The sequence below is a fragment of the Mesoplodon mirus genome (assembly GCF_964341445.2).
Source record: "Mesoplodon mirus genome assembly, chromosome: 1".
Taxonomy (NCBI): Eukaryota; Metazoa; Chordata; class Mammalia; order Artiodactyla; family Ziphiidae; genus Mesoplodon; species Mesoplodon mirus.
Genome location: NC_138976.1, coordinates 361,119 through 613,115, shown reverse-complemented (window position 1 = coordinate 613,115; position 251,997 = coordinate 361,119). Strand labels below are relative to the sequence as shown.

Sequence of the window (251,997 nt, the reverse complement as noted above, 5' to 3'; positions counted from 1 at the left end):
CCAGGCCGGACGGGACCCAGCCTGTGTCCCCAAAAGCACCCTGGCCACAGGCCACCTCACAGAGACAGACAAGTTACAGGCAGGGCCAGGGACACCGGTACCCCCCCTCACACCCCCCTCCAGGGCGTGTAGCACCCTGAGCCCCCAGTGGGTGGGCAGAGAGGCTGGGTAGACTCCACACAGAGCACGCCCTCAGGACCGGTCAGCACCCCCAGACCAAGACGGCCCCTCACCTGGGCTGGTGGATGAGCAGTGGCGGAAACGTGGAAGCTGGCCTGTCTGTCGTCTCTCAGGCACCTGCCAGGTGCCGTCCCGCCTCTGCCCACCACCCGACGCTGGTCACCGCTCCCCTGAGCCCGGGTCTGCTGTCAGGCAGGTGACGAGCCGCTGCTGCCTACCCCCACCTGAGGTCACCAGCCCCGCCCAGGGTGGTCCCCTCCGGAGGCTGCTCAGACTTTGCCCTCAGACCCCGCCCTTCCCCAGCGGGAGGACGGTGCCAGTGGTCAGGGGAAGGGCAGGTCAGCGGAGTCAGGTGACTGGAAAGGGCCCAAGGCCGAGGGCTCGGCCAGAGCAAAGGCCCGGAGTCAGGGCAGCTGTGGTCCCATGAGGAGGGCGAGAGTCAGCCCCAGTCCAGTGGTTTGGAGGTTTGCAGGCGTGCGGTGAAATTGCCCCTTTTTGTGCACAGGGGTCTATTTGTGTGACCCCAGCCACCACAACAAGAACCGCCCAGCCCGGCCCCAGCGCCCCCACCCCACTGGCTCTCCTCGCTGAGGTTTTGTCCTTGGGAGGGGGGTCTCAGAGATGAATTGAGCCTGGCTTCTTCCCCTCAGCTTGAGGCCTGTGGCCCAGCGTCTCCCCCGTGCCCACGTGGAGACTGGCTACTCTGATGAACCGTTTGCTGAACCCCCGGTGCCGGAGGCATCGGGGTTCCCGCTCTCCGACTGTGAAAAGCTGCCGTGGACATTCATGCACGAGGCTTCGCTGGACCTGTGCTTTCGCTCCCACCCCGGCGACAGACTGTTGGGTTTAACTCGATGCAAAACTGCGCAGATGTTCTCCAGCGTGAGAGAGCCGGTGTCTGCGTCCTTCCAGTGTCTGCGTCACAACTTTTCATTTCAGCCGATCTGACCAATGCACAGTCCAGCCTCACTGTGGCTTCAGTCTGCACCAAGGGCTGAGGATGCTGAGCGTCTCCCCACGTGCTTTTTACACACGTGTATCCTCTCTGGTCAAGTGTCACATCTTTTGGTTGGATCGTTTGACTTCTTCCTGCTGAGTTTGGAGAATTCTTTATATATTCTAGGTGCAGCCCCTTCTCCTGTGTGAGGTTTGCAAATATTTTCTCTCAGTCCGTATCTTATCTGAACAGTGTATTTCACAGAGCAAATTTTAAAATTCTTGATGAAGTCAAATTTATTAGTGTGTTTTTGTGTGGATGGTCTTTTTGTGTTGTTACTAAGAACTTTTTGCCTAACCCCTGGTCATGAAGAGTTCTTTCTCCTCAAGTCTCTTAGTTTCATGATGTACCTTGATCTATGAACCATTTTGAATTATTCTTTGTAAGATGTGTGGCTTGGTCAAGTCCGCCTCCTCTGCATGTGGATGGCCGAGGCACCAGCCCTGGGTGTTGAAAAGACCATCCTTTCTAAAGAAGATGTGGCACATATACACAAAGGAATATGACTCAGCCATCAAAAAAGAAGGAAATAATGCCATTGGCAGCAACATGGATGGACCTAGAGATTATCATACTGAGCGAAGTAAGCCAGAAAGAGAAAGACAAATACCATATGATATCACTTACATGTGGAATCTAAAATATGATACAAACCAACCTATCTATGAAACAGAAACTGACTCACAGACATAGAGAACAGACTTGCGGTTGCCAAGAGGGAGGGGGAGTAGGGAAGGGAAGGAATGGGAGTTTGGGGTTAGCAGATGCAAACTATTATATACAGGATGGATAAACAACAAGGTCCTACTGCATAACACAAGGAACTATATTCAATATCCTGTGATAAACCATAATGGAAAAGAATATGAAAGAGAATATATGTGTGTGTGTGTGTGTGTGTGTGTGTGTGTGTGTGTGTGTGTGTGTATAAATAACTGAGTCACTTTGCTGTGCAGGAGAAATTAACACAACATTGTAAGTCAACTATACTTCAATAAAATTAAAAAAAAAAAAAAAGGACGGGGGCTTTCCTGATGGTTAAGAATCTGCCTGCCAGTGCAGGGGACACGGGTTCGATCCCTGGTCCGGGAGGATCCCACATGCCTCGGAGCAACTAAGCCTGCGAGCCACAACTACTGAGCCCGCATGCCACACTACTGAAGCCCGTGTGCCTAGAGCCTGCGCTCTGCAACAAGAGAAGCCACCACAATGAGAAGCCCGTGCACTGCGACGAAGAGTAGCCCCTGCTCGCCACAACTAGAGAAAAGCCTGTACACAGCAACGAAGACCCAATGCAGCCAAATAATTAATTAATTAATTAATTAAAAAAAAAAGAAAGGACCATCCCTTCTCTGTGGACCCCTCTGCACCTCTGTATGACTGGCCATATTTGTGAGGGCTCATTTCTGGACATTCTATTGGAATTCTGTCCCCAGTTCTGTCTTGATTATGCAGCCACATAGTAAGTCTTTTTTTTTTTTAAAGATGTGGGTTTTTTAAAATAAATTTACTTATTTACTTATTTATTTTTGGCTGTGTTGGGTCTTCGTTGCCGCGTGCGGCCTTTCTCTAGTTGCGGCGAGCGGGGGCCACTCTTCATTGTGGTGTGTGGGCTTCTCTTTGTGGTGGCTTCTCTTGTTGCCGAGCCCGGGCTCTAGAGCGCAGGCTCAGTAGTTGTGGAGAACGGCCTTAGTTGCTCTGTGGCATGTGGGATCTTCCCGGACCAGGGCTCAAACCTGTGTCTCCTGCATTGGCAGGTGGATTCCTAACCACTGCACCGCCAGGAAAGTCCCCACGTAGCAAACCTTAATATTGTGCAGTATGAGTCCTCCAACTTCAATCTTCTTTTTCAAAATTGTTTTAGCTATTCTAGTTCCTATGCCCTTCCATATAAATTTTATAGTCAGCCCCTCTTTATGTACAAAAAAATTCTCCTGAAACTTTTATTGGCGTTATATAATCACTTTGTGGAGGATTGATATCTTTACAATTTTGAGTCTTCCAATCCCTGAACACAATTTCTCTTCTCTCTAGTTAGTGTTTAGGTCTTAAAATTTTTTTCGTCAGCATTTTTCTAGTGTTCAGAACAATGATCCAGTACATGTTTTGTTAGATTTATACCTACGTATTTCATTTTTGTGGGGAGCTATTGTAAATGGTACTTTTAAAAATTCAGTCTTCAATTGTTCATTTGGTGGTAAGTAGATGCAATTGGTCTTTGTGGTTGACCTTGTACCCACCACTGTGCTAAGCCCACCTATTAGCCCCAGGAGTTTGTGTAGATTCCCTGGAGTTTCTGATGCAGACAGTCGTGTGGTCTGTAAACAGGACAGCTGCATCTCCTCCTCTCGTGTGTGCCTCTTCTTCCTCTTTCTCACCTACTGCCCTGGCCAAGACTCCCAGGTGCATGAAGTAGGGTGATGACTGCACACGTGAGCCTTGTTCCCAGCCTGAATTGTCGTCCACCATGAAGCACGGTGTTAGTTGTAGGTGTTATGCAGATGCCCTTTGTCAGGGTGTGGAAGTTCCCTTCTAGTTTGCTAGAGTTTTCGTCACGAATGAGCGCTGTATTTTGTCACGTGCTTTGTCTTCATCCTTTAATATGTTAATGTGATTTTTCTTCTTTGGACACTCAGTGTGGTGATATACACTGACTGGTTTTCCTGAATACTGAACCAGCCATACATTCTCAGGATAAACTTCACTTGGTTGTGGTGCATTGTTTTCTTTATATATCACTGGATTTTATTTGTTAACACAGTCAGTTCTTGTTATTTGTGGATTTTGTATTCGCAATTTTGCTTACTAACCTCAAAATTTTTTTGTAATCCCCAAATCAATACTTGTAGCACTTCCGTGGTCATCTGTGGACATGAACAGAGCAGCAAAAAGTTTGAGAGACTTGATGTGCACGTCCTCAGCTGAGGTTGAACAAGGCGACACTGCCTTCTTGTTTCAGCTCTTGCTGTAAACAAGCGTCCTTTTCACGGTCTGTTTCGTGCCATGTTTTTTGTGCTTTTGTGCTTTCAGGAATCTGAGCCTCTATCTGCCCTGGGGAGCAGTGGTTCGGCGTTGGCTAACTTGGAGTTTGCAGTGACTTCATAGAACAGAACTACTTCAGAGAATAAGAATAATTGTATCTGTTGAGGGTTTCTGCAGCTATGTTCACAAGGGTTTGTTGTTTTCTTCTTAGTGCTGGTTTCAGTACTGGGGTGATGCTGGACTGGTAAACGAATTGGGAAGTTGTCCTACCCCTTTTATTTCCTGGAAGGGATTTGTAGACTTTGTATTTCTTCTTTAAATGTTTAGTGTAATTTGCCAGTGAAACTATGAGACTTTCTTTTTCAGAAGATATTTAACTATAGATTTAATTTCTTTAGTAGTGATAGGGCGATTCAAGCTATCTAGTTCATGCTGAGTGAGTTTTGGTAGCTTGTGGCTTTTAAGGACTTGGTCCATGTCACTCCAGCTATTGAATTTATGTCAACAGAGTTATTCAGAGCATTCCTTTCCTATCCTTTGTGATGTCTGTAGTGACAGACCTCTTTCGTTCCTCATACTGGTAATTTGTGTCTGCACTTTTTTTTTTTTTTTGCCAGTGTTGCTAGAGGTTTATCAATTTTATTGATCATTCCAAAGAATCAGCTTTTTCACAATTTTTTTCTATTGTTTTTTAGTTTCCACATTCTTTTGATTTTTGCCCTTATATTTATTTCCCTTCTTCTGCATGACTTGGGTCTATATTGCTCACCATTTTCTAATTTCTTGAGATGGAAACTTAGATTATTGACTTGAGACCTTTCTTCTTTTCTAATGTAAGCATTTGTACTATAAATTTCCCTCTAAGCACTGCTTTAGCTGCATCTCTCAATTTTCTTACATGCTGTATTTTAATTTCATTCAGTTCAAAATATTTTAAGTTTCCCTTAAGACTTCCTCTTTGATCCGTGGATTTAGGATTGTGGTGTTTAATTCCCAAGTGATTAAAGATTTTCCTGACATTTTTCTCTTATTGATTTCTACTCTAATTCTATTATAGTCAGAGGACATGCGTTGTATGTTTCAATTATCTTAAATTTGCTAAGGTTTGTTTTTTTAAATCAAGCTATGCTTTATTTTGGTGAATGTTCCATGTGCACTTGAGAAGAATATACATTCTGTTGCTGTTGTGTGGAGTGTGCTGTAAATATCATTATGTCCAGTTGGTTGATAGTATTGTTCACTTATTTTATATCCTTGCTGATCTTCTGTCTACTAGTTTTATCTGTTACTGAGAGAGAAGTACTGCTGACTCCAACTCTAACTGTGGATTTGTCTATTTCTACTTTCAGTTGTCAATTTTTGCTTCAAAATTTTTTTTCTATTAAAGCTCTGTTTTCAGGTGCCTACCTTTAGAATTGCTATGCCTTCTTGAAGAATTGTCCCTTTTTTCAATATGTAATGTCCCTCTTTATCCCGGGTAATTCGCTTTGCTCTAAAGTTTACGTTGTGTGATATTAACAAAACCACTCACTCCTGTCTTCTTTTGATTAGTATTTGCATGGTATATCATCTTTTATCCTTCTACTTTAATCTACTTTATCATTATATTTGAAGTAAGTTTCTTGTAAACAGATTTAGATATTGTGATTTATAATGAGAAATATATATTTGGTCTTCATCTGTCTCTGGTTCTCAGTTCCTAAAACCCTTGCACTTGCCTAGGCTATGAGAGAAATCCATTTACACCTAGTGTAATATGGATAATTTGAATTTGGCAATTCAATTGGTATTTGGCAATTCAATTCAAAATGGTAATTTGAATTTAGGTCTAGCATTTTATTATTTTGGTGTTTTTTTCATTCCTCCTTTCCCCTTTCCTGCCTTCTTTTGTGTTATTTGAACTTTTTTTTTCATATGCCATTACAATTTTTCTCTTATGATTTTGACTATATCTGTTTTGTATAAAATCTTACTGGTTTTTCTAGGGAATTCAAAATACATACATCACTTTCTACAGTCTGTTTGTAATCAGTATTTACCACTTCAGTTGGAGACCACTTCACACCACGTTGGTCTCTTTTCCCCCCACCTTTCACGTTATAGTTGTCTTATACATCACACTGACATTGAAATCCCCCCTAGACAATACTGTAAATTTTGCTTTCATTGTCCAACATATTTTAAAGAACTTGAGAGGAGAATAGTCTATGATATGTATCACTTCTGTTGCTCTTCCTTAATCCTGGTGTTCCAAGTTTCCTTCTGGTATCATTTGATTTCTGTCTGGAGAATCTCCCTTAATTGTCCCTTTAGAGCAGGTCTGCTGCCTACTAATTCTCTTAGTTTTCCTTCACCCGAGACTGTCTTTACTTCACCAGCACAGCTCAGCCAATGAGAAGTCACCATACTTCCAACTCCCAGTTTCCTCCAATGGACTCTTTGTTTAGAACAGCCCCTCCCAACTCCTCCTTCTCCTCTATAAAGGAAGGTTCCTCTCCTTTGTTCTCCGAACTTACCTGTGGTACACCATAGATTGCGTACCTTGAATTGCAATTCTTTGCTGTTCTCAAATAAACCATTTTTGCTGGTAATATAACTGATGGTTTCATTGATTTAGGTCAACATTACTTGGTGTCAGAAGAGGGATCCAGAGAAGACCCCTAGTAACTCCAAGGCAGTGAGCAAACAGGTGTGGGCTTGCAGAGCCTATTGAGCTCACTATTTTCTTGCTGACCCTGGAGTTTGAGGGTAAGTTTTCTCCAGGATTCAAACCCCACTCTTTTTGTGTTTTGAGGCTCTCCAGGCTGTATTTGAGGTCTGCTTTTTTTTGGAGGACTTCATCCTTTCTTTAAAGGCTTTGTCCTTCCTGAGAGTACCTGTTTGGCACTTTGGCCTGTCTCTTGAAATAAGGCTGTTCCTACTGAAACTGCACTGCTAAGCCTTTGGTCCAATTCCTTTGGAACTGGGTTATTCCTATAGGAACTGTGCTGTTTAAATTTTTTTTTTTCCTTTGCTCTAGAGAAAAACCTCTAAGAAAAGGGATCCCAACAATCTAAATGTTTTGACAGTGCCCCCTCCACCCCCTTCAGCCAGTTTTATGTTTAAAAACTGTGGTCCAGGGCCTCCCTGGTGGCGCAGTGGTTGAGATTCCGCCTGCCGATGCAGGGGATACGGGTTCGTGCCCCGGTCCTGGAGGATCCCATATGCCACGGAGCGGCTGGGCCCGTGAGCCATGGCCACTGAGCCTGCGCATCCGGAGCCTGTGCTCCGCAACGGGAGAGGCCACAACAGTGAGAGGCCCGCATACCGCAAAACAAACAAACAAACAAACAAACTGTGGTCCTTCCTCAGGCACATTTCTTTTTTTGTCTGTTTGTGGTTTTGGGGTTTTCTTTTTTGGCCGTGCCATGTGTGGCTTGTGGGATTTTAGTTCCCTGACCAGGGATTGAACCCAGGCCCTTGGCAGTGAGAGCACAGAGTCCTAACCACTGGACTACCAGAGAATTCCCTCTCATGCACATTTCTAATTAAATGGACCAACTTAACCCAAAGTAATTTATAACACTGATGGTCATTATGGGGAACTTTAAAATTTTCCAAGCTTACTTTTCTTAAAGATGAATTGGACAGCCATGGCTCTAAAATTTTTCAAAACTAAATGGGATTCCTATTTTGATTGGTATTTTGAGGCTTCTAAACATTATCAAGATTCTGAAATTGCCACTTAGCAAAATATAATTTTTAAATTAACTGAGGCAAACAAACAATTGAAGAAAAAATGGCTTCTGAGGACTCTCCCCCTGGCCCCCATCCCCTGTCTCTGGACAAAGCAGCCCCTGTGCTCAGCACCTATCCCCCCCCGCCCCCCTCACCTTCCTCTTTCCTTCTGCCCTCCGCTGTCTCATTCTAATTCTCTCACTGCGCTTCCCTAAACCTCTCCCAACTTCTTTTCTGAACCTGTTAGAATCTGCCTCTTTATTTATTCTTTAAAATTTTATATTGGAGTATAGTTGATTAACAATGTTGTGTTAGTTTCAGGTATACAGCAAAGTGATTCAGTTATACATATATATGTATCTATTCATTTTCAAGTTCTTTTCCCATTTAAGTTATTATAGAACATTGAGCAGAGTTCCCTGTGCTCTACAGTAGGTCCTTGTTGGTTATCTATTTTAAATAGAGCCGTGTGGACATGTCAATCCCAAACTCCCGATCTATCCTTCTCCCCCGTCCTTCCCCCTGGTAACCATTAATTCAGGACCAGCCCCTTTAAACTTAAGTCTTCTGAGGATCCCAACAAACCCCAAGTTTACCTTCCCTAGACTAAGACCAAATTGAGAGCCCTAAGTGAGTATCCTAAAGTCAGTGAGGAACCCCACAGGTTTGCTGAAGAATTTAACATCATTATCCAAACATACCAGCCTGGTTTCCCCAGATCTATATGCTTGTGGACAGGGGTCAAGCCAAACATTGGATGAAACTTGCCTGATGGGAACATCCTGAAAGGGATTTAGAGAAACATCCTCCAACTTTTGGCAGGAGGTGAGAACACCTGCTGGAGGACTCCCCCAAGCAATTATAGTAGCCTGTCCTTAGCCTGTTGTTGTGAACAAAATTCAGGCTTTTTGCGCACAAAAATCGGATGAACCTCCTCATGACTATTACAACTTCAGATAGTTAAAAAAAAATTCAGGTCTTCCTTCAGATGCTGAGTCCATTAGGGTAGAGCCTTTAACTCTGTTTATTAATGGGCTGAATGAAGATCTTTCCTTTTAGTTAAAAGGACCAGGATGGAATGGGAAGCTATGTCCACTCCAGATTTAGTTAGTTTGGCAGATCAGCTCACTCACACCCTAGATGAGTCACTTAAAAGATTAATTTCCAAAAAAAAAAAAGATTAATTTCAACTCCAGCAAATGAAGGTCCCTAAACAAAACCCCAAGCCTCCTAGGTCCTGCTATTATGGCAAGAAGCCAGGGCTTTGGGAAAAAGATTGTCACAATCATAAGTGCTTCAAGTGCCTTCAGCCCTCTAACCAGCCTTTCCAACGCCCTCCTGACCACCACCAACGGGCCTCTGAGGAACCACAGGGGTTCTTCCCAACCCTCCCTCTTCATCAGCTCAGAAAAACAACTCTCCAGATTGGGAATGAATCTCTTCTGGCACCAGAGCCACACTCTCAGTTCAACTGCGGTAAAGCAGCCCCTGCCTCGGAGCACGAAAGTGATCCAAGTAGTGGGGGTCTCTGATGAACCTCAAGAGGGTCCTGTCTCTGAACCTGTTCCTTTTCGTTTAGGCCCTTGAGAGATACCCACACTTCCCTCCTTAGTCTCTCCGCCCCTATTCATTTATTAGGCTGAGACGGCTCAGAAAATATCATGCTGGAATTTCTTTCTCCCGAAAGGGGAAATAATTCTAGAATTTCACAGTAACAGTCAAAATAGCCAACCAGGTGAATTAAGTGACCCTTCACTGTCTTTGCTTTGCTTTGTCTCTGATGGTCCTGGAGCTGATTCGGGAGACGCTGATCATTTGTCCCTAGGTACGCCCTTGGAGTACGTGCCCCAAAACACGGGGACTGTCATTGACCCACTGAGTATTACAGCCGACAGCTGGATTTGTGGCACGGGGATACCCCCTTGCTCCTGCCGCTGCCCTTCCAGTCAAGGCCACCAGAGAAACAGTCATCACCAGAGAAAGAGTTTTCACCATCTTTGCACCCCACGCGGTAGAAGCCCTCCCCAATTCTCACACACTCAACGCTTTCCAGTTAGTCACCCCACCTCCCATGGAACCCTGCTAACAGCTCCTCACCCAGCTCTCCCCGTTGCAGCAACCTTGCCGCTGCTGTTCTGCTCTCTGCCTCTCTGACAACCTCACGACTGCCTCACGCCGACAGAGCACCTGCTGATGCCCCATGCCGCTGTACAGGGGGCTCCTCTAACCGTGCGGACTTCCCGTGGTTTGCGGACGGTCCCTGCTGAAGGTGACAGTGGTAAACACTGTGCTGGCCATGCTGCTACGGCCCCCCTGAAGTCACCACGGCAGCACCTTTACTTTCTGGCTACTTTGGGCCAACAGGCTGAGCTATATGCTCTCACTCGGCTTGTGCTTCAGCCAAGGGCAAAATCACCATATTTACACCGTCAGTATGTCTTTGGGGCAGCCCAAGACCTTGGGATGCTGATGGAAACGAGGTTCCTTACCTCTAATGGGGAAAGATTAAAAATGGCTCCCATTTCCAAATCTAACAGATACCATACTCTCGCAGCCGCCCTGACGGTTATTAAGATCCCTGGGCATTCCAGACTCGACCCCCCAGAGGCTAAAGGAAGCCACGTCACTGATATTTCCTCCAAAACCGCTGCTCTCAAAGGAACCAATGGCCAAACTTCTGTCATGGTCCAAAGACATGCTCCCCAAGAGGACAATCTGGAAAAATTGACTAGAAATGCATAACAGTTGGCCCCAGAAAAGAAAAAACAATATTGGAAATCTAGTGACTGTTGGTTTGATGAAAAGAACTCTAGCTTGGGCCAAATAACAATCCAGCCTCCACCAGAAATTCTAAGGTTCTCACTCCTCACCATTGGACATGCGCTAAACCACAGGTCCACTGACAAAATGAGAGCATTCACGAACCAACATCGGTGGGGAAACATTCATAAGGCTGCAGAAAGTGTCCACCTGGCTCGTCCCACCTGTCTCACCTGTCCAAATACAATCCAGGCAGGGACTTCCCTGGCAGTCTGGTGGTTAGGACTCCGCGTTTCCAATGCAGGGGCTGCGGGTTCGATTCCTGGTTGGGGAGCTAAGATCCCACGTGCCACACAGTGGGGCCAAAAACACCTCCACGAGAAACAAAACACAATCCAGGGAAACCCGTTTGCACTGCTCCCAGACACTGAACTGCCTCACGTACCACTGGAGGTCCGGCAGATGGATTTCATACAGCTTCCCCACCACATGGATACAAACATGTTTAGTCATGAGCTGTATATTTTCTCACTGGACCAAAGTTCTCCCCTGTAGACAGGCCACTGCTTCCTCCAAGGCTAACATTTTGTTAGAAAAGATTATCCTTCCCTGGGTAATCCCTAATCCCCTTCTCTGGGGAGTCCTTCACAGTGACCGGGGAATCCATTTTACTGGTCTGGTACTTCGACTAGTCTGTACTGTTTGTCCGGTTTTCCACTCTCACTGTCTTACCATCCCCAATCCACAGGGTTACTCGAATGCACTAGGGCACTATTAAAACCCAACTGGCAAAACTTACACTCTCCAACTACAGTGGCCAAAAGCATTGCCGTTTATCCTTCTAAATCTCAGACCACTCCCTTTGGAACTCATCAACTCTCACCCCTGAGACAGTCACCAGACCTCGGGTGCACCTGAGACCTGCCTCTTTTGATCCACTGCTGGTAAAGGGAGATATACTTCAATATTATAGAGGCCTGATTGCTTCTGTTGAAAATAATCATGCCCTGGAAGAGCGATCTTTTCACAGCACGCTCCCACGAGATGAAGAGCTTGCGCATCACACCTGCAACCCAGAGACTTTGTTGGAAAAGACCCCTGAGTAAGGACCCCCTTCACCCTCACTGGAAAGGCCCGAATCAGGCACTGCTAACCCACCCTTGTGCTGTCCAACTCCAAGGAATAGACCCCTGGATTCAGGTGACTCATGCCTGAATGAAGCTGCACACCGCCGACTGGGGACCTGAAAGTAAAGATTTCCCCGAATTGAAGAAGACAACATCTGACCAGATGTCAGAACCAGGCCTGTTAGGTTTCAAATTCACACAAGTCTCTCTATTTCATCTGGACTATTAACTGACTCCGGATTCTTATCCAAATTCATGGTCTAAATTTGTAACCTACAGGCTATACTATTGACAAACATTTAGTTTCAAATGAATGTCTTTAATAACCCAACACTGTCAATCAACTATACTTCAATTTTAATAAACAAAAGTCCTTGAAGTTTTGCTATTTGGGGGAAAATTTATCAGCTATGGCTTCATGTTTATTCCTGCACTGTGCCTTCTCAAAGTGCTTACTTCTTTGTGTTGACTGTTCCCTTGCTGTATTCACTGTTCTAAGACACAGACTTTAGATGGGAAACTCCTGAGAGATCTCCCTCCTACCCCTCCTTGTTACTTGAATGTGACCTCAAGAGGTTTCCAATCTGTGCACTCTCCCTTCCACGAGGCACACGGTACCCAGGGAAGGTCCTCCCTGGCATTGATGGACAAAAAGTCACTGAATCCATAAAAAACTGATTTTTGATAAGCAGTGCTTTCAGAGAAAAATCTTGATCAAAGAGGAGAAATGTGAAAATTAATAAACAGAAACCTTATTTAACAGGAGGCCAGAAGGGGGAGCTCTCACACCCTACCGTGCAGCCTCAATTGCAGGCCCAACCGGAAGGTTACTACTTACTACCCAGCAGGAGGAAGGAAGATTTTCTCCCCGCCGAGCAACAGCCCAGCCAATGAGAGACCAGCACAGTGCAGCCAATGAAAAGCCACCACACTGCGAACTCACACTTTCCTCCAACGGACACTTTGTTTAGAACAGCCCCTCCCAACTCCGCCTTCTCCTCTACAAAAGAGTTTCTGCTCCCTTGTTCTCTGCACTTGCTTGTGGTTCACCTTAGACTGCTTGTCCTGAATTCCAGTTCTGTACTGTTCCCGAATAAACCCAGGTTGCTGGTAAAATAACTGGTTGTTTTATTATTTTAGATCAACAGCTCATGTGAGCATCTTTACAACAGCTCTACCAAGTCTTTGTCAGATAATTTCAACACCTGTGTCTTCTCATCCTTGGTACCTGCTGGTGGCTTGTACCTGCTGGGCAAGATCTTCATGGTTCTTCAAGTGCCATAGTTCTTCTGGTTTCTAGTATTTTGAATACCACTCTGTGAGACTGGGGTCTTGCCTCCATCCTATGGAGAATGCTGGGGTTTTAGCTGCACCCCCAGTGGTGGGTCTGGGAATGGGCTGGTCCACTGTTGAGGGCGCTGGTTGGGTCAGGTCCACACAGGCCTGGGAGCAGGTCCAGGGGCTCATAAACACCTTTGCAGGTGGTTTTCCTGACCTTTCCAGGTCCCTAGCTCCCAGCCCCCTCCAGGGTCTCCCTTCCTGGCCCTTGAGCCATGTCCAATGAATACAGCATGTCTAGTCCACGACTGCCTTCCTGGGGTCCCCAAAAAGACCCTGGCCCTGTCTGGGTGACAGCTGCGTGGGGTGGGACCAGCAGGAGGGTGGCTCCACAGTGGCTTTGACGATCTCCCTCCTAATCCTGGTCTCTGGAGACCCCTCCCTGGGAATTCAAGTGCGACTCTCTTCCCCCCACACAGACCTACTAAAGGAGCTGTAGGCACAACGTGTCCCTTCCGGATAGTAGGGCAAACAGTGGATCTGAGTTTCATCCTAATGGTGATGGAAGGTTCTAGACAAGGCAGATACGCCCTGAGTCTGTCCTCCCCATGGTGGGGTCTGTCCCTCTAGGGCAGGGGGTAATGGGGGGTGGCTGTTTGGGGTTGAGGGGGTGAGCCTGGCCACGTAGGCTGGGGCATGCACACTGCAAGGCTTGGAGAGAGCAGCACAGGTAGACAGGGCAGGCCGGGGCCACCTCTGTCCACGCTGTCACCAGGAGGTGAGGACTGGACATCAGACATTATACAGGCGTGTGTGTCACCATGGGTGAGCAGAACACACCTCATCAATGTGAGCTTGACCTCATCAGTTTAAACAGAGAGTATTCGGGCCTCTTGCAGGCCCAACCATACTTCTCCCTCAACAACAAGCCTTTTGAACAATCTGCCTCTTCCAGGATAGCCGTCCACATGATCTGGCCTTGCCCCGATTAATGGCATGAACTGTGGGACATGGACGTCCATGCAGAAGGCCCCAGTGGGAGGTGCTGGCTCAGTGTTTACCAGTTATATTTTAAGAGCTATTGCCAGACTGTTTTCCAATAAGGCTGTGGCAATTCACATGATCTCCTCCCCACACAGTCACCAGCACAGGGTGACTCATACCCTTTAAATTTTTGCCAAACAAACAGGCAGCAAGCACCTCTTTCCCTTCACTGACTTTTCATCGGCCACTTGATTTTCTTCTCTGTGAGTTGTCAGTTCAGCCCTTTACTCACTCTTCTCTGCTGGCTCTTGTCTCCTTCTTGTCAATACATAAAAACTCCTTGCATGCTAAGGACCTTAACCCTTTTCCTCGCACACTAGTTGCCAATACTTCTCTCCCAGCCCTCGCTTGCTGCTGCCGCGGTTTCCCAGCTGGCTGGGCGTGCGGGGAAGGCCGCAGAGACCTGAGCTTGCCCCGGCCCGCCCCCACCCAGCCTGCCTCCGGGTCTGCCACCCCTCCCCTCGGTTTTGTTCTTTTCCCAAAACGCCTTCCTCATTTGTACTGGGTTTCATGTCTTTTCTCCATCACGCTGGTTGGTGGTTATGGGGTATGAGGGAAGGAACCTTGTGAACCAGATGCAAGACCTCAAGCCTCCCGCGGGCGGACCTCACCAGCCCTTACCCACAGCGGCTGACCCAAAAGACTGTGGGGCAAGCCCACTTGCTTCCACAGCCCCAGTCCCTCGACTACAGGGTCCCCCGTCAGAGTCTGGGGGAGGGGCAGGGGCACGCGACAAAGCTTCTGGCAGTCCCGGGGTCAGGCCTGCAGGTCATATGGTAATCGTGCCTTCGAAGCACATGGTGAGGGCAGATGGGTCACGCTGGAGAGCTATCCTCGTGGCCTGGGTGGGCTTTCTTCCGGACATGAATTCCCCTGGCAGCAGCCCCCGATGCCAGGCTGCCGGCCTCCAGGCCCCCAGAACCCCAGGCCTCCCAGCCTTCACCCATGCCATCCCCTGGCAGCCCCCAACCCTCCTCAGCCCTTGGTGGCCCTGGATGCACCCATCTGGCACCTGCTGATCTGCCCCAGGCAACTGCAACAGGAGCCACCAGGGTAGCCAAGCCTGGCTGGACCCAAAAGCACCTTGACCACTGGAGGGGAGGGTGGCGGCAATGGGCACATCTGGGGATGACTAAGGCTAGTGATGGCCAGCTGGTCCTGTGGTCACCTCCCAGCCTCCCACTGTGGCCACACTGCTGACCACATGCAGAGAATGGCCTGAGGGAAGGAATGGCCCTCCGCTCTGTGCCCGGGAGTGGGGCAGAGGCTACAGGAGGAGGGTGTCTCTGCCCTCACCTCCCGACCTCACCTGGCTCCCCTGCAGGACCACATCCTGCAGCCCTGTCAAGGATCTGCTCTTTTCCCCGGAGCCCTGGGAGCCCCGTCCCCAGACCTCTCGCAGAGTGCCCTTGGCAGGGCAGGCCTAGCGGCTCCAGCCCCCTCGGTCCAGGCGGCCACCGCAGCAACAACCTCAGACCAGCGGGCCCAGAACCTTCTGGGCCCAGGGAGGCAGTGGACGGTGGTGCTGAGAGAGGAGACCCACGCGGCGGCCGCAGCAGAGGGTCAGATTTAATGGTCACTCTAAGGGAAGTCGTACATTTTTCAGAGCCCGGCACAAGCCCCCGCCCCCCCTTGGCTGGGGGCACAGCCAGGTGTCTCAGACCAGGCTCTGCAAAGGGGGGCCAGCCCCCGAGCCCCAGCTATGTACAAGAGAGCTCACCCACTGGGCCGCGGGCCAGGCTTCGAGCCCGCAGCACACCAGCCGCCCAGCTCTCGGGCCCTGGCTGCAGGGTCCAGGCCCCTAAGCGGGGTGCAGCAGGGTTCTCCCCCACCAGGACCCAGCCCCGGCAGGCCCCGCCAAGAGCCCAGGCCTCTGCACTAGGAGAGGACTTCAGAGCTCGGCCACCAAGAGCTGAGCTGGACAGCAGCAGGGAGCTGGGCGGGCCTGGGAGACCGGGGAGCAGGCAGGGCCTGGCTCGACCCAGCGCGCGCTCTGAGAGAAAGGAAGGTGTGCCCCCCAGCTGCTGCCCGGGCACCCCTGCCGAGCCGGCATGGCCGAGGCCAGGTAAGCAGGGGTGGCGAGAGCAGTGCAAGCACAGACAATCAGGGACTCGGCCAGGGACGGAGCCAGGCCGGGCAGGCGGGCCGCCCTGGTGCTGGTGATCAGATACGGCAGGGCTGGGGCGCGGGGCAGACGAGGTCCTGAACACACGCTGAGCCGGGTGGTCTACGCCGTTACTAGTAACGTAGCACTTAACTAGTTAACCAGTAATGCTGCTTCCCTCTGAATCGTCTCAGGGGTGGTAGAAAATTGCACTTATTTCTATGACCCTGCACAGGAGCCGCCCCAGAGCTGCAGCCTCCAGGCGAGGCCTAGACCCGGTCAACGTCCACTGGCCGCGGTGTCTCCTCCCGGGCGCGGGGGCTGGGACCTCTTTTGACCCATGATGCCTTGAGGACCAGACCCCTGGGAGGGAACCTGAGCGACGTCTGAGGGTGCCCTGAAGTGGCCGTAAAGACCAGGACCCACACGGTACTGGGCAGCACACAGCGGCCCAGCCCCCGTCGCTGGTCCGAAGAAGCGGCCAGGTGGTGGACCTGCCCCTCAAAGAACATCCTCAAAGTCCAGCAGCTTCGAGTGCTGGCGGCTTTTCCACAGGCGGTACAGCCGGAAGTCAAAGTAGGTCTCGATCATCTGCTTCCCTGAGGCAGGAGGGGCGAGGCCGGGGCTCAGGCCACCGCCCCCCAGAACCCACCCCACAACTGGGGACCAGCCCGGCAAACTCACCTTGGGCTGACAGCTCCAGGGGGGACTCAAAGATGACCCTGTAAGGGGTCATGAGGGTCCTGAGGTTCTGGAACAGCTGAAAAGAGGGGGTGGGCCATGAGCTCAGGGCAGGGGAAGACAGAGGGATGAGGAGAATGGGGGGTTGGGGAACAGGACCCCCCCAGCTGGTTAGGCCCAGGCATGGGGGTTTCCCTGGGAGAATGAGAAGGGAAAGGGAATCTGGAGAGAAATGGGGCTTCTATCAACCCTTCACAGGTCTGGGGTCTGCAGCCTGGTGTGGGCTCTGGGCCCTGGGCCCCATACCTTCTCCCCGTTGGGGTTCCCCAGGACGTAGCAGCCCATGACGTGGATGACGTTCGGCTCCGGGTTCACTTTGCTCATCAAGCGGCTCAACCGTTTCCAGAAGCTGGCGGGGGAGGGATGGTCACAGGTGGCCTCCAGCCCGACCCCCAGGTGTGAGGGGGCATCACAGGAGGCACTGCGGGGACACGGTGCCCCAGCAGATGCTGCCTCCAGCCCCCCAGCCTCCCAGCCCCCCCACACCCCCAGCTCACTGGATCATGTCCTCTTCTTTCTCCACTTTGGCAAAGGTGGCCACCTTGTTCTTGAGCAAGTACAGGTGTCCTGGGCCGCCCTGTGAGAGGCTGCAGTTAGCCGACGGGGCCGCGCACCGGAGGTGTCCAACCACCGCTGCCCCCAACACGTGCAGATGCAGACGTGCATGCCCAGGAAGGTGGCACCCTCCACCCCCCACCCCTGGGCAGGAAGGGCTGAGCCCTACCTGGCAGAAAATCAGCATCTTCCAGATTTTGGCCCCCTTGTGGTAGACGTTCAGCTTCTTCTCTATCTCCTCTGCGGAGGCAGAGGTGTGAGTGCCGCCCCCAGCAGCCCCAAGACCAGAGGGCAGGGGGGCGGAGTACTTACCCAGAATGTCCTCGAAGGTGGCGTGCTCGTGGTCCTGGGACAGATGGAAGCCAGCCCCACGTCAGAGCCCTTCTCAGGCAGCACCCCCCACCCGACACCGCGAGGGGGGCTGGGCAGGCACTCACATAGAGAATGGGAATGATGGAGGGGTCGTCCCTGCGGAGGATGGTGGGGATGTACTCAGCTTTGGGCACTTTAGAGGAGATGAGCTGGGAACAACAGGGGGGCCACTCAGCGCCCTGGCCGCCTCGGAGCCAGTGGGCAGCAGGAGCCCCCTTGAGACCCCCCTCCCCACTGCTGAGCAGCCTGCAACAGCTGTGTGGGGCCTCACCATGACCTTGGGTGGCACGAAGCCCTCAGTGTCACAGGCTACAGCCTCCAGGCCCCTCTCCGTCTCCCAGTCCAGGTCCTCAAAGGCCTCGCCCAAGGTGCAATGTGAGCTCTGCAGATCACTACCTGTAGGGCAGAATGTGCCACTGGGCCTGAGGATCATCTGCAGCGCCTCCTGTCCCGGCTGCAACCCCCAGAAATGGGTGGAGGCCAGAGCCAGCAAGCCACGTCCCGGAGGGTCCTCCAGGTCAGGGAGAAACCCAGGGTGGGTGAGAGCCAAGCTGAGGACCCCAGCAGCCCGACAAGACTGGCAGCTGCCACCAGCCTGACTGGGAAGGCGGTGGACCCTGGTGCAAGGCCAGTGGGAGCCGGAGGGCAAGGGTCAGCTCCAGCCAGGCGTGCCTGGAGCCCGGGCCAAGGAGGAGTCTGGCACTGCTCCTCAGGCTTCGGGCATGAGGGCGGCACCAGGCCAGGGCAGCCAGCGAGCCGCAGCCCTTAGTTACCCCTGCCCAGAAGATCGGAGGTGCCGGAGGGCCCCCCTCAGTCTGGTAAACCGAGGTTCAGCAAAGGCGCAGAAGCCTAGCTGCTCCCCCGGCGCAGGGAGCGCAGGGCTGGGGGCCTAGGGGAGCCTCTGGGAGAGGTGTGCTGGCCTGCGCCGCCGGGCACCTACTGTCTCGGGAGTCGTGGGAGGTGTCGGCTTTCATGGGGGTGGGGTCGCTCCAGGACCGGCTGAAGCTCCGCTCGCGCCGCTCGGCGAACGCTGCAGCGAAAGCAGAACCCGTTAGGGGCGGGGCCTGCAGCCGCACGAAATGGACAGGGACAGGGGCTGGCTGGGGAGGACGTGGGGACAGTGAGGGGGTCCGGAGAGTGGAAGACGCCACTGCGGCGGGAGGGGCGGGAGTGGGGAGTGCGTCCGGTCGACAGCGGACAAGGACAGTGCTGGGCGGACATGGGCGGAGTCTCCGTGCAGGGGCGGGGCCCTGTCCTGGGGCGGAGCCTGGGAGTGGGAAGGTGCCCGCGGGGGTGCAGCGGGGATGCAGCGGGGCCCTGCAGCAGGGCCTGGGGACGCGGGCCTTTGGGGCGCAGAGCGCAGCACGCGAAGCCCCAGCCGGCCAAGAACAGCGCGCCCCCGCCCGCCCGCGCCGCTCCCGGGCCTTACTCTGGGCCTTCACCCGCCGGCTGCCGACCATGCGCAGGTGTTTGCGGAAGTTCCTGGGGGCGGAAGCACCGGGGGCTGGTGAGGGCCGCGAGGGTGGCGCCCCGTCCCACGCGCTCCCCTCCCCACGGCTTGCTGGCCACCGTCCCAACACTGCCCCTTGCCGTGAGGGATGCCCTCCCGGCGCCCCCAGCTCTCCCACAGGCAAATCCCACCCAGTCCCTGTCCTCCTGAGACTCCTCTCGGGCTCCCCCTTTGCTGCCAGTACAAAGGCACGATAAGCCAGCCTCCTCCTGCAGCCCCACCCCCTCCCAGGACAGCGCCCTCGGCGACCCTGTGCACTCGGGTCTCCCACCTTCGCTGCCCACGCTTCCCTTCTCTCCTTGCGCCCAGGCACTCTGAACCCCGGGAGCCTCCCTCCCCCCGTAGTCAAGGGCTCCTGCTTCCTGCACATGGTGGCCAGGGCAGCACAACTGTCCCCAAGCGTGAGGTGGGTTTGGGGCTGGCAGATGCCCCTCCCCTGCCGCTGTGTCCCTGGGCCACCTCAGAATCAGGTCTCCTTCACCCCAAACTTTGTGCCCTGCCAAGGCCCAACTTGCAAGATGGCCAGACAAGCTTCCTGGACACATCTCTGAGGTGGGTGGGGATTAGGGAGGGTAAGCCTGGCTGCTGACCCCACTGCTCTGGGCTTCAAGGGCCAGAAAAAGGCACAGGGGGCCAGCTGGCTGCAGTTCAGCTGTCACTGTACCCCCAAAACATAGGCCTAGGGGCTCAGGCCACATGACCTTTCCTGCCTGCCGCGTCCCCAGAGCAGGGCCAGGCCAGTGTTCGCCACCGCCCTTCCCCCATCAGGTCTGCTGGGCTGGGTGGGCCCAGGCTAGACCAGGACAGACAAGAGACGGACCCTGGTGGCGAGTGGCTGGCAGGCCCTACCTCTGGATTACAGACGCGGAATCATTCTCCCGTTTCCGGCGCTTCCTCTCCGCGTAGCCCCTGAACACCCTGGGAAACCGCCACGAGTCAGCACTGCCCTTGGCCGAAGGCAAGAGGGACAGAGACGTGGGGACAGAGGCTCGAGCTCAGGGCCCAGCGGGGCATCCAGGGCACTGGGCCAGGCAGAAGGTCCTGGCCTGCCTCGCCCTGTCCTTGGCCCAGTTCCGCAGGCCCTGCTGTAGCCTTGGCGCTCGCTGGGACCCAGCACGCCCTCATGGTCAAGGCCCAGGTCCCTGGCCTGCCCCAACCTACTTGGGGGTGGGAGAGTCCCCCAGGGACAACCGCCATGCCCTCAGGCTCGAGGTCCACACGGTACTTACGAGATGCTACAGTCGAGGCGGGAAGGGGCAGCGTGAGAGAGAAGACACAGTGAGCGGAGACCCTCGGACCCCCAACCGCCCTTCAGTTAGTTCCTTTCTTGTCATGGACCTGGAGGGTCCCTCACAGGCACCCAGGCACCAGCAGGGTGCCGGCTATGCCGCAGGCCAGCCCTTGAAAGGGCAGCAGACGCGGAAGTCACCGTGGCCTAGGCCACCAGATGCTGTGACCTTGTCGGGCTGCACAGAGGCCTGACTGTGCCCTGCCGACCCTGGGTCCAGCAGCGAAGGTAGCGGCCCCCATCCAGCCCAAGGGTGGTGGTGCGCTCCCCAGGGTAGCATACGCAGGAGGCAGCTTCTTCGGTATCGGGGACACTGCAGCAGAGTCCCTCCCTGAAAGGAAGCCCTGACAGAACACCCAGCTGTGCGAAGGTCAAGAGCATGCCCCCCAGGGGACTAAGTTGTGATCACTCGCAATGCGCATGAAACACAAGTAGGCTGCTGTTTGGGGCCTGCGTGAAGGCGGAGCTGGGTGACACGGGGCAGCGAACCATCTCTGCTGGTGACTGCATCAGCTGCAGCCCCCACCCAGGTCCCCGCAGGACAGGATGGACGGACTGGAGGGACTGTGAGGGACAGGGCAGTGGGGAAGGGATGGGGCGGGGGAGGGGCAGTGGCGTTAAGAGCAGCCAGGCCTGCCTTCCTTCAGACTGACACATTCAGGCAGAGCTGGCGGAACATGGCACACGGGGCTGCTCAGAAGCAGCCACGCAGGTGGGCTCAGAGGACGGGAGAGGATCCGGCAGTAACTCCTGAGCACCAGGAAGAGGGCGCCCGGCCTGGGCCCAGCACACATCAGACATGACTCACGCTTGCATAGTTGTAGTTGCTGTCTGGAAACTGAAGAGGTTTTCCTTGGGGAACCAGGTACGGATGGGGACGTCATCTGGAAGAGACCAAAGGAGCAGTGACTAGGCTGGCTCAGGGGTTCCTGAAGTCTTTACCCCCACCTGTCGGGGAAGGAGATGCTTCTGCCACAGACGGTGGAGGAGAAGCACCAGGGCTCCCCAGCCCCATCCCAGGTCGGGAGGCCGGCGCAGGGCCAGCAGGCTCGGGTGTCCGCTCAGCTGTTCAAGGCACGACAGCTCGGCGGCTTGGTGACGCTTGTCTTTGCTTAGCTCTCCCTCTGCTACCCACAGCTGACGAGTGTTCTTCTGAGAGCACAGCCTGCCTCCAGGGTGCCCAGAGAAAGGATTGACTTTGTCTCCATTTAAGCAGGAGGGGAAGGGCAGGGACAATGGCTGCAGCCTCTCCTTGGGGTCTCCAGGGCCTTCTCTGCGGCCCACTCTGGCGTCCACTTGGTTGGACCTCCCCTCTCCCAGACCCTTCTCGGAGGGCGAGGCGGAGGCCCTCACCGGGCGTGGAGACTGCCCCTTCCCAGGGCCCCTATAGCCACTAGACAGAGTGGGTGAAGATCACTCTATTCTCTTCCCTGACCCCTGTCCCAGCCCCTGGCCTGGGTGCATCAGAGGAGCATGAGGTCGTGGAGGTGAACTGCCCACACCCCAGGCCTGTGCCCTGAGGCCCAGCTGGGTTGCTGATTTGGAGGCCCAAGAGGTGCCCTGAGAGGACGCACCAGGTCTCCTAGGTAGAATTCTACCCTCAGGAGATGACAACCTCAGAGCCAGGAGGCGTGGGGCCACTTGAATGTCCCAGGGAGGCATCTTGCCGACAGCAGGCCTCTGGGGCTCCGCAGCCACTGGCACAGATCGACCATCCTGGGGAGGGCCCCACTAGCTGGCTGGGCCCCAGGCAATCACGCGCCTCCCTTGGTAAGCGGGCCCCAGGGAAGGGACTGTTCCCCAGGACTCCCTGGAGGCAGCCTGATCTTTCCGTTCAGCCAGGTTTTCTACCTGCTCAACCCTTAAGACCCTCAGGCCAGGCCCCCTCCTCGGGGAAGCACTCCTCCGATGATTTGGTGCTGGCAGGGCCAAAGCCGACTGTGAGGCCTGAGGTGGGGCACGGGATGTGGCGGCAGGTCGCCACCTGCAGGCCGTGACCTGGGCACCCTGCTCTGCCCAAACCTCAGTGCTGGCTGCTGGCCGACCCCAGCACCAGCATCCTGCCTGAAGCTGCCCAGGCCCCCAGTGAGCCCCCTCACCAGACACGCGGTCAACGCTGTACATCCTCTCCAGCTTCTTGCGGCGGCTGGTGGCCTCAGGCAGAGGCGGTTGGTCCAGCCCAAAGGCCTGAGGGGAAGGACTCGGGGTGAGCTGGGCACATCCGGGACATTCCCTGGAGCCCTGGCGGCTGCCCGCCCAGCTCTGGCAGGGTCTGCTGACGTCCTCACGACTGCCGCCCGGGCTGGTGCGCAGGGGCTGGCTATGGTGGCGGGGGTGCCGCTCCCGCTGCTGCCGCCCCTTCACCACAGCCAGCTCGATGGCCTCGGCCTCCGGGCCGGGCAGCAGGGCTGGCTCCCCGGAAATGGTATACACACGGGGTTGGGGGCCCTCGCCGGCAGGCTTCCCACTGACGGCCTCCTCCGGGAGGCTGCCCTCATAGCGGCCGTTGGAGATGAGGGAGAGGCGGCGCTTGTTCTGGGGGGCAGGCTGCATCTCGGGGGACCCGTCGTGGCCAGAGTAGGCGTCAGCCAGCAGGTGGTCTGGGGGAGAGGCACCAGGTGAGCTTGCGGCCTGCTGGCCCTGCCCTCCCAGTTTCCGGGTGTTCTGAAGGCAGGGAATGAATACCCAGCGGGTGCCTGGCCCACTGAACAAACCGTGGGCCCTGATGACTTCAGAAGAGGTATTTCTGAGCTGCGCACTCCCCCTAGAGGTTCATGTCTCACGCCTATCATGGCCCCAAGCCCCTCTTACGTGCGTGTGGGCGACAGGCTGTGCTACCTGTGGGTGATGGGGGGTGGGGGCCAGAAACAAGCAGGCCACCTCCCAGCCTGCCACCACGCCCATGTGCCCAGTGCCAACTTCTCCCCTCCCCCCCACCAGCTGGCCCCCAGAGACAGTGGTGCCAGTCCTGGGGGTGCCAGGAGGCCTGTTGCCATGCCAACGGCCCAAGCTGGGTGGGTGCCATGGTGATGAGTGGCTCGGAGCTCCTCCTGGCGCTCTGGGCCAGGCGGGGCAGGGGGCGTGAGGAAGCCAGCCCAGCAGGGCACTAGCTGCCTGCTCACACCCCACAGTGCGCAGGGGCTGGGCCTGACCTGGACAGGAGACAGCATTCCCTCGCCTAGGTTGGGGGGCTGTGGGTGGACCCCGTCCCGGCACTGCCTCACGCGCCCTTACCTGCACCGTTTCGATTCTCAGGGTGACTCTGGGACAGGTACTCGCCAAACGCTCGGGCTGCTCTGCGGGGTGACAGCGGGGTGCGCCGTCAGTGCACATCACCCACCCTGGCGTCCCCACCCCACCCAGGCCCTCGGCGCCAGCAAGGAAGGGCTCAGGGGTCACCGCCAGCAAGCACTCCCATCCCACCTCAGAATGCCCAGGGCTGGCAGGTCGCAGTTCGGGGACCCTTGGGTGTCGGTGCACCTTGGCCGGACCTGCAGGCGGGGCCCAGGTCTGCTTTCCATCCAGCCCCTGCCACCCAGTGTGTGTGAGGGTCGTGAGGTGCGGCTCGCCCACCGCAGCCTCAGGGAAGGGAGCCGCACGGAGGTGGGGGCGGGGCGCAGGCTGCGAGCACGCTGCGGGGCGAGGGCGGGGGCGGGGGCGGCTGGCCCCGGCGGTCGGCCCGCCGCACTCACCGCACTTTGGCCGCCACCGAGGACATGGCCTCGCTCCGCAGCGCCCTCCTCCGGGAGGCGACGGCGCCCATGGTCGAGGCGGCGGCGCATCCCCAGGCCTCAGAGCGCGCCCCGCGCCCGTCGCTTCCTTCTGGGGAGCCGCGCCGCGCCGGAGATCGGGATCGGGCTCGGGTTCGGGTTCGGGACTCGCATGGCCACACCGATCCCTCCGCGCGCCCCGCCGCACCGAACAGCACTGCCAGGCCCGGGGGTGGCGCTCCGCCCACCGCGACGTCAGGGAAGGGGCGGGGCTCGGCGGGGCCACCCCCGTTACGTCAGGGCTGGGGCCGGGCCGTCCACAGCCACGGCTGGGCGAGGAAGGCTCCGCCCACCGTAACGTCTGAGCCGGGCGGGGCCCAGAAAGGACTAGGCTGAAGCCCCGCCCACCACGCCGGCAGTAGGTGGGGAGGTGGGGAGGTGGGGGGCCAGGGGGCGGGGTTGGGCGACGGGGGGCGGCAGGGGGCGGGACCCACCGTCTCTCCGCCCTCTCAGCGCTGCCTCTGGAGCTGGGAAACTGAGGCCTGCGGTCCCCTGACCACAGGGTGCCAGGCCCTCCGGTCAAGGGTCTCCCTGCTCTCGCAGACCCACGTGCCCTGCTCCGAGACCTGCAGGGATCGTGGACTCCGAAGTCACAGAGCTGACAGGTCTCCTTTTTTGTACAAAAGGACCCCCCGGCGCTATTTAATGATCTGAGAAGTAAGGTGTGGGCATCGTCTTAGGGAAGACTCTTGTGTGTACAGAATGGAAACAATGCCTGAGAGCTCGGGAGGGCCTCATCCTTGGTTTGGGGGGATCCCAGCTGCACCGCAGACCTTGGGTGTCCTGCCTGCCTGGCTGGGGGTCCTCGAGTCCCCACATGGTGACCACTCCTCCCTGCAGCCTCAGGACTGTGGGGCTGCCCATCTTGGTGCTGCCCCCTGCCCCGGGGACCTCAGCACAGGGACCACGTGTCCCACACAATCATATCTACCTTTATTGACGGGCTAAGCAGAAGCATCAGGGGCTCTGACATCTCAGAGGCCTCAGGGGGCCCGCAGGGGCCGACACAGCCCCCCAGGACTGCTGTGTGTGCAGGGGATGCCAGGACCCAGTGCCCCACCAGGAGCGGCCAGCACAGAGAGGCCCCAGACACTCCAACACTGGCCGGCAGGGCCCTGGGCCCCAGCAGGGTCTCCCTGGCAGGCTGGGGAAGAGCTGCAGGAGCTGCGCCAGCTGGTTCTCTGAAACCCACCCACAGGAGATGCTGGCTTCAGGGTGCATCAGAGCAGAGACCTCTACCCATCTTGGTCAGAGAGCCAGGGGGGATGAGGAGGCCTGGGATGGTTCGGGGGAAGCCAGACGGGAGTGCCGATGCCGAAGCGAGGGCGCGTCCTCCTGGAAGCAAACCGCACATGGTCAAGGTCAAGGTGGGGGCAAGCCAGGAGGGCAGCAGGGAGGGAGCAGCTGGCCTGCTTTGGAGCCCTTGGAGCTGGCAGCTCAGCTGGGGAGCACAGGGTGTCCGGGCAGCTCACTGAGTCGGAGCCCAGGTCGGCTGGGGCACTCTGGAAGTCCTTGGGGCTGCCCAGCAGCACCTCCTCGTACTCGGTCTGGTAGTCAGACTCATCTGGGCAGACAGTAGGGCCACGCAGGTATCCTCTTGAGAGCAGGGGCAGGGGCCGGCACGGGTCCACATATGCAGCCCACCAGGTCCAGGGGCTGCTAGAGGGATCCTGGTGGTCAGGGCGTCTTATTGAGAGTGTCAAGGGTCAGGAGGGGACATTGCCACTACCATCCTCAGCTGTGTGGGCATATGGCCCGGGGTCCAACTCACCGCCCACTGCAGCCACCTTGGCAGGCTTGATACGTGATACGATCTCAGTGAGGCCCTGGGGTGACGGGTCAGAGCTGGGGGAAGCTGGGGTGGAGCCAGGGCTGGGGGCAGAGCCTGCCTGAGAGGCGCCGAGAGTGGGGGAATGGGGGTGAGGGTTTGGAGGGTGGGGAGGGTCTCCTCTCCACCCTCACACCTGGGCCTGTGGAGGGGGTCGGCCAAGCGCACAGAGCTGTCCAACAGGTGACAGGTGTGTCCCAGGAGGGGCCTTGCCCTCAGCAGACCCGACACCTGCAGGCTGTTAGTTCTGACTGTGGGCACAGGCGGGCCCTAATTGCGGCGGCCCTCTACCTGGCCTGGTTCTGAGCACTGCTGAGCCGACAAATGGAGCCATCTGCTGGGAGCACGCGGCGCCGAGCGTGCGCACGTCTGTAACCCCCGGCGCGCAGGAGCCGTGGGGCTGAGGCAGGGCCGGGCGGCCGCTCCCCATCCGCCACAGTACCTGGGAGGTTGTTGATGTAGCCCCCGTCCATCAGCAGGTGTCCATCTTTGGGGTCGCAGAGCGGGGGCGTGTAGCCCGACAGGGACAAGCTGGCACGCACGTACCTCCACAGGGAGCCTGGGAGGAGGACCAGAGGGATCGTGGGAGAGGAAAGGAGCCTTTCGCCACCCAAGGTGAGTTCCTGCCCTGGACCCTCGGCTCAGAGCCTCGCCGACATGGGTCCTGAGCCCTGCACATCAGGCCTCCGGCGGAGAGCACCAGGCCCGGGCAGATGACACCCTTCCTGGACATCCTCCTCCTCGGACGGAGCCCGAGGGACCGGGCTTGCTCTGGGCCTCCCCACATCTCCCCTTGCCGTGACCTTCTGCCAGCCCTGCCACCCCACTCACTTCTAAGCAGACACATTTCAAGGGGCTCCCCAAACACTCTGGCCTGGAGAAGGGCCTCAGCCGCCCACCCACAGATGGGCTCTCCCCTCGGCATGCTGCTCCAACCCACACGCAGCTGTGACCCACGTGGGCCCTCAGTCTGCTGCTCTGCCCCCGTCCCATCTCTACCTCTCCCTGTGCACCCTTCAGCCTTCGGGCCCAGAGCAGAGTCATCTCTGTTCACATCTCCCCGAGCCTCTTGCCTCCTCTGGGAGATCCTGGGGCTTCCCTGGGCCAGGCCTGGAACTGGCCCCTTAACGCCCCTCCCCTGAAGCTACTCTGCCCCCGCTGGGGAGCCTGCACCCCGGGAGGAGGTGCTCACCGTCTGTGTGGACCCGCATGGCAGAGGCTGCGATGTCTGTGGTGACGGTGAAGTAGGGGATCCACAGGTCCTGAGGGGAACGGGACTCAGAGGGACCACCCCCGGCTGCCAGCCCTCGACCCTGTGGGCCCAGGGCGTCCAGACCCAGGCAGGCTGAGGCCATGGGCTCTGCTGGGGCTCCCCAGGTGGTCCCTGCCAGGGGGTGCACCTCGATCTGCCTGTCCTTGAAGACGCTACAGATGCTTCTGTTGAAACCAGCCCCCGAGAACACGGAGGGGATGGGGTAGGTCAGGTCCAGCATGGTCTTTACCATCGACATCACATCCTGGGGGGTGGCACACGGGGGCACGTGTGAGGCCCCTGCAGAGGAGAAGGGGCTCCCCCCTGCCTCCCCACCAGGCACCGGCAGCAGGAGACCCTGAGGGGCCACCAAGAGCCTGCGTCAGGAGAAGGGACAGGGACCTGGGCACACACGTGTGCTTTCTGCGAACAGAAGCCCGTGGGGAGCAAACACTGCGGCCTGAATGGCAGCGCCTGGAGGTCCCAGGGGAACGCCTGCTGACCCCTGGCAGGCCTGGCCAGCTGGGCCCTCACCGCCCGCTCAGTGGGGATGGCCCAAGGCTCACTGGGACAAGGCCCATCCAGGACCAGGGCCAGCTGTGTCCACCACTGCCCCTCCGGGCTGGCCCGGGCTTGGCCTTCACACTCCACCGTGGCAGACGCTCCATCCCTCTGATCCTGGGAAGCAGCAGCCCTACCAAGGGCCCTCGCTGTCAAAGCCCCATGATCTCTGGTAGGACCAAGGCCCATCCTTCCCCAGTGAGGATGGGGGCCAGTGAGACCTGCGAGCACAGGACACAGGACCAAGAATGCCTGACTCCTCAGGGGTCAGGGGTGGAGAGAAAGGGTGCTCCTTGCCTCTGTGAGGGCGGACGCTGGGACGGGCTGTCAGTGGGGGTGGGCCCCCAGCTGGGGGTGAGTCATGCGCCCCCAGCCGCTCCCACTGAGACTCGTGGATGAGCAGAAAGAACACACGTGCCCCTGGAGGACAGGGAACCAGGACAGCCTGGGACGTCCCCGGTGTCCTCTGCAGGCAGCAAGGCGCTCACTCCCGAGGAAGCCCTTGCCCAGCACCACAGCCACCCCACTGTGCCCCCTCCACGTGCCAACAGGTGGGACCACAGAGCAGCCTGGGGGGGTCCATCCCCCATGCCCCACAGGGTGGCTGCCCAGTGGGCTTCCTTGGCCCAGCACAAACTCAGGGTGGCAGGACATGACACCCAAAGCTCCCTGGCTGTTCCCACACCTGTACCAGACCAGCAGGGGTGAGGAAGGGAGAGCTCTGCCCGACCTGCACGCAGACCCTTGCTGAGGCTAGAGCACCGTCCCCCGCGGCCACTGCCCTCGGAGGCTGTCCTTAGTGACCAGAGCCGAGCAGCCCGCAGCCCCCAGGGAGACTGGGCGCCTTGGGGATGTGTGGGTTGGGCAGATGGCCTGCTCGGAGAGCTTCTGCTCAGAGGAGGCCCATCTTTTCTTTTAAAAATGAGAATGCCAACACTTCTGAGGCCACTCTTGGTTTCAGCCAGGGCTCCACTCCGCTCCACAAAAACCCAGCAGAGCCCTGAGAGGGCAGACTGCAGCCCGCCCCATCCCTTGCCACAGCCCGCCTGCCCCGGGTGGGTCCCCAGATCCTGGATTGTCCCCTGGCGTCCATTCACTGCAGGGCCAACTGTACCAACAATGTATATTTCTTACTTTCTGTGTCCCTGATGCTCTGGCATTTGGGGTCCCGCATACTGGGGGAGAGAGACAGACCTGGGCTCACCCAGCCCTTCCAGAGCCCACACCCGACCACCTCTGTCTAACCCACACCCCAAGCCTGAATCACCCAGGGCCAGGTGCCAGGCAACTATGCCCAGAAACCCACCAGAATTATTCGAACGGGCAGATCTTAAGCTGTGTGCCCTGCCCTGCCTTGCCCTTCCCACAGAAACCCCAATAAGGGCCCTGACCTAGGCCTTGCCCCCTGCCTACCTACCGGCACTGGTGCCCCCATGGCCCTGTGGGGTGAGCGTGGAAATGCGGGGAACTGTGGGTGCACTAACCTCTCCTCTGTCACCGTTACAACTTAAGACCAGGCATGAGCCGGAGCCCATCCCACAACACTGACGCCCCTGCTCCGCTGTGCCCTCCCTGCCCCAACAAGCCACGTTCTGAGGCCAGAGCCCTGCAGACCCACGTCTGTCTCGATGCCCTCCTGCCGTCCCCGGCCCTGCAGGGCCCCTCACCTCAGCCCACTGCTTGGCCCGGATCCATATCTGGCTGTAGTTCCGCTCCTCAGAGCACAGGGCGCCCGTGAAGGCCCCGACGGACGTCCCTCCGACCGTGTCCACCGGGATGCCACACTCCGTCAGGGCCCAGATGATGCCCACCTGGGCACAGCCTCTATGCCAACAGGAGGATGGAGCAGGCAGGCAGCGCCGCCGGGCTGCCAGGACCCCAGGGACGGCCGACCCGTTCCACCCCACCCCTCAGTGCCCGAGTCCTGCACATGCCACGGAGAGAGGGGCAAAGATGCCAACTCAGAGAGGGAGTGGGATGCTCCCGAGAGGCAGCCAGCACTCAGCCTCCTCCACCCGCTGGCGTCTGGGAAGCTGTGAAGCCGAAACAACAGGCTTTGAACAGACTTGGGCGGGTGGGGAGGCAGGTGGAGGCCCCCAGCGTAGCCCCCAGGGCCGGACGAGCCACCGCCGGAAAGCAGCGCGGGCTGAAACCATTCTGGCCACTGTTCGTGTGTGATGTCCACCACACAACCAGAAATAGCATGTGTGAGAAGAGAGCGTGTGACTGTAGCCAGGAGGAGGGACACACAGTGGAAGTGGACAGAAGCAACACCCAAGTTCTAGAACGGATGATTGACATTGAGCCTCGGGTTCAAGGAGCATTCTAAAGGCTGAGCATAAATTAAAAAAAAAAAAATTCCTACACTGTTGAAAACCCAAGATGAAAAAACTTTAGACCAGGCTGAGAACAAAAAGGCATGCTGCCCCCAAAGGGTCAGCACACACAGAGCTGACCTCCCCTGCCCCGCGCTGGCTGCAGAGATCACGGACTTACCATCTGGCCCTTCACAGACAATGTCTGCTGGCCCGTAAGTTAGGAAAGAAAGAACAGTTTAAATCGAAGAGAGTAAAATTAAGGAAATAATAAAGAGCAGAAATTAATGAACCAGAAGACAAACACATTACAGAGAGGATCCTCAAAGGTAAAAGCTGGTGCTTTGAAGGGACTAATTCAGGTAAGACTGGTAAGACTGACCCATAAAAGTAAAAAGCGGGGGATAGAGAGAGGCGGACAGCGTCGGGGAGTGGAGGGGGAGGGAGAAAGAGACAGACACAGAGAGACAGAGACGGAGAGGGAGAGAAAGAGGGAGGGAGAGGGAGACAGGAGGTCTCAATAACAAGTATCAGGACTGAGGAAGGGAACCTCTGCACAGATGCTCCAATTAAAAAGGTAAGAAGCTAGTATGAGCTTCATGCCTTAAGTAGGAAAAATCAGATAAAATGGACACATCCCTAGACCAACATAACTTACCAGACCTGACGCTAGAAGTAGAAAACCTGAAGAGTCCAATAACCATCAAAACAACTGAATCTTAATTTTCAAATCCTCACAAAATTTCATGTCCAGATGGTTTTACTAGTGAACTGTACTAAACATATAAGGAAAAACAACACAAACCACCTGAAACCTTCCAGAGAACAGGGAAAGCAGCAGCACCTTCCAATTCAGTTTTGAAAGCAGCAAACAAACCTGCCTACATTTCAAGAAAGGACAAGCATGGCCCACCTTGCTCAGACCCAGGGGGTCAGGTGACACAGAAACAGGAACAGGGCCACATGCCACAGGCAAATGAGTCAATCCCAAGAAGGTGATGTTTGATGTTACTTTAAAATCACTCAGTGTGATTCACCATATTAACAGAATAAAGAAGCAGAATCACACAATCCCGACAGACCCATAAAAACAACCACCCGTGATAAAAACTCGGCAAACTAAGAATAGAAGGAAACTTCCTCAGTCTGATAAAGGGCATCTACAAAACCCAAGAGCCGAGATGGCAGAGATGACACTTAACGCTTAAAGGGAATGCTTTCCCCAACACTCACCACCTCTGCTCAGCTCTGTGCCGGAAGCTCTAACCAGTGCAACAGGCAAGAAAAAGAAACAAAGGCATTTACGTATTTTGGGAAGAAAGAGAAAATACTGTCTTTATTCTCAGAAGAATAAAATGCAAAAAAACTACCAAAAAAAGGTACTGGAAGAAGTGAATTTAGCAAGGTTGTAAGTCATGACATCAATTTACAAATATCATTTGTATTTCTACATACTGGCAACAAACAATTTAAAATGAAATTTAAAACATACCATTTAGGGCTTCCCTGGTGGCGCAGCGGTTAAGAATCCACCTGCCAACGCAAGGGATACCGATTCGAGCCCTGGTCCGGGAAGATCCCACATGCCGCGGAGCAACTAAGCCCATGCGCCACAACTACTGAGCCTGCACTCTAGAGCCCGCGAGCCACAACTACTGAGCCTACGATCCACAACTACTGAGCCCACGTGCCACAACTACTGAAGCCTGCGTGCCTAGAGCCCGTGCTCCGCAACAAGAGAGGCCACTACAATTAAAGCCCGCACACCGCAATGAAGAGTGGCCCCCGCTCGCCGCAACTAGAGAAAGCCAGTACCCAGCCATGAGGACCCAACACAGCCAAAAAAATAAATATATAAATAAATTTATTAAAAATATATATATACCGTTTACAATAGCAAAAATCTCCTAAAATACTTAGCTGACTCTAAAATTTACACAGAAATGCAGAGGACCTAGGACAATCCAAACAATTTCAAGAAAAAGAATTTGAAGGAATGGCACTGCCTGATGATTTCCTATAAAGCTAGAGTAACAAAGACAGTGCAGAGGTGGCTAGGACAGCACCATGCCTCAGTGCAGCTCACACCTGGGCAGGGGTTTGCTGCTTGACTCAGACGCCGCAGCAGCTCAGCAGGGAGGGCAAGTCTTCAACTAGGTAACCATGTGGAATACCCTCACCTCACACCCCGCCACTCACAGGAAACAATTGTGGGTGGATTGCAGGCCCAGATGTACAAGCTTCGAGAAGATGTAGCCTAGGCAAGAGCCCCCAGAGCACCAGAAATTAAAAAAAAACTGTAAAAAACTGGGAAATCACACTTCATCAGAGTTAAAACGTGCTCATCAAAAAATGCCATTACATGCCATTACAACAAAAACAAAAGTCAAAGACTGAAGACAATATTAGTAATAAATACATCTGGCAAAAGACTTGTATTCAGGGACTCCCCTGGTGGCACAGTGGTTAAGAATCCGCCTGCCAATGCAGGGGACACAGGTTCGAGTCCTGGTCTGGGAAGATCCCACATGCTGCGGAGCAACTAAGCCCGCGAGCCACAACTACTGAGCCCGCGAGCCACAACTACTGAAGCCCGCGTGCCTAGAGCCCGTGCTCTGCAACAAGAGAAGCCGCCGCAATAAGCAGCCCGCGCACCACAACGAAGAGTAGCCCCTCCCTGCTCGCCGCAACTAGAGAAAGCCCGCGCGCAGCAACGAAGACCCAACGCGGCCAAAAATAAAATTAATTAATTAATTAAAAAAAAGAAAGTTAAAAAAAAAGACTTGTATTCAGACTATATAAATAACTCCTCTAACTAAATAGCAGAGGGCAAGCCACCTGTGAGAGAGGCATGTGGAACTTGATGACCAAGAGGCACCTGGTGCCTGAGTCCAGGATGCAGATGAGACTCGCAGTGAGGCCCGGCCTCCCACCAGGGGCGTGGCCACAACTCACACCCAGGATGACACCAAGGGTGACAGACATGTGGGCAGCCCGAACTCTCAAAACTGCCAGTGGGGGTGTAAAACTGTTCACCTACCCCGTGGACAGGTAATTCCACTCCTAGGTATTAGCCCAAGAGAAGAGCACATATGTCCACAGGAAAGATCTGTACGAGAATGCTTGTAGCCGTTTTGTGCACAGTAAACAAACTCAGAAAATAACCCAAATGTCTGTCAACAGGAGGAGGACTAGCATAGCCTGGGGCCCACAGGGTCCCATGCGGGGACGCCACAGGTGCAGTCAGGGCACACAGACAACCTCAGAGACACGGAGTTCACGGGACCAAGCCGACACAGGCCAGCACGGAACAGAATGGAACGGAAAACTAAACAAGCAAACATTATTATTCTCAGAGAAATTCAAACTGCACCTACTAGAACAAACAAACAAACAAAACTGAAAAAAGCGCTCAGACACTAGAAACATCTGCGCAAAGAAAGATCAATTAGAAGATGCATTTGAGAAAAATCACCCAGAAAGTGGGACAAAAAGACAAAGGTGGGAAACTTGGGAGAGACAAGAAAAGATAGGAGCATGAGAGGATGAGGGGCCACCTGTATTGCGATCCAGAAGAGACAGCAGGGGGCAGGGGGTGTGGGCCTCATCCAGCACCCCCAGGGCTGAAGGTGATGAATCTCCAAATTGGAAAGGGCCCACCGGGACTCTGCCCAGCCTAATGCGCGAAAAGAGCGACACCCAGGCACATCCTCAAGTACTTCCAGAAACACGAGAGTGAAGAGAGTCTCCTACAAGATCCAGAAGGAACAGGCTTCATGAATAACATGACACCGAACTTCAGAACAGCAATACTGGAAGCTAAAAAGATGATGGAACCACACCTTAAAATTCTCCGGGAAAATTATTTCCATCTAGAATTCCATAACCAAACTGTCATGCAAGTGTCAGAGCAGAATGAAGATACTTTCTGCTAAGCATGGTGTTGAAACTTTTCCCTCCCATGCATCTTCTCTTAAGGAAATGTCTAGAGTATGAACTCTACCAAAATCAGGAACGTATCAAGAAAGAGGAAGACGTGGTATCCAGAAGTGGAGTTGGACACAGGAGAGAGACAAAGGCAGTTCCCAGGATCACGGTGAAGGGAAACCCCAAGGCAGCATCCCAGCAGCATGACTGGGGAGCGACCAGCAGAGCTGAGAGGAGGCCGCTCCAGAGTGAGCTCAGCAGAGATGGCTTGGTGGTCTGAGCACACTGAGCGGGGCTGCGTCTCCAGCAGCATCTGGGGTGGACTGCTGAGCAAACGGCAACTGCCGCAATGATTGCTCTGAGGCGGGAGACACAGCCATATGTACAGGAGGATAAGGCTTGGCTCCAAAGCAGACCCACCTTGCTGTAAGGCAAACAGTGAGCAATGGCTGCCTAGGGAGGGGACCACAGCGGGATCCTGTGCTGAGGAGGAGGACAGACAGAGGATACACGACAGAGACAGACAAACAGACTTTGACCCTGCGCGTATGCGGGGGCGGTTAGGAACTTAATCATCTAAAACTGAAAAAAATGAAAAAACAGATAAACAACAGGGTCCTACTGCGTAGCACAGGGCACTATATTCAATACCCTGTAATAATCCATAATGGGAAAGAATATGAAAAACAACATATGTATACTATATATATATATACATACACATACACACACACACATATACAAAACTGAATCACTTTCCCGTGCACCTAAAACCAATACAACATTGTAAATCAACTATGCTTCAATAAAAAAAAAAGAAACGTAAATGAGGAAACAGCTGAAGAAAAGTTGGAGGTGACTGTCTGTGGGATATTGTCTGTGGGATATCTCTGGATTTGTTGGTGGGGCAGGTTGGGCAGAGGACTGCTGTGTGTTATACAAATACCATACGGCCTGACAGAATGGCCACGTGGCTTTTAAACTATTACTTTAAAGAAATTTTCATTAAAACTGCTGCTGCAAACGAGGTCCAAGTCTGGGCCAGCTGCTCCAGGGCACCTCACAGTCCCAGCCCTGCAGAAAGTAGCCTGAGTGCTCCCCCATCCTGGCAGCTTTGGGTAAATCACCTGATTTTCTAGGCCCACTGGCTCAGCTTTCAGGTAAAAACATGGCACTACACGATGCCCCCAAATCACCCAAAATAAACGAGCAGAGTACTCATTACTTCACCACCCAGGCCAGGCCGCACTCAGGGTGCCAGGGTCAACACGTGCAGGGCGCTCCACCCCGGCCCGCTGCCTGCAGACCGTGGGGTCCCTCCCCTGCAGCGCAGCCCTCGGAGAGAGGCCACAACGTGTGCTGGGAAGGCACAGGAGGCCAGTGAAGAGGCTGGGGGAGAGGAGGCGGGGTCTCCAGAAGGGCAGGCCCTCCCGTGCCCACCCCACTTTCCTGGCTGTAAGGGTCTCAGGCCAGAACTTGGAGCCTCTGAGTCTCCAATAGTGGGGAAGTAAGGAACGTGAATCCAGCCAGACAAGCAGTTTTGAGGCTCATGTGCATCATTTCTCTGACCCTCTCCAGCTACAATTAGCCGAGGAGTGGAGGGGCCGGGCGCGAGCACAGCCCCGACTCTGCAGGGTGCACGCACACAGTGATTCCAGCTCACTCTGGAAGGGACATCCTCGGGCCAAGGCAGGTGGCGAGCCAGGCTCCTCCGTCAGGCCTTGGGCACAGGTGGCCAGCACGGTAAGCAGGGCTGGCACCCAGGCCTGGCACTCAGGGAGCCTCGCTGCAGTGCCGGGGAAGCGGCACCAGCCCGCCAGCCCAGCGACTGGCCGAGGCCAGGGGTGTGAGCGGCTCCACCCCACAGGGCACCCCTGGCCCTGGGACCTGGCCCTCAGAGGGGCGGGGGTCCAGCACAGATGCCGCAGGAGGTGCTGCCTTGCCCCTCCTCGCGCCGACCGGTTCACCCGGGGGCCTTGGCCTGTCACACCCTCACCACACACCTGCCCCTCCGTTTCTGCCCCTCCGTGTATTTTTCTCTTTAACCAAGGTCAGGAGAAGGGCAGCAAGCGTCAGGACAACTTGGGGGACAAGTGGTTTGGGTTAAAAGTCCTTAAAGGAACCCACCAGCCCAAGAAACTAAAGGCTGCTTCACGAGGGTCGTGAGCAGCGCAGATCACTGTTCCATAAAGCGTGCATTAAAATGGAAAGAAACTCACCCGCAGCCCAACGGAAAGACTGGCAAAGGATGAGAACGGAGTTTTCAGAAGAGGGGACAATCGGAGCGAGGAATACATTCTCTTCCACTGTCTCTGTGGAGGGAGGTGACACCTGCCCGTGGGAAACACTGCCGGGCACGTGCGCCAGCCCAGCCCGGGGAATATCGGCGCAGGCGCACACATACCGCGTCGCCCGTGGGAAGGGGCGGGACTCACCTCGCTCCCCCTCCCCCAGGTACCAAGGCGACGGCGTTGCCGGTCAGCACCCGCGCCAGGCGGGAGAAGTCCGAGCGCCGGTCTGGGGGCCTCTGGCAGACCCGCTCGGACAGCCCCACCTGCGAGAGAGGCCGGCAGACGCGGAGGGCCGGGCCGAGTTCACACACCCGTCATGGCCTGGCTCTTGTCCCCAACTCCTGACCCAAAGCACCTCCTGGACACGGCCGGTGGGTCTGATCCCGACCCAGTCGTCACCTCGGCGCCCGGGCTCACCTGGGAGGGCTCTTGGGGTGGGGCGGGCAGTGCCGGCAGCTGGGCCACATACCGACGGGCCCAGCCGAAGCCCACCAGCCCCGAGGTGGAGGGCGCTCGGGGCTTGGACACCTGGGCACAGACGCCGCTGGCAGGGTGCCTCCACCAAGCTGCGGGGCTGGGTGGGCTGTGGCGAGCCGGCGGCCCCTGCGCACCCACCACGGCCCGCGCCCAGCCACCAGGGCTGGGGACCCCTGAGGAGGAGGCGCCTCAGGATTTGTGTGCTTTTCTGTCCAAAGGAGGAAGCAGTGCCAACCTGAGGCCACCGGGCTCTCTGAGGCCTCAGCTGAAGGTGGGAACCTCAGGCCCATCGCTCTGGGGTTCTGGCCCCCCGCAGGGGCTCCCCCATCCAGGGGGCATGTCACCCTGTGGCCACGGGTATCCGAAGACCAAGCTCAAGCAGATGTGAGTGCACAGGAGTGGGAGAGCTCGTGGAGAACAAGCGCCCTCGTCAGAGCCAGCGGGCTCAGCAGAGGCAGAGGGAAAGGGCCGCCCGAAGCAGGTCGGCGGGGCCCCCAGCCGCCCCGGGCCTCACCAGCTTGGGCAGGCTCCTCCTGGAGAGGACGCGGCGAGGGCAGCAGAGGTGCAGGTGGCCGGAGCACCAGCCCCGCGTGTTGAGCCGCTGCACAGTGCGGGCCGGTGCAGGCCCGTCCTCCCAGTGCAGCAGGACCAGCTGCTTCCGGGCATGCACAGCCGCGGTCCCCAGCACCCGCTCCAGCTGAGGGAGAGCGGGGCCCCGCGTCAGGCAGCCCAGCAGAGGCCGCAGACTTGAGCAGGACAGAGCCAAAGGCCAGCGCGGGGCTGTCCACAGAGGTCCCAGGCTGGATGGGACCACGCCTCATGCCCCAGCCCAACACAGGTCTTGGCCTTGGCGGGTGGTACCCTGGTTCTGAAGACCGACCCGGCTGTGGTGTGCTTGGCCCTTCCTCTGTGGAGCGGTGACCCAGGGGGTGCGGGGCTGGGTGCGGGGGCACAAGGGAGCTCCGGGGGCCTGCAGGAAGGGAGGTGGCGCACACACTGCAACCTTCTTTTGCAAACACTCCCCCACAAGGGAGCATCACTCCTGGTAAGAACAGGAACCCACATCGGAGATGACGAGTTTGTAGCTGTCCCAGGACCGGGGTGGAAGCGTGAAATGAGAACAGACGACGGGGCAGAGGAAGGAGGTGGGGAACACAAAGCGAAGGGACGACGAGACTCCACTTCACACCCAGGAAGTTGGGAACACAGGGGACTGACAGTGCAGAGCAGGGAGCACGGAGCCCCAGACCTCGCCCACATCACATGCACAACAGGAGTGCAGTCTGGCAGCTCTCCGAACCTGAAGACACACAGCCTCTGCCACTCGGCAGCAATTCCAGGTGGTGCCCTGAAGACACCCCTGCACACGCGTGTAGTGAAGTAACTTCACAGTCCGTTGGCTGAGGAGAGACAGATGGTGGGGCGTTCACAAATAGAAACTAAACAGCCATAAGACGAGTGAAACAATATGGATAAAATTCAAAAGTGTAAGTGGTGAGGAAAAAGGAAATTTCAAGATGGTATAAACTAGAACACTATTTATATAAAAAAAAACAGTGCCATATACACACATAGTAAAAATGTGAAACACGGACAGAGGCTCTGACTTTACAAGAGGCTCTGCCTTGTAAAGTGGCCACTGGCCACTTCGGGGGACCTGCCTGCCCCGGGGTACCTGCTAAAACAACCGTCACAGGTAAACACGGCAAACTGTTTCCAAAATGTGTAGAGCAAATACCTGGGTGTCTGCTCTTATTATCCATCCCTTCCTGAGTTGTTGAAATACTTCATTCAGAGGAAAAGAGAGAAACAAGGGGCCTGAGGAGAGAGTGGGGCCCCCCTCCCGCCAAGACCTGCCCAGCCTGCAGCCCTTTGACCACGCCCACTGCCTGGCCCAACCCAGCAGCCGGCCGGGCCCCTCCCCTCGAGCCCTGGCCACGGACCCCACCTGCTGAGGCTCCGCCCACTGCCCCACTCCCGCAGGCCGGCTCACCTCGCCCACCGTGGGCTCTTTCTCACCCAGGCCCACGATAAGGATGCAGTCGGCCTGCCGGATACAGCGCTGGGTCCAGGGTGTGAGCGTGCTGTCCGCCTGGCAGAGCACGATCCGGTGGATGTCCTCCTGCTGCCCCAGCCAGCTGGACAGCCGGTACTCGTGGATACTGGAAGGCACAGACAGAGGGGCGCAGACGCCGGGGCGCATTTCAAGGCCGGGCTGGGACCCACTGCGAGCAGGAAGCCAAGCTCGGCCAGGCTGTTCCGACGTGGAGGCCGGCGTACCTGTCCAGAGCAGCAGAGCCAAGGCGCTGTTTTTTGCTGGCGCTGGTCAGCAGCAGGGCCTGAAAACACAACCACCAAATACAGAAAACTGCTGGCAGCTCACACCGGAGGACAAGCGAGGCCCTGCCTTCTCCTGGAAGTTTGCTCTTGTGGAAAGCGATAAGCCTTTCACCACTCATGAGGAAGCGCCCGTGGCCCTGAAGGAGACCCTCTGGGCAGGTGAGGCTGCAGGTGTGGCGGTGGAAGGGCTGCACCAAGCACAGGGAGAGGCGGCCTCTCTGAACCTCAGTCTCCTCCTCTACACATGAAGGGGTTGGATCTCTGCAGCACTGAGACTGTGTATGCATGGGGGCAGGGAAGCACAAGCCTGTAAAGTGCGAGATTAGACAGTTTCCCAAATCCAAGGCAGCCCGGCTGGCTGGGTTCCAGTCAGGTGCAGTTCACCAGGGTCTAGATGCACACGTTTTCACATTTTGTGTCTCTGGGATCAGCGTGCTTCCTCCATCTACAGGATCTTAGAGCTGCTGTCCACACAGACACAGTTGCTCTCAGCCAGGAGGGCCAGCGTCAGAATATGTGAGAGGGCCGCCAGGGGCAGGGACAAAAGCTGAGAGGCCAGCGGCCCTCAGTGTCAGGAAGGCTGCTGGACCGCCCTGAGGATGCAGAAGTCCCGCTGCTGCAGGAGAAGCCGGGCTCTTCCCCATGGCTTCCTTCTTACACCCGCGCTTACACCTGAGCTTCCCTGAAGGCTTGTAATCAGAAGGCGAGAGACAAGAAATCACTGCCTTGTGTTTAACTGGCAGCATCTGCTTTCTTGGAGGCACAAGCATAAGGGTGCATTTCACAGGGTGGTGCCCTCTGATGTGGCTGCTGGACTGACCTGTGCGTCTGTGCAGCTCTGACTCAAATGGCAGAAGCCCGTTGATGCGGGGAAGCAACTCCTCTGGGGGCTCAGGGCAAACAAAGGGCGCTGACCCCCCTGGGGGCTGCAGTCCTGCTCTGGGGGTCAGGCCAGGTCGGGCCGAGCCGGGAAGAGCTTCAAGCTCTAGTTGGTTACCCCGCATGGGTCTGACAGAGAGAGGGAGTCCTCTCGGGGCTGATGCCTCACGTGCCTGTGAGGGCGGGCATTCCTGGGCACTGCAGTGGCTCACCCGTCCACCTCTTGGGCGTCTAGCACGAGGCGGGACAGGCAGGCCATGTCTGGCTGCAGGAACACAGAGGACCGCAGCCCTGAGGTCCTCAGCCGACCCCAGGCTGGGCTCTATCTGGCCCTCAGGGCACGTCTCCTGCTCGGGGCCCGCCTGCCGGGACTCGGAGGGTTCTGAGGAGGCCCTTGGGAAAGTGTGGAGCCCCCCAGAGGTGCTGCTCTGGGCTCTCAAGGTGCGGGCTGCAGCCCCAGCTGGTCAGGAATGTGGTGACCATTCCGTCCCTGGAAGGGTCTGCTTAGGGCCCACGTCATGGGCAGGTCCAGGGCAGTGCGTGGACACAGGGTGACGCCTAGGCACTTATATGTTGGCTCTGTGGGGCACGGCTGCTGCTCCAGGACAGATCTGGCCTGGACAGTCATTGTCAGCCTGGCTGTTACACAGCCTCTCTCCCAAACTCTGGAAGCCAGAGGAAGTGGACTGACACCTTCACAGGTGGAAGAAAAGGACCACTGGCCTAGATCCTCACTCTAAAAACACCCTTCACAAATGTGGTCACCTGACTTTCAGCAAAAGAGCACTGCAGGGCAGAGTCCAGTCCTTCTAAGTGAGAGCTCTGGGTCAGCGAAGGCTCTGGGTCAGCGAGGGCTCTGGGGCAGCTGAAGATCCTCTAGAAAAATGAATCCTGACTCTACCTCATATCATCACCAAAATCAATCTCCAATGAATTGTAAACTTGAAAGGTAAAACCGTAAAGTTTTGAGAAGAACCTCTTCATGATTTTGGGGCAGGATGAAATTTCTTCAATAAAACACAAAAAGCAGTAACAATATAGGAAAAAACTGATAAATAAATTGGTCTATATTAGAATTAACAACTTAGGTTTGTCAAAAGATATCATTAAAAGAATAAAAAAAACAAGCCACAGAGGGAAAGATATCTGCAACACTTTCATCCAATAAAGTGACTGTATCCAGATTGCCCATCAACAAGGAAAAGATAAAAAACCAATAAAAAGGGTGGGCAACTTGACAGGCACTTGCAGAAGAAGGTATCCCAATGGCCAGTAAACAAACAAACTTCTTAGTTGTCGGGAAATGCAAATTCAGGCCCAAACAAGATACCACTGCACACTCACCAAAATGCACAAAGAGGAAAGGCCACCCACCCAGCTGCAGAACACACACTCTTCCCTTTCTCCAGGACAGACTATATGTTAGGCCACAGGATAAGTCCTAAAGAACTTTAAAGACTGGATTTACAGGGACTTCACTGGTGGTCCAGTGGTTAAGACTTCTCCTTGCAATGCAGGGGATGTGGGTCCCATCCCTGGTCAGGGAGATGAGATCCCACATGTCTCGGGGCCAAAAAGCCAAAACCATAAAACAGAAGCAATATTGTAACAAATTCAATAAAGACTTAAAAAAAAAAGATTGGATTTACAGATATAGAGAACAAACATATGGATACCAAGGCGGGGGTGGGGGGTGGGATGAATTGGGAGTTTGGGATTGATATATATTCACTATTTTTTTTTTTTTTTTTTTTTTTTCCGTACGCGGGCCTCTCACTGTTGTGGCCTCTCCCGTTGCGGAGCACAGGCTCCGGATGCGCAGGCTCAGCGGCCATGGCTCACGGGCCCAGCCGCTCCGCGGCATATGGGATCCTCCCAGACCGGGGCACGAACCCGTATCCCCTGCATCGGCAGGCGGACTCTCAACCACTGCGCCACCAGGGAGGCCCTATATTCACTATTGATACTGTATATAAAATAGATAACTGGGACTTCCTTGATGGCGCAGTGGTTAGACTCCGTGGTTAAGACTGCGCTCCCAGTGCAGGGGGCCTGGGTTCAATCCCTGGTCAGGAAACTAGATCCCACATGTACGCCACAACTAAGGAGCCCTCAGGCCACAACTAAGGAGCCCGCCTGCCACAACTAAGATCCGGCGCAACCAAATTAAAATATAATTAATTAAAAAAAAAAAAAGAAATGAGAGAAAATGGAATCTTTCTTTAAAAAAATAAAAATAAAATAGATAACTAATGAGAACCTACTGTATAGCACAGGGAACTCCATTCAATGTTCTGTGGTGACCTAAATGGGAAGGAAATCCAAAAAAGAGGGGATATATGTATATGTAAAGCTGATTCACTTTGCTGTACAGTAGAAACTAACACAACATTGTAAAGCACTATGCTCCAATAAAATTTTTTTAAAAAATTGGATTTACACAAAGTATCTTTTCTGATCACAATGGTATGAAACTGGAAAATTCAAAAATATATGGAAATTAAACAACACATGCATAAACAACCAATGGGTCAAAGAAATCACAAGAGAAATGAGAAAATATCTTGAGAGAAATGAAAACAAAAACAACAACATTCCCGGATGTACTGGACACAGCGAAAGCATAGCTAGGAGGGAAGTTTACAGCTACACATGCCTCCTTTGAGGAAGAAGAAAGATCTCTGATGAACAAGCGCCTTTGTACCTTAAGTAACTGGAAAAAGAATCTCAAACTAAACCCAGAGCTAGCAGAAATAAGGAAATAATAAAGATCGGAACAGAGATAAATAAAATAGAGAATAGGAAAACAGAGAAAATCAATGAAACCAATAGTTGGTTCTTTGAAAGAATCAATAAACTTGGCAAACCTTTAGCTAGAGGAATAAAGAAAAAAGGAGAAAAGACTCAAATTACTAAATGCAGAAATAACAGTGGGACGTTAGCTATTTTACAGAAATAAAAAGTAATACAGGAGAGTACAGTGAGCAGTTGCATATAACAAACTGGATCATCTGGATGAAATGGACAAATTTCTAGAAATGCACAACCTACCATGACTGAACCATGAAGAAACAGGAAATCTGAATAGACCTATAACCAGTAAGAAAACTGAACCAGTTAAAAAAAAAAAAAAAGCCCCACAGGAGGGCCGCAGGGCCTGGGGGGACAGCCTCCGCTGGACGCGTGTCAGGGGAGGAGCGGTGAGGGGCAGGCGCGCTCACGGGGCAACGGGATCAGAGAAGCTAATTCGGGCCAAACCCCAGACCCTCCTGGAAGGGAACCGCAGAGGCACGACCAGGAGGCCGGCAAACAGGCACACGTCTCCAGAAAGGCCCCTGAGACCTAACTGATGGGACAGGCGCTCAGCACTAGGCCTCAGGAGCACCCCACACTGGTGCGTGCGCTGGCCATCGCCTTGAGGTAGAAAACTTCTTCCGTCGTCACCTCTCAAAGCCCCGGGTCCTGAGGACCCACGGTTAGGGCGCCGAGAACACTCGCAGGGCTGAAGAGCTCCGTGGTCAGGCCCAGGTAGTTGTGCAGAGGCAGGAAGGGGACCCTCTGCAGCCGCAGCGTGATGATCTGGAGAGAGACAGGCCAACTGTGTCTCCACTTGCTGAGCCTGCCTTGGCCTCGCGGGCGGGAAAGCCCCTGGTGTAGACAACTCACCCTCGTCACGCAAGGTGTCAGTGCTAGGGGCACAAGGAAACCCTGCATTGTTTTTACAAGTTTTCTGTAAGTGTAAAATTACTGCAAATCAAGAAGTTTAATAATAACAGAAGGAGCTCTTTGGGGGCATGGTGGGAGATCTGAAGACCCCTTTGAGGTTATCAATACTAATTTTTACAGCAAAATATGTATTACAAAACTTTTAAAACACCATCGTCCTTCTTCCTACCCCCCGAACCCCACATCACCAGCACTGTCCTGCCAGTGACGTCGATTCCACTATTGCGGACGCGTCCTCGTGGCCACAGCTCTCAGTAAACCGATGGTGCGACACTCAGGGTGCTGGCCCCGCGCCCTCCGCCGAGATGGCCGCAGCACTGCAGAGGAGCGACTCACCGGCACCACCCTCGCCAGGGCTTCAGGATTTTCCACAAAAACTCCGTGAAAAGCCACAGCTGGAAGCCGGAGGATGGTGGGTGGGACAGCAGTGCGGGCAGACACCATTTTGTACGGCGCGGTGTGGCCCTGAGACGACAGCCCCAGTGGGTCTGCTCTGGCCTGTCCTGAGACCTCGGAGCCTGGCTCTCCAAGCCCCCACTCGGTCTCAAGCATCACAGCGCTCAGTAGCCCACTCTCCTAGGCCTACTGCAAGGCCACTTGGAGCCAGGATCACCCACCCAGCAACCCCCGCTGAGCCCTGCCCTGCCACCAACGGAGCTCCACACGGCCAAGGACCCGGGGGGCAGCATGTGGTTTCTCTCTTCTGGGAACTGGCTGGTGCTCGAGAGAAAAGATGACTTTTTCAGTCGCAGAATCACCCCCAGGCAGTGACCTTGGCCCTTTCTGGTTCGCAGCTCGGAGTCCTGCCACCTCCTCTCCCCCAACTGCCAGTTACAGCAACCACCGGCTCTTTTCTAAACTGATGGTTTTCCTTCATCAAAGTACCACATAAATGGAATCACACAAGGCTTGGGCCCTTCCGCTGAGACTACGCACTTCAGGGTCATCATGCTGTTCACGTACCAGTAGTTTGTACTGTTTATTGATGAGAACTAGTCTATTTTATGGATGCATCACAGTTTCTTTATCCATCTAGCAGGTGAAGGATATTTGGGGTGTTTCCAGTATTGGCAATTATAAATAAACTAATGTAAATATTTCCATACAGGGTTTTGTATGAACAGAGTTTTTGTTTCTCTTGCTAAGTATTGTGGAATTACTTACCAAAACCTCAGCTAAAGTTGGAGTGGGGACTGGCCTGTAGGGGGAGGTCTCATGCCTGCCATGCATGTCAATTACCCCAAACAGGAAGAGATTTCCGCCTACATCTTGGACAGAAAGGTGCCTCTACTTACCATCAGGCAGGAGGAAGGAAACTTCCCTCCACCCCCGACAGCCCAGCCAATCAGAGACTGCAGGGGCCCAGTCAATGGGAAGCCTCCATTGAACCCCCAGCTCCTCCAATGAAATCTTTGGTTATCACAGCACCCCCCCCACTCCTCCTTTTCCCTATAAAAGCAAGTTCCCCCTCCTTATTCTCTGGATTTGGCTTTTTTGTCTGCCATAGTTTCCATATCCCAAATTGCAATTCCTCTGCTCTTCCTGAATAAACTCGCTTTTGCTGATAATAACTGGCTACCATTTATTAAAGTTGATATATTTATAGGGTGTCAGAAGTGGGATCTGAAGGAGGCGAACCCCAAGAGATGACGGGCCCTGGAATGGAGCGAGGTACCCACACTGTGAGCCCGTCATGCTCATCACTTTCCTGAGTCTCGTCTTGTATTCCAAACTCTGCTCTTTTTGCATTTTGAGTTCTCTGACTTTATTTGAGATCTGGAACGGCTTTGTCCTTTCAGGGGAAAGGTTTCATCCTTTCTGGTTCGAGGCTTCATCCTTGGTGAGTACTCAGTTGTTTTCTGGAGTGCGCAACAGTGACGTTCTTTTGGAACATAGAGCTAACTGGAATCCAGTAATTTGTTTTATTCCTTTTGGAATCTGGGCCAGGACTCTGGGAACTTTCTTGGGTTTCCAAGAGAACTTAGGGAAAGTTAGCTGATTCCAGAGACAACAGTTTCAGCTCAGCGATGGTCGTTTAACTCATCTGCCAAGGTGGTTTCGGATAACCACGAGACTGCGATTACCTACTTGCTGAGCAAGGAGGTGTCTGCAGCAGCAAACCCCTCTTGCTACAAGTGGTTAAATGCCTCTGGGGAAGTAGAGACCCCATGACATAAAACTAAAGAGCAAGTGCATTGGTTAGAGCAATATCGCCAGACAACCCGCTGTCTTTTTGGTGTATTCAGCTGGACACCTGCAGGTCTGGCTCCTGGTTTACAACCATCGTGCAAACTGGCCATCCCTTGCAGTCCCCCAGGGAGCCCTGGAGCTGGGAGGAATCCAGCCTTTCCTGGCAGGACATGCCCCCTCCCCACCCCGGCCTCTGATCAAAAATCTGATCTTTTTTTCTATGAGTTTGTTTGTTTTTGAAGTATAACTGACCTACAACAGGATGTGAGATCCTGGTGCACAACACAGTGATCTGATATTTCCATACATTACAAAACGATCTCCACTGTATGATTTCAAGTTCTTGAAATTTATTACCATTTGTTCTATGGCCCAGAATATAGTATGTCTTGTGAGTGTCCCATGTTCATGTGAAAAAAATGTGTTTTGCTGTTGTTGGGACCAGTGTTCAATAAATGTTCACTTAATCAAGGTGGTTGATGGTGTTGTTTAGATTTTTCTACATCTTTGCAGACTTTCTACTTGTTCTGTCGATTACTGAGAGAAAAGCGAAGTCACCAACTGTAAGTACGGATCCGTTTCTCCTTTCGCCTCTGTAAGGTTCTGTTCCACTTTTGAGATTCCGCCATTAGGAGGATACACATTTGGGATGGTTGTATCTTCTTGACCAGTTCTGTTCCTCACCCCTGGAAGCACTCTGTGGTCGGAAGACTACTTTGTCTACATTAATGTAGCCCTTCAGTTTTCTTGTGAGTTTTCATGGTATAGCTTTTCACATTCTTTTATTTTTAATCTACCTAAGTCTTTATATTTAAAGTGGGTTTCATGAAGTCAGCATATAGCTAGATGTTGGTATTTCCATCCAATCTGATCACCATTTAATTGGTACATTCAATGTTATTATTGACGTGGCTAGGTTTAGGCTCCAATTTTCTGGGGAATGTTGAATTTTTTAGCAGGTTATCAAGCTGGCTGGGTTCAGACCACAAGTTCTGTCTTACTCCCCCTGACCCACCCTCCGTGGGGCTGGGTGCCAGTGTCTCTGATTTTGGGGCAATGCCTTGCATGCTTGGCTCCTGCTGGCACAGGTGTCCCTCGGGGCTTAGTCTGAGACCTGGGCTGAGGCTGGACCTTAGCCCCACTCTCACGGTCTGTGCTGTGCTGCTCTCCGTCTGCACTGACACTTGCAGGATCCACCCACGCTCTCTCCCACATGGAGAAAGTCCGTGACTGGTTTGCCCCTGAGGCACAGCAGTGAGACAGCAGAGGAAACCCGGGGACTCACCGCTCCTGGGCTGCTTTTCCTGTTTCAATTCCCACCCACAGTCTACCCACTTTTTTTTTTTTTGCGGTACGCGGGCCTCTCACTGTTGTGGCCTCTCCCGTTGCGGAGCACAGGCTCCGGACGCGCAGGCTCAGCGGCCACGGCTCACGGGCCCAGCCGCTCCGCGGCATGTGGGATCCTCCCGGACCGGGGCACGAACCCGTGTCCCCTGCATCGGCAGGCGGACTCTCAACCACTGCGCCACCAGGGAAGCCCAGTCTACCCACTTTCATTTTCAGATTCCTGGGTAATTGCTTCTTGCGTTTTGCTAGAGTTTTTGTTGTAATCAGCAGGAGAGAGAGGTTGTGGTGGCATCACCCTGCCACAGGAGGCTGACGCTCTCCACCCCACACCTGTCATGCTGGCACACACGACAACCCGAGTGCCTGCACAGTCCTCCCAGTCTGGAAGGCTCTTCACCCTCCCCCACAGTCGAGGCCCACTGGACTGCCCCAAACAGAGGTGCCGAGGAGCACAGAGGGCCCGGCTCCTAGCCGGGCACCGGCCAGCCTCCTCGGGCAGCCGCTGCCCCCTGCTGTCCCCCAGCTCCCGAGCTGCATCTGCCCCACGGTGCCAGCTGTGGTGGTCGGTGGGCGGTCACCACAACCCCTCCTTCCCTCCCAGATGTCCCGGCCTCACTGGACCACATTCCTGTCCTTAGCCCAGGTCCAGCTTGCCACTGCCCAGTCCTCAGCAGGATCACCAGTGGACAGCCCCCCACCCAACCACACACGCGTGAGTGCCTTTGAGACCTGCCGGGAGTCACTCCACGTGGCCCTGCACAAGACTGCGGGGGGCCCGCTCACTGTCGCTGCGCGCCCGCCCGCCAGACAGAGCAGCCCCAACCGACCGGCCCTCTCACAGCGCCTGACACTGAGGAGGAAGAGCCACGTAAGGACACCCACGTGACTCCCCATCGACAGCTCAAGCTTTTCCACGAAGAACACGAATCAATTGTGTAACTCGAGAAAAGTAACAAAGAGAAGATATTTTTAAATATCAGCAAACGCTTCAAGCATGTATTTGAAGCCCAGTCAGCCTCCGGCAGTCTGCTGAGACCTCCTGCCCTCAGGCGGAGGAAGGCGCTGGGGGGGCCCGGCCAGCAAAGGCTGGACCGGCTACTCCTCCTCAAGGTGGGTCTTGACACTGGCAAGTGAGGCCTTGCAGTTTCCCCCTCGTGGAGCCTGGCCCCAAATCCTGGGAGGACCAGCAGTCTCAGAACCGGAGCCAGGACCCTCTGCCCGCCACACTCCAGGGAGGGGCTCCTGTCCTCCCTTCCAGTTCGCGTCCACCTCACGGTGTGACGGGGCCTCCTCCCCCGATGCTCCCGCCCAGCCATGCTCTCCCTGAGCCCTAGAGCCCCTGCACGGCCCCCGGGCACAGGCCGGCTGGTGCCGACCCCTCCGAGGGGGAGGAGGCCTGGGCCTGCAGCACGAGCTACCTTCCTCATGATCTTCCTACCGTGGAACATCACTTTGTCTCTCTTCCGGAACCTGTACTGAGGAGTGGGCTGCACTTGTCCTGCAAAGGGAGCCAAGGGGCTGCCTGAGCACGGCTGGGACCCGCGAGGCGGCCACGTGTACACACTGAGCTGTTCTGCCCCCGCCCGGCCCCGCCCCGCCCCCAGTCACACAGCACCTTGTCCCAGGGCTGCGACAGACCCTTGCAGAGGAAGCAGGACTTCACTCTTCTTGGAAATGTGAGCCACGAAAGTTCAGAACAGACTCGAATTGCATGGATCCGACGAGCTCAGCCTCGTGGGCAGGCCAGCAGTTTCCAACAAAAGCCACCGCGGGCTTGAGAGCTGCTCCCGGGAGCTCAAAACACCCGAGCCTCCCCCACCCTTTCAAGCCCTCCTCCCGGCCCCCCGAGGGCTGAAGTCTGAAGCAAGATATCACGGAATCAGTTAACCCTTCTATACACAAAAAAGATGGCCATCGGGCTTCCCTGGTGGCGCAGTGGTTGAGAGTCCGCCTGCCGATGCAGGGGATGTGGGTTTGTGCCCCGGTCCAGGAAGATCCCACATGCCGCGGAGCGGCTGGGCCCGTGAGCCGTGGCCGCTGAGCCTGTGCGTCCGGAGCCTGTGCTCCGCAACAAAAAAGATGGTCATGCCAATAAGGGCCAGGGCCAGGGCCAGGAGGATTCCAGTTGCAACACCCATCAGCTGGGCGAGGTCACAGATAGAGCACTTGTCAGCAAGGCGCCATGAGGCCCCTCCCAAGCCCAGACACAGGCTGGACACAAAGGACCCAGGGCAGCCAAGGGTGCAATAGGCCACTGATCCTAGGGCCCGCCCATTAGCCGGGGGCAGTGAGGTGGTCACCTGGTGGACTGGGAATGCTGCTCCGTCAGCTGCAGACCCCAGGACCGAAGGGTGGCCAGGTAGAAGCTCGCCTAGGGGGGAAGGCTGCAGTCGGGAAGGGCCAGGATGGGCATGGACCTGGCTTCCCAGGGAGTGACAACAGAGCTGTGGGTCAGGGACAAGTCAGCAGCCCTGGAGACCTCCAGAAGGAAGTGACCTTCCAGGATGCTGAGGTCCCCTGAGCCCACCTGCTCTGGAGCAGGGCCACCCCCAGCATGGCTGGGCAGGGCCAGCAGCTGTGCTGTGTTGACAACAAATGCCCCAGGCATCATGAACGCATCTGAATCGTAAATCCTCAGCTTTCCTGCTCCTCAGGATGCAAGTCCAGAGGAGCAAGCCTGGCTGGCCACAGTGGGTACAAAGGCCACCTCAGTGCCCTCTCATCACCAACAGAAACACGTGCTGCTGGCCTCGGGGCAGACAGAAGCCCACACAGCAGCAGTGCTGGGGAACCCTAAGGAGCCAACTGGATTTTGAGAACATTAAATACCAGCTCACAGCAGAGAAGGGCTCCCAGGGAGGGAGTTAACAAGGGGCTTCAGAAGCCCAGACCCCAGGGAGAGAGAAAGGAAGGTAAGAGAGAACAGTGAGGGACTTCCCTGGTGGTGCAGTGGTTAAGAATCCGCCTGCCAGTGCAGGGGACACGGGTTTGAGCCCTGGTCCGGGAAGATCCTACATGCTGCAGAGCGACTAAGCCCGTGCACCACAGCTACTGAGCCTGCGCTCTAGAGCCCATGAGCCACAACTACTAAGCCCGTGTGCCACAACTACTGAAGCCTGCGAGCCACAACTACTGAGCCCACGTGCCACAACTACTGAAGCCCGCACGCCTAGAGCCCATGCTCCGCAACAAGAGAAACCTCCGCAATGAGAATCCCGCGCACCGCAACGAAGAGTAGCCCCTGCTCGCCGCAACTAGAGAAAGCCCGGGCACAGCAATGAAGACCCAACGCAGCCAAAAATAAATAAATTGATTAAAAAAAAGAGAGAACAGTGAGTGTGGAATGGTGAGCGGGCAGACGGCTGGGGCCGCCCATACACAGGATGCTGGCAGATTCCCCCCAAAGCTGAAGAAACCAGCCAAACAAGTAGCTACACTCCATTCCTCCTGGTACCCACATACCTCCTTCCAAGCAGCCAGGAACAGGATGGGTTTGGGGGAGTGGTGGGGGGACTTGTTAATCCTTTCAAGTTTCTACACAAGTGCCAAGGACTAAAGCAGCTTGCCTGATCCTTCAGAGCCAGGATCACACACAGCATCGATGCCAGAAAACCCAAGGAAATCAGTGCACTCAGAAAAGCATTTCAAAAGCAGAATGTTGCATCAAGACAGAATAAGGAAGTGATTCAGAAAACTCAACCCTTTGAACTCAGCTCAGGAGGCAGATGGAAGCAGTGGGAGCTTCTGCTTCACAGTGAGGCGTCCAGGCCCTCCTGGCCCAGACTGCGTGCTTGGCTAAAGACCACATCCACCAGGCAGCACCCTCCTCCTAAGTGTGTCTCTTCGAGCTCAGCCACCCCCTGGGGGGCAGCCAAGGCTGTCCACAGGAAGGGTCACGGGGATGCCCCAGGCCTATTTATACAGTCTCTGGTGGTTAGGCATCTCAGACTTTCCAGCTCTTCACGGTTGTTTTAATGCATCTAAATTTCTGGTTTAGGGATAAAGGCCCTTGTAATGTGGCTATATATGTTCCACGGGTAAAAGGCCCTAAGTCAAAGCAAGCAGACTTCCTAAGGGGAAGCAGGAACTTATAAGAGTGACCTTGGGGAAGAGGAGGGAGTGCCTCAGCCCTGACAAGGGGAAAACAGGCCCCACACACTACCCCCACATGCAGCAGGCTTCAAGGAGTTGCTGCGGGGCAGATGTTAAAAGGACCCTTTCTCCTTGTCCAGAAGTGGCCATAACTGGGAATTTTAAGGCTGATTCCTCACTGGAATCCTCAGGTTCTGCACCTCTGGGCCGGCATCCCCCTCTTGCTCCATGGCTAAAAGTGAAACAAAAGAAGAGAGACTGGTTCCGAGGAGGGCACATGTTCCACCACCTCATGCTCACGTGCAAAGCAGTGCCTCCCAGCCCTTCCCCAGGTTCCTGTCCACGTTAAATTATGTTTCTATTGACAGGAAAACCCTGATGAAAAACTGTGTTCTCCATGGAGAGAAGCTCTTTTCACAAGCAATCGGAGCCCCTTCCCTCTCTGTAAATAGCCCTCGTGTGGCTGCCCAGGAACCTAGAACTGCAGCCAAGTCCCGGGCTCCTCTCCCAGCCAGTCAAGGGCAAGTGTGGGCAGCTGGGCAAAGGCCTAGTGCAGCAGGGATTTCCAGCACCCTGGGGAGGGGTGTGTGGCCACTACAGGCTGTGAGCCAGACCCTCCCTAGTGGCCTGTGCACAGGATTTCCCCCGCAGTGTGGCTGAGCCCTGGAGGTGGGTGTGTTGGTCTGGGGTGTAGTGAACTTGAGGACCAGCCCTGCTCACCTGGCCTCTGTGCCGCAGGGAGGAGCCCCGTCTAGGGCCTTCACCCTGTGGCTCCCAGGTCCCTTGGAAGGGCAACAGTAAGAAAGGGTTGTCTCTTCCGAAATCCCACCGGGAGAAGTCAGGGAGCAGAAGGCAGATGCAGCGTCACCTGCATCTGCTCACTGGTCAAAGGTCCCTGCCGGCCCCGTGGGAAACCCTTTCTTCTCAGATGTCTCCTCAAGGACCAGCAGCGCCTTGACCCCAGCTCTGCGGCCCAGCCCTGACCAGGGCGGTCTCCCCACGCCTCCCAGGCTTACAGGCGACAGAGCTCAAGCCCCCAGCACCTGCCACACAACCAAACCTCCTTCAGCTGCTGCACGTGCTCCACAGCGCAGGGGGCGGGAGGGAAGGAGACAGAGCGCAGGAGCACTGGGGGGCCGGGGGCGGCGCGGTTGGGGGCATCGAGGTTAGGAAGATGGTGGTTAGGGGGGCGTGGAGGTTAGGGCGCAGGGCTGGAGAGCAGTGATTATGGGGCCGTCGGGTTGAGGGCAGTCAGGTTGGGGGGCGTTCAGCTGCAGGGGCATCGGGGTTGGGGGCAGTCGGGGTTGAGGGCAGTCGGGTTGGGGGGCGTCGAGTTGAGGGGCGTTGGGTTGAGGTCAGTCGGGGTTGGGGGCAGTAGGGTTGGGAGGCGTCGGGTTGGGGGCCGTAGGGGTTGGGGGCAGTTGGGTTGAGGTGCGTCGCCGGCGACAGCCCTGTGGGGCAGTGTACGTCCCGGCGATGGATGGGGGAGGGGATGGCTACCTCTGCTCACAGAACCGGACCCCCAGGCCTGCCACTTCGGGGCGCTCGGCGGCGACTCACCGGGATCGCGCGCTCCCGACGCCCGCGCTCCCGTCACTCCACCCTGACGCCCCGCCCCCGACACCCGGCACTCCCGTCACTCCTCCCGAAGCCCCGCCCCTAACGTCCGCACTCACGGCGTCCGGCACTGCGCCTCGAAGCTCCGCCCCCCACGGCCGCGATCCTGACGCCCCGCCCGGACGCGGGACCTCCCCGAGCATTGGCCAGGCCCCCACAGGTCCCGCCCCCCCGCAGGGCCAAGGCTGCGCATTGGACGCATCGCAGCCAATCGGAGCTGCTCTTGCTCTGGCGCGGGGGGCCAGGGGGTGTCGGAAGTTGCAGTGGGCGCCGGAAGCGGAGCGCTGCGGTGCCGGGGGTCGCGTGGCTGTGCGCGGGAGTCGGAGAGTGTTCACGTCGTTGGGGCCCCGGCATGGGCCTCCTGAGCGGGGCGGCTCGCGCCCTGGTGCGGGGCGCCGACCGAATGAGCAAGTGGACCAGCAAGCGGGGCCCGCGCACCTTCTACAAGAGCCGCGGCGCCAAGGGCATCGGCTTCCACGGCCGCGACGGCAAGTTCGTGCAGGTCAAGGAAATGGTCCCGGAGCTGGTAGTCCCCGATCTGGCCGGCTTCAAGCTCAAGCCGTACGTGAACTACCGCGCCCCGGAGGGCACAGACGCTCCCCTGACGGCCAAGCAGCTCTTTCTGGAGACAGCGGCACCTGCTATCGAGAAGGACTTCAAGGCCGGGACTTTCGACCCTGAGCGCCTGGAGAAGTACGGCTTTGAGCCCACGCAGGAAGGCAAGCTCTTCCAGCTGTACCCCAAGAACTTCCCGCGCTAGGAGCAGGCGGCGGCGGCCAGGTGTGCCTGCGACTGAGGACTTCGACCTGTCCTCCTCGCCGAGCCTAGTTCCCGGGTGGCGGGTGGGGAGGCGTTGCCCTCGTTTCGCTTCTATTAAAGACCTTGGCTACCCTAGTGTTGTTCGGCGCAACTGGTCATTTTGAAAAGGAAAGTGTGCCACGTAACAGGCTAGGGCGTAGTGACCGAGGCGAAGTTCTGAGGTTCCAGCCAAACCAGAACCCCAGCCAACAAACAGGTTCTGGGAAGTAGGCAAGAACACGTGGCTTAGCTTGCAGGAGAAAGAGAATTCACAAGGCAGATCCAGCCGCATGACAGCACTGGTTAATTCATCCCCCAAAATTCACCCCAAGGAACCACCAATGAGAATATTTATGGGTTCCAAAGTAGCTTATTTTGGGGAGTCAGGTGAGACAGCCCCCCTTGGGGTAAACCTAAAGATAAGACCACACAGGAAGTTGATGCCAAAATCGTATTTCCCTAGTAATCTATAGTCTCCTTCCTCCTTGTGTTTTCCTGTTTCGGTGCATAATCCCTCAGATTCTAATTCTGTTTCATATTTAACTGACCCTTAAGTGAAATATCCTAAAATAAACTCTGGAGGAGGGTTCAACATTAACACGTTCTGACCTGTACTGGCACACAGTGTTGTACCATCAGAAAATAAGAAAGCAAAGGATAGAGGTTTGTGTTTTCTGACTTGGAACACCTATCTATTGTATTTATTAGTGGATGCTGAGGAGTTGACAAATTCCACAGTGGCCTGTACTTCAACATCTGTTCCTTGCAGAGAGACAAGGAGGAACTGATCTATGGGAATCAGATCAGTCACAAACCCAGTTATGTTTCTGGAGTTAAACCGTGTCCAGGTTTGGAAGCTACTTGGTTTACTGAAGCCATAGTGAGGAAGTATGACTAATTCAGCATATGACAACGTGTTTCAAGTTTATGACGTGCTAAAGCAACTCAGAACGTGTATACACTTCTTTTTGCTTATCGACACAGGAGGCTATACAAGCACTTCCGGTGCCATGAAATGAGGTTTGTTTTTTTTTTTGTTTTTTTGTTTTTGTGGCGGTACGCGGGCCTCTCACTGTTGTGGCCTCTCCCGTTGTGGAGCAGCACAGGCTCCGGACGTGCAGGCTCAGCGGCCATGGCTCACGGGCCCAGCCACTCCGCGGCATGTGGGAATCTTCCCAGACCGGGGCACGAACCCGTGTCCCCTGGATCGGCAGGCAGACTCTCAACCACTGCGCCACCAGGGAAGCCCCGACATGAGCTTTTTTAATGTTCATATAAAACTACTTCTGGTGTTTTAAAGTAGCTTAAAAAAAAAGCCACTCCTTTTAGTTAATATAAATAGTTGCTTAAATAAGTATGAAAAACTGAAAAGTCAGAAACAGGAAACTGACAAGACAGAGCTGGGAACCATGCCCCACCCACACCCTGCCCCCTACTGCCACAGATTCACCATTTTGAAGGGCCCCAGCAGATAAGGTTTATTTAAGAGGCCAACAGCTTTTCTGACTGCCTACCTGGAGATTCCATAAGATGCACTGAGCCCTATACAGAAAAACTGCATGCAGCCAGAATCTCAGTGAGATGGTCTGAGGACACTTCATTCTCAGAAAAGATAAAGACATACTCTTGGTTTTATTGGTAGAAATGGTCTTTATGATGTCAAACCAAGTAACTTCCCTAGCTTAGCTGTTCTCCCACTTCCAGAGGTGAAGAACGTGATCATAAAAGGAGCAAGTGGCTAGAAGGCTGACGTCAAAGGTAGCTGCCTCCAGATACTGGTCACAGTCACAGATCTTGATCCCTGAGGCATGCAGCCGGCCGCCGTTCTTGTCCTCTGCAAAGGGCTGGAGAGGAGTCTTCAGCCCGCCTCCACTCTGGTGTTTGGTACCACCCTCTCCATCAGCATCAGCTAGACGCTCAAAACAGGGTGCTGGCGACTGGGCCGCAACTTCCAGGGAATAGGCTGGGTCTGCTGTTTTGGCTCCTGGGTCGCTGCCAGGAGAGGACCCCAAGCAGAATGACGGATGGGTCTGCGGCAAGTGGCGGAAGTACAGCCAGGACCAGTCGACTCCATACACCAGCGAGTTGGGCAAGGTGTAGGACAGAGTGACTGGGAACACTTCCTGATTCTCCTCTGGAGCGAGAGACAGGAGGACACGGGAAACTTACCCAGGGTTGATCTCAATACCCCCACCCGATGACCCTACCCACCCTTGGAGCGAGACAATGTGCCAAGAGCAACCACTGTGTGTCACGCAGAGGACTATCAAGACACGGACAGACAAGCAGAGAAGCACAGACCATCATCCTGCAGGGAATGCACTCTGTGTTCCTGAGAGAGGAGTCAGTCTGCACTACAGAGCTAACCCTAACATGTACCCTAACCCATACCCTAACCCTAACCCATAACCTAACCTGTACCCTAACCCTAACCTGTTCCCTAACCCTAACCTGTACCCTAACCCTACAGAGCTAACCCTAACCCTAAACCCTAACCCTAACCCTACAGAGCTAACCCTAACCCTAACCCGAACCTGAACCCTTAGGACTCTGGCAGAAGCTCCTCGTTAAGACTTAAAAGCAAAGGACAAACGAGTGAGCCAAATGGAGGGAGAGGGGTGTATGAGAAATAAAGCGAACAGCACGTGTGAAGCACAGAGGTGGAAAGACCCTGGCGTGTGTGAGGAACCACACATGAGTGGATGTGGCTGAGGTGTCATCAGGAACTGGCGACACGTCAGAAGGTCCTGTGATGCAGAGCTCGGAGTGCTGCATTAGAGTTTGGACTTGAGCTTGGAAAGGGAGTAACTCACTGAAGAGTTGAAGCGTGAGCAGCTTTCCTTATGGTGAGTTGCTATGGCAACTCTGAAGACAGAAGGCAGGACGGGCAAAGGCCCGGCCTTATTCTGGACAGAACACGGCTGAGAAAGTGTGAAAGTAATATGCGACCAGAAAAAGAAATGATGAGGTGTCACCAAACCTGAGATGGTCAAGGATCCAGGGCAAGGCCGAGGCTGGCAAGAGCAGCCTCAGAAAACTAGTGGCCAGTGAGCTGGGGATGTGGGCTTAGAAAACTGTCACCAGCCGGAAGGCCCAGTGGCCGGCCATTCAATCTTCAGTTAGCCTGGATGCCACTGCCACCTCCCAAGTGCAGGGATCAATGCCACTGCACTCTGAATTGTGATCAGAATCTGAATCACGACCAGAATGAGCAGGGATGTGGAAAGGCTGCAGCTGGAATCAGGAAACACACCAAGGATACAACCAGGGCCCTGGAGATCCTCCTCCATAACCCAGGGCTTTACCTGAGCAGAGGCAGCTCCAGAGAGGAGCTGGACACCAAGCTGCCCCTGAGAGCACAGAGGCGCCCCGGCACCACCACCGAAGGAAGCTCCCAGGACCTCCTGCTCCGTGGTGTGCACGCTGGGGTACCGGGAGGTGAGGGTCACTGGGACAATAAAGGCGCACTGTAGCCGTATATCCAACCAGTGGCAGTACCCGCTCGTGGCCCAGGTGCACACAGCAGCCTTCCTACCACACAGTAATACCACACAGTAACAGCACGTCCGCTACTCAGGCGCAGGTGTAGCATGAACTGAACAACCACGCTGGGCGACAAGAAGTCACAAAGTTCCATAAAGTAGAAACAGTACAAGCAACACTCTGATCACAACGCAATAAAACAAAATAAATAATGTGGTCAAAATACGAAAAATTGCTTCCACCTAGAAATTTTAGAACCTTCTACTAAACCACACTTGGGTAAAAGGGGAAATACAAACTCAAGTCATAGAATTTCTTCATAAAAATGAAAGTGAAATTACTACATATCAGAACCTAACAATGTGCTTAAATCAGAGAAAAATTCAGACATAAAAACACTTAATGCAAAGTAATAAAGATAAGTGAATTGTATTCCCAACTCAAAATGCTAGAAAAAGAACAAAGGAGGCACAAGGAGAGAAACAACAAAGATAAAAGGAGAGGTTGATGAGGTGGAGAACAGAAACCACAGGACTATAATAAAAAAGTAAAACCCTGCTTCTTTAAAAGAAGTAAAATATACATGCTACTAACTAACCTAATTAAGGAAAAAGACATAAAAAATATTGTATACTTGCATAAGTATACAAAGTAAAACATGATAAAGGGGAAATAACTATTAGAGAAGAAATTCTTTTTTTAAATCAAAGTAACTTTACACATCTTTGGGCAAATAAATTTCAAAATGTAGATGAAATGAATAGCTGTCTAGGAAAATACAGTTCACCAAAATTGACCCCAGGCCTTCCCTGGTGGTCCAGTGGTTAAGAGTTCACACTTCCACTGCAGGGGGCGTGAAGATCCTGCATGCCGCCTGGCGTGGCCAAAAAAAAAAAAGAAGAAAGAAAAAAGAGAACAAAATTGACCCCAGTAGAGACATAAAGCATAAACAAACCAACTTCCATAGAAAAATATAGAGAAAGTTAACACAGAACCATCATTGAAAAATATATCAGGCTCAGATAGTCTCACATGAGATTTTTTTTTTACCAAATCTTGAATGAAAAAGATAATCCAAATGGCATATAAATTATTCAAGAGAAAATGAAGAAAAATTTTCACACTTTTGGTTTTGATTCTCACATGAACCAAACATAATGCTGCTAAATAGCACAAAAGAAAGTCTGTGTCTCCTTTGAACATTAATGAAAGTCCCAAATAAAGTATTACCAGAGTCCAATACCACGCTAAAAAAAAATAACATACCTTCCAAAGACACACAGATGGCCGAAAGGCACATGAAAAGATGTTCAACATAATCAATCATCAGAGAAATGCAAATAAAAACCACAATGAGATATAACCTCACACCTGTCAGAATGGCCATTATCAAAAAGACCACAAATAACAAATGTTAGTGAGGATGTGGAGAAAAGGGAACCCTCCTACACTGTTGGTAGGAATGTAAATTGGTGCAGCCACTGTGGAAAACAGTATGGAGGTTCCTCAAAAAACTGAAAATAGAACTAACTACTGTATGCTCTGGCAATTCCACTGCTGGGTATGTATCTGAAGAAAATGAAAAAATTCAAAAAGATATATGCACCCCAATGTTCAGAGCAGCATTATTTACAATTGCCAAGATATGGAAGCAACCTAAGAGTCCATCGACAAATGAATGGATAAATAAGATATGATGTATATATACAGCGGAATATTACTCAGCCATAAAAAAGGATGAAATTTTGCCATCTGCAACATGGATGGACCTGAAGGGTATTATGCTTAGTGAAATAGGTCAAAGAAAGACAAATACTATGTGATATCACTTATATGTAGAATCTAAACTATAAAACAACTAGTGAATATAACAAAAAAGAAACAGATGTAGAGAACAAACTAGTGGTTACCAGTAAGGGGAGGGAGTGGGGAGGGGCAAGATAGAGGTAGGGAATTAAAAGGTACAAACTATTATGTATAAAATAAATACACTACAAGGATATATTGTACAGGGACTTCCCAGGCAGTCCAGTGGGTAGGACTCTGTGCTTCTACTGCAGGGGGCATGGGTTCAATCCCTGGTTGAGGAACTAAGATCCCACATGCCATGGCCAAAAAAAAAACCCAAAAACAAAAACAAGAAAAGGATATATTGCACAGCACAGGGAATATAATCAATATTTTATAATAACTATAAACAGAATATAACCTTTAAAAACTGTTAACCAGTATACTGTATACCTAAAACATAATACTGTAAATCAACTATACCTCAAAAAAAGTTTTTGATAACTAAAACAAAACAAAACCATAACCAAATGGGATTTACTCCAGGAATATATTCCATATTAGGAAACCCATAAACAAAATTTACCATATTAATATATCTAAGGAGAAAAATAATACAGTTCAATAGATATTATAAAAGCATGTGACAAAAAAATCAACAATTCCTGATTTAAAAAAATACTCATGAAAACATGGATTGATAAATACTAAGCACACACATTAGTCCTTATATATCATCAAACCAAATGGGAACCAGCAGGGACCCTATCAAGGTCAGGAATAGGGCTTCCCTGGTGGCGCAGTGGTTGGGAATCTGTGCCAGTGCAGGGGACACGGGTTCGAGCCCTGGTCCGGGAAGATCCCACATGCCGTGGAGCAGCTAAGCCCATGTGCCACAACTACTGAGCCTGTGCTCTTGAGCCAGTGCACAACTACTGAGCCCATGCACCCTAGGGCCCACGTGCCACAAATGCTGAGCCCGTGTGCTGCAACTACTGAAGCCTGCATGCCTAGAGCCTGTGCTACGCAACAAGAGAAGCCACCACAAAATACGAGAAGATAAGAAAGGTCAAGGTTTGCCTGGCAAGGGACCCACAATAGCATAAACTTGAAGTGAGATCACGCAGGTGGCTGTTTCCCTCCAGCCACGTTCTGTGGCTCAGGCACAAGCAGACCGGGGTTTACCAGCACTGGATTCTGCCCAGAGAGTATAAGGAAGGAGCGAGGGGAAGAGTTGAACGATGTTTGGAACACGACGCCGCGGAGCCTACGCCGTCCGCAAGCAGGAGGACTTGGCAAAAGGTGGGACAAGGACGGTTATGAAAGCGACCAGTGGTTAACACACCTCTGGGGGAGAGGTCCCAATAGGGCCAGCAGACTGCTGAATGCAGAAGGTACCAAAATAATTGAGATGGTCAGGGAAGAACCACGGCTGGAGAGCAGCATGCTTGAAACCGAGATTCTGAAGTCGGCAGACGTGCAAGTCATGGCAAGGCCTAGGGGGTGACCCTGGGAACGCGCGGAGCGTGCAGAAGAGCCTGGTGAGGCGAGGAGGCGGGAAACTGGGAGCCCCCGCCCAGGCCCCCCACTCACCTATTGCCTTTTGGCAGTTGAAGATCGTAAAGCCACCGTGCATACACGCTGCCAGGAGTAGGTGGGTGTGGAAAGGGTGCCACTTGAGCCTCCACACCCCGCCCTGCACGGGCACGTCCGCCAACGGCTGCTTCATGCTCCGAGTGTCCCAGAGAAGAACGTGCTCGTCGTAGCTAAAACCCATAGACCGCAGAGAGCATGCAGGAGAGCAAGGCCCCGGGGCAGCAGGGGTCACCTCCCGAAGACCCAGCCCACTTCCCCTCCAGGACACGGTTCCTTTCCCAAACCCCGACGCCCGCACTCTGGGTGGAGAGTTGGCCCAGTCAAGCATCACAATGGCCAACAGGAGGAACGGAAGTGACGGTGCAGGAGGAACCCACGTGCACGGACCCTAGGGGACTCACCTTCCCGTGGCCAAGATGTTCTCGCAGTGGGGGCTACTCTGGATGCTGCACACGCCCATGGAGTGTCTGAGAGCGAGGGATGAGCCTGAGCAAGCGCCCGGCAGCGCTGCTTCTCCCGCGGAAGGCCGCGGCGGGGGCGGGAAGGGCTGGCCCCCCACGCCGAGCACTGGCCCCTCAGTGACTTACCTCCTGCTTGTGAACACGGATGTGCCAGGGGTCCTGGTGTCCCAGCCTTTCAGAAGGCCATCGTCCCCACCTGCATGGAAACAGAAACACCCACTGATGAGGAAGGGCACTGACAACAGGACCTGGCCGTTTCTCAGGGAGTGGGTTTATGTCTGTGAGGAAATTCTCATGGGTGGCTTTTCTTGGGTTTCAGGCTGCCACAGGCAGGGGAGCCCCAGAAACAGTCACCCCTGTGCTGTAACCGTGTCTTCAGACACCTGCAGGGAAGAAGGGAAAGACAGAGGCTACACCCGCAGGAAAAGGGCAGACTTCTATGGGGGCAGAGGGACAGGTCACACAAGACCCAACCCCTCGGGCTGCTGATGCCAGGAACCAGAGCGGCCCCGTCGAAGTGCTCCGCACAGACCTGCAGGCAGGAGGCATCAGAGGGGGAGGCTTTATAAGGTTCTGGAACCTTGGACACACCGCCATGTGTTTTAAAGAGAAATGCCCTTTGTAACCTTACAGTAAAAGAGCCCTGTGCGTGTTTGGGGGAAACTGAAAGGATAGAAAGAACAAGGGAGCTGGTGCCCTGACCCACAACCAGTCTTTGAAGAAAAGCAACATGAAGATAGAATGTCATGGTATCTCGAGGGAAGGGAAGAAACACTGAAGAGGAAGACCTACAGAGAGGACAAAAAGGAGCAAAAAAACAACCACGTCTGCCTGAAACTCCATCCATCCCTCATCTACCACCCACCCACCCACCCATCCACTATCCATTCACCATCCATCCACCACCCACCCATCCACCATCCATTCACCATCCACCATCCACCCACCGACCCATCCACCCACCCATCCACCACCCACCCACCCATCCACCATCCATTCACCATCCACCATCCATTCACCCATCCATCCACCATCCATTCACTCATCCATCCACCACCCATCCATAAACCATCCATCCACCACCCATCCATAAACCATCCATCCACCCACCCACAGGTACTTACTGAGCACACTACAGATCCCTATATCAGACAAAACGGATATGGGATGAACGTGATCTATGACAAAGTGGATCAGCAGAATCAGTCCATCCAGGCACTGAGCCTGTGTGTGAGCCTCAAATACAAGCTGCCATTCTGTGGCAAGTTTGTGAAGAGAACTGGTGTGGCTTCTTTACACACCGGTCTCTCCTCTTTCTCTCACACTCCACATTTGCTCCACCAGGAAATCCTATTGATCGACCTTCACACAAGGCAGTCTTCCCACTTCTCCTGCTCTCCACTGCTCCCACCTTGGCCTGAGTCATTCTCACACCTCACCTGCATGGCAGGTCTCCAGCCTACACCCTCACCCCCTTGCAATCTATACTCAACATACTAGCTGAAGGGATCCTCTTAAATTTTTTAAAATCTATTTTTAAAATTTATTTTTTATTATTATTTTTATTTTTATTTTTATTTTTTTGGCTGCATTGGGTCTTCGTTGCTGTGCGCAGGCTTTCTCTAGTTGCGGCGAGCAGGGGCTACTCTTCATTGCGGTGCGCAGGCTTCTCATTGTGGTGACCTCTCTTGTTGCGGAGCATGGGCTCTAGGTGCACGGGCTCAGTAGTTGTGGCATGCAGGCTCAGTAGTTGTGGCGCACGGGCTTAGTTGCTCTGCGGCATGTGGGATCTTCCCGGGCCAGGGCTCGAACCTGTGTCCCCTGAATTGGCAGGCAGATTCTTAACCAGGGAAGTCCCAGATTCTCTTAAATTTTAAAATGTAAGTTGGGAAATGTCATTCCTCTGTTCAATATCCTACAATGGCTTCATTCTACTCCAAGCAAAAGCCCAAGGCCCCCCTGTGGCCCGCAAGGCCCCGTGCCCTGTCTCTGTGACTCCTGATCTTGCCTTCTCTATTCTACCACTCACTCATGTCATTCTGGCCATACTGGCCACTCGCTACTCTGAACACACCAGGCTCTATAATGGGACAACCTGCACCTGCTTGCAGCACCTGATGCCTTCAGCCTGTTCTAGCTTTCTTCTTTCCAAAGCACTTGTCACCTACAGTGCCTATTATGCTTAGTGTTCACTGTCCATCTCCCCCCAAGTGACGAAAGTGCAATGAAAGCGGGGACTGTTGTCTCTTGCTCACGGATGCCTCCCGAACCCCGAGGACAGTGCTTGGCACGTAGTAGGTGCTCAATAGATGTTTGTCGGATGAATGAATTGGTGTTGAATTATTGAGTCACTGTGCTACTACACCCTTGCTCTGAATTAGCCAAGCCTCAAGGTAGAAAAACTAATCTACAAGTGAGAGCTCAAAAAATTACATCTTTATCGTTCTCCCTGAGCCTGTTCAAGGGTGTGACAGCAAAAACTCCAGAAAGAATCCTCTCTCCGGGGAAAAGAAGCACACAAAATCATAATCAGGATGAGCGGGACTTCCCTGGCGGCCCAGTGGTTAAGAATCCACGCTTCCAATGCAGCGGGCTCAGGTTCGATCCCTGGTCAGGGAATTAAGATCCCGTAGGCTGCACAGCGTGGCCTAAAAAATTAATCAATTGATTAATTAACTTTTAAAAAGAAGAAGAGAAAGCCAACAAGACACAGACTCAGGGGAGCAGTGAGCGGACAGAGATGTGTGATTTGGGTGAGCAGACCTTGTCCTGGGGCCGGGACATGAGGCAGGCGCAGGTGTGTGACAGGGCAACACAGGGAGCATGGGGCTCAGCTGGAGACCCGCGGAGTGAGGCGCTGGGAGCATCCCTGCACGAGCGCTGCGGTGCTGGCAAGACAATGCAGAAAAGCTCAGGACACAAGGTCTGGTTAAACACACTGTTTGTGGAAGAGACACAGTAACTGAAGTCAGGAGAGCAGCAATGCGAAGTGAGAGGAAGATCCAGAGGTCAGAGAATGGTGAACACTTTGGTGCAGAGGGAAAGGAGCCCACAAAGCAGACGGAAAAGAAGCCAGAGAAAGAAGGGGAAAGTCCAGATGGCATGGCGTTGATGACCCAGGGAAAAGAATGTGCGGGGAGTGAGGGGTCGGGCATGTGAACACTGCTGAGAGGCCAAGAAGAGGCCGATGTGCTTCCTGGACTGGGCACCACAGCTGTCCCTCAGGGCCTCAGCAGGAGCTTCTGGGGGCCCAGTGAGATTGTGCAGCATCCTGACAGGCCAGCAGAACACCCCTGCAGCCCTGGCCTCCCCGTCTCGCCCTGGAGCTCAGAACACTACCAGCAACTGGACGCAGAAAGGGATACGGGTGCAGATGGTTTCTTGCCTCTGCAAATTCAGCAGCTCCTCTTCTGTCTTCTCTCAGAGACCCATGCCCTCCTCTGCCGTGAGCGTGAAAGGAGTTGACCTGAACTACCTTGTTCCCACGTCAGCATCCCGCTCCATACACACCACTCTCAATACCAGAAAGTCAACCCTCTCTCTCTCACACGCTTCCCTTTCCCTAGGAAGATAAACTACTCCAAAAGGGAACAGACAAGCCTGAAATGCATGACAAGTCACTACTGGACCCAAAGTACCAGGTGGAAAGCAAGGAGTTCCGACTGGATTTCCGAGCGTGAGCAGAAGCATCCAACACTCAGAGCAATGGAGGGGGGCGGCGGCTCCCAAGGGGGCTGCTCCAACACTGGGGGCACTGCCACCCAAGACCCTGCAGTGCCTGCAGCAAACTGCACTTTAGTCTCCGAGGAGCAGCTAAGTGAACACCAACTACAGCTTTTGCCCCAGAAAACAGACTCTCCGAAAAGGTCTTTGAGATCCCAACGTGGCCAGAATCATGCCCTTGGCCTGTACCTCCTCAGCAAATCTTCATAGAGGGGCGCCCAGCGGAGGAGTACCAACCTGAATACACGACTTCCGTCTGCCAGTAATCGAAAGCAGCAGCCCAGGCCTCAAAGTGATGGGCCTGCCACGTGCCCACAGCCTGCATTCCCGGCCCTGCCTGGTACGCCTGCAGGAGATGGAGCTGCCCGTTGGAGTCGCTGCTAATGATCTTCAAGGGCTGGTCACTGGCCCTAGACACAGGGAAGCAGTGGGGAGATCTGGCTGAAATATATCCACTGACCCAAACTCATCGCCTCTTCTGGCTCCCAACCAGTGGCCCTTTATGCCCCCAAGACATGTCACAGAGAGGCTCTCCAGGACCTGATACGGGGACACGCTTCTTAAGAGGCTTGCCTGGGCAGAGACCAAAGCTACCAGTAGCTTGTCAAAATAAACCAGGGTCCGCTTCTCCTGATGAAAACACTCTTTTTAGATGAGGACTGGCAGTGATACTCCCAGGCTTGGGGAGCCACAGTCGAGGCTAGCACAAGGTGGCTTTCCTTCTCTCTCGCATGAAAATAGGAAGGGACCCTCAGAGGCAAGACCCAGGCCTGTCACCGCTGGCCCTCACCTTCCGGCTCTCCCAGTGGACCAGTCCAAGGACAAGGCCAGACACTGCTTTTCCAGGGCAAAGCGGGAGAACGGCTGTAGTGTGTAAGAGTTCTGCTGGAGAGAAAAGGACGCCATCACAGAGGAGCAGCCCCGGAACCCTGAGAAGACTACTCCCCTGGCTCGGGTACGCCCTGCTTTCCTCATCCACTCGGCGAACAAAGTGTGTCAGTCACTCACTCACAGCAGAACCTGAGGACAGGGACGTCCCTGGTGGCACAGTGGTTAAGAATCCACCTGCCAATGCAAGGGACACAGGTTCAAGCCCTGGTCCGGGAAGATCCCATGTGCCGTGGAGCAACTAAGCCCGTGCGCCGCAACTACTGAGCCTGCGCACCTAGAGCCCTCGCTCTGCAACAAGGACAAGCCGCCACAATGAGAAGCGCGCTCGCAGCAACGAAGACCCAATGCAGCCAAAAAATAAAATAATAATAATAATAAAAAAGAACCTGAGGACACTGCAGACGGCCCAGGCCCTCCAGAAGTGCTCACACCTGAAGGAGGACTTTCCCACACATGTGACCCCAGGGGAAGCAGGTCTCTGCTTCTCAGACTCGTCGCTGTCCAAGCCCTCCTCGAGACTACTGCAGGCTCCAGGGAGTACCGCTGGTGCGGGTTCCCCACTGCCCAGGCCTCCAGGGACAGAGACAAGGAGAACTTTCCTCTGATTCTCTTTCAGAAGCCACAGCTAGCCATTCAAATGCTGCTTCTCATTTCTGAGGTCTAAGTTTTACTATCTAAGCAACCTAGACGGTGCTCAACTCGATCAACAGGGTTCCAGCAGCTGTATCCTCTCTTGGGTTTACCCGTTCCCGCCTCCAGCTCTGGTTCTAGATATCCTCCTCAGATATTTCTTCCCTCTTTCCTAAGACAGGGCTGCTGCTCTCAGCTGGCCTGAAGCAAGGACCTTGCTATACAAGCCCTCAGGTGCCATGAACCCAAGGCCAGCTGGACCTCTGCTCCAATCCCACTTGCAGCACCTACATTAGAGTGGGTTCCCCCACAGACAGGGCACGGTCTTGTGGGCTGTTTCCTTCAACCCACTATATGCCTTCCCTGTCCCCTCCCTCCCCCAACACGTGGTCATTTTACAAATGCACAGTACAGGATCACTGTCAGATGCTTGGGAAAATACACGTAGGAATCACGTGCTCTCCAAATTATCAATGAGAAACACCACTTTCACCCAGTAAATGCGCTGCTCTTCTTAGCCCCAACATCATCAACCCAGGATGCTGGCCCAGGCTTTCCTTACAGGACTTTCAGGTCCACTGACAGCCCCTCTGCTGATGACACACAGGTGTCCTCCCCTTGGAGTTAGATACAGGACCCAATAACTCAAAATAGACCATGTGCTACCTTAGAATGTTTTATGGTAAAGTTCACCGTTGAACAGAAAACTATCCTAGAAAAATGTTTGTATCAGCACAGCCTCCCTCCCAAACCCCCTCCATCCAGGTTCCTTCCACCCTCCACTAAGCCTGGCCCCAGTCACTGACCTCGGATCGCACCAAGCGGAGTAGCTCTATGGACCCAGAAGCATCTGCCACTCCCAAGAGTGCATGGCCGGCCACCGCAATGGGGCACCTGAGGAGATAACGCACGTGCCGGTCACAACACAGGATATGCCAGAGTACAGGAGAACACTATGCGCCCCAGAGACTCATTGTTTACATTTCAGCTCCAGGGAATTCTCTGGCGATCCACTGGTTAGAACTGTGCGCTTTCACTGCCGAGGGCCCAGGTTCGACCCCTGTTCGGGGAACTAAGATCCCACAAGCTGCGCAGCACGGCCATAAATAAATAAATGTATTTATTTCAGCTCCAAAACCAGGTTGGAGCCTACAGTTCCGTTCCAACAAGATCATTCAGCTTAGGAAGCAGAAAACTAGCCTCACTTCCCAGACTGACAGTACCTGTAGGGCTTGGAAACTGAAAAATAGAAACGAGCCCCGAGGCTACAGCATCCTCCAAGCGCCAACAGGCAGGCAGGACAGCACAGTAGAGAAACGAACCCAAACTTCAGACACTCCCCCGCCCTGCTGAATGCTCTCAGGCATCAGGCTCCTCTGACCAAACAATCAGGTGCTCATGACAAATTCCAAACAAGGGGAACGGTTATCAAAGTTGTACCATTTCATGTCCAGGATCGCCGAAGTATCTCTTCTTTGGACCTCAACCAGGGGGCAAGGAGAGCTGTCCTCACTGAAACTATACAGGTAGAGGCGACCCAAACGAATTTGAGGCTCATCAACATCCAGTCCACTCTACAAAAAATGCGAATGTGTTCTCTGATTACCTTAATAAATACTGAGGAACCCAAGGGATGGGAAAAGGGACTGAGGGAAAGAAGAGGTTTGCCAAGACTCCGGACCTCTGCCTGGAAGCAGCACCGATGATTTTCCGAGCTGGAGAAACGTCTCTTCTCTTGTACGTGATTAATGAGTAGGTGGATAAACCCTGCTGGACCCAGGATGGGATGCTCCTTCTAAATGGGCCAATAGGGAGGAGCTACAGTTAGGGTCCCCACAGGACACAGTTTGCCTGGGAGAGTCCTGGCTTTTAGGCCTGTTGCTCCGGTGCCATTTTTCACTCTTAAAAGTATCCTGGTTTGGGCCTCCCTGGTGGCGCAGTGGTTGAGAGTCCGCCTGCCGATGCAGGGAGTACGGGTTCGTGCCCCGGTCTGGGAGGATCCCATATGCCGCGGAGCGGCTGGGCCCGTGAGCCATGGCCGCTGGGCCTGCGCATCTGGAGCCTGTGCTCCGCAACGGGAGAGGCCACAACAGTGAGAGGCCCGCATACCGCAAAAAAAAAAAAAAAAAAAAAAAAAAAAAAAAGTATCCTGGTTTGGATCCGCATAGCTAGATGCCTTCAAGAGATTACGTACAGCTCCTATGAAGTCCCATTTTCTCTTTGCTCTAGACTTCATCCATAACCTTGACGACGCCTGCAGAGAGACGACATCCCGCTTTCAGGATGCCCTGTCTCTAACCTACATTCTGGCCACAAGGCCAAGGTCGCATCCACACCTCCTGAACGACCCCACACAAGACTTTTCCCTTTCAGCCTCCCCCGCAGCAGATCACAGAGATCTCAAAGCCTGTGGTCGGCTCTGCCTCTCAAGAGCCTTTTCTCGCTCTTCTTGAGAGAGGAGTTCGAGTCTGAGGCTTTAGGTGCTCGGGAAATGCCACCTAAGATCGCAGACCTGCAAACCCACGGTGAAGACCTCCCTAGGCCACGATGGCCCCGCGCACCTTGCTCTCCGGGTCGGCGGGCTGGTCCTCCGGCTTCCGCAGCTGGTAGGTGCCGCACGCCAGCAAGTGCCTGCAGCCCTCCAGCGGGCACCACTCCACCGAGTCCACGGTGTGCTCCGTGTCCACCGCCTGCAACAGCCGGACGCGACTGCCGGCCTCCCAGCATTCGGAGAAGGACGCGGCGGCGACCGGGGTGGCGGACAGCGGGCGGCGGCGAAGTGAGGAAGCCAGGCTGACAGCAGGGTGCCCGGGCCCGCGGCGCCAAAAAGGTGCACAGCCCAAGGGGCGGTACTTCTCCCACTTCCGCCGTCGTCCCCATGGCTTCTTCCGGGGAGGGACTTCCGGCCCCCGTGGACGCCGGCGTGAGGCCGAGATCCCACGCTCAGTACCGGCCGGCGGAACTCGACTGGCCCCACGTGCCACGGCGCGCCCCCTGCCGTGGCGGCGAGACGCGGGCCTGGGAGGGGACAGCCGAGCGTCCAGCACAGAGTCACGGGCGAGCTGGGCTCTTAAGGGGGCGCAGAGGAGAGCAGGGCATGGAGGTGGGGTGTGCAAGGGGCCTGGGCGTCCAGGGAGCAGAGTCCAGGGTCTGACCCAAAAGGGCTGGGCCTGGGCTGCCCTCTCTCTCTCCCTGGTCATGTCCACCCCAAGGAGCTGCCCATAGGGCAGTAAGCGCGGCGCATCGGTGGGCGCACATCTGCCTGCCAGGACAGCAGAGAAAGGAGACAGGGTCGGCCACAGGGCCCCGAGCACGGGTGGTGGACGGGAAGGTGGACAGAAGGCATGGAGAAGAGCCAGCGTCTGAGCCCCAGGGGCAGGGGTCTCTGCGCCAGTTAGATTTAGGATGAAGGGGCGGACACCCAGCACAGCCACGATCTGAGTTGGTAAACCGGGTATGTGCCGACAGCATTCCATAAAGTCAGTGAACTCTACAGAACAGGTTTGGGGAAGGCAAGTGTCTGATATTGTTATGGATTGAATTGTGTCCCCAAAAAAGATATGTTGAAGTCTTATCTCCAGTACCACAGAATGTGACCTTTGGAAACAGAGTCTTTAGTAACAGAAGTAATCCAGTTAAAATGAGGTCATTAGGGTGGCCCTAATCCAATATGACTGGCATCCTTTGGAAGGGGAGATGTGGTCTGTTAGACACCAACGAAAGACAATGTAAAGACTGGTAGGTCTCTATGAGGCAAGGACCACCTGAGGCTGCCGGAAGCTGGGAGAGCCTGGAACAAACCTTCCCTAGAGCCTTGAGAGGGAGCATGGCCCTGCCCACACCTTCATTTGAGAATTCTGGCTTCTAGGACCTAGACCATACATTGTTTTCAGCCACCAGCTTGAGATAATTTGTTATGGCAGCTCCAGGAAATGGGACAAGACAAATCCACGTGGCTACCTGGGTAGTTAGCCTGTGGTTTTTAAAGTGGTTTCTATCGCGAGAAATACAGATACCAGTCAGCAGCTCAGATGGCAGCTGAAGGAGAGAAGCAGGAAAGGTTGGTCAGGAAGCAACAGGACACCCTGAAATGGCTGAGCCACACATCTTGATTTGATCTGGTACAAAAGGCAGTCAGGCCAAGCAGCCCCCTACACCTCGCTCCAAACAGGTAAGAAACATGGCCCACGTTTTAACCATGAATGAATGTTGAACTTTCAGACGCTCTCAGATGTGTGGCTACAAAAATCAAGAGGTTCAGGGCCTTCAGAAGAGAAAAGAAACCAGGGGCTGGGTATCAAATAAAGAACAAGGGAAGCAAAGGGGAATAAAAACACTGTGTGGACCCTGGGGCAGCTTCACGAGGGCATCCACTCCAGGAGCCTTGATATGAGCAAACCCTAGGCCCCCATGGCCACCACCCTCTTAGCTCCAGGCCAGACTCAGAGTCTCTAACAAGTAGCACAAGACACAGCACCATCAGGAGGGGACAGCCACCAGCTACAGCACCAGCTCCTGCAGCCATGTTGGACAGCCATCCCCAGGTCAAGGCTATTCCAGATGAGCCATGAGCCACAGCGGCAAGCACCCGGAATCAGGACCCAGCGTGTTATCCTATGGGTCGGCCGACACTCTGACACTTCCCTTTTAATGTAATTTTCCGAGGAATAGCTGACCACAAGACAGTCCTGGTCAGGGAACGTAAAAAGTCTGGAGGGCCAACCTGGCCACTCCCCAAAGGACACAGGCAAGACACACAGCCTGTAGCCCAGGGCCTCCTCATCCCAGGAGCCTGTTTTTAAAAGCAGACTGAGCACACTCAGGGCCCCATGCCTGGAAGACTACCCAAACCTCAACACGCTGGTCTACACCGGATTCCCCACCCCCATGGGCCTGGCCAGAGCTGGCCTCTGAATTGGGAGTTATCCTGGCCCTGGGAACGTCCCGAGGGCTCGGGCCAGCTGTGGTCGGTAGGACAGTCTCTCAGGATCACACAGCCTCTTCTCTGACAGCTTTCTGAGCCCCCACTGGTGCTCAACCTGGGGTCTGGGGGAACCCGGAGCAAAAAACCCCAGCCTGGAAGAGGCACCACAGCTGACCTGCACGGTAGCAAGGTCTTCTCAGCAAAAACCCGTGTGGGAACATGGAGTCCCTTCACCTGCAGAAAACCCCTCCCTCGGGGTTGGAACTGAGCCTTCCCTCCTGCTCCCCGCATGTTGCTATCACCCATTTCCCCAGTCCTGTTCTCCAGGACGCCCTGCCCAGGAGGCCTCCAAGTTCTGCAAAAGCAGCTACGGAAGCTCAGCTCAGTTCACAGACCAGAGGCCACAAAGGGGCTGGCCCCAGCCAGGGAAGCAGAGCACACACAGGGTGTCCCGGGAGAGGGAGATTTGCAGGAACAATGCAGGAAGGAGGGCGTGGCAGGAGCCCGCAGGGCCAACGTGGGGCCAGGGATGACCCCACACGGATGTCAGCCTTCACTCTCCCCGGAGACCAGCAAGTTCCCAGCCACACCACCCAGCTTGCGGCCCCCAGGCGGCTTGGCCAGGTGTACAAGATGCTGCCCAGCCCTGAGATCTGCAGCTCCCAGGAGCACAGGAAAGCAGTTCTCACCCCTCGGGCTGCTCCAAGTTGCAGGTGGACCTCAGCAGTCCTGCTGGGAGAAGCCCACCCCGCCCCGCCCCGCCCCACCCCAAGCTCCCAGGCACCCACTGCATGAGCTCAAAGGGGCCGAAACAGGGGCCGAGCAACTAACCACCCTCAGCAGCTCCTGCTGCAGGACAGGGACAGGTCTGGGTCTCCCTCACGCTCCCACGCAGCCTGGGGGTGGGGACGGCAGCCCTCGCACCCGTACCCACACCACGGATGCCGGCCGAGGCGGAGAGCAGACAGCAGCCAGGACGCCGGGCGGTCCCACCCTTTACTTTGCCCCAACCCGGGCAGGCCGCCCTCCTCGGCTCAGCCGCCCGGAGAGTGAGTGTTACAGCAAATGACCCTATTTGTACTTTCTAACCCTCCCGCTGCCTCCCCCCCAAAAAAACTGTACATGAGTTTACAAACATATTAACATATAAATAATGAGAAGCGTCCCGGGGGGCCTCCCAGCTGTCTCTGCTCCACGGGGTGCGGGGGGGCCTCCGGTGGCGGAGCAGGTGCAGGTGCAGGAACAGCCCCTCTGGTGGCCCCGGTCCAGCCGCCCGCCGAGCCCGCAGCCCGGGGAGATGAGAAGCCCCGTGACCGCCCGGTCATCGCTCCGGCTCAAGCTCGTGCTGGAAGGGGCGCCTCTTCTCCCGACAGTGCTTCTTGTGGGCCGGCCAGTCCTTCTGCTGGCACTGGGAGCCGCAGTAGCGCGCCACCTGGCAGCGCCCGCAGATGTTGAACTCCCGGAGCTGAAAGGACACAGAAGAGCGGCGCTCCGGTCACATGGCAGACCTGCGAGGACCTGGCCGCCCGTGCACCGAGGCCGGAGGGTCTGGGCCCCGGTCAGGCAGTGACAAAGGAACAGCCACCGCAGGGGAGAAGCCACGAGAGGGCAGTCCTAGGGGAGGCCCGGGGCTCCCCCGCCGCGCACCTGCTTCTCGATCATGGTGCAGGGCGGGTAATGGCACTCGTAGTAGGTGCAGGACGTCTCCTCCTCCTCCACCACGTCCCCGTTGGCGTTGTAGTACCGGGTCACGTTCAGGACGGGGAACTGCTCCTCTATGGGGTCCGTGGGCAGCTGCTGAATCGCCAGCCAGTATAAGCTTTGCTCCCTTAAAGAGAAGCAGGCGCTTCAGGATGCCTTGGCCAGGAAGGGTCAAGGTATGGAGGTGACAGTGAGTGACCCCAGGGTGGACCAGCTGCTTCCTCTTCTCAGGCTGCCCCGCCCCCAGTTTTGCAGCTTGACTCTCCTTTGGCCCACTGCACTGCCTGGGCTCACCTCTCCGTAACATCCAGTATGTAGCCTGTTTCATCTTCCCACTAAAAGGCACAGGGCAGGGCTTTGTCTGCCTTGCTCGTCAATCTCCCCAACGCCTGGGACGGCTGCACACAAGACAGGCACGGAGATCACGTGCTCGCGGCCCCAGAGGCGCCCACATCTGCCCCTGGTTGGCCTGCCTGCCCAATTGCTGTGAGCTGCTCTACACCCCCCGAACACTCCTCTTGCTGGTTGGGGCCAGAAGCTTGTAAGTGCCCGCACCTGCCCCACAAGAGGCACAGGCGGTGTGGTGAGCACAAGGCAATGAGCGGCCCGCTCTGGGGCTGGCCTCCAAAGGAGGCACCTCCCGCACTTCGAGAGCAAACGGATGGGTGGACCATCCCCTTCAACCCACCCACCCTCTCTGGAGACCGGGCCAGGAGGGACTTGGATAAAAAAGGGAAGTGTCTGGCACAGTACTGTAAATCAACTATACTTCCAAAAGAAAAAAAAAAAAAAAAAAAAGGGAAGGGTCACCCTCTTCTAATGTGACAGACAAAAATTAATTCAAAATGGATCAAGGACCTAAATGTAAGACCCCAAACAATAAAACTCTCAGAGAAAACATAGGACAAAAGCTTCACAACATCGGATTTGGCATTAATCCTGGATATGACACCAAAGGCACAGTAACAAGAGAAGAAACAGGCAAACTGGACTCCATGAAAAGTCAATTATTTTGTGCATCAAAAGAGACAGTCAGGGGCTTCCCTGGTGGCGCAGTGGTTGAGAATCTGCCTGCTAATGCAGGGGACACGGGTTTGAGCCCTGGTCTGGGAAGATCCCACATGCCGCGGAACAACTGGGCCTGTGAGCCACAGCTACTGAGCCTGCGCATCTGGAGCCTGTGCTCCAGCAACAAAAGAGGCCTCGATAGTGAGAGGCCCGCGCACCGCGATGAAGAGTGACCCCCCGCTTGCCACAACTAGAGAAAGCCCTCGCACAGAAGTGAAGAACCAACATAGCCAAAAATAAATAAATAAACAAATGTGGGTTTAAAAAAAAAAGAGACAGTCAGGGACTTTCCTGGTGGTGCAGTGGTTAAGAATCCGCCTGCCAATGCAGGAGACACAGGTTCAAGCCCTGGTCCGGGAAGATCCCACATGCCGCGGAGCAACTAAGCCCGTGGGCCACAACTACCGAGCCTGCGCTCTAGAGCCCGAGAGCCACAACTACTGAGCCCACATGCTACAACTACTGAAGCCCACACAGCTAGAGCCCGTGCTCTGCAACAAGAGAAGCTACCACAGTGAGAAGCCCGCGCACAGCAATAAAGAGTAGCCCCTGCTCAACGCAACTAGAGAAAGCCTGCGCACAGCAACGAAGACCCAATGCAGCCTAAATAAACAAACAAACAAATAAATAAAAACTTTTAAAAAAAGAGACAATCAGTAGACAATCAATAGAATGAAAAGGCAACCTATAGACTGGGAGAAAATATTTGCAAACCATATATCTGATAAGGGATTTGTACCCAGAATATATAAAGAACTCTACAAGTCAACCAAAAAAACAAACGACCCAATTTAAAAATGGGTAAAGCATCTGAATAGATGTTTCTCCAAAGAAGATATACAAATGGCCAAAAAGTACATGAAAAGATGCTTAACATCACTGATCATCAGGAAAATGCAACTCAAAACCGCAATGAGACCACCTCACACTCTTGGGATGGCTACTATCACACAAACAGAAAACAAGTGTTAGTGAAGGTATGGAGACACTGGGGCCTCCATGCACTGCTGGGGGGAAGGTAAAATGGCGCAGATGCTGTGGACAAGAGTGTGGAGCTTCCTCAGAAAGTAAACAGAATTATCCTATGGGCCTGCAATCCCACTTCTGGGTACACACTCTGAAGAATCAAAAGCAGGGACTCGAAGAGCTCTTTGTACAACTGTGTTCACGGCAGCATCATTTACGACAGACAAGGGGTGGAGACAACCCAAGTGCCCACTGATGGATGATGGATAAACCAAATGTGCCATACACACACACACACACACACACACACACACACACACACACACACACTCTCAATGGAGTATTACTGAACCTTAAAAACGAAGGAAATTTTGACACATGTTATGACATGGATGAGCCTCAAAGACATAAATGAGGCGAAGTGAAATAAGCCAGACACAAAAAGACAAATGCCATATTAATCCACTCAGATAAGGTCCAAGGACTTGTCAATTCACAGAACAGTAGGTACCAGGGGCTGGCAGAGGAGATGGGTGGGGAATTAGTGTTTAATGGGGACAGAGCTTCGGTTTGGGAAGATGAGACAGTTCTGGAAACAATGGTAGTGATGATACATGACAATTTGAATTTGCTTAATGCTACGGAACCATGCACTTAAAAATGGTTAAAACAGTAAATGTTATCTGTATTTTGCCACAATAAAAAGATTTTTTTAAAGAAGGAAAGGGTCAAAGTCAGGATGTGGGAGAAAACTGGCTACTTTCTGAGCCCTTCAATGAAGTCCTAGAAGACAAAGGTGAGTTTCAGTCCCAGCCGGCTTCTGAAGGCAGAAAGGGAGGAAAATGCACCTTTGCAAAGAGCACCTTCCACCCGGCTGGGCCGCCCTCGTGGCCCCACTGAAGTGACGCCAGGAAAGCAGAGCAGAAGGTACATGCCTGGCAGGAGCTGTGCTGCCGAACCGCCCGCCTCACATATGGGGTGATTACTACAAAGAGCCGCCATGCGGAGGCCACTGAGTGAGATGGAAGGATACGTGACGCCGGGCCAGCGGGGAGTTCAGGCCACCCTTGGGCTGGCTCTGCCCCGACAGGTGGAGGACTGCTGGCGGGCCGACCCCAGGCTGGCAAACTGAGGCCAACCCCAACCCATCTGCTCCTGGGCCAACCAGCAGGGAGAGGCCCCTGGGGTGGTCCTGGGCCTCCTGGGAGTGGTCTGAAGGAGAATGGGGCAGCTGGGCCATGGCCTGGGGAAGACCACCGGTGGGGCAGCCCTGGGTGTAACAGACCCTTTTCCAAACAGGTCTTCTTAACCGTGGTCGCCTCATCTCACAACAATACGTGGTGCTCAGATGGACAAATGCTGAGATCCCAGAAAGACAGACCCATCACTGGGTGACACGGTGGGCAGTGTCCCTCCAGTGTCTGCAATGGGCAGCAGCAGACCTGCATGGAGCCAGGGAGGGTGAGCCTCAGGCCTGCCCTGAACCCATGTGAGTGCTGGACAACTTGGGGGAAATCCATGGAGGCTGGTGTTCCGCTCAGCCGCCCTTACACTTGTCCTGATGACACAAGCTTCCTTCTGTTGATGAAAGAACCCTCCTGCCCCCAGCACGGAGACAGAAGTGACTCAAAACAAGCTGACTCCCCCACGCTGCCAGACACTGCTGAGGAAAGCGGGTGTGCAGCCCTGGCAGCCGCTCCTGAGACCTGGAGGTGGCTTTGTGGCTTTCCACATCTCAGCAGGGGAGCCATTAAGGGTCCTATCTTTGCTTCAGCCAAATTGGGCTTAGTTTCTGTCACTTGCAACCAGAAGTCTAGATTCACATAACCTCCAGGAAGATGAAAATCCTAACCCAGCTACCACAAGAGGATCAGCCTCCCTCAGGAGGGGGGTCTTGGGATCAGCCTCTAACAACAGAGTAGAGACCCCTTACGCCTGGAGACCCACCCCCTCCCCTCGTACAGAGTTACGGACACCCCTCCAGAGCTGCAGCAGCATCGGATTGGATGTGGCCTTCTTACACCTGGGGACCATCCCCCACCAGCAAGCCCAGCTGGCCGGGCAATCCCGCCATTTACTACCTCCAGTGCATGGGGCTCTACCAAGACCCCAGTGGTGACCACTGCAAAGGATCCACCCAGTCTCCATCCTAAGAAACACTGACACCCCTGCACCGACCTCACCAACTTCTGCTTGTAGGGGAAGTCAGCACCATCACCGCCAAAGTCAGGAGAAGCTGCCCAGGGGCCCGAGGAGATGCACAGAAGCCCTAGGGAGCCCCTAAATGATGCCCAGGTGGCCAGGGACACCCTGGCTCATTTTGGCTCCCATCCTGCTGGTCCCCCAGCTCTTCTAAGGGCTCCATGAAGTCACAGAGGGGCTTGTTCCTGGGGCCACGGGAACTGCCCTCGGAGCATCCCCTCCACCCAAGTCCTCAGGACCAAGGAAAGGTGGAGGCCAAGCGGCCAACCCCCGAGCCACACTGTCCTGCTTCCTTTAAACCACTGACCAGACAAACTGTTTACAAAAGAGCATGACAGCAAGACCCATCTGTGTGCACAGGGGCATCCCTGAGATGAAGACGGCTCCTACATCTCAAGGGCGTCCTGCCCACCTACAGGGGACCGGCCCACACAACCCCTCTCCCCACGAGAGCCAATTCAGAAGACCAGTCCAGAAAGGTAAGCATCCAAACGGTCTCCTCCCCCAGTGAAGAAAAAGAGGACCCCCGCACCCTGAGAGAAAACGGCCAAGGTCACCAAACCCACAGAAGCCTCAGAGCACAGAGTAGACGTGGGCCCCTCTTGGCAGTGAGCTTGGAGGGGCCGCCCTCAGGGGCATCTCGGTCACATCACCAGGCCCCAAGAAGACCCACCTCTGCTTGCTGGAGGTCTCCTCGGCTCTGGGCCGCCAACCCCATGGCACCAGCTGCAGGTTGTCCAGGCGATTGTCCACAGTGACAGCGTTGAGATGCACCACCTGAAACCCAGGGGCGATGCCCCCCCTGTGCCGCTCCCTAGGAAACAGACAGTGCTCCAGATGGGCTCCCAACCCTCCTGAACGCCTCAGCCGTGCGCCCTGAACTGGTCCCTTGTCACACCGACAGGACCCATCAGGAGCAAGGCTGCGGAGAGGAACCCAAGTATGTCAGTCTGTGGCCCAACCAGGACAGGCCACGTGGACAGCCCAGCCCCTGGACTTTAAGAGCTAGGCTGCAGGGAGCCAAGGAGGGAACCCGAAACCATCTCACACGGCCTGGAGAACACCCCACTTGCGTGGTCCCAAGTACTTTGGAACCTCGCTGTTCACACAGAAGAGGGGAAGGCCCTTCCCCAACCCAGAGGAGGGGCCAGAGGAGACTGTGTCCCAAACACGCCGAGCAGAAAGGGGGCTCAGCCTGCAGACTCTCTGGCTGCACTGCCAGTACCACGGGTCGCAAGGCAGCCACCCCTCCGGGGTAGTGACAATGACACAGAGTTAACTGGGAGACCTGGGGCACCGCGTGTCAACAAGGGGTCTGCCGGCTCCATGAGCCCCGTGCACCTCAGGGCTTGTGCAAAGCCGACAGGGGAATCAAGCAGCTTGGAACACCCACCACAGCAGCTCATGAAGGAGCCTTCCCGACCCCCTTCCTCGGTTCTTGTCAAAGGCGTATGCAAATATCTTAGCACCATTTCCATCTGCGTCTACTTCCATCCGGGCCTGAGAGAAAACAAGAAAAAGCTCTGTTAAAAAGGCTCTGATTACCAACAACATTCCAAACTAAAAAACAAGCCAGAGGGACAATCCCAGGCCTATTCCTGGGACCCTGGGGGTCTCCGGAGTCTCCCAGACACGTGGCACCAGAAGCAGTCTCCTCTTGTGGAGGCAAGACACGGTCACGAGCCACTCTTTGCAAAACATTGTGGACACAGAGAAATAAATCTTCCTACCCGTAAAATAAAAAAAAACCCACCCAGTAAAAAAAAGACAAGCCCTAGACCAAGTAAGTGTAAAAGGGTGACATCTGAGGTAAGAGTGGGTCCACAGACTCGTGGAAGGAGGAGTGGGCGGGTGCAGACTGGAGCCCGCACAGCTTCATCAGGTAGGAACAGCGGAGGGCGAGAGAAGGGGGGCAGCCCTGGGGAGTCTCCCAGGGCACAGAAGCTTGTACAACTGAACTCAATCATAAACATGACACAATTTGTCTCCCTTTCAGGAAGAGCCTGCAACCAGGCGGAAGTGGGGGAAGACCAGCATCGCAGAGGCGGCAGGGGGCTCCACAGGGCAGTGACAGACAGACAGCTGGAGATGCTCGCGTACCAGGTCTTGCCCTCACATCACAGGGAAGAAAACCCACCCCTTGTGACCCTCCTGGGCATGACTAAGGGCATGCCAGCAAAGGCACGGCGTCCTTACCTCAAAGGAGTAGCCCTCCACCAGCGGGATGTCCTGCTCATCTATCAGTGTGTACTTGGTCTGGAAATTAACGTTTCAAGACGTTACATTTGGAATCAGTACGAGGTACCGATAATGAGCAGAAGAGGCCCCTTGAGACTAAGCGAGGTCAGCAGGCGAGGGGCCGTCTGTCCTGAAAGCAGGCAGAGGTGCCAAAGCCTGGCCCTTCCCCACTCACGACTGCGCAGAGTCGCGGCATCAGGCTTCACTTCCCATCTGCTCGCGAAGAACCAAAGGAAGTGCCACAGGACTGGACAGGTACTAAGCTGTGCATTTTAATGTGCTGATAAACCTAGTCCAAGAGTATGACGTCACTGGAGTAGAGGGAGGGGGCCGGGATTGAGGCAGAATATCCAGAAGGTTTCAGTTAACATTTATTTTATTTATTAAGCCAGGCGGTCCTCACACAGGTGCTCACTGAATCGTCCTTCCTACCTCTTTGTCTGTCTAAAGTGTTCCAAATAAAAGTTTTAAGGGATGACATTAGTGCAATCAGTCACTGAGTTCGAAGGGACCTCAGAGCTGATGGGGAGCCCACCCTTCCATAGTTAGAAAGTCATGTCCCCTTGCAGGAAGGGCAGGTAACGGTCCCCCAAACGGACCAGTGTCATTCTCGCTTGGAAAGCTTTTTTCTAGCATCTGAATCGGTTTTACCTTTATCTGACTGCCTCTGCTCCTCTCTCCCACCAGAAGCTTCCGCCGCTGGTGATGGGAACAGGGTTCCCATCCAGGGTAAGGTCCGTGGCTGGTGCAGCTGCACGGCCGGCCGGCTCCTGGAAACAGCCAAGCCTCAATGCCCACAGGTGCCAGGAAGCCCCAGCCTCGAACACGCGGAGGGCGGGGCCAGGTAAGGGAGAGAAGCAGAGGGAGGCCCCGCTCTGGCGAGGCCCACTGAGGCTCAGCCAGACGGGGCCGCCGCTGGCAGCACGAACCCTGCCCGAAGCTCACTACGGACCGGCAGGCACTGGCGGCGCGCACACGCAGGTCTCGGCGAGGAGCGAGCGCGCCGCCTCGGAAGGGCCTGCGCTCCCCGCGTCCTCAGGCGCAGCCACAGCCCCCTGCTCCCCGGCCACGGCGCATGGTCGGAGCCCCGGGCCGCAACCGGAGGAGGGCTGCCCCGGGAGCCAGGCCGCCGGCCCGCCGCCCGCAAACTGCCCGGCCCGGGTCGGGCCCCCGATCCAGCCCCCAGCCCCGCGCCCCCGACCCCCAGCCTCGCACCCCCGACTCCGACTCCCAGACCCCGCCCGCCACCCCCAGCTCCGGTCCGGCCCCCTGCCTCGCACCCCGGCCGCCTACTCCCAGCGCCGGCCCGGCCCCCGGCCCAGCGCCCCAGTCCCGCGCCGCTCACCTTCCCGGCCACCCGGCCGAGCCGCACGATGCCCAATTTGAAGTCGGTCATGGCCGGGCCTGCGCTCGGCCGGCGGCGCCTCTCCCTCAGGAGGTGCCGGGGCCGGGGCGGGGCCACGGCGAGCCGGGCGGGCCAGTCGGATGAGTTGGGGTCAGGATCGGGGCCGGGCGGGCGGGCGGGCGGGACGAGGCTGGGCCGGGGTCGGGCCGCCGCCTCCTGGCGCCCGCCGGACCTGCCACGCGCCGCCGCCGCCGCCACCGCGCGCACCTCAGCGAGCGAGGCCAGGGGCGGAGCGCGACGCCGACACACCCCCGCGCGCCGCCGCCCGGCCAATGGTGGGACGCGCAGCGCGCCGGCCGGCGCGCGCCGCCACGACGCAGCCAATGGCAGGAGAGCGGATGCGCAGGCGCGCTGAGGAGCTGGGCCAGCGCGGGGGAGGGGCGCGGTCGGGGGCGGTGCCTTCGCGGCCGCCCGGCGCACGTCAGTTTCGCGGGAAGCTTTGTGCGGGAGGCTACCGTACAGGCTCCCGGCCCCGACCCCCTACCCCGGTACCGACCCGGCCTCCGCCCTCGCCCCCGCGACCCTGACCCGGCCCCCGCCCCTCGAGGAGGGCGGCCTGGCTCCGCGCCCCGGGCCTTCCGGGCTCTACAGGTCGGGGTCCCTGCGGGACTGGCTGCGGCTGCCAGTAAACCGTACCCCGTCCTCGGACAGCGGGCAGGAGGCCGGAGTGGGGACAGGGACCCGGAGCCCAGGGGCCACTGTGGCGTAGGGGCTGGGTCCACTGCCGACAGGCCCGCCCTCCTCCTCCCTGGCCGTCTCCACACAGGGGCCCGGATTAGGACCCTGTAGCCCAGGGGTCCCCAACCCCCAGTCTGTGGACCGGTACCAGTTCGCGGCCTGAGTGCACAGCAGGAGGTGAGCAGTGGGCGAGAGAGCGAAGCTTCATCAGCCGCTCCCTATCGCTCGCATTACCGCCTGAACGCGCCCCCCCATCCGCCCCCGCCCTCGCCCTCGGTCTGTGGAAAAAACTGTCTTCCATGAAACTGGTCCCTGGTGCCAAAAAGGTTTGGGACCGCCGCTATAGCCCATCCTCGGGCTGCACCAGCCTTCCCTGGGCTTCGAGCCTGGGCTTCGAACAGCCTGCGCCAGGTCCTTCCTGAACTGGAACTCCAAGGGCTGAGGACTTTGGCGGGGCTTTACCTGTCTGCTGGCAACCACTCCAGCGGGCTCTCACCCCCAGCGCCCGATGAAACCACTCTACACCGGTGCACCCAACAAATTGCAAACCCCTGTTCTAGCGAGGGAGGCAGAAAAGGCCCGTGACGTGTGAGTTATATGCCATGTTAAAAAGTGATCAGTGCTGTGGGGAAACAATCAGCATTAGGGAGTTGGGGATCCAGGAAAGGTGGTGGGCGGGGTAGGCCTCATTGCCAAGTAATTTGAACAAACTGGGAGGAGGAGTGAGCCATGTGGGCTCTAGGGGAAGAGCATCTCCAGCAGAGAGACGAGCCAGTGCCAAGGCCATAAACTGGGAACACATTTGGTGCGTCTGAAAAGTGGAGGTGGCCACTGTGAGCACAGGAGTGCATGAGAGCAACAGGGGACGAGGCCAGAGACGTGGAGGGCGGGAAGGGGACCATGTAGGCTCTCGTGAGGACTCTGACTTCTACACTCAGAAAAGTGAGCCACTGGAGGATTGGAGCAGAGGAATAGCTATTCAGTGCGTCACACCGGCTGGTGGAGACAATGCCGGAAAGAGTGGCAGCAAGCAGGCTGTTTAGGAAGCCCATGCAAGCACCCACCCAGGAAGCGATGATGTCGGGACACCTGTGGTGGCCGTGTTCTGTAGCAGTCACGATAGCCCTGGTTATGCTGCAGTAACAAATATCCCTCAATTCTCAGCAGCTTAGCAAAATAAAAATGTATTTCTCCCTCAGGCTGCACGTTAAGGTGATAAGGCAGTTGAATATGTGAATATGGCGTTCAGGGAGGTGTCCAGCCTGGGGTACAGATTTGGTGTTCATTAGCATATTTGTCGTATTTAAAGCCATACAGCTGGATGAGCTCACCATGGGAGGAAATGCAAATAGAGAAAAAGAGAGGGGAAAGATTGAGCCCTGGGTACTCTCATACTAAGAGAGTATTTGAGAAGAGAAGGAGCTGGTAAACAGCAGGAGGACGTCAGGTATGAGGGAAACCAGGAGAGGGCAGTGGGCCAGGAGCCAAGTGAAGACAGTGCTAGGGTGAGTGGGAGGGATCAGCCTTGTCTGATGCTGCTGAGAGGTCCTGGTCAGTGGGCACTGGGAATTAGTCAATAGAGCACACAGCACGAGGGCGCTGGTCACCTTGACAAGTAAGTGATGGAGGAATAAGCCCAACTGAACGAGCTAAGGGTGAGTGGAAGGAAAGGCTTGGAAACCTTGAGACTGACAACTCTTCTGGGGTGTTCTGGCTGAAAAGGAGCAGAGAAACGGCCAAAGCGAGAAAGAAAAGGCAAGTCCAGAGAAAGTGTTGGTTTTATAGTGGGAAAGGAAGCAGCATGTTGTCCACCAGTGGGAATGAGCCCATGGAGGAGAAAGAGGTGAGGCAATCGCCTGAGAGGGGAGGGCAGGGGCTGGCCTCCGACAGGAGCCTGGCTGGTTCAGCTCAGCCACAGCTTGAAGAGGAGTCTGAGAGGTGAGTGGATGTGGGTGTAGGAATCTGGGGGGTTCTCTTCTGATGAGAACGAGGCCATCAGCTGAAGGTGAGAAGGGAGTGTGGTCCAAGGAGAGAGGACCAGGAGGACCAGGAGGGAACTAGGAAAAGACAGTAGGGTGGCCCGGCAGTGTCAAGGGGACCAGCCCGTGTGACTGTGTGTTTTTCTCCAGCCTATTTAGGCTGCTCCCGAGAAGGCAAGGAGAAAGAAGTGTTGGATTCAGCCAAGACTGCGGTTATGCTGGGCGAGTGCGGTGAGGTGAGGGGGAGAGAGCGAGCTGTCTAAGAGAGGGGTGCTTGCCCGGGGCATCTGAGCTCAGCAAGTAAAGAAGAGAGGACACCAGAGGGGGCAGATCTGAGGGTGGAGGTCCCGGTGGGTTCAAAGGATTGCGGATAGAGGCAGTGAGCGAGGACGGGAAGTGCTTCAGAGACTTCTGCAAGGGGCTGCAGGTGCTAGGGGTGATCGTGTCTCTGTTACCTGCTGACCTGTGACAACCCCCCCCCCAAACTTCATGGCTTAAAACCACATCAACTTATTATTTTGCACAATTCTGTGACTGACTGGGCATCTTCTGTTCCACACTGTCAGCCAGATACCTCCTTTGGTTGGACTCAGCTGGGACTTTGCCTGGAGCACCTCATTTTCTTCCATGTGACCCTGGGTGTGGTGTACCATTATCCAGGCAGGAGAGCTGGACTGCTTACCATGTGGAGGCTCTGCTGTAAGTGACAGGTCCCAGTGGGCCTCTGATTGAATCACACCTGCTAGTATCCCGCTGGCCAAAGCAAGTCATGCAGGTGAGCTTGGAGTCCGTGTGGGAGGGGTGTGCACAAGAGCATGAGTCCTGAAAGTGTGGCGTGTTGTGGGGGCTGCCAGTGGAACAGCCTGCCCCCCACCCGTCCACCCTCTGACCCCTAATGATTCATGCTCCTCCCACGGGAAGAGCCTAGAACCACCACCTCACCGTGGCTCTTGGCTTATGATGTGCAACAAGGCCAGAGGCAAGGTGTCTGCCCCCCAAGACCCAACGTTCCAAGGGAAAGCACAGGATAAGTGAATAGACACCCGGTTCAAAAAGGAAAAGGGGGTGTGCCCCCTGCAGCCACGGGTGCACAGCAATGTTGAAATCCAGCAGACAGCTGTCACAGTGCGCCTTTAAGGGCTTGTCTGCTCCTGGCCAGTGGCTCCCTAACCCACCCACCCTTTTTTATGGCTCCCAGTGGCTTTTCCCTCTGCCTCTTGGCCCTGCATGCTCGGTCATCCTCCCTTTTCCATGGGAAATGGGCCCTGTTTGCTGCTGAGTAGCTTCCTCAGCCTGCTTCTTGCCTTGAGACAGTTGAGAGCCCAGAGGCCTCTTTTATTTTGAACTTTGTCCATATTGTAGTTCAAGAAAATACAACCCCTAAAAAAAACTTTGTGGATTTTCTAGGTATCAAATTATAACACATTTTATTAGACAGAAGCTACACTGCAAATATCTTTGAGCGGCTCCTTTCTGCTGTGGACGTTGAGCCACGTGCTGTGGCACAAAGACCTCAAGACGCCTGGAGGCGCTTCTGTATGGCTGACAGCATCTATGAGGGTCCCGTCCCCTGGGAATCGTCAGAGGTCTTAACAAGGGGTCATATGCCATGCCCTTGGATTTCTTTTAACCCTGAGGTCATGTTTTGCTGCAGTGTCCTGGATTTGATCTTCCCCACGATGCCATTTCTTACCTTGAGAACCTTTGCTGCCTGGAAAGGCTGAGACTGAGAAATAGTTTTTATTTTCCAGCTGCAGGACCTGGCTTGAAATACTTCCTCCAACTTCTGCTGGAACATGGAACATTACTTCTTTAGTTCATTTCTCTTTTCTTTATTTCACTTTAGCATAAATGACTGAAAGAAGCCAGTTGGCCCTTTATGCTTTCTGCCAGGAAAATCAGATCCTTAGATATATTTTCTGCCTTCCCCGTTACCACAGGCAATGGTGTCCCACTTTTCCACCAATACCTGACTGGGCTCCGCCCTTCTCGGGCCTCCACCAGCAATGTCCTCACTGCCTGCCAGGTCCTCCTGCTGTCTGGTTCCAAAGTCAGGGCCACATTTCAGAATTTTGTGATGGCAGCATCTCACTTTTTTTTTTTTTGAATTTTTGAATTTTATTTTTTATACAGCGGGTTCTCGTGAGTTCTCTATTTTATACATATCAGCGTATATATGTCAATCCCAATCTCCCAGTTCATCCCATCACCACGACCACCCCCCGCCACTTTGCCCCCTTGGTGTCCATACGTTTGTTCTCTACATCTGTGTCACTATTTCTACCCTGCAAACCAGTTCATCTGTACCATTTTTCTAGGTTCCACATCTATGCGTTAATATACGATATTTGTTTTTCTCTTTCTAACTTACTTCACTCTGTATGACAGTCTCTAGATCCATCCACGCTTCTACAAATGACCCAATTTCGTTCCTTTTTATGGCTGAGGTAATATTCCATTGTATATATGTGCCACATCTTCTTTATCCATTCGTCTGTCGTCGGACATTTAGGTTGATTCCATGTCCTGGCTATTGTAAACAGTGCTGCAATGAACACTGGGGTGCATGTGTCTTTTTGAGTTATGGTTTTCTCAGGATATATGCCCAGTAGTGGGATTGCTGGGTCATATAGTAGTTCTATTTTTAGTTTTTTAAGGAACCTCCATACTGTTCTTCATAGTGGCTGTATCAATTTACATTCCCACCAACAGTGCAAGAGGGTTCCCTTTTCTCCACACCCTCTCCAGCATTTGTTGTTTGTAGATTTTCCGAGACAGCATCTCACTTTTAAGTGTCAGTGTCTGTTCCACGTATGTGCTGCTGCATAATAATGTCTTAAAACAGTGTTGATTTTCTAATTATTCCGTGATGAGATTGGGCTCAGCTGGTTGACTTTTCTACTATTGGCTGGTGGGTAGTTTGTCTCAAATTGTCACCATCAATTCCTTCCCTCCCTGTCAGGTGTGATGCTCCATCCTCACTGGTCCTGTGACTGTTTTGGGGGGGGGGGTTTGGCCACACTTCACAGCTTGTGGGATCTTAGTTCCCCGACCAGTGGTTGAACCTGGCCCACGGCAGTGAGAGCACTGAGTCCTAACCACTGGACTGCCAGGAATCTCCCTCCTGTGACTGTTTTTTGTTTTTAATTTTATTTATTTAATTTATTTGTGGCTGCATTGCGTCTTCATTGCTGTGCGCAGGCTTTCTCTACTTGCGGCGAGTGGGAGCTACTCTTCGTTGCAGTGTGCGGGCGTCTCATTGCAGTGGCTTCTCTTGTTGCGGAGCACGGGCTTTAGATGTGCGGGCTTCAGTTGTTGTGGCACGCAGTCTCAATAGTTGTAGCTCACAGGCTCTAGAGTGCAGGCTCAGTAGTTGTGGCTCATGGGCTTAGTTGCTCCGCGGCATGTGGGATCTTCCCGGACCAGGGCTCGAGCCCATGTCCCCTGCATTGGCAGGCGGATTCTTAACCACTGTGCCACCAGGGAAGCCCCCTGTGACTATTTTGATGCACTTAATCTGGTAGAAAGTTCTGGGACTTCCAAGCCCAGGCCAGAGGACTGGCAGCTTTACCTTCCTCCCTCCTGGGGGCCTGCTCACAGGTAATCAGTCTTACTACCTGGAGACTCTCATGCTGTGCAGAACCCCAAGCAAACCATGTGGAGAGGCCTCAGGGAAGGGATACTTGAGCAGCCCCCAGCTGTCCCAGCCACCCGAGTCAAGGTGCCAGACACCAGCAAAAAGGACATCTTGGACATTCTAACCCAGGTAGATACCACACAGAGTAGAAGAGCCTCCCAGTTGAATGCAGCCTAGTTTTCAGAGTAAGTAATAAATTTGGGTGGTTTGTTATGCAACAATAGACAGCTGAAACAGCCAGGGTCCCTCACGGAGCCGCAGTCAGGATGTGTGAGTGAGGCGAGAAGTCTGAGACTCTTACGTCCAGGCTTTCCCTTTCTCTCTAGGTGATCTCTCCAGAGGAGTAGCCAGATATTGTCACATGGCAGCTCAGGACTGTCAGGGAATGAAAACAAAAGCTGCCAGCCCTTCTTAGAGCCTGAAACTGGCATGGCATCTCTCTCTCTGGCAGTTCAAGCAAGTCAAGGGGCCGCCCCATTCAGTGGGAGGGGTGGAACCCACCTGCTGATGGGAGTAACAGCGTGAGTGGAAAGGGGTGAGAGAAGTTGTTGGGTGACGTTGTTCAGACAAACCTAAAGCCACAAGAGGGGCTGCTGAGGCCAGCTGGGGGGGTTCTCAGAGGACAGGAGTCAAGGCAATGAGCACTGCTTTGATCATGTTTTTTATTTTCTAGATCTTTGATGCTTTGACATCTTGAGGGCCTTGCTGTCTGGGGAGAGACTGCCCTTCCCAGGCTGGCTAATTCCTAGAGACAGCAAACAACTCACCCACCAACACACCTTTCACGTGCAAACCAACCGATCCAGAGCCCACACCCCAACCACCTCCTGTCACCAACACACCAGGCCAGTATTTTCCTGCCTAAATCATCCAGGGCCAGGTACTGGACCACTAGAGACCACTGAAATTATTCAAACTATCCAATCCTAAACTTGCTCAAACTTGCGTACCCTGCCTCCTTCCCACTGAAAACATGGTAAAGGCTCTGGCCGAGCTCTCCTGTCCCTCCTGTTCCTGATGGCACTGGTGCTTCCCCGTGTGGCCCTGCATGGTGTGGCGTGCCCCACTTGGAAACTGTAAGTTCTAAACTCTTCTCTCAAGGCAGTTGGCTTTGTGTCTGTCACCTTACCATAGCTGATTAAAACAAATCCTGGGTTCATGTTAAGACAGAGGCCAGGAGGTTGAGGTTGGAAGGAAACCTATATGGATTCTGAAGTCAGAATTCCTGCACAGGTGGTACTGGAGAGAATGATAGTGAGTGAGTCAGGAGCTGAAATCCCCAAAGAATAAGGGGGGCGGGCCTCGGCTTTGACGGTAACAGCAGGAGTGGAGGGGAGAATGAATTATTATTCTGAGAAAATGAGAGTTAAGGCTGGCAGCTATTAGGGCAAAGGGGAAAATGGTCTGGAAGTGGTCATAAGGAGTCAGGAGAGCATCCACCCTACCTGCAGGCCCAGAGGTACAGGGGTTGTACGAAAATAAACATTTGCACTTTAGAGCCTCCAGGGGAAGCCCGGGCTGCATGAGAGCATCAGGAAAGGAATGTTTAGAGAAGAGCGAAGTCAGGGTGGTGATGATGGTGGACATGAGGGCACACCAGCACAGCTTCTAGAGGGGAGAGGGGGTCAGAGGAAAGGATGTGCAGAGCCCTATAGGGTGCGATTGTGGGAAACAGGTGTGACCTGGGGCAAGGTCACCCATTTTCTGCCCCCATCTCCTCCATCTCAGCAGCAGCCAACACAGCGTCTCTCCCTGCGTCCTCAAACACTTCCTTTTTGATTTCTGCCATGGACACTTGTTTTTTGGGGGCTGCCCACCATCCTCCCCCATCCCATGGGCACCCCAAACTCCTTGTTCAGGGAGTTTGCACAGTCCTGACAGGAAAGTGTCAAGCTGGCCAGTCAGACCCTCCCTCCTGAAGCATCAGAATCCCCGGTGAACCAGGTGGACCTGGCGCCTGCTGCATAGCCCTGGCCCTCAGGGCCTTCCTGGCTGCTCCCTTTCCTCAGCCTGGCCCAGTGGACCCCTCAGCCTGTAAGGCCCTCTCCTTTTGCTGGAGGGCTAGACGAGGTCTCTGTGGCTTTCACCCCCACTTCTGACGTCATCAGTGTCCTGAATAGAGTTACATTTACAAACAAGGGTCTCACAAATCGTTCGTCCTCTGTCTCCCGCAGACTCATGCCTAGAAGTGCCAGTTCACTTGGGTGCCTAACAGGCACCTCTGACTCTGCCGGTCACGATTTCTCCCCTTCCCCACCCCCCAAACAACTTGTATCTAGGCCGATCGTCTCCATCAAAAAAATGCCACCCCATTCGCCCAGCTGTTCTGGACAAAAACCTGGCCTCACCTTGACGCCCTCCTTCAAGCAACCCCATGTTTAACTTGCCAGTAGGCGCCCAGCACCTTCTCTAAGCCAAGCACGGCTTTTCCTCTCCTAGGCTCTCGGATTTGCCCTCGAATCCGCCCCTGGGTATCGAGCCCCGCCCCTCACCTCTCCCTCCCGCTGCTGCAGGCCAAGCGCTCCCCGCCCCGACACAAGCCCAGCCTGGAGACTTCCCTCAGTGTAGAGACGCGGCACGGTGGAGACCCCGGGGCGGAGCCTGAGAGGGGGCGTCGGCCCGGCCCGCCCCCTCCACAGGTGAGGCAGCAGGGGGCGCAGGTGCGCCGGGTTCCCGCGGGCTGCGCCCGAGCTCCACCCTACGGGCCGGGAAGGGGCGGGGAAGGGCGGGTTGGGGGGACGGACCGAGGCGGGGCTGGGGGGGGCGGGCAGGAGCCAGCGTGGGGGAGCTGGGGGGCCGAGGGGGGCGGGGACGGGTGGGGACAAGAGGGGAGAGGGAGGGGGCGGGGGGAGCAGGGGGCCGGGCGAGGCGGGAGCGGGGGCGGGGCGGGGGCGGGCGGGAGGCCGGGGCGGGGCAGCGAGGGCGGGGCTGGGCGCGCGGCGACAGCGGCAGCGGCAGCGGCGGGGGCGGCAGCGCGCGGCCGCCCCGCAGGGCCGCGGCATGGGACGGGTGCAGCTCTTCGAGGTCCGCCTGAGCCACGGCCGCGTCGTCTACAGCCCGGGGGAGCCGCTGGCGGGGGCCGTGCGCGTGCGCCTGGCGGCGCCGCTGCCCTTCCGAGGTGGGCGCGGGGTCCGGGAAGGGCCGCACCTGCGGCGTGCCGGGCGTGGCTCCTAAGCGGCGCGTGGCCGCTGGGCCCGGGACCCGCGAGGCCGGGGGCGCGCGTCCGGCTGCGGGGAGCGCCGCGGGGCGGCCGGCCGGGCGGCGGACCGCGGGGGTGGGAGGCCGGCGGCGGTCGGGGCGGAGCAGGGAGGCCCGGGTGGCCCAGTCCTTCCGCATCTGCCTTTCCTGTCCTCTCCGCCAAGGGCCGTCCAGACTCGGGGCGCGGTCTTCGAGCCTGTCTACTTCGCCGAAGGCCACTCTGACCTGGACCCGCGACGCTTCTGACCTTCCCTGTCGGGTCTCCGGTCCGCTGCGCCCCGCAGCTGCTGGGCCCTCACCTGGAGCCCAGCCCGCGCTGGGCTTTCTCTCCCATACACCCAGGCAGCCCCGCCGAGTGTGCGGGTCCCCGGGGGGGCTGCAGGGCACTGCTTACACCCAGCCCGAGGCTAGTCCCTAAGGGCTGGGAGGATCTTGCTAATCCTTGCGTGCCGTAGGCCCCCGCTGTAGCGGGCATCTGGGAGCCGAACCTGAGCCCTCCTGGCCGGTCCCTCTGCTGGCGCAGACATCTGGGACTTTGAGACCGGGGATCCGGTTGCTGCGGCGCTCCTAGCTAGGGCTCCCTGCCGGCGCTGGCCTCGTCTGCTGCCTGAGGTGTGAACCGGGCCCTGCGGGGGACATCACACCTGGTCCCTCTGGGCCGTGGGCGAACCGCAGCCCGGGCGGGGTCTCTCTCCTGACCCCGGCTCTGAGTGTGAGGTTGTGTGGTGTGTCCGTCCTGGGGCGCTTCTCTACCTTGGGGTGCTTGGCCAGAACCACAGCTGCCGGGCTTCCCTCTGGGCCTTGACCTTCCAGGCCCCCGTGTGGTTGACCGTTCCGCGCTTGGGGTGCCCGCTGAGGATGCAGAGCCACCGTCCTCTCTGGGCAGCTGCCTCCTCCGTCCCGGACCGGTGACACTGCCCACCTCCGTAACGTGTCGCCTCTTTCCTGTCTCCCCAGTTGGAGTCTGGGGTTGGGTGGGGGTAGGTGTGCTTGTGGCAGGGGCACCGGGGGGACAGTGCAGCTCTGCTCTGGGGCACAAGTGAGAGGTGAGTGCAGCTGGCAGGGCACAGGAAGGAGGGGTGGGCCGTGGCTGGAGGACAGCCGGACACCACAGAGACCTCACGCAGAGCTCTCCTCCTGGCTCGCTGCCCTGTCACCCCCTGTAGCTGGGTGCCCAGGGCGAACAGGCTGTTGTTGACCACAGTGAAGGGGTGGCCTGAGCTGTGTGTGACTAACCTGGGCTGGTTAGAGCCCCGCAGCCTCCACGTGGTGGGTAGGATGTGGGTAAATGGACAGCTGGGCACCAGGAGGCTGTAAGGCCCTCTTCCTCAGGGAGTCCCTGACTGTAAGAGCCCTGAGGGGGGGGGGGCAAGTCAGGTCACAGGCTGGAGAGTCCAGCAACGACTGGCCTCGTGCCAGAGAGGGTATTATTTTCAGGCTGACCCCAGGGGTAGGGGGGATGCTGGTGCTGGGGCCTCTGTAGGCCTCTGGCCCTGCCGGGGTGGGAGAGAGGAAAGACCATGGTTCTTGTTTTTCCTTTCCCTCAAAAGACACTTGTTGAGCTCCTGTTACCAGCCACTGATGCAATAGGGGGGCCCCCAGTAGGACATGGAGGGTGGGGGGCAGCAGGCCTCTAAACACTTGACTGAGGAGTGTCCGTGATGGTCTGCACTCAGCCTTGGGGACGCCGGCTGCCTTGGGAGCTGATGTGGACTAAAGCTGGAGAAGGAGCTGGAGACTGGGTCCAGCCCAGCCGGGGGCTGGGGGTCAGGCGGGGCTGCCCTGTGCTCTGCTCTCGAGGTGGGCGACGAGGGAGGTTGATGCCCGGACAACAGTAGCAGCCAGCGCCCAGCTCTGCCGGCTCCCTGGGCTCTCACCACGGGCCAGATGCCATCCCATTTCCCAAGGACCAGTCCATCAGTCTTCATAGCAACCCGGGGAGGTGGGCGTTGTCATTCCTCTCGTGTTACAGATTTGGAAACAGGACAGAGGGAAGTGGCTTGCAGGCCAGAGCTGCAGTGAAAGGATGTGGCAGAGACTGGGCTGCCCCGGGTTTGAGGGAGCTGATGGAGGCTGGGACAGACCTTTGGGACCAGAGGGGGAGCAAGCAGAAGTGTTCATGTTCAGACCGCAGGTGGTACATAGGAGGAGGGCTGCTGGACAGGTGAGAGTGCTGGTTCAAGAGGAAAGTTCCAGAAGCCACTCTGGCACAGGATCCACATGATGATTCTCCTTAGAGAACCGGAGCAGCCCCAAACCTCCAGTTCCCCCTGCGCCTCCATTATTCCCCTGCGGAGGAGAGATTGGACAAGAATGGGAGTTTGTTTCCAGTCGGTGATTGGAGGCTGCTCATCCAGGCAGGGTCCCCGAAGGGGCCTCACAGAATGTGTGCAGAGGGGGCCCTGGCACAGTCGTTGGGAATTCACAGAGTTCGAGCCTGCCTGGGATAACCAAGGGCCGGTTTGTTTTTCTGGGGCCAGGTGCCACCCTGGCTTGTTCACCTTAATTGTGTGGCCGGGTCCTGGCTGAGTGTGTGCCTGTTTCAGCCGCCCTGCTTTTGGACGCGTAGGCTATGCCTAGATTGTTTGCTGTTAGGAGCAGTGGTGAAGAGGGTGAAGAGGGTGAGATTCTAAGGGTATCTGCCGGACCCCTGGAACGCGTGTGTAAGATTACAGCAGATCTGTCTGCTGCTTCTCCAGGGCCTCCGTCGTATCAGCCGACAGGTTGATTGCTGTAAGCAAGTGTCTGTTTTTCTACCTTCTCTACAACACGTATCAGAATGTTTAATATTTGCCAATCTGAGGGGTTAAATGGTAAGTCCTATGAGTTTCCGTGGATTCTAGTGAGGTTAGACAGCTATTCCGTTATCTGCTGCTGTGTGAAAGTCACCTCTAAGTAAACAAATCACGCCTAAACTAAGTTGTTTAAAGCAACCATTTTATTATAACGTGTGCTGTCGTGGGTTAGGATTTTGGGCAGAGCTTGGCAGGGTGATTCTTCAGCTCCGTGTCCCATCCACTGGGGTCACTTCACAGTGCTCAGCTGTCACTGGGCCAGTCTGGGGACCGTTGCACCCCTCCCAGCACACTCCGTTGTCCCCAGCGTTCCCAGGGCAGCCGGATCCAAGGGGGGGCGCACCCTCTCCACGAGGAAGGTTTGCAGCGGTGTGATACCTGCAATCCACCGGGGCGTCTTCGAGCTGCTTTACAGTCAGGCTTCCCCTTCTCTGCTCGTCCCGCGCTGTGCGTCTCTTGGGATGTGTTAGTCTGTAGGACCGCTGCTGGAGTCCCAGACCTCCAGGGTGGGAACAGTTCCAGGTCTGGCCCTAGAAGGGGGTGACGGGTGGGGTGTGGATTAGAAATTAGGGCCGAGGTCCGGGTGGTGAGGCTGGGCTGGCCCGGGGGCTGAGGGCCGGTCACTGGCAGTGCCGATGGGGCGGAGGCCGAGTCACGGGTTTGTGGAGGGCAGCCCAGTGCACTGTGGGACCAACAGGAGGCCTGCATCAGCAAGGTGGGGCCTGCCAGGGGAGACCACAGACAGACCTGGTGTGGCTGCCCCCGGCCCTGGGCACTTGAGACACTGCATTCTTCCTGCCTGATGGCTCTGTCAGGAGGGTGTCAGATTCCGAGTTACCTTCCCTTCACTGATCCATCAGGTCAGGGGAGGACGGGCAGCTGGGCAGGCAGGCTAAAGTCTTTGGCCTTGACTCAGCCCTGCGGGGAGAGGAAGGAATGGAGGGAGCCACAAGGCTACCTGTCACTGAGCTCCCACCCCCTGCCCTGTTTGGGTCTCCAGCCGTGGTGTCCCCTCTGGTGACCGGCCATGGCCTTCTGACCGCAGTGGGCTCTGGACGGAGGAATTTGAGTTCCTGATCACAGGACGGAAGGCGGCAGCAACCCTGCTGCCTGGTTCCTGGTGTGCGTGCTTCCCCTGGGGAGTGGGGGGGAGGACCAAGCCATCTCGATGCAGAAATCAGCGCTCCTGGGCAGTACTGGCCCAGGAAGCCAAGGTGTCCCCACCCTCTGGTGTGCCAGACTGTTGGGTTCCTTATCTGCTCAGGCGGGTCTGACCACATTCCTGCAGCATGAGGGCTAATAGGTAGCTTCCTGGAGCCTGAAGGGGTGCCTCCCAGCCTAACGGACGTGCCTGAGAGGCAGCAGGAGGGTGGGGTCGGAGGTCAGCTGCCCCAAAGGCCTCTGTTCACCTAGGGTTTCCCAAGCATCCCCTGTAGGAAGCTGGGTTTTCACAGGTCTGGTTGGGCGGGGGCTGGGGCTGGGGGGTTGCCCAGGGGTCATCTGGGTGACCGTCAGGGCCTTCATGTTCTGGACGGCACGACAGGTGGAACTCTGTGCCTTGCCACCCTGGCTCGCTGAGAGCAGCTGAAGATGTGGCACGGACAGGAGGTGTCCTCTGGAGGGTAGCAGGCCATGTGCTGGCCTTCCCAGGGCCTAGCTGGGTGGTCCTGGGTGCTGCCAGTCCTGCCTGAATCCCTGTGCTGGGGCTAGGGAGGGGCCCAGGCCAGCCTGGTTGGGGCTCATGCTGTCCCCCCCCTGCAGCTATCCGGGTGACCTGCACAGGGTCCTGCAAGGTCTCCAGCAAGGCCAATGACACAGCGTGGGTGGTGGAGGAGGGCTACTTCAACAGCGCTCTGTCCCTGGCCGACAAGGGTGAGTCTGGGAACCCTTCCCTCACCTCACCCCACTGAGAGTGGGGTCTGTCCACCTGACTTCCACATCCGCCTCTGGCATCCCCGTGCTAGCCCACCCTCTCCCAGGACTGTGCACCTTGCTGGATTTCTCTCCCTGGCAGGCACAGGGCATCGCCTGATGGGGGCTGGGTGGCTGAAGAGGGCCAGCTTCTCCTGGATTTGGATGGGCTCCGGCCCCCGGAACAGCCCTGCCCCCTCTCCTGTTCAAGCCAAGCTCTCATCCCCCATCCTTTGCCCAGGCCACAGCCCTGTGCTGCTGAGGTGCTGGAGACAGAGGCTGGGAGCCCAGCAGCCAGATGCAGTGTGAGCTGGTTGGCTGCAGGGCCTGCTTCTGTCCTGGGCCCTGTGAGGCCACCTTGTCCCCTCTCCCCTACCTCCCTTCTGTCTCTGCAGGGAGCCTGCCTGCTGGAGAGCACAGCTTCCCCTTCCAGTTCCTGCTTCCTGGTGAGAGCCCAGCCTGTTGGCGAGGGTGGGTGGGAGGTGGGGTGGGGGGCAGCCGGGTACCAGTCCCTGCTCTCTCTCCAGCCACAGCTCCCACGTCCTTTGAGGGCCCTTTTGGGAAGATTGTGCACCAGGTACGGGCCACCATCGACACACCACGTTTTTCTAAGGATCACCAGTGCAGCCGCGTGTTCTACATCTTGAGCCCCCTGAACCTGAATAGCATCCCAGACATCGAGGTGAGCCTGGGGCAGTGGCCTCCTGGGTGGGCCCACCCTTGCCTGACGCCGTCCCCAGCACAGGTGAGGCGGCCAGGGCCTGGAAGAGCAGCGGCCTCTCTGTCCTGAGCTGACCCCGAGGATCCCGCCTGCCCACACTTGCCAACCCGCCTCCCTGTTCTCCTCCCAAGCAACCCAATGTGGCCTCCACCACCAAGAAGTTCTCCTACAAGCTGGTGAAGACAGGCAGCGTAGTCCTCACCGCCAGCACCGACCTCCGAGGCTACGTGGTGGGGCAGGTGCTGCGGCTGCAGGCTGACATTGAGAACCAGTCAGGCAAGGACACCAGCCCTGTGGTGGCCAGTCTGCTGCAGGTCAGAGTCCCCTCGCCTGCTGGGCCCTGTCCCCATGGGGCAGAGGAGGGGTAGGTGGCTGGCCTGCCCAGGCTCACAGGCTGGCCCTTCCCCAGAAAGTGTCCTACAAGGCCAAGCGCTGGATTTATGACGTGCGGACCATCGCCGAGGTGGAGGGTGCCGGCGTCAAGGCCTGGAGGCGGGCTCAGTGGCAGGAGCAGATCCTGGTGCCCGCCCTGCCCCAGTCTGCCCTGCCGGGCTGCAGCCTCATCCACGTGGACTACTACCTGCAGGTGGCAGGGATACAGGGGTGGGGTGGGAGGAGGGGCCGGTGGCCTGGCTCCTCACTCGCATACCCTCCCCAGGTCTCCCTGAAGACGCCGGAAGCCATCGTGACCCTCCCGGTCTTCATCGGCAACATCGCTGTGAACCATGTCCCACTGGGCCCCCAGCCAGGCCAAGGCCTGGTGGTGCCCTCAGCGCCACCCCAGGAGGAGGCGGAGGCTGTGGCTGGTGGCCCCCACTTCTTCTCGGACCCTGTCTCCCTCTCCACCAAGAGCCACTCACAGCAGCAGCAGCCGCCTGCAGCCCTCGGCTCTGTGCCTGGCGCCCCTGAACCCCATCCTCAGGATGGTAGCCCTGCCCCCCACCCATTGCCCCCTCCCTTGTGCATCTCCACAGGTGCCACCGTGCCCTACTTTGCAGAGGGTTCTGGAGGGCCGGTGCCCACGACCAGTACCTTGATCCTCCCCCCTGAGTATAGCTCGTGGGGCTACCCCTATGGTGAGTGGGGGCCTGGGGCCTGGCAGGGAGGGGGAGCCACGGGCCCCATGCAGACCTGGCTCTCTCCCTGCAGAGGCCCCGCCATCCTATGAGCAGAGCTGTGGCGGTGTGGACCCTGGCCTGACCCCAGGGAGCTGACCCCATGTCGCCTTCTCTGGACGGGCGGACCTACGCCCTGGGACTAGGCTCCCAGGGCCTCGTGCCTTCGCTCCCGGCCTAGCCCGGCCCACTCAGGACCCGCCGCTGCCCGCCGTTCCCTGCGGCCTCTGCCTCCGGACCAGCCTCTGCCCCGACCAGCCTCCGCAGCCCCCCTGTAGTCGGCCTCTGCCCGGGGGTTGGGGCCTAGAGAGACTTGGTGTAAATAAAAAGCTTCATTTGTAGGGCTGGGCACAGTGGCCTGTGGGGCGCCCTCCTCTGCCGGGTGTGTGTGCGTGTTCGGGTAGTGGCTGTTGTGGGTGTGCCCAAGCCCCCGGGCTTCTCAGCCCCTCCCCTCCCTATAGGGCACGCCCCCTCCTCTCCCCGTGGACACCCCCGTCTTAGCCTAGCCCATCCATGCAGGACGCGCCCCCTGCGGAGCACGCCCCTTTCAGCCCCGCCTCTCCCTGCGGGGCACGCCCCTCATCGGTCCCTCTCCTCCCCGCGGGACACGCCCCTCTCCTAGGCCCCGCCCCTTGCCGTCGTTTTCCCCGCCCCCCCTTCCGCTCTGGGTCCCTTCTCCTTCCGGGCGTCTTGGGCCGGAAGGTGGGTGGGGGAGCGATCCGGGCAGGGAGCAGAACCAGCTTTGGGAACCGCCCGTGGCGGTTAATCAGGGCCGGGGCAGGCGCTTGGCCTCCCGGTTCTGCTTCAGAATTTGCCTTCGGAGGCGGGCTTGCGTGCCTGGAGCCTCAGCATCAACTTAAGTGGCCTTGTGACGGGGAGAAGACCACCGCTGTTCCATTTCGTTAGCACACGCCTTGGGCTAGCTGTCTGGCACCCACCACTCCAGGCAACGCAGTTTAGACTTCGTGTGCCAGACGATAATCCGGTCGGGGTGAGGGAGCAGGCTTCCCCAAGTCCTTTACCCTTGGCCTCAAGTCTCCTACCCCTGTCGTCACCACTGCCACGTCTGGCTCTGAGGGATGCTGCTTCTCGATTCCCATCCAAGTGCGAACACACAAGCCCGCTCCCGAGGTCTATAATTCAAAGGACTGTTGTCTAGGACACAAGGAACCCGGGAGCAAATAAAATGTCAGGGTACGGGAGAGCAGCGTTTCCCGAAGAGGCATTCTGCAGACGTTCCAGAGGGCCCTTAAACGCCTTGCGGGGCCGGGATCCTGGCGTGCTTTGGGAAACCTCGGAGGAGGCGTTAAGATAAGACTTTGGGTTCAAATTCCAGCTCTGCCGTATGGTGAAGGGGGGACCCTGGCTACGTGTGTCAGTTACCTTAATCTATAATAAGCTCATAGGACTATGAGGAGACGGGTCGAGCGCCCTGTCCCACATGATAGAAGTTTATTTCTTGTACATTTAACAGTCCACAGGTGGCATAGCGGTAATTCTCAAGCCAAGTCGAGGTTTCCACCCCTGGGTCGAGGATGGCTGTTGCAATTTTCACCATCACCCAGCTTACTGGTCTTGAACCTCCAACTTTTTTGGGGACAGGCTGAGAAGTAAATTGTATCACTTTTGCACACATCCCACTAGCCACCCTTTACAGTTGGAACTGTACAGGCAGTCATGTACCCTAAAACTTTATTGTTTGTGGGACAAGGAGAGGATGAATATTGGACAAAAACACAAAGCATGCCACAAGCAGGCTAACCTGTGAAACATCTACTGGAAGCTGTAGCCTCATAGTTGAGACTCTGCCTGTTTCAAATCCCATCTCTGCCTCCCGACAGTGTGTGGCCTTGAAGGCACTCCCCTGCTTTGGTTTGCTTACTTACAGAATGTGGATGAAAACGACGTCCACCTCCCAGGACTGACCTGATGGTCACTGAGTCAACACGTAACACATCATGTGCCGAGAAGAGCACCTAACATCATTGGTCGGCGATGATACCAGCATAGGGTGGGTCGGGCTGATGGTGCAGAATCGAACATCGCCTACTTCTGACACATTCATTTACAGTCGGTCTTTGCCTAATGAAGGACTTTTTTTCACATCTTAACTCATCTATTCCTTCAACAAATATTTTGTCTCCTGCATGCCAAACATTGTTCTAGGTACTAGGGCATACAAAACAAAAATCCCTTACCTTTTGGACTTACATTCTAGTGGTGCAGACAGGCAACATGGCAACGGAATGCTATGGAGTAAAAGAAAGCAAGGGAGTTTTGGGGTGCAGTATTGTTTTTAAATAGGGGCAAGGGGACATTTCCCTGAAGGGGTGGTATTTAAGAGCCAAGGATTGTCAAGGAGTGAGCCACACAGATACCTGAGATAAAAGTGTTTCAGAGCAGGGGCAGACTAGGGCCCAAGGCAAGAGTGGAGGGAGAAAGGCTGGTGCCAGAGAAGTAGGTGCGGGTGAAAGCTGGTGGAGCTGTGCAGGCTGTGGAGAAGGACCGCTCCTGAGCCTCCCGTCCTGAGGCTCCAGGCAGAGCTTGGGGTTCCCGGCCTGTCAGGAGCTGACTCAGGCTGTCCCCCCAAACCTGGGAAGGCTTCCTTGGTACTTAGGATCGTCCACTGCCTCCTCTGCAGCTGAGGGCACCGTCAGTGCACTTAGTGGAATTTTCCTGGAGTCTCATTTCCACGAGATTGAACCCTCACGGGAGCGAGGCCCACACTACCCTTTGACTCAGGGCCTCCCCAGTTCCTGTTGCGAAGACTGGCCAGAGAACCCCAATTTCAGTCTATGCTGCTTTTCTCAACTCCCAGGGGATGGCAGAAACACGTCTGGCTATGGGGAGTGGGTGGCCTAAGCCAGTCTACGTGGTGCTGTTCAGTGAAGGCTGCTTGATATGCAGGAAAGGTCTCGCCCTGTGCATAACTGGGGGGCTTGCAGGAAGGAGGTTGGGGTGACCCGAGAGGCTGCCCAACTGGGGCCACCTCCTAACTGGAGCACCCCACCCCCGGCAAGCCTGGCATCTTCCCTAACCAGAGCGCCCCCCCCCCCCAACAGGGACAATCCTCCGCCTTGGACATTCCCCACCCCACCCACACTTCCCAACCAGGACACTGTCCCCAGCCAGGGCACAGCCTCCTAGCGGGGCACCTTCCCTAATCAGGGCATCCTCCCCGACAGTCCGGACATACTCCCAGCCGAGCACCCCAGCGTTGGGGCAGTCACTCTAACTGGGGCACCTCCCCCAACTGGAGCACCGCCAACGCAGGCAACCCTCCCCAAAGGGACATCCCCCCTCCCGCCTCAGGGCAGCTTTCTCGGTCAGGACATCGCCCCCCGTCAGGCACACCTCATAACCGAAGCACCCCCACCCCCGAGCTGGGCCATTCTCCCTAACCGGATGCAGCCGCAACCGGGGCACCCCTCCCAACCGGGAACAAGCCCCACCCGGGCACCGCCCTAGGACGCAAGTCCAAGTCCGCCTTCTGTGAAGGCAGACGAAATCGATGTGTGTCCGGGGTTAGAGGTCAGGGGTCCTTTCCCACCCCGGCCGGTCCGCTACAGTGCCTACGCAGAGTGAGAGAATATAGTGCTAACTGGAGGACTACGGGAGGACGACGCCCGGCGCCGCGCCGACCCCGGAAGCCCGCTGCGCCCGGCTCCACCCCCGCGGCCGGCCGTCGCACTCCGGTTCCGGCCGGGACAGGCCCGCGCCGCGGACGCCGCTCTCGGGCTGCAGCGCGCAGGCGCGGGGGCGGGCGCAGGCGCAGACGCTCGCGACCGGCCCCGCCCCGCCCTGGGCCGCGAGGCGCGGGCGGGGCGATGGCGCGCGGGAGGGGCGGGGCCACGCTGCGGGCCCGGGCCATGGCCGCCGCCGATGCTGAGGTGAGGAGCGGGCCGGCGGCGGGCGCGGGCACGGGCGCGGGCGTGGGGGCGGGGGCGGGCGCGGGCCGGCGGGCCGGGCGGGGCGGGCGCGCGGGCGGGGGCGCGAGCGGGCGGGGGGCGGGCTGGCCGGCGCCTCCTCGCCGCCGCCGCCGCGCTTCAGGCCGAGGCCGGGCCGAGGTGGCCGGGCGTCCGGGCCGCGCTGCGCGGGGCGCGCTTTGTGCGGGCTGGCGGGCGAGGTGAAGGCGCCGGCGAGGCGCGGGCGAGGCGGGGGCGCGGGCGAGGAGAGCCGCCGCCCGCCCCGCCCGCACGCCCGCCCCGCCGGCGCCCCCCGCCCCCCGCCCCCGGGCCGCGGCCGGGAGCCCCGCGGAAGGGGCGGAGGACAAAAGGGAAAGTGGGGCGAGCCGGCCAAGTTGGCGGCGCGAGCGAGGCGAGGCTGTGCGCTCCCGGCGCCGCTCTTGCGCCCGCTGACCTTTCACTTTGTTCCGAAGAGGATGGCTCGGTCTTGAAGGAAAAGTTGGCCGGGCCGGCGCGCTTCTCCCCGGACAATGCTGCCGGCCCCGGTGGCTGTCAGGAGCAGGAATGCACGACTTCGGTTGATTTGCAGGCAAACCGCTCACGCGGGCTTTGGATGTAAAAAGTTCCCATGCTTTTGTTACTGTTCCTGGCCTCCCCTTTGCTCGTCCTCAAGGATAGTTTTTCCCTTGCTTGTAGCAGCAGAGAAAGCAAACTCTTGTGAGATGGGCCACTAACTTCCCGCAGACGGGAAAAGCAGGCGGGAGGCGGTGTGCCCGGGGAAGTGCAGAAACAGTGCGCTCTCCGGGCTGACACGAGGGACCAGTTTGGAAAAAAGTGATGATCTAGCAGTTTTTCTGTGAAATTACTCCATGTGTAATAACTGCGGGGACTTCTAAAGATCAGAAAGCTAAGGTGTGTGTTAAGGCCCTTTTGCAATAACCTGGTGTGTAGACGTAGTATACTTTTTATCCAGGTAGTGCACCATCTTTTAACATTTCTTTAATTTTCTCTTGCAGTTTTGGGGGCTGTGGATGTAGGTAAACTGGGAAGGTGCAGGGAAGTTCCTAAATTCAACGCAAGGACTGTTTATTCGCACCTTCAACACTCAAGGAGTGTATTAGGCTCAGAAAAACAGAAAAGGTGAATTAGATAACCCCAAGTCACTTGTAGGAGAGACGATGTGTAGTGATTATGATATCGTTTATTGAGCAACTTCCGGGTCCCGGGCGCTGCAAGCCCTTTAGGTAAGTCTCCTCTTTTAGCTTTCTCTGCTCTGTGCAGCAGGTACTGTTATCTTCTATTTAGCAGATGCGGGAAGCAAGACTTGGAAGCGATTGAATGACTTGGCCTAGCCAGTTACAGGATTAGCAGTTGTTTGGTGTCTGGCACATAGTAGGTTTTTAATTAATAATTGATGAACAAATCGCCCCAGATGTCTCTGATTCCACAGGCAGCCTTGAATAGAGGGCTTGACTGAGCCAGCAGCAATGACAGCGTCTGTTTGCTAAGCCCTAGCCTGGGTCCAGCGCTGCGTTAGCTGCGTGAATTCACTCTTTAAAGCCTGACAGCGATCTTTTGAGGTGGGTACTGTTACATCCCCATTTGCCCAGGAGGAAAACAGGCACAGTGTGGCCCCGGGTTACGGAGCTTGTGGTGGAGAAGATGGATGCAGGTGGTCTGCCTCCAGAGACTGTTGAGCTGTGTCTGTGGCGGTCACTTTAAGCTAATGAAAACTCTGGGCTTAGATTCGTGATCCCAAGTGTCTATTATGGAGGTGCACGTTAGGTGAGGGGCCTCCTGGACAGTGGGTAGGCATGAGGTCATCTGTTGCCCCCAGATCGGCAAAATGGTTCCTGGGTCAGGGTTTCCCAGTTGCCAGATGATTAAACCAGAAAGTGGACACTTGAAATTTATCTGACTGTATATTTACTTTTTCTTCTTTTCCTTGACCTAGAAAGAGGTCACCACTTTTTCACACTGAAAAGAACTGCTGAGGTAATGAAATGCATCCCCTGTTTTGTGGATTAGTAAGTGGGGGCTCCTGGGGTTTAATGTATGTTCAGGGTCACCTAAGGCTTTTGACCCAGCAAGAGGTTAGCTTTCAGCGGGAGGGCCTTCCCAGGCAAATTCTGTGCTTTTCTAGCAGGGTGGCTACTACGTGTCTCTTTCTTTAACCTTGTTTTGTGTTTCTTGATACAATGCACGCACATGCACAGAGTTTAGAAAGTCACATAGTGCTAAAAGGCAGTAAAGAAGCTGCCGTCCTCTCCTGCTTTTCAGGAGAGGCCGCAGCCACTCTTAGCCTTTGCCCCATGTTTCTAAATAACACGCTTGTGTTGTCACGCCTTCATTGACCAATTTTAGGCGTTATCTGTTGGCTTCCACTAATGGTAGATGACGATTTCAATTCTCTCATACTCTGTCTCTCATGTAGGTAACTCACAGTTGTGGTTAAATCTATATTAGAATCTTCGTCAGTCTGTTCAGGTCATTTTTGTGCCGTGCTGAGCTGGATGGTAAACCACAATTGGATTTCTTTTCTTGGGCAGACTTTTTTACTTCCCTTGAGTTAGTAATTGCTTTATTTTTCATTGGCCTGGTTCCCCTTGAACCTCGGAATAATGTTCCCGCACCTTTCATTCTGTAAAATGTTTCTCAATTTAAGTTTTTACCACTCAGCCCTATCAGCTCACCAGCTGGTTCCACAGTGCTCCTCAGGCACCCCAGCCCAGACGGGATGCTTGTTTTCTGGGCCTGTGCACGTTCCCATCCTGGAGATTCTGGCCCCCTCCCTGCCTCTAATGCTCCACTCTGTGTTCATTCACTCATGGTGGTGGAACTCAGTGTCCAGTAGCTTCCCAGTAGTTTGTTGGGAGGCAGACTTTTTGAACTTGCATGTCTGAAAATGTTTTTATTTTACCACCGCACTTAAAGCATAAGTTTGGCTGGGCTTGGCATTCCAGGTTGCAAGTAATTTTGAAGTTATTGATCCAGTATCTTCTAGTATTTGTTGTTGCTGTTGAAGTCCAGTTTGATTTTTTTTTTTTTTTTGGCCACACCGCACGGCTTGTGGGATTTTAGTTCCCCAACCAGGAATTGAACCCGGGCCCTCGGCAGTGAGAGTGCAGAGTCCTAACCACTGGACTGCCAGGGAATTCCCCAGTTTGATTCTTAATCCTTAGTAAGCATTATTCCCACATCAAACTTTTAGGATTCTTGCATCCTTGATTTTCCTAATTTTCATAGGCCTTAGCTGTAGCCTTTTTTCATTTATCATACAGGGTACTAAGTAGCCCTGAAATCTGGGGATTGATGTCCTTTTGTTTATAGGGAGTTTTTGTATTATGTATTTGAGATAGTTTGTTCTCTACTATTTTCTCTGTGTTCTCTTTTTCCAATTCCTTTATTTGTTTTTGTTTTATAATAAACTTATTTTATTTATTTATTTATTTTTTGGCTGCGTTGGGTCTTCATTGCTGTGCGCGGGCTTTCTCTAATTGAGGTGAGCGGGGGCTACTCTTCGTTGCGGTGCGCGGGCTTCTCATTGGGGTGGCTTCTCTTGTTGCAGAGCACAGGCTTTAGGCGCACGGGCTTCAGTAGTTGTGGCACGTGGGCTCAGTAGTTGTGGCTTGAGGGCTCTAGAGTGCAGGCTCAGTAGTTGTGGCGCACGGGCTTAGTTGCTCTGCAGCATGTGGGATCTTCCTGGACCAGGGCTTGAACCTGTGTCCCCTGCATTGGCAGGCGGATTCTTAATGACTGAGCCACCAGGGAAGCCCCCCAGTTCCTTTATTTGAATGTTGGACTTCCTGTACTTAATATTCTAATTTTTAAAAATCTTTTCTCCTCGTCATGGCTTGATCTTTTTGTTCTACTTTTTGGGAGTGTGTTTGACAATTTTCCAATTTGTTACTGAATTTTTAACTTCTTTCATATTTTCATGTTCTTTACTGTTCTTTGTTCCTTTTTTAATGCCTCTTTTTCTTGTTTTATGTATACAGTATCTTTGCGTATCTCTTAATTTCGGTTAAATTTTTAAAGTTACAGTTAAATTTTTAAAACATTAAGAAGATTAAAAAAATAAAATTAAATTTTGTTTCCTGCACTTTTTCTGTTTCCTGTGCATTCCTCTTTGCTGTTGTATCTTTTGGTCTCTTTGATTCGTGCTGGAAACCCTTCTTCCAATGTCTGGTGATCCTTGGCTGTTTATTCATCTTTATGAATAAAGTACTAAAAATGGGAAGCTGAGTGTATTGGGGGGCTTGTTTACTTGTTGCTTTCACTGGAGGGTCATGACTAATGTTTTTTTTTTTTTAGTGGCTCTCCTCCAAATGTTACTGTTCTCTGGTTCGGTTTCCTTGGAAAGGGAGCCTTCAGTCTCTGCCTTGTGGGATGGATGTTGGAGCTAGGTTAAAGGGCAGGGGGAAGGAGAGGGTCTTCCCAGGGTTCACTGGGTAGCCTTTGCCTAATTCCCTTGCTTTCAGTGAGGTGCCTACTCCTGTCTTTCTTCGTGCTGCTCTCCCCAAGTGTGGTACATTCTGGTAGCTTGTGGCTATAGAAGAGTGCTTGTCTAGTGTGCAGGAGGGGCCCGGGGACCTGAGAGTCCAACATTCCTTACTTGGAGTTTTACACCACATCCCTTTTCAGCTTCAGGCATCACCTCCGGCTTTAGAGACTTTCCATGGTTCTGTGGGGCCAGTCAGCCTGATCCTCAGCAGTGACTACCTTGTTAGGTTTCCCCTTCCTCTGCTCTGTGGAGTGATCAAGGTTTCCTCCAGCCTCCGTCTTCCTATTCATGTTTTGTGAAGGGGTTTGAAATGTTTCCTAGGTGGAGTGCATGTTTCTCTTTCCTGTTCTTGTCTTTTGTTGATCTTTTGATAAGAGAAGGGAGTGGAAAGTCTTTTTCTGCATCCAGAAATCAGAAGCATTTGCTATACATCTTGAGAAGCAGATTTTCACCCACACTGAAAGCACAGCTATCCTGTGGAAAGGGCTGCCCATCTCAGATCTTACTATGTAGTATGTGGTTCTGGATCATAACCAGGGAAGGTTCTGGAGTCATAACAGGTTAGCAAGGGCAGTAAATGTACCTCAGCCCTGACGCCCAAAAGGACATCTGTGGGTAGCTTAGTTGTTGGAGGTCTGACACGTGGTCCGTGCCGCAATGGGGGCCAGAGCCCCCGCTTACTGCCATATCACAAAACGGTTTTGTATGTTTGACCACGTTTTACTGAGTTTGTCTTTGAAGATAATTTAGCTTATGGGAACCATATTTTGGGCTCTTCCCTTTAGGAACTTTATGTTATTTGCTACTTCATGGGACTTAGCATGTTTGATGGATGCCGTTATGTTACGGTAGGTGGGCAGTTTGGTTTCAGTTTACATTGCTTGCTCAGCAAATCACATAGGGAATGGTGATTGGAGCCCAGTTATTTTGGCCTACCGCAGCGTGGTACAAAGGGCATGAGTTCCAGAGTTGAGAAGTTCTCCCACTTACTGTCCCACTTTTATTTAACTTCTAGTATTTTCATTTATTAAAACAAAACAGGGCTTCCCTGGTGGCGCAGTGGTTGAGAGTCCGCCTGCTGATGCAGGGGACACGGGTTCGTGCCCCGGTCCGGGAAGATCCCACATGCCGCGGAGCAGCTGGGCCCGTGAGCCATGGCCGCTGAGCCTGCGCATCCAGAGCCTGTGCTCCGCAACGGGAGACGCCACAACAGTGAGAGGCCCGCGTACCGCAAAAACAAAACAAAACAAAACAAAACAAAACAAAACCAAAAAAGTCTTCAGTGGTTTTGGATTTTAAAACACAAAGGATGAAGTGTTTTTTGTTTGTTTTTTTAAAAATATTTATTTATTTATTTGGCTGCACCGGGTCTCAGTTGTAGCACGTAGTAGGATCTTCGTTGCGGCATGTGGGCTCTTTTAGTTGTGGCATGTGGGATCTAGTTCCCCGACTAGGGATCGAACCCGGGCCCCCTGCATCGGGAGCGTGGAGTCTTAACCAGTGGACCACCAGGGAAGTCCCTGAAGTCTTCAAAGGTGGCATTTCCTTTGAAGTGGTGTCTTTCTAGATAAGAAGTCAGAAGTCACTTTCCCCGTAACATCACTGTCAGTTGATATTTTACTTTGGAAAAGTTTTTGGACTGCTTTCTGCATCCCACTTTTAATAGGTTTGTAAGTTCTGATGAGAGTATATTTAAAATGCTCTTTCCAAGCGGTCTATAAGCACTGTTGAGCCCCTTCTCTTTATGAGGTGCTATTCTAGATACTGTGTAAGAGGATATGCAAGTTTACGAGATTGGTCTCTGATTTCACAAAATTTAAAGAGTGTGATAGAGCAAATATTACCAAGCGGGAACTGAGATGGTATCAGTTCCAAGTAAACAAGAAAAGGCCCGTGCTGTTGCGCTAATTGCTGCAGGCAGACTTGTGTTGGGAAAGGCCGCTTGAGGAAAATAAGTTAGTCCAGGTCCTAAAGGAGATAAGACATGAAATGGAAGTGCAAGGTATATAGTTGTACATTTCAAAAAGAAATCAGGCATTTTAGAAAATGTGGAAAATTGAAACCTAGAAACCTAAGAATGCCAAATATTTGTCATCTGTTTGTTTCTGATCTGAGTGTGCACGTTCGTACTTAAAATCGGCTGTAATCAGTGAGTGCGTGCTGTCTGCACTCTTCTTTCACGGATCATCTCACGTGCTTCTGTGTCTTTTAACATTTTCAGTAGCCACGTGGTGTTTGTTTTATAGATGCCCCAGCTCCCTTGGTTATGGGTTGTGACACTGAAGCCTTTGGTACACGGTGGAATTATGGGTCAGAAGGGGCACGAGCTGAAGCTGGACAGGTGGGGTCGGGTCATTGAGGGCCTTGTCGCTGTGGTAACAAGTTGGTGGTCTCCTGAGCAGTATAGACAGTCAGTGAGGGATTATTTTAAGGATTCACATTTTAAAAAGATGATGGAAGCAGGGAGACCACTGAGTAGGCTTGGGCCCTGTGGTGGATTGAGTCAAGGCATGTGTGTTTAAATTTATCTTGAGTAGATGAGTTAGTTACATGGTTCAAAATTCAAAAAGTATAAAATTATAAACTGAAACATCTGCCTCTTTGTCCTCTAACCACTCAATTCTCCGTTTGGCAGGCTACCAGTATTATAATGATTGAGCGTATACAGATAGATGCATATGTAGATATTTCAGAATTTTTATTGTGGAACTTTTTCATACCTTCTCAGAAGTAGATGTGGTGGTAGAATGAGCCCCGTGTTCCTGTCCCCCGATGTCAACAGTTGTCTCCTCATGGCCGCTCCCCAATCCATCCTCAAATGTCTTGAAGCAGTTCTTTGATATATTTCATCTGTATTTCAGTTAATATCGGTATTTCAGTCAATAAATATTCAGCCACTGTTCAGGTTTTTCATTTCATTTCAAAATATGGTCTGTTCATTGCCCTTGATAGGTATCTCTTAATTCTCAGTATATTGGTTTCCATGTCTTTATTTTTCTCCTGCAATTAAGTTTTTTCTAAAAAAATATTTATTTATTTGGCTGCACCAGGTCTTAATTGTGGCACGAGGGATCTCCGTTGTGGCATGTGGACTTTTTAGTTGCGGCATGCAGGATCTAGTTCCCCGACCAGGGATCGAACCTGGGCCCCCTGCATTGGGAGTGCTGAGTCTTGCGCACTGGACCACCAGGGAAGTCCTGCAATTAAGTTTTTTTAATTAATTAATTTTTTGGCTGCGTTTGCTCTTCGTTGCTGTGCGCAGGCTTTCTCTAGTTGCGGCGAGCGGGGGCTACTGTTCGTTGCAGTGCGCGGGCTTCTCATTGCTGTGGTTTCTCTTGTTGCAGAGCACGGGCTCTAGGTGCGTGGGCTTCAGTAGTTGTGGTGCGCAGGCTCTAGAGCGCAGGCTCAGTAGTTGTGGTGCGAGGGCTCAGGTGCTCCGCAGCATGTGGGATTTTCCTGGACCAGGGCTCGAACCTGTGTCCCCTGCATTGGCAGGTGGATTCTTAACCACTGTGCCACTAGGGAAGTCCCTGTAATTAAGTTTTGAAGCTAATGGTTTATGTGTCCCAAAGTTTCCCATAACCTTGATTTCGCTGCTGACATTCTTACCATGTTGTTTAACGTGTTCCTTTGTCCTCTACTTCCTGCCATTCATATTTAAGGTCTAGAGCTACTGCTTTCCAGTATGATATCCACTCGCTACATGTGGCTCTTCAGCAGTCCAGATGTGGTTAGTGTGAATTGAGGTGTGCTGTGAGTGCAGAATACATGCAGAATTTGCAAGACTTAGTGTGAAAGAGAGAATGTGAAGTATCATGTTAATACTTTAAAAAATATTGTTGAAATATATATTTTGGATGTCTTAGGTTAAATAACATTTATTAAAAGTAATTTGTGCTTCTAATTTTTCTTTTTTTTTGCAACACGGCATGGCATGTGGGATCATAGTTTCCCAAGTAGGGATCACACACGTGCCCCCTGCATTAGAAGGTGGAGTCGTGGGCTTCCCTGGTGGCACAGTGGTTGAGAGTCTGCCTGCCGATGCAGGGGACACGGGTTCGTGCCCTGGTCTGGGAGGATCCCACATGCTGCGGAGCGGCTGGGCCTGTGAGCCATGGCCGCTGGGCCTGCACGTCCGGAGCCTGTGCTCCGCAACGGGAGAGGCCACAACAGTGAGAGGCCCACGTACAGCAAAAAAAAAAAAAAAAAAAAAAAAGAAGGTGGAGTCGTAACCACTGGACCACCAGGAAAGTCCGTCTAATTCCTGTTTTAAATGTGGTTACTAGAAAATTAAAAATTACATACGTGGCTCACATCTCACATTATGTTTCTCTTAGACAGCTCTGGGCTGGGGGCTCCATCAGATGTATAATAGGTTTGTCTTTTAAAAAATTTTAGCAAGAATATGTCATAACTGGTATTAAGTTTTTTATCAGGCACAGTAAATCTTGCTTTGTGATATTAACAGTCATCAATATTCATTGCTCAGAATCGTTAACTCATTAGGGGTTGCAAAATGGAAATCTTTATTCGTTAGCTGGAATACTTATACAAAGAAAAACTGTTTAGTGACATGAAGTACAACTCATATGGGCAGGAGGTATAGATTCTTGATACTATTGATAGAGGGACTGACACCCAGTAGCCTCCTAATAAATGCTAGCCTAAGAAAGGCCAGAGAGCTCTCTGTCCTGTGTAGTTTGAAAATGGTTTGCTAAGCTGGTTGTTAAGATGATTTCTCTCCTTGGAGTCTAGGTCCTCTCCTCTCCATCAGATTCCAAGGCTGGCATTTAAGCTTAGAGAGTCTTGGTTACTTCCTCATCCTTGCTGTTTGCCTGTGTTCTGTGAACTCCTTGAACACTAGGGTGAAACAAAATGCCAGTTGTCATATGGGCCAGTGAATGGTCAGGAGTTCCCCCACCTCTGGCTCAGTCTACCCTTCTGTTTCCTTCTCTTGTAGAAATGGTCTGCTCGAATCTGTCATTATGGTTCTGTAGTATCTGTCACCATATCTTTACCAGATTCAATAGCAATAAGACATGTAACCAAAGCATGAAGACTATTTTTTTGGAAATTGTATTAATATATGACATACTTACAGAAACATGCACATATTATGTGTCTAGTGTCATATATGTTTCTAGAGCCTCGATCAAGCAGGGAACATTACCAGAACCACAGAAGCCCCCCTGGCCCCTTGCAGTCTGCCGTGTACTTGCCCAAAGGTCACTGCTATTCTGACTTCTGTTACCTTGATTCATTTTGCCTGATTCTGAACTTTGTATAAAGGACATCATGCAGGGTGTACTTATGTTTGCCTTCTTTTGATCGACATTTTGTCTCTAGGATTCATCTGCGTTGCTGTGTACTGTGGTAGTTTGTTCATTCTCATTACTGTATGATATTCCATTGTCTGGATATAGCACAGTTTCATTATTCATTGTACTATGCATGGACGTTTGAGTTGTTTCAAGTTTTGGGGTATTCAGATAAGGTGATGTGAACCTTCTTATATGTGTCTTTTGGCGAACATAGGTGCATGTTTTTGTGGGTATATGCCTAGCAGTGGGGGTGTTGAGACATGGAATGTGCATGTGTATCCAAGGTGGTTGTACCACAGTACAAGTGTAGGGAAGCGCCAGTTGCTCTAAATCCTTGCTAACACTGGTGTTGTTTGCCTTTTTCTTTTTAGCCATTCTGGGAGGTGTGTAGTGTGTCTTATTGTGGTTTAGTTTGCATTTTCCTGTTGACTGTTGATGTTAAGCACCAGTATGCTTTTTGATTATTTTGTTTACACACTTTTGGGATGTGCCTCCGTAAACTTTTTTTTTTCCCTGCTGGGGGGGTATTTTATTCCTTTCTGTGGGTGAATGATATTCCATTGTATGAATATACTGTGTTTTATTTACACCTTTATCAGTTGCTCCGTTTTTTTGGCTATGATGACTAATAGTGCTTATGAACATTCATGAACAGTGTTTGTATAGACATAACGTTTTCATTTCTCTTGGGTGTGTACCTAGGAGTAGATTTGCTGGGCATGTGTTAACTCTGTGGTAAGGAACTGCCAAACTGTTTTCCGTAGCAGCTTTAGCATTTGACATTCCTATCAGCAGTGTATGAGGATTCCAGTTTCTCCAAATTCTTGCCAACACTTGTTATTAACTGTCTTTTAGATTATAGCCATTCTGTTGGATGTGGTGTGGTATCTCACTGTGCTTTTGATTTGGATTTCCCCTAATGGCTAATGATGTTGAGCATTTTTTATGTGCTTATTGGCCATTTGTGTATCTTCTTTACAGAAATGTCTATAGAAATCCTTGGCCCATTTCAGTTGGATTGTTTCGGTGGTAAGTTGTAAACATTTTTTGTATATTGAAGATTGTAGATACAAATCCCTTATCGACATATGATTAGGAAATATTTTTTCCCATTCTGTAGGTTGTCCTTTCACTTTCGTGATAGTGTTCTTTGAAGCGCCAAATGCTTTTAATTTTTTTTAAATGTTTTTAATTTTGATGAAGTACGGTTTATCTATTTTCTTCTTTGTGTTTTTGGTGTCATATCTAACAGTCCCTTGCCAAATCCATTGTTACGAAGTTACCACTGTGTTTTCCTCTGAGTTTTATAGTTTTAACTCTTATATTTTGGGCTGTGATCCATTTGACTTAAATTTGTGTATGGTCTGAGGTAGGGGGTCTAACTTTATTCTTTGCAAGTGGAGATCTAGTTGTCCTAGAACCACTGGTTGAAAGGCTGTTCTTTCCTCCACTGGCTTGTCTGGACACCTATGTTGTAAATCAATTGACCATAAATGTCAGGACTCGTTTCTGGACTCTTAGTTCTAGTACATTGGTTTATATGTCTGTCCTTATGTCAGTACCACACGATCTTGAATACTATAGCTTGGGAAGTATGGGTTTACCAACTTTGTTCTTGCTCTTCTGGGTCCCTTGCAATTCCATATGAATTTTAGGATTAGCATGTCCATAGCTGCAGAAAGCCGTCTAGGATTTTGATAGGGGTTGCCTTGATTTTGTGATTCACTTTGGGGAGCACTATCGTCATAATTATATTTAGTCTAACAGTCCATGAACACAGGGTGTTTTTTCATCTGTTTAGGTCTGCTTTACCTTCTTTCAATGTCTTTTTTTTTTCCTTAGTCAGTTTAGCTAGAGTTTTGTCAATTTTGTTATCTCTTCAAAGAATCAACTTTTGGTTTTGTTGACAGTTTCTGTTTTTCTTTATTCTTTCTTTTTTTAGGTTGTGGGGGGGAGCTGCCGCGCTGCACAGCATACGGGATCTTAGTTCCCCGACCAGGGACTGAACCTGTGCCCCGTGTAGTGGAAGCGCAGAGTCTTAACCACTGGACCGCCAGGGAATTCCCAGTCTCTGTTTTTCTATTCTCTATTTTAAAATTTCCACTCTATATTATTTTTTCTGCTTCCTTTGGGTATAGTTTGCAGTTTCTGGGATCGTTTTCTGTGTGTAAAACGTGAGGTGTAGGGATCAGGATTCATCTTCTTTCATATGGATGTGCACTTGAACCAGCGTCATCTATTAAAAAGACCATCCTTTACCCACTGTACTTCAGTGTTGCTTTTGCCATAAATGAGAAAAAACCACAGATGTGAGGCTCTAGAATAGACTTTTTCTGTAGTAAGTCCTTACTATCTTCTGTTGTCAGCATTTTTTTTTTAAACAAAGGAATATTCTTATTTATCTATTTAGGCTGCATTGCATCTTAGTTGCGGCATGTGGACTCCTTAGTTGCGGCATGCGGACTCATAGTTGCGGCATGCAGGATCTAGTTCCCCAACCAGGGATCGAACCTGTGCTCCCTGCGTTAGAAGGCGGAGTCTTACCCACTGGACCACCAGGGAAGTCCCTGCTGTCAGCCTTGATGACAGGTAGAAGGTCACTAAATAGTTGAAGTCCTGTGACGTTTTCTTTAGGGTTGAAGCTGTGTGTTCAGTCCCCCTGTGCAGGCTGTTTTCCCTGCCCATGTAACGGGATACAGTGGGGAAGGGGAAGGTGGATGGTGTGTCTCACAGCCCACACCTGGACATCATCGTGGTTGTTCGCTGTAGGAGTGAGACCAGGTGTCGTGTTGAGACTGTGGACTGCTTGCCAGACAGTCAGCATTCACCTGCCAGCCTCACCTTGACCTTCGGCACATCTTGTAGCTCCCTGTAGTCCTCTCCCTTGTCGCGTGGGCTCGTGGTGACAGCACACGCCGGGTGCCTGGCTCAGAGCAGGTATTTAGATGATCGTGCCCTCCTCCTCCTCCTCCAGTCTTTTCTTTCACACACGTCGTTTGGTATCCTGCGATGTGCATGGCACAGTGTTCGGGTTGAAGGACGCACTGGCAGAGAGAGAGCCGTGGGAGAAGCCCACCGGGCATTGGGATGCCTCCAGGAGGGGGGCTGGCCGGGCAGGTAGGGCTGGGGTGAGGAGGCAGCGTGTGCAGCACTGGCGGAACCCCTGCTGATGCGGCCGCGGTGCTTTGTTGTGAGACAGTTTACAGTGTGGGGCTGCGGTGTTGGAACTTTCAGCAGTGGACTCTTGCTTGGGGGACACACTGAATGGGGGGCCGCTCGGGAGCCCGTCTCAAGTGCCGTCAGTGAATGGAGTTGCTGTTTTCTGGAAATGAGTCCTGTCTGGTCGGGTGGACGCTGCCATTGGCCCCTGCAAGGGTCCATTTATTCACGTGGACGCACTTTTACCTTTTTAAAAAGGCTCTTGTTGGGACCCAGCAGGTCAATAATCATGATAATGTCTAGTGATTTTTTTCTAGTGTGTATTACGAGGTAAGTACTAAGTGACTTATGTGGGGTTTTTCACTTAATCCCAACAACCACCCTATCAGATAGGGTTACCGTCCCACTTTCTCCATTTCACAGAGGAGGAAAAGGTGGTGATGTGGAGTTCTGCCTGTGCCTTTAGCCGGGCAGTGTGAAGTTCAGACCAAAGGATAGCAAAACAGTAAAACCTCTTTGAAGGTGGAGAAGCATGTAAATTCAGGTTTCCTACCCATAAACTCTCTTACCTGCAAACCGGGACGAAACGGGGAGGCACAATCCGTCCTGTGTGTGCGTGCGTGCCCCCCAGCATGTGGGACGGGCAGGTCGCCCGCAGGTGCTGGGCTTCGCTGGGTTTCCCTTGCACAGTGTGGTCCTGGGACATTTGAGGCAGCTCTGCGCGGAGCGTGTAACCCCTGCTCCTTCTTTGTCTTTTCTCTCGTCGAGTTTCTGTCTCCGTGTTTTGGCCTGTCTGCTGTGAACTATTTGACCATTGTGCAAAGCAGTGCCTGGTACTTCTTGTGGTCGAGATACAGGTTTATCCTTCATTCTTACCCTTTATGTTTCTAGTTTCTGTTGTTTTAGGTCATATACTTTTGCCCTATAAAGTTTGTATGTATAAAGGAAACGGGTGGGCTCCAGGCTCCGTCCTGCCTCTGTCCCCCCTCCCTCCTCCCTTCTGGGACAGAGAAGCTTCCGCTGAGCGCCTGCTGTAGGAAGATGGCCCGGGTCTCGCTCTCAAGGACCCCAGCCTGGCGACGGACACCGCTGTGACCGTAGAGACACCGTCGCACTGCCTCGGGTGCTCGGCCTTCACTGTCCGTGTGTGGGGCACTAGGACGGCAGCGCCCCTGGGGTGTGTTCAGAGACCTGGTCGCAAAGTCCTTTGCGAGTATAATGCCACCCTCGTGGCATTATACTCTGCCCTCCTGTTCTGTTTGTGCCGCCGTACAGACCGACTCCTCCCTGGTCTCAGGTTGAGACTTCTCTCCCTCAGGTGTGCGGTCCTTGCTTTGGGTTTTGTCAGTCAGCACTCAGCGTGTTGAACGGAGATTTGGGGTGGCCCCCCCTCCTGGTTCAGATCTCTGTGGTACTGCCCGTGCGCACCGGCACCCCAGGGTGGAGCAGCCCGGCAGGTGTTCCAGAAGGGTCAGCAGCAGGGATCGTGTGCGTCATCCCGCTGTCCAGAGGTGCTGGATGCTGGGGTGAACGAGGATTTTGCTGGGAGGTGCTGTTTGGGCAGGACCTGAAAGAATTCATATGTTTGCTGGGCAGAGAACCAGGGTCTCTGAGGTCCTTGAGGGCCAGGACTGAGGCTGCCTCCAGTCAGTGGTGCGAGGGGCTCCCCTTCCCTGGAAGTGTGGTGGATGCTGGTGGGCCCACCCAGGCGGTCCCTGTGCTCTGGTGCTGGGGTCCCAGTGGGACACGGGAGTGAGGGAGGAGCTCACCTGCTCTCTCCCACTGCCCAGAGGAAGGCAGGGCCTACTCTGTCCACCACCGGCGCTTCAAGGGCTGGTCAGCAGAAGGGGGGATGGACGTAGGCTGACTGGGCATCGGGACCCAGTCCATCTACCCGGCCTTGTGTCTTAGGATGGAATTTGTAGCCATGGACTATTACCTGTCTGGTGTGTGAAAATAAAATACTCTGTGGCAGTATTGTGATAAGGCTGTTCAAAAGTGACAGAAACTTCATTTGCTAGGCCTTGGCTGCTTCAGTTTATTTTAAGGATTGCCTTGTTTTGATTCGTTTTAATTTACGAGCAATTAGTCAATGAGCGCAAACGCTTTTGGTTGCTACAATGGAAGTAGAACTTTTTTTAAAAAATTTATTTATTTATTTATTTGGCTGTGCCGGGTCTTACTTGTGGCATGCATGCGGGATCTAGTTCCTTGACCAGGGATCGAACCCGGGCCCCCTGCATTGGGAGCACGGAGTCTTAACCACTGGACCACCAGGGAAGTCCCAGAACTTTTAAGCATGGTTTTAAGATCAGGATCAGAACTTTTAGATCCTGATATTCTGGAACATGCGTGAACGGTTTCAGAATGTGTTGAGGGAATCAACAAATTGCCCTTGTGGGTTGTCACGTGTATTCTTTCCTGGGATATTGCTTTTGTGTTTGCTCTTTCTTCTGTGCTCTTGTACCATATCCAGGGTTATTACCACTTTGCAAGAAACGCTGCCGTCTGTTAGTTCCAATGGAGACGATGAATGGGTAGCTTGGCACTTTCAGGGCAGCAGGGCCCTTCCACTTGCAGAGCGCTCCCCTTCCCTGAGGTGGGTGGACTGTGAGCACTGTACCTGGTTCCTTTGTTTACCGTCAGGCAGGTCTTCCGTCAGCCTTACAGGTGAGGCTCAGGCTGGAGGCGAGTCACCTGTTCTTTGGAGGAGGCTGGGGCACCGTGGCCGAGGGGAGACATGGAGGACGGAGAGACGGAGTGAGGAGGGCGGGCCCGGTGAGGCCTTGTACTTCAGGTGGGTGGGCAGCCTCTGGAGGGACTCAGGTGGAGGGGTGGAGGGGCACGGCCAGAAGGCATTGAGGTATGCTGGTGAGCGGTGGAGCTTGGGCGAGAGTGGGAACAGCTGAGGTGCTAAGAATAGGTCAGACTGTCGATGTGTGTTTGAAGGAAGAGCAGAAGGGGAGGGGCGTGAAAGAATTGAGCACCCTCGAGAATGCAGTTGTCATTTCTTGAGATGGTAGACTTTCAGAGGTGATCGTCGAACAGGGAGAAGGTGGGTCCACAGAGTCTAGAAGAGAGGCCGGGCCTGCACCTGGTGCTGAAGAGGGCTGTGGAGCCGAGGCCCCCAAGATCATGCCACGGGACCCCAGGGGAAGCCAGCGAAGGAGAGGGAAACAGTGGAGAACGTGGAGGAAGTGGTGCGAGAACACAGGTGGCCAGTCTGTCTGCCATTGCTGAGAGCAGGTGGATGGACACTCACAGCTGATTCTTGCGTGTGACGGTGTGTGGCTTACTGGGGGCCTTAGGAAACCCCCAGTCTTCCTGTCTTCTGTAGGTGACATAACTTCAGCATCGCCTGTATGTGGCAGGCATTGTCATGCTCTCTAGATGTTCGGTGACTTTCCATCATGGCTGACGAGTGTTAGAGCCACTTCTGCCCAGGCACACATGGGAAGGTGCTGTGGAGGGGCGTTCTAGGTCACGAAGAAATCACAGAGGGTACATCATAGATGTCAGTGCGAAGAATCAACCCTCCACCCTAATTCTGGAAAATGCAGAGAAGTTGAGTCACCAGGACGAAGCCTGAGTCTCTGTGATGGGGTGCAGAGCATAGAGCCGCTGCTGGTGGGGAGGGGAGTCCTGCTGACCGCAACCCCAGCCCCGTCAGGGAAGGTTAGCCTGCCCTGCTTGGTTGGTGATTTTGAGAGTCAGACGAGATGGTGTGTGTGAATAAGCCTTATGCAGTGTGAACAGTTATGAGTATTAATGTTTTTTTTTTTTTTTGCCGAACAGGGGCCTCTCGCTGTTGTGGCCTCTCCCGCTGCGGAGCACAGGCTCTGGATGCTCAGGCTCAGTGGCCATGACTCACGGGCCCAGCCGCTCCACGGCATGTGGGATCTTCCCGGACCGGGGCACGAACCCGTGTCCCCTGCATCGGCAGGCGGACTCTCAACCACTGCGCCACCAGGGAAGCCCCAGTATTAATGTTTTGAGACCACTTATTTAAGTGCTTTGTGGATGTTTCTTTTATCATCGTCCTAGGGTGTAGTGCAGCGTGGGGCAAGGAGCCAGCTGAGGTAGCTGGTCCAGCGGTTAGAAGCCAAGCTTGGGATTCTTGCCCTTATCCTAAGGGCAGTGGGAGAGCTTTAGGGATGGGAGTGGCGTGGCCAGGTGTGCATGTTAGGAAGGTCTTTCTGGCTGCTGTGTAAGGAATGGATTGTAGAGCAACAGCAGTGGAGGAAGCAGTCCTCGAGGAGATGGGTGATGCCCCTTCCCTGTGGTGGCCAGTTTGATGTGGCGGATGAGGCAGGGGTGAGGATGGTTCCTGGCGACCAGGCCTGGGCCGGATGCTGGGTTCCGCTTGAACGACAGAGTGGATGGTGGTTCCATTCGTTGAAACAGGCACAGACATGCTCAGGTCAGCTCCAGGCGTCATTTGTTCCAGAGGTGGCAAAGGTCAGAGAGTAAATATTTTAGGCTTTGTGCACCAAGAAGCAAAATTAAGGATAATTTCATAATTTTTTATTGACAAAAGTAAAAATATAATAATAATTGACTGCTTTTCTCCCCCTTCTTGGTAATACAGATCTACTAATCAGAAGAATGGAAGTTTTGGAAGGATATTTTACTTAAATTTGGGTTTAGAGTTGGTTCCTTGTCATCAAAATCTATTGGAAATGTTCATCTGTCGGTGCTGATCTTTGATACAGTTTTCTGTATCTCTGAAAATGTCTTCACACTGATAAGTATTGCCAATGCCAGTATCAGTCTAGGAGTATATGATTTTTTTTAAAACTTGAGATGTAATTCATATATCATAAACTTCACATTTTTTTAAAATTAATTAATTAATTAATTAATTTATTTATGGCTGTGTTGGGTCTTCATTTCTATGCGAGGGCTTTCTCTAGTTGTGGCAAGTGGGGGCCACTCTTCATTGCAGTGCGCGGGGCCTCTCACTATCACGGCCTCTCTTGCTGCAGAGCACAGGCTCCAGACGCGCAGGCTCAGCAATTGTGGCTCACGGGCCTAGTCGCTCCGCGGCACGTGGGATCCTCCCAGACCAGGGCTCGAACCCGTGTCCCCTGCATTGGCAGGCAGACTCTCAACCACTGCGCCACCAGGGAAGCCCAAACTTCACATTTTTAAAGTGTACTATTTAGTACTTTTTCCTGAGTTTTGCAGCCATCACCACTGTCTAATTCCAGAACATTTCTATCACCCTGAAAAGAAACCCCATACCCATAAGCAGTCATTCCCTATTCTTCCCTCCCCCCAGCCCTTGGCAATCACTGATCTACTTTCTGTCTTCATGGATTTGCCTCTTTTGGATGTTTCATATAAATGGAATCATACAATAAATGCCTTTTGTGATCATCTTCTTTCATGTAACATAATGTTTTCAAGGGGCATCCATGTTGCAGGATGTATCAGCATATTCCTTTTTATGGCCAAATAACATTTTGTTGTGTGGATATAGCACATTTTGTTTCTGTTCTTCGGTAGATGGACTTTTGGGTTGATTCCACTTTTTGGGTATTATGAATAATGCTGCCGTGAATATTTGAGTGCAAGTTTTTGTCTGGTGGACCTCTGCTCACTTCTCTTGGGTGTATACCTAGTGTTGGGATTGCTGGGTCATATGGTAACTACTGATTGAGTAATTATCAGACTATTCTGCAGGTGACTGTTTTACACCCACCAGCAGTGTGTGAGAGTTCCAGCTTTTCAGCATCCTTGCCCACACTCCTTATTGTCTGTCTTTTGGGTAGTAGCCATCCTAGTGAGTGTGATGTGGTATCTCATTGTGGTTTTATTTTGCATTGATGATGATTAGTGATGTTGAGTATCTTCTTATGAGCTTATTAGCCATTCATGTATCTTCTTTGGAGGAATGTCTGTTCAGATCCTTTGTCCACTTTTAATTTGGTTGTCTTTTTATTATTGAGTTGTAAGAGATTTTATGTATTCTGGACACAAGTCTCTTACTAGGTATATGATTTGCAAAAAAACTTTTTTTCCATTCTGTGGTTGTCTTTCACTTTCTAATTTTTCTTTGATGGTGTCCTTGGAAGTACAAGTTTTTTTGTTTGTGTTCTTTTTTTTACATCTTTGTTGGAGCGTAAGCACAAGTTTTTAATTTTGATAAGTCCAATTTAAAAAAAATTTTCCTTTGGTTGCTCATACTTTTGGTGCCATATACTTGCCTAATGTATGTCATGAAATTTGTTTTCTTGTAAGGGTTTTATAGTATTTAGGTCTTTACTCTTATTTTGAGTTGCTTTTTGTGTATGATATGAGGTCAGAGCACAACTTCATTCTTTTGTGTGTGGCTCTCCAGTTGGTCCACCGCCATTTGTTGAAGACTGTTCTTTCCCCATTGAATTGTTTTGGCATCCTTGTTGAAAATCAGTTGACCATAAATGTGAGAGTTTATTTCTTTTTCTTTTTTTTTTTTTTTTTTTAGATGTTGGGGGTAGGAGTTTATTAATTAATTAATTTATTTTTGCTGTGTTGGGTCTTCGTTGCTGTGCGAGGGCTTTCTCTAGTTGTGGCAAGCGGGGGCCACTCTTCATCGCGGTGCGCGGGCCTCTCACTATTGTGGCCTCTCTTGTTGCGGAGCACAGGCTCCAGACGCGCAGGCTCAGTAGTTGTGGCTCACGGGCTCAGTTGCTCCGTGGCATGTGGGATCCTCCCAGACCAGGGCTCGAACCCGTGTCCCCTGCATTAGCAGGCAGATTCTCAACCGCTGCGCCACCAGGGAAGCCCCCGAGAGTTTATTTCTTGATTCTCAGATCTATTCCATTGAGCTATATGTCTGTTCTTCTGCCGGTACCACCTTCTCTTGGTTTTTGTAGTTATGTAATAAGTAAAATAAATGGGCAAGTGTGAGGCCTCCAACTTAGTTCTTCTTTTTCAAGATCTCTTTAGGCTCATCTGGGACTCTCGTACTTCCTTATGAATTTTAGGAACAGGTTGATATCTGCAAAAGAGCCTTCTGGGATTTTGATAGGGATTGTGTTGAATATGTAGATCAATTTGGGATATTTCCATCTTAAGTCTTCCAATCCATGAATACAGGATGTGTTTCCATTTGCTTAAGTCTTTAATTTCTTTTTTTAAAAAAATATTTATTTATTTATTTATTTTGGTTGCACTGGGTCTTAGTTGCGGCATGCGAACTCTTAGTTGCAGCATGACTGATCTAGTTCCCTGACCAGAGATCGAATCCAGGCCCCCTGCATTGGGAGCGTGGAGTCTTACCCACTGGACCACCAGGGAAGTCCCTTTTTGATGTTTTTGTAACAGAATTGTTTTCTTAATTTCATTTTTAGGTTGTTCATTGCTAGTGTATAGAAATCTGATTGATTTTTATATATCGATCTTGTATCATGCAACCTTGCTGAGGTTGTCCATTAGGTCTAATAGTTTTTTTGTGGGTTCTTTTGGATTTTCTGTATACTAGATCATGTTGTTTGGGAATCGAATTAGTTTTACTTCTTCCTTTCAAATCTGGATTCCTGTTATTTCTTTTTCTTGCCTAATTACTGTAACTAGAACCTCTAGTAAAATGTTGAGTAGAAGTGGTGAAAGTAGTCATCCCTGTCTTATTCCTATTTTTAGGAGAAAGCATTTAGTCTTTCACTATTAAAGTATGATATTAGCCTTGGGTTTTCATAGATGCCCTTTATCAGTTTGAGGTAGTTCCCTCTATTCCTAATTTGTTGCGTGTTTTTATCAGAAAGGGATATTGGATTTTGTTAAATGCTTTTTCTGCATCTTTTGAGCTGATCATACGATTTTTTTCTTTTATTTTCTTAATATGGTATATAGTACATGATTTCATATGTTGCACCAACTCTGTGTTTCTGCAGTAAATTCACTTTGTCTTGGTAGTGAATCCTTTTTACATCTTGTGGCATTTGGTTTGCTAGTATTTTGTTGAGGATTTTTGCATCTGTATTCATAAGGGGTATTATATTGGCCCATAGTTTTCTTTTTTGTGTGATGTCTTCGTGTGTTTGGTGTCAGTAATACTGGCTTCATAGACTGAGTTGGGAAGTGTATTCTTCTCTTCTGTTCTTTGCATTTGTGAAGAGTTTGTTCTTTAAATAATTGGTATAATTCACCTGTGAAGCCATTTGGTTCTGGGCTTTTCTTTTTTAGACTTTCTTTAAAAAAAAAAAAATAATTAATTAATTATTTTTGGCTGCCTTGGGTCTTCATTGCTGCGCACAGGTTTTCTCTAGTTGTGGTGAGCAGGAGCTACTCTTTGTTGTGGTGTGTGGTCTCCTCATTGCTGTGGCTTCTCGTTGCGGAGCATGGGCTCTAGGCGCGTGGGCTTCAGTAGTTGTGGCACGCGGGCTCAGTAGTTGTGGCTCTCGGGCTCTAGACCGCAGGCTCAGTAGTTGTGGCGCATGGGCTTAGTTGCTCCGCAGCATGTGGGATCCTCCCGGCCCAGGGCTTGAACCCATGTCCCCTGTCTTGGCAGACAGATTCTTAACCACTGCTCCACCAGGGAAGTCCTCTGGGCTTTTCTTTGTTGGAAATGTTTTTCTTTTTTGGCTGTGCCTCACGGCTTGTGGGATCTCAGTTCTCTGACCAGGGATTGAACATGGGCCATGGTAGTGAAAGCCCGAATCCTAACCACTAGGCCACCAGGGAACTCCCTGTTGGAAGTTTTTTGATTATTTAATCTCTTCACTTTTTATAGGTGTTCAGGTTTTCTAATTATCCTTGAGTCATTTTTGGTGTTTTGTATCCTTCTAGGTATTTGTTCATTTCTCCTAGGGTATCTTATTTTTTTGGCATACAGTTGCTTATAGTAGTTCCTATAGTATTTCCTTTTTATTTTTTAGAGGGTTGGTAGTAACATTCCCTCCTGACTTTAATAATTTGAGTCTTCTCTCTTTCTTGGTCAGTCTAGTCAAAGGTTTGAGTTATTTTGAAGTTGCAAAGAAGTAACTTTTATTTATTTGGCTGCACCAGGTCTTAGTTGCGGCATGTGGGATCTTTGTTGCCGCATGCAAACTCTTAGTTGCGGCATGTGTGATCTTTGTTGCAGCATGCAAACTCTTAGTTGTGGCATGTGGGATCTAGTTCCCTGACCAGGGATCGAACCTGGGCCCCCTGCATTGGGAGCGTGGAGTCTTAGCCACTGGACCAGCAGGGAAGTCCCCGCAAAGAAGTAACTTCTGATTTTGTTGATTCCTTATTGTTTTTCTGTTCTCTATTTTATTTATTTCCACTCTAATCTTTTTTTCCTTCCTTTTGCTTGCTTTGGGTTTTGTTTTCTTTTTTCTAGTTTCTTAAGGTGGAAGCTTAAGATCTTGGCATGAGTTCTTTTCTGATACAGGAGTTTAAATCTATACTGTTTCCCTCAAAGTGTTTCTTTCCTGTGTAGTAGGTTGAATTATGTTCCCCAGAAAGGTACATTGAAGTCCTAACTTCCCAGTATCTCAGAATGTGACCTTATTTGGAAATAGGGTCATTGCAGATGAGTTCAGATGAGGTTGTAGGGTGGGTCCCTGATTCAGTATGATTGGTGTCAGCATCAGAGAGAATGCTTTGTGAGCATAGACCTGAACAGAGGGAAGACGATGTGAAGATACCCAGGAGGAAGGTGGCCATCTGATTGGAGTGAGTGTCTACAAGGCAAGGAATGTCAAGGATTGCTGGTGAACACAAAGGCTGGAGAGGCAAGGTGGATGCCTCCCCTAGAGCCATCAGAGAGGGCATGGCCCAGCTGGCATCTTGACTTTGGACTTCTGGCCTCCAGAACTATGAAACAATGAATTTCTGATGTTTTAATCCACCCAGTTTATGGTATTCTGTTATGGCGGCCCTAGAAAACCAAAACAAGATACTGGACTTCCCTGGTGGCGCAGTGATTAAGAATCCACCTGCCAGTGCAGGGGACAGAGGTTCGAGCCCTGATCTGGGAAGATCCAATTTCACATGCCGCGGAGCAACTAAGCCCATGTGCCACAACTACGGAGCCTGCGCTCTAGAGCCCACAAGCCACAACTCCTTAGCCCACACACCACAACTACTGAAGCCTGTGAGCCTAGAGCCCTTGCTCCGCAACAAGAGAAGCCACTGCAATGAGAAGCATGCACACTGCAATGAAAAGTAGCCCCTGCTTGCTGCAACTGGAGAAAGCCCATGCACAGCAGTGAAGACCCAATACAGCCAAAAAAAAAAAAAAAAAAAGAAAGAAACAAAACAAGATGCTTCCTATAAATTTTGATATGTTGTGTTTTCTTTTTTTTTTCTGTTCGAAATATGTTCTGTTTTCCCATGTGATTTCTTTGACCCATGGGTTATTTAGAATTGTGTTGTTAAATTTCTAAATGTTTAGGTATTTCCTGGATTTCCCTGTTTTGTTGATTTCTAATATAATTCCACTATGGTCAGAGGACATACTTTAATTCTAGTTTGTTTAGATTTGCTAGATTTTTTTTTTTAATGGTTATATTATATTCTGTCCTGGGGAATGTTTGGTGAACACTTGATCAGAATGTGGACTCTGCAGTCTGGGTGTGTCAGGTGGGATGGCCCATAGTATTGAGTCTTCTTATCCTTCCTCCTTTTTTTTTTTTTTGCAGTACGTGGGCCTCTCGCTGTTGTGGCCTCTCCTGTTGCGGAGCACAGGCTCCGGACGTGCAGGCTCAGCAGCCATGGCTCACGGGCCCAGCCGCTCCGCGGCATGTGGGATCCTCCCGGACCGGGGCACGAACCTGTGTCCCCTGCATCAGCAGGCGGACCCTCAACTACTGTGCCACCAGTGAAGCCCTATAACAAACATTTAATGCCTTCTGTGTGTCGGCTTTTGAATTGGGAGTCAGATGAGAATAAACATGGTGCCTTGTCTGTATGGAGGTCCTTGTGTTCTAGTTTTGAGAAAGACACACAGTTACACGGTTTGATAATTGCTATTAAAATTGCTCTCAAGAGAGAGAAGGTGTAGGAGCAGCCTAGGGGAAATGCCTTCCTGTTGGGGTGCTTAGGGAGGGCTCCCGTGTGCTCATTCCTGCCTCAGGCTGAGACCATGGCTCTCTGGCTCAGGAATCCAGATGGAATCTTGGCGAAGGGTTGCCTCCTGCATGTGTTCAGACTGGAGTGGAGAGGTGGCTGCCACCTACCTCCAAGAAGCTGGCCATGGCCCTGTGTGGTTTGTGAACATTTGACATTTGTCCGCACTAAACTGAGATGTGCTGTAAGTGTGAAGTGCACACTGGATTTCAGAGGCTTTTGAGATGTTTTGTGCTTTTCGGGGGTAATGTTTTTTTTTGTTTGTTTCTTTTGTTGTTTTTTTAATTGGTTACATGTTGAACTGGTAACATTTTGGATGTGTACTGGGTTAAATAAAATATATCAAAATTAATTACTCCTATTTCTACTTTGTAACATGGCTGCTGGAAGATGTAGAAGTATACTTGTGGTTCATACTGTGTTACCGTTGGATAGTGTTGCCCTGGGCTGAAGACTTTTCGAGTTTGTCTTGACTTTGGCCCGTCTAGGACAAGAATCCTGCAGTCTAGGGGGAGAATGACAGGTTAATTCTCCAGGAAGAGGGCTAAAGAGTAAGGGTTCTGAGTGGAAGGTGGGAGGAATGCGCCCGTTGGGGTGAGGGGAGCCCTGGCTTGGGCAGAAGCTGGCAGTTAGGATGTGGGCTGGTGGCGGCCGCCTGGCCTGGGTCAGGGCTCAAGTTGGGGTCAGAGCGGCTGGAACAGAGCAATGTGGGGCCGGTGTGCCGCTCTCTTGTCTGTGTCTGCAGCCCTTCCAGGTGCATGTGATGGGAGTGGGGGCTTTTGGTCCTGTATTGCCGCTGGCGTCGAGCGCTGAGAGGTTGGAAAAGGAGACGTCTCAGCTGCTTTTCAGCTTGAACATCCTGTCATCCTTGGACATCCGCATTCTCAAATGCAGGTATTTGTGCGCACGTGCTTCTTGACCTTTCTGTAAATTAAATCCCAGTTACTCAGACTTCATTCCATCTTTGCTGTTTCCAGGACCTCCCAGGCCTGCCCTTTGAGGCGGTTCCAAGCAGGCACCATTGACCTAGGTGTTGCCAAATCCATTGGTTGGTGCTCCTTCTTTTTATTGGCCCTCATGACAGCATTTGACATTCAAATTCAAGAAAAAGGGAGTGATTAGTTATCTTCATTTGGCCTCCAGATCACCTCACTCTGCTGGTTTTTCCTACCAGTTGAACCTTTCTTTCTGGTCTTGTTTGCAGGACCCATGCCCTGAGCCTGACCTGTAGATACTGAAGGGCCCTGGGGATCTGTCCTGGTGCCCTGGTTCCGTGTCCTCACGCCGAGCTGTCTCCGACCCCAAGCCGCACCTTTGCCTGCCCCCAAGTTGGGGACTTGCTGACTGAGAGCTTGGAGGGCGGGTGGGCACCTGCAGCCCAGTGTGAAACGCCAGCACTCCCTGACCTCTGAGCTCTGCTTGTCCCACTGTGGCCGGTGCCACCTGTTCCTCAGGGATGCAGTGGGTCCACCTTTAGCACATCCTCTGCCCTCATGGGGGCTGCCACTGGGTTCTCAGCCCACCTCTTCTCCCTGCTTCCCGATGGCCTGGGCTCTGCTCAGAGGCCTGGGTGTCCTCGTCGTGTTTCTGCTCTGCAGGCAGCCTTCCTGTGGCTTCCATGCTCTTCACCAGGGCTGACAAGGCCTTGTGTGGCATCTGGCCCTAGGCCGCCTGCCATCTCTCCTGCCTCTTACCCCGACTCTCTGCACTCCAGGCCCGGCGGCCTCCTGGCCCTGCCCTGCCTGCTCCAGCGTCTCCTGCTTCCTTTGCCTGACTGCGCTCTCACCCCGTGTAGTTGCTGTGTGCTGGGAAACTGGGTCTCCGGGCCTGGCGAGTTGTGCCAACCTAGACCAGCTGGGTGCTTGGGAAGCTCTGAGGCGGCCCTTGCAGCCGCTGCCTTGGCCCTGGGAGTCTTCAGTTAGAATCCTTGACTGTTTCTGCTTGTTGGTTAGAGGCTGTCTCTGAAGGTTGTTGGCAGAAATGTGACTCTAATGAGAAATTTGCATGCTGACACTTTAGTTGTAGGAGTTTTTATAATAGGACTTGACCTGTTTTTTTGTTTGTTGTCAGCTTTTAAACCTTTATGACCTGACCTGCTGAATCTGTTGATTAAAAACAAAGGTAATCTTTTCCTACAGTGAAGTCTTTCATTCTTAACCCAAGCTCTTCTAACAACAAGAAAGTTACTTACAGTTTTGAATGTAAACTTGGGTAATTAAAAAGCTAAAAATTAATTGTACATCAGAGTAGTAACGCTAAAGGTTTTTTCTCAACTTTTTGTTCTGAAAAGCTTCAGACCTTTATGGAATGTCAAAGAATGTTCAGTGAGCACTCATGTACCCTTCACCTGGATTCATCGCTTACTCCATCACGAGTCTCTCCCTCTGGGACATGCTGTTTTTTTTTTTTTTTTTTTTTGCGGTACGCAGGCCTCTCTCTCACTGTTGTGGCCTCTCCTGTTGCGGAGCACAGGCTCTGGATGCGCAGGCTCAGCGGCCATGGCTCACGGGCCTAGCCACTCCGCGGCATGTGGGATCTTCCCAGACCGGGGCACGAACCCGTGTCCCCTGCATCGTCAGGCAGACTCTCAACCACTGCGCCACCAGGGAAGCCCGCTGTTGTTTTTAATGAACCATCAGAGAGTAAGTTGCAGATGTCATGACCCTTCACCCTGTTTTTCAGTGTGTATCTCCTGAGAACAGGGAACTTCTCATATAGCCACAGCACAATGATTAAATTCAGGAAATTTAACAGATGGTTAGTCGGTACTGTTAACCATCAGGTGTTAGATTCAGGTGAAATAGTTTTGATTAGAATGCTACACAGGTGACCTTGTGGACTTTTTGTTACATCGGGGGTCACAGGTCAGTTTGTCCTGATCCTGTTGATCCCGCAGTTTCCTTGGTTGGTGAAGAGGGTGTTGCTATCTCTTTTCTTCTTCATGATTCATCAGTAAACCAATTCTCTCATTCCTTCTCATTTATCAGCTGACGGTCTTCTTTAAGAAGAACTTTCTTTCCCTCTTTGTACCGCACTTTTTTGGTATTGCTACAGAGTATTTATTAAACATGTTATAATTATTTTTTTTACCGTTTTTCTTTTGATGTTGAAATTATCCCAGATTTGGCCAATTGAGCCCTTCAAGCAAGACTCTGTGTCTTTTTTTTTTTTAATTATTTGGCTGCACTGGGTATTAGTTGTGGCATGTGGGATCTCCATTGCTGCGTGCAGAATCTTCGTTGCGGCTTGCAGGATCTTTAGTTGCAGTATGTGGGATCTAGTTCCCTGACCAGGGTTCGAACCCAGGCCCCCTGCGTTGGGAGCTCAGAGTCTTTTTTTTTTTTTAAATTAATTTATTTATTTAATTAATTTTTTGGGCTGCATTGGGTCTTCATTGCTAAGAGCGGGCTTTCTCTCGTTGTGGCACGTGGGGGCTACTCTTCGTTGTGGTGCGTGGGCTTCTCATTGTGGTGGCTTCTCTTGTTGTGGAGCATGGACTCTAGGCACGCAGGCTTCAGTAGTTGTGGCACGTGGGCTCAGTAGTTGTTACTCACGGGCTCTAGAGCGTGGGCTCAGTAGTTGTGGCGCATGGGCTTAGTTTGCTCCGTGGCATGTGGGATCTTCCCAGACAAGGGCTCGAACTCGTGTCCCCTGCATTGGCAGGCGGATTCTTAACCACTGTGCCACCAGGGAAGTCCCGGGAGCACAGAGTCTTAACGACTGGACCGCCAGGAAAGTCCCAAGATTCTTTGTCTTCTAAACATTCCAATTAGTCTTTGAGCACCTTCTTACTTTGTGGGATAACAAAATTATAAGAGCCTATTTTGTACAATGTTGGCAGATAAATACGAAAACCTAGATGAAATGGAGACTGTCTTAGGAAAATATAATTTACCAAAATTTACTCTAGTAAAGGTAGCGTGTCAATTATTTATTGCTGTGTAACAAATTTCCTCAGATTTAGCAGCTTAGAACAACACACATTTGTTATCTCACACTTCTGTGGTCAGGACCCTAGGCTGGGCCCTCTGGGTCAGGGTCTCCTAAACAGGCTGCAAACAGGAAGAGCTGTCTGAGTTCAACTAGGCTGGGATCTGCTTCCAGGCTTGCAGTTTGTCTGTCTTAAACCTACCCATCCATTCTTCCTTCCCTATCTGTCTGTCTGTCTATCTCTCTCTCCCTCTCCCTCTCTCTCTCTTACTTAGTGGGAAACCCTGGAGACATTCCCTCCAAGGTCAGTAACAAAGTTAGGCTGCTTATCATCTCCACGAATCTTTAACATTTTGTTGTTGGGATTAAGCCATGTAATCAGTTAAGAGAGCTATTGGAGAAGAAAAATAAGAAAGTAAGTGGTAGAACTGTTTGTAAGTGAGACAACTGTACCTGGACAACCTAAGAGAGTCAGTGCTAGAATGTAGACAGTGAAATCGTTCTCTAAAGGAACTGGGTATAAAATTGACATATGAAAGTCAACAGCCTTCATATGTACAAAACAGTAACCCATTTATAACAATACAAAAGATAAAGTAAATGAAATGAGTTTAATAATGTGCTGAATTTATATGAGGGATAGTGTAAAGCACTCCCACAACGAGAGACCTGAACCCTGGAGAGACAGTTCTTGTTCTTGGACATTATGGAAGTGTTAATTCTCTGAAATTACTATACAGGTGTGCCTTTGTCCTTGTGGAAATACTGACAAGGAATCATTGACGGCTCTACCCTTTCCTCACATCTCATGTCAGCCCATCGGAAAATCCTGCTGACTGTGCCCTCAGAACAACTTCTCCTCTCACCACTGTCTCTCACGGCATCACTGCTTGGGTCCAGTTCACCATGGTACCTTTCTTGGATTGTAGTGGTCACCCCTTAACTGGTCTTCCGAGTTTTTCTGCTTCCCATGCTGTACCTACCCCATCCATTCTTTGCCCCAAAGTCAGACAGATCCTTCATACATTATGTTGGAGCTGCTCAATATCTTCACTGTGATAGCAGATTGGCCAGCTAACCAGGTGAGAAAACTGTGCAGAACCTAACACACACACACACACACACACACTCACGTGCGAATACAAGTAAAAGTGAGGAAATCTGAATAAGGCTGGTGGGTTGCCTGGTTATGATATTTGCAAAATGGTACCTTTAGGGAAACTGGACGTTAGTGGGTTGAATGGTGTCCTCCTAAATTCATGTTCATCTGGAATCCCAGGATGTGCCCTTATTTGGACATAGGATCCTTGCCAATGTAATTTATTAAGAATCTGGAGGTGAAATCATCCTGGACTTAGGGTGGTGGTCTTAACTCCAGTGACACAGACACAGGGAAGACGGCCATGTGACAACACAGGCAGAGATTGGAGCGATGCCTCTGTAAACCGAGCAATGCCGAGGGTTGCCACAGCCACCAGAAGCTACTGGAGCCTTCAGAGGGAGTGTGGCCCGACCAACACCTTGGCTTTTTTTTTTTTTTTTTTTCTTTTTTTGGCCGCGTTGGGTCTTTGTTGCTGCGCGCGGGCTTTCTCTAGTTACGGCGAGTGGGGGCTACTCTGCGTTGCGGTGCACGGGCTTCTCATTGCAGTGGCTTCTCGTTGCGGAGCATGGGTTCTAGGCTCACGGGCTTCAGTAGTTGCAGCACGCAGGCTCAGTAGTTGTGGCTCGTGGGCTCTAGAGTGCAGGCTCAGTAGTTGTGGCTCACGGAGCTTAGTTGCTCCACGGCATGTGGGATCTTCCTGGACCAGGGATCGAACCCGTTTCCCCTGCATTGGCAGGTGGATTCTTAACCACTGCACCACCAGGGAAGTCCCCAGCACCTTGATTTTGGACCTCTGACCCTAGAACTGTGAAAGGATAAAAACAGATTTGTTTTAAGCCACCCAGTTTGTGGTACTTTGTTACGGCAGCCCTGGGAAACTAATACACTGGGCAGAGTGTACAAGGAGGTCTATGTGTTATTTCTTACACTTCATGTAAATCTACAGTTATCTCAGTAAGGGATTGTTTACAGTTTCCACAGCAACTGTCTCATTTTACATTCCCATCAGCAGTGTCTGAGGGTCCAATTTCTTTATGTCATCACCAACTCTTGTTATGTATGGTGCATCTTTTCACTATCATCATCTTAGTGGGTGTGAGACTGTATATTGTGGTTTTGATTTGCGTTTCTCTAATGACTAATAATGTTCAGCATCTTTTCATGTGGTTATTGGTCATTTGTATTTGTTGGAGAAATTTCTGTTCAGATCCTTTTCCCATTATAAAATTGGGTTGTCTTTTTTTTTTTTTTGCGGTACGCGGGTCTCTCACTGTTGTGGCCTCTCCCGTTGCGGAGCACAGGCTCCGGACGCGCAGGCTCAGCGGCCATGGCTCACGGGCCTAGCCGCTCTGCGGCATGTGGGATCTTCCCAGACTGGGGCACGAACCCGTGTCCCCTGCATCGGCAGGCGGACTCTCAACCACTGCGCCACCAGGGAAGCCCTCTCTATTCTGTTGATCAAATGTCTGTCTTTATGCAAGTATCACACCATCTTGATTACTGTAGCTTTGTAGGAAGTTTTGAAATGGGGAAATGTGAATTCTCCAACTTTGTTTTTCTTTTTTAAGATTGTTTCGGCTATTCTGTGTCTCTTAAGTTTCCATGTGAATTCTAGGGTCAACCTGTCAATTTTTACAGAGAAGCCATCTGAGATCCTGATAGGGATTGTGCTGGGTTTTCTTTTAAATGTAATTACCCCTGAGCGGAGTCATGTATATATAACTAATGTCAGGAGACACAAGCAAATGTTTGGTGATATCCAAATGGAGTCGCAGACCAACAGACATAATGGGGATTGGGTCCCAATGGGATGGGCCAGACTGGGGAATATAGAGAGGGAGGCACACAGACCTGAAGACTGGTGTAAAGGCCAAGGTGTGTTATTGGATAGACAGACCCTGGGAGGTGTCTTTGTAGTTGGTAAGTGTAGGGAACAAGCACGTGAGACTGAGCCCCAGGTGGTCAGAGTCCGGGCGGGGTGGTGGGTGCAGCCGATGATGGGTCATACAAGCCAGTGTGAGGTGGGGGGCAGAGGCAGGTGTCAGGGACCCTCGGTGTGAGGTGAAGTCAGTAGGAAGGAACATGTCAGTTGTTTTCAGCTGGCAGCCTTGCTGGTGGAGGCTGGTCAAAAAGACCAAAAACTATTGTTACCCATGGATCCAGGAGTCTCACTGATAGGGCTTTACCTAAAGAGAGGACGACGCTTTGCATGTATTAGTGCTCACTCAGTATCGTTGAATAATGAATGGATGAGTTCACGGTTATTATCACTTACGGAGACATTAAAGTGTTTTTTAAAGTAATGATGAATTGAAAAATCACAGATGGTCAATGATAGAGAAGCTTGATGAAGTGTTCTACGACCGTTAACGTGGTGACTGGAGATGTCATGCATGTTTAAGGGAAAATCACTGGTACGGATCGGTCGTGTGAATTGTGTACGTGTGAGGAGAAACTGGAAGGAAATGAAAAATTTTGAGTTAAGGTGGTGATGGTTGTTTCAAAATTTCCCTTTACTGTTACCTTCCTAATAAACAAAAACATCGGCTCCATACTAATTGTAGGAAGGAGCTCAAACTGGCTTTGTTTTCCTTGACCGCCTTGGCCCCAGGCTTGGCCCAGAGTGGGGGCTGGGAAGGGGTCCCACTGGACCACACCCCGAGGCAGGGTTGTGGAAGGGGTCCCACTGGACCTCTGGTTGCTCGTCCTCCACCTTCCTCTGCTCAGTCAGCAAGTGCCTGCCTGGAGCCTGCCCGTACCCTGTCGCCCTTGGTGCATAGCAGTGAGCTGGATGGATAGACGCCTGTATCCCAGCAGGGCACCCGGCCGAGGGAGAGCAGACAGGAAGGGTGGGAGGCAGGTGGCCCTGCGGTCTCGGGGATCAGCGGGGAGGCCAGCGCTGCTGCAGTGGAGTGAGGATGGGGATCAAGGCTGTGGCCTGGCCTCTCTGGGTGGGATGGAGGTACTACCTTCCACTTGGACAGGGCCCTTCTTGTTGTGGCTTGAGCCTAGGCTGAGGGGGTGAGGGTGCCGGTGGGAGAGAGGAAAGGCTGTTGCGTGGCTCAGGGCACAAGCCTGGCTTGGTGAGGGAGTTAGGAGAAAGGGCGGTTTCCGGATCTATTTTAAAGATGGGAACTGAGGGGGAGGTCAGGACGAAGGCTTGAGAAGTCAGATTCCGGAAATATGTTAAAGGTAGAGCCACATGATGGATCGGTTGTGATTTGTGACATGCAAGAGAGGAAATCAGAATCTTGGGGTCGTGGGCCTGAGCTGAGATGAAGTCCACCCCGGAGGAGATGGTTTGGGGAGATCACCAGCTTGGGTGGGTACCTTGTGTGTTTGTCCGTCCACTGCAGCCTCAAAGCCTGTCCTGTGGTGAGGGACTTGCTCTCCAATAGGAATGAATCTCCTAGACTTTTCTGCACCTTTACATGCATATGTAGACTATATTATGCATTATACATGTAAATGTTAGTATATAGTACATATAGTTTTTTTTTTTTTTACTGTCTATCTATCTATCTATCTATCTATCTATCTATCTATTTACTTATTTATTTATTTCGCCTGCGCTGGGTCTTAGTTGCAGCATGTACGATCTTCAGTTGCAGCATGCATGTGGGATCTAGTTCCCTGACCAGGGATCGAACCCGGGCCCCCTGCTTTGGGGGTGTGGAGTCCTAGCCGTTGGACCATGAGGGAAGTCCCATATAGTTTTGTTTTTTTAAAATTAATTAATTAATTAATTAATCATTGGCTGCGTTGGGTCTTCGTTGCTGCGCATAGGCTTTCTCTAGTTGCGGTGAGCGGGGGCTACTCTTCGTTGCGGTACGCAGGCTTCTCGTTGTGGTGGCCTCTCTTGTGGAACTTGGGCTCTAGGTGCGTGGGCTTCAGTAGTTGTGGCTCACGGGCTCTAGAGCACAGGCTCAGTAGTTGTGGTTCACGTGCTTAGTTGCTCCGCGGCATGTGGGATCTTCCCGGACCAGGGCTCAAACCCGTGTCTCCTGCATTGGGAGGTGGATTCTTAACCACTGGACCACCAGGGGAGTCCCTTTATTTTTTTAAATTGAAGTATAGTTGACTTACAATGTTGTGTTTCAGGTGTACAGCAAAGTGATTCAGTTATACATAACATGTTTATCTATTTTTTTCAGATTCTTTTCCCTTATAGGTTATTATAAAACATCACGTATAGTTCCCTGTGCTATACAGTAGGTCCTTGTTGGTTACCTATTTTATATATAGTAGTATGTATATGTTAATCCCAAACTAACATTTAGAAATTTTAATGTCATGTTATTTTCTTGAAAATTAAGGCCTAACAAATTTGTCATTGAATCGAAACAAAATATATAAACATTTTTTCACATAAAACAAACATTTTCATTATAAATATTTGGTTGAATGCTCAGAAATTGCCATGTAACTTTTTATAAAGATTGTGTGAAAGAAATCTTAAAGAGCTACGTAAAAGAAATAGAGGGCTTCCCTGGTGGTGCAGTGGTTGAGAGTCCGCCTGCCGGTGCAGGGGACACGGGCTCGTGCCCTGGTCTGGGAAGATCCCACATGCCGCGGAGCGGCTGGGCCCATGAGCCATGGCCGCTGAGCCTGCGCGTCTGGAGCCTGTGCTCCGCATCGGGAGAGGCCACAACAGTGAGGGGCCCGCGTACCGCAAAAAAAAAAAAAAAGAAAAAGAAAGAAATAGATATTTAAGTAACATTTGTTTTTTATATTAATGCAAAGAAAATTGCTCATAATTTCATGACCCAGATAACCTCTCTTGACACATTTAAGAAATATATATAATTACATTATAAATCTCTGGAGAATTCGGATGTCATTCTGAATCTGTGTTCAGCATTCCCTGTGCTTTTTACAGTTTCATTGCACTAATTTGTATTCTTAAAATGTAGGTATTTCTATTTTAATAGTTTTACATTTTATAACGACTGTAACTTTCTGGGATTTTCTTTTTCACTTAATGTGATATTGCTAAGATTTATTCATATTGCATGTTGTTGTAATTGATTTATTTTATCTGCTTTCTAATCTTTCACTGTGTGAAAACACCCCAGTTTTTCCATCCACTCTCCCTTTGAGGGACATTTCAGTTGTTTCCAGGGTTGATTTTTTTTTCTCTCTTTTTTCTTTTTTAAAATCGTGGCCTGTAGTGCTCTGAACATCTCTGTGCTCTTCTCTGGGGTGTCTGCCTAGGAGTGGAATTGCCCGCCACTGGCCGTGTAACTGTCCACCTTCAGGAGAGTCTGCAGAGCCGTTTGCAAGCGGTTGTGTTGCTGGGTCCCCCACCCCAGCGCGCACGGATCCTGTGTCCCTCTCCTCCCACGCCAGGCCTTTTGCTGTCAGTCCCTTGAATGTGTGTGAATGGCATCTTATTATTGTCTTCATTGGTATTTCCTTGATCACGAGTTATGTTGGGTATCTCGTGTTTATTGACTGAATGTATTTCCTTTTATTGTGAAGTGTCTGTAGATGCCACTGGTCTGCTTTTTGGTGCTTTGTGCTTTTCTTATTATTTTGCAGTTCTTTGTATATTCTTGGTGCTAATTCTTTGTTAGGTGTGGGTATTGTGAATATGTTCTCCTAGTTTTACAATTAGTTGTTTTCGTATTTTAAGAAACCTGCCTTTATCTCGCAGTCTAAAAGAAATTTACTTAGATTTTGAACTTTTAGCTTAAGTTGTGTTTTTGATGTTTAATTCCTTATTTCTTCTAGAGTTGGCTTTTTTCTTGTATTTAAAATTTTTAAAAAACCGTATGAGTAGTGGTTCAATGTCACCTTTTTTCCATGTGCTTTGTTGTTTTTCCTTAGCTTCAGGGATTGAACAAGTCTTCCTTTCTCCACGAATCTGACACAGCACCTCCCAGAGCTCACATGAGCCTGAGGCTCCTTCTGGACTTAGGCCTTCCGTACACCCTGGGAGCGCCACTGCCCCATGCTCCTCTCCTTCAGAAGCATCCTGGATGTGTTTGGCCATTTATTCTTCAGTATAAGCTTTAGGATCATCAAATTTGATGAAAAATTATGTTGAGATATTAACTGGAATTGCATACTGAGTCTGTAGATCAATTTGATGAGAATTGACATCTTCCCAGTATTATGCCTTACTATTGGTGAATATAGTATATCTCACTATTTCATTTAGTTAAAAAAAAATCTCAGTGAAACTGTATTTTTCCTGTATAGGTCTTGCCATCTTTTGTAGGTTTATTTCTAGATAACTGATGGTTTTCTGATGCCATTGTAAATGATGTATGTCTTCTCTTTAATTACCATGTCTGATTGTTCACTGATGGTGTATAGCAAGGCAACTCACTAAGTGATGATTTAACCTTATATCTAGTCACCTTGCTAAGCTCTGCTGTTGTTCCTAGTAATTTGTAGGTCATATAATAACAAATAATAACAGTTGTAGTTCTTCTTTCTGGTCCTCAGGCTGCAAATTTCCTGTCTAACTGTATTGGTTAGGACTCCCAGTACAATGGTGAATGGACGTGAGGTCTTTGTTCTTGGTTTTATTTATTTTTATTAGTTAATGAACTGTCCAGTTTGAGATGATTTCAAACTTAAAAATCTTACACAAATAATACACAGAATTTCCATATGCCCTTCACCCAGATTCCCCAGGTGTTGCCATTTTACCACATTTGTTCTATCATTCTGTCCCTCTGTCTAGTTTTTATTTGCTTTTCATGTTCGTTCTTTTTTTTTTACAATTTTATTTTATATTATTTATTTATTTGGCTGCACTGCGTGGCTTGAGGGGTCGTAGTTCTCCGACCAGGGATCAAAGCCATGCCCCCTGCAGTGGAAGCGTGGAGTCCTAACCACTGGACTGCCTGGGAATCCCCCTTTATGATCATTCTTGATCTTGAAGGGAATGTTTCCAGTATTTCCTCATTTAGGATGATGTTTACTCTATTAGTTTTTAATATTCTTTATCAGGGTAAGGAAGATTCTCTTCTATTCCTGATATATTGAGTTTTAAAAATCATACTTGATATAGAAGCTTTCATCTGTATTTATAATAGAAATTTCCACTCATTTTATGATTTTCTTCCTTCTCATTTCTTAGATTTATTTTATTGTTCGTTTGTACCTTCTTTAGGTGAATTTGTCATTAGCGCATTAATTTGGGGACTTTTTTTTCGTGAAGCTGCAGTCCACAGGCTCTGTTGTGGTAGTTTCTTTGGGTGTGAGGAGGCAGGGGTAATGAGGTGAGGAGACCATGTGGCTGGTTAGACAGATTATTGTCAAGGTCCTAGTTTTGTTGTGGTTGGTGGGCTCATGGGTCCTTACTACACAATTAAAAATAATTGAATGAGTGAAGAAAAGCATGGTCTGGTGGTGACAGTGCGTCATCTACGGAGTTGGATTGATCAGAATTCCTAGTACATTTGAGGTCCAAAAGAAGAAACAAGAACAAAAAAAGTTAACTAGTAAAAAGGGCATATTGCAAAGTAACCTTCCGTCTCCCTTTCTGCTTTAATCTTACTTACAACGGTCGCGCTATTAATACTTTCTTATAATTCCTTCCAAAAAGATTTTTATTCACATGCTGGCATCTATTCTTGCGGGGATCTCGCAGACGCCCCATTCTTTACCTGACCTTTGGCTAGTCACCATGATTTTCCCACGGTAGCACATGGCTTATTCTTAGGCTTTTCAGGAGCCTTTTAGTATTGCCTTGTAGGGATGTAGCAGTTTCTGTAACTAGTTGGATATTTAGATTGTCTCATGAAGAAAGAAGGCCGAGTGAATTTCCTTGTTACTGTGATTTGGAGAGCTTTTCCAGGTGTCTCTTAGAGTAAACTAAAGAGTAGAACTGCTTTGCCAAGGGTTACGTGCGCTTTTAACGTTTACAAATTTTGCCGAGTGGCCCCACAGAGGTTTCCTTAATCTTATTGCACTAGCAGCAATGAGAATTGCCTGTCTATCCGTACTCTCGTATATCAGACTTCAGAACATTCTGCCGGTCTGGTAGGTGGAAAATGGTAACTTTTGTTGCTTTAAATGCATTTTCTTAATAATGAGTGAACAGTTACAGTTATTTCTGTTAGCACGTGCATGCCTCTTCTGAGTTGGGGTGGGATGGTTCTGTGCTCTGTGTGGGCTGAACAGGTTTGTAAATGACCTGGGTCTGTCAACACTGTTTTTTGCATCTGAAGTTCAAGTCCGGCACCTGGTTTGCTCTTGGCTGAGTGGAATCCGGGCACTTAAGAGGGAACGACTTGTTATTCATTTTTCTGACATGATCCCCGTGACAGCCCGGAGGCCCAAGTTCAACACCAGCATCCAACCAAAAAGACTGAAAGTGGGTGGGGGGTTTAAAGAAGAGCATTTATATGAAAGGTTGGTAGTATTTACTTTCATATAACCTAAACAATAGAAAATTATATTTGTGTTTTTATTTTTATGTATTTATTTATTTATGGCTGCGTTGGGTCTTTGTTGCTGCGCGCGGGCTTTCTCTAATTGTGGTGAACGGGGGCTACTCTTTGTTGTGGTGAGCGGGCCTCTCGTTGCGGTGGCTTCTCTTGTTGTGGAGCACGGGCTCCAAGCTCGCGGGTTTCAGTAGTTGTGGCGCACGGGCTTAGTTGCTCTGCGGCATGTGGGATCTTCCCAGACCAGAGATCGAACCTGTGTCCCCTGCAGTGGCAGGTGGATTCCTAACCACTGTGCTACCAGGGAAGTCCCTATTTGTGTTTTTATTTTGCAGTTTGCATGAAACCTGAATAGACTGTTATTGAGTTATTGCCTCCTTTAAAAAAAAGGACTTCAAATATTTATTGTTTTGTGTTAAGAGCTACAACTTGGACTTGACTGGAGGGCTGGCACAGCTGTAAAAGGGTCTCTGTGAGAGGAAGTTTGTGAGTGGGGGATGGGTGGAGATGTTTGGGGGTAGAGGCTGGCTGTGCAGGTGGCCGTGGTGAGTTTGGGGCTCTGAGACCCTGCCCCTCTGCAGGCTTTTGGGAGGAGGAGTGAAGCCCTGCGGTGAGGTGAGGTGGGTGAGCTGTAGCCTTGCTTCTCTGAGGTTTAGTCACATGGGCTCTTGGCTCTAGAGGTAAATCTCTAAGGTAGGGCTGGTCAAGCCGCTCTTGTTCTCTTAGACTGGACCTTAGAGTCCTTTCCTAGGTTTTTGTTAGGTTTTTTAAGTGAAGCTGATCCTGAGAGACCCTCCTAGGAGCGATTTTTTTTTTTTTGGCGGGGGGGCGGGCGGAATGAACTGTATTGATGGTTTCTGTAGAAGGACCTTCACCATTTTTAGGGTGAAGACAGTAAATGTACAGTCAGTCAGTTTCCTTCCAAGAAAACTGATTGTTTACAAATGTTTGTTCAATGAGGGTTGTGCTGTGCGGGCTTGAAGCTCGGGTAGGCTACCTGGTCAGGGCCTAGGAGCGTAGGTTGTCTGTTGTACTGGTGGGGCCACCTCCCGCCCTGTCCCTCACCTAACCACCCCCACCCCTGCCCCCAGCCCTGCAAAATAATCCTGTTTTGATGTCTTGGGAGTGGGGTGGGAGGTCCTCCCAAAGCTGCAGGTGTTGAAAACCAGGTAAGGCAATGCGGAGCTCGTGACTTCTCAGCCCGACGATAACCCAGTAGTTTTTCTCTTGCTCGAACATTTATAAATAGATTACTGGAGCTTTCTTGCTGATGTTTTCTAGTTTTCTCCTTCCCTGCCGCCTGGGAGCCTTCGGGGTGACTGGGGTGAGGCTGGCCGAGCTCCTGCGGCTCTGAGATGCCTGTGGGAGCCAGGTGGGCGTGAGACGGGCGCTGACCCTCGACAGGAGTGCCCTGTCCGCCTCGGTGCCTGCGAGACTCCATTTCCCTTGGCCTGACAGCCAGGAGGCAAGGAGGCCAGGGAGAGAGGCAGAGACCCGAGGCCACAGAGCTTCCGCTTGGGTTTTCTAGGTTGATTCCCTAGGAAAGCAAGACGGCGTAAAAGTGGTTAAGAAGGTTAGATTCACCTTGGGGGGCGACCTAGTGAGGGACCAGGTTTTATTTATTGTAAATATATCAGCAATAGTAGGATTGGAGCAGATTGGTTCATAGGCAGCCTGTTCTAGAAGTTGTTCTTAGAACAAAAGAGTGGGGGAGGGTAGGCCACTCTCCTGGGTCTGAGGAAACCCCAGCTCAGCCCTCAGATGAGGAAGAGGGGACAAGAGGGGCGGCTCCTCTGAGCTGCCCAGGTGGGCTGCCTGGGTGGTGGGGGTGGTGGGGGTGTGTGTGGGGTTCTGAGAGGAACCTTCTACCTGGGTGCCTTTGTAAATTTCATTGCTGGTGAAGGTTAGCCGCTCAGCCCTTAAAGGAGGTATTTTCGTCTTTTCTGAGTCAGAAATGTGCTTTTAGAGGAGATAGTTCCCAAGCTGTGAGGTCCTGCCCACAGGGCAGGTTCCACATCCCCTCCCCCTCCTCCCCCTCCCCCTCTATCCCCACCTCCTCCTGGGAAGAAAGCTCCCTTTGTGGGGAGGGTGGACCAAGAGAGACTATTCATTGGCAGGTGCAGACGGCAGCCCTGAGGTGGGGGCTGGGCAGGGGCAGGGGCAGGGAGGTCTTTGCTTGGGTAGGCTTTTGCTTTTCATTTTAAGAGAAATTTAGAGATGGGCTTTTTTTTTTTAAAAGGGTATATAAGATTTTTATCTTCTGGTTAAAGCAGTATGAAATCGTCTTTGGATCATGGCATTAAGAGAATAAGAACAATATAACCAAAGCGAAAAAGTTTATTTAAGTGAAATAAAAGTTTTGGTGGGTTTTTAAAATTAAAAATACATTCCTTTAAGCACTTTATCTTCTCTTTAGAGAACTGAGGGTTGAAAGGTATACTGTCATGCTGCTTATCACAGTGGTCCAACCTTTTTGGCATCTGGCATCGCGTAGGAATTTGTTTTATGTAGAGTGTATGATGCTTGGTGGGTTTCATAGGATCCAGAAAAGAGCCCGTCCAAACTGTCCTCACCTTCAAGATAAACCACTTTTGAGAACTGTGGCAGATGGCATGTGGGACCTCCTGGAGCCTCGTTTCCTACAACACATTTCCAGTTCACAAACTTTTTTTTTTTTTAATTAAAAACTTTTTTTTGTATTTATTTATTTTTTGGCCACGTGGCATGCGGGATCTTAGTTCCCTGACCAGGGATCGAACTTGTGCCCCCTGCAGTGGAAGCACGGAGCCCTAACCACTGGACCCCCAGGGAAAGTCCCTCACAGACTTGCTTCTAAAAAGAAAGGTGATAGAGTGCTAAGAACAGGAGAGAGCTCATATCTACTTTATGGACTTTCGAAGACCTCACTTCTTGTTTTCTGCCTTGGAGAAGAGGTAGGGCCGATCGAGATACAGCCACGCCGAAGGAAGCCCAAGGAAGGAAGAGGTGCCGGCAGGGGAGGTGGCTTTGGGTGCCCCCTTGTCCACCTCTAGGGACTTCCAGGCTCCCTCCAGAGGAGGGGTATCCTTCCCTCCCTCCATCCGTTCTTTTTCTCCCTTTTCCCCTCCCTCCCCCCTCCCCCCTCCACCTCCCCTCCACCCTCTCACCCCTCCATTCATCACATACTTTTTACCTATTATATACCAGAATTACTAGTCCAGAAGCCTGGGTATGTCAATCAGTGGAGCACAAAAAACCCAGACCATTTCCATCATCCCTCAAAGAAGTCTCTTCCCATCAGCTGTCACTCTCTATTTCCTCCTCCCTCGGCCCCTGGCAACCGCTAGTCCTCCTTGTGTCTCTGTAGATTTGCATATTCTGGACATTTCACATAAACAGAGTCATACAGTATGTGATCTTTTGTGACTGGCTTCTTTCACTTATCTTACTCTTTTCAAGGACCATCCTGTCCTCGTGTGTATCAGTATCTCATTTCTTTTTATAGTCGAACCATTGTTCATGGTGTGGATAGACCACACTGTTTTTGCATTCATCAGTGGATGGACATTTGGATTATTTCCATTTTTTGGCAATTATGAATAATGCCAAAAATAATATTGGCATTATGATATTAATGTGAAAAGATATTTTTTCTCATTTTGTGGGTTGACTTTCTACTTTCTTGTGAGTGTCCTTTGAAGCACAAAAGTTTTTATTTCTTGTAAAAGTCCAGTTTATCTAGTCTTTTTGTTGTTCCCTATGTGAAAGTGATTTTTTTTTTTAAATAGCAGCAGCCTTTTAAAAAAAAATGAATGAATTAATTAACTTATTTATTTTTGACTGCATTGGGTCTTTGTTGCTGCTCGTGGGCTTTCTCTAGTTGCAGCGAGTGGGGGCTACTCCTCGTTGTGGTGCATGGGCTTCTCATTGTGGTGGCTTCTCTTGTTGCAGAGCACAGGCTCCAGGCACGCGGGTTCAGTAGCTGTGGCTCGCGGGCTCAGTAGTTGTGGCTCATGGGCTCTAGAGCGCAGGCTCAGTAGTTGTGGCGCGTGGGCTTAGTTGCTCCACGGCATGTGGGAGCTTCCCGGACCAGGGCTCGAACCCATGTTCTCTGCACTGGCAGGCAGACTCTTAACCACTGCGCCACCAGGGAAGTCCCTGTGAAAGTGATATTTGATCAAAGACTTAAAGGAGGTGAGGGTGTGGGTCCTGGAGAGAGGAATGCGATGCAATGGAAGGCCCAGAGGTGGGAGCCTGCCTGGTGTGGAGGAGTCCTGGGTGCTGGAAGGAGTCAGCTCTTGGAGAGTATCAGGCCTCCAGGCCTCACTCAGCTGACCCAGGGAGACCAGCAGGATCAGAGCAGGGGTGAAGGTGACTGGAGCTGGTGTCACCTTGTCTTCTCCGTCACACTGTCCTTGCTGCCTCCCCACGCTCATGGTCCACTGGAATCTTCTTCCAGCTCCACGGAGAACCTGGGGCAGAGAGAAGCCTCCCCAGCGCTGCCTTCTGTGCTGCCCCACAGACCTCTGCCTGCCCCACCCCCACCCACTGCGGCCTCTCCCACCGTCCAAATGCTCCTGCCCCTCGACTGGTGTCCTGATCATCTCTGGTGTGCTGGCAGGGCAAGTGCTGTCCTGGGGCAGCTGGCCCGGCTCTTCCCCTGCCCGTTACCCTGGTCTCAGCGCCCAGGGAGGGGAGGGCTGTCCTTCCATTCTTGTGTTTGCTGCTCTCTTCCTTCCAAGGACATCTTTCTTGGGGTACATTCTTGGCGATGGCAGGGCTGGACAGCGACAGGCCTGTATCTGGCTGGCAGCTCCTCTCCAGCTATATCTTTCACGACTGTTTGTGAGGGTTGCGGACCTGGCACTGGTGCATGTGGCCGAGTGCGTGGGGGCAGCCCCTGGGAGGCCCACCCTGTGTTTGCTGCAGGCCCTGGATCCCTTGTAGAATTTAAATGATGGGTTAGTGAGGGTTTCCTGTTTGTAGTTATTATTATTCTGTTAGTAATTGTATATACTACGCATAAGTTTAAATTTAAGTTTCTTATTAAGTTTGGGGAAAAAAACAAAGGGAAATATACCAGTAGTTAACTTGGATATTCTGAATTATGGGATTGAGATTGACAATGAGGTTTTTTTTTCTTTAATTGTGTCGGGCTTTAGTACCAGCATGCAGGATCTTCACTGAAGCATGAGGGATCTCTCGTTATGGTGCGCAGGCTTCTTTCTAGTTGTGGCCTGCAGGTTTTCTCTTCTCAGTTGTGGCCCGCAGGCTCCAGCGTGCGTGGGCTCTGTATTTTGCAGCACGCAGGCTCTAGTTCAGGTGTGAGAGCTCAGTAGTTGTGGCACGCAGCTTAGTTGCCCCGCGGCATATGGGATCTTAGTTCCCTGACCAAGGATTGAACCTGCCTCCTTTCTATGGTAAGACGGATTCTTTACTACTGGACCACCAGGGAAGTCCCAGAGATTGACAGTGATTTTTAAAATATTTTATGGAATATAAGTTTTTTAAAAATAATGAGGCTGTATTAGTTTTACAGTAAAAACAAATTAATACAAACCCTCATTTGTATGCACTTTGATTCATGATTACTGTATTTTTAAAAAGTAATGAGCATTAAAATCCTGAAGAGAAGATGACCCTGAATTGAAATGCTCTATCAAAACAAAGCTGCCCCAAAGAGTTGCATCCTGTACTTGTAATCAGATACAGATGAGAGTTCCCCCTGCAGTGCGAGGGCCCAGGCCTCACACTCCCCCCAACACCACCGGGCTGCACCTCAATCTTCCCCACCCTTGCCCTTCTCTTACCGGCTCCTCAGCACCAGTCCCTGCTCAGTCTCTGTCCCTCCACTAAGGAGAGCGCCATCAGCACCTACTGTGTAGTGGACACCATAGCAGAGGGGCCCCAAGGCTCTTCCAGGGCTGTCAGATCAGACTGTTATGTGCCTTTTCCCCTCTCATCCAGTCCTGAGCGGAAGGGCACAGGTTTCTAGAGCAGCCTGGGACATGACAGGCCCTGGGCCGCGTGTAGGATATGAGCGTTGCTCTGTTAAGCCAAGAAAGACACTTGTAAACAAGTAAAGCAATGCCACTCGTGTCTCTACTTTTTTGTTTTGAAAAGTGGTTATTTTTCGTAAATATATGTTAACATGTAATGCGTTTATTGTTATTTTGAAAGAAAGCGATGGACTGTCTCAGTTTTGATTTCTAACATGGTAGATAACAGCTGTAACCCAGGGGAGCAAAACCTCTGGGCTGCTCCGTGCTCTTTGGGGTGTAACCTGGTTCTGGGGCTGAGCCGTTCTCAGAGCTGCTGGAGGGCGTGGTAGGACAGCGATGAATCAGAACCCCACAGAATCCCTGTTGCTCACAGAGCTTTCATTCTGATGGGGAACAGATCTCAGATTTTGTGGTACATGCTTCAAAATATTCACCTCCTTTGGTTTACTACTGTTACCGTGCTCAGTCTTTTTGTCAAAATGGGGGTTTTGAATGAAATTCAGCTATGACTGTGCTTGTTTTTCCCATGGTATTTCAATCCTATTACAGAGTAGTATTATGGAAAGATTTTTTTAAAAACCTCTGATATTATTAGGAATATGGTCTTCTCCCAAGAACCTTTCTGATTAGAAGGACAACTTTTTAATGAATTTCTCTGGTTTTCTGCACGTAGCCTGCACTTACGCTTTTCACCACCAGATGGCGCCCCGTCCCGATGAGCCGGGGGCTGCCTTTTTGCCAGTGAAGCCGATCCGTTAAGTCCCTGCTCAGTAAGGGCTGGTCCTCCTCTCAGGACTGTGGCTGTAGGACAACGTCGCAGGAAGCCTCGGGGCTCACCTGCCCAGCAGATGCTCGAGCCGCCTATCATCTGCGTGCTGGAGCCTGGTGGTTCTGCGGTGCCTGGCAGATGGCCACGTGCCCTCGGGGGTTGACATCCCCCCTCCCCCCCCCGTTTCTTATTTGTGGTGCTTCGGAGAGGGGTGCTGCTCTTCAGATCTCAAGAGGGGAACAGGTTTCTCCTTCTTCTTGGTGTATAACTTCCGTCTAGCGTCGCTTTCCCTCCCACGCGGGGCCACGGGGACTCCGGCCTGGGGACGTGGTCAGTTGCTGGGGTCCCCCTGACCGGTGGCCAGGACTGTGCCCGGGGCTCAGCCCACAGTTAAACCGGCTGCGCTTCAGCCAGGAAGAGACACGCATGCTGCCCTCAGGGAGCCTGTATCACATCCACCGTGTTTCAGCGGATTGAAAGCTTTCTTCTCATCAAAAACACTTCAAGGCCCTTCCTCTCACGTTAGTCATTGTGAAAAGTATGTACCAGTGAGAGGATAGGAAACGACACAATTCCATGACTCTGGTCACACTGCCTGCGTGAAGGAGCAGCTCGTGAGCATGGTGACACTGCTCACCCGGCCCCCGGCCCGTACCGAGCGGGCCCTGGAGGTGACTCCATGTTTGCTGTGCGTGCGTTTGGAGCAGGACCACCCTTGGCCTGGGATCGAGCTCGCAGTCTGACCAGCCCCGGGGGCAGGGGCGATGGGCCAGAGCCACGCCATCCCCACTCAGTTTGCCGTACAGCTAGGAGAAATGGTGACAGAGGTGGGGCGCCTGGTGGGAGAGTTTCTGAAACACCCAGTCCTTTCTTCGGAAGATGTGGGTCCCTGTCCTGGAGCACAGAGATGTGGGGCCTGACGGCTGTGGCTTTGTCCATGGGACGGTGGCAGAAGCCGGGACGACCACGCTGCATCTGTAACCTGTGTGAACCCCAGGGCCTCCTGGGCGCCAGTCTCTTCACGGAGCCGTATTTACGAAGCAATTTCTAGGAGCCAGAAGAAGCTAAGCAGGATTACAGTCTTGACTGGCATCTATCAAAGACCATGACGGTGGTAACCCTCCAGGCTCCCTCTCCTTCCCAGTTGCCTCAGTGCAGCCGGACTCACTTTCATACTGGCAGAGAGCCTAGAATGCTCCCTGGCTCCCGGCTCCAGAGCTTTTCCTTTTGTTCCCTTTGTTTTTCTGTCTAGTCTTAAAGAGCAAGTGCAGATCAGGGTGGCGCTATGGGGCTCTCCTTTGTGCAGTGTTTCTGTGACTCCGTGACTTATCTCTCGATGTTACAGGCCTGCACTTTATAGTCAGTCATCCCTTTAAATGTGCTCTTCAGACGTCATGGAATGCGTGTCATGGGGCAGTTGTTAGGCTGGGTGCTGGGGTTTGCCTGGATGAGTAAGTCTAAGTCAGAGTTTCTTGGGGACTCCACATCCCGAGAGGACAGAGAAGCTGGTAGGGCTGTGGGACCTTGCAGGGCTCAGTGCAGAGCTGGACCTTCAGGGGTGAAAGCTGGGAGGAAGACACATGCGGCGGCCCAAGACCAAGGGTCCCGGCCCAGGAACTCTGAGTAGCTTGATACTGTAGACTGGCACCTAAGGGTGTTTGACAGGCTAATTTGGACCCGAAAATTGTTGGGCTGGGTTAAGAGTCAGCAGACTTTCTGTAAAGGGCCAGCTGTGCACATTGCACACGGTCTCTGATGCATGTTCTTTCTTATATTTTAACTTAAATGTACAAAAACCATTCTTAGCTGGTGGGAAGCACAGAAATGGGCTTGGGCTAGATCTGGCCATTGGCCAGTTTGTGATCTTTTGTGTTGTTAGGTGTGAATGTGAGCTTGTGGACGGGGAGCACTGGATGTTTTGAGAAGATTATGGGAAGATCACAGTTTTAGAAGGTGATTTTAACTGCAGAATAGATGTTAGACTGAAGAGGGGAGAGACTGGAGTGAGAAAATGAGTTGATAGACTGTTCCTACTACTAGTGACTTCAGGGGTGATGTGGCTTAAAATAAGAAGGTAGCAGCAGAGTCTGGACGGTGGAGGAGGCGTTGAGCTTGGTGGCGATGCACCAAGAGTGAAGTGTGACTGACATTCTTAATAAGGGTTTGCAAAGAGATGGCTGCAGTGGGGTTTGCAACAGCGAAAAGGAGTCGGTCGTAACCACATGACACAACACTCCTGCACATCTTAAAAATAATGTTACAGACATCAGGTTGAGTGAAAAAAATAGATTAAAACCAGTACAGTATCGTATCCATGAATGTAAAATACCTGTACCGGCTATACTGAGATGTTTACTATTGCTGGTAGGATTGTGGGCAGTTTTTTTCTTACTTGTATTGTCCTCCCACCCCCACTGCGCTGGCCAGAGCCCCAGTGCTCTGTTGCAGTGTTGAGGCGAAACAGCGGGAGTGGACCTTTGTGGCTTGTCCCCATCTTTGGTGGAAGCATTGGCCATTCACTGGTAAGTGTGGTGTCAACCATGAGTCTTTCATTGATGTCCTTATCAGATTAAGAGTTATTGTCATGAAAGAATTTTGTCACATGTCTTTTCGGCATGTATTGAAATGGTCATCATGATTTTTGTCCTGGATTCTACTGATATTTGTTACATCAGTTGATTGTCATATGTTAAACCAACCTTGCATTCTTGGGATAAATCCTACTTGCTCATGGATGTGTGATTCCTTTTATGTGTAGCTGGATTCATCTGCTAATATTCAGGTAATGATCTTTGAGTCTGTGTCTGTGAGAGGACTGAGCTGTAGTTTTCGTACAGTGTCTTTGACTCACTTTGTCTTCTGTGTAAGACTCTTCTTGTGGAACAAGTTCTCACTGATCCACGGTTACTAAGGGGCTGAACGTCTCCTGTATGTCTGTTGGCTATTTAGGAATGCCTGTTTAATTCTTCTGCCCATTTTCTCGGTGGTTGTCTTTTCTAAAAATTTAGTTTGTAGTTATTATTTATCTCTTCCTTCTAGAGTTAAGAATAATATCAAGGGTATTATACTTAGCCACATACGTTGCATATAATTTTTCTGTCTTTCTTTTAAGGAATATTTAGTTATTTACTTATTTATTGGCTGCGTTGGGTCTTCGTTGCTGCGCGTGGGCTTTCTCTAATTGTGAGTGGGGGCTACTCTTCGTTGTGGTGCGCGGGCTTCTCATCGCGGTGGCTTCTCTTGTTGCGGAGCACGGGCTCTAGGCACGTGGGCTCAGTAGTTGTGGCTTGTGGGCTCTAGAGCACAGGCTAGTAGTTGTGGCACACAGCTTTTGTTGCCCCGTGGCATGTGGGATCTTCCTGGACCAGGGTTTGAACCTGTGTCCCCTGCATTGGCAGGCAGATTCTTAACCATTGCGCCACCAGGGAAGTCCCAGTTTTTTTGTCTTTTAAAGTTTATTTATTTAGCCACATAAATGTTTAAAATATTTTAGTAGTTAAATCTGTAGTTTTTATTTTTATTTATTTATTTATTTATTTATTGCGGTACGCGGGCCTCTCACCGTTGTGGCCTCTCCCGTTGCGGAGCACAGGCTCCGGACGCACAGGCTCAGCGGCCATGGCTCACGGGCCCAGCCGCTCCGCGGCATGTGGGATCTTCCCGGACCGGGGCACGAACCCGTGTCCCCTGTATCGGCAGGCGGACTCTCAACCACTGCGCCACCAGGGAAGCCCTGTAGTTTTTATTTTTTGACTGCTGGTCTTAGTGTTATGCTTAGAATCAGGAGTTCCTCATTTCAGGGGTATCAGGTATTTTCTCCTAGTGCTTTTATGGTTTTATTAATTTATATTTGTTTCATTCATTGATTTATATTTATGATAACCTTTCACCCATGGTTAGCCATTGTCTCAGTGACCATTTTATTATTCTTTCTTTCTACTGATTTGAAATGGCTCTTCGTTATGTACTATATTCTTATTTTTACATGTCTTTTTCTAGTCTCTCTTAAATGTTCTTAATGAAAAATATAAGAGTTTTTCATAGGCAGTAGTAGATTTTCTTTCACAGAATCATGTCATGACTGATCAGTGTAATTATCATGTATCCTCCTGGATGTTTGATGGTCTAACTTGTGGGGCTTTGTTGCTTAGACTATTAAAAACATCAGGCTGATCACCAGTAGCACACGTAGACGGACTGAAGCAGGAGGCCATTGAGAAAGGTAGAGATTGCGTTGTTCCTCTTCTCCGTGAGGCACTGGTGTTCGTAACTACGAGTTTTGCCATCATGAGATTATCCTTCACAGGTTTTCTGAGCAGCCGAGGCAGGTGATGGGAGACAGGTGCTGCCGGTGTGAGGGACACGTGAAGCCATGTCTTTTTAGTCAGAAACATGCCCCGTGTTCATTGTTTTTGCTGCATATGTATAATCAGCACCGAATTGTGCAGCAATCGGATTGGAATCCTGAGAACTGTATTCAGCCTGAAGCTGCAGGATTTTGCTACAATTTTGTAGTATCGGCATCACACATCCTGCAAATTCTTTTGTCCTACAAATAATTGGTCTTCCTGAGGAACTGTAATTTGATTTAATGTATTATGCATATAAAATCGGTACAGAACTGCTCCTACCTAAATTCCTTCGTTATCTGTGGTAGTAGGAAAGGTCAGCTTTCTCTCCAGAAACTCAGGACCAGCCTCTACCCTGTTGTTTCCTCACTTCCCTCCTCTTCCAGGTGTTGGTTTGTTCCGGTCCTTTCTTGGCCCTTATTCCCTGGAGCCTCAGTGTCCACCGTGCCCCTCCTGTCCTCAGTCTCAGCCTCGGGGCGAGGGTGACCTCCATGTGGGGGGCCCTCACCCTGCTCTCCCCTATGCGGTTTTGACCCACCGCGTCTGACCTTGGCACCTCCCTGTGCCCCCCGGGGGCGTGTGGATAGTGAGACGCAATGCCATTCAGCCCCCTGGAAAGTTCACATTCCACGTCTGGGACTGAAGAATGACCCCAGGGTTGAGTTGACATTAGTTTCTATGCTGTAGAAAGCTGTCGAGACGTAAAAGCCATTTTTCTTTAAAAGAGTCACGGGTTTGGGATTTATTAAATATATTAAAAATCTTAAACAGTTAAAAATTTCACGTGAACTTTTCTCCTTAATATTAACCTCTTTGTGTTTTGTGAGGAAATAATGGTTTATTATTGTTTTTGGTAGGAAGTTTAGGATGTCCTAGCCGTCATGGTATTGTTCTCTGTTGAGTAGCCTACTTTGAGTCTTCTTGTGTCTGTGCAGTTCCATCTGGTGGCCATGGTTCCCATTGCTGCTTCCACTGTGTCCTGGGCCCAGCCGCTGCTTGCCAGGAGCTTAGGGGTTAGGACCTCCCCTGGCCTGGCCTCCTTCCCTCGGCCTGGAGCCACCCTGGGGGAGTGCCTGGAGGCCGAGGCGCCCATGCAGACCCTCAGGCCCCTGGGCTCAAGAGAGGGGTGGTTTCTGGGCAGCTCAGGGCAGCGGGGTCCCCCGAGCATGGTGACCCCTCACACTGCACGTGCCCCTACCTCACCACTGCGTGGATTCTTGGTGCTTCTCAGGCCGTTTTTATTCATTTTCCAGTTCTACATAGAAACTCGATACAGTTACATGAATAAGCATACAAGGCAAAATCATGTTTATGTCACATAGATTTACTTTTTGTGGATTAGGGAGCTCGTCGTTTGGCAGGCTTCTCATTGAGTAGACTTTATTTTTTATTTTTAATTAATTAATTTTATTTTTGGCTGCGCTGGGTCTTCGTTGCTGCGTGTGGACTTTCCCTAGTTGTGGCGAGTGGGGGCTACTCTTCGTTGTGGTGCATGGGCTTCTCATTGTGGTGGCTTCTCTTGTTGCCGAGCAGGGCTCTAGGCACGCAGGCTTCAGTAGTTGTAGCACGTGGGCTCAGTAGTTGCGGCTCACGGGCTCAGTAGTTGTGGCACACGGGCTTAGTTGCCCCATGGCATGTGGGATCTTCCCAGACCAGGGATCGAACCCGTGTTCCCTGCATTAGCAGGCAGATTCTTAACCACTGGACCACCAGGGAAGCCCAAGTAGACTTTATTAAAATCAGAGCAGTCAAGCTGTTACTGTGGGTTACAAGCTGGGATACGGACCCTGTTCCACCAGTTTGAGTGGGGTGTTTCTAGATGAGGGGCCGTCTCTGTAGAAAGAACTGCTGTCCGTGTTCTTTGCAGCCCCTCCGAGGAGCTCCAGGACTCCAGTTGTGGCAGGTGCCGCTGTCCTCAGGAGGAGGAGCAATGCTGTGGCTGATGGTATGTCACATGGATGTCTTTTTGGTAATGTACCTCCTTGACCGGAGTTCGGACTTCAGAAATCAGATGTTGTCTGTATGGAGGAGAGTTGTGTTGTGCTGGCGCCATCACCTCGAGCAACAGTGAAGGTTCATGTGCTTTCATGGTTTTTTTTTTTTTTTTTTCACTTACTTTGTGATAGTAAGAATCAAGTCAGTAGTAGCTATTTAATTATTTAGTCTAAGGACTGGTAACATGCAGTGACCGTGTGAAGTTAGTTGTGTGTCAGCTCCTAGGTGTGTGGCCTCAGTCCATGGGTCTGTCCCCCGGTGTGTAGGACACATGGTTTCCAAAGGCTGAGCGTTGCAGCTTGGCCTCCTGAGCTTGCTTATCCTGGGGGTCCTGCCCCAGGTAATGGGGACCTGGGTCAGGGAGAGCTTCCTTTCTCTTACACAGATTAACATGAAAAGGATCTGGGGTTATTCTTCAAAAATCTTTTTAAAGCGTTTCAGTCTTAGAAGGAGAAAACCTGTCTGTTTAGGACCCTTGCTGAGGCACAGGGCACATCATTTGTGTAAGGGAATGAAGACCTTTAATCTCCAGCTCTGTCCTTTATCTTTTTTAAAAAAATATAAATTTATTTATTTATTTATTTTTGGGTTGCGTTCGGTTTTCGTTGCTGGGCGCGGGTTGCAGTGAGTGGGGGCTACTCTTCATTGCACAGCACAGGCTCTAGGCACGTGGGCTTTGGTAGTTGTGGCACGTGGGTTCAGTAGTTGTGGCTTGCAGGCTCTAGATCGCAAGCTCAGTAGTCGTGGCGCATGGGCTTAGTTGCTTTGGCATGTGGAATCTTCCCGGACCAGGGCTCAAACCCGTGTTCCCTGCGTTGGCAGGCGGATTCTCAAGCACTGCGCCACCATGGAAGTCCCTCTGTCCTTTACCTTTATGGCTGTTTCTTAGAGGAGTTTACAAAAAGCTACATACAGAGGAGTGTATTACGTGGAGATGGTGCCATTGCAAATCCCCTGCGAGTCCCTCAGTGGGTCCTACGTGGGTGGTCTCTCACCAACCCTGTGAGTCCCCCGAGTGACAGTGCGGTAGATTCTTTTTTTTTTTTTTTGCGGTACGCGGGCCTCTCACTGCTGCGGCTTCTCCCGCCGCGGAGCACAGGCTCTGGACGCGCAGGCCCAGCGACCATGGCCCACGGGCCCAGCCGCTCCGCGGCATGTGAGATCCTCCCGGACCGGGGCATGAACCCGCGTCCCCTGCATCGGCAGGCGGACCCCCAACCGCTTCGCCACCAGGGAGGCCCTGGTAGATTCTTTTGTTCACATTGGTTAAGGGAGAAGTGGTTCTCTAACAGTATTTGTAGAATTCCATTTATATAATCTGTGTCAGTTATAGCTTTATGAGCATATTTGCACAGAAAAATGTTTGGGAGGTTATACAGCAGTGTTAAAGTTGTTGGCTTATGGGTAGTTTTCACTTTTTAATTTTTCCCAATTAATTTCCTTTACTTAAAGAATAAAATTATACAGTGATATATGAATTTTTCTTTTGAAAGTCAAATCCTGTTCAGGCAGGATCTCCCCTGTTTGCCCCTCACACTCCAGCCCACATCTTCTGTCGTGATGAGTTGGATGTGGGTCCTTCCAGATCTTTCCCTATGTTTTACAGAGAGGTGTTTGAACCCACCCACAATGCAGTATTGTTCTATATCTGTTTCCTGTTTTTTGGACTATAAAGCTGTCTTTCTTTTTCTTGTGAAATACTTTCACACGTAATAGAAAAGTTGCAAGTACAGTACGAGAGATTTTTTTCATGAGCCGTTTGAGATCACCTTGCTTCGTAGGTGCCCCATGGTTCCTAGATGTGGTGGTGTATGTTTCCTACAGATACTCCTCTACCATCAACGTCAGGAAGGTAATAATATATGTCTCAACATATATTTATATGATGGTATGCATTTAGCACTATTAGGCTACATCCTATTTTTTCTTTTTTTACTACACAAAGTAGTATTTTCTGATTTTTGTTCTTGTAAATACATTACATCTCTCCTTTAAAGGGGTCTTTTCTAGTAATTGGATTGGTTTTTTTAAAGAAGTTCATGATTGCATCTATAAGGGTAGGTTTGCACACCTCAATCTTTTTTTCTCTCTTTTTTAATGGTAAAATATACTTAAACATAAATTTTATCATTTTAACCATTTTAAGTGTGCTTTTTGGTGGCATTAAGTACATTCACAATGTTGTGCAACCATCATCACTGTTTCTAAAATATTTTCATCACCCCAAGAAGAAACTCTGTACCCATTAAGCAAAAGTTTCCCTTTTTCCTTTTCTATCTTTATGAATTTACCTAAACTAGATGTTCCGTATCAGTAGAAGTATATAATGTTTGTCATTTTGTGTCTGGCTTACTTCACTTAGCACCAGGTTTTCAAGGTTCACCCATGTTGTAGCATTTGTCAGAACTTCATTCTTTTTTCTGGCTGAATGACATTTTGTGTTCATCTGTTGATGCACACCTTAGTTTTTCCCATCTTTTGACCATTTTGAATAGTGCTGCTCTGAGCATATTTGGACAGGAGTCTCAGGCATTCCTTGGGTGTGTACCAGGAGTGGAATTGTCAGGCCACCTGGGAATTCTGTGTTTAGAGTTTGGGGGTGGCACCAACTCTTTTCCACAATAGCTGCATCATTTTGCATCCGACTAGCCGTGTTTCAGTTTCTCCACATGCTCACCAACATGTGTTCTGGCCCCTCTTCCTCATGAAAGCCCCCAGGCAGGTGCCCATGGCTCCCATCGTGGGAATAGCGGTTGTGGCACCACCAGCCGCCCCGCCCTCTCCAGTTGGGACCATGTCCCTCTGCCTCCCGGACTCCAGGTGTTTGTGCCCTGACTCCTTCAATGTGGGAGCTCTTAAAATTGTTTCTTTCCCTGAAGTACAAATGAAGCACAGTTTACTAAAATTTCACAGGAAATTGGTGATTCTCTTGAAGTGCAAAATAGGCAGAACTAATGAGAAGCTTGACTGGACTCTGGGAGAATTTGGAAAGGGCATGAAATGAGGAATGTAAAAAACACCAGGCCGATCTCACTCAAGGTGCCCAAATATTGTCAGGGGAGGGCCCTCTATTGGTATTTGTGAAGTGTACTTATCCTGTGTTACCTTTGGATATTTCTAATGGCCTTTCGTTACTATATATTTTTTTTCTACTCAACTTAAAATTTTTTTTACTTCAGAAAAGAGTTCTTACAACAATAAAAAATGAGAAAACATTCTTTTAGATGTGTCTGTTGCGTCTAGGAAAGAATCAGATGACCTTGTACATTCACCTGGACTGTACCCGCTCCGTGTGTGTTAGAAATGGCTAGTGGACTTCCCTGGTGGCGCAGTGGTTAAGAATCCGCCTGCCAATGCAGGGGACACGGGTTCGAGCCCTGGTCCGGGAAGATCCCACATGCCGTGGAGCAACTAAGCCCACAAGCCACAACTACTGAGCCTGCATGCCACAACTACTGAAGCCTGTGCACCTAGAGCCCATGGTCCGCAACAAGAGACGCCACCACAGTGAGAAGCCCCTGTGCACTACACCGAAGATTCGCCCCCACTCGCCACAACTAGAGAAGCCCGCACGCAGCAATGAAGACCCAATGCAGCCATAAGTAAATAAATACATTTATGGAAAAAAAAAAAGAAAGAAAGAAAAAGAAACGGCTAGTGATGCTCTCAGGCCCCATATGTGAGGCTACGGGCACTTGGGGAGAAGCTGGCCTCAGAGGGAACGGATGTGTGTGGACAGGGCCAGGGTGGCTTTCAAAAGGGGTCGTGGGATTGTGTAGACTCCAGAACAGCCTGAAGTTTGAGGGTTGGGTGGGCTTGGCGGGGTGGGGTAGAGCCAGGCTGCGGCTCTGCCCTCCTTCACCCTGTCCGTGCCTTCGGGAATGGGGCCAGCAGAGGTTGAAGGGAGGTTGGAGGAAGAGGTCAGTGACAGAGGTCTGGTGGTGGCTGTTCATGCGGGGAGATGGTGTGCGTGGGCTGGCTGAGGCTCGGGCCAGGCTCCAGGCTGGGCTTGCCTTTGGACGTTTGGATTTGGGGGTGACTGTCAAGAAGGAGTTTGGCGTGTGGCAGATGGTACAGATGTCTTCGTGATACACTTACTACGTGTATTGAACAGTAAGGCTAGCTGATGTCCGTTGGGCACTGATGTGTCACCAGTGGCTTCAAGCATTCTGCACTGTCCTCAGGTGAGAAAGCAGCGAGGCAGCAGGAGGTTTATGTGACCTGACCACACGGGTGGAGAAAGGAAGAGCTGGGACGGGATCACACGATGACATGGCAGGTGGCAGGGCTCAGGTTCGCTGGTGCCTGGCGCTGGCACCCGCGAAGGGGTGGGGCGTGTACTGTTCTCTTTCGATACAGGTATCTTCTGTATCTTAGATCTAGTTTTCCACTGGAATTTTCTGAAGAATTTGTTTCCATCACATACAAAAGTAGACAGCTTGGGCCTGTGCGCTGATTGGTCTCTCAAAGCGCATCATAGGTGTCGTGAAATTTCCACCTCTACACTCTGTGTATTTTTTTTTTTAAATACAGACAGTTTTGACATAACTACATGTCATTTTCATACCTAACAAAATCCACAGTAATTCAGTATCATCCAGCCATTTTAAGATTTCCCTCCAGTTATGTCAGAACGTCACTTTACAGTTGATAAGTTCGAATTAGGGCCCAGCATAGCCTGCACCTTGCATGGCTGTTCTGTTGAAGTCCGAGGGCCGCAGCCATCTCTTCCTCAGCTGTAGCTTCTCCCATCAGCCTGGTGAGGAGACTATGGCAGTGGTCTTGCAGAATGTCCCACTTTCTGGAATTCTGTTAATGATTTTTTTAGGGCCAGTGTATTGATGAGCCATGCTGCCCACTTTGCTCTTTATATCGATAACCTAAGTGTGATAGATGACGTGATATTGAGTGATTTCCCCTGTGATGGTTTTATGTTGCCGAAACTTTGGTTGAAACTGAGTCACTAAGAACCTGGAGTTTGGAGTGGACTGACTGACCCTGGTTTTTAGGGTGGCGCCCAGTGTGCTGAGTCCTTGTGGTGCAAGCGGGGCCTGAGTGAGGCACGCAGCTGACTGTGCCCTCTGCCAGCCAGGCGTTCTGACTTCTCAGGGCGTCCAAGGTTTTCACCTTGATGTCGTCCAGGCTCCGTGGAGTACAGGAGCTGGGAGTTGGCCAGCCTTAAGCCCTGGGGTAGGGTCCTGAATCTCCACCACATCCTGTTGGGCTGTGTGCCTGTGGGCACCCATGCCCGCCCCCCGGCCACGTGGCCCCAGGGCGCTGTCATGTACAGTGGGAGCGGCAGCGTGGTGCTCCCCACGGAAGGGTCCGAAAACCTGATTTTGTCAGCAGACCACATTGTGGCAACGGGACTGTCCAGGTTCCTTAGAGGCTGACGTGTGAACTAGGACATCGGCGTGTTTGTGGTGTGACCGTCCGCTGCGAGGGAAGTCACCCTGCGGGTGAGCGCTCTGTGCCCCGCTCCCGGGTCCGTGCCTTTGGGACAGATGCCCGCTCCAGCCCAGTGCTTGCCGGCCACCTCGGGAGCTGGTGTCTCGTTCTCATTTTCCTCCACAGTCAGGTCCAGTTAGCGGGTTTCAATCCGTAGAAACTTGGGGCATGGGGTGCCGAGTGGCGAGGCCCGTGCTCTCCGGGGGGCGGGGGGGCTTCCACAGCACCTGGCGCATCTCTTGGTTTGCCATGTCTTCCCCGTGGATCGGGGTCCTGTGGGGAGACCTCGGCTGTGGGGCCCAGGCTGGGCTTGCCCTGACCCCGGTGGGGGGCCTCCCAGTGGCTGGGAGAGCAGAAGGAGGAGCGCGCCCCCTGAGTTGCCTGCTGCCGCCGGGCACAGTGCCCCGGAACTCAGTGCCCAGGACAACAGCGATCCTTGTCCCTCTCGGGGGCCAGCGATTCCGGTGGAGCTTAGAGGATGGCTCTTTTCTGGCCCAGGAGTCTGGAGTCTCAGCTGGAAGACGCAGCACTGGGAGTGGGTGCATCTGAAGGCTCTTCACTCACGTGCGCATTGGCACTCGGCTTCTCCTGTGGTCCGGGCTCCTGCGTGACCTGACTTCAGATATCAGGGGGGACATCACTTCAGCCGCATCTCAGGGTCCAGGCCCAGTGAGCGGCCAGGGCACACAGAGCCCACCTTTTGGGGGGAAACGTGAGCACCATCCAGTAGCCAGGGCATGGAGGATGGGAGACATGTCGGTCTGGCCATCTTTGGAAAAATATAGTAGCTGAGAGAGTTCTAGATCAATGGAACAGCGAGGAGGTAGCGCCTTTGGTTTTCTTCTTTGCAGAGAGGCCAGTTAAGGGTTAAGTAACAGATGGAAAGGGAGTCTGTTCTGATATTTCAAAATCCCTTAGACGTAATGTATGGGGCCACTTTGGATATTAATTGTGTTTTCCAAATTTAGGAACTAACTCTCCTTTTTCTGCCAAGGGGAAAAACAAAAAGACAAAAGAGGGACAAGGAAATCTGTGAGATATTGAAAGGATTCATTCTTTTTCTCCCCACCCCTTTTGATAATTAGCTAGTGAAATTGGTATGTGGAAAATAGTTTAAAATTAGGGGGTGGGCGGGTAGCGCTCTACATCTCAGAAGTTTCTTGGACTGCAGATGCATCCCATCTTTGAGAACCTGTTTGCTGCTTACAGCCCAGCATTGGCATCCCTGTGGTTCTCAGGGAGGGGATGCCACTGCTGGTCCAGGCCTTGGGCAGAGAGGGGCAAATGGCAGGTCGGGTTTGGCATCTCCTGTTACGGCTAGAACCAAAACCTCCCTCTCTGTGGGAGAGAAGGTCCCCTTTGTGTGTCCCGTGCTGGGTGCTGTGCAGTGGTCTCCAGGGCACAGGCCGAGGCAAGCCTGGTGGCCAGTGTGGAGGAGGGGCTTTCCTTTCAGTAGTCATCAGATGAGCTGAGCGAGCCACGCCTGCCGCGAAGATGAGTGTCGAGAGGGTTTCTCCTCCTTTCTCTTAATACCGTGCTGTTGTTGGGCCTCTTTATAGCTCAGGTAGATAAGCCCTGAAAGCTGACACCCCCTCCCCCAATCCAGCACACGCGCCGCACAGCCCTCTGGAGCCAGGATAGAAATGCTGGTGGCCAAGTTGGGAGGGCAGCAGTTCCCTGGGGGCACTGTCTGCATCCTTTCCCGCCTCCCCAGCACATGGAGCTGTTTTACATGGTTCTAGTCAAGTTCATCTCAAATTCTTTCCGAAATGGCTTTTGCTGCTTTTAAACTTAAAATGTGCGTGTAGCACTTAAAGATGAACCTTCTCAACCTTTGTGCTTGAGACAGGAGTTCTGTGCAAATGCAGGGGTGATGTGACATGCGTGGAAGCCAAGTGGCCTGGGCCTGCGGAGGCCGAGGAAACCGTCAGCTCTGGCTGGAGGCGGGGGCTCCAGTCCTGCAGCTCTCAGGCCTGAGGCCCGACCGCAGAGCTGGCCCCACAGCGAGTGCAAGGTCTGAGAGCCCTGAGAGCCGCTGTGTCAGCTTTTGTGTTTTTCTGGAGCTGGCTCTCCTGCCCCGCCCTCGGGGTTGGCCTGGCCCTGGGGGTGGTCCAGGGTCCCCAGCACACCATTTTGAAGATGAAGTATTTGGAGGCAGTTTTAACTTCCTGGTACTTCTGTGACTATAACCTTGTTGTTGAGGTTAGCACTTCTGTGCAGGGAGAGCGTGTGGGGGCCGCTCACTCCAAGGCAGCTCGCGGTGGGGTCTCCTCTCCGAGCCGTCCCGCCCGCTGTGGGAGCCCGGAGAGGGCGGGACCCTGTGCTCCCTCCCCTCAGAGGCCTTTCCCCTCCCCACTGAGCGGGTGGGGTCTTACTCTCAGCTCCTGGGCAGGGCAGCAGACGCAGAGGGAGGTAGAAACTGAGCTCCCTGGTGATGGTCGTTGTCGTGGTTGTTGTTACTGGTTTGTGGACGTGACCACATCGTCTTTTTCTTTTCTTTTTTAAATATTTATTTATTTATTTGGCTGCGCCGGGTCTAGTTGCGGCACAGGGGATCTTCGTTGTGGCATGCGGGATCTGGTTCCCTGACCAGGGATTGAACCCGGGCCCCCTGCACTGGGAGCATGGAGTCGTAACCACTGGACCACCAGGGAAGTTCCTGTCTTCAGCATTCAAATTGAGAAAGTTATTGAAATCTATAATTTGTCTATAGGCTTGTCCTTTTAATACACATTATCCAAAATATATCTAGCCCTTACTTACCTTTGAATTTTAGGAATCTTCTAAGGGGTAATGTCAGAATTTCTATGATCATTCTCCCACCATCTGTCGTTTATTTAACAAAAAAGAAAAAAGTCAGCAGTGTGGTAGAAGTCGTTGGGTGGGCACCTGGGAGGCAGAGCCGTGGGACCCTCTTGTGCGGGGAGTGAGAGTCTGGGTCTGCCCAAGGCTGTCACCTGGGTGGGAAGGCCCCTCGCCTCTCAGGTGAGCAGGTGCAGGTGCCAGTGAGGAGGCTCACGGGTCTGACAGTTAAGTACAAAGGATTCCTTGTAATTTTCCTGGAGAGTTAGTTAGAGATTCCTCGTAGAATCCTAACCTTAATGATCTGTGCTGTGTGGTTGTCCCTTGGTATCTGTCGGTTGTCCCTTGGTAGCTGTCGGGGATTGTTTCCAGGACCCTCTGCAGATACCAGACTCGTGGATGCTCAAGTCTCTTATGTGAAACACAGTGCTGTTGTTTGCATGTAATCTAAGCACATCTTCTGTATACTTTAAATCACCTTCTGATTATTACTTATAATACCGAATACAGTGTAAATGCTGTGTAAACAGTTCTAAGTACAATGTAAATGTTATGTAAATAGTTGCCGGTGCCTTGCACACTGGCAAATTCAAGGTTTGCTCTCTGGCACTTTCTGGAGTTTTTTTCCTGAATATACTTGATCTGCAGTTGGTTGAGTCTGCAGGGGTGGAACCCTCGACACAGGGGGCCGACTGTGTGTGTAACAAAAACTGTCTTTTTGAAAAGCATGTAGAAGCAAACGTTGTAAACTGAGGCTAACTGCACCACGACAGATTGCACTTGGTGCTCATTCTTCTCATGTCCAGTGATGGCCAGTGGGGGTGGATGGAGGCCCTGGGCCTTGAGGAGGGGATGCAGGCTACCTTGACGTCACCTACAGATAGCGCTGTTGGAGCGGCAGGTGGTTCTTATGTGCTTGTTCTGTGGCTACACTTAGCGGGAGGGACACCAAATAAGCGGTGCTGCTGTGAGAACTGGTACAAGATATTTGTTTTACTCACTAAGAAAATCCGAGTGAGACTTAGCAGATGGAAGTCTGCATCCTCGTCATAGAAACGCGGTCGCTGTCTCCTGTCCTGTGACGTCACTACAGTGAACACAGCCACCCGCCAGTGTCACCTAAAGATGACTTTAGAATATGACTTCTCTGGTCTTTACATCTGGGTATTTCCCCCCTCCTCCACTTTTTTGTTAAAAAACAAACGACTCTACACTTTTTCTTGGGAAATACTCTCTGTAATATCATGCAGCCAGAATTGGTTGCCTGAGTGTACTTCAGCTGCTTCTCATCTACCATGGAGTTGGGGGGTCTTTGCTGCACAACTGTGCTCTGTGGGATCTGAGACCGGCCTGTGTCGCTGGCACAGGTCCTGGCCGCTGCCCTGTGCGGCAGGGTGCCCTGTTGTCCCGCGCGTGGGAGCAGGCAGGGTCCAGAGCAAGTCGAGGCAGGGCGGGTTCTTGGCGGGGCAGCTGCGGGGTGGTGGGAGTCTGGTGTCTGAGCGGCCGCAACCACACTGAGGGCTGTGTGATTGGAAGTTAACTTGAGGAGCATTGACTGAAACAGGAAAAATACGCAACGTAGGAGCCGTGCGTGAGCTGAGTTTTATTCCGGATCTTACCGAGGACTGTAGCCTGGGAGACAGCTTCTCAGTAGCTCTGAGGGGCTGCTCTGAAGGAGTGGGGGAGTGGCCAGGATCTGTGTGGTCTGGGCCAGGGTGTGTGTGCAGCCACGCACACATCTCGGTAGAAGGTAACTGCTAGTCACGGGGAAGGGGTATTTCCATTAATGATTTTAGCCCTTTTTTTCTGTGTATGGGAAGAGGCAGGAATTTGGGTTCATTAAAATTCTTCTGAGATATCTACTCTCTAAGGGGCCTGTTTTTCCAAAGCACAGAGAGCCTCTCAGGGTGCACTGTCAGTCAGCACTGCACTGGCTCAGACTTAACCCTTGTAGAACGGGTGGTGGGCGCGGGCGCGTTCTTTCTTTTTAAGGATACCTGAAGACCCTAGCAAGACTTTTTTTTTTTTCACCACCTTGAGATGTTTTTGTTGAAATGCATATGGTATGGGTAACAAGCGACCTCCCTGTGGTCCAGGTGGGACCTCTTCCCCCAGAGATGGGTCAGGCCAAACACCCCAATGGGGCAGGCAGTCTCCCAAGTGGTAAAAGGGAGCCAAGTTCGGGAAGGCCTCCCATGCCAAGGCATAAGAGATGGTGTGAGAGCAGGACTTCATAATTCCTTTGGTGTTTTTCCTCTGCATTTTATTTTCTTCTGTGTTCTCTTCTCTTATGAAGAAATTGTTTGATTAATAATTCTTTTTCTTTTTAGGAGTATGATTTCACAGGGCAGAGAATATTGCCTTTTGAAACGTAAGCATTTGCCATTCCAGAATTACAGAGACCTAGGGTCCCTCTGTCCTTTGCCGATCCTCACAGACTCAGTGTAGGGTGGCCAAGTTCAGCAAATAAGAATACCAGATGCGGGACTTCCCTGGCGGTTCAGTGGTTAAGAATCTGTCTTCCAGGGCTTCTCTGGTGGCACAGTGGTTGAGAGTCCACCTGCCTATGCAGGGGACACGGGTTCGTGCCCCGGTCTGGGAAGATCCCACATGCCGCGGAGCGGCTGGGCCCGTGAGCCATGGCCGCTGAGCCTGCGCGTCCGGAGCCTGTGCTCCGCAACGGGAGAGGCCACAACAGTGAGAGGCCCGCGTACCGCAAAAAAAAAAAGAATCCGCCTTCCAATGCAGGGGACACGGGTTCAATCCCTGGTTGGGGAACTAAGATCCTACATGCCGCGGGGCAGCTACGTCTGCTGCTCTAGAGCCCGTGCGCTGCAACTAAGACCTGACGCAGCCAAATAAATAAATAAATAAATATTTTTTTTTAAAAAAAAGAAAAAAAAACCAGAGCCTGATGCATATTAAAGTTATGAAGAAAATTAAAAAAAAAAAAAAGAATGCAGGATGCCCAGTTACATTTAAAGTTCAGGTAAACATACTTATGCTAAAACATGGCTTGTCATTTATCTGAACTTCAGATGTCGCTGGACGTCCATGTCTTGGGCAGCTTGTTGCACCCACTGCCCTGTGTTGGCCTTACACATCCAGCACGGGGTCAGATTCTACCTCACCTCTTGGGATGTGTTTTTTCCCTTAGGGTTTGTGTGTATTAAAATCTGCCAATTTGCATTTAAGGAAAAAACTTCACAAACTGGAAAGTTTTCTTTCTTTTTTCTCCAGCCACATCAGCTCCTTAGGATGTGAAAACTGATGCTCCAAAGGGTAGACTTTGTTCTTCTGGGAGGGGTGGTCAGACCCAGCTCGCAGTGAGCGTGTGGCTGTCGCACTCCCCAAGGGGCGTGCTGCCGCTGCCGCTCACTGGCCATTCTGGCCACCTCCTGGGCAGACTTTGTACCCCCGCCCCCGTGCCTTTCAGCTGGGTCTAACTGGGATTTTACCAGAGGCGGTGAAGAAGTCGAATGAGGGTCTGGATAGGCTGGTGGAGGGACTCTTACTGTGAGCAGTTCTGGCATCATGGGTCCCAGCTCCAGTTTTACTGTCAAAAACGGCAGGTCACCGAATGTGAGGACGCGAGGAGGGTTAGGACCAGCTGGCAGGGCTGAGCCTGCAGGGCATTGATGGAGGACAAGGCTGGAGGGGGACCGGCCTGTTCTCCAGTGGACAGATGGACTCGAGAACCTTAGCCACATGGTGCAGAGTCTGAGGGTTTTCTTATGGTTTCTGTTCTGTTGAAGGAATGTGGACACTCGAGGCAGGAGCGCTTTGTTTTTGCATATTCGAGAAGAGTTGAGCCTGACTTCCTTGGCAGTCCAGTGGTTAAGACTCCTTGGTTCTACTGCAGGGGGCTTGGGTTAGATCCCTGGTCCGGGAACTAAAACCCACGTGCAATGTTGAGTTTAGGACTGTAAAGATTCCTGATTCTGGGAAGAGAGGGGTGTCCTAGGGTGTAGCCCCACCCCTCAGGACCCCACACCTCCCTTCAGTTTTTCCTCACTGCTTTCACCCTGTAAATGTCTTTTTATTTAGAAGTTTGTATGTAAAAGGCTCTTTGACTGAAAGGAGCCCCAGAATCTCTGCAAATCCCAGGCTCTGAGAGGATTCCCTTTTTCAGTCTGGGTGTGGGAGTGTGATATGAAGCCTGCTCTTGAAATGTTCTGGAGTTCGGGCAGATGTGCTGAGGATAAAGAGGACAAAAAGCCTTGGAAGGAGCTGTTTTTCTGGAATTGTCGTGTCTCGGTGGTGCAGTGGACGAGAGTTACACGGCGTGTGTGCCTTGTGTACACCTGGTGAGCTCACATGGCCCCCGCTGGTTCCCGCTGCAAGCTGTGGATTCTTCGTCGTGCCCACGTTTGTGGCATCTGAAAAACGGAACGCCTGATGTTTACGGATGAGGTCGCTGGTCCGGGTTCCCGGTGCTTTTGCGGGTGGGGTCTGACTCTGGGGTTGTCTGTCTTCCAAGGAGGAGGTGAAGGAGGTACGGGTCCTTCCTTATTGGGACACATGGGCCTTGGGGAGGAGATGGGGCCCAGCCTTGCGGTTGAAGCCCTCGTGATTTAGGCGATGGCCGTGGTACTTGAGCAGGGTGAGCAGGTTTGGCCCGTGCGGAAGGAGGGATGGAAAGTGGGGCAGGTCGTCTGGAGGGGGGACCCCACTCCCTCACCTCCTGGCTTCCTGAGGGTGGGGTGTTGGGGTCTCAGGCCACGGGGGCCATGGACCTCTGGGCTGTGGGCAGGGCCGCCAGGGTGAGCTGCCAGCACTGGGGCAGGGGCTGTGCCTTCAGAGAAGCTGGGTCGGGGAGGCCGCCGCCCTGACCAGTGACCGGGATCAGTGACTGGCCTGGGGGAGAGTTGAGACGATTTTATTGGAAGCTCTTTCAGGAAAGAGACCAGGCTGTTGGGAGACGAGTTAGCCACTGGTGGACCTTCACTTGATTCTGTTGTCTGTGTATGAGTGAGAGACTGGCCTTTGGGTTCTGTGCCTCTGCGGTCATGTTGACTCAATTGAGAACTTGAATTGCTGGCCTGTTGTTCATGCACATTAACGTGTTTCACTCCCATACAACTAGGTAGATGGTTGTAAATGGAAAGGTCTTGATTTGAAGTCGAGTAATTACCTCAAAACTTTGTTTTAACCCATTGTTTTGTTTTGCTTCGATCAGGGAGAAAGAATAACCTGCTAGGCTAGACAGGGTTGACGTAAGTAATAACATTTTTTTATTGTGAGCTTTATGAATGTGTGCTGCTCTTCCTTTTTATGCAAGAGAAATTGGCCACTGGCGGGGCCCGTGTCTTAAGTGAGGCACAGCAAGTGTTAGAGCAGAGCCCTAGGGCAGGTTTTGTCAGGTAGAGGCTTGTACAGAAGTTTCAGACCCAGAGAGTATTCCTTTTCTTTGATACTTGTTTTTCATATTCATCTGATAAGCTAATGTGTCCTTCATTTGGAGACTTCATAGCATCCCTGACTCCAGCACACTGTCCCTTGCCCTACAGGTGTCAGCCGCTCGGGTGTGCCCCTCCTTGCCCACCCCTGCCTGACCTCTGCCCTCCCTCCTCCCCCATGCCACCCCCTCCCCCGGCCCTCCTCTTCCACCCTGTGCCACCAGCAGCAGTCGCTCAGAGAAACGAGTGAGGAGGTGCTTGGGTTTTAAGTAGGAGACAGAAGTGAGGCAGAGATGGCGGTGCTCTGTTGCCGGGTCTCATGCTCACCCAGGGCCTGGTGTGTTGTGAGCACGTCAGTGGGTTCCTGAATGCACTCGGGTAGACACAGAGCAAAATGGTGGCCCAGTCTGGCATTATTTGAAAGTGTGTTACATAATATTCTTTTTTTTTGGCTGTACGTGGGCCTCTCACTGTTGTGGCCTCTCCCGTTGCGGAGCACAGGCTCCGGATGCACAGGCTCAGCAGCCATGGCTCACGGGCCCAGCCGCTCTGCGGCACGTGGGATCCCCCCAGACCGGGGCACGAACCCGCATCCCCTGCATCGGCAGGTGGACCCTCAACCACTGAGCCACCAGGGAAGCCCCGTGATATTCTTAAAACAGACATTTTTGGGGGAAAGGTCATGAACCGTAATTTTGTGGGTGGACGTGTGGCTGGTGCCGTGACAGGAGGCAGCTGGTTTGCCGCTGAGTTCACAGGGTCCTGGGGGCTGTGCCCGCCCAGCTTGTCTCCGGGCACCCGCTGTCACCAGTCCCGGCCTGGGGCCCAGAGGTGTTGTCAGCGGTCCCGGTGTCCTTGCTGTGGGGCGGTGGCCCCAGAGTGAGGATGAATTCAGTCGCTGAGCGTGTCGTCCGGTGCCACCCTCCTGATTCCTGCTAAGGTGCCGACAGCATTGCCCTTGCGCCATCTGTGCAGGTGTCAGCACTGTGAAGCGGGTGAGTGGGATCCTGCTGGTGCTACGAAAGGAGCCTTGATCTCTGGAAGGGTCTTGGGGACCCCAGAGAACTCCTGTTTCAGGGGGTTGAAGGGTGTAGGTGGTTGGCAGTTGGGATGCAGCTGTGATGGGCTGGGAGAGGCAGTGAGGCCCGGCCACGTGGGGCTGAGGGTAAAGATGAGGCACAGCCCTGCCTGGCGCTGGATGGACGGTGGGAAATCAGGGGCCTGGGATCAGACATCCTGGCCCCACTGCCCAACCCGGTGGGGACAGGTCATGGCATCATTACTGAGAGATGTGGCCAGGACAGGTCCTGGGAGGTGACGCCTCAAGTCAGGTGCTGCCAGTGAGGTCAGGGGGCAGGCGGATGAGTTAAGATGAGTGAAGCAGGCCTGGGCAGGAGGGCGTTTTCTCCGGTCTGGACCCTAAGGGTCAGTACCTACATGCAGGAGTAAGTGGAATCTGACTTGGTGCTGGTCCCGGGTGTCAAGAGGCCAACTCTGTGGGGCACCCCCCGGGAGCCTGTCCAGGCACCCCACCAGTGTCGCCACAGCTCCTCACTGTTTCAGATTCTGGAAACCCAGATTTTTTGTACGCTCTCCTACTTTTTAAATGTTGATAGTTCATTGAAGGTGGAAACAGCTGTGCCATCTGGCTCCTCAGCCTGCTGCTCCTTTGGGGGTTCCCCCCACCCCGCCACTAGTTGTCTTTATGTCTCGGTTCTCCTGCTCTCTCCGGACCTGTGTCCCACAGCCAGTGCCGGAACCCTTGTGTTTGCCCGCAGTCCTGGGCCCCCGATGACACGGGGTGCAGGCGCAGCAGTGTGTGGAGCCCCCAGTGCACGCGTGTTCTGTGTCCTCGCGTATCCTGGGCTGCGGGTCTGCTGGCTCCGCGTCAGGCACCAGGTCCACCGTCCTCAAAGCAGCTCCTGGAACAAGTGGTCCCTGCCTTGCAGCTGCAGAAGCCAGGTGACCTTGGCAAGGTGCAAGGGGACAGAGGAGCCGGGTAGGGCCCGGGTCCTCAGGGTCCACGCCTGTGCTTCTGCGCCTCTGCCGTGGACCAGTTCCCCTCTGGGAGGTCCTTGCAGCTGCCTCTCTGTTCCCTGCAAGACGCCCTGTCGTCATTGCAGTCCCACCCTGTGGGCCCCGTGGCCGCACAGCGTGCTTCCAGTCTGAAGACTTGCCTAACGTTTCCTTTTTAAAACACTTTAATTTGAAATAATTTCAAACATACAGAAAAGTTGCAAGATTAGTACAGTGGCTCCCGTCTACCCTTCACCCAGACTCCACTTGTTATGTCCTTCACATGTGCCCATGTGTGCACACACATGCACCTTGTCTCCTCTGTCCCGCACGGAGCTAAGTCCAGGCTCTTATTTACTACAAACAAGGACATTTCTCTGCATAACCATCGAGATATCCGATATTGACACAACCGTCTGGTCTGCAGTGCATACAGGTGTCACGGTAATCACACGTGAGCACGGTGCCCGGTCGCTGTGCGTGCAGTTGTCACAGTAGTCCCTTCACAGCGCTTTCCCGCTCCGGATGGGGAGTTGAGGGGACTCCAGCTCCTCGGTCTTCCTTTTCCAAGGGCACATCGCGTTGCTTTCTGGAAACCCTGGTGGCAGGAAGGGTTAGGGTTAGGGTGCGTCCCATCAGGAGACCTGCCGCTTTGTCTGTGACCGTCCCATGGGCGAGGCTCCAGGTTTCTCCACGAAGGTCACTGCTCTTCCCTTTGTACTTGAGGACAATGTTGCGGCGAGATACTTTGAGATTCTGTAAAATCCCGTTTCTTACGAAACTTCCTCCACGAGTTGTAATGGTGGCTTCAGCTCCCGGCCCTCTCTCTGCCTTCAGTTGTTGGCATCTAGGATAAGGAGCTTTCCCTGTTGGATTTGTTTGTTATCCATTCATTTATTTAATGCTGGTGTTTATTCACTGGTTTACCATTCCTGTTCCTGTCATTATTCATTCTGATGCTCCAAGTGTCGCAGACTCCGGAATGGGCATCCCTTGGGTCTGTCCTGGTTCTTGGACGCGCCCTGCCAGTTTGAGTGCTTCGTTCCCAGGCACAGCCCGAGGTTCTAAGCTCCTCTTGTGCCCCTGCCCTGCCTGGAGTTGGTCCTCTCTGCCAGGAGCCTCAGTCTCTCCGTGGAGGTGGCACGTGGGAGTCGAGATTCTGTGCTGGTGCCGCCCAGGGGCCCTCGCGCTGCTCGGAGCTTCTGCTGTGCGCACTGCCGTGGGCTCGCATCTTCTCTGGAGGTTTTCCTCCTCCTGTTGTGTCCCCATATCCCAAGCTCACTCTGGGGTTAGTTGAGGCCCTTCTTGCAAAGCAGCGACTGAGGTCACCCATCCACCTTTTACTGTCGGGATTGTCACAGCCCCTGCCTGCGGGAGAGCTGGCAGGGGCTTCAGGTGTCTGCCAGCAGTTCTGTTTGGTTCTGGTTTTGTTAGTGGTTTGAGCTACGTGTTCCACCTGTAACCCTTTCCTGGTTGATGTCGATTTTGTAGGTTGCTGGCCCTTTGGAAAAGGCAACGAAAACCATGTTCGCTCTTGCTAGGTACATACAGGTCCAACTCACAGAGCATCCGGGTTCCGATCCCTGTCTTTCTTGCCCTGGTCGTGGGCCGAGCTCGCCCGCAGCCTCAGTCAAGGCTTCCCGACGTGGCACTGGCGGTGCCCGCAAGGAGCAGGGTGGCTGCACCACGTGTGGACTGTGCGTCCGGGCTGTTCCAGTGCCCCTCAGGCTTGCGCCACACCCGGCCCCCTAGGAAGACCCTGTGTTTCTCTGCCACACGCTTTCTCAGCTCCTTCCTCCTGCCCGGCACTGCCGACGGGTTGGGGACAGGACAGCTTCCCCCCTTTGGACCCTGAGTGCTCGTGCTGGCAGGGCAGACAGGCTGGTGGTGTGCCTGGTGGTGGTGGGACCAGCGGGGCCACAAGGCGAGGTCCAGGTGAGCCTGTCTGAGAAGGTGGAGCTCGGCCTGCTGAGGGGTGGCGGGGTCCAGGGGCCAGAGGCTGGTATCAGGGTGTGGGAGGGGTGCCGAGGGGAGCAGAGGCTGGGCTTTGCCGTCCACGATGAAGGCTTGTTTCTCCTTGATGAGGAGGGATGTGTCAGGTCTGACTCCATAAGAAAGTACTCCCCTCTTTCTGGGAGGAAGGCTGTGAGGCCTCGAGAGTTTCCCGTAGTGCCTGGCACCAAATTCCAGCTTCCTAACTGCAGAAGGGGCAGCAGGGAGTTGGCCAGTGCCAACAGAGCAGGACTGTTAATCCAGGCCCATGGATGGAATGAACACAAGGCCACTGGGAGGGGCTGGAGAAGAGCCCCCAGCTGGCTACCCCTCACCGCTGCAGCCTTGCCCCCCTGTTGATAACGTCACAGCACCCCACACTCTCGCTGCAGTTAATGTGTTTGTTTCTTATCCCCCGACTGGAACAGGGCTCTGAGGACTTTTCTGAAAAGGACCACACATGGCTTTGACCACAGAGGTCTCTGTCACATCTTGTCTGTTATTGTTCACAGGCCTCTGGTGATATAAAAAACACTGTCAGCTGGCCCTGTGGCCTGGACCCTGCTGTCCACTGAGGCCTCCCCTTGGGCTGGCAGGTGCCTGGCACACGACAGGTGCTCAGGAACGGTGGCTGGCCTTCACCCACGTGGCCACGTACATGACTGAGCTCCTCAGCTCCTAGAACAAGGGACCCTGTGTGACCAGCTAGGAGTGGATGTCCACCCAGGCGCCATTGGCTGTGGTCTGGGGGCCAGGACTGGGTAGTGCCAGTGAGACCCTACCCCTGTGTGTGTGTGTGCATGCACACGTGCCTCAAAAAACAAGTCCTCTTAGGTCCCCTCAGGAGTTCTCAGGGGCCCCAGGGATCCTCAGCTTACACTTTGAAAACCACTGGGTTTCAAACCACTGGTCAGGCCAGATGTGGAGCCCTGGGAAGGTGGGAGAGTGGAGCCTGGAAGTGGCCGGAGGGAGCTGGCTGTGCTTGTGCCCCTTCTTGGCCCGCAGGCCTGGGGTGGTGGAGTCAGTGGGTGGGGACTTCTGGAGGTGCCAAGGAAGGAGGGCGCCGTGGGGGTGGGGGTCTGGGTGGGGGTGGGCACTGCTCCAGGGAGCTGCCTGACCCCAGTGAAATTAGCAGTGGGAGCCAGGCTCAGGAGGAGGGTTCCGGGAATATGTTGTGGTGTCTCTTGAAGAAGACATTCCAGAACGTTACGCAAGTGTTATGGGAGCTATGGCCCTAGACTCTGGATGTCCAAGCGAGATGCCTAGAGGGTCTGCGTCAGCTGCTCCCCCTGTGGACCGGACGCCTGCAGAGACCCCGCTAACTTAAGGGTGTGTTGTGTGTTTCTGTTCGTTCACTAACCGGACTCTCACATTCCCGAAGGCAAGATCTTTGTCTTAAAACCATTGCAGGAGGCATCGTGTAATTCATGTCTCTGTATGGTAGACTCAAATATTTAGTGATTCAGGTTTTTATTGAATTTTCTTGATTTATCCATTTCTCTAACTTTTCTGTAGGTTGTTGGACATTTGAAATACTTAGATGAATTGTTGTCAGCAGCAGAATGCACTTTGAAATAAATTGTAGCATTCCTATAATAGAGAAAACATTTGCAATTTTAGTTATGTAAGCCATGCATTCTTATTATTAAAAGACTATCCCCCCAATACAGTTGAAGTAGAGGTTTCCCGGGACTGTGGTTGACTGCTGGTCCTCCTCCCGAAGAGACAGTGTCAAGAGCATTTTCCACCGGCTTGAGGTTCCCTGTCCGTCCTGTCCTTGGTGGTTTAGTTTTGGTTTGGATGCGATGCCCACGGACAGGAGTCCTGCTGGCGGCGCCCGGCTGACGTTTATTTCTCTTTAGCAGGCGGTTCCGGCGAAGGGGGAGACCAAGCAGGACTGTGGCCTGGGAGCCGAGCTGCCGAGTGAAGGTAAGGGCGCCCGGGGCCCCTTGCCTGGCCACCCCTCCTCGGCCAGGCCTGTCACGTGGCCTCCTCCTGTGGGGTCCCGGGCTCATGGTCCTCTGGGAGGGTGGAGGCCCTGTGCGTCCTGGTCCTCAGGGCGCCGTGAGGCCAGCAGGGGGGCGGCCGCACCAGGTCTTGGGGTGTGGAAGCTGCCGCGGAGGTGCCAGGAGGTAGAGGGAGGCTGGCAAGGGGCTGGTACATAGGGGAGCTTTTGGAGGGACGGGCCCGGAGTCGGGCTGGGAGGTGCTGGCTCTGGGACAGACCATGACAGGTAAACCCCACTGTCCCACCCAAGCTGCCTGGGGGTGCCAGCCAGGCCCCTTTGGAGAGCAGCGTCCTGGCTGGATACCATGAGGCCGGCGCCTGGGAGCCTCAGATGCTGGTGTCCGCCTGGCCGTGTCTGTACGGGGCCTCCTGTGCGAGCAGCAGGACCGTGCGGACGAGAAGCGTGTCTCAGTGTCGTCCTGCTGGCCGGTGGTGTGGCGCTGTCCCCACTGACATGGGAGGAAACCCGCCCGCACCGCGCTCCTGCCCCTTGTGACGGCGATTGCCGCCTGGTCCCGGCCGCACACCCGCGCCACCGCCCCAGCCTGGTCCCTGGACGATGTCTACCTGCTTCTCAGCTGGGTGGGGAAGAGGCTGGCTCGGGGCCTAGGTCAGGCAAGCTTACCCGGGCTGTCAGACGCCCATCCGGCCCTGCATCCTCTGAAGACACACATACAGTGGCCCGTGGGTGGCGGAGGCCAGTCTGGAGAGGTTGCCGTGTGTGCAGCAGTGGGAGGCGAGGGCCCCGCCTTTCCAGGTGCTGCAGGGAGGCGGAGGCCTGTGCCCCAGTGTTCTGGGTAGACCTGTGAGCTCGGTGCGGGCGGCCCTGAGCCTCCCAGGACGAGACCTCGAGTAGCCTGGTGGCAGGGACCACCTTGTGCCCTAGGCCGGCAGCCAATTTTTGTGTCTTCCCCGAGCTGTGGTGCGGCCCCCACGACGGGAACTGCCGCGGCCCTGCCTCCCTGGTGCGCCCACATGCTGCTCTGACACCTTTTCACATCCACGGGGTCCTCTGCTTTTGTGACCGCCCCGTGCACACCCGAGGGTGACGGTGGGTGAAGGCAGAGCATGGGCCCCCGGCTTGGGGCTGGTGGCAGGGCAGCCTTGCTTGAGATAAGGGACCCAGCAGCCCAGGCCACAGGGCAGGACCGTCTTACCTGTGAGTGTGTCACTTAGCATGTGACCAAAATGCTTCAGGTTCTAGTAGAGCTGTTGGGGCTCAGGGAGCTGGGTGGGGTGGGGGTTGGGCAGCCGCCTGCCTGGCTTCCCAGGGCTGTTTCCAGCCTCACCCTCTCTCTCCCTGGGGCATCTTCTCCAGACGGCCCAGCTTGGACCGAAGGCCGTGGCCCTGCCCTGCTTTCTGCCCTCACCCTGCACCTCAGGGTGCCTCATCCGGCCCACCGGCCCCTCTCTGCTGCACCCCGGCTGGCCCTGGGGCGCTTCCCTCCCGGAGCTGCCCCGCACGCTGTCCTGCCTGTCTCTTTGCTCACAGTGGTGGGACCTCTGAAGACCTGCCTCAGCGTTTTCCTTCTGGCGCTGTCCTCCTCCCTGTTCCTTGAAATGTTCCCTTCCTTGGGCTCCCACCCTGTCTGCCCTCCTGGGCCCTTTTCTAAAAGAAGTTGTGGATGAGTGATGCCAGGTGCCAGTCTCCTCTGCACACGGCCCCTGAGCCCAGGCCTGGGCCCTCCTTTCAAGGAAACTCCAGACTGATTCCTGCAGCAGCTGCACCACGTCCACGGCCACCGGCAGCAAGGGCGGCTCCCGGCAACACTCGTGGGCACCTTCTTTTTGCTTACAGCTGTCCTAGTGGGTGCAAAGTGGTATCTTGTTGTGGTTTTGATGTGTATTTCCTTACTGGCAGGCGATGCTGAGCATTTTTTTTCACGTGCTTATTAGCCATTTTTGTATCTTCTTTGGAGAAATGTCAATTCACATCCTTTGCCCGTTTTTAAAATTGGTTGTTGATTTTTATTAATGCATTGCCAGAGGTTTTTAAAAATATATTTTAGGTACAAGTTCCTTATCAGATGCGTGATTTGCAAATACTCTCTTCCAATCTATGGGTTGTCTTGTCACTTTCTTGATGGTATCCTTTGAAGCACAAAATAAAGTCCAACTTACCTGTTTTTCTTTGGTTGCTTGTGGTTTTGTTACAGCATCTAAGAAACCATTGCTTCATAGAAGATCATAAAGATTTATGCCTATGTTTTCTTCTTATAGTTAGGTCTTGGAAACGTTTTCAGTTATTTTTTGTATATGGTGTGAGGTAAGGGTCCAACTTTATTCTTTTGCAAGTTGAGATGCAGTTGTCCTAGGAGCTTGCCTTTCTGAGCAGCTGTCAGCGTCTGGCCCCCGGGTGGCTGTGCTCGACGCCCTGTGACTGTCCGCATCCCCGTCCTCCTTTGTGTTGGGAGAGGCCCATTTCCCCTTCCTTCGCTGTGCTTTTTCACTATTTACTTTGCTGTTTGTGAAAATTTATTTTCCCTGCACATTTTAGAATAAGGTTATGGAGTTCCTCAATACACTGATTGGAATTTTGATTAGGGTATCATTGAACTTAGAGAGTCAGTTTGAGGCGACTTGCATCTTGTATTTTTGCCATCACATTCAAGGTCGTGAGATACTTCTATTAAAATTTTTTTTCTCTGCAGAGACTTTGCATGATCTTGGTTGAAGTTTTATATCCTTTATAGTTTCCCTGCTTTTTTGTGAATACTATCTTTTTTTTTTTCTTATGTTTTCTCAAAAGTTAAGGCCAACGTAGAAAAATGCCTTTGGTGTTTGTACTTGATTTCAGAGTTGGCAGCCTTGCTGCACTCGTGTTTGACTTGCTGACGGACCAGGTGTGCAGGAGAGCCCAACCCTTGTCGCCAGGCCTTGCTCCTCGTTTCTCTCTCCCGTGGGGTCCTCTGGGACCCCACTCTTGTGTGAACCTTTGTGGTGTTAATGGTTGTCCTGATGTTTCTGATCTTACGTGGAATTCATGCAACATTTCTGAATAAGTGTATCTTTGCTGCAGATTGGCATGCGGCCTTGTCCAAGTTGAGTAGGTTTTCACCTATTCTGTTTTGCCAAGGGTTTTAAAAAAAATTAATAGCTGTTTATTCGTTCAGACAGTACTTACTGCACTCGTGTTTCTGTGCTCAGGGTACAGTAGTGAACGTGGACCTCTCCTTCCAGGGGCCGGTACAGTGGTGATGGAGTCATGGCAGGTGATGTGCTGTAAACAGGGGTACAGGGGCGATGGGTGGTGGGGTCTTGGGCGTGACCACAGCCCCTCTGCACCCAGCGCTGTAACTGTGAGCTTTCTGCCGGGGTCTGTAGTGAGGCTCCGCGTGTGTCGATCTGCTGCTGGTGGGAAGTGTGTTTCTTGTTTATCAAGTTGTGGAGGAGACGCGCTTCAGAGACCAGGGGTTTGTAACGAGGCTTCTGGCTGACAGACTGAGAACTCGCCCTGGTTTTTTACGTCTGTTTTTGGGAAGCTGCTCCCGAGGCCTTGTTTCCCGTCTCTGAATCCTACCCAGTCTTGTTTTCCTGCGGTGAATTTGTTCCTGGAGGATATGTAAATCCTGCATAATGTGTTGGAAGTCTTTTAAGAATTCACTGGAGGAGCCGGGTGTTTGTTTCAAGGACCACGTCCCGCCCACACCTCGCTAGGGGCGGGGTGCAGACCGCCCTGCTGGGGATGGGGTCATTCCCCCCTTAACTGACTCACTGTTGAGATAGTGTCTGCGACATACTTTGTATTTAATCCGTCTGAACTCAAATGTTTGTCTATGAAATAAAGTGGGTTTTCTTCAGACAGTTTTGTGTAAGCAGGGCAGTGGGGGCTCTCGCGTTGGGGTTGCAGGCGGGCCAGCCACTGACTCTTCTCCTCTGTCCGCAGGGTCACCTATGGCTGCTGATGAAGGCTCGGCAGAGCAGCAGGGAGGGGAGGCCCATGTGGCTGCAGACGGGGAAACCAACGGGTCCTGCGACAAGAGCGATGCCAACGGCCACCCGGCCGCTGTGAAGCACACTCAGGAGAGCACGAGAGTCAGCCCGCAGGAAGGAGCCGGGCCGGTGGCCCGGATAGCGGAAAATGGGATTTTGGACAGAGACACTGAGGTGGGGAAGCAGAACCACATCCGAGCCGACGGCTTCACTCAGACTCCCGTTGTCGGGAGCAACGGCTACTTCCTCGGCAAGGCCCCCCTGTCTGAGCCACCGCTGCGGGTGGCTGGCGCCCTGGCCTCCTCCCTGCCCGGTCATGCTGCGAAGACCCTCCCTGGCGGGGCTGGCAAAGGGAGGACTCCTGGCGCTTTTCCCCAGCCGCCGGCTGCCATGCCAGCCAAGCCCGGGGAGGGCAGCAAGGACACAGAGGACAAGAAGGCCCCGGGCGCTGATGTCAAGGTCCACAGGGCTCGGAAGACCATGCCGAAGTCCATCCCGGGCCTGGTAACGCGTCCCTGTCGGGGTGGGGCCGCTCTCCTGTCTGTCTCCTCTTTTGTTTCGTGTGCGGATGGCAAGTGGACTTCTGTGCGTGGATGGGAGAGGCCGGGAAGTGGTGGGGTCGTCAGCCACGGTTGCCTGCGGGCCTTGTAGGGTTCCCGAGCGTGACCCGGCAGCCTGCTTTCTGGGCTTCTCCTCACAGGTGCCTGGGCTCACCGGGAGCTCCTCGCCTGCTTTGGGGAGTTACCGGCTTGGGAGACAGCACCCGCCTGTCTCTCTGGGGAGTGAGTAGGCGGGAGGGCGGCTGGGGCCTGGGAGTGGCGCGCTGCAGACCCAGGGCGTGGCTTGCTCCCCGCTTCCTGCACGGAGTCCGGGTGTGCAGTCAGATGCCTGGCATTGCTTGTGCTGGTGCTTCTGGTGCGGGTCGGACCCTTCCCCAGGGGCCCCGCGGCCTGGCCCGTGTGTTTCTCCAGCTCTAGAAGGATCTGCACGGCTTCGCTCCCCGGAGCTCCCCTCTGCTCCAGCTCCCTCATTTGTCCCTTAAGACCCAGCACTTAGGTCTTGCTGGTCATTCCACATGTTGACGTTTTCAGTTTGACAGTTATATTTTGCATATCCAGTGTCTCGGATTAGTTTTTTAAGAATACCTGCGTTCTTAGTTACATCTTTGTCTTATCCTTCAAAAGACAGTTATAACCCTTGCATGGTCTTGGTTACAGCTCCTGTCTCCTCATGTGGGGGTTCTGTCTGGCCTTGGCACCTCTTGTTCGGGTGATTTTTCCCCTGAACTGACTTTCCGCCAGGAGCGTGCTCATCTTTGCTTCTGTGCTTCCCTGTTGCCTGGCTGTCGCCTGCCTGCTGTGACTGTGGAGCCGGGGCGGGTGCTGGAAGCTGGGCCGCGGCCCACTACCCACGCAGCGTGGGACCCCTGATGCCCCTGGCCCGGCCAGCCCTGGCCTGACTTCTGCCTTTCGTAGTATTTTTATGTACGTGCTGAAACTTAAACTTTTTAATAATTGTTCACAGGAAGCTGCACGGATAGTACAGAGAGAGCCCATGTCCCCTCCAGCCGGTTTCTCCCAGGGTACCACAGTGTGGGTTTACGTGCCCACCCAGCACTGCGAGCCTCCCTCTGTGGTCACCCTGGCCGTCCCTGACCCTGTCCCCCATCTCTGGAAGTGTGTTGTTTCAGGTGTTCTGAAACGCGGGATGGCAGAGTTTGGGGGCTTTCTTCCCTCACTCCGCACCTCTGACCCCACCCAGGCTATGTCTGCAGGGCCCTCCTTTGCATGTCGACAGGTTTTGCGTGTGTAACCGCTCGCCCATCGAGGGACATTTGGGGGTTTTCATCTTTGGGGTGTTCCATTAAAGCTACTCTGGACATTCACGTACACACTTTTGTTTGGATGAAAGTTCTCGTTTCTCTGGGTAAAATATCCAGGAGCCCAATTGCAGGGTTATGTGGTAATTGGATATTTAGTTTTATAAGTAACTGCCAAACTGCACTGCACAGACTGCTCCATTTTCTGTCTCTGCGTCCTCGAGAGGGGTGTTTGGTGTTGCCTCTTCTCTGTCGTAGCTGTGATTCCTCGTCGTGGTTTTAGTTTGAACCTGCCTAAAGACTGATGGTGTTGAACAACTTTTCATGTGCTTATTTGCCATCTGTATGTCCTTTTTGGTGAAATGTCTTTCATATCTTTTGCCCACTTTACAATTAACTATTTTGGGAGCTTTGAGAGTTTTGGATATGGACCGTTGTCAAGTGTTGGTTTGCAGGTATTTTCACTTGGTCTATAGCTGGTCTTCGTCTTTTCGCTGCTGCAGGCCCTATGGCTTTTCTTAAAGCAGAAGTTCTTCATTCTGATGCAGTCCAGCTTACACAGCTGTTTTCTTTTAAGACTGTGCGTTTGGTGTTATGCCTAAGAACTCTTCACCCAGCCCTAGATCCTGAAGAGTTTCTCTAATTTTCGTAGTTTTTTAGTTTTCTGTGAACTTTAAATGTATGACCTGTTGTGAATTAATTTTTGTATTAGATTTGAGGCTTAGGGGGAAGCTCATTTATTTATTTACCTACCATTTTTTGGCCCAGCATTATTGATTTTAAAATGCATGTCAGACAACATTATTTATTTATCTCCTCGAAATTATACTCTTATTCCATCCCCACTTCTAGAATTTTATTCTCAAACATTTTTTTATATCCCTCTAGGGAGTAAAAAAAAAAAAGCAATCTGAAATTTAGTTTCAAGAAATATCTCTGACCATAAGGTTTATCCCAGGGTTAGCTTTGTTCTGGATGGAGTTATCGTAATTAGTAGTAGCATGCAGTCAATTGCAACACATATTTTGTTGGAAATTACTGAGCACTCCCAGGCTGGTCATTTGTAGCGAAAGAAAAGGGAAGGATTTTGAGGCTTTGGAACCTGATTTCCTGAAGACCAAGCCCATCTGCTCCACACCCTGGAAACTTCATCTGCTCCTGGGACCCCTGCCGGAAGAGGGGATTGGAGACGTGGAGATTGGGTGCCCTCCTGGCTCCCGGCCCAGGTCCAGACCTGGCCTCTCCTGCCCTCTGGCTTCTCTTCTCCCCAGGCCCAGTTTAGTCTTATTTAGTTTTCTTAGGAAAGCATGTTTTATTGAAAATTGCGTTTTGATAACAGTCATCCCCATGATAGAAAGAATGTTACATGCTTATGGCAAGAAATCCATTGTCCTTTAAGAGTTTAAAAATGCAGGGGTTTTCACAGCCTGGTGGCCTCGCATCCCCAGGCAGGGCAGAGCCAGTTTGCCTCTCGGACCCAGTGCCTGTGCCGTCAGAAGGTGCCGACACAGGGTTAGACTCAGCCACTGTTCACGCAAAGGAAGTGAGAACCTCTGGAAGGAGACCCTTTTATCCCGCATTGGCACGCCAGTGTAGACCCGTCTCCCTAACTGAATTGTGCTCATTCCTGGAGGTGCCTCACGTGGACCTCCGGCTTCTCCTTGGGTGGCTGTGTCCCTGCGCTCTCCCTGGCTCCTTCCACACGGCCCCCCAGTAGTCCCTGGGTTCTGGAGAGAAGATGGAGAGAAGATGCGGGCCTGGCTGGGTACTCTCAGTCTGGGTGGGGCGGGTCCTCCTGCAGCTGGGGTGCAGGTGGGTGTTTGCTGCACCCGGAAGCGGGGGCACCGGGTGTGAGGACTCGCCCCGGTTGGGCCAGGCCCGACGGTGGCTGGGGTGAGGAAGGGAGAGCCAGCCACTGAGCAGAGCGAGCGCTGGGGCGGGGAGGCCAGCGGGGGCCAGGCGCGGTTGCCCTCGGGCGTCTGGGTCATACGCTGTGACCTGGGCGCGTGGCAGGTAGGTGTTGGCGCGGGTCCTCTCTCCACGTGGGGGACCGGCTGGGGCTCTGCGGTGCCCCGCCGGGAGGTCAGGCGCCAGCCGCTCCGCCTCGGGGGTTTGCTTTGTCAGATGATAGGGCCCTAACAGAGTTTAGGGTCTTCACTCAAGTTCAGCAGTTCTTAATTTTGTTTTTTAGATTTTCAAAAACAATAACTTGAATCAAAGAATGGATTTTGTGCCCGAGTGAGAACGAGCCTCACGTGGCTGTGTCCTTCTCAGATTTAGCTTCTGCCTTCATCCATGTATCCTTTAAACTCCTGTGTCACGTCTGTCTTGCAAGCGCTGGTGGAGGTGGTAGCTGCGTGGTCTCTGAGGTCGTTCGTGGGAGGAGTGAGGGAGCGATCGTGCCAAAGCAGTGACCTCCTTGAGACAAAGCCCGTGTATTTGAGAAGGACTGGAGAATTGACCCAGCTAACAGGTTACCTTTACCAGGGCTGCCTGTGCCGGGGCACGTTAGCGGTGGACACCACGGAGGAGGCCTCGGCCTGCGCTGTGAGGAGGAGCTGCGTGTGGGGCCCAGGCGGGGAGCCTGGCAGAGGAGCCAAAGGGCTGAGCATGGGTCCCGCTGGGAGAAGAAGCCGAGTCCAGGGCTGCCCCTGGCAGGCCTGTTGGCATCTCCCCGATGTCGACTCCCGGAGATGCGGACACTGTATTAAAATATGCATAACGTAGAATTTACCATTCTAACCATTTTTGGGTATCCAGCTCAGGGGCATTAAGCACATTCACATTGTTGTACGGCCGTCGCCACCATTCTCCCCAGGACTTTCCCGTCTCCCCAGACTGACGCTCTGTCCCCATTAAACACTCACTCCCCTTCCCCACTCCCAGCCCCGGGCCCCGACTTCTCCTTTCTGTCTCAGATTGCCTACGCTTGGCCCCTCATATGAGGATTTGTCCTTTTGTGTCTGGCCTGTTTCACTCAGCACAGTGTCCTCGAGACAATGTAGCCTGTGTCAAAACTTCCTTCCTTTTTAAGGCCGGATAATATTCCATTGCATGCGTGTTCGTACACACACATGTACATTTGGTTTATCCATCATCCATCAGTGGGCACTTGCCTCCACCACTTGTCTGTCGTGAATGATGCTGCTGTGAACACAGTTGTACAAAGAGCTCTTCGAGTCCCTGCCTTTGATTCTTCAGAGTGTGTACCCGGAAGTGGGATTGCAGGCCCATAGGATAATTCTGTTTACTTCTCGAGGAAGCTCCACACTCTTGTCCACAGCATCTGCGCCATTTTACCTTCCCCCCAGCAGTGCACCGAGGCCCCAGTGTCTCCATACCTTCACCAGCACTTGTTTTCTGTTGGTTTGATAGTAGCCATCCCAGGAGTGTGAGGTGGTCTCATTGCAGTTTTGAGTTGCATTTTCCTGATGATCAGTGATGTTAAGCATCTTTTCATGTGCTTTTTGGACATTTGTATGTCTTCTTTGGAGAAATATCTATTCAGATGCTTTACCCATTTTTAAATTGGGCTTTTTTGTTGTTGTTGAGCTGTAGAGTTCTTTATATATTCTATGTATGATTCCTTTATCGGATATATAATTTGCAAATATTGTCTCCCATTCTATAGGTTGCCGTTTCATTCTATTGATTTTGTCCTTTGATGCATAGAAATTAAAAAAATTTTTAATGGACGTCTAATTGACTTACAATATATTAGTTTCAGGTATACAGCATAGTGATTCAATATCTTTATATATTACAAAAGGGATTGTCTAGTTACCATCTGTCACCATTCATTCAAAGTTATTACAGTATTGTTGACTATATTCTCCATGCTGTGTGTTACATCCCCATGACTTACTTATTACATAACTGATGGTTTGTACTTTTTAATCCCCTTCACCTGTTTTGCCTGTCCTCCCCCACCTCTCTACCCGCTGTTTATATTCTCTGTATGTATGAGTGTTTCTGTGTTGTTATGTTTGTTCATTTGCTTTGTAGATTCCACATATAAGTGAAATCATGGTATTCGTCTTTTTCTCTGACTTACTTCATTTAGTGTAGTACCTCTGGATCCATCCGTATTGTCACAAACAGCAAGGTTTCATCCTTTTTTATGGCTGAGTAATATTCCATTGTGTGTGTGTATAAATACACCACATCTTCTTTATCCGTTTGTCTGTTGACGGGCATTCAGGTTGCTTCCACACCTTGGCTATCATAAATAGTGCTACTGTAAACACAGGGGTGCCTTTATCTTTTTGAACTATTGTGTTTGTATTCTTTGGATAAACACCCAGGAGTGGAATTGCTGGACCATATAGTAGTTCTATTTTTAACGTTTTGAGGAACCTCCATAGTGGCTGCACCAGTTTGCATTCCCACCAGCAATGCACTGGGGTTCCCTTTTCTCCACACCCTCCCCAACACTTGTTATTTGTGGTCTTTTTGATGATGGCCATTCTTACAGGTGTGAGGTGATATCTTACTGTGGTTTTGATTTATAAGAAATTTTTCATTTTTTTATTTTTGGCTGCGTTGAGTCTTCGTTGTTGCGCGCGGGCTTTCTCTAGTTGCAGTGAGCCGGGGCTACTCTTTGTTGCAGTGCACGGGCTTCTCACTGCGGTGGCTTCTCTTGTTGTGGAGCACGGGCTCTAGGCGCGCGGGCTTCAGTAGTTGTAGCTCGCGGGCTCTGGAACGCAGGTTCAGTAGTTGTGGTGCACGGGCTTAGTTGCTCTGCGGCATGTGGGATCTTCCCGGACCAGGGCTCGAACCTGTGTCCCCTGCATTGGCAGGTGGATTTTTAACCACTGCACCACCAGGGGAGTCCCTATAAGAAATTTTTAATTTTAATAAAGTCTAATTTATCTTTTTTCTTTTGTTGCCTGTGCTTTTGTGGTAATAGCCAAGGATTCATTGCCAAATCCAATGTCATGAAGTTTCCCACTGTTTTCTTCTAAGAGTTTCACAATTTTAGGTCTTTGATCTGTTCTGAGTTAATCTCTGTCAGTGGTATAAGGTGAAGGTCCACCGCCATCCTTTTGCAGGTGGCTGTCCAGCTTCCCTGCCCCGTACACTGAAGGATCTCACACCTACTTTGTGCACAGCGAAATGTGGTTTCAGTGGAGTCGGGTTTGAGATCAGACTGTCTCAGGCTGTAGGTGACTCTGGGGAAGCAAGTGGTGGGGGGTGCTGAGTGGTGTCTGGAGCAAAGGCAGGGCTGTTGGTCAGTGCCAGGGGGTTGACGTCCATATCACAGGCTGTTGTGGTCTCAGAAGGCTAAGGCCGAGACCCTGAGGAAATGGGTAAAACTGAGCAAAAGCGTCTTAAAGGTGTAACATGATGATCTGTTGTGGCGTGAAAACCACTTGGGGGATGTGCACTGTGTAGCCGTGATCACCTGGAATGTGCCCCATCTGGGTATTTGCAAACGTCGTCATAGCTTAGTACCTAAATCACAGGCTGGCTGGCTTTCTGTAAAGGCCCAGGTGGGAGACGGTCCTGGTTCTGGGTGCCGCACGTGTCACAGCCGCTGCTACTTCCCTGCAGAAATGCAGACTCTGTTGGAAGCGGGTTTCCGCGCTCTCCCCTCTCTCCTCAGCGCACATCTCTCGGGGGAGGGGTTTGGTGGGAGAGGCACGCTGTTTCATTGCCGCCTGCCTGTGCGTCATTGTCGCGTTGTCTTTGTTTTGAAGCACGCGGCCAGTAAGGACCCCAGGGAAGGCCGGGACGCCCGCGACCCTGAGGAGCCGAAAGAGGAGTTGAGCAGAAACGCCTCGGATTTTGGACGACAGCAGCTTTTACCCCCCTTCCCGCCCCTTCACCAGTCGCTACCTCAGAACCAGTGCTACGTGGCCGCCACGAAGGCACAGACAGGTAAAGGGAACCTGCCGCCGCCTCGCTCTCGGGTGTGTCCTGAGCCTGCACGGCAGAGGACGCGGGCCCCGCTCCACCCTCACCCGGTGCTGTGTCGGACCTCCGCTTGTTTTCAGCTTCCAGATGAAGATCGTTTTCATTCCGACAGTCCGCGGCCTTGGTCTGATTGGGTGGAGGGCTCTGGATTTGAGGAGCCTCCCAGCTCATGGATTCAGTGCTGCAGGGGCACCGTGGTTCAGGTGCGGGTGGCCGTGGGGCGGCCCCCTCCCACCCGGAGCCACCTCTCCTCACGCTCACCTGGGGGCGTGGAGGAGCATCGGGTGCCTTGTGGGGCCTTTCGCAGCGGGGGGAGCTGGTGAGCGGCCCCCAGGGAGCCTGCCGTGGCAGGCGCGCCCGTAGAGCTTGCTTCTGCTGCAGACCCTTCCAGTGCAGACAGGCCTCTCCGCCAGGCCCGGCTCACATCGCTGAGCACTCGCAGACGAGGGGGAGGCGGCCCCCTGAGGGGCTGCTCTGGGGTGGTAATGTGCTGGTTGGGGCCTGTCTACCTCAGGACTTTCAGAACTCTTGTTGCTTATCAGTAATTTCAGACCAGAGGTTCTGCAGAGGATGCCTGTGGCGTCCCCCATCCCCCTCCCCCCATTCCACCCCGTGCACAGTCGCATATCCTTCTCCCGCCCAGCGTGTAACGTTTACTTCTGAACGTGCATGGAAGTTGCAGACATGGGGCCCTGGGCGCGTCCCTGTCGTGCGTGGCGCCCTCTCGGGCAGTCGCTGTAGTGTCAGAGCCTGGAAGGGCCCCCCGTGTGACGTGTCGTCCAGGCCTCAGGCCCCACTCGCCTTTGCCAGTCAGTCGTCGCAGGAGGCATTTCTGGCCGGCTTCCTGCAGTCCCTTAGTGTGCGTCTTGACATCTGGAGCGTCCCCCTGGGGGCGCTGCTGTCTTCCCGGGTCAGGCTCGGGTCACTGCTGTCCCCGAGGGCCGTGTGTCCTTGCTGCGTCCCCTGGGAGTGGGGTGTGGGTGTTGGTCCTGCTGCGGCAGGGCTGGGTCTGCAGGTCCTTGGGTCCTCGTCCTTGGTGTCTTTGGAGGCGGGGCTTAGAGGGTTGCACGGCCCCACCTGGCAGCTTGAGCATCTAGGGACCCACTCCCAGACTGGTCGTCCCAGGATGGCTTCCAGTTCCATCGCCCCGTCCTTACTTCCCAGTGGAGCTTCTGCTGGAATGAAGGGCCTCCCCTTTTCAGCCTTGCCTCTGTCTCAACTCATGGATCCTTCTGTGAGTCTCTGGGCTCCAGTCCATCACCGTCATGTTCAGATTGTCCCAGGTTTGCCCTTTAGGCTGGCTCCTGAGTCCTCCGATGTGACCCCATCACTTTGTGAGGACTTCCTGGCTACACCAGGTAGACCCAGCCCGTCTTGTCCTTCCCCAGTCCTGGGACCAGCCGTGTCTCCAGGGAGTCCTTGTTCTGTTTGTTGGAGCGCTGTGGTTGGTTAGAAAACAGGGTCAGTCTATCTCCCCACCACCTCCAACTTTTGGTCTATTTCAACTCAGTATTATTTGTTTCAAAGAGTTAAAGCTGGACAGAGTTGCATGTCTCTGTGGAATTAAACCCTTGTGTGTAGGGCTTGGCGAGGAATGTCAGGAGTCGGTACTTCTGTTAAAAAGTTAAGATTGGGGAATTCCCTGGCAGTCCAGTGGTTAGGACTCCATGGGTGTGGGTTCAGTCCCTTGTCAGGGAACTAAGATCCTGCAAGCCGCAAGGATCTTTTATCTTAATAAAAGTTAAGATTGTTCCTATTTTAGCTTTATTATTTCCTTATCTGTTCAATCCAAGTTTTCTAAACAGAAATGCCGAGTGTGTTTAGCAGTTTCCCACATGGGTCCTTCTCTGCCTCTGTTTCCTTATCTGAGGGCCGGAGGCGGAGATGGGCCTGCGGGCTCAGGGCAGCGTGAATGGCCTGGTGCTCCTGCAGCAGCTGCCCGGCTCGCTCCCCAGGGAGGCGGCAGGCCCCTCTTGCTGTGCCTGCAGCGTCCCCACCCCGGGGGGAGCAGGGACCCGTGGGGACGTGGCCCTGTGTGACAGCGTCCCTGCGGACCGGGAACGGCCTGCCTCGTTCTTGAAACCTTCCTCCTCCGCACTTCCCCCGGCCGGTGCATTAGGCTATCACAGGAAGTGCACGCTTTCGGGCCATCTCTTCTTGTCACTGTGGTGACAACCCCACCCCGGAGGGCCTGCTCTTGCCGTCCTGCTGCGGCGCCGGTGGAGACCAGATGGCAGGTTTGCACGGAGCTCACAACCCACCCGCCTCCTCCTGGGGGGGCACCTCCGCCAGCTCACCTGTGCTCCGTTCAGCGCGTGGACGGACGGCATTTCCACGTAAACGCATGTGGCCCGCGTGGCGATTGTCCTCAGTGTCCTGGCGTCACCACGCACCTGTGAGGGGGTGTCATCCTGACCCCCGGCGCCCATGGCCGACGTGCGTCCTTTCTCCCCATATCCCTTCTCTGCATTTTGTAGAAATAAAACGTAAGGTATTTCTTTTCAGCCCTTTCGTGGAGTTCCTCCGTGTTAAAGCAGTGGTTTTCAGATTTTTTTTTAATACCCTGGAACTTTTTACAAAAATAAAACATTACAGAGATCCTCATTCTGTCAAAGCAGTAAACCTGGGGCTGCTTTGCCCAGAATGGCGTCAGGGGCCACGAGCCCCCAAGCCCCTGCTCGGTACCCCCTCCACTGCTGCGCTTGTCAGGAGACCTTGCTCCCAGGCCTCTCCCTCCCTGGCCCTTGGGTGCAGGGATAGCTCGCTGGGCCGTTGTTTCCAGTATTCTTCCCCTTGGTCCGTGAAGTGCTGAGTGAGGATGGAGGGTCCAGGTGACAGTGGTGTAAGGCCACTCTTCAGTGGCCGCACGTCAGCGGTGGACCCTCTGGACACATGAGTAGGAGGGTGTCTGGAGGAGGCCCTTCCTTCTCAGTGCCTCGGAGAGCCCTGCTCAGAGGCTGTCCCAGGTGCTCCAGGGCCCGCTCCTGACGGCTTGTGGGTCTCCCGGTGTCGTGCTGCCTGCTTGGGAGGGGGTGCTCACGTTTGCCCTCCGTACAGCTCGGTGTCTCCTTGTGAACAAATCCTGTATCCGTGATGGGTGTTCAGCTTTCTCTGTGCAACTTAAGACACTGTCGTGAGTGCAAATGATTTTGGTGATCAGAGTTTGTGAACTGTCACCTACCTCTAAAAACATTTGAATGGCATTTCTTTTCTTCTCTCGTCCCTTTTGACTTTTTTTTTTTTTTAGCTTGCTTGCCTTTTGTTTTAGCAGCTGCAGTATCTCGGAAGAAAAAACGAAGAATGGGAACCTATAGCCTGGTTCCTAAGAAAAAGACCAAAGTGTTAAAACAGAGGACGGTGATTGAGATGTTTAAGAGCATAACTCATTCCACGGTGGGCTCCAAGGTAAGGCTGCGGGCCGGGCTGCGGGGGCTGCCCTCCATCTCTGCTCCGGGGGGGCCCCCACCCCCGCCCCGGGCTCTCATCTTCCGGCACAGTAGCCACCCCCCTCCCCCGCCCTGCGCCGTGGGCCTTGCCCGGAGGAGTTGGCGGGGTCCTGACGTGGGCTTCTGCCGTGTTCCAGGGCGAGAAGGACCTGGGTGATGGCTCCCTCCATGTGAACGGGGAGAGCCTGGACATGGACTCTGAGGAGGACGACTCGGAGGAGCTGGAGGAGGACGAGGACCAGGGCGCCCAGCCAGCCACCGCGTTCCCTGCCGAGGGCAGCAGGGCCTCCAAGGACGGTGCGCTGGAGCCTGACCGCAGCCAGAAGGTGGGCGGGACGCACACTGCAGACCTCGGTCCTGGCGGGGGTGGGGGTGGTGGCTGGGCGCTTCTGGGCCTTAATAAAGCCCCCTGTTTACTTCTGGCTGGGATTCTTGTATTTTATTTCTCTTGAATTTTTAGGTAGTTTATTTTCATCAGAGAAGTGTTTGTCTTCCTGTGCAGCGTTCATGGAAGTAAACGGCTTGAGCATTTTTAGGCTTGGGAGTGACAGGAATAATACCATTAATAACCCAAACTGCTAACCGTGGCTGACCAGGTGCCAGTACGGCTTGCCCTTGGCCTTGGCACGGTGTCCCAGTCACCCGGCACAGGTGTGGTCCTTCTGCAGGTGAGGCCTCTGTCCTCCCGGTGGGGTGAGCGCCCAGGGCTGCTGACAGGCCTGTGGGGTGGTACATGTGCTGTGCTGGCGTGTCCTCGTTATGGACGCTTCATCCGGGTCCACCCAGGACGAGCTCGGGGTTGGCGGTGTGCTGGCCCTGAAGGCTTGGCACCGTCTGGGGGTGGTGATACCTTATCTTGGCTCTCTGTGCACCGGTGCCGAACAGAAATACGGAGACAGAGTTTTGGAGGAAAAGAAATAATAGCTTTATTCTTTGCCAGGCAAAAAGGGAACACAGCAGGCTAGTGCCTCAAGAACTGTGCCTCCCCTCCCCGGGGAATCAGGAGAGGTCTTATAGATGGAGCTTGCAGTCTGGGGATAGGTGATAAGGATCAAAGTAAGGAAGGTCTTGAATTTTTCTTCTTCTTGCATTATTTCAAAACAGTCACCGCTGGTGTCAGGCAGCCCGGTAATTGGGTCCGTTTGTTACCGGCTGGGTTATTGGCTGTGACCTTCCTTCTAAAATGCAGAACGCTACAAGGGGTGATTTCCTACAGGGGAGTACAGGGTGTAATTCACATAGTGTCAAGAGTGTTAGAGGTTAGCTTTGTGAAGGATAAGTCTAGTTACAGACACTACAGATTAGTAACAGTTAAAATAAAACTAGGGTTGGGATTTCCCTGGTGGCGCAGTGCTTAAGAATCTGCCTGCCAGTGTAGGGGACACGGGTTCGAGCCCTGGTCTGGGAAGATCCCACGTGCCGCGGAGCAACTAAGCCCGTGCGCCACAACTACTGAGCCTGCACTCTAGAGCCCGTGAGCCACAACTCCTGAAGTCCGCATGCCCTAGAGCCCGTGCTCCACAACAAGAGAAGCCACCGCAGTGAGAAGCCCGCGCACCGCAACGAAGAGTAGCCCCCGCTCGCCACATCTAGAGAAAGCCCGCGTGCAGCAACGATAGACCCAATGCAGCCAAGGGAAAAAAAAAAGAGAGAGAAAAGCTAGGATTGATTAACTCTTTCAGGCCAGTTTATGTTGTTTCCATAGCCTGCCCATGGCTCCCTTATTTTCCTTGTTTGTCAGAAAAGAAAAGACCCTCATTTCTATCTTTGCCGCAACATGACAGGGACACGGGGCTTGTACGGTTTCAGTGATTCAGGGGGCCCAGGGGTGCCGGGCGCAGACCTGAGCAGAGCAGCTGTTGCTGTTGGGGCCCTTCTGGTTGGGGGAGGGGTGAGTTAGACACGGAGGCGAAACTGTGGCTGAGAGTCAGGCAGACGTGTGGAGCCGTGGGTTTGCTGTCCACGCATCAGACTTGTCTGAGAAAACGTTGGAGCATCTTTAAGATGGACCATTACACCTTACGAGTTATTCTGAAACTAAGGGTGGGCAGAGACGTTCCAGTGAGTTTGCTGCAACAGTGACTTGTTTGAAGTGTATGATTTTGTTGATTAGCTTTTTGCACTTTGCATCAGCCCTGTGGGTACAGCCTTTGACATGTGTAAAGCATTTTCTTTCAGCTTCTGGAGTTTGGGCCGTGTTTTTTCTTAGTGTTGCTTAAATTTCAGATTCATATTAGCCATTTATGCCAGTTCTATTTTTTAGCAGGTTTTGGGGCAAAATTTTAAATGTTGGCCCAGATATTAAGATATAATTTTTCAAAAATAAATTGGTAGATAACGCTAACATTAGAGATTTAAAGGAAATTTTGAAATGATTTAAGATATCATTTGCTATTTTTTTCTTCCATCTTTTATTATTTTTTCCCTTTCGTGTAGGAAGGAAGCAGTCTCCTAATTCTTGCGGTGGTATTTTGAATGGTGATTTTTACAGACCTGTACTCCCCGCTGCCTGCAGTGGGGACTTGACTCTGGACGTCCAGTCTCCTTGAGGAGCTTTGCCTGTGGCTCCACAAGCTGCTCTTGGCTGGGCCCCTCAGTGGGTGTGCCCCCCCCCCCCCCCCGTAAAGCCATTTCCTGTTGTTAGAGGCGACACTCGGGGCTCGTAGTGTGCACTTTGTTGAGAGGTGGAATGTGGGCATCTCCAGGTCCCTGCGGTCCTGCTGCAGTGAGTTGGGAAGGACAGGTTTTCATCTGCGTATCCCTGCAACTCAGTGTTTTGCTGCAGGTCTCAATGTGCCGAGCAGCTTCTCACACGACTGGCTGTCAGGATTTGTTGTCTAGCGACCCCGTTTCTGCTGGGTCATGTGGTCTGGGCAGCCTTATGTGAGCGCAGAGCTGACCTGTTGCTCGAAGGTGTGTGCTGTCCAGCCTTGGCTGCAATGTCAGAGCTCATGGATACTAGTCTGTTTCTGTATGATTTCTGGGTTTGGGGTTCTAATTACAATACACAGACCTTTCCCTGTGACGATTTTGAATATATTGACGTAAGCTATCTTCTAATTCTTCATGGTCTTCATTCTTTATGTATAAACATTTGATTCATAGAGAATTTTTGATGAAATGTGAGGTAGAGATAGTCAAAGCAGGTGAATTTTATGTTATATAAATTATACCTCAGTAAAGCTTTTTGAACAAAATGTGAGGTCAGGGTTGTGTGGCCTCCCTCACATGGTGAGCCGTGTGTGCCAGCACTGTTTATTGACTGACATTTGCTTCCTTGCTGATTTAAAATGCCACCTCTGTCACATACCACGCGGCATTTGAATGTGAGTCTATCTCTGGATTCTCTATTTTGATGGAGGTCCTCGTCTTCCGGAAAGAATCTAGACACTGAATAACACTGAGTTAGTCTAGATACTGATACAAAGGAAGAAAATTAAATGGGTATCAAGCTAACAAAAGAATCAGGAAATAAATAAAAGCAGAATCAAGAAGAAAATGTGGAAAACAAAATAAGATGGCAGGAGCAGATCTAAACAGATCAGTGATAGTAACAAATAGTCTTGGATTTGTTATGTGACCTGTTCCGGAGACAAGAAAGATGGGAGATACGCCAGCCGGTTCTGAGGCTAAACCTGCCTTAAAGTCAGCCAGACACAACCGTGTATCAGGGGACTAGGGCAGGGGAGGCTGCGGCCTCCAGGAAAGCTCTTCACAGGACCTGCTGAGATAACGGAGCCAAGGAGAGAGACTGGAAGGCATGTCACAGGGTCCAGCTCCCTGCCGTGTGGACTTGGGGACGGGGCACAGGTCAGCAGTGCCCAGGGCAGGAGCGTGCGGGTGGCGACCCCCTCCGGTCCCCGTGGCAGGGTTGCCTCTGCTCTTGGTCTGGGCTTCGGTGCAATCACACAGGAGGCACTTCTTTTTCTGAGTGTGGCTCGTTTTACTCTGTGTTGTGTGTGTGCGATTGATTTATGCTGTTAGTTCATTTTCGCTGTTGTGTGACAGTGGTTTTTAAGGTGGCCCAGGGTCTCTGAGACCCTCCAGGGTTATAATAATGCTGGGATGTTACCTGCCTTTCTCACTCTCCTTTGAGGGAGCCACGCCGCAGGTGTAAGTGTCTGCAGCGGCGCGTGTTCACGGACTCACGGGCCCCCACGGCCCTTGGCTGTTCTCGGTAGTTTCTACGAGAGGGAGGGGCCCTGAGGCCAGAGTGCTGGGAGCCAAGCGGGGCCGCACCCCTCTGGACGGGTGTGTGCGGGGCTCCAGTGGGGCTGTTGCCCATGTCTGGCACATCTGCGAGGGGAGCTGCACGTCCTGCGTGTGCATCACGGGCTTGTGAACCTGGTGGGCTGCCCTCCTGGCGCGGCTGAGCGCTCTCACACTGCAGTTCTGCTTTGCGTTTCCCGGGTTTCTGAGAAGCTTGGGTACTTTTTTGTGTGTTTATTTGCTGTTTGGATGCCTTTTCTCGTGTAGTGCCTGTTTGGGACTCAGCTGTTTATCTGTGTGGTTATTTGTCCTTTTAAACAGTCGATTTGTAGGAAGCAAGGCCCTGTGTGTACGCGGCCAGCACGGCGCCTCCTTCTCCGTGTGGGCGCTGACCCCTCACCGATGACCGGTGTCCTTGTCTCAGCACTGGTGTGGATGGGGCAGGCGCGTGCGGGTTGTCTTGGGCGCTCACGGGGCCTGCTGGCTCGGGCCCCCCACCCTGTGTGGCCTCTGCCTGGCTTAGTACTGCACCGTCTGCCCACTCGGATGCCAGCTGTGGTGCTCGCCTCCCCTCTCTCCCCAGCGCCGTACGCCTGGCCCTGTGGCTGCTGTGTGTGCAGTGTTCAAGCACGTATTCCTTAGGAGGGGTTATTCCTCGTTCCTCCCTTTACAGTCACAGGAGTTTCGGAAGTTGTTAATCTGCCCACACTGATGGGTAGCTTCACTGCTCAGTAGTTTTAAAATAAGAAACTACCCAATGAAATTTAAAGATAACATGTAAACAAAGCTTATTATAAAGATATCAGAATCCTACAAAAAAGGTTGTATTTAATGGTGAAAGTTTTAAACCATTGCTAATACCAGTGATAAAAAGAGTGCGGGTTGGGACTTCCCTGGTGGTCCACTGGTAAAGAATCCACCTTCCAGTGCATGGGATGCGGGTTCGATCCCTGGTCGGGGAACTAAGATCCCACATACCACGGGGCAACTAAGCCCGTGCACCACAACTACTGAGCCCGCACGACTTGACAAGAGCGCCCACGTGCCACAAACTACAGAGCCCATGTACCACAACTAGAGAGAGAAAACCCACACGCCACAACTAGAGAGAAGCCCGCATGCCACAACGAAAGGTCCCACGTGCTGCAAGTAAGACCCGATGCAGCCAAAAAAAAAAAAAAAAGAAAAGAAAAAAGTGTGGGTTGCCACTTCCTTCCCTCACACGAGCACACCACATTGGTCATTCTTGCTGTGATGCTCTAAGGTGGAAACCGGAAGGAAGCATTAATATTTTAAAGGACAAGGGAGTTTGCTGGGAATATAATCATGCATCTAAAAAAATCCAGGGAAACCAGCTGAGCGGCTGCTGTAGCCAGTGAGCTGAGCTTGTGTGGTCCTGCCAGTCAGAAAATATAAGGACAGCTTGTCCATAATATCAGTAAACACCTGACAACACTTGTTAACCTCCTGAATGGAAAGCGTCAGGCTGTGCATATGCACAGCCACTGGTGCTTGCCAGAGTCCCTGCTCCACCTGGACGGTCTTGAGGCCGCTGTATCAGTGTGGGTCCTTAGAAGGTAAGGGTTGTTTGAACAACAAAACCACAATATCACACCTAGAAATTAGCTGTAAGTCTTTAATGTCACCACAGTGCTTAGCAATACATTTAACAAGAAATGTGTGTTATCTATAAGGAAAAATAGTAAAACTTTACTGAAAGAGGTTAAAAAAAAGAGTAAGTTCATGGAATGACCCATTATTTGTCTGATTGAGAAGATCCATTCTTTCATCTCCCTTTCCCCATGAATTCAGAACTGTTCTCATCAAAATTCCCACAGGATTTTCTGTGGGACCAGCTGAAATGGGAGTCTTTCACGGCGAGAACGGGCTGGGGGGTGGGGGAGAGGTTAGCAGGACAGATATGGAGGGGGTTCAAGCGGGGATTCGTGCAGGCACGGCAGAGCCGTGAGAGAGCGGAGCAGGGTGGCCACGGTGCACCTGTCTGTCTGCAGAGATACAGTTTGTTGTAAGGGTTGGGTTTTCAGTTTGTTCGCAAGGGATCATGAACTTTCAGTAAATGTTATTGGGAAAATTGGGGGCAAAGTGAAGGCCGACCCTTAGATCAAGGTGCACAACAAATGTACACTCCATTCTGGAATAGGTGGGGGTGATGGGTGCACAACTCTGAATACACTCAAGACCACTGAATTGTGTACTTTAAAAGGGTGAATTTAAGGGTAGGTGAATTATAAATCAGTAAAGCTGTTATTTAAAAAAGCAAACTCCAGAAGATTTAAAGTGTCAACACAAAATATTTAACTGTGGGAAAAAGTGTTGGAAACCGTTTTTCTAATCTCAAATGAAGGCCTTCTGTTGTAAGACACAAACCTAGAAGCCACGAAGGGAGAGACTGCGAGGTTCGACTTGTCCAGATTAAAACCCCAGAAGTTTTACTTTAAAAAGAAATAGCAGAAGCAGAGCCTATAGAGCTTGATAGGAGAATGTTTATAACATATTTAACAGACAGTGTGTGTGTAGCTTCCACAGTTACTAAGAAAGCAAGGACCCAGTGGAAATACGGGCTGGGGCTGTGGTCACGCAATATGCAGTGGGAGAAATGGAGGAGCACGCGTGGGAGACACTCGGAGGGTGGTGTGGCCCCTCAGAGGGCCTGGGGGTGCCCTGTGGGCGCCCCACACCCGGAGCGTCCTGCACGGGTGGGAGGGTCTAACCCTTCCTGTGAGATCGTGAGGGTGCGGTCACCGCGTGGCCCCTCGAGGAGCCGCAGCCTGGTGCGCGGGGAGGGGCGGAGGGGGCGCGCGGCTCCTGTGTAGGTAGAGAAGGTGAACCCAGGTGCCTCTGCTGTTCTGTTACGGAAAGATCCCACGGCGTACTGTTCATTAGAAGAGAGTAAGACGCAGAAGCGTGCTGGGTGCTCTGCCCCTGCAGGCAGACACTCCCGTGCTCGCCCACGGGTGCCCAGCATTGGCAGTAGGTCGAGGCCCTGAGGCTGGGCGGGCTCGCGGGTCACGGGGGGTAAATTTTGTGTTTTATATTAGTCTGTGGCCTCTGAAAACCTTTTTGCGGTGAGCGCAGTCTCTCATGCACACTGATCTGCATACGTCCGAGTCACGTCGGATCGGTGCTCCAGGTCAGCGCTGGAGCCTGGCATGGGGGCCGGGCCCTTGGGGAGCGGGGGCATCTCCAAGGTGTGTCGGGTCAGATCGCCTGCCACCAGCGGGTCTCATTGGTTTGTTTTCTTTTTGGCTCCTGGCGGGGCTGCTCAGATGGAGGGCGAATCTGAAGAGGAGCAGGAGTCGGCCGGCACTGGGGAGGAGGAGGAGGACGGAGACGAGTCCGATCTGGTAACCTGTGCACGGGTGACGCGGGGCTCCTGGCAGAGGAGCCACATGGGAGCCGCAGAGAAAGCGGCCCGAGCAGAGAGCCAGGGAGGAGCCGCCGGGTGGACTGGGCGAGGGAAGATCGAGGCGTCCAAGGTGGACTCTCAGGCCCTCTTCGGGCTAGATGTGGCTCAGAGCTGAGGGGTGCGAGCGAGGCGACCTTGTGGGGGCAGGGTCAGAGGGCGGGGCTGTGGGGGGAGGGCGGAGCCTGGCGAGCCTGCGGGCCGCCCAGGCCATCGGGCAGGGCAGGGAAGGGAGTCTGTGCCGGGAGAAGGAGAAAGTGGCCACGTGGGTGGCGGAGATGAGCACTGGGAGGGGCTGTTGTGTCTGGCGATAAACGTGTTCCTTTGGGGTCGTAGACTGAAACGCAGGGAGCTGTGGTGCTGTTCTTGGCAGACTTTTTTCCCGGAGCTTTGCTCTGAAGGGGGCACAGGAACAAGGTGCTGGAGGGAGCACAGGGCACCTGGGCATCTCAGGGGGCCCAGCACGAGGGCTCGGGCTCCAGGGTAACTGTTGGAAAGGCCAGTGAGCCGCCCTTGGTGTATCTTTTTATCTCATGAACACACATTTAAAATTTTCTTTTTCTATCCATAGTTAACAGGGGTTGTGAGATCCTGGTGGTGGAGTCGTTAGAAAGGCTAGTGGTTCATGCTCTGCATCTCCTGTAACTCGTGGCAGTTAGATGCCCTTTCTGCGTCTAGATTTGAGATACATGTACTCACAGGAATCTTGAAATGTTGTAAATTAATGATAATTTCTTTCCTTGTGCTCCATGTAACGGCTAATTTGGACGTAGATTTGAGGCACATTGAGGCTTTGATGGTTCCTTTTCTCATGAGTGAGATGAATGGGTGCATGTAATTAAAGGGAGGATTCTCTTACTGAACTTGCTTAGTTACTGGTAGGACTTTTTCACTTATTCTTTCTTGTGCCAAACTCAAGTAACTGAGCTTAGAGTGATATTTAGGGAAAAGCAGGAGTGTCTTTAAGAATGTGACCTAGAAAAATGTCTAAAAGTGAAATTAATCTTCTAGTTGAATTATCACGATACAGCAAGAAAACAGAACTTCTGCTTCCAGAGTGCCCATGCTTTGCTCTTTCTGTTCCTTTCCCTTGGTTCTCAGAGTTCTGAATCCAGCATCAAGAAGAAGTTTCTCAAGAGGAAAGGGAAGCCTGACAGCCCCTGGATCAAGCCAGCGAGGAAGAGGAGGCGGAGAAGTAAAAAGAAGCCCTGCTCCGTGCTAGGTAAACACGGAGCCACAAGCAGGACCCCGGGGAGAAGCGGGCCGTGGGGGGCTTGGGGCTGGGGTTCTGTGTAGGACTTCATTTGAACAGAAGACTCCACTGTTTAAAACACTAAAAACATCAGAAACAGCTTTATTAGAGACCCCCCAGGTGATGCCAGGGGGTCTCCTTCCAGCAGGCCCCCGTGGTATGGCCACACGCTGACCGCCCCCACCTTCCCTGCGTCCTGCCCTCATTGTCCTGTGCGGGCCGGCCCCTGGTCCACACAGTGGCTCTCAGCCCTTTGCTCAGATTCCCTTGATCTGGAGGTAGCCTTGTTAAAGGGACAGCTGGGAAGGGCATGATGTCCAAGTTAGTGGCCCAGGGGCCCCGTCTTTGCAGCTTTGCCATGGAGGACTTGGCGTAGCATGAAGTGTGTGTTGCTGAGGTGTTCGGTTGGTGGCCCTCACCACGTGCGTGTGACAGGAGACCCCTGCCACCTTCGCTGCGCGATGGAGACCTTCCCTCCGCAGCCAGCCCTCCCCCGGCCCGGGCACCTCTGCTCCACGTCGTCTCTGCAGATGGGTTATCGCTGTGGAGAACGCTTACGGGTGGATCCTTCTCTCTGGCTTCTCCGAGAGTAACGGAGGGTCGTCCGTGTTGGTGGCGGGAGGTGTTCCACGCGCAGCTGTCTGTGGTTTGTTTATCCCTCACCTGTTGGACATTTGGTCTCATTCCAGTTTTTGGCCCTTACAGATAAACTGCTGCGGAGTTTATGTACACGTGTTTCTAGAGCAAATGCTCCGTTTACCTGGGGTAAACGTTTAGGAGTGGAGAGTGGCTGGGTCATGCTGTGTGTCTCCCCTCTTAGTGCTGCCAGCTGTTTCCCGAAGTGCGTGTCCTGCTCTGCATTCCCGCCGCAGCACGGGAGCGGCCCAGCCCCGCACTGGCCCCCGCAGCGCTTGCGCGGTCGGTCTCTGATTCCGGTGGGGCTGGTTAGCGTGTGGAGCTGTCTCACTGCGGTCACCTACCCGAGAACGAGGCTGCACAGCTTGGCCTTTATCTCCTCGTAATGCGCTCATCCCTTTTGCTCACTTTAAAATCCGAACGTATATCTTCTCACTGAGTTGTGACTCCTTTCAGCGTTCTGGATACAAGTCTTTTGCGAGACAGATGTTTGCAAGTATGTGCACCTACTAAAAGCTTTAAAAACTGTTTGCTGAAGTCTAATTTATGGATTGTTTTCTTTTGAACTTCATGCTTTTCACGATCTCAGAAATCTTCGACTTAACCAACCCACGGCACAAAGGTTTTGTCCCATGTTTTCTTCTTGCAGGTTTATAGTTAGCCCGTACATGTGGGCCTCTGACCCACTTTGAGTGTGTGAGTGTGTGTGTGTGCTGTTGGGCAGCTCACTTGTTTGCCTGTGCAGTTCCAGCTGTTCCAGCACCATTGGTTGCGTTGACGTTTCTCTCTTCACTTCACCTTCCGAAACGTTGTCGACAGTCGCCGTACGGCCGTTTCTCTCTTCACTTCACCTTCCGAAACGTTGTCGACAGTCGCCGTACGGCCGTTTCTACACTTTCTAGTCTGTTTTATTGATTGATTTTCCTCTATACCAGCACCGCAAAGCTGCAGGACGTCTTTCGGTCTTGCACAGTCATTTTAGCGTTCTTCTAGATTCCCCTGATAGAAAAGCAGGTTTACAGGGCTGTCCCTGAAATGCGAAGGGCTGCTGGAGGCCCATGTGAGGCAGTCAGTTTCAGACTGGAGTCAGGTGGCTGGTGGGGTTTGTTGACCCACCAGGCACACGTGTGTGTCCCGTTCACTCATGTTTCCTTGTCTCTCAACCAGGAATCATCGGCCAAAATCAGAATACTCCGTGTGGTTTCTGCTGTCGGCTGACAAAAGCCTTTGTAGATCCAAGACTAAAAGTTGTTTTGGGTAGAGGCTTCATCTTCACCATCTTGTGTGTAATGTGTAGAATGCCTGCCTAAATAATTAATTTTTAAAATTTTATTTATTTATTTATTTATTTATTTTTGCGGTGCGCAGGCCTCTCAATGTTGTGGCCTCTCCTGTTGCGGAGCACAGGCTCCGGACGGACGCGCAGGCTCAGCGGCCATGGCTCACGGGCCCAGCCGCTCCGCGGCATGCGAGATCCTCCCGGACCGGGGCACGAACCTGTGTCCCCTGCATCGGCAGGTGGACTCTCAACCGCTGCGCCACCAGGGAAGCCCTAAGTAATTATTTAAATGGGAGTTTGAATTTTATTTCCTCCTGTAAAGTGTTTAAAATCGCACAAAGGCTACTCAGTTCCTCAGATAGGTGATGATTTCTCGCTGGTGGTTGGCTCCTTCCTGTCTGAGATCTAGGTTGAGACTGTGGCCTGAATTCAGAGTCTTTGGGCACCAAACCTCTCTGTGTTATGGCTCGTTCATTTCCCATCTTTGAATAATGTCGATGACAAGTATTTGAAACTTGGCTCTGAACTATGGGCATTTGCCCTTTGCTGGTGGTGTTATTATCCTGTGTAAATGCATGTTTTCACAGGCTTCCTCAGTGAAATGCCCTTAGAATGGCAGTTACCCGGGTGGGCCTCCTGGGACTTGTGGACAGGAGCCCCCTCCCTTGACGGGCTCCTCACTTACACACATTCCTCTCCTTGGCCTGTTCAGATTGTGTTGCCCTTTGGTGGTGGGTGATGTGCTTCGTAAACCCCCTTCTCACAGGAGGACGCTCCCTGCGGCCCTGCAGCCTTTCCTTGTGGATCCTGCAGCCCAGGTGTCTGAGGCTGGGCTGGTTCCACAGCAACGCTGCACGTCTGGGGCTTCTTTAGCTGCTGTACATCAGCTGGTCTTTCAAAGCCGCCATTCAGATTTTACTCTTGTATTCACAGAACGTATGTGCACGACGTTTTTATGTGTCCTTGATTATTTGATCAGCTTTTATCTAGCTGGTGTGTTTGTAGAGAAAGGTGTTTCCACATGCCCACACCTTTGCTTTCCTCGACATGGCTGCCCTCTCCCCAGGGAGGTCGTGCGGAAATGGGAACCAGCAGAAGTGCAGGATGGGGGCCCGGATGCTGTGTGTGTTTGTTGTCTGAGTGGCTCGTGAGCATCCCATGGCGCCTCCCATGGGTCGCGAGGCCCCTGCACACTGTGTTTGACGTGTGTGCCTTTGAACGCAGGTTCCGAAGCGTATGCGTCGTCTTCAGGAAGCGCAGAGCAGATGGCACCCAGCGACGGCACGGGGTACATGGAGGTTTCGCTGGACTCCCTGGATCTCCGAGTCAAGGGCACGCTGGCCTCCGACACAGAAGGTGAGTGCACGCGTGGCCAGGGCCAGCTGGCGGGGGTGGGGGAGGGCGCGTTTGGTGTCGAGTGGGCAGGACACCGGGCCAGTGTGCTGTGTCCCTGTGGCGCTCTAGTAAGGCGGCCCCAGGGGTCGGGTGCAGTTGCCCACCAAGGTCAGGAGTCCTGCGAGCCATGCGTGTTTATATGGGGCTCCCCGTGGGAGGTGACCCTGTGCCCTGGCTGCATGCAAGTGGCGTCGTTCTGCACAACGTGGCTTTTTTACGATCCCTGATTCCAACAATGTTGGTGGAAATGTGTCTTCTCGTCGGTGTTGAGCTGGTGGTGCCCCATGGTGGCATATCTGGAGCCGGGCCTTGAAGTCCCTGGCACTGAAGCTCTGGGGGTCCTTGGCTCTGGGGCTGGGGCCACACACTCCTCGCTATCTGAAAATCTTTACCAGTGGATATCAATTAATAGCTGTTTGGCTCTTTTGAAAAATTTCTTTGAAATGAAACATGCGGAAAATGTAAAATCCCTGTTACTTACACACCATGGATTTTGCTGCTGTCGGGGTTTAACCAATCATTCTTTAAAGAACAAATAACCGGCTTTTAGTGTTTTGAACACTAGAGGACTTTTGGTTTACTTGTTTAGTTTAGGAAATCACATCTTTAGCTTAAGACGGAAATCGTAGGCTTGTGTGTCGGAGAAGTAGCCGCTCTTCTTGCTGTACACAGCAGAAACCCTCTCCAGTCATCACCTCATGCCTTCCTTCCCGATGAAGTGACGTCTGTGTTTACTGTTTGTAAACCTGCTCTTAGCTTTGTCTCAGGAAGGTGCCGACTTGGACGCCAGCAGGAAGTAGTGCTCGTTTTACCACATTGCCTGGGGTCAGAGGTGAGAGGGCAGCACAGCAGGGGCGCCTGCTGCCCCTGTCTGTTGTCTGAGCTGAGCCCCGGAGGGTGAGGGAGGTGGCCTCTGCCTTTAATGTGTGTGTTCAGCTTCTGGTAAAAGTAAGGGCCACGCTGGGGGGAGCCCCTTGGAGGAGGAGGAGAGGCTGTGGGGCGCCATGTAAGGTGCTTCCCTGAGGGTGTTCCCTGGATTGACAGCCACCGTTGGAGGGACCCGTGGATGTGTCAGCGCTTTGGAAGGACGAGTCAGGTCCCCCAGTTTTGTGTGCATTTAGTGCTAGGGTTCCAGACCCTCTAGGCGGGCAGCTGTGGGGCCTGAGGCTGGGCAGGAGGGCAGGGGGCCTGGGGCTCCTTGGAGAAGGGCCATGTGACCTGGATGGGTGCGGAGGGTGGGGACGGGTCCTGGTTCGTGGGGGTCCAGGCGAGCCGGCCTGCCATGTCTGTAGGGACCCCCGCTTACCCTACACCCCTACTTCGTTGCACGAGAAGGAACATGAAACGCGCCTTCCTTTGGAAGCCGTGGCTGGGTCAGGGGGTCTTTCTGGCCACTGGCCTCTGTCCCTACTGCAAGCCGGCCTAGCCGCGGGCTGCCTTCCTCCCAGTGCTGCCTGCCTTGCCCGGCCTGTAAGTCGGGTCAGGCGGTAATGTGCTGCGCCCAACACTTTCTTCGTGATCCTGGTTTTCTTCTTCGTGTTCCCCACTTCTTTCCTCCTTCGGCCTAATGAGCAGGCTCTTTGTGCTGTTGTAGTGGGTGAGGAACGCTCTAGGTGATCAGGAGACAGGCTGCCTCCAAACCCTTTCAGCTTGAACCGAACGTTCGCTTCGTGGCTGCAATTCTAAAACCAAGTGACGAAGACAAGCGCTTTCTGGCTGGGAAGCATGTGGGAAACGAAGTCCCAGGCGGTCTGGCTCCTGGACCTCGGCTCCTGGGCGGCTGCCTGCGGGCGTGTCTGCAGGGACTGTGTCCGTGCTTTCTTGCCCTGCGGAGGTGGGGGGGGGGGCGGGGCCGAGTGTAGCAAAGCTCTCTGGGCTGTGGCGGCGACACGCATTGTGTGTGACCGCAGGGCTGGCCAACGGTCCCGACGTAGGCGAGACGGACGGCCTTCAGGAGGTGCCCCTCTGCAGCTGCCGGATGGAGACCCCGAAAAGCCGGGAGATCACCACCCTGGCCAACAACCAGTGCATGGCCACAGAGAGCGTGGACCACCAGGTGAGCGGGTTTGCGTTCCTGTGCGAGGGGGGCCCCGGCCGGCAGCACCGGTGCTGCTCAGGAGGACGGTGCTGTGTGCGCGGCCGGGCAGGAGTGGTGGTTGGGAGCCGACACGGCTGCAGGCGCTGCTCCGCTGAGGTCACGCTTTCCCAAAGGCTCTTCTACTTTGCTGTGAACTCGGACGTGGATGGGTGAGAGGCAGAGCTGCACCTGAGGTTGCTCGCAGCCCCTCCACAGGCCCCGTCCGTCCCCTTCTTTAGAAGGGCTGTCCGTGACAAAAGCGTTACAGTTGACCTCTGAACCTGCTGCTCGGCGTCCGAGCCGCCAGCACGTGGGTCTGTCCCACTCCGCTCGCTCGGCTTCGAGCCAGCGTTGGGCACTTGTCTCCTGTAACAGAAGGAACAGTAATTCCCACTATCACGTGACGCCTAGCTGGTGGTCAGACGGCTGTGTTCTCTGCTCTGGCTGGATCCGGGTGGGTTCTGCCCACCCTCCTGCGGCCCCGCCACTGGCCCGGGGCCGGTCATTCCCTTTAGTTCCCGAATCTTAGGGCTGGAGGTCGGAGCTCGTCCAGGTGCTGAGATTGTCACTGCGTTCCGGCCGGCCTTGGTGGGGGCACTGTGAGGTCGAGTTCCTGCCCTCGGTCCATCGTCCGGTGAGAGGTTGCGGGGTGGCGGCTCCACGGTTCTCTTGTTCCTCCTGCAGTGACTCTCCGGTGTCTCTGGAACAGAACTTCCTCACCATCTGGGGCTGTTTGTGCCCCTGAAACATGCTTCATCCTGCATTCTCAGAACAACCAGTGACTTCGTGGTCTCTTTTGCTGCTCTTCCGAGTAACTAGTCGGTGCCTTGACGCCATCCGGGGCCCCTCCCACCTGCTCCCCCAGGTTCATCTTAGGAACTCACGGTCTTCTCTCTTTTCAACCTGTTACATATAAAATTTTTTGTTGTAAAATGAAATACAAACCCAGAAAACAATACAAGACAAATGTTCGGCCTGATGAGTCTGTCTAGGGTGGGCACTCTGGTAACCATTTCCCAGGGTCAGGAAATGGGATTGTCCCCAAATAGCTGCCGCCCGGCTTCTGCTTTCTAAATGGTTTCACCAGCCGTACAGGTGTCCCTAGACGCTGTTGCCCATTTGTCCTTTGTCTTCCTTTCCCTTTATGTGTGGAACAGCCGGGCCATTTGACCCCGTGGTCTGAGCAGTGGCTCCCATGCTCACGGGGCCTCCAGCGCCTCTGTCTGCAGTTCATACAGAGGTGGACCTGGCTCAGCCGAGGGGAGTTTAGTCCAAGATAAAGGCTCGTGATATCTGGTTGCCTCTCTTTTTCTGATGTTGGCAGCTGTTGAGTCTTCATGCCTGTATTTATTAATTCATCAGAGGTTCCAAAACGGTGATGTTGTGTCGCTTACTGCTCATTTCCTAGCTGGGTGGCTTCATAAAGAGCCCCGTCATCTCGTCTGCTCTTTTGTTACCCAGCAGAACATCTCAGAGGAAGGGCCTCGCTGGTGCTTGAGCCTTTCTCTTTATTTCCCAGTCGTTCAGGTAATGAAGTTGTTCTCTGTCATCTTCTGAGGTTGGCCAGCTCTTACTTTTAAACTATCGTTATGAACTCATGTGTTTGAGCAGATTTGACGGGTTCTGATCTTTGTATTGTTGTTGCCGTTATTATTACTATTATTATTATTAGTTTTTTGAAGCTTCGCCCCCCACCCCCACCCCCACCCCTTGGCCTGCAGGACCCTCTTCATATTGGACTCTTTTAGGGGATATGCATGGTCAAAACTGTTTTTATAACGATACTAAGAAGTTAAGTGCCTTTTCACTTACTCTTTCACAGAGTGTACAGTGGCATTTTGTACGTTTGCAAGACCTGTATAACTCAGGGAATGAGTGATTTTCATGGTGTTACAAAATCGTTCACAGTGCAAGACACATGGATGGATTTTAGTTTAAAGGTACTAAACTTGTGGACAGTGGATTGAGATTTTTACATTGCAGCAAATCTTTTGAGAAACTACCCCTTGTAGAGTTTTGCTGTGGTGTCAGAGAAGAACGTCCACATTTGTCTGCTCTGAATGCAGAAGCAGATATGAGGTTCATCTGTCTTATTAAACCAGATATTAAAGAGTTTTGTGAACAATATAAAACCATGACATTTCTCATTAACTTTTTTTTTTTTTTTTTTTTTTGCGGTATGTGGGCCTCTCACTGTTGTGGCCTCTCCCATTGCGGAGCACAGGCTCCAGACACACTGGCTTACGGGCCTAGCTGCTCCGTAGCATGTAGGATCTTCCCGGACCGGGGCACGAACCCGTGTCCCCTGCATCGGCAGGCAGACTCTCAACCACTGCGCCACCAGGGAAGCCCTCATTAACTTTTTTAAAAGTACTTTTTAATTAAAATACATTCTTTACATGATAGGTTTATTGCTATTTTTAAATAAATTAATATTTTAAAATTTTCTCTCTTAATTTCTAACATGGTAAATGTTAATAGACGTACCCCATTTGGACAAAAGCTCTTTGGGACCTTTGGTAATTTTTAAGAATATAAAAGAACACTGAACCCGGAGATTTTGAGAACCACTGTTCTTGATTTTCTCTTTTCTTCATTTCTCTTGTCCCTGTCCTGCTCACTTTCAACTCAGCTTTGTCCTGGTGTCCTCGTGCCCCAAGCTAGAAGGGGTCCAGGCAGGTTGGGTTTAAGGGTTCCTGGCGGCTGGCCCGCACTGGCCCCAGGTCTTAGGCAGCCCCAGACTTGCTGGGATTGGGCAGGGTCTCTCCCAGGTCGCCTGCTCTTCTCAGCCCCAGGGAGGACCTTTTGGTATCTTGGTTCTCACCTGTCCTTGGGTCCACAAGACACTGCCTCGCTGTGTCCCTCTTCCCCCATCCTCCCCCCTCCTCCTGCCCAAGCACCAGCGTCTAGCAGGCCCACCCTTACCCATTTGCATCCTGCGGCCTTTGGTTTTGAATTAAGTGTTGTCTCTGGGTTTTGGTTTTGCTGTCTAGTTGTTCTGTTTTTTTGTGGGATTCCAGGAAATTCTTAAGCTGCTGCTATTTTCCCAAAAATATTTTTTCTCTTTCGATGCTCAGGTTGCCTCGGCCTTAGCTGGCAGCGGCCCCTCAGAGCGAATAGCTCCTTCATCCTGTGTCTCCTTCCCATCAGCTTTATTGAGGCATAATTCACACACTTGAGGTCACCTTTCTGCGTGTGTGTCTCTGAGTCACATGAGTGACTCAGATCACACGAGTGACACGTGTGACAGATGCACACGATCGTGTGACCAACACGCTCCTCTGATTTCTGTGTGAGGGAGGGGTGTCGACTCTTCAGCTCGGGCCGTTTTTATGTGACTCCTGTCTTCCCTTGGGGATTCGGGGTGTCTGGTGCTGACACAGGACACCCCCCACCCACCACCCACCCCCCCGCCGCTGGACCTGTGCTGCCTGTATGTTTGGAGGTCTCTTTAGACAGCATGTCCTGCACAGGGCCTGATAGTCTCCGTCTTCCCAGTGGTGTGTTTGGAGCATTCCCATTGCACTTATCAGGGTAGGTGGGTTACAGTGTGACATCTTAATAGTGCTAAGAATTATGCCATCTGTTCTTCCTTTTTCTTCATTTTCTGCCTCTTGGATTGAATTCCACCCCCCGCCCCCCCGCTGCGCTGGGTCTTTGTTGTGGCTCACAGGAGCGCGTGGGCTTAGTTGCCCCGAGGCATGTGGGATCTTAGTTCCCCGGACAGGGATCGGACTCGTGTTCCCTGCATTGGAAGGTGGATTCTTAACCACTGGACCACCGGGGAAGTCCCAGGTTGAAATTTTTTATGATTCCAATTTATTCCACTGTTGGCTTTATTTTTTACGTATTTTCCTCACGTTTTCAGCAGTTGCTCTGGAGTTTGTAACATACATCCTTAGTTTATCACGGTCTTGCTTGAATTGATATCATACCACTTAACATGTAATGTAAGACTCTTACATGCGTGGGCCCAAATCCTGTCTCCCATCTTTTGTCATATGTTTCAGTTTCATATATGCTATTATTTTTGTACATACTCATCTTTTAGACTGAGTAACCGTAATCGTCTCTCGTTTCCCTTTATTTAAACTGCATCCAGAGCGTTCTTTCTCCGTTCCGATCTGATTTCTCTCTGATACCACAGTCCCTGTGCTCGAGGACCCTTCCCCCCGTAGTACAAGTCTGCTCATAATGAATTCTCTTTTGTTTGTTTGAAAAAGTCCTGTTTTGCTTCCAATTTTGAGAGACACTTTGATGGGTACAGAATTCTGGGCACTTAGAGACATCGGTCAGTGTTGCCGTCCAAAAGTCCTGAGGAGAGGCCACGGCTCTTGTCGCTGTGGTCCTCTGCGCTGACCTCTGAGGCTGAGGTGTGGGGTTGTGCTGCTCTCTCTTGGTGTTTGTCCTCTTTAGGTTTCTCTGAGCTTCTTGGACTTGTACCTGGTGTCTCTGTTTTCCTAGAAAATCAGTTCCTGCCCGGCGGCTCTTTATTTTTTCTCTTTCCAAAACCAGTCACTCGACGTGGGCTCATGGGATGTCATCTCACAGCTGATGGGGGCTCCACACTTGCATTCCCTTCCCATTTTGGGGTCCGACGGTTTCTGTTGACCTTCCTCCTTGCTGAGTGTACTTGAGCCAGTCAGAGGCCTCCACCTGTGTCTCCTGACGGCCTCGCGGGTCCTGGTGGTGGTGGTGGGCGTCCTGGTGGCTGTTTGTTTCCCCCCACCCGCTGCTGGAGATCCTGAATGTCCACGACGTGGGCTGCGGGTGGGTCTCAGGGTCCCTCCCCACAAGCAACCCTTGGCTCTTTTTTTTTTTCTTTTCCGATACGCGGGCCTTTCACTGTTGTGGCCTCTCCCGTTGCGGAGCACAGGCTCCAGACGCACAGGCTCAGCGGCCATGGCTCACGGGCCCAGCCGCTCCGCGGCACGTGGGATCTTCCCGGACCGGGGCACGAACCCGTGTCCCCTGCATCGGCAGGCGGACTCTCAACCACTGCGCCACCAGGGAAGCCCGTTTGGCTCCTTTTACTTTTCCTCCTGGGATTTTCTCCATGTTCTCAAATACCTGCTTTCTACCCTCCTTTCCTGACCTCTCCTTTGAGGTGTTTTCTGAGGGCTCTTACTGTGGGAAGGGTGCCCCCGCCCACCCCCCGGACCGCGGTCTGCATCTGTCTGTCCCTCCCTCCGTCGATCGAGGTGGGAGCCTCTTTGCTGTTTTCGTGGAAGCGCCCACAGCTGAGCCAGGGGTTTCCTCTCCTGAGCAACCTTTCCTTTTTCTCAGACTTAGTAATTACCTCGTTTCTCATTGTTTTCTTTGTGCCTGTTACCGATTCCACCCCAAACTGATGGACTTGCTCACTTTGTAGGGTTTTCGGACACATCGGTCCCTCTCAGCAGGGGGTGCATTGCCTCAGCAGCTCCTTGAGGGAGGTTCCTGGGGGGAAGGTCTGGGCCGATCCTCTCCTGTCGCTGCGGCTTCACGGGCGCAGTTTCCTCTCAGGTCCTGGTCACATCCCCGTCTGCTTTGGGCCGTCCGCGTCTCGGGAGCCCCGGCCCCCGCTCTGGGTCCTCTCTGTGGAGCCTCCAGCCTTCTCACCTCTTCTCCACTTTCCACATTTTTGACTTTTTGCTTTACTTTAGAAAATTCCCTCTGTCTCCCAGCGCTTCCATGGAAATTTCACTTCTCCCTCCTATTTCTGGTTCTGAGAGCTTGTTTTTGTTCCCCTCCTTGTGGCCTCCTGTTCCAGCCTCAGAGCCGCCTGGGCCCCCTTCCTGGGGGCATTGGCCCCATCCCCCCCCATCTCTGGGCTCCATGGAGTCTCTGAGAATGGGCTCCCTTGAGGAACAGGCGAGGAGGAAGCCGGGGCTGGGGGCGCGTCGCCCACCCCAGCTGCCAGGAGGCGAGGTCCTTGTTGGAAGGCGCCGGGCGACAGCGGGCACGGGGGGGCCGCCCGAGCGCTGGTGGGTCCTGCGGATTCTCTGCGCTCCCCACTGCTGGCCGTGCCGCCTGGCATGTGTCCTGCTCCCTTCGATGCCCCAGCCCCCAGCCCAGGCTGTTCTCCTCATGCGGCCGCCGTGACCCCCGGTCCGTGAACTGGCGGCACAGCCCCTCATCACGTTGCGGAGGAGCCGGCCGCCTTCCTGCTTTGATTTCCTGACCCCGCCCCCCGCCCTGTGGCACGGCAGCGGCTGACCCGGTCTCGCCTGATTGCAGCTGGGCAGGTGCACGAACAGCGTGGTCAAGCATGAGCTGATGCGCCCGTCCAGCAAGGCGCCGCTCCTGGTGCTGTGTGAAGACCACCGGGGCCGGATGGCGAAGCACCAGTGCTGTCCTGGCTGCGGCTACTTCTGCACCGCCGTGAGTGCCCGGCTCCCTCTCTCCTGCAGCTGGCCTCGGGGGCACCTGGGCCCCCGGCTCCCTTCCTGCCGCTCACGTGTCTACCTAGGCAGGGCCGACTGGCCCTCCGCTGCGTCCTGCTCGCCAGTGCCTCCGGGATCTTCTCCATCAGTGACTTCATCCGCAGATGCTCACGTGGCTCACACGGCCCTTACTTGGTCTCTGTGTGGCCCTTTGTGCTCCTGGGCCCAGAGCCTTTCCCCGAGGGGCTTCTTCGGACGTCACGCCTGTGTGCCCTCCCCATCCTCATCATCCTTTTCTGCTTCTGCTGAAAAGAGGTTCCTGGGGAGAGTGCTGCTCTGGCTGCTCCTCACCCCAGAGCCCTGGCCTGAGGTCGGGTTGCCTGAAGGGCGTGTTGTCGGGCGCTCTCTGCCAAGGGCTGTTGGCGGGACCTCCCTCCTTGGGCTTTTGCTTCTGGGAGTCTCTTCCCGAGTGTGTCTTCCGTGGGTCCGTCTTTGGACTTATATGCAGCCCGTCCCCTGGTCAGAGCAGCTGGAGAGTGAGGCCTTGGCCTCCTCGGGGCGTGGGGATGGGGCTTTTCTCTCCTTCAAATAGCACGTGTGTGGACATGCCTTGGGAGGGGCCCCGTGGACACAGGGCATGATTTCTTCTCACCCGGAGAGGGGCTGGGAGTCCCCCGGGCTCTGGCTTCCTGCCCCCACACAGAGCTCAGTTCTGGGCTTTGCTTGCTCTTCTGCATATTAGCCCCAATTAAAAGAAGATTTCTCGCCTTCCTGTTTTTAGGGTAACTTTATGGAATGTCAGCCCGAGAGCAGCATCTCTCACCGTTTCCACAAAGCCTGTGCCTCTCGCGTCAATAATGCCAGTTACTGTCCCCACTGTGGGGAGGAGACCTCCAAGGCCAAAGAGGTGACTATCGCAAAAGCAGACACGACCTCCACCGTGACGCTGGCCCCCGGGCAGGAGAAGAGCTCCACAGTGGAGGGCAGGGCCGACACCACCACAGGCAGGTACGGCGTCCCCCGAGCCCTCAGGGTTCACCTGACGATGCCCGTCTTTAATTGTTGCTGACGTCGTCCGACTTGCCAGCGTCTGTCTCCCAGCTGGCCCACGCTCGCTGTGATCTCTGACACGTGAGGCTATGAGGCACGCTGACTTCCGTTTGCTCACTGCCACTGTGCACACGTCTCTTCTGCACTCAGTGTAGTTTTGTACATTTCTTTGCCTGTTTCTGAACCAGTATCACACCATCCTAATTGATGAGGTATCACAGTATTTTCGGTCGAAGCATAGTACTCCCATGGGTAGCTGTTAGTATACACCTGAAACATCGGTCCCTGTGCGTACTTGTCCCTACCCACGTGTACCTGTGCGTGCCTGTCCCTACACATCTGTACCTCTGTGTACCTGTCCCTACCCATCTGTACCTGTGTGTAGTGTATGATATGAAACATTAGTGTCAGCTGTTGTAACATCTGTACCTGTGCGTGCCTGTCCCTACCCATCTGTACCTGTCCCTACACATCTGTACCTGTGTATGCCTGTCCCTAAACATCTGTACCTGTGTGTACCTGTCCCTACCCATCTATACCTGTGTGTAGTGTATGATATGAAACATTAGTGTCAGCTGTTGTAACATCTGTACCTGTGTGTGCCTGTCCCTACACATCTGTAACTGTCCCTACACATCTGTACCTGTGTGTGGTGTATGATATGAGACATGAGCGTCAGCTGCTGTAGTCTGCTTTTACTGCTTCATGTTTTGGATGCCCTAGCTGAACACAGGAAAAACAGTTTTTAAAAGAGAAGGATTGATATTGGAAACATATAATTTTCTTCTCAAAAGTATTCAGTAGAAATAGCTGAAGAACTCATAAAGCTAAATGGAGTCAGTCAGCCAGAGGATCAGGTAAGAAAAGGTGTCAGAAGCCTCGTCCCCACCAGCGTGTCCAGCTAGAAGCCAGGGTGATGGAGAGAGAGCCTTTCAAAACAGCAGCAAAACCCGTACCCTACCTAGGAAGAAGCAAGCGATACCACACTGATAAAAAAGGAAACTATAAAACTTCACTGAAGGTCATTTAAGAGACTCGAATTGTAGACATTCAAAACTGAATATTGGAATGGTGTCGACTCCTTCATATTATTCTGTATTAATCGTATTACTCTATAAATTAAATGACTTTTTTTTTTTGCGGTATGCGGACCTCTCACTGTTGTGGCCTCTCCCGTTGCGGAGCACAGGCTCCGGACGCGCAGGCTCAGTGGCCATGGCTCACGGGCCCAGCCGCTCCGCGGCATGTGGGATCTTCCCGGACCGGGGCACGAACCCGTGTCCCCTGCATCAGCAGGCAGACTCTCAACCACTGCGCCACCAGGGAAGCCCTAAATTTAATGATTTTTGAGTCAAAATTCCAAGGTGTCCCTTGCGTTGGGAGGGCAGTGGACTTTAGATTCAACCTGAAGTTCATTCACTAAAGCATATTTGAACATTTGGCCAAAAGTCCTGGGAAAGCCGCCCTCACTTCTGAATGCCCTTTTTCTCTCGGATTTGATTCTGAGTATGGGCTCTTCCCTCCAGGGGCTGAGCAGACAGATGGTCGGTGAACCTGAGGCCATTTTCACTCTCAGAAGAGCAGCTCAGTTGGAGGGTCCGAGTGAATCATGTTTTGTGTTTTCATTGGTTTCCACAAGAAGGGAGAGTTCCACGTCTCTAAAACTCAGAATTCCACTTATTTCTTCCTCCCCAAAGCACTGCTGGACCCCCGCTCTCAGAGGATGACAAGCCGCAGAGTACAGCCCCCCAGGTGCCCGAGGCCTTTGACCCCATGGGGCCAGCCGGGCTGGGGAAGCCAGCGCCCGGCCTCTCCCAGGGACCCGGGAAGGAAACCCTGGAGAGCGCGCTCATCGCCCTGGACTCGGAGAAGTAAGGCCTGGCCCAGCCGTGCCCTGGCCTGGCGCTCCCTTCCTGCAGACTCCTCCCCTCCGTGTCCTCCTGCATGAGTCAGCTACCGGCACTTCCGCACGCGTCCTTGTCCCCCTGCAGCGTCCGGTGCTGGCCAGGGCCACAGGTCCCAGCTGTCTGTGCCCCCAGGGCCATGGCATTCCCAGGAGGTTGCGGAGGCCTTCCTTAGGTCTCCTGCTAACATTGGTCATCAGGACCGTGCACCTTCTTTTCCATTATTTTGGGAAACGATGGCAGGTTGTTGTCCGTTACACTAAGAGCAAAGTGATCCTCTGAAGGCATAGCGAGGACAGTCCTGGGAGGCTCTGGCACACGTTTCCCTGGACATGTTGACCATGGCTCTGACCTCAGGACGTTAGAGCCAGTGCCACTCTGTGGCTCCTCGTCTGTGAAAGGGGAGTTTGGAGCAGGTGGCCCCTCGGTTGTCCCTGCGGCTCCCATTACTGCAGCCCACCTGTGGCTCTGTAGGAGGGCCTGGTGCCCTGACCCATGACCCCACAGGTGTCTACTGGTCATGGGGTTCCACGGTCAGGGCTCCGGACAGGCCGCGCGGCTCCCTCCCTCAGAGCTTCACCTTCCTGTCTTGCTTCTCGGGAAGTTGTAGTGTTTGGGACACGTTCCTGAGTCCCCACGGCTCTTTCTTTGTCCGCCTCCAGCCTGGTCTCTGGCCCTGGTCTTATGGTGACTGTCCGGTCCCCTGCCCTACTCACCGGGTCCAGACTCTGTACTGTGAAGAGGGTGGGTGTAGCTGAGTGTGACACGCTGCCTCCACCACCTTGGGGGGTCCCTTGACCTCATGCTATAGAGAAGCAGCTCGCTCTGTGCCCTGCACAGAATGCAGAACCTCAGGAACCATTCCCGTGCTGTGGGTGAAGGAGATGGTCACTAATTTTGGTTATTTTTACTGTGAGATGCCTGGTGGGTATGGCGTCCTTGACCTTGAGGCTGGGCAGGTGGGCCCAACCCAGGCCTTCCCAGCCTGCAGGTGCCGTGTGTGTGTGTGTGTGTGTACGTGCGTGTGCGCACACGCGTGTGTGTATGGTGCATGCGTGTGTGTGTGTAGACTGTGCTCACTGCTGTCTCGTGCTCTCTCCGCAGACCCAAGAAGCTCCGCTTCCACCCGAAGCAGCTGTACTTCTCGGCCCGGCAAGGGGAGCTACAGAAGGTGCTGCTCATGCTGGGTAGGTGGCCGCATCTGTCAGCGCCTCTCGGTGACTGTCCACCGTGTCCTGCTCTGTCTGGTTTCTCTGGTTGGTGCACACAGGCCGCCCCTGGTGTTCAGCCCGTTCACAGTGTTCATGCTCAGTCACGGCAGTGGAAGTATTCTCTAGGAATTCCTCGTTTTGTTTTTTTTTGGTATGGGTCTTACTTGTGGCACATGGGATCTTTGTTGCCTGCGGGCTCTTAGTTGTGGCCTTCGTGCGGGATCTGGTTCCCCGACCAGGCATCGAACCTGGGCCCCTGCACTGGGAGTGCAGAGTCTTAACCGCTGGACCGCCAGGGAAGTCCCACGAACTCCCCGCTTTTAAACAGGAATTAAGTATGTGATTATTAGATGAAGAAGATATGTCGACTCCATGAAAGCAGAGTTAGCCAGCTGGGCTGTTGTGACGTGTGGATGGAGTTGGTGCCCTTGTGTGCAGGGTACAGCCCACCTGGCACTTGTGTTTTCAGTGTGTACCTGCCTTTGTGGGTTTTTTTTTTTTTTTTTGGTTTTTTTTTTTGCGGTTCGCGGGCCTCTCACTGTTGTGGCCTCTCCCCTTGCGGAGCACAGGCTCCAGACACGCGGGCTCAGCGGCCACGGCTCACGGGCCCAGCCGCTCCGCAACATGTGGGATCTTCCCGGACCTTGGCACGAACCCATGTCCCCTGCATCAGCAGGCAGACTCTCAACCACTGTGCCACCAGGGAAGCCCCTTTGTGGGTTTTTAACACCTGAAAACGTACTGGTCGGGTCCTTCCCAGCTCCGTCTCCTGCTGAGCAAGGGACAGCGCTTTGATTCTGAGCTCACAGCGTAGGTATGATTTCTCTGACTTGAAAAGGCTGATTAAGAATCCTTTTACTTGACGGTAAGTCAAGAAAGAAGCTTAACGGTTTGCTCTGAAAAAAACAAAGGTTTTATTTTATGTTGACCGAAATGGCGATTTTAATCATTTTCCTCGTGGACCTTGTGCGATGCTGAGTTCGCCTCGCCGCTCCGTCGTTGGCCTTGTAGCCCGTCTCCATTCCAGGCTGGGAGCTGTGCTCAGCAACCGCCTTCCCTATGGACCTGTCCTGGGGGTCCTGCTCCCTGTGGAGCATCCATCCTGGGGCCCCTCCACTCTCACGCTTGGTCCCAGGCCTGGGGACGGGAGACACGGGGGAGCCCAGAGTTAAATGAAGGTGTCTAGGAGGAGCGCAGGTGCTGGGGGTCTCTGACCACAGGCCTGCCTGTCGGTTCTGCCCGGAGCCTTGCCAGCCCTTGCGCCATCCCGGGCTCTGGGGGCTGCACCTGCAGTAACTGGCACCTCCTGTTTGTTTGCAGTTGACGGGATCGACCCCAACTTCAAGATGGAGCACCAGAACAAGCGCTCACCCCTGCATGCTGCGGCGGAGGCCGGCCATGTGGACATCTGTCACATGCTGATTCAGGTCAGATGCGGTCTTCTTGGGGCCACCAAAGCAAGACAGCCTGGCCTGGGTCCGGAGAGCCGGGCAGCCCAGTAGTGCCAGAGGCTCCCAGGCCCACCCGCCCTGGCTCTGACCAGTGCCCTCAACCCCTCCGCTGCCTCTCCTGCCAGTTACGCCGCCTCTGGTGATGACAGACTGCCAATTCGTTGTTTGACTTGTTTTAGTTTGTTTGGGTTTTTAGTGTCACCGACTTCTTGGCGTGGGAGGGGTTAGCTCAGGCATGCGCACATGCCTCCTCCTGCCCCCCCGCCCTGCACTGAGAGCTTGCGTTCCGTGGTCGTGTAAATGTGTCCTGGACACCCCGCCCCCCAATCCACCCCGAGCAGACAGACTGGCCCTGTGTCATCTGGGAAGCACATCCCCCACCCTCGGTGCCGCTGCTCTGGGACATCCCTCCCCTGGCCTGTGTTGGGGCCTCTGTTTCTCGGAGGCCACGTTTAAGCCAGGTGTTTATCTCTGGACCCTTCAGGAAATTTCCTTTCACCCGCGGGTCTGGGGTTTCCCCACGGCCCAGGTTCAGGTCTGGGAGATTTTCTGTCTGGGCTCCAGGTCCCTCTGCAAGCACCTGTGTTTACCTGCTGCAGCTTCTGGACTCGCACTCTGTCCCGCTTTTCTGGGCGGCGCTCTTGGCATCACCCTCGGCTCCTCTCGGGGTCTCGCCTGTGCTGCCACGTTTTTCTGTAGCCTCTGGGTCTTCCCACAGTGTTTGGAAGCTTTATACTGGTCTGTTCATTCTGGTCTTTCTTATTTCAGGTTTCCCTCAAATGCCTGGTGGATCCTGTTTGTTTGTAAAGGAAGGGACTGAAATGCCGGTTGTGGGCTCTTGGCTGGGGCCTGTCAGCTGGAGGTTTTTGTGTCGGGTGGGTTTCAGGATGGCTCTGTGTCTGGAGAGAGCCGTCCTCTGGGCATCTCTGTTGGGACCCTGGGCGGACACCCCCCTCCCCCAGGTCTCTTGTCTAGTCACAGCTGCTCTGTGTCACTGTCGGCCTGGAGTGTCTGCTTCATCCTCTTCTCACCTGTGCTGTGCGCACAGACTAAGATGGGATTGTATGAAGTGTGGAGCCTGCTTTTGCACTGGTGTTTTACAGTGGGGTTACCTGTTGGTTTAGATTTCTAACACCCGAGGCCCATTTGTCAGACCCCTCCCAACTTTGGCTCACGTCAGAGGCTCTGTTTGGACAGATCTCTTTATTTATTTATTATTATTATTATTTTGTGGTACGCGGGCCTCTCACTGTTGTGGCCTCTCCCGTTGCAGAGCACAGGCTCTGGACGCGCAGGTTCAGCGGCCATGGCTCACGGGCCCAGCCGCTCCACGGCATGTGGGCTCCTCCCAGACCGGGGCACAAACCCCCGTCCCCTGCATCGGCAGGCGGACTCCCAACCACTGCGCCACCAGGGAAGCCCTGGACAGATCTCTTTAAATAGCATATAGCCAGCTTCTAAAAAGCTCTGACAGCCTTGGTATTTTAATAGGAATCTTCAATATACTTATGCTTACTGTAACTTTTGACATTTAAAATTTATTTCTGATTTCTTATATTGTAGTTTGATTCTCAGCCTCTTAAAACAAATATTTCTTTTTTTTTTTTTTCCCTCTCCTTTGCTGCCTTCTTTTGGGTTGACTTTTGTTTTGTCTCATTTCCTTTCTCTTTATTTGCTTGGAAGTTATAGTCTTTGCTTTCTTGCCTCCAGAGGTCACTCTGTGGTTCTAACAAGTGGCCGTTTCTTGCCCAGTCTTGAGACAGGGAGGAGGAGGGGGAGGGGGAACAATTGATGGTCTTCTGACTTTATTCTTCCTTTGGAAAAGGTAGTTTCACACTCCTTTGAAAGAATCTATTCCCCCCACCCCCCAACTTTTTTTTTTTTTAACACAAAAACGTGTGTGAGATACATACAGAAAAATCACTGAAACGTAAACGTCTTGGTTAATGAATGGTTCTAAAGGACCTGTCCTGATCTGCTTGCCCCCCAGAGGCACCGTGTGTCCCTCCCCTATGGCAGCTCTCCTAGCCTGTGTTGTGACGATCAGGTGTGTGTGTTTCTGTGCGCTCACAGCCCCACAGAGATCCTCAACCCCATGGCTCAGCTCTGTCCACTTCTAAACCTCACACAGTGTGAATTCTTTGTCTGCCTCTTTCATTCAAAGAGCAAAAGCCTAAGAGTCATTCACTGATCCGCTGCCCCATTTCCTGCTTCTCCCCACTGGCCGTGATAGTGGATGACTGTCTGGGGCAAAGAACACAGGAGCTCTGTGTTCTGTTTTGCAGCTTCTTGTGAGTTGTAAGCTATTGCAGAATAAAATGTTACGTATTTTGGAAAAAACCGACGCTTTATACATCAGCGATCTTTATGACTCTGTCCCGTCTACCCGGAGCCTGGAGGCGCGACCGTGTGACACCACTTCAGATTGGATTGTCAGCCTGGTGGTTAACTTGGTGACCCAGGCTGCAGACTTCCTGACTTGGGGGCTGTGCTCTTGTGTCCTCTTCTCCCCTAGAACCCATCCGATGTTGGACGGATTTCCTCTGCTTTGCCCCGAATCCGAGGGTATTGTTTCTTGGAGGCGCAGCTTTGGTGGGTACCCACCTCACGTGCCCTCCTCCGGCTGGGCTCTGGCCCTGGCCCCAGGCAGCAGGCACCCTCGCTTACGCTTGGGGTCAGTGGAGGAGCCCCTGTGAGGAGTGGTTCGGGTATTTCCCAGCCTGTTTAATTTTCATGCCGAGGTCTCGCTGGAAACAGCTCCATCCAGGCAACTGCGGCACAGTGGCCCTGCCACAGGTGGACACTTAATTTAAATAACAACATTAAACGAAACCCCAGCAGGACGCATTCTGGGGCGCTCGGGTGCACGTCCGGTGTGTGGGAGCACGAGGTCAGGGGCAGCCGTGCTGGTCGCTGCCACTGACACCCTCCGGTACCCTTGGCCAGCCCCAACCTTTGGCCAGCACCGGGCATGCCCGTGGTCAGAGTGACCTGCCGCGCAGCTCTCCGGGCCTGGGCCTGGGTGTGTCCCCACTTGTGGTCACTGCTTTGACTTCTCCTACCTGGGCCTCCATCTGCTCCCCGGCTCTGTCGCTGTCCTGTCCCTCCGTGTTAGTGTTTGCTTGCATCTGGGGTCCATCTCGCCAGCTTTGCTTTTACCTGCTCTGCAGGCCGTGAGCCCAGGAGGCATCTTCTAATAGGAAAAGGTGCGTTTTCTAGCAGTCATGGGCCCAGAGCGGAGGGACAGAGCGACAACCGCTGCCCTGCCCCCTGGGAGCCCAGGACGTGCCGTGGGCTGTGCTCGCCCCGCACCTCCCGGGCCCTCTGTTCCCTCTGGGTGGAGGCCCTCCTCCCGCCTCCTTCCGTGTCTCAGATCTCTCCACGTTGTCTCCTGGCCACCCCTGCCTCTTCCTGGTGATGATCACTAGCCTTTGGGCTGACTTCCCTGGTGTGGTCCTGGGTTGCCCACATGGCCCTGTGCGGGGCCTCCGTGCTGGTGGTTGGGGCCGTCACTGGCCGGTGCAGATTTCAGACAAGCACACCGAGCAGCCGTCCTCACACTCTACCTGGGTGTCGGGTGGCGGGGCCTGGCCCCCCGACCCCGACCCTCTGCACCGTGCGGCCCATGGCTCTGCTCTTGGTCATCCGCCCGTCTGGGCCTCTCAGACGTGGGCCCTGTCGGGGGCTGCCCGGCCTGTGGGCTCCTCCCTTCCAGACCGTCCCCCGGGCAGGCTTGTGGCCCGGGCTCTCGCACCCCTGGGTGTTCAGGGTGGTGGGGGTGGGGGGGTCTTGCTAAGTGTGTGCACCCAGTTACAGGCGGCGCCTGGCCTCTCACCGGCAGAGGGCACATCCTGGCCTGTGCAGCCTGGTGGAGCGTGGCCGACCCCACGCTGGCCTCGTTAGCGCTACACAGACCCCCACCCCGCACCTTTATCTTGTGTGGTTTTCCAAGTTTCGTTGTTAAAGTTAGCTGCTGTGGAGTCCTGGCTCTACCTAGCCCTCAGGTTGGGCCATCTGGCCTGTGTCCCCCACTCGTCTCCTACCTGGACGTCCCTGCTCTCCGACATCAGCTCTGCTCCGTGGGAACAGCCGAGTCTCCTTCTCCATCCCTGACCACCTCAGTTCCCCTGGCTTTCCATGTGTACCATTCTAGGTCTATTTTTAAATTTCTTACTAAACTGGGTTACTTTTGTTTTTTACTTGCTAGTAGTAAAAACAATACTATTTTCAGCCTTATAAGTACTAGCTCTTTTAAAATGTTCAACTGCCAAACACTTGCTTTGCTGTTAGTGGAAAACCCACTTTAAGGTTGGGCGTTTCAGTTTCAAACAGACGATTTACCCAAGTATACCTACCTCCTGGCTCATTGGTTTTCAAGTACATACTCCATTGGAAAATACATCCTGGAAATGAGTTTTTGTTCAGTTTATTTTGGCAAGTGTTTAGAACAGCCCGAGACAGAGGTCTCTGAGGCCCCTGAGCTAGGGCCCCACGGTCACTGCAGGCTGGGCCACCGCCTGCCTCCTGGCCCTGCCTTGCTGAGTCCCCCTCCGCACCCTTTCTTTGCCTGCTCTGGGGTCTCACCTTCTTTCTTATTTCTAAAGGTGCTGTCGCTAACGTTACTGTAAGCATTTTTACCCAATTAGCTTAGAAATGAAATGCTCTTCTTGAACTAAAGGTTTGATAGTTATAGAATAATCATGTCTCTGAATTCTGCTTTGGAAGATTCAGGCTTAGTCGATAGAAAGACTTAATGTAGCCCCTGAGACCCCTCTGTTTCCAAGTGCTGAGCCTGGGAAACGTTTCCTCACTGGGTGTGGCTGCGGTGGCAGCTCTCACACCTGAGCTGTCCCTCTTTTCACCAGGCGGGCGCCAACATCGACACCTGCTCAGAGGACCAGAGGACCCCGCTGATGGAGGCGGCAGAAAACAACCACTTAGACGCGGTGAAGTACCTCATCAAGGCCGGGGCCCTCGTGGATCCGAAGGTACTCACTGCTCAGAAGCACATGTAGAAGCTCCTCGTGAAGAGGAGCAGGGCCGGTTCCTGCTGGAACGTCTTCAGAAATTGGTAGCCACCAGGCATCCACCGGGTTGTCTGGAAGTAGGTAGTTCACCTTACTTGGTTACCGGTTTATTTGTGGAAAATACTAGTGAGCACGGGATCCACTATGCCTGACGGTAGTCAGGCATCTGATAAGGAGTTTGTGTGCAGAGGTGTTCAGCTTCCTTCTTTGGATAGGCACACCTTCTCTCTTCTGGCAAGAAAGAGAAATAGAAGGCATCCAGATTGGAAAGGGGGAAGAAAAATGATCTCTGTTCACAGATGACATGGTCTTATATGTAAAAAATCATAGAGTCCACACAAAAAATTGTTAGTACTAATAAATACATTCAGGAAAGTTGTAAGATACCAAATCAGTACAGAAATGTCAGTTGTATTTCTGTACACTTGTGATGAACTATCCGAAAAGGAAATTAAGAAAACAATTCCATTTACAATAGCACTGAGAAGAATAAAATACTTAGGAATAAACTTAACCAAGGAAGCGAAAGATTTGTGCACTAAAAAATGCTGAAAGAAATTAAAGAAGACACAGATAAATGGAAATTATATGGTGTTCATGGATTGGAAGAAGACAGTACATTCATCCCTCAGTATCTGCGGGGGGTTGATTGCAGGAGCCCTGCAGATAACAACCCGCTGATGCTTGAGTCCCTTAATAGTACAGTCAGCCCTCCATATCCGTGGGTTCTGCATCCGTGGATACTGAGTGCCGAGTGTATTGTTAAAATGTCATTGCTACCGAGAACGATCTCCAGATTCAGTGCAATCCCTATCAGAGTCCCAATGCCTTTTTTTTTTTTACAGCTTATAGAAAACCCCATCCTAAAATTCATAGGGAACCTTAAGGGACCCTGAACAACCAAAACAATCTTGCAAAAGAACAAAGCTGGAGGCCTCACACTTCCTGACTTAAACTTATGACAGAGCTACAGTAATCAAAACCATGTGGTACCGGCCTAGAGACAGACGTATAGAACAGTGAACAGAGTGCCCAGAAATAAACCCTTGCAGATACAATCAAGTGATTACTGTTAAGGGGGCCCAGAGCATCCAATGGCAGGAGAGGGTGTCTTTTCACAAGTGCTGGGAAAACTGTTCTACATGCAGAAGGCTGAGGTTACAGTGTATTCAGAAATAATCTCAAAGGGGATCAAAGACCTAAACTTAAGAGCTAAAATCGTAAAACTCTTGGAAGAAGACAGGAAAATCTATATGACATTGGATTTGGCAATGATTTCTTGGGTAATGACACCAAAAGCACAGACAATAAAAGGAAAAACTAGGTAACTTAAACTTCATCAAAATTAATAAACTTTTGTCCATCAAAGGACACTATTCAAGAGAGTGAAGAGGCAACCCACAGAAGGAGAAGATATTCATAAATTATGCTCTGATAGGGCTTTACTATCCAGAATATATTGACACGTCCTACCACTCAATAACAAACTCCAGCCCAGCTCAGAAATGGGCAGACTGTGAGTAGACATTTCTCCAGAGAAGATATGTGAATGGCCAGTTAGCACGTGAAAAGATGTTCAACATCATTAGTCATTAGGGAAACGCAATCAAAACCACGGTGAGACCCTTAGGACAGCTGTTATCTAAGAATCAGAAAATAAGTGCTAGCAAAGATGTGGAGAAATTGGAATTCTTATATGTTGCTGGTGGAAACGTAACATGATGCAGTTAACTGTGGAAAGCAGTTTGGTGGCTCCTCAAACAGTTAAACATAGAATTACTGTATGATCCAGCAATTCCTATCCAGGGTATGTACCCAAAGAAACAGGAAGCAAGGACACGGACAGGTATGTTCACATATTGTTCACAGCATTGTTTACAGTAACTAAAAGGTGGAAGCAACCCAGTGTCCATTGACGGGCGATGGATAAGCCGGATGTGGTCCATCCATACGATGGAGTGTTATTCAGCCTTACTTCAAAAAGGAAGGAAGCTCTGACAAAGGCTGCAACACTGGTGAACTTGAGAACGTTATGCTGAGTGAAAGAAGCCAGACACAGAAGGACGAATATTGTATGATTCCACTTATGTGCGGAACCTGGGACAGGCAGATTTAGAGACTGAAAGTAGATTGGAGGTTACCCGGGGTGAGGGGGGGCTACTGTTGCTGAGTGGTGACCGAGCTTCTGCCTGGGCTGGTGGACAGGCTTTGAGAATAGAGTGTGGTGATGGTACAGCTCTGTGAAAGCAATTCATGTTGCCACTGAATCACTCTAAAATGGTTAAAAGGGCAAGTTTTATGTCATATACACACACACGCAATAACAATAAAAATGCTAAATCCTACAGCCCTTCAAATTAATACACATTTTTCCAACAAAAAAATGATCGTTCTGTTCATACTAATTTATTAACTCCTTGTTCCCATCAAATTAACTTCTCACTCTTTTTTCTATGTCATTAAATATTCTATAACATTATTTCAAGTGGCTGTGTTGTATTTCATGATATAATTTGTATCATTTTTTTAGATTTGCTGATTGTTTAATATTTATGTTATTTTCAGTTTTTATTGTACACAGTGCTTCAACAGACATTTCATAGCTAAATCTTTGCACCTTTGATTTCTTTAAGACAGATTTCTGGGTGTGTGTGTGGAATTGCTAGATCAAAATATATAATCATTTCTAAGGCTTCTGATCCCTCTCTCTGAATTGCATCCGGGAGTGTCTGAGCACTCATTTCCCTGTAGTCTTACAAGTGCCGATCGTTACAGTTAAAAAAAAAATTAACAATTTGATATGCAAAAATGATTATTTATTTGTTTTTTACTATTTTAATTTGCTTCTCTCAAAGTGAACTTTTTTTGTGTATAGTTATTTACATTTGTTGTGAATATTTTTTCAAGCTGGTATTTAGTCCTTTGCTTTTGGTGGTTTTTGAGATCTGGAAACCTTTAGTTTTTCTATGACTATCTATAGATAACTGTTATTAATCCTCTCCGTTAGGATGGGTGGGTGAGTTCTGCCCAGTTCTCGGCCAGGGGACGATTTCCCAGCCTCGTCACAGGAGCCAGCGCCCAAGCAAAGCACCACTGAAGAGGCAAGAGGTCAGTGTTCAGGGCTTCACAGAAGCAGCTGGAGCCTGCAGGACAAGTGATTGGAGGAGGTCTGGAGTAGACAGTTCACCGATGAGCTTGTTAGCGGCGCTCTGGGTGCTGTAGAAGAGAGGGTCCGTGAAATCCAAGACCAATCAGAGAAACCATTCTGTCTGAAAAGCAGACTGTAGGACAACAGTGAGCTGTCTGCTGTGTAATTGGAGTCCCAGAAAGGAGAGAAAACCCAGTGGAAAAACATTTATTGAAGGAAAAATGGTCATAAATTTCCCAAATTTGGTGAAAAATAACCTACAGATTCAAGAAACTCAACAAACCCCAAGCTGGATAAACACTAAGGCTGCCACACCTAAATACATCATGTTAAACTGTTGAAAACCTTAACACAGCCCCAGAAAAAAAACACAATACGTGTAAGTGAACATTACGAAAATTTGCCAACTTTGCATTTGAAACGACGGAGGCCAGGAGCCAATGGAGTGATATTCTTATTGTGCTAAAAGGGAAGGAAAAAAACTCAAAAAAATTGTCAGCCCAGAATGCTACAGCCAGTAAAAGCGTCCTTCAGAAAGCACTTGTGAAATAAAACATTTTCAGGTACACAAAAGCTGATAGGACTTACCAGCAGGTTTACACTAAAGTTTGTGGGAGGAAAATCCCGTTCTTGGGGAATTAAAATACTAGAAATGGTAAATACTTGTTTTCTTTAAATTTCTTAAAAGACAAAGGCTGCTTAAAGCAAGAAGAATATTGTAAGATAGAGTTTACACAAACTTGGAAGTAAGACAGGACAGCAGGAGCACAGGGGGAGCCAGTGGTGGATGTGAGCAGGATCCTCGGGTTTTAGTTCTTTCCTGCGAGGGAATAAGTACTGACCTAAGTGGATGGGAAAGGTGAAGATTGTGATCCCTACAGAACATTAAGGCAATAATTTCAAAGGAGTATAGCTTTAAGGAAAACTTTTTAAAAAGCTAGTAGAAGAAGTAAAACGGAATGTTAAAAAATACTTGTGTAACTAAAAAGCAGGAAAAGAGGAATAGAAACAGGTAGGACAAATAGGAAGGTGGTCATCTAACCCTAAAACCATGTCGTAATTACATCCAGTGTCAGAGGACAAAGCCCTCCAGCCAAGGGCAGACGTTTGTCTGAGCCAGTGAGCGGGCGAGAACCAGCTCTGCTTCCCTGGAGAACACACGCTAACACACGGACCAGGCTTGAGTGAGCAGGGTCAGGGCACACGTCAGGCACGTGGCAAACAGAAGAATCAAACACAAGAGGCAAAATTACAGAACTTTCGGAGGTTAAGAGGGAAGATTAGCTTTGTGATTACAGCATCGGGAAAGATTTCTTCAACAAGACAAAAGTACAAAAATGATTGATAAAGTCAAATGCATTAGAATTCAGAATTTCTGATCCACAAAAGATGTCACAAGGTACATGAAGGGCAGCTACAGCCGGGAGAGGGTTTTGCAGCCAGAGGGCGTCAGGGCCTCCTACAGATGAAGGAAAGTAACCGGAAGCAGTGGGTGAGGAAGGTGACCAGGCAGTTCCCTGCAGAGGAGATGTGTGACCGGGATGTGCCGGGAAGGCGCCTGCCTTTCAAGCACCCGAGACGCCCCATTCCCTGGCCGTAGAATCCCGTGAAGCCCACAGCTGAGCCCACCTGGGGGAGCAGCACACGCATGTCATTGTTGGGGGGAGGTCTCGGTGTTGGGGGACCCCGTGGGCAACTCTTGCACGAGGAATCCGGGAAACGTACTGCAATGTTTGGTGAATATTGGTGAAAAACAACAAGTCTTCCTCGACCAAATGCACAAACTGGGCTAGTTCTACATCAGTTGACATAAGTGAACTAGTGCTCTGTGTTCTCTACAAAGTGAAATCTCCAGACCATAACGTTGAACTAAATATGAACTGCAGACAGGCATATGATATGTTATTTATAGACAATTTAAAAACATGAAACCGTCATTTGTGGATACGTACACGTGTAGCCAAAGTATCAAGAGCGGTGTCAGCATAATAGCCGTTGCATTCAGACCGGCGATCTGGAAGGAGCCTTTTTGTTGAGATGGTTCAGTTAACGAGGCACCCTTAGTGTCCTTGAGGAGATGGAGCTAAAAGCCATCTAGGAGGTGTGCCCGGCGGCCAGCGGACGCAACCTGGAGGTGGCCAGCCGCCGTGACGAGTGTCAGGCTGCACGGCGAGCTTGCCCCGTCACGCTGTGATTTCTTGGGACCTAAATGCATTTGTGTTGCAGGACGCAGAGGGCTCCACCTGTTTGCACCTGGCTGCCAAGAAAGGCCACTATGATGTGGTTCAGTACCTGCTGTCCAATGGGCAGATGGACATCAACTGTCAGGTAAACCACCTCCTCCACTCGTGATGGCACCTGACGGGCTGGCCAGAGGCGTGGTCCTCCTTCGTGGTGATCCTGGCCCCTTCCACCCTCCGAGGCACCCCACCCCCCACCCCTGCCAGGTCCTGGAAGGCCTGGCCTCATCCTCTGCCCCCGTCCACCTCCCTCCTGGCCTGCCCACTGGCCGCTCGCCAAGCTCTGTGCCGCTGCCCAGCTGCAGGCTTGTCCTGAGGTGTCCACCTGGGCTGCCCTGGTCTCCTTGTGTCCTGTGTTCAGATGCTGCTACTTGAGCAAGGTCTCTGGCCTGTGTGCCGTGCCACCCCCGTGGCACCTCATCGTCCCTCCCAGCACTGGCCACTGTTGGACATTCCACCTCTTTCCCTGTGTGTTTGCTTCTTGTCCACCTGCTGTCAGGACCCCGGCGTGGTGTTTGTGTGACCTGCAGTGCCTGGTTACAGAGCAGGTCCTGTGCATGTCTGCTGAGCGAGTGAGTGCCTGGGGAGAGCCAGTGAGGGTGGGGCCTTCTAACTCACCAGGGACCCCTCCTGTTCTCCGAGGCCCCCTTCCGCTCCCCAGGACCCCGCCCGCACATGACTTGAAGCTCTGGGATGACCATCTCCCATCACAGGGCACCCCCATCTTCTGGCCCAGCCATTGCCGCTAATCCAGCTCCTGTGCCCACCACCCTGACTGTGAGACCCTCCCAGATGGACCAGAAATGCAGCTCCCTGCATTGTGGTTTGTCCAACCTCTGTTCTAGTGGGGTCCACGGGCCTCCTTCCCCTGTTTTGGGTTTTTATCTCCCACTCGGTCGGGTTTTGTGAGTTTCTCCCCCCAGGCTGGGCTGTGTTGCCCCTGCCGTGTCCCCAGTGCCCATGGTAGGCCTGCAGGGACCATCTCGCTTTAGTCATGGAGGCCGTGTGCATCCATCAGGAAAATGTGGCGACTGGAAAGTGGAGAATGTTGTGCTGGAGTGTTTGCAGAGTAGGAACTGGCACCGTAATACTCATTTCCTAAGAGTCGCCTCCGGGGTAGAGCGGCACACAGCCAGCTCATCACAGCCATGGTCCAGCCTGCAGGGGGTTCAGCCCCGGTGAGCTTCTGCTCCGGCCCTTAAAGAAGGGGCTGGGACTTTTCATGGCCTCCATTCATCTCTGGGCCCGATGTCCATCCGTCTGTCTGTCTGTAGTTCTTGGCTGTTGCTCCTGCTTCGTGCGTGGAGTCTGTCCTGGGATCAAAGGGTGGGCAGGCGCGTCCCGGTCAGTGCTTCCCGCCAGCCGGGCACGGACTCTGCAGCTGGGTCTGCTCTGTGGCCTTCTGGCCTTTTTCTTAGGTGACTCTGTCACATGCACACAGGTGTGTCGAGTTGCCCGGTGGGCCCTGCCTGCTCGCTGAGATCCCCAGGCAGCGCTCTGAGCCTCAGTTTCCTCCAACAAAATGGGGACTCAGGCTGGCTCCCGCCCCCCGGGGCCTCCTTGCAGGTCCCGAGTGATGAGGTGCCTCACGTCTTGTGTCTCTAGGAGCTGTGATGGATGTTTGTTTCTTTCTTTTGAAATTAGGATGATGGCGGCTGGACGCCCATGATTTGGGCCACTGAGTATAAGCACGTGGACCTCGTGAAACTGCTGCTGTCCAAGGGGTCTGACATCAACATCCGGGACAACGTGAGTCTCCCCCCCGGGGAGGCGGACCCTGGAGGACTGGGGACGGGTGTGTCGGGTGGCAGTGTCCTAGCACCTGCCTATGGCTCTGACCTCTTCCCATTGAGTCGCCAGCCATGTGTTGACCCAGTGCGGTTTCCAGTGGTTATTTTGTGTGTCAGCCAGCTGCTGGATGTGAACCGAGGGGCACAGGTCCCTGAGACCTGCTCCTCGGGCAGAGCTGCATTTTTAGAGGCCTTTAGAGACACTGACTGCCATGTCTGTGGTGATGTCCGAGGCCCCAGGGCCCACCCCACACCTGGGCCAAGGTCAGGGGACTCACCAGTCCCTCTGGGAACAGCCCTCCGCTGTGTATCAGTGGGGCTGTTTGGTCACAGGCAGCACCAGGCGCATCTGATGAACTCAAAGGGGAATTTCTCGGGCGGGCTTCAGAGACCCTCAGAACCGGTGCGGTGGTAGGGCTGGCAGAGTTGGGGGGCTGCTCTGGCACAAGCCCCTGTGCTGCTTCCCAGGCGGAGGGACAGGGCTCCTGGGACACAGACAGGGTGTGGCCTGTGGAGCTGTGTCCACCTTTACAGCGTTACCCAAGCCATAAGTAGGAAGTCTAGCCACACACTCGTTAAACTGATAATGGAATAAGGCAGGAAGGCATGCCCACCCCTCAGTTCGGAGCCCTTACTGGACTGTTTGAAGAAAGGATGGGAGCAGTGACTGGTCAGTCCTCCTGGGTGCTCCACGTGAGGACCCTCCCTCACCCAGAAAACAGGAGCAGCAGCTCCCAGCCGAGGGCCGGGCACAGCTGGTTGGGGACGTCTTTGCCAACTCCACAGAGCTGGGCCCTGGGACATGAGAGCAGCTGAGGGCCAGGAAACCCTGGGGGCTTCGGGTGAGGGTGGTGCGGAGGGAGGCGACAAGGTCCGGGGAAGCTGCAGCACACGGCAGTCACACTCTGCCTTGTTCCTCGAGGGATGGGGTCGTGGTTTGGAGCAGCCTCGGCCCTGGGTGCTTGGGTGGGACTGGACCGTCTGGGCACGTGGGCAGCGCACAGCCTTGCAGCATCCAGCAGTGTAGGTTCTGGTTGTTCTGAGGGATTGGAAGAACTGATTGAGTCGTGTGTTTTTTATTTATATGATGAAACAGCGTCACTGTTTTATTTCAGTAGCTTCATTGAAGTATGACTGGCAGACTGTGCTATTTAAAGTGTACAGTTAGATAAATTCTAACCCCAGCCACCGTCACACAACCAGAACAGTGGATGTCACTTACCCCTAGGTTTCCTCCTGTGCCTCCTAACCAGCCCCCCTTAACCAGACGTGACCAGCCCACCTGCTTCCTGTCGCCGCCTCGCTTCTCGTAGTCCCATCTGAGCTTGGGCCCCCCTCCCTTTCTGTTACTGTGAGAGGCCGTCCGCTTGCTTGTCCTGTGCCTGTGGACCGTGGCCGGTCTCCCTGGTGGGGCTGTGACCTTCCTGCTCAAGTGCTGCCACTCCTGTGGGTGCAGCCGTTTCCAGGGTAGGAGAGTCTGGTTCCTTTACGGTCTCCCCAGCACTTAATGTAGTCGGTCTTTATCTTCTTTGGTGAAGGATCTGTTCAGGTCTTTTGCTCATTTTTTTACTGGATTGTTTATTTTCTTACTCTCTAGCTTGGAGAGTTTTTGTGTATTCTGGATACAAGTCCTTTACCAGATAATGTGTTTCATAAATCCTAACCATTGTCTTTGGAGGAGCACATGTTTCTAATTTTGGTGAAGTCCAGTTTATCAGTTATTTTTTGTATGAATCATGTGAAATCACTGCCAAACCCATGACCCTGGAGAGACTCTCTGTGTTTTCGATCGCAGTTCCTTAGGTTTAGGTGTTAATGTTCATACGTGGTGTGAGGTAGGGATCAGGCTCTTTCTTCTGGTGTGTGGACCTCTAGCTGCTCCAGCAGTGTTGTTTAGAAAGCAGCCTTTCTCCCTAGATTGGCTTTGCCCTGTGGCCGCACTCAGTCTTCTGGGCCTTGACCTGGGGTCTGTCTTAGTGCTGGGGTTGTACTCTCTTGTTGAGTGCAGCTTCAGGACCTGTAAGGAGAACCTTACAGTATTAGCTTCCATTTCTCCCTCCCCAACTTTATGCTGTTCCTCTCGTGCATTTTACTAAATAAACACCACGGTACAGTGTTGTTTGTTTAAACAACGGTGACTTTGGAAAAGGCTATAATAATCCTGGCGTGTCAGCTCCCGTGGTCACCTCTTCCTCAGGTCCGTCCATCCACTGCTGTTTGCTTCTGTGCGTCTCATGTCCGTTAGCATTTCCTGCTGTGCTGGGCGGCTTGTGAAGGGTTCTTTCAGCTTTTTAATGCCTGCGAAGTCCTTATTTTCCTTCACCTTTTTTTTTTAAAATTTATTTATTTTTGGCTGCATTGGGTCTTCGTTGCTGTGCGCGGGCTTCCTCTAGTTGTGGAGAGCGGGGGCTACTCTTTGTTACGGTGCGCGGGCTTCTCATTGTGGTGCTTCTCTTGTTGCGGAGCACGGGCTCTAGGCGCATGGGCTTCAGTAGCTGTGGCATGTGGGCTCAGTAGTTGTGGCTCACGGGCTCTAGAGCACAGACTCAGTAGTTGTGGCGCACGGGCTTAGTTGCTCCGCGGCATGTGGGATCTTCCCGGACCAGGGCTCGAACGCGTGTCCCGTGCATTGGCAGGCGGATTCTCAACCACTGTGCCACCAGGGAAGCCCTTTTCCTTCACTTTTGAAAGATATTTTGCTGGATATAGAATTGTAGCGTGACAGTTTTTAATTTCAGTACCTGAAACATTCTGCTTCCCTGAGTTCTCACTCGATGCATTTCTAGTGAGAAAGTCTTGGAGGCATCCTTGTCTTCATTTCTCTGTATGTACCACGTCTTTTTTCTTTCAGGTGCTTTTAAGATTGTCTCTTTAACACTGGAGTTTAGCAGTTTGATTATGAGGTGGCTGGTGCTGTGTGTGTGCACATGTGCACTTAAGCTTCATGGAGCTCCCTGGGTCTGTGCATGTGGGGTTTTATCAAGCTGGAAATTCCCTAGTCATTTTTTCCAGTGCTGCTTCTGCCCCCACCCCACTTCTCGAGGCCCCAGTTCCACGTGTGCCAGGGGGCTTGAAGTTGTTCCATGGCTCACGGAAGCGCTTTTCATTTTCTAAAATTATTTTTACACTCTGGATTTCTGCTCAGCTGGTTTTATTGCTCTGTGTTCAAGCTCACTAGCCTTTTCCTCCACAGCGTCAGTTATGCTGTTAATTCCATCCAGCGTGCTTCCACGTCAGTCGTCATGGTTTTCAGTTCTGAACATTCTGCTCGGGTCTTCTTGGTATTTTCTGAAATGTGTCTCTCCTGAGCACAGTTATTCCAGCTGCTCTGACGCCCTCGTTGCTGGTCTGTGTCACTTCTGGGTTTGATTCGTTGGTTTTGCTCCTCATTGTGGGTCATTTCCTGCGTCTTTGCACTCCTGGTGGCCTTGTGCTGGACACGAGACGTTGCGGATCTACCTTGCTGGGAACTTCTGTGTTCCTGGAACTCTCGTGAGCCTTACTCTGGGTGCAGCAAAGTGACCTAGAAATGGTCTGGTCACTTTGCGTTTCACTTTCGAGGTTTGTTAGGTGGTCAGAGCAGGTCTCGGCCTGAGGCCGCTCATCCCTCCTGTGCGGGACCAGTGCTGAGCCCTCTACACCTGGCCTCGGGGGTGTGTCCTCCTGGAGGTCCAGGTTTGGAACGTACAGCCCTCCAGAGGCCTCTTTCCCAGCCCCACAGCCTGCTCTGCAGCCCTGGCTGCCCTGGCCTGGAGCCCGAGAGGGACAGTGAGCAGGTGGCCACAGGCCCCCTTGCTCCTCTCTCGGGGGCACAGCCTTTCACTGCCTGATGTCCAGTTCTTGAAAACTGTTATTTCACACATTTTGACTGTTTGGTCTTACTCTGGTTCTTTCAGGTGTGGAGGGGGGTAAACCCAGTGTGGTCCCTCTTGCCCCGTCTTTGCTGGAAGCCCCATCAGACGTGTAGGCCTGTCGTAACGTAGCTGGTGGACCTCAGAGAGGCTGGGAGACGGCACAGTACCCCCGGCAGGAGGGCTTAGGGGCCTGGGAAGTTCTCAGAACCTAATTCTGGTGATAAAGTCACAAACCGTTCTGATGAAGGAAAGAGAAAGAGGCCCCTCAGGAGACTCTGCGGCTTCACCTGGGAGCTCGCAGATGTGCAGAAGGTGGAAGCAGAGGGTAGAGAGCTTCTGAGAGTGATGCCCAGGAGGGGAGGCCAGACAAGCCCCGGCTTTTCAGGACACCCGGGGCTGATGGCAGGGCCAGCCCTTAGTTTTCTCTGTTGGAAACACACCGATGATGTCGAGGGTGACAGACACAGACCACTTAGCTCCTGCTGTGCTCCTGTCTTTCCTGAAGTTGGTTGAGCTGGAGGCGTGGGATGTACATGGGTGTTGGGATGGGGCGCTTGGCAGTGCAGGGGGTGCCCCGGCCGCCCGGACGTGCTGCACCCCTTGGTGGTGTGGGCGGCGCCCCGGGACCCAGGCTGCGCTTTGGTCCCGGTGGTTCCCAAGGGATCGGCTGTGTGAGCCAAGCATACGACCTGTCCGCAGAGCAGAAAGAACAGGCAGCAGCCCCATCTCTGAGGCTAACTCAGAGAAAGAGAACTGCCACAGTGTCACTGGTTACGTCCCTGAGGGAGGAAGGGAGACGGGGGGCTGGTGAGCAAGCGAGCGGGGGTGGGGGGGTTGGGTGCTGCTCCTTGGGCGGCCGGGCTCCTGGGCTGTCCAGCCGGCCGCGTGGGTGGGCGTGGGTCTCCTCACGCTGTGTCCCCAGTGTGGCAGGTCGAATGTATGGTGGTTCTCGTGCAGACATTTTCTTGTTTTTAGGGTTATTCTTCACTGTTACCTTATGTAAGTTGTTTTTTATTTTCCTTCTCTTTCCACATTTATTTGTTCAAAATTGTAGTCTTATTAAAAAGAAAAACTGTAGTCTTCTAATAAACAATGTGAAAGTTTTGTTATCACGTATATAATCTATACCTGGTAAATCATATATTTTACCTATGGCAAATATTTTTCTAATTTTTCTTTGCATCATTTAAAGTTTTTAGTTTTTCATGAAATAAAATTTTAATTAATCAAATTTGTCTTTTTCAAACCTTGTACAAGTATTACTCTATCCTGCAATCATAACTGTGTTCCAAAGTCAATATAATTTAAAAAACAAACTACCCCTAGATGTTATATTACTTACGTGTCGGGTTTAGAGTGGTCTAATTGAAGTTGATGTTTTCTTCTATTTCTAACGTGTTCTGTACTGTGATAATGTACTTTTATAACGAAAACAAGACAAAATGGAAAGGAAGCCTCTGTCAGGTGGGCCGCGTCGCCCCCTCGGCCTCACACGCTCGTGTCTTCCATGCAGGAGGAGAACATCTGCCTGCACTGGGCGGCCTTCTCGGGCTGTGTGGACATCGCTGAGATCCTGCTGGCCGCCAGGTGTGACCTCCACGCCGTGAACATCCATGGAGACTCGCCCCTGCACATTGCCGCCAGGGAGGACCGCTACGCCTGTGTCGTGTGAGTGGCTCCGGGTGCTCTGGGGACTTCCTGCGGCGGACGAGGCTCTCCTGTTCACGCCTGTGGTCAGCGTGGCTCCAGGAGGATCGTGGTGAAAATCCCCGAATACCCAGGTCACACGTGGAGAGGAGCCCCGTCCTAACACCTCCGCTCGGGGCCAGAGGAGCGGCACCCACGGGAGGGCTGGAGGGCCAGCTGGGAGCCTCCCCCCCACCGGAAGCCCCTCCTGCGTCACTTTTGCCATCAGGTCCGGAGCCTTTGCTCTGCCCCTGGCGGTAGCTCAGGGAGGTGCGGCCCCCACTTCTCATCTCACAGGGGCCTGGGACTAGGGATGCCCCTGCGGTGGGGCCCTCGGCCTCTCAGATCGGGACCTTGGGGGCACAGGGCTCTGGCGCGCCGTCTGGCCCTGACTGGGTCAGGCCTCGGATTGCCTGCTGGGCATGGACTGAGTACATGGCCGGCTAGGCATTGCTGCCCTTTTCATCCTGAGGGTGACTTTGAATGGAAAAGCCAAGAAAAATCAAATACCATCCCTAGTTATTTACATGCTCTTCCCTTCAAGGAAAAAGAGGACTTTTGACAGTAAACGGGGGAGAAGAGTAATGATGTGAGCGGAAGCACCGGCCGGTCAGCTGGTTCATCTGAAAGCGGATGCTGTTTCCTCCTTATTTTTACTGATTGTTGTCATCGTGCGAATCTCATCCTTGTACCTTTTGACTTAAGATCTGAATGTTCTGTGGACTTGTGTTTCCCTCCAGCCTCTTCCTGTCCCGGGACTCCGATGTCACACTAAAGAACAAGGAGGGGGAGACGCCCCTGCAGTGCGCCAGCCTCAACTCGCAGGTGTGGAGCGCCCTGCAGATGAGCCAGGCGCTGCGCGACGCGGCCCCCGACAGGCCCGCCCTGGTGGAGAAGACAGTGAGCAGGTGAGGAGACCAGGGCCTGCCTCCGGGCAGGGTTGAGGCTTGGAACGGAAGCCTCTCTGGCTGGGCCAGGGCTCAGCGGGAAAGCTGACGCCCCCTTCCTGCGGCAGAGACATCGCTCGGGGCTATGAGCGAATCCCCATCCCGTGTGTCAACGGTGTGGACGGCGAGCCGTGCCCCAGCAGCTATAAGTACGTGTCTCAGAACTGTGTGACGTCCCCCATGAACATCGACAGGAACATTACCCACCTGCAGGTCAGCGGTGGGGGGGGCCCTGCTGTGGGGTGTTGCCTCTGCGGCCCCCAGAGCAGCCTGGGCAGCGGGGGGGGGTGCCCTCGGCCGCAGTGGCTCTGCCCCGGTCTTTCCCCTCCTGGGGCTGTGCCCGCCCGGTGTCTGAGCCTCCTTTCCTCCTTTGGGTCCCTCCCCAGCCCCTCCTGCGAGCCCCTGAGGCCTCGTGCCTGAGCGTTCTCTCCACACCCTCCTTCCTGAGGGGCTGCACGCCCCCGGTGTCCTCAAGAGTCAGAATTTTGAGGATTGTCACTGGAGTTGTGAACAGCACTGGGGGGCGGGGCGGGGCTCCATCTGACACGCCCCTCCCCCCAGTACTGCGTGTGCATCGACGACTGCTCCTCCAGCAACTGCATGTGCGGCCAGCTGAGCATGCGCTGCTGGTACGACAAGGTGAGCCTGCGTGGGGGCCTGGCTGGGGAGGAGCGACAGAGGCCAGGGGACGGGGGCGGGACCGAGGCCGGGTACTGGGGACGGAGCCACCGTTCTCTGTGGGCCCTGGGGGTGGCCAGACGGAACTGACTGGGCGGCAGAGGTGGCCGTCCCTGAGCCTGGCCTGGAGGGAGCCGAGAGAAGGGCTCCCAAGGCCAGTTTCTGCGACGAGAGCCCTCCCTGGCTTTGGTTTGGGGAGTTCAGAGGTCATTGTTGGGGGAGGAGCCAGGGTGTCCTGGGGTGGAGAGGGCACACAGGCCCGGCGTGGAGGCCACTGGCACAGAGTCAACATTACAGCAAAGGGGGCGTCAAGAGTGTTGTCCAAACGAGGCCCAGGTGTCGTGGGCAGGACTGGCGGGGCTCAGGTCTCCTGGTGTTTCCTGCAAAGCCTGGCCGTGCTGAGAGGGGGCAAGTTCTTAACTGTTCAGACTCGGCTGCACAGCCTGGGCTCAGCCCAACGGCTCTGCTGCGTCCCGGGTGTCGGACAGAAAAGCGGTGGCAGGTCCCTCTGGGACCTGCCTTAGGGGTTTGCAGAGTGGCAGGTAGTGCTGGCAGGTGGTCCAGGCCGGAGGCTGCAGAGCAGGAGTCCAGGGGCCCGCGAGCTGATGGCCTCAGGGAGGCTGAGAGAGGATGACGGGGATGGGGGGAGGTCGACTGGGGCAGAGAGGCTGGCCACAGTCAGGGACCAGGGAGAGCTGTCCCAGAGGTTTCCAAAAGCCATGCAGATTGCTGGCCAGAGGCTTCACGTGGCCTCGGACAAAGCGTGAGCGTGTGGCCTTACCCTGTCCTCCCAGGTGTAGAGTTTGGCCAGAAACCATGCTTTCTGGGGCAGTGTTTTGGTCTGAGGAGGCATGTTGGTGTCAGTTACTTAGCCCTCGCTGCGCGTCTGTCCGCAGGATGGCCGGCTCCTGCCCGAGTTCAACATGGCGGAGCCGCCCCTGCTCTTTGAGTGCAACCATGCCTGCTCCTGCTGGAGGACCTGCCGGAACCGCGTCGTGCAAAACGGCCTCAGGTGAGGTGCCGCGGGCTGCGCCAGGGCCTCCGTGGTAAAGTTTGAAAGCAGTCAGGTCCCTTGGGCAGCTCTCTAGTTTCACGTGTGTGTCCACAAACGGGAGCAGCGTGTGTTTAGCGTATGTGTGTTTGCACGTGGAGGTGGCTTCCTTGGAGCCCTTGACCTCTACTGATGTTAGAGGCCGACGTAAAGAGTGGAAGCCTTGGGCTTCCCTGGTGGCGCAGTGGTTGAGAGTCCGCCTGCCGATGCAGGGGACACGGGTTCATGCCCCGGTCCGGGAAGATCCCATATGCCGTGGAGCGGCTGGGCCCGTGAGCCATGGCCCCTGAGCCTGCGCGTCCGGAGCCTGTGCTCCGCAATGGGAGAGGCTACAACAGTGAGAGGCCCGCGTACCGCAAAAAAAAAAAAAAGAGTGGAAGCCTTCCGTGTTTCCTACCCGCTCAGACCTGGGTTCAGGTCAGACGGCCCGAAGGCAAGAGGCAGGCTTGCCAAGAGCTGCGTGGTCCAAGCTCACGAGGTCCTGGTCTGGTGTGAACACTCATGTGGTTCCCTCATACCCACGTCCTGAGTCTCATGTAAAACATGTTGCCCCTTGGTGCTCGGGCGCTTGGTTCACTGACCGCCCAGAGCCAGACCCTGGGGTTCTGGTCATGAACCTTCCCTCCGTGAACATGCTCGAGAGTTGGAAAATCAAAGGTTATGAGGGAAGATTTGTATCCTATGTAAGTTTAGCTCCACATGAACGTTACGGTATTTTGGGGTCTATTAATATCAGTAACCCTTACAGCACTTGTGACCAGCCCATACCTCTGTGTCCTGGCGTGTGGCAGAAGGTCCTTGGGGCTGAGGACAGACACGCCACTGGACACACAAACGGCCGGCGGGATGCCCTAGCTCTCGGGGCCTGGGAGGGGCCCCGCAGCTGCCCCCAGGGGCCAGCTCAGCTCTGTGGTTGGCATGCTGCCCGAGCTCACCTGCATTGCAGCCTGGGGCCAGCGGGCCTGCTCATAACCCCCTTGGTCCTCATCGCACGTTGGAGATGAGGACGCTGAGGCACAGGGAGGGCCGCGGGCCGTGTTCCACGCGACGACCCTCAGGCCGGTTTCTGAGGTTGCCCTGCCTCCTGAGGGTGTGAAAGGCGCTGTGAGGGGCACCTTGGTGCAGGGAGGGGGGTTGGGGGTGGGGTAACTCTAGGAGTCAACGCTGCATTGCATGCGAAGTTCTAACGCATCTCCAGACATGAAAGTTGTATTTTCTGTGTTGTTTACTCCTGTCACTCGTGTGGTAACATGAGTGTGAGCTGAGTGTGGTGGAACGTGGCCGTGAGTGGCTGGTCCTATTTTCCAGGACGAGGCTGCAGCTCTATCGGACGCAGAACATGGGCTGGGGCGTGCGGTCCCTGCAGGACATCCCACTGGGCACCTTTGTTTGCGAGTAAGTGAGGGCCCGGTCAGCCCAGGGCTGCTGCTGTCATGGGGGAGGGTGCAGCCGTCGGGGAGGGACTAGGAGTGCACACCGGCCAGTGTGGTGCCCCCAGGCTCACCGGGGAGGGGCTGGGCCTGGCTTGCATTCTCGCTGCGGGCAGCCCCCACCCACCTCTGCGTTTCTGCCTGCACTTTCTCACCAGCTCATAGCTTATTTCAGAAGATCCGTCAGCACTTTGTGACGTGTAGGGGATGATCATTTTGGATCCCTGGGCAGATAGAGGGTATCTGTGTCATCATTTTCTGGGACCCGGATGAAGTCCCTGTTCAGTCACAGGCAGAATTCTCAGTCATGTGGGCTCCATCAGGGCCCCTGTGCCCTGCGTCTGGGTCCTGGGTGACATGCACCTGTCACGTTTTCATCTACCTCTGCCCCCGCAGGTATGTCGGGGAGCTCATCTCTGACTCGGAAGCTGACGTGCGTGAGGAAGATTCTTACCTCTTTGACCTTGACAACAAGGTAATGCGTCCTGAGGGGTTGGGCGTAGAGCTGAAGGGACTGTGCTGCGTGGAGGGGCCTGCTGGCGGGGCCCGGGCTGGTAAGGAGGCTCACCCGCCAGACTGGCGCTGGGTCCCTGATCCCAGAGGTCCTGAGCTTGCCCAGCGAGCCTCGTGTGAGAGTGTGGGACCTCGGACACATCTCTCCAGCCTCTGAGCCCCACCTTCCTTCTCAGCGAGGGTGAGGGCCGCCAAGAGGTTCGGGGGCCATGTGCACGGGGGCGAGCCTTCGTGTGGAGTGAGGGTCACACTTGTGAACAGGGTGGGTGCGTCTCTCTGTGACCCTGGTGCCCTCCCAGGTGCGGGTAGAAGAGCTGGACCCTGGCTTTGTCCGCTCCAGGCCCTGGTTTCCAGGGCAGTTTCTGAGCCATCGCAGGCTGCCCTGTCCTGCCTTATCCTGGCTCCCAGGGTTGCTCCTTAATTCATAAATTGCTGACTTCAGACCTTCTAAGAACTTGCTGTCGCTGCCAGTGGGAGGGAGTTCAGGTGGAGGTGGGGAAACAAGTACTGTGTCCCCCGCAGCAGCTGCGAGACCCCTGAACAGCCACCTGTAGGTCGGGTGAAGCCAGGCACTCACCTTCCCGTGCCTGCCACTCTTGGCTGTGTCTTCAGAGCGCCCTGCTCATCGCCTGACCCGCGCCCTGCCCCTGCAGCCACACCCTAAGGGGTCAGCATTAGTGAGACAAGTGTCTGGAAGAGGAGCCTGTGTTCCTGGAGGTTGCAGCCTGGGGCGCGGCTCTAGCCCAGGGCCGTGGGCAGCCACCCGACCGGCCTGCTCGTTTGTGCGCGTGCGTGTGTGCCTGTGTGTGGCGCTGCAGCCGGGCTGGGTTTCCTGCCCACCCGCATCTGCTGAGCAGTTTGCCTCTTACTGGTTTGCAGCAGTTCTTTCCATGTTCTGGATCAGTGCTCTTTCCTGACGTTTGACTTGCAGATATCTTCCCTCTGTGGCTTACTTCCTGACGATGTCTTTTAATGAACAGAAGTTCTTATTTTTATTATCCTCCAACTTGGCAGTCTTTTTATGTATACAGGTGGGTTTCTATCATGTCCAAGATAAGTTTTTCTAAAACCTAGGTCACAAAGATACACATTTATATTATTTCCCAGATTGCTTTTTTGCTGAAGGGGGTCAAGCTTTATGTTTTTCCCTGTATTGACATCTGTGTGACTGAGCACCATTTCTTGAAAAGATTGTCCTTTCCCCACCCCTCAGCAGTGCAGATTTTGTCATAAATCAGGTGCCCACGAGAGCTTGGATTGCCCTCTGTCTGCTGACGGCCTTGGGCAGCCTGCACTGTATTGATTATCCTAGCTTACCTCTGCTTACCTTGGGGTTCTTGGGAGTGTCTGCTCTTCTTGGTCTCTCGAAGTTCCCATATAAGTTTTAAAATCAGCTTGACAAGTTCCACAAAACTCCTGTAGGGATTTGATTGCATAGCATTGAACTTGTGAGCCAGATTAGATCATGGCATCGAACCTGTAAACCTCATTAGGGATCATAGTATTGACCCATGAACCAGGTTAGGGCCATAGCAATGACCTGTGAACCAGGTTAGGGTCAGAGCATTGACCTGTAAACCAGTATAGGGGCAGAGCTTTGAACCTGTGAATCCATTTAGGGTCAGAGCATTGACCTGTGAACCCAGTTAGGGTCAGAGCATTGACAGATGAACCAGGTTAGGGTCAGAGCATTGAACCTGTGAATCCAGTTAGGGTCAGAGCATTGACCTGTGAATCCAGTTAGGGTCAGAGCACTGACCTGTAAACCAGGATAGGGTCAGAGCATTGACCTGTGAACCAGTTAGGGTCAGAGCATTGACCTGTGAACCAGTTAGGGTCAGAGCACTGACCTGTAAACCAGGATAGGGGCAGAGCTTTGAACCTGTGAATCCAGTTAGGGTCAGTGCATTGACCTGTGAATCCAGTTAGGGTCAGAGCATTGACAGATGAACCAGGTTAGGGGCAGAGCTTTGAACCTGTGAATCCAGTTAGGGTCAGAGCATTGACCCGTGAACCAGGTTAGGGTCAGAGCATTGAACCTGTGAACCCAGTTAGGGTCAGAGCATTGGCCTGTGAACCAGTTAGGGTCAGAGCACTGACCTGTGAATCCGGTTAGGGTCATAGCGTTGACCTGTGATGGTTTGCTGGGCCATCCGCTCCTTCCCGTTGGGAGTGGTGACCCAGATCGCTGTGTGGGGCTGTGTGCTGACCTGCGGGTGGACCCACTGGTTCTGGCTTTTATGGCCAGGAGTGCACCTGCAGTGGATTTTCAGACTTGACTTCTGTGGATGTGAGTCTTTGTTTCAGTTAATTCTTGGGGGTGGAATTACTGCCGTCTGGTGAGGGTTCACTTACTGACTTTAGAAGAAACGGCAAACAGTTTCCGGAGGGCTTGTTCCCCCACACACTCGCCAGCAGCAAAGGGCAGCTCAGACACTAATTCTGATGCCCCATGATGGCGGCGTCTTTTTTTTTTTTTTTTTTTAAGTGATTTTTATTGGAGTATAGTTGCTTTACCATGTTGTGTTTCTGCTGTACAGCAAAGTGAATCAGCTATACATATACATATATCCCCTTTTTTGGATTTCCTTCCCATTTAGGTCACCACAGAGCATTGAGTAGAGCTCCCTGTGCTATACAGTAGGTTCTCATTAGTTATCTGTCTTATACATAGTAGTGTATATATGTCAGTCCCAATCTCCCAATTCATCCCACCCTCCCTTCCCCACCTTGGGGTCCATATGTTTGTTCCCTACATCTGTGTCTCTATTTCTGCTTTGCAAATAAGTTCATCTGTACCATTTTTCTAGATTCCACATATAAGCAGTACTATATGATATTTGTTTTCCTGACCTACTGCACTCTGTATGAGTCTTTAGGTCCATCCACATCTCTGCAAATGACACTATTTCGTTCCTTTTTATGGCTGAGTAATAGTCCACTGTATGTACCACATCTTCACTATATGGCAGCGTCTTTTCATGGCTTAGTGGCTTCCTTACATCATCGTTTGTGGAGAAGTTTTAAAAATTAAAAAAAAAAATTATTGCGGGTTGTTCCGTCGGGCCGCTTGTCGTAAGAGCTCTTCACAAGCCCTGAATGGTACCCTTTTGTCCAACGTGTGTTGTGAGTATTTCCCTCCTGCCTTTCCTTCCTCTTCACAGAACAGAAAACGTTTTAAATTGTTTAGTGCTTTATGTGTCCTAAGAAATCTTTGCTGCAAGGTTGTGAAGATTTTCTCCTTTCTCTAGAATTTTTATATTTTAGCAAAATTACATTTAGATCTAAGATCTGTTTCAAGAACTTTTGTGTATGGTGTGTTTTTTTCACTTAACATATTTTTTTTTGGTGAGATCACTTAAGTTCTATTCTCTTAGCAAATTTCGGCTGTACAAAAGTGTCATCAACTGTAGTCACCATGTTATACATTTGATCCTCATACCTTTTTCATTTTATAAATGTACTGTCTCCCTGTTTCCCCCACTCCTCACCCCCTGGCAACCACTATTCTACTCGGTTTCCATGAAAGTTTTTGCCTTAAAAAAAAAAGTAAGATGCCACCTAAAGTGACACCATGCTGTCTTTGTCATTTGCTGGCTTATCTCAGATGATGCCCTTGAGGTTCATCCATATTGTCCCAAATGGCAGGATTTCCTTTTTTTTTTTTTTAAAGGCTGAATAGTGTTCCACTGTGTGTGTGTGCGCCACATTTTCTTATCCATTAATGGACACTTGGTTATTTCCATATCTTGGCTGTTGTGAATAGTGCTGCAGTGGACATGGGGGAGCAGATGTCTCTTCAAGGTTGTGGTTTTGTTTCCTTCATAAATATCCTGGAGTGGGATTGCTGGATCACATGGTAGTTCTGTTTGCACCTTCTTGAGGAAGCTCCATCCACACTGTTGTCCACAGTGGCCGCACCAATTTACCTTCCCCCCAGCAGTGCACCGAGGGCTCCCTTTTCTCCACACCCTCGCCAGTGCTTCTTGTCTTTTTGATGACGGTCATTCTGACAGGTGTGAGGTGATTAAGTCATTGTGGTTTTGATGTGCATTTCTCTGATGATTAGTGATGTTGAGCATCTTTTCATGTACCTGTTGGCCATCTGTGTGTCTTCTTTGGAAAGATGATTATTCAGTTCCTCTGTCCATTTTTTAAATTGGCTTTTTTTGTGTGTGCTCTACTGAGTTGTGTGAGTTCTTTATATAGTTTGGATAATAGCCCCTTATCAGACACATGGTTTGCAAATATCTTCTCCCATTCGGTATCTGCCTTTTTTTTTTTTTTTTTTTTGGCCTCACCTCTCGGCTTGCAGGATCTTAGTTCCCCGACCAGGGAGTGAACCTGGGCCTATGGCAGTGAAAGCACTGAGTCCTAACCCGTGGACCACCAGGGAACACCTGGTACCTGCTTTTTCATTTTGTTGATGGTCTCCTTTGCTGTGCAGAAGCTTTTTAGCTCAATGTAGTCCACTTGTTTACTTTTGCTTTTTGTTGTTTTTGCTTTTGGTGTCAAATCCAAACAGTCATTCAAGACCAATATCAAAGGGCTTCCCACCTCTGTTTTCTTCTAGAAGTCGTACGGTTTCAGGCCTCACGCTTTGCATTGATTTTTGTGTTTGGTGTAAGATAGGGGTTGAGGTTCCCTTTTGTCCATGTGAATGTAAAGTCTCTACTTGCACCATTGAAAGTAGGTCTGTCTGGACTGTGTTTTGTTCCTTTGATTTATTTGCCAGTCCGTAACCTGCATCACTGTCCTGATCACAGGCGCACCTCGGAGACGCTGCGGGTTCGGTTCCAGAGCAGCAACATAGTGCATATCACGGTGGAGCGTATTACAGTACACACTGTTTTTTGTTTGTTTTGGTCCCAGTGCATCTAAAAGTCATGTTTATACTATAGGCTATTAAGTGTACAATAACATTGTCTTAAAAAATAATGTAGATACATTAATCAAAGGGTGCTTTATTGCTAAAAATCGCTAACCATCATCTGAGCCTTCAGCGGGTCATAGTAGTAATATCAAGGGTCACTGACCACAGATACCGTGACAAATACAGTAGTACTGGAAACGTTTAAAATACTACGAGAATTATCAGAATGTGACGGAGACAGGAAGTAAGCAGGTACTGTTGGAAGAATGGAGCCCGCAGACCCACTGGACGTGGTGTCTGCAAAGCTCAGCAAACCAAGGTGCGCCGGTAAGGCCGTGAGACTAAACCCTGAAACCAGGTCACGTTGTGCTCAGACCCTGTGTTTCCTCCAAAAGCCGTTTCACCTTTTCTGTGTCCTTTGCGTTTCCCTGTAGGTTCTGGAATCAGGGCATCAGTATGGGATGCCGCGGCCAGAGCCCTGCTGGGGTTGCCTCCCGTTTGTTGCTGCGTTTAGGGCGTCGGCGTCTGCAGTGTTAGGTCTCCTCCTGGCCCCTGGTGTCGCCTCCAGGTCTCCGCAGAGCTTGCAGGCTTTCAGGGTGTAGATCTTACACATGTTCCCTTAAGTTTATTCCCAAGTATTCCATGCTCTTATGCTTTCGTAAACAATGTTGCTGCTTACTTCGCTTTCTAATTGTTGCTGGGATATGGAAATAGTTGGTTTTTTGTATATCGACCTTGCTAAATCCACTTATTAATTCCAGTAGCTTTTTTGCTGATCCTCTAGGATTTTCTGTGTACATAACTGTGTCGTGTGAGTGAAGACAGCTCTCCTTCTTCCTTGCCCGTCTAAGTCTGTGCTGAGAGCCTGGCTGGGTTCTCAGCAGTGGGAGGGGACATCCTTGCCCGTCTCTGTCAAGGGAAAAGCATTCATTCTTTGACCACTAAGTGTGATGTGAGCTTTTTGTAGATGCCCTCGTAGAAGTGTTCTGGTGCTGATTTGTTTACTGAGGCCTAATTTATATGCAGGAAATTCACCCATTTATGTGTCCAACTCTGTTGGTTTTGACAGGTGCCTCCTGGTTCCTGCCCCATCAGTGATCTCAGGGTCCTCTGCTCAGGGTCACTCAGGCCGTCCAGGCATGGTACGGCTGCGTCTTTTCTGGACCTTGGACCTCAGAGTCCTCGGGCTCACATGCTGGTTGTCAGAACGCAGTTCTTGGCTGCAGGACTGAGGTCCAGCCAGGGCTCTGTCTGCTCCCAGGGGCCCCAAGCACACAGCCCCCTTCTTGAAGGCCAGCAGGAGAACCATGCACGGTGTGACGTGATCGCGGGAGTGGCTTTCGTGAGAAGCAAGTCACAGGTTGCCCAGGGGGTGGGGCTCTGTGAGCGAGCGAGGCTGGGGTCTTCTTCCAGTTCTGCACTGGGGTGAGCACCACTGCACCGAGTTATGCAGACCAGCTCGGGGACACCCGGCCCCTCTGTCGCTGCCGTTTGCCTTTTCCAGAATGTCGTACGGGTGGTTTCCCACGGCACGTGGCCTCTGGGTCTGGCCCTCTCCCTGGTGGAGGGAACCTCTGGGGGCTCATCTGCGGCGTCACGTGTTTGTGTTGGTTGGGTCATCACTGCTCCATCGTGTGGACACCCCTCAGGCTGCTCCTCCATCCACAGCAGACACACTTGGGCTGTTTCCAGGTGTTGGCGGTTGGCGCAGCTTTCGAGAGCATTCATGTCAGGCTTTGGGTGGATGTGTCCTCATCCCCTGGGGCCACGTGGTGGTGACTGGCAGCTTCATGGGCGGCTCGGCCGTGTCCCGGGCACACGTGTCCCAAGCGTCTGGAGAGTCCTGGCAGGAGGGCAGGTCCAGTGCTGGCTGCCCCTTCGTGGTGGGGAACAGGGTCCTGGTGTTGGACCATTTCAGTGCTCTTGTAAATGGCATTTTTTCCCCTGATTTAGTTGCCTGATACATAGAAATATGTATTCTTTTTAACTCTGTGACCTGTCAAACTCACTGACTAGATGTAGCATTTATTTGTGAGTTCTCTTCTCAGTGGACACGATCGTGTCATCAGCAGACAGTCCCCTCCCGGCCGGGCCGCTGTGCCTGCCTTGGTGGAGGAAGCTTCCAGAACCCAGGCTCCCACGGGTGCTGGTGCTCAGAGCTCTGTCCCTAGTCCACCGAGAGTGACCTGGATTGACGTTAGGCCGTGTTCAGTGTTTTTCTGCATCTGTTGAAATGCCCCCGCACTCTCTCTTGTACTTATTGTAGTAACATGGTGGATAAGCTGATTTTATGGGCCATTGTTGGGCCATCATTACTGGTTTGTGATCTCATGCCTGCTTGAACATGGGGCGTTGTGCTGCCGGTGGCCGGCCTGCACCGGCCCATAGGCCGGCCTGCGTGTGTCCCCAGAGCCCGCCCCCGACCATCTGGCGCCGCTAGCACCTGTGCCCTGTGGGTCTGACTAGTGTCTGGGGGTTTCCTGCTTATTTTCAGTCTGTTTGCCCGTTGCCCCTTGTTCCTGATTAGTTTTTGTTTGCGTTCCAAACTCTGTATTTGCAAACCTGCCTGAAGAAAATGCATTGAGGCTTCGGAGCCCTCATCTGGAATCACTTTGTCCATTTGTGGGAACGAGGGTGGTTCGGGGCTGAGCTGCAGCCGCCAGCCTCTCCGAGTCTAGCCCAGCCTCCCCTGCAGTGACCCTCGCCCTGGGGTGCAGCCCTCAGGGTCCCACCTGCAGCAAGGAAGGTTCGCAGGGCCCTAGACCCCCGGCCTCGTGCCCACTGTGCAGCACAGCTAGGAATGCCAGCCGCTGAGCTCGACCCCCGTGGAGGAGCCTTCCCGGAGCGTCCACTCCTTCACGAGGTGTTTTCTTTGTTGCTTTTTCTGAAATGCTCTGTCAGGCTGTCTTGAGTCTCCGCAGACCAGGCAGCTTGCCTGACCACAGGTCAGCACCCTGATTCTCACCAACATCCTTTGACAGATGGGGCACGTGCGGACGCCATCCGGGGAGGGGCGGAGGGGGCGTTCCTGGGTGCCCCAAGGGGGCCCCACACAGGTCTCTCCACGCTCCCCGCTTACCTGTCTGGGAGGAGCTTTCTGTCTCCAGACTGCTCTGGCTGGTGCTTCTGTAAAAACACTGCAGATTCCAAGCCCGTTTCTTAATTATCAGAGTCTAAGACATGCAGTTACCCTGTCTGATTGCTGTGCTTGGCTCTCGGCTCCTCCCCTGAGCAGCTCCTGGACCCCTGCCAGCCCCCGGTCCCCATAGGGACATCCCTCCAGTGGCCACCCTCTCTCTTCCCATTGCTGCGACCGCTGCCTTTGACCCCTGGCCTTTCCGTCTCTTCAGCCCCGCACACCGGGCTGTGCCCCCGGGAGGGTCCTGGCAACCCGAGTGCCGCTGACTCTGGGCCCTCAGCCCTGGCCCCCAGCCGTGTGGGTCTCCTGCTTGCTCTGGTCCACTCCTCCTGGGCCCGAGCAGGTAGCCCTCTTCAGTCTTGCCTCGTGGGTCATTCATTCTGGGCATGTAAAAAGCCATGGATGCAGCGCATCCCCCGGCCGTTCCAGCTCAGGCCTGTGTGTCCCCGAGTGTTGGCGTGTCAGAGTGCCCATACCCACTGGGCCATCTGGCCATGCCTCGCTCCCCCACCCACCATTTGAGGTATCAGGGAACTTTCCGGCTCTGCCTTCCAGGTGTTTACTGGGTCTGATCACCTGTCCTCATGCTGCTGAGTCTGTCCCTCTCCTTGCTGTTCTGGAACCTTCCAAACACCTGCTCTGTCCCCATCTCCTCCCGCTTCAAGCCTCTGCTCGAGTCCCGTGGTTGACCTGGGCGCCCTCACGCCCTCAGCGTCTCAGAGTCACCATGTGGGTGGCATGTGGGTGGCTCGTGTGGGCGTGGGGCTCCCTCCCCACAGTATTTTTGCCTCAGAACCAGGTGTGGGTGGTTTCTGGATCAGAGAAGCTTTAAAAAAGCAGCACATACATCTGAAAGGACACATCTTAAAGACCCGAGAAAGGCCGTTTGTTGCAGGAGGGACGCAGTGTTCTCATAGAGGGAATTCTTGGCACCAGGCCAAGCGGTGGTCAGGTCTTCAGGATGGGTGGCCCCCACTTGGTGCAGGCCGGTGACCAAGGGCTCAGGACATAACTTGTGGGAAGTGTGGGCGGTGTGGCGGGGGCCTAGGGCCAGGGACCAGTGGGAAGAACCCCCACTTGTCCCCCAGGAAGCCTTGGTGTCCCTGAGGGGCCACCTGTGGGTCCTGCAGGCTCTGGGTGGGGTCTCCACGTGGGACCCTTACAGGGGCTCCCCTTAGGGACCCAGGGGGGAGGGGGTGTCCGGGCCGCTTTGTGCCCCTGGGTGGTAGAGGCGGCGTCCGCAGGGCCCTTTGCTGCTTGGGGTCCAGCCCAGGGCCTCCTTCCTTCGTCACACGGGAACCTGCTTCTCACCCTCCCCTTTCTGCTGCTGCTTTAGTCTCTTGTTCAGCTTAGGAGAAAAGAAAAGAGAAAAAGTGAAAACGTGTTTCACTTCCTCCAGGATTTCTTACTCTTGCCTTTATGGATAAAGACACAGAAAAGGGGAGAAAATCAGTGTAGTTGAGGCCCTTCCCTGGCCCCCCTGGTCCCTGGCGTGAGGGTCAGACCGCAGTGGCCGATGGCACGGCGGCGCCCCGGGGGATCTGCTTGCTGCTCACTCAGGGGTTCGGTTCTGGGTGGGTGTCCTCGCCGTGTGGCCCCTCTGACTTTGGGTCCATCTTGCGCTCTGGATCTTGCCAGAGAAAACTCTTTCTCAGGGCTCGGATGGTTAGACCAGGCCACTTTCTCACGGTCACCTCAGCCCCTTCTGCCCTGTGTTGTTACCACGGCAGCAATGCCAGAGGCACGGTTGGGACCCCAGTCCTGGGGCTCCTCTCTGCCCTGAAGGGTCTGTGGTTTTCTGAGTGCCCTCGTGAGCGACCTGGCAGCTTCCCTCCCGCTGCCCCACTGCCCCTCAGCCCCCAAGCAGCTCTGCCCCTCTGCCCCTGTGACCCCTGCCCCTGTGACCCCTGCCCCTGTGACCCCTGCCTCTCTGCCCCCGTCCCTCTGCCCAGTGCCCCCTGCGTCTCCCACTCCTGCTGAGTTGTACTCCTGCCCCTCCATCATCAGGTCTCTGGGGAGTTGTGCTGCCCAGTGGTCCTTACAGGACCATGTGGCCCCTTAGCCACCCCACGTGGTTCCCATAACGCTGTCCTCCTCTGTCCTGCTGCTGACAGCATCAGAGCGTCGGATGGGACGGTGCCGGCCACATAGATTATCCATGTTTGCGCTCGTTTTCACCCCCCGAGTTGAAGCCCCAGGAGGGAGGGGGAGGAGAGGGTAGCGTCTGCTGGGTGGCAGTGGCGGTGCCCACGCCTGCCCTCCTGGGACGCTCAGTGCGTGTCTCCCCCAGGACGGAGAGCTGTACTGCATCGATGCGCGTTTCTATGGCAACGTCAGCCGCTTCATCAACCACCACTGCGAGCCCAACCTGGTGCCCGTGCGCGTCTTCATGTCCCATCAGGACCTGCGCTTCCCCAGGATCGCCTTCTTCAGCACCCGCCTGATAGAGGCCGGGGAGCAGCTGGGGTAGGTGCCCGCCAGGCGCACGCGCTACCTGCCCCAGACTGGACGGCTCGGGCGGGGCTAGGTGGGCCCGGCTCCCGGGAGGTGCTGGTGGGCCCGGACCCCCGCCCAGCTCTGCTCTCCCCCCAGGTTTGACTACGGGGAGCGCTTCTGGGACATCAAAGGCAAGCTGTTCAGCTGCCGCTGTGGCTCCCCCAAGTGCCGGCACTCCAGCGCCGCCCTGGCCCAGCGGCAGGCCGGCGCCCAGGCCACGCAGGAGGACGGGCTGCCCGACACCAGCTCCTCCCCCGCCGACCCGCTCTGAGAGCCGCGGCCCGGGCGCCCAAGCGGATGCCGTTCACGCTGCGGTTCGGGGAGAAAAGGAGAAGCTCCACGACGACGTCTGCGGCCCCAGCCTGGTGCCGGCGGGACCGGGCTGCGCGGTGGGCGCTCTGGGACTCTGCACTGGTGTCGCCCGTGAGTTTCTGATGGTGATTTTGTCGTTTCCACGTTTCTCGTTTCCCCTCTGCTCACCGTCGTTCCCGTCCCACCGCTGGGCTTGTGGGCAGTGTCCTGTCGACCCAGACCCCTCCGTGTGGCCCCGCCAAAGCCACCGTCACCCACCCACGGCCCGAGGGGCTGGTGCCGGCTCCTGGGGCCGCGCAGACCCTGTCCCCACCGCTCCTGAGAGGTCAGGGCCGAGCCGCCACTGACCTTGGAGAAAACGTGGGTTTGCTTTTTAAAGAGATCCTATATCTAGTCCTATATACCAGACCTCTAACGCGTTTCTTTTCGAGGAAGCGGTCTGGGGGTGCAGGAGGGCCACGGCCCACGGAGGACCCACACCTGCCTTGCGAGTGCCGTGAGGCCGGCACCTTCTGTTGATTTCTAAGCCACACGCTCTGATGATGAATAAACTGATTTATTTTCTACCATTATTGGACATTAGGACAAACAAGAAATAAAAAACAGAAAACACAGACAACGGTGCTGATTCTGGTGTGGTTTCTACTCACCATGTGAAAATAAACTATCAACTGTATAAAGAGAACAAAGTGATTTCAGAATAAACTGCAGGAGACAACTTTTTTTAAACGCTAGTCTTGTAGTGTGCATACACTTGCCATCACCTTTTGTGTGACGGCCGCCGGGTCATATACTTTTCTAAATACTGTACTTAGTGCAGTAACAGTGGGTTTTTTCGTGCGACTCTTCTAAAACATTCATAATGCAGTCATGTTTATTTTTTCTGTTAAAATGTTTTTGACAGTTCTAAGAGCAGTCTTTTGGCTCAGACCATTTCTTGTTCTGTTTTCAATGAAATCAATAAAAAAAAAAAAAGAAGTACTTTAAATGAGGTTTCAACTGGTTTCTGCAAAACACCCGTGTTTCCCATGGGATGCGGTGCTCGTGGGGTCCCACACGGCCCCGGGGACCAGTGGGCAGGCCCAGCCCTGTGCCGCGTCTGAGAAGGTGGACCTGACACCCCCGCTCATCCCTGCGGAGAGGACGCGGCCCGCCCCTCCCCAGGCAGCCTGTGCGTGCGTGTGCCTGTGTGTGTGCCTGTGCGTGTGCGTGGGGGGCGCGTCTGTGTGTGCCAAGCTCTCTGGAGGCTGACGGAGGTCTGGAATCAGATCTGTGTCTGGACGTGGTGAGGCTGGGCCCTCTCCTCCTGCCAGAACCTCCAGTCCCAAAACTCATCGGGAGCCTCTGAACACAAGAAGCAGCTTGAATGCTCTATTTTTTATACACAGACGTCATTCAGTTAGACATTTTCAGACATTTATCCAGAACCTGCATTTTGCAAACAGCGCAAACAGGGCGCCTTCCCTGTGGACGCGGATAAGGCCCGATGTGCGGAGCCGGGAGCCTGAGCTGTGACTGGTGCGCCCGAAGAGCCCTTTCTTCCCGGAGGACTTGGGCTGGGTCCTCAGGGCTCGCTGCCTTTCTCTTCTGAGGGCAGCAGGACCACAGGAGGGGCTGTGCTGGCGGGGAGGGCCCATCTACAGCCGGTTTTCAGGCCCTGACACCTGCCAGCCCTGTGTGCCTTCCACTAGCTCAGCCCTCGGGCTCCAAGCCCAGGGGACTGCAGGGGACGAAGGGCCTTGTGTGTTGGCGGTCCACCTGTTATGTGCTGGGCCAGTGCTGGTGTCCAAACAGCTGTCTGTTGAATCAAGACAGTCTAGGTGCAAACCTTTAGGGTGCTGGGGAGGTCTGTGGGATGAGGGGCCCCCACGAGGTGCCGTCTTGGCAGTGGGTGCTGGGCTGCTTCCTTTGTCAGCCTGTCCTGGGGGCTGTGTGGTGCCCCTCAGCGCTGGCAAGATGCTCCCCCACCAATCCTGCTGGCAGGCCTGGGGGATAGGCCTGGGTCTCTGCTCCATGGGACGCTGACTGCAGATATGAGGCTCTGGAGGGCTGGCCGGTGGGTGGGAGGCAGGCCAGGGAACTCCCATCCACGGTGGCGGGGCACACGTGGCTGGAGTGTGAGGGTCTCACCCGGCTGCACTTACTCCTCAAAGGCAAACCTGTCACCGCCTCCCGCCTGCCTGGGGGTGTCCCCCGCCCCGCCAACTTTGGACAGTGGGCCCCTCCCACCCACTCTTCCCTGACAGCTGCATCCGTTTCCATGGGGCCGGAAAGAAGAATTCTGAGCGTCATCTTTTTCTACTTGTGCAATTACCCTCTTAGAGAAGAGACCAAAGGGCACTGCAGAGCCACATTTTGGAATCTGTCGCCAAAACCCCATTCCTAAGACGTGCGCTGATTTCTGCCTTTTCGAAGAGGGTGAATTTCCCCACGTCCAGCACTGAGCACTGTCAGACTTCTTTTTGTAATGTCTAGAGGAAAAATGATCAATGTGCTACTTCACACTTGTTTGGTTACTGATAAACACGAATGTCTGTCTTATTTATTACAGGTGGGGCTTTCCTCCTGTGTGAATTGCCTTGTAAAATTTTACTGTGTTGTTCATATTTCTCTTATTGATTTGTATGGGCTCTTTGTATATTGTAGCCTTTTACCCATGCTGAACCTAAATTTTTATGTGGTAAAATCTGTCTTGTGATTTCTGATTTTGTACTGTATTTAGAAAGACCTCCACCTCCAAATTATAAAAATATTCTCCAGTACAATTTCCTAGTATTTGATTTGCAAGTTTAGCTCTTGAATCCAGGTGGAATTTATTTGGTATATAGTTTGAAATAATAAATATAAGATTTTTTAATTGAGGAATAGTTTATATACCGTGAGATGGGTGGCTCTTTTGCGTACAACTCAGTGAGTTTTGACCAATGCCTTTGCCTGTGTAACCCATTCCTTATCGAGACACAGACTCTTCCCATCCCCCCGGGAAATCTCTTCCCGTCCTTCCCAGCTGGTCCCTGCCTCCGAGACGCATTCCCTGTTCTAAACCTCATGTATGCGGGACATGTAGGTTACTCTTTCTGCCCAGTATCTCTTGCTTAGCTGTTTTTTTGTTCACATTTCATAAAGCGCCGGTTCATCCATCCTTTTTATTGCTGAGGAGCATTCCACAGTAGGAATGTACCAAATTTGTTTATCCATTCTCCTGGGCATGCACATATGTGTTGTTTCCAGTTTGGAGCTATTATTTTTTTTTTTTTTTTTTTTTTTTTTTTTTTTAGCTGTACGCGGGCCTCTCACCGCCGTGGCCTCTCCCGCCGCGGAGCACAGGCTCCGGACGCACAGGCCCAGCGGCCATGGCCCACGGGCCCAGCCGCTCCGCGGCACATGGGATCCTCCTAGACCGGGGCACGAACCCGTATCCCCTGCATCGGCAGGCGGACTCTCAACCACTGCGCCACCAGGGAGGCCCTGGAGCTATTATTAATAAAGCTGCTGCAAGCATCCTTGTACCAGTCTGTTTGTCTCAGGTAAATTCCTAGAAATGGACTTGCTGGGTCAGGTTGGTCTTTTTTTTTGCTGTACGCGGGCTTCTCACTGTTGTGGCCTTTCCCGTTGCGGAGCACAGGCTCCGGATGCGCAGGCTCAGCGGCCATGGCTCACGGGCCCAGCCACTCCTCAGCATGTGGGATCCTCCTGGACTGGGGCACGAACCTGTGTCCCCTGCATCGGCAGGCGGACTCTCAACCACTGCGCCACCAGGGAAGCCCTTGTGCGTTTTTTAATTGGCCTATCTTTCCGTTAATGAGTGTAGGAGTTCTTTATATGTTCTAGTGCACGTACATCCTTTGTCACATAGAAGTACTTAAATATTTTCTCTCATCTGTAACCTCTCGTTCATTTTCTTAGGAACAGTTTAAAATTGTGAGCACGTCCAGTTTACATTTTTTCCTCCTTGATTAGTATTCTCTCTATCATCAAGTGTCTTTGCCTACCCCAACGCTGAGAAGATATTCTCTTGCTTCTAAAGCATGATAGTTTTAGGTTTAATATCTTGGCATATGACCCGTCTTAAACTAATTTTCATCAGTAGAGTGAGGTAGATAGAGATAAATATTTGTTTTTTCCGATGTGGGTATCTATTTGTTTCAGCTTCAGCTGTTGATTTTTTGAGAAGGTTTCCTTCTCCCGTTGAGTTGTGTTGGCTCCTTTGTAGACCATTACCTGCTGTGTGCATCTTTATTTCCGGGCTCTTCTTTTCCATAGATCTGTTTGCCAGCATCATACTGTCTTTATTACTGTAGCTTCATTTTAAATATTAGAATCACGTGTAGTGTAAGGCCTCCAACTTTGTTCTTATTCCTGAAGATGATTACAGTTGTCCCTCAATGTCCTCGGGACCTTGGTTGCAGGACCCCCTGTGGATACCAAAAATCCACAGACACTCAGGTCCCTTATGGCCCTCCATATCTACGATGTGGAACCCGCGTGCACGAGGGCTGACTGTATTTCACTCTCTTGGCTCTTTCCTTTTTTTTTTTTTTTTTTTTGCGATATGCGGGCCTCTCACTGTTGTGGCCTCTCCCGTTGTGGAGCACAGGCTCTGGACGCGCAGGCTCAGCGGCCATGGCTCACGGGCCCAGCCGCTCCACAGCATGTGGGATCCTCCCGGACTGGGGCACGAACCCGTGTCCCCTGCATCGGCAGGCGGACTCTCAACCACTGCGCCACCAGGGAAGCCCTTGGCTCTTTCTATTTTTATATAAATTTTAGAATCGACATATCAATTCCTACAAGAAAGACTGATGGGGGTTTTTAAGCTTTAAAAATCATCTTTATCGAGATAAAATTTACGTATCATAAAATGCACCCATTTTGTTTCATGTGTTTTGGCAAATGTCTATACTCATGTAGCCACTGCCACAATCAAGACATAATGACCGTCTTCATTACCCCAGAATCCCCTGGTGCCCCTTTGTGGTCCACCCTGCCTTCCCCGGGAGATACTGATCTACCCTTGACACTATAGATGAACATCTCCTGTTCTAGAATTTTCTATAGTTGGAATCACACAGCATACTCCATTGTATCTGGCTTCTTTGGCTTAACATAAACTTTTTAAACTTTGAAACAATCTCAAATTTCCAGAAAACTGCAAGCACAGTACAGGCAACTTTTCTCTCTAAATCATTGGGGAACAAATTGCCGCCTTGATACTCCATCATCCCTGCAAACAAGGCTGTTCTCCTGCATGACTGGATGCACCACCAGCTCCAGGGCGACGTTGCTCTGACCTGGCACTGACCCTCAAGTCCCAGGCAGCTCCTGCCCTTGGAGCAGGCGGGCCCGGTTCAGCCTGCTGTTCTGTGTGGTTATCGTGTCTTTCGTTGTTCTGTCCGGAACAGGCCTGTCTGCCTGGTTTTCATGGCCTCGGCACGTGAAGATGACCGTCGGTTTTCTTGTAGAACGTCCTCAATTTGTGTTTCCTCGGGATCAGGTCCAGGGCTGCATCTTTGGCAGGAACATCGCAGAAGTGGTGCTGTGTCCTCCTGCGTCCTATCAGGTGGCCCACAAGTTGGGTTTGGTCCATTTATTGATAATGCAAACTTGAACCATTTGATTGAGATTCGGCCACCTTTCCCACCAGCTTCTGTTTTCTCGTTGCAGGAAACAGATCCCATCCTTTTCATTTCCGGTTACCTGGGGGAGCACGGACTCGTGACTTCCTACTTCGTCCAGCGGGTTATAGTCTGTTACTCTCATTATTCAGGTGCTGAAAATGTCAGAGGTTGGACTGGTGGCACCTTCTTGAGATTGCTTCTTTTGCTCACCGAGCACATCTTACTTTATGGCACAAGACGTCCCGGGCTCGGTACCCTGCCTGCCCCCGTCCTGGAGCAGCTGGGTTTTCTGAAATTTAAATCCACCGTTTTGCTAGTTTCTGCCCATCTTGTTTGTTCTTTGCTCCTTTTCCCTGTCCTCTGCCGTCGCTTGTGTTGAGTGTGTTTGTCTAACCCGTCGTTCCTACTGCGTTGGCTTATTAGCTCTGCCCTTTTTGTTTTCGTGTTTTAGTAACTGCCATAGGATTTACATTCTGCATCTTCAGCTGACCAGTCTGCTCTCCCGAGGTGCTAACCATGTTACAGCTGATGTAAG

At 52.9% G+C, this 251,997-nt stretch overlaps 7 protein-coding genes and 1 long non-coding RNA gene across 32 annotated transcripts; 3 read left to right on the top strand and 5 right to left on the bottom strand.

Annotated features, from left to right (window-relative positions):
* Window positions 1-12,918: 12,918 nt before the first annotated feature.
* On the bottom strand, window positions 12,919-24,603 carry NSMF (NMDA receptor synaptonuclear signaling and neuronal migration factor). 14 transcript variants are annotated; one of them, XM_082626885.1, is made up of 15 exons: window positions 24,348-24,542; window positions 23,890-23,951; window positions 22,755-23,255; window positions 21,464-21,539; window positions 20,217-20,309; window positions 19,287-19,339; window positions 18,798-18,887; window positions 18,129-18,253; window positions 17,923-18,006; window positions 17,798-17,831; window positions 17,655-17,725; window positions 17,428-17,507; window positions 17,177-17,279; window positions 16,874-16,949; window positions 12,919-13,059 (listed from the first exon to the last, which is right to left on the bottom strand). In XM_082626885.1, the coding sequence occupies exons 1-15, from the start codon at window positions 24,416-24,418 to the stop codon at window positions 13,025-13,027; spliced, it is 1,554 nt and encodes a 517-aa protein (XP_082483011.1). In that variant the 5' UTR covers window positions 24,419-24,542; the 3' UTR covers window positions 12,919-13,024. The 14 variants fall into 14 exon arrangements, 13 of the variants coding, with proteins under 13 accessions (XP_082483011.1, XP_082483006.1, XP_082483001.1 ...); XM_082626880.1 differs by lacking the exon at window positions 12,919-13,059 and adding an exon at window positions 13,090-13,206; XM_082626875.1 differs by lacking the exon at window positions 12,919-13,059 and adding an exon at window positions 15,637-16,788.
* A 790-nt stretch (window positions 24,604-25,393) lies between these two features.
* Window positions 25,394-50,169, bottom strand: PNPLA7 (patatin like domain 7, lysophospholipase; the record flags this gene model as incomplete). The annotated part of the gene is given in 20 exon segments (XM_082617063.1): window positions 25,394-25,760; window positions 25,898-25,989; window positions 26,197-26,375; window positions 26,545-26,812; window positions 27,446-27,515; window positions 27,654-27,770; window positions 29,734-29,890; window positions 36,744-36,862; window positions 37,591-37,773; window positions 39,070-39,238; window positions 39,357-39,654; window positions 40,237-40,355; window positions 40,508-40,560; window positions 43,770-43,874; window positions 44,358-44,486; window positions 48,977-49,056; window positions 49,594-49,699; window positions 49,859-49,860; window positions 49,863-49,929; window positions 50,086-50,169. Coding segments are annotated over 20 exon segments (2,484 nt in total). The 3' UTR covers window positions 25,394-25,673.
* A 1,237-nt stretch (window positions 50,170-51,406) lies between these two features.
* On the bottom strand, window positions 51,407-53,230 carry LOC309804102. The gene is made up of 3 exons (XR_014294079.1): window positions 53,151-53,230; window positions 52,371-52,693; window positions 51,407-51,882 (listed from the first exon to the last, which is right to left on the bottom strand). It is a non-coding gene; the product is annotated as an uncharacterized lncRNA (long non-coding RNA).
* A 265-nt stretch (window positions 53,231-53,495) lies between these two features.
* Window positions 53,496-54,161, top strand: MRPL41 (mitochondrial ribosomal protein L41). The gene has a single exon (XM_082621189.1). It carries the CDS (start codon window positions 53,620-53,622, stop codon window positions 54,025-54,027), a length of 408 nt encoding a protein of 135 aa, XP_082477315.1. The 5' UTR covers window positions 53,496-53,619; the 3' UTR covers window positions 54,028-54,161.
* A 1,391-nt stretch (window positions 54,162-55,552) lies between these two features.
* On the bottom strand, window positions 55,553-70,186 carry DPH7 (diphthamide biosynthesis 7). Of its 5 annotated transcripts, none has more exons than XM_082628338.1 (9): window positions 69,199-70,177; window positions 68,078-68,211; window positions 67,444-67,531; window positions 65,907-66,001; window positions 65,354-65,553; window positions 61,520-61,589; window positions 61,334-61,399; window positions 60,930-61,102; window positions 55,553-56,199 (listed from the first exon to the last, which is right to left on the bottom strand). In XM_082628338.1, exons 1-9 carry the CDS (start codon window positions 70,111-70,113, stop codon window positions 55,748-55,750), a joined length of 2,193 nt encoding a protein of 730 aa, XP_082484464.1. In that variant the 5' UTR covers window positions 70,114-70,177; the 3' UTR covers window positions 55,553-55,747. The 5 variants fall into 5 exon arrangements, with proteins under 5 accessions (XP_082484464.1, XP_082484465.1, XP_082484466.1 ...); XM_082628339.1 differs by having other exon boundaries at window positions 65,907-65,998; XM_082628340.1 differs by having other exon boundaries at window positions 55,554-56,199; window positions 65,354-65,526; window positions 69,199-70,176.
* A 2,354-nt stretch (window positions 70,187-72,540) lies between these two features.
* ZMYND19 (zinc finger MYND-type containing 19) lies at window positions 72,541-81,314 on the bottom strand. Of its 2 annotated transcripts, none has more exons than XM_082627312.1 (6): window positions 81,082-81,314; window positions 79,695-79,754; window positions 78,892-78,998; window positions 78,172-78,312; window positions 73,209-73,389; window positions 72,541-73,026 (listed from the first exon to the last, which is right to left on the bottom strand). In XM_082627312.1, the coding sequence occupies exons 1-6, from the start codon at window positions 81,130-81,132 to the stop codon at window positions 72,883-72,885; spliced, it is 684 nt and encodes a 227-aa protein (XP_082483438.1). In that variant the 5' UTR covers window positions 81,133-81,314; the 3' UTR covers window positions 72,541-72,882. The 2 variants fall into 2 exon arrangements, with proteins under 2 accessions (XP_082483438.1, XP_082483439.1); XM_082627313.1 differs by lacking the exon at window positions 81,082-81,314 and adding an exon at window positions 80,388-80,478.
* A 9,070-nt stretch (window positions 81,315-90,384) lies between these two features.
* On the top strand, window positions 90,385-97,516 carry ARRDC1 (arrestin domain containing 1). 2 transcript variants are annotated; one of them, XM_082639325.1, is made up of 8 exons: window positions 90,385-90,553; window positions 95,190-95,300; window positions 95,735-95,785; window positions 95,867-96,021; window positions 96,192-96,374; window positions 96,470-96,646; window positions 96,719-97,136; window positions 97,210-97,516. In XM_082639325.1, exons 1-8 carry the CDS (start codon window positions 90,436-90,438, stop codon window positions 97,272-97,274), a joined length of 1,278 nt encoding a protein of 425 aa, XP_082495451.1. In that variant the 5' UTR covers window positions 90,385-90,435; the 3' UTR covers window positions 97,275-97,516. The 2 variants fall into 2 exon arrangements, with proteins under 2 accessions (XP_082495451.1, XP_082495450.1); XM_082639324.1 differs by having other exon boundaries at window positions 96,719-97,516.
* A 3,466-nt stretch (window positions 97,517-100,982) lies between these two features.
* On the top strand, window positions 100,983-246,636 carry EHMT1 (euchromatic histone lysine methyltransferase 1). 6 transcript variants are annotated; one of them, XM_082638810.1, is made up of 27 exons: window positions 100,983-101,065; window positions 171,149-171,215; window positions 175,180-175,730; window positions 182,745-182,925; window positions 186,233-186,366; window positions 186,545-186,733; window positions 193,904-193,981; window positions 195,142-195,262; window positions 198,432-198,563; window positions 200,513-200,658; window positions 206,899-207,042; window positions 207,826-208,052; window positions 209,792-209,965; window positions 211,103-211,185; window positions 212,530-212,636; window positions 217,526-217,648; window positions 223,062-223,163; window positions 224,720-224,824; window positions 230,233-230,387; window positions 231,146-231,313; window positions 231,421-231,565; window positions 231,914-231,991; window positions 232,927-233,042; window positions 234,390-234,476; window positions 234,908-234,986; window positions 245,327-245,502; window positions 245,629-246,636. In XM_082638810.1, the coding sequence occupies exons 1-27, from the start codon at window positions 101,003-101,005 to the stop codon at window positions 245,801-245,803; spliced, it is 3,906 nt and encodes a 1,301-aa protein (XP_082494936.1). In that variant the 5' UTR covers window positions 100,983-101,002; the 3' UTR covers window positions 245,804-246,636. The 6 variants fall into 6 exon arrangements, with proteins under 6 accessions (XP_082494936.1, XP_082494935.1, XP_082494933.1 ...); XM_082638809.1 differs by having other exon boundaries at window positions 186,230-186,366; XM_082638807.1 differs by having other exon boundaries at window positions 186,209-186,366.
* The last annotated feature ends 5,361 nt before the right edge of the window (window positions 246,637-251,997 follow it).

Excerpts from the sequence above, each read along its gene's own strand:
- NSMF (XM_082626877.1), bottom strand. The coding sequence starts at position 24,418 with ATGGGCGCCGTCGCCTCCCGGAGGAGGGCGCTGCGGAGCGAGGCCATG. Across the intron at positions 18,007-18,128 it reads TCGTGCCACCCAAGGTCATG|CTCATCTCCTCTAAAGTGCC; the intron begins GTGAGGCCCCAC and ends TGTTGTTCCCAG. Across the intron at positions 17,280-17,427 it reads AAAGAAGAGGACATGATCCA|CTTCTGGAAACGGTTGAGCC; the intron begins GTGAGCTGGGGG and ends CTCCCCCGCCAG.
- MRPL41 (XM_082621189.1), top strand. The coding sequence starts at position 53,620 with ATGGGCCTCCTGAGCGGGGCGGCTCGCGCCCTGGTGCGGGGCGCCGAC.
- DPH7 (XM_082628338.1), bottom strand. The coding sequence starts at position 70,113 with ATGGAATGCTGTCGGCACATACCCGGTTTACCAACTCAGATCGTGGCT. Across the intron at positions 68,212-69,198 it reads CCGCCGACCCGGAGAGCAAG|AGTGGACTGGATGTTGATGA; the intron begins GTGCGCGGGGCC and ends CATTTTTTGTAG. Across the intron at positions 61,590-65,353 it reads GACGGAAGTCGTGTATTCAG|GTGGGGACGATGGCCTTCTG; the intron begins GTTGGTACTCCT and ends GTTTCCATGCAG.
- ZMYND19 (XM_082627312.1), bottom strand. The coding sequence starts at position 81,132 with ATGACCGACTTCAAATTGGGCATCGTGCGGCTCGGCCGGGTGGCCGGG. Across the intron at positions 78,999-79,694 it reads TGGAGGGCTACTCCTTTGAG|GCCCGGATGGAAGTAGACGC; the intron begins GTAAGGACGCCG and ends GTTTTCTCTCAG. Across the intron at positions 73,390-78,171 it reads GAGACCTCCAGCAAGCAGAG|GGAGCAAAGCTTATACTGGC; the intron begins GTGGGTCTTCTT and ends CTTCTCTTTAAG.
- ARRDC1 (XM_082639324.1), top strand. The coding sequence starts at position 90,436 with ATGGGACGGGTGCAGCTCTTCGAGGTCCGCCTGAGCCACGGCCGCGTC. Across the intron at positions 95,301-95,734 it reads TCTGTCCCTGGCCGACAAGG|GGAGCCTGCCTGCTGGAGAG; the intron begins GTGAGTCTGGGA and ends CTGTCTCTGCAG. Across the intron at positions 95,786-95,866 it reads CTTCCAGTTCCTGCTTCCTG|CCACAGCTCCCACGTCCTTT; the intron begins GTGAGAGCCCAG and ends CTCTCTCTCCAG.
- EHMT1 (XM_082638807.1), top strand. The coding sequence starts at position 101,003 with ATGGCGCGCGGGAGGGGCGGGGCCACGCTGCGGGCCCGGGCCATGGCC. Across the intron at positions 193,982-195,141 it reads ACGGAGACGAGTCCGATCTG|AGTTCTGAATCCAGCATCAA; the intron begins GTAACCTGTGCA and ends CTTGGTTCTCAG. Across the intron at positions 208,053-209,791 it reads GCCGACACCACCACAGGCAG|CACTGCTGGACCCCCGCTCT; the intron begins GTACGGCGTCCC and ends TCCTCCCCAAAG.